At 39.5% G+C, this 288358-nt stretch overlaps 1 protein-coding gene across 2 annotated transcripts; it reads left to right on the forward strand.

Annotated features, from left to right (window-relative positions):
- The first annotated feature begins 6022 nt into the window (after positions 1-6022).
- KCNH5 (potassium voltage-gated channel subfamily H member 5) lies at positions 6023-221506 on the forward strand. 2 transcript variants are annotated; one of them, XM_040975643.1, is made up of 11 exons: positions 6023-6244; positions 22606-22729; positions 33403-33509; positions 37494-37622; positions 48986-49101; positions 55477-55869; positions 78035-78461; positions 153662-153861; positions 172311-172563; positions 186718-186914; positions 220304-221506. In XM_040975643.1, the coding sequence occupies exons 1-11, from the start codon at positions 6172-6174 to the stop codon at positions 221249-221251; spliced, it is 2967 nt and encodes a 988-aa protein (XP_040831577.1). In that variant the 5' UTR covers positions 6023-6171; the 3' UTR covers positions 221252-221506. The 2 variants fall into 2 exon arrangements, with proteins under 2 accessions (XP_040831577.1, XP_040831578.1); XM_040975644.1 differs by lacking the exon at positions 186718-186914 and having other exon boundaries at positions 6172-6244; positions 220304-221192.
- Positions 221507-288358: the final 66852 nt, after the last annotated feature.

Here is a 288358-nt window from a genome sequence, read left to right on the forward strand (position 1 = left end):
CTTAGCCTGCTGGATTCCTTTGGCTCTTTGTTGAAAATAAGGTTATAGCAAAAATTATTATCTATTTTTGTGTTTTCTATCCCTCATATTCCTCTAATGGTTCCTTGTCTCTCTTTATATCACTTGCATTTTTTTTTTTAAATTTATTTATTTGAAGGGAAGAGTGAAAGAGAGAAAGAGGAGACGGGAAGATGTTCTGCGTGCTGCTGCTTCACTCAGTAAATGGGCTGCCGCAGCCTGGACTGGTTCAGTGCAGGGCCAGAAACTGAAAAATTCCACTATGCCTTTCACATGGGTGGCAGAGCCACACGTACTTGGTCCATCTTCTCCTGCGTTTCTAGGCGTGTTGATGTGCGCTGGATCCAAGCAGGGAAGCTGAGTCTGGCATTCTGTGTAGGGCATGCCTGAGCCTCCAGTGGTGCGTTAACCTGCTGTGCCAAAAGGCTTGCCCCGTGCTGTGGAAGTCACAGTTCCAATACTTAGAGCAGGACTTACGCAGCTTTGCCCTCATTAAGAAGGCTTTGGGTGTTCTCGCTTCTTTGCTTTTTGGTGTAATTTTTGGAAGTGCTGATCAGTGTCTGCAAAATGCCTATTGGGCACTGAAGTTTTGTTGAATTGCTGGATCAATTCATAGATAAAATATGTCTTAATAATATTATTTCTGATACCTGAACATGGTACATTACTCCATTTATTGAGGTTTTCTTTATTTTTATGGCTTCTAATGCAGCTATTTCAAATGGAGTTGTTCAATAAATTCCTAATTATTTACTGGATTTGATGCTTGTATAAATGGCATTAAGAACATTTTTCTAGTGATTTATTGCTAGCATATACACTTTGTTTTTGTGTATTGACTTTCTGTCCTGAGATCTTGAAATTCAATTATAATTGTTAGAATTTTCTACCTAAACTGTCATGGAATGTGTGAAGAAACACGGTTTTGATTGTTCTTCCTAATCTTTATATCTCTAATTTGCTATTTGCCTTTCTGCACGGTCTAGCACCATTTACATGGTTGGACAGGCGTGCTGAGAGTGGACATGCTTGTTCTGCTCTTGATCTTAGAAAGCATTCTATATTTCATGATTATTTATGATGTTAGATTTTTATCTTTCTTAGATGGTCCTACCTGTTTCAACAGTTCCCTTCTATTTCTCATTTACAGAGATTAATTATACATGGCTGCTGAATTTTGTTAAATACCTTTTTAGATTTAGTTATTTATTTTGATGATCTTTACGTGGTTAATTAGGGTAATAAGAGTCAAGGGCTACAGGAAGGTGGGTAAGACCATTATTTCCACATTCTCTCTCTCTTTTTTTCCTTTTTGTATCTGGGAGAAGGGGGAGATAAAGAAAGAAGCCACACCCAGCCTCCTAATGCCTTTGTACCCTGGAATGGAGGAAAATCACCCGACACAACCCCAGGATCACTGCTGTGGGGCATGTTCTGAGGGGCATGCTCAAGAGGTTTTGACAGTTCAACAGTTATTGCTGATCTTGCCACTCTAAGCACGATATTTCCAGAATCCACTGGTTGACACAGTCCACCTTAAAGTCTCCATTTGCCCAGATATTCACTATCAACTCTTGGCTGGGGTAGTTGATCCATTTGTCTGTCCTCCATCCTCTGTTGTGGTACCAGGTGTCCTCTGCAGGCTTCAATGTGCTGCCATATCCACCATGTGCACCTTGCTATGTTGTCCAGTGCTCCGTCTAAGCCACTGAGGAGGCCCAGCTCTGACACATACACTCCACAGTCAGACCATGGGACCTGCAATTCATGGTTGGAGTTCTGGGTACAGCAGTTAAGTTGAGGGGATCCTCAAAGAAACCTTGTCTGAGGTGATCCCAGAACTATTGTCTACATGTGGACAAAAGTGCTTCCCAACTCCAAACATCAAAAGTGCAATTTATTGGGCCCGGTGGCGTGGCCTAGTGGCTAAAGTTCTGGCCTTGAACACGCCGGGATACCATATGGGCACCGGTTCTAATCCCGGCAGCCCCACTTCCCATCCAGCTCCCTGCTTGTGGCCTGGGAAAGCAGTTGAGGATGGCCCAAAGCTGTGGGACCCTGCACCCGCGTGGGAGGACCCGGAAGAAGTTCCTGGTTCCCGGGTTCGGGTTGACGCAGCACCGGCCGTTGCGCTCACTTGGGGAGTGAATCATGAGACGGAAGATCTTCCTCTCTGTCTCTCCTCCTCTCTGTATATCTGACTTTGCAATAAAAATAAATAAATCTTTTTTAAAAAGTGCAATTTATTGAACTTGTCTTGCTATAATACTTGCATCAGTGGGACTTGAAGTTATAAACTGAGCTTGTGTACCATGCTTTCCCCTAACTTTTGGAACAGCAGTGTGCATCTATCAGTTGATGAGAAGTGCTGACTGAAACCCAATGTTACTGCTTCTCATCATGTTTTAGATTGATTCCTAGTAACTGGTGGACTGGTGTTTGGAGACAACAAATGCATTTTCATTTATTTGACTTTTGCAGAATTCAACTTCCTCTGTGGAGTAAGGGGTCAGTACATGAAGGTACTTTAAAAAGGGAGGAGCAGAGAAACTGTGCTTCTTGAGTGTCGTGGATCGAACATTGTCACATCTAACTTAGTTCTAACACATTTCTGAAATTTTACATATACCCAGCAATTGTCAAACCATTTTAAAAATCCTCAAAGGAGGGGTATTTGCTCACAGACTCTTCCAGCAAGACACAGCAGTAATGAGAGACAACCCTCTGCCTTAATATGTTAATGTGTGATTTCTTTACTTCTGTGTTGCTTACTGTTCAAGGGAATCCACTCGCAAGCTTAGCTTGCTCTCCTGCTGTGACTGGGGGGACAAGGAAACGCTTCCAGGAACTGTTGATCCTCACAGATGAGTCTTTCAGATTCCTATATATCAACAGGCTTAAAAAAAAGGGCCAAAGATTTTGTATTCAAATGGATTTTTTAAAAAAATAAATAAGTAAAAAAGAAAAAAGCAATAAGAAAGAAGCCCTCTGTGTGACATTGGAGCCTTTCCATCATGGTGTCTCTCACCTGTTTAGTCCTGTGGTTGGGTCAGAACAGATGGACTCTGTCTGCAGCATGCTGCCGATGCTGGAGTAGCACCTTGCAGCAATCTGCCAGCATGTGCCTTGGGGCCAGTCAGTCCATAAGGTGGGTCCATAAGGTGCGCTGCTCTGTCTGCCTTCACTCTGTTTCAACCGGGAACTGTTACAAGTTGTTGCCAGGGGTTTCTCCTCTCTCCTGTGCTGTACAATCTGTGATGGCAAGAGGAGATACTGGATGTTACTGTGTGAAATGGAGATGAGGCTGTTTTCTGTTGTTGACTGGGAGCCATGGCTACGCAGAGGGTCAGGAGATCTGAGCCAGCCTCCACACCGAAAGCTTTTAAAGCACCTTGTCTCTCTAGACAAGGCAATTCATCTCTGTGGATCTTGGTTGCTTCCTGTTTACAATTCAAGCTGGGAGATTCAGCAAATTGTGTAATGCAATCATTTGACGCTTGCTAATTGTTTTTTTTAAGTATTCATTAAAAATAACCCCAAGCTTATAATGCTATGTGTAGTTATTAAAGACAAAAAAGAAGGGGTCAATGGCATTTTAAAAATTAAATCTGCAGTTGGAAATAGAGAGGGAAGTCCTACCAGTAATTGTGTGATGGTGCCTTAATGGAATCTACAAATCTGCTCTTTGGGGACTGTGAGCTAATACACCCACAGAAAATGATTAGGAGCAGGGATATTTATTTTAAATACGAAATGCTAGGAAGCTGAGATTTTAAATCAACACCCAGAGGCGAGATGGGGCAGCTGACGATGTGTAAGAGGACCTACAGATTGGAAATATTTCCTGCTAATGATGATGATGGAATTATCCCATCACGCTAGAAATCTAGGATAGCTCTCTATGAATTATATATGAATAAAAAAAAACCCCATAACGCTGCCTGCTCACCAGTCCTGCTAGTGCGTAGCTGTTCAGGATCTTTTGAAGACTCGCCAGAGGGGGAAATCCAATTGTGTGTTCCAGGCTGGGTGCTTGCGCCCTCTCCCTACCAACTGCAGGAGGAGCCAGCGCCTCCCCCATGTCGCTGACTCCTGCCCTTGGCAAACCAATCACACAGGTCCATTCTGCACCCAGGTCCCTGCTTTTAACTCAAGGCACTCCAGTGTAGTAGATGAGCTCGGGGCTATTCCACGAAGTGGCTTGTTTTTTTTTTCTGTTAGTAGAGCAAATATCACTTTACAACTGCCCAAGCGCTGGGCGAGTGGGTAAAAATTTCAGAAGTGCAGAAAAGAGTGCCTCTAAGGGAAAGCCTGGATCCCGGTGGTGCTTCTGGGACACAGGCTCTGGTGTGCTGGGTAGAGCGCGCGGATCCTTCTGAAGACCCGTGATTGCCCAGCAAGCCCAGACACCCGCCCCTCTGAGGGCAGGCGCAAAGACTTGCAACAGCTTAGCCTGGAGGATTTTCTACTACTGTCAACTCCGTCTTGGCCATTTCCAACGCAGTCACCGCGCACTCCGCATAGTCAGAGCCCAGCAAAAGTGAACGCGCCCAACCCACAACCTCCTCCTTTTGTCCCTTCAAATGTGGGTTCGTCGCAGCTTGTTTCGGGACCCCCCAACCGTCCTCCCTGGTCGCGCCTACACAGCAGCATTGGGTAACCAGAGGGGCCTGTGATATCAGAGGGTTAGCACATATGATTCCTAGTCTCCGGGTCGGGGAAAGGCATCCTTCGCATTTTGAACAAGTTCTTAAGTGCTGCTCAGGCCGCGGGTTTAGGGTCCCTTGGAGAACAGTTGCCATGGATGAAGCAGTGCACCGGCTAGCGCTCCACTGTCTCCGCTCGACGCCCCGTTGCGCACTCAAGCCGCGTGCCCTCTCCGAGGCAGATCCTGCGTTTTGCCTTGGTGCTGAGAGCTCCGCCCCGTCGCAGATTCTAGTCGCACCAAGGATGTTGAGAGGCAATGCCCGCCCCGTTCCCCCAGCCTCGCGCAGCTGGCTCTCCACCCCACCGCCTGCATCCTTTTGCGCCGTCTACTCAGTCCGGCAAACTCCTACTTTCCCCAGGGTGAATTATTGCCTTGCTCTCCCTACTCCTCTCTCAAGTGCAACCCTTTCACAACCCTTTCCGCAACTTTGCGGCGGCGATAACCCTGCCGGCCGCCTGCACTTGGCAGCTCTTGGGGACGCTCCCCAGGGCGGCTGCACGCTTCCCGGCGCGCACCCGACCCAGCCCGAGGCGCAGGGACAGCTGGCTAGTCGGCTCTGCGCGCCGACCCCGGCTGGCTGGGGCTCCCGAGTGTGGGCTGGGCGGCTGCTGAGCGCTGGCGGGGTGAGGAGTCTGGCGCTGAAGCCAGGAGGGGGGCGGTAGCAGCGTCAGGTGGCTGCTCTGCGTCCCCGCGCGCCGCCCCGTCAGTCTTTGCTCCGCGCTCAGCCACGGCTGGAGCCAGACCCCATCTTCGCCGTTGGCCCTGGAGCCGCGTCCGCCGGGGACTGCTAGGATTCGGGGCCCCGGCGGGAGAATCTGAGATGTGACGTCCTCCGAACGCTCACTGCCTTCAGCTCCTCGCGGCCAACAGCCCCCATTGGACGGTGGTGCCTGCCTCGATCTGCCCAGGGGGACCTGAAGGGCCACCGGCGCATAGCCCAGCAGAAGTTGGACTGCTCTGGGCAGCTGTGTTCCAGCGGCGCCAGGGGAGGGGGCGGGCCACGCCTGGAGGAGAAGGGGCCGGAGTTGGAGCTGCCCCGGAGCGCGGGGCAGCGGGAGCCATGCGGAGCCCGCTCCCGGGCCACCGCCGCGGAGGCAGCATCCTCAGCATCAGCACCGGCGGGACAGCGACAGCGGGGGCGGCGCAGGCGCACTGTGCCCCGCGGAGCCTGCAGTTCCCGAGCCCCGTGTGCGGCACCGCCACAGTCCGGGCAGCGGCGGCCGGGGGAGCGCTACTACCATGAACTGCCTGGTCCTCCTCCCCAGAGCTGCTCATCCGGGTCGGGCTGGAGACACAGTCAGGGGACCCCGCCGCCGCCGCCGCGCCCTCTCTCCCTTCGGCTCGAGCTCCTGCTCCCGCACCTTTTCCTCCTCTTCCTCCACCTTCTCCTGCGTCCCCCCCTCCCCCGCCGCGGATCCTGGCCGCCGCCGCTTTCCAGACCCAGGATGCCGGGGGGCAAGAGAGGGCTGGTGGCACCGCAGAACACGTTTTTGGAGAACATCGTCAGGCGCTCCAGCGGTAAGCAGAGTTGTAGTTCAGGACACCGCCACCTGCATGCCACCCCTCACGAGACCCCCTCTTCCTTCCCATCTCATCCCTCACCCCAGGCGAGGGGGAAGGGGCGCAAGCAGCCTTACCCGGTGGCCGCAGTTAGGGGTTGGACCTGCTTTGGAGTGGGAGGAAAGTTATTAGTTGCATCTGCTTCCTAGGGGCTGGGCTCACCCTCCTTCCACCTGTCCAAAGCCCAGGACAAGTGGAAGGGTGGGTCTGGAGGAAGCACAAAAAGAGAGTTGAATATCCCTCCGAGGAAGGATCTGCTTCCCGCTTATCCTTCTCACACATTTTCTCCCAAGCAGCCTGCAGGGATTAAACGCATTGTCCATCTCAGTGGAAGGGTTTCCCTCCAGTTGGGCATGCTTTGGCCCTGGTGGGCATGGCTGAGAGATGCCCAGAGCTGGGGAGAGCAGATGAAGTTCAACCTAACGAAGGGCGGTTGCTGGCGATTGAGACGGTCATATCAGTGTTGGAAGTTTTGTTTTTTTAACTGTGCCTTCTTCTCTCGATACATTTCCTTCATGTTAAGCAAGGGGAGGGGAGACGTGAACACAAATTTCTAACAATGCCTTTCTACCTAGCTACTGATGAAAAGGTGCTGTTGCCTCAAAGTGTTGAAAAATATCAGACCCGTTTTTAAATTCACTTCCCGCAAGATGTTCCAAATGGGAGTGGTTGTGTGTCTTAAGTTTTAAGACCGTGTGAACTTTACCTTTTGCTGAGAGCTGCCTTTTTTTTTTTTTTTTTTTTTTGGCTTGTTCTGGTTCAACTTCATACGCGAGATGTGTGGGCTGTCCTTTAAAGTTTCTCCTTCAGAGCCCTTATTGTTTTACTCCGAGATCCCTTGCTTGGAGGGTCATGAGAAAGACACTGGGGCAAGGCAATCCGATGGCTCTGTGCAGCTCCATTGTTCATTAGCGATTCCTCGCAACCATATGTATTTGAGTGTTGTGTACAGGGGCACCTCTTATGTCCCTTGGCCGAGGAGATGAGGAAGACACTTCTCGTGTTTTCAAGACACTGCGCTGGGTGGGTGAGACAAAGCAACGGTCAAGTGATCTTAAGGAATGGAGCCTGATTCTTAGATCAGGAGGGCCTCTGACACTTGACTTTGCAGTTTGTGGAATGTTCGTGCTCTAGTTTCTGCAGTACTTGACGTGGTATCTGCTTTGCGTTTGGAACTCATGCCTTCATTTCTTCCACTTTGGAGGACACCTGATGTGAAACGAATGCAGCGCAGCAGCATGATGTGCGAGTTGAAGAGAACGGGTGTAGGACCTGGCCTGGGATTCCTTTTTCTACCTATAGTATTTTTAGCCATCTTAGATGATTTTGTGTGCTTTTCCAATTTGTGAGTATATGCAAATTCTTGCCGTAGAACATTTCTACGCTTTAGCGGTACCTTAGCCGTACCATGCACAGGTCTCCAGTACCAGGGGATATTAATAGTAAAGCAATTTGTGTGGGCAAATTTAAGGGTGATTGAAATCAGTTGTTCACGATTTGGCATCTTATTTCACACTTGTTCCTGTTGGTTACTCAACACAACGGGAATTGGTCTGGGAGAATTTTCAGAGAAGATCTCCACAGATAACCCCCCCCAATACACACACTCTCTGTTACTGTACTTGGTGCAGAGAAAAAATAAAACAAAGATTCCCTTGCTCAAACTTTACTACTAAAGTGTTTTTGGATGAAATATTTTACTGCTGAGTGGGACTTTTGGCTGCTTGCAGACGGCCTATTATTTCAGTTACAGTAGAAAACCAAGCCTCCTCTTATGTGGCTTAGAAATACTGCTCGCATCACCTCCATTTTATATCCACTCTTAACCTTTTAGCACGTCATGCCCTTGCTTGTTTCATTGGTTTAATGTTCCTTCCCATGGGAAATACCCAGTGAACATCAAATCCATCCGTGTTGGCATCTGAAAATGCTGCCCCTAGTTGTTGATGGTTGACTTCGAAGGCCCCATCCTCTGAGCTCTCTTGGAATGCGTGAGAGACTTGGGGTCTCTGCACATGTGGGGGTTACAAATATTGCATTGGGGTCCTTGTACCTGGTTTCACAGGAAGACCCTCAAGAGGTCTACACATTCATGTGGGAATATATCACAGTGGTCATTTCTGTATGAATTGACAAAACAGGAGAAAAATTCATCCTGAGAAACTGTTCAATTGAGACTAACAAAGAAATTCCCTCCAGGATTCTAGCAGATGGATCAGGTTTGTCAGACTGAACATTGCATTATGCAGTAACTTAACAGCATTGAACGTGGAGTGTTGGCGGAACTTTACGGGGAAAGAGAGGAAAGGAGCTGGTGCTTCTGAACTGGTTAAGGCTTGAGGAGGACGCGGGGCTTGCTGGGCTATCTACTCACCTGCCCTTTCAGAGGAGATTTTCTTTCTGATGCACCATTTGCTTGTTATGAAAAGGTCAGATCTTAGCAGCATCAGGCAGACATGTGGAGAGAGACTTGCATCCAACACAGAAGAGGACAGGTGCCCATGCAGACACCAGCATGCACACAGATGCAGCTAACTCACTCTCATTCCCTCTGTCTCAGCCTCAAAGAACCAAAGCTAAATGCTGACAAAGAGGAATTGCACATCAATACAGAGAGAGGGTTAGAAGGGTGGGGGAGAAAGAGAAAACATTAGACTTTTTTTTTAAAAAAAGACTTTAAAATTTTTTATTTTTATTGGAGAGTCAGATATACAGAGAGGAAGAGAGACATATGATTCACTCTCTAAGTGACTGCAATGGCTGAGCTGAGCTGATCTGAAGCCAGGAGCTTCTTTGGGTCTCCCATACAGGTGTAGGGGTCCCATGGCTTTGGGCTGTCTTCGACTGCTTTTCCAGGCCACAAGTAGGGAGCAGGGAGCTGGGAGCTGGATGGGAAGTGGGGCCACCGGGACACGAACCTGTGCCTAAATAGGATCCCAGGCATGCAAAGCGAGGATATAGCCACTGGGCTACTGCACCGACCCTAATATCAAGATTTTACCTTCTGTCTATGGGTGTCTAATGACCTGAAGCCTCGGCCTACTGGAAAGCCATCACAGAACTTTTTGTTGATGTACCATAAAAGAGTGAGAAGTGTGACATATTTGAGAACAGCTCCTAAACCTGAGGAGGACTTCCTGACAACATTCTAGGCTCCTCAGCTGCCAGTTCCCAGAATAACGGTGCTGTGTCCTGTGCCCTGGTGTGGCAGCGACAGCTCACTTGCTGTGATTTTACACCTGTGGAGACTGGAGTTTTACTTTCCTGATTTAGCTGACTCTGTTATGGGAAGGCAGCCCAAGTTGTTACGGGTGATTCAAAGTCTATAAATGAAGTAATGAGAGCTATGGAGCAGGATGGATACACACATACACTTTGGAGTCAAATCTCCAAGGAAGAGAAGCAGGGAATTCCTTCCTGTAGTTGGAAAAGTCACACTCACTTTTAGGTAAGTAAAAGGAATTACAGTGACAAACACGAATTTCTGATCAATCCCAGAAGTTGTGAAGGCCACCAGGTATACTGCTTGTATATATTTTGGGGGCTGGCAGGGTCAAAAGAAGGTGTTATGAGAAGGATGTTTGGGAACAGTGTGGTAAAGACTTTGCATCTGAGCGTGGCCTCTAGAAGCACTTACTGACTGCTTCTGCATCTTTCTTTAAATTCCACTGACTTATGCAATCTACTCATGAGTGTACGTTGGGCTGCAGGGATCAGTAAATGTGGGAGAAGAGTTTAAATATAGGAAAAAGGAAGTGATTATTTTGGGACTATTAAGCTAGAGTTGTAGATGTGAGAGACATGTGACCCATTTCAAACTCCTTCGGTGCAATCACATTCCTTGCTAGTATCTTTACATCGATTGTCTTTGGCTATTTGACAATGAGAATTGTTTTTGGATGGCAGTAAGTTGGATTGGTATTTTGAAAAATTGTAAATGTCTTTATTAGAGAGTAGCTACTGTTTAGTATTTTGAACGCTATTAAAAATTAGAAATGAATATGTGTGCTGTTAGACTTCTTTGGAGCAGAAAGGGAAGAAAATGGGAAATATAGCAGTTTCTGAACCTCTCACCCACATAGAAAAGAAATTAATGGACCAAACTTCCTGGTCTCAGTAGAGATAGTCAAACTGCTCTTTCTTTAGTTACACGTCTTCTACTCGTAGGAAAATCCAACATTGTTTTGGGCTGTAATTGATATTTGTCTGAACTGAGATCTTAAAAAGAGAAGGAAATACAGAATGAGTGCTTTTAAAATCAACAATAACTTTAAAGTATTAATCACTTTAAAATAAGTGCTGCAAAACAAATAGATTTTGTTTGGTTTTGCTTATGAAGTCATTGAGATTTTTTTTTTTCTGGAAATGTTTTAACATCTAAGACACTATTCAGGAAATATTGATAAAACCACAGTGTTTTCAAAACATCGGTTTACCCAGGCCTTATAATGTAGCACTTTGACATTTAAAATATCAACGAGGTTGGCTGATGCTGACCACTTCCTAGATGATGTTTATAAATAAGCCAGAGCACCGTCCCCGGCTTCAGAGCCCACGCTGCGTTATGTAACAAGTGCAGTATATTGCTGACAGGAGGGTTGCTTATCCCAGGACGCTATTGTCTTTCTAAAAATTGCCTCTTTGTGTTCTGTGTGACTCCAGAAGCAGGATGTGTAAGGCGATCATCAACCTTTACTTTACTGACCTTTGAAATGAACCGCACGGAAACACTGTGTTTCAATAGAAACGCTTTGATTTCAACTCACAGTGACTAAGTAGATTTGGGAAAAAGCGCTTTAGGTTAGTCAGTGTTTGTGAAGAGCAGCTGTCTCTTGGAGGGACAAGGCTTCCACCGCCTCGGGATTGTAGCTTGGAAACAGGTTGTGTTGTCCATCCCGGTACCGCGTTAGCCTTTACCACAAGAGGTCACTGTAGGTTCTGTCACAGGTGAAACAAAGCTTGTACCTTAGCCTGTTCTCCAGGGCCCATCATTCTGGTTAGGGGGTCAGTGCCACTGGCTGTTATTCCTGGAAGAAAGTATCTGAAATATAATCCATGTGGGGAAGTTAAATGAAGAAAGATATTTATTTTTTCGAAGAATCATCATTCGTTTTAGCTGACAGAGGCTGACTAAATGAATGGGATATAAAAATAATGTCATAAAGAAATATGAATGTATTTTAGATTAATTGAACATGTTATTTTAGCAGATGACCAACATTTTGTTGTTATACATGATCTCATTGTCTTGGCGATAGATGTGAAATGAAAAGTTTTGTTGAAGAAATACCATGACAAAATTGCTTTATTCAGGGCTGATAACTTTATCCAATTTTAGAATAATTTTTCTCTGTCCAATATCTCTGTAAAATTTCTATTAAATTGATGAGGGAGAATCAGTTCATGCCAGTGTTTAATTATTTAAAAAGTTAGTTCACAGGATTATAGCTACTGCTTTGGGTATTATATGATATTTTGATATGACACAAAGTTAAAAAAAAAGCACACACACGGCTGAAATCAGATATCTTCAAAATTTTCAAATTATTAAGCTCCCAAAGAGATGTGGCTGAGAATTTATAACATGAGCAGGTTTTGTTTCCTGTTGGGTTTGAAAACTGTTTTTTCCTTTGATGACATTAGGAACCATATATTGACAAATGCTTCAAAACGTCTCAAACCGAATTAGTTTTAATGGGAAAAATAAAATATGCTGCGCATTACATTTATGAATAAAAAATGTGTCGTGAAATCAAGTAAGCGTGACTAACAAGTCACAATATAAAATCACTGGTAATTGTTGTAGAAATTGAGGTCAAAAAAAGTAGTCTTTAAAATGAATATTTATAGCACACTTTCCTTTCCCAACAGCAGAGTACAATTAAAAAGATGCCTTAGCATGGTGCACAGGATATTCTATCTTAATAAAATGTAATGTGGAGGTCAGGTGCAGCAGTCTCGTGGCTAAAGTCATCACCTTGCATGTGCCAGGATGCCATATGGACACTGCTTTTAATCCCAGCAGCCCCGCTTCCCATCCAGCTCCCTGCTTGTGGCCTGGGAAAGCAGTCTAGGACGACCCAAAGCCTTGGGACCCTGCACCTGCGTGGGAGACCTGCAAGAGGCTCTGGGCTCCTGGCTTTGGTTTGGCACAGCTCTGGCTATTGTGGCCACTTGAGGAGTGAATCAATGGATGAAAGATCTTCTCCTCTGTCTCTGCTGCTCTTTGTATATCTGACTTTCCATTAAAAATAAATAAATCTAAAAAAAAAATGCAGTGTGGGTACTTTTGATCATTTTAGAATGTCTATACAGTTTCATTTAAATGGCCTCATTGTTTGAACTGTAAACATTAATACTGGAAAGCAGGAATCCTAGAAGATATTTGATTGAATTAAAGCATTGTTAAATAGTTCCATAAATCAGTTATATTCTAGATGTTGTTTTAATATACAGTGACATATGTATGTGATTAATAGACATGGTAGGGTATATATAAAATTTATAAAATGAAATTAAAATTTAAGCTTATTTTGGTGCAAAATTTGTTGAAAACCATGCATTTCAAAGCTTGTATTTTCCATGTCTCCTGAAGACCCTTTGTGTTTCTGAATGCCACATTTTGTCTTGTACCCAAACTGATTTGGTTTGCATTTTGCATGGACGTATTGAAGTCCTTTTGTGTTTGTATTGATTTCCCATATTTGTTTTGTCTTCCTATAGAAGAGGAAGGGAATTTGATCTCATAGCAGAATAAAGTGGAATGGGGCTGGGGTAGCTAGGGAGAGGGTGAGATATCATACAACAAAGCAAGTATAGTTGGTGATGGATTACATTCTAGAAATAGATAACAGTGGAAGAGTGTTACATGTCCTGCTATAAAAATGAAGATTACATGAGGCAATGCATTGTCAACTTAGCCATATTTTGCAATTCTACTATACATATATATATATGTACTGCAAAAGACCATGTTGCACATGACAAAAAAGCAAATGACGTGATCAGTGAACAAATAATAAAGGTAAAGGCAAAAAATTCAATGAAGATAACTTATTTATGTAATTATGTATTTCTGTATTTTTATTATAAGATCATTTAGAAGAGCAGAATGGTTAGACAGTTGTTTGAAATTTTTCAGAACGTGTGTGTCTTCCTCTTTGGGGGGTTGGTCCCATCAGAGAAATGTAATTTTATCTTGTGGACTGAAGATCTAAAGTCAAGTGCACAATCAAAACAGTTTTTTAGAAATGATGACATATATCTGGGGAGTTATGCAAATTTTGGTATCTAGACCAAATACTAGGATATGGGTGCTACTTTGCAAATGTTTTATATTGTTTGCTGGCCACTGAGTGTCAGCTGAATAAATGTTTTTGATGTTTGTCTCTGAAATTGACCAAGTCTGTAACTGATCAAATATGTTAAGTAGGTATGGATACATCATTGCTTAGCTTAACATATCTGAAATTCATTCTGTAGGACAGACCAGAGAAACACGGGTAGGATTACTTATCTCTTTTCCTAACCTGGTGTACAACCGAAATATTTTATACCTTATCGGTCTCAATCTCCAAGGGTTGAAAAGGTAGACTTTTTTTTTTTAATACAAAAAAGAACTGTACAGATTTTGGGATCCTAATCAGATTATTTTTTAAACAACTTTTTAGTTAAGCATTATTGATGGTGAGTCTTATCCTGGAAGCAAGCATTACCTATTTCGGTGAGTGACTTGTACCTCGGGGAACAGCTTATGGTCTTGTGTAGTAGCTAGAAAATGAAGGAGATGGAATCTGAGCTTTTCTGTGGTGAAAACCAAAGGACCAGTTCCAAATTGTGGGATTTGACTAAACATTAAATAAAACTCACTGGGGTTAAGGAGGAAATGTTAGCCTTTGTTCCATTCCTCTTTCTGTCTGCTGGCATCTTTTTTTTTTTAATTGTGAAGAAAATGATATGTGAGATTTTCATATGTTATGGCATTGAAGGAATAGTGGAATCCTATAATGGGATTCAGTACTCTCAGTATGAAGTTCCTTAAAAACAACTCCCACCCTTTTGTTGCACACCTATGCCCTTTGCAGTTAATGATTCATTAATGTCGCAAAACTTGATTGTTGCTTGTAATATACTCGGCTCCAATCAATCTCAGAGGACACTCAACAAACGCCATGATAAGAGCAGTGCTTTTCCTGAAGTTCTGCGAGAAACAGCGTGCCGTGGATGCATTTCCGGAAGCCTTCAGTAGAATCCTGGCTGACTTCTTGAACTATACCTCACTTGCTCATTTGTAAAATATGAGAAACAGTAGTAACTAGTCCTTGGGGTTAGACTGAGGATTCATTGAAATGATATGTGCGAAGTGCAGGGAGCAGTGTCTTGCATACAGTATGTGCTGTGGTTCGTGGTGATTATCATTTGGTTGTTTCAGCGTTCGATGCACCCTGTGCAGTTGACATTGTTAATTTCCGGCCATGATTTCCTTTGACACCTCCTTACAACTAGTTTTTATTCTTCCATGCTGCTGAGCCTTCCTCCAAGGATTGAAGGGGGCACCCTTCCTGTGATCCCCAGGTCTTTCCTTCGTCATGTGCCCTCTGCACAGCCACCAGGCATCCCCCAGCCTTCGTAAGGGCACACACGCTGGCTTCCTCTCCTCTGAGCAGTCTCCCAGTTTCTCCTGTCGCTTGCTGTCCGCCTGTGTCTGAATTCTCTGAGCAGACGTACCCTCTGTCGTAACAGGCTCTCACGTTCTGTGTCCTACTCCTGGCTCTCCAGGGCTGTATTTCCTCCAAGTCACTAAAAACTTCAGTGTGGCATTAATGTTTTGCCTTCTGGCCTCATGCGTTGTCCTTTGTTTTACCCAGTTCTGTCACTTGGCAGTAATAGGGTCACCTTTGAGTTTCCACGTAGTCAAGTAGTAGCTTCCTGACTAGATGATTGAGTCTTGGGCGTCAGAGTTTGGCCATCTCTTTCTCTTGCGCCTTCTTCCGGTGTTGTGTGTTCAGTGGGTGAACTCATGCCCATTCACAAACGTGTCCCAGACTGACATCCCATGCAGCCGGTGTGTGCAAGAGCCAAAGAATGAACTGTAGCTGCCTTCCCGACAGAGCTCAGAGTCTCCAGGAGGAAGGGGGAAGCGTGCACTTCCTCCTTCCGTTTCATTCCAAAGGCAGCCTTTTGGGTAGTGTAGCTGTGGGCTAGAGGGCCAGCGGTGACTAGGGTGGCACCTGAGGCTCAGAGAGCAGTGCTCCTGCTGTTGTCTTAGACGCGGTGGAGGGGTGCAAAGCAGCCCTGCGTTCTTGATGCCACAGTCTCGGTCTCTGGCTCTGGCCCTTCCCCTGCCATGGCGCCAACGTGCTCCTGGATGGTGACACCTGCCTTGTAGGTTGCAGCACAGAGTCAGCACGCGTTCACTACAGTGCTTCATCAGCGTTATGGCTCAAAATTAAAACTCACTGTTCTTATTTCCTCTACGTAGCATATGGTGGGGGAGATTTCTTTTTTCTCCTTGTCTCCCTCTCTTCCTACTTTTCTTTCTCCTCCTCCTCCTCCTCATTTCTCTTCTTTAACCCAAAGAAAGCAAACCGCTAAGCAGCTGAGACTTTTTCAAGCCACAAGCTGTTAAACCATTTGGGTTCACTTTAGCAAAGTTTTGCTTACCTGGAGATGATGATGATGATGATAACAACAACAACAACAACAACAACAACAACAACGAAGACTAACCCCCGTCACCTCCCCCCCCCCCATTCCCTTTCTCCAGAGGAAAAAACAATCTACCCAGAGCAAGCAAGCACCAGTTCACTGCAGGGTCTGGCAATTGTTGCAGAAGACCCAGAACAAAGCTAAAATGTCAGTTCTTTTGCTCACAGGCGCGGTGAGATCTGGCCAAAAGACTTGTAGGGATTGAATTTGTAGGTCTGTCTCTTTTTTTTAAACAATTAGCTCCTATTGCAGAGGCAGTTATATTAAACAAAAATAGGACAAAGCTTTAGAAAATTAATTGGATCGTAATGCATTTTAAAAGCCTCTCTTCTGCTTTTTGCCACAGATGTAGGCTGAGCCAGTCTTTGAATTAAAGTCTTTCACTATCTTTGATGCTGTTATAAAGTTATATTCGATGGGGTTAGAAAGTTAACTTTAAGGAAGAGGTACAGTCCTTTCAGATAAGATGCACATTATTTGCAAAGATGTTTGTTTATTTGCACGATTTAAAAGCATGATGCATGAACATTAAATATGTGATTTTTTTTCCTGAATAAGCACATATTGAGTTCTTTAGGATTTATTCCCTGAGATCTTATAGTGTGTATCTTTTATTTTTGGTATTTTAAGACATGTCATTGTAATAAAATTCACTAGCATTTGTCATGATATACATGAGGATGACGATTTTCTGTTGTATTATGAAGGTATGAGTCATGTGGCCACTGGACTAGTTGTACTTTTATTTCTGACAATTCGGATCAGTATACTTTTCAGAAACTCATCTTTTTTCATGGACAAAACAGTAGTCATTGAAAGAAGAATCTGAATTGTTGAACATCTTTTAGTTGTTTGTTGTTGGGGAGATATTTTGTGTAGCAAAGTTGTTCCTATTCCTACCATCAGAATTTCAGAAACAGACGTTGGAGTATCTCATGCTTTTTGAATCACTTTGGAAGGACAGAAAAACGGTGAAGTGAGTGCCATCAAAGAATCACAGACACTTAAAAATGTACCTTTGATCTTGAAGATGAAAAGTAAAGGCATAATTTTATCCTTGATGACAGCTGAATAAGTTTGAATAAATTAACAGATAGTTTTTTTTTTGCATATTTCTTACTCCCACAGTGATGGCCTGCTTAATGTTGCCAGTATTATTATATAATAATAAGCCTCAGGCTAAAGTCCTTGCTTTGAACATGCCAGGATCCCATATAGGCACTGGCTCTAATCCAGGCAGCCCCACTTCCCATCCAGCTCCCTGCTTGTGACCTGGGAAAGCAGTCAAGGATGGCCCAAAGCTTTGCGACCCTGCATCCACATGGGAGACCCAGAAGAGTCTCCTGACTAATGGCTTAGGATCAGCGTAGCTTCAGCCATTGTGATCGCTTGGGGGAGTGAATTAATGGATGGAAGATATTCCTCTTTGTCTCTCCTCCTCTGTGTATATCTGACTTCCCAATAAAATAAATAGATCTTAAACATTTTTATTTGGTCCCTCAACAATCATTGGTGGTGCATACATAGGAACAAACAAACTGGTAACTTGATGTCATGGATCTCACACCGGTGGTTCCAAATGTGGCAAGCTGTTTGAACAGAAAGCAGAAGTGCTATGGACATGTGTATCAAGATTAGCTAGGGAGACAGTGTTTGTGTCTATTGATGCATGGGAGGAAGAGTATTTTAGACAGAGAAAACATATGAATTATCTTAAGGAGGGAAAAGGAAAGGAATAGAAAGTCTAAGAAACTTGAGAAGAGGATGCAGTTGGATTTCAGGAGGTAAAAGGCAGAAGTGAGGTGGGAGACAATGAAGGAGAGACAAATGCTTACTATCCTGGGGAATACATTGTTATTATTTTGCTAGTGCACTGGACAAAGTTGGTTCCAATGGTTATTCGTTTAAAGAAGAGGAGTGAGAGCAGATCAACTCAAAGATTGTTGCAGTAGTCCACACAATGGACGGTTGTGGCTGAGCATGAGGCGACAGGGGCAGAGATGAAGACTGGATGCACTGGTCATGTTTTATTGGTAGGATTATTCCGACTCAGGCATAAATGAGGAGGTGTGAAGGATGGATGAATCCTAGGGTTTTGGCTTCAGCACCTGGATACAGTTGATAGTAGGGAAGATTTTCCTGGGTTGGGAACAACTGGAATAGAGTCCTGCTGGAATTGGATCTCCAGCATTCACCAAGATCATTCCTGTGTCATCCAGTCCTCTTTCCATTCTCTCCAAGGAAAGTAGAATGTAGCCGAAAGGACCCCAGTTCACCAGATTGTAGTATGGCTGGACACGTGCACGCGTATGTGCAGCTTTGTATAACGATTATTTGACAGCATTGAAAATCCCTCTCTAACTAATCCCTTTTTAAAAAATTTAGTAATTGCTATGCGAATGTTACTGAGTTGCTGTTAAGCTTCAGAATTCCCTTTGTGGTTCTGGATTTTGGAATGTGTGGATTTTGGATCTTGTTATTTCCTTGACTGACTGAGGCCTGTGGCTGCTGGGGTAATGTGTGGCGCTCAGCACAGCTGAGCTCTGAAGCCTCAGGGAGCCTGGAAGAAGCCAGAGACAGCCTAAACGTGTGACCTCTGCTGGAGAGTTGTCTTTCAGGGGTTCAGAGTGAGGATGGTGACTTCTGGGTGGTGGGGTTTTCCAGCGCTAGTATAGGATACAATCGCAGGGAGATCCACTGACTCCTAGGACCTTTCAACGACCCCAGGGAAGAACCACTGTAGTGACAGTGTTTTCTGCTGTCTGTGGAGTTCTTTCCCTTCCCACCTGTGCTCTGTCTGCCCTCTGCCTGAGAATTCGTTTGGGTGTCTTGCTGCTTCTTAAAATATGGAAAGATTTCTTGTACTTGGGAATACTGCATTCTCTGGTGATCTGTATGAAAAAGAAAAAAGAAAAAGATGAGAGGGAGGGAGAGGGAGAGAGAGAGGGAGAGGGAGGGAGAGAGAAATAGAGACAGAGAGAGAGAGGTTTAATCCCCAAAAGGAGCTCCATCATCATTTCTATTTGTGTCTCTATGAAAGAGAGAGAAGAGAGATATTTCATCTACTGTTTCATTCTCCAAAATGTGTACAATGCCAGCACTTGGCCAGAGTGAACCCAGGGGCTCAGAGCACAATCCAGGTCTCCTGTGAGAGTGACAGAAACCCAAGTACTTGAGTCATCATCTGTTTCTTCCCAGGATATACATTTTTAAAAAGATTTCTTTACTTTTATTGGAAAGTCAGGTATACAAAGAGGAGAGACAGAGAGGAAGATCTTGTCCCCACTGATTCACCCCCCAAGTGGCTGCAACATCCAGAGCTGAGCTGATCTGAAGCCAATGTCTCTCACATTGGTTCAGGGTCCCAAAGCTTTGGACCATCCTCGACTGCCTTCCCAGGCCACAGCCATGGAGCTGGATGGGAAGTGGGGCTGCTGAGATAGAAACTGGGGCCTGTGTGGGATCCTGGTGCTAACAAGGCGAGGACTTTAGCTGCTAGGCTACCATGCTAGACCCAGGATACACATTTTAAGAAACTAGTTAGGAAGCAGAGAAACTGGGGCACTGACCAGACACTTGGATTTGGGAAGTGGGCATTCCAAGTGATGGGTCAGTCACTGTGACAAATAATTAGGATTTTACAGGTTTTGGCTTATAGGATGAATATTTAGGAGATTTTTTCCTTAGGTTCTTTGTTTGTATATGCACACATTTCTGCATACATAACAAGCTACTTATGCTATAGGAGAATACTTCAGAAAGTTTTTAGAAAGAGGAATTAGAAGATAAATTTATTTTGATGCAAAAATTTTGAAATTCATGCATGAATTTCTCACAGCTACTTTTTCCCATGAATTTGTTGAAGGAGCCTTGCACGATGTAATTGTGGAGGCATCTTTTGAAACGATACATACTAAGAGTTTATGAAGACTTTTTGATTCTATTAGTTTATGTAGATTTTGCTCGTATTATTTCTACTTAATCTTGACTACCCGAAGATATGTGTAAGGAAAATCATATCTAATTTAAACTACTCTGGTTTGTCATAGCAATTCTCTTCGTATTCTCCCTTCTCTTAGAAGGGATCCAATTCCTGGAAGAATAGTTGTGTTATGACACTTTGCTTGTCATCAACAGTTACACTGATGGCTTCATATACGAAGAAGTGGCAATAAGGCTAACCAAGCATGTCATGAAACATTTAACAAGGATAGAGGTAATTCTTACATTTATCCCCCACCCTCCATAAGTCCAAAAGGAGCTTGTTAAGTGCAATTGATAAGGGCTAGAGAATTCAGTTTTTCACTCGTCGATGATCTAATGATTGGACTCAACTTGAAGCAGAAAAAATGAATGAGGAACTGGAGTTGTTTTTGTAAACTTTCGGTTGCTTTAAAAAATTCTCTAAGTTGCTAGATCTGGTTGAACGTGGGAGCACACATTGTGGAGTGTATCTCACAAGCGCCTGAATTGTATGTTTTGTGTTATTGATAAGAAAATAAAGTGAATAACCTGAAAAATGGGTTTGACGGAAGGCATGCTCTCAGCCACCCATTTTTACTCTAATTCCTGTATTCTTTTCTTTAAGCAACGATTTCATGGAATGGGGTGTGGGACAGACTGGACTACTGCTACATATACGGGCAAACCAGGGTAGGGGGCAGGTCTGGTGGGGGTTATTGCGGGTCGCTCCAACTAGGCTGCAGCTCCCACTGGTTTATGCGAGGGCCGAGTATGTGCTAGGCAGAACCAGCCTGGACTGTAACACCCATTGGTTCCAGTGGAAGGCGAGAGTGAAAACAGAACCAACCCAGCAATTGCAACCACCAGCTGATTGGGGCGATGGACTATGCTGGGCCCTGTACTTGCTAGCACATACAAGAATCTGGTCTGAGAACACCTCAGACAAAGTTTCTTTGGAGATCTCCCGAATCGAAATGCTGGACTCAGAACCCTAACCAAGAAAAGAGAGAAGATAGAACAGGTCAACCAACCATCTCAGCTATATCTTGGCAGCGAAATACGGGGCAAACAGAGACTCTATGATGGACTATGTCAATCAGTGGATTCTTCAAGGACCTCATAGTGCTTGGAGTGGCAAGATTGGCAGCGATTCATAACTGTTGAAATATCAAAACCACTTGAGCAAGAACCTCGGAGCATACCCTACATCCGGGACCTGAGGAGGAAATTTTGGTGGGCCTTCTCCCTTAATACCTCCTTTTAAACATGAAGGGAACAATATGGAAAAAATAATAGTCTTACTCACTTTCCTGTAAAAATAAAAAAATAAAAATAAAAACAAACAAACAAACAAAACGATTTCAAAGCTAAAAGGAGGAGTTAGTCTTCCCTGAAGTGAATTGCTTTAACATTTCTTTATTCCTTATCTTTCTTTTTGTATCCGAAGCCAAAAAGAGATGCAGTTTCCACCAGGAAGAGTTCAGTTTGCAAACATCTCAGCCACAGAGGAGAATTTAGAAAATGTGGGACTGGCTTTGTGGCATAACACATCAAAATGGCTCTCCAGATGCTGGAATTCCACATCAGAGTGTAGGTTTGAGTCCTGGGTGCTCCACTCCCAATCCAGCTCCCTGATGATGCACCTGGAAAACCAATGGGTGATGACCCAGTTATTTGGGGTCCCTAACGCTCACATGGGCAACCAAGATGGAGTTTGGCACTCTTGCTTCAGGCCTGGCCCAACCTTGATCATCGTAGCTATCTCTCTCTCCCTCTCTGTAACCCTGCCTTTCAAATAAATAAATATTCAAAAACATAATTTAGGAAATGTGTGTTCTAGCAGCTTTAGGGAATCTGTTCTTTGTGAATTTCTAACTTATCACATGTTAAGTCATCAGTAAAAGAGGAAATGTAATTAGTTGTTTTTCTGGATTACAGAAAGCATGCCTCATTGGCTCAATACTTAGCATAGAGTAGGCATTCCGTGAATGGTTGCTTTTCTTATTGGGTTTATTGTTAATTTGAATACTGTGGTATTTGTGCAATAAGTGGATAGTGGTAGTTGGGCTCTGTTGAGTGAAAGTCCTAGCTTTCCAACTGTAGAACTTTAAAAATGGTATGACGAGATCAGGGTCAGCATTTTAATGGTAAATAAATTCATCTTTTAATTGCATTTTCCCACTAACTTTTTGAAATGCCCGCATGGATTAACTTCAAATTACATTTTTGTATGTGGTGTGAGGTAGGGAACATGGTTTAGTTGTTACTCACAGAGGTAGGAAGTTGTTTCAGTACAAATCATTGATTAGGCTTTTCTTGACTCATTAAGTTTACTCGGTATATTTGCACAAAATCATGTGACTATTTAAGAGGGACTAGGTTTCTGAATATTTAGTCTTGTTGACTTACTTATGTGTTTTTACGGCAATTTCAAGTTATCTTAATGACTATAGCATCAAATTTCCCTAACTTTGCTTTCTTCATTTTATATTTGGGACTATGCTAAACTGCTCATGCGCACCTCAAAGACAAGTCATATGCCTTACACCTAAACAAACCACCACTGCTTTGTCCATCTGCGTGTGGTGCCGCTTGGATTACTTGAAGTTGTGAATGAAGCTAAGTGACTCCCCTTTTCTCTTTCTTAGAATCGAGTTTCTTACTGGGGAATGCACAGATCGTGGACTGGCCTGTAGTGTACAGTAATGACGGTTTCTGTAAACTCTCCGGCTATCATCGAGCTGACGTCATGCAGAAAAGCAGCACTTGCAGGTACGGAATGGAACACGCGAGGGATCTTAGTCCGCTTCTGTGTAGAGTCTGAGCTTACCTAGAATCAATGTAACAACTAGATGGCGCTATTAGAAGATTAGAGAGGATCAATAGCCAATTGAAAATACAGCAGAAGGGACATCATCAGGAACTTTTGTAACTGGGGAGTATTTTCTTCAATCTATGAAATCATTGTTTCATTCAATAGCAGTTTTTTTGGGGGGGACACCATGTGAACAAGGAACTAACCTAAGTGCTGAGTGATCAGTGAAGCATCCCTGACAAAGGGAACTTCTGAAAACACCCTTGGGAACAAGTGAATATGCTGTAGCGTTTGCCTACGATGCCAGCATCTTAAGAGTGCCAGTTTATGTCCCAGATGCTTCAGTTCTGATCCAGTTGCTGCTAGTGGCCTGGGGGAAAGCAGTGGAAGATGGTCCAAGTGCGGGGGACCTGAAAGGCTCCTGGTTCATAGCTTCAACCTGGCACAACCCCAGCTGTTGTGGCCATCTCAGAAGTGAAGTGGCAGATGGAATATGTCTTTCTCTCTGCCTCTCCCTTTCTGTCTGTAACTTTGACATATAAGTAAATAACAACAAAGAAATAAGTAAATCTTTTCAAAAAAGAGCAGAAGAAATTGTTCTTAGCCAAGCAGAAGAGTGGGCACGAACAATTAAAGAATATCACCATGGAATTTCTAAATCCTGTGTTGAATCACACACACTTTGCAATGTTGGTACATTGTAATAGAAGTACTATTTTTTTTTTTTTAGTTTTCTGTAACAATCTGACATTTATTTGACTTACCAAAAATTCATTTTAATATTGTCTTTGGGGAGCTGGTGTGGTGGCACAGCAAGCTAATCCTGTCTGTGCCAACATCCTGTATGGACACAGTGGTGCCAGCTGCTCCACTTCTTTCTTTCTTCCTTTTTTTAAAGATTTATTTCTTTATTTTTATTATAAAGTCAGATGTACAGAGAGGAGGAGAGACAGAGAGGACGATCTTCCGTCTGATGATTCACTCCCCAAGTGAGCGCCACGGCTGGTGCTGCGCCGGGTGTCCCACATGGGTGCAGGGTCCCAAAGCTTTGGGCTGTCCTCAACTGCCTTCCGAGGCCAAAAGCAGGGAGCCGGATGGGAAGTGGAGCTGCCGGGATTAGAACCGGTGCCAATATGGGATCCCGGTGCGTGAAAGGCGAGGACTTTAGCCACTAGGCCACGCCGCTGGGCCCCAGCTGCTCCACTTCTAATCCAACTCCCTGCTAATGGCCTGGGAAAGCAGCAGATGGCCGGAGGCCTTGGACACCTGCACCCATGTGGAATACTTCTGCCTCCTGCCTTCAGCTCTGTCCATTGTGGCCATTTGGCAAGTGATTCAGTGGAGGGAAGATCCTCTCCCTCTCTCTGTAACTCCAACTTTCTAGTAAAATAAATGAATCGTTTATATTCATATTCAGTATTCATGCATATGTATATATGCGTTTGACCTGAGAGTGTTATAATGAAGGGGAATCAGAAAACAATAAAAGGAAACCGTATATAAAGATTTAACATTTAAAACTTTTTTTTACAATATTTAGTGAGGCCAGATGGGATACATTTTTCCTTGAGTCAATTTTTCTTTGAAGTTCTCACTTAAGTAAACCCTGAAATCAGATTATTTTAGAACTACAAAGGATCTGATTTTTTTTTCCAATCCAAATTCTGTTTTTCAGATGCAAAAAAAAATTTTGAGGTAGAGGTAGATTATGTTGAAGAGCTTGCCAAGGGAAAAATGGTGATTTATCTTTTTTCTACCTGTTTATATTCATAAATTCTGCATCTTAATGGAAAAGAGGAATTTGATTTTATACCAGTGAGTTTAACCCTGGCAGCACATGGAAGTGAGTTAAATAGGTTTTTCAAGTTGTGGAGCCCCCACGACACTCAGACGTGCTGAGTCAGATTGGGCCTGGGTGAGAAGGTAGGGCTGGGACCCAGGTAATGCTGTTACTTAGCCAGGTAGGGGAAAGAATCAGTTCAAATATCCTCTTGTTCTTCCCTTCTCGGAACCATCCCTGAGTTCCCCTCTGTTGAAGTCCTTACATCCAGATTGCCTCCCCAGGCAAGCGGATGGGAACTGGAGTCATGCAAAATGATGGGCCGGTGCTCAGACACTCTTTGGGTCTCTCCTGGAGTGAGCATTTCTCGTGCTTGAACTCTCAGTTCGGTGTGTGCTCTGTGCCTGGGGGAGCTGAGGTCTGAGTTACATCACAGCTCCACCATGATGTCCACAGAAGGGTTGAAGTTAGGAAAAGGCTGGTTTTGCGGTCGGTCTTACCCTGGAACAGGTGCATCAAGGAATTCTGGGTGATTTAATCACAGCCTTTATTCTCACTGGACTGTGCTCATCCCGTCCCCTGGGAGGCATTTACTTTTTCTTCAAGACAGGTCTCCCGTTCTCTGATCCCTCAGAGTTCTTTATGTGTGTTGCTGTTGGCACTTTGGCTTTTATTCTTTCTGCTTTTATTGTTATTTTGTGAGAAGCCCTGCTTTTCCTATCTTATGTAAAGTTGTATCTCCATCCTTCTTGCATTCCATCCATTTGCTCTATCCCCAACCTGTTTTCTTTGGAAAGTGGTATTTTCCTTGCTAAACTGTTTACTTAAAAACTGGTGGCATGCTTAGCGAGGAGTCTTGGATGTTTGTGGACAATGAGTATTATGAAAAAAGTCATGCATGGATTTCAGATTTTTTGTTTGATGGCACCACCATAAACTTAACCTTTTAATTCAGCTTTTTTTTTTCCTAAGGAATTTTTGAAGTATCCTTTTATTAGTATGTGCCTTCCACCTGAGGAAGCCACTTTTTTCCAATTCTACACTGTAAGAGTTTTGAAGGCAGGGATTCTTGTCTTGCTCACCTTTGTATGTGCTTTGGTACCCAAGGCAGTGTTCCGTGTCAATGTCTGTTGAATACACTGGTCTGTTTTGCAGTTTGACTTGGGACCAGCTGCTTCCAAGAGCCATGCTTTACTTACGCTGTTACACCCCAAGGGTGATGATGTTGGGTGAGGCAGTTTTTCTCCAGTCTTCTTCATTTACCAAAGACAGTATTTTTTAAGGAAGCAGATTCTTCACATACATAGTTATTACCGGCTTGCACAAAATACTAAGTATATTTTGCTAATCCAAAATTTGCACCCGAGCTTATGTTTTTACAGGGAATTGAAATCTAACAACTGGTAAATGAGCAAATGACATCTGAGGACCATCAGGTCTTGCAGGAAATAATTTATTTTGCTGAGCTTTCTTTTTAAACGTCCTCATCACCCCTTCACAGTTGAACAATTCCCATGTTACGTTTGCTGCAGCGTTGTTCAAAAGATTGAAGACCTAGAAATAATCAAATGTCTAAGAGTGAAAATTTCTTACAAATTATTGTGGCAAAGCCCAAACTTTCTACATCATCTGCTGGAAGGATAACAACATCAGGAAAAGCTGACAGCCTATTAGATAAAAGTGAAAAAAAAGTCTGGGAAACAAAAATGTTAGGAAAACCACCCCTGGAACAGTTTATTAAAGTTTCTGTATCTGTAAATAGTTCAAGGCATTTTTTTTCTTATGAATTTTAGTAACTACACAGTTCAGAAAATGGAATACTAAATTGCTTAGTTCCAACACTTGTGTGAAAATTCAGCTTATTCTGTTTCATGTCATATGAAAATAATCATGTTGATGTATAACTCGCATTAGATTAGTTCATGTCAAGATGAAAGTGGTACTGTGGTAAACAATTGTATGTCGTATTTAAAAAATACTCTGATGTGAATTGTCTTGCAGAACAATACATTAATTTTTGATGGTATTGAAAAGCTAAGATCTGCTTTTTCTGTTTCCTTGTTTGTCATCTTTGGCACATTCTCCTGAGGAGCAGGTGCACAGAATTAAATTCAGCATCCTCCTCAGTTGGTCACAGTGTTACCCTTGCATCCTGGCTGGGCGTGTTCACTATGTAATGTCTTTGCTGCTTCTTTTCCCCTTCATATTTTCTTTCTTCCTGTTGTTTCTCATTTCAGTTGTTCACTGTGTATCTTTCTGATCCATCATTAATTTGTTAAAAAATGCATATTCTTGAAGTGATATTTGATTGACTGTCTGTAAGACCTACACAAATGCTGTCATGGGGGAATATGTATGGCTGCTGATTCTTTCCACTCCGTGTTGTTTCTGAGATTTCCTGATGTCTCCATATCATACGCTGTTCCATCCTGTCTGTTATTTAGTGTCTCTGAGTCTTTTCGCTGTCTTCGTTTGATCTATTGTGCCTACTTTGCTCCCCCAAACCACCTGGAGATAAACAGCCTCATAACATCTTTCTGAGGGCTTGCCTGAAGTGTTTTCTATATCTATGCCCAGACATGGGACTACTGGGTAATAGAATATATGCCTAATTTGTGAATTAACTGCTAGCAGAGACTGTCCAGGTTGGTCTTCTGCTTTTACTTCCACCAGCCAGGGGTGAGGATTCTTCCTTTACTTTTGTCTTTATAGGGTCCACATTTGTAATTTAAAAAGTCTGATGTATCTGGGATTCTTATTTTTATCTAACATTAAAAAATATTTGATCCTTTAGGTTTCTTTGGAGTAATAATTGCATTTCCAAGCCTGCAGCTATTGCAGGGTTTATTGGAGGGCAGAGAAAGTATTGCATGTTAACAAGTCTTGAGGAAATGGTATTTAACAGCACAGGATCTTATTTCGTGACCCCAAAGAAGGCTGGTGTTTTTGGCGCACTGTCAGAGGTTAGGAAAGAAGCACTCTTTGGCATTTAGTGTCCGTTAGTCTGAAACTTGGAGCAGTCTGTTGTGATGATGCCTTGTTGTTCTTGTTCGGTTGCAAAGAGGGATGAGAAGGACCCCCAGGCAGGTGGAAGGACTGAGGAGTGAATACACGCTGAGAATACAGTCTTGTTATTTTTTTTTTTTTCTGGAGGCCATTAGAAATTCTTCATCCAAGCATCACGTTAGGCAGTGATGCTGAGACACTCCTTTAAGTTGATTTCAGAAGCAGTCTTATGAACGTGGTTTTTTTTCAGCAGTCGGCAGTGGCACATTATGGATGATGGGTGTCAGTCACTGTGGCTCCGTGTGATTGAGGGCTCTGCTTCTCAGTGTGGTCCTGAGGACAGTGTTGGAGGGCAGAGGTGCCTAGAGATGCTGCAGTGAGGAATTTAGAGACGGTTATTGCTCTCTCTGTGATTCTCCTTAATCATGTGTCATGGGTCAGTCGATTATGAGACTATCTAAATTCTTTTAAAACCATATAAATCATGGGGCTGCAAAAACCTTTTGGTTACAATCCACTGTTCGCAGGAGTGCCTTTGCATTATTTCAGAATTACTTCTTTCAGATTTGGAAAGCTGCTCTCTTGTTTTGGATTTTTCTTCCTTAGATCTCCCTTATGCTGCTTCTTCTTGATCCTCTGCATGTCCACCTCCGGGTCATGCTGGTGAATGATTGCTGCATTGTGTCTATCTGGGCTGGGGCTTTTTTTTTTTTTTAATGGGAATGTGCACTTGCCTGCCTGTGAGCTGTGCCTTTAGGTGTTACCCTCAGTAGTGAAAACTGAATGCTGTGTTTCCTTGGTCTAGGAACATCACTGCCCAGGGATAAAGTAGCTTAGATGACAAGCCTAGAGTTCTTTCCTCCTTGGAAGTTTGCCAACCTTAACAGATACCCTTATGGTTAGGCAGTATCATAATTATACTTGTTTGTGAGATTCTGCTGTCAGACAGGAGCTCCACAAGTAAATAAATCCCACTTCAAACCAAAGGCACCTGTTTCCAAAATTTGGAAGATGGATATGCATGAATGATACCCTTCAGATATTAGGCAAATGGTTGTATTCTAAATCAGGCCTGAAGAAGACTTACTGCTGACTCCAAGACGCACTCTTATCACTAAGCTGGTGAGTAGCGAAAGATGACCACACGATACAGGCACAGCCCTGGTGAATGCGTACTTCAATGTCAAGGGCTCACAAAGGATCCCAGACCCACACACATCTCTTCTTTTGACCCAGTGACACAGCTTGCAGGATTCTGGAGAAGTAAAACAGCTCGTGTTTGCGAGTGCTTCTTCTAATCCCATCCATGAAAAGTACCATGGTAGTGTTTTCATGGTTGTAGAGCACAGTATGATTTGTAACTTCATGTGTGTTTGTGTTTGGTTCCTCACCTTTTGCATTGTATTATTATTGTTTGCATTTTACTGGTGCAGAAGCTGAGAGTGAGAGAGGTTATATAACCTCACACCGTTTATACATGGCCCAAGTACAAATATCCCGTTATTTCATGACTTCAATATTATGACAGAGACAGATAACTCCTGTGAATCCAATTCTACTTCCCTCCCAATAAAACAGCAGTGCGGTTGGAGGAATCATTTATAATTATCAAAGAGGACCTTGACATTCCCTGTAAGGGAACAAGTGGAAGTTATGCAATCTTTTTTTACAGTAGATGTTCTTTATATTCGATAAGAGAAATGAGAGTTACACCAAATCATTATATGTAGCTTCTAAAGCCTGGCTATTAACATTTCTGAAATTTAGGTTCTCTGAAATTTCATTAACCATTTCAAGATGCATTGATTTTTTTCACTCTGGGAAGCTGAGATAAAGTGGTCTACATGTACAGCTAACAACGACATGCAAAGGAATGTCTCAAAGCCACAGAGAACATGGAGTCACTGATTCAGGCAGTACAGTGTGGACGGATTTGCATGGAAGTTTTTTTCCTGGTTTGCATTAACCTCAGGGATGCTTGTTGTGGAAATATGATCCTGCTGTTCTGTAGCATCCGTGTCTGATGATCCTTTATTACTTAAAAGCTTCCCTTCACCACTTCAGATGTGTGTTCTGTCTCTGGAAACTTCTGCCATCACAAACTTACAATAAGAAGTGTGAGGGGAGTGATGTAATAAGGTTTTTTTTTTAAGAAAAAATGTATTCAGGTTTTAATAATATTTTGTAAGTAAGTGTCTTTGTTGTTCCAGGAGTTGCTATGTTAGCATTGAAAGAGATTAATTAATAGATACATGTTATTAGAGAGTTTTCTTGATTTACTTGAGACATTGCTTGTTCACTTTAATCTTGTCAGAATTTTCTCTGCTTAGGCCTACATCAGATTTCCTCTTAAGGAATATTATTAAATATTTTTTTATTTGATTAGTAACTTATAGGTTTTAAAGTTTGTTTTGCTTGAAACTTAGAGTTACAGAGAAAGGTGGAGAGACAGAGAAATCTTTCATCTGCTGATTCATCCCCCATACGACCACATTGGCCAGAACTGGGATATCGAAAGCTGGGAGCCAGGAGCAACGTCCAGGCCTCATTCTTGGGTGCAGGGTCTCAAGCACATTAGGCATGCTATGCTGCTTTCCCAGACCATTAACAGGCAGCTGCATTGAAAGTGGGACTTGGACTGGCAGCAAAAAGGGATGCTGGTGCAGCAGGTGGGGGTTAGTGCTCTATGCCACCATGCTGGCCCCTACAACTTATTTTTAATCTTACTATCTTTTCATGACTGATTCTTGTTACTTGTCACATTATATAATTTTTGTTATTCTGTATTTTTCTATGAACAAGTTGTATATTTTATGTTTCAGGTGATTGAACTATAGAAAACTTTCATGTAGTAGTGAGAACTAAAATGCCCCCTCCTTTTTAAAGAAGACAAATGTATTTAATTAGCTTTGCAGCCTTTATTTGAGTTTTAAAATGTTTCTTCTTTGCTAAAGAGTATTTAGATTAAAAAATGAAAGGGAAAGTAGAGGTTAACTAAAAATGTTCATTTGTATATAAAAATCTTGCTCATAAATGTTAAAATGTTTTCTCTTTTGTGAGGACAAGGATTCTGTTTAACCGAAAACTTCTAATCTGATTGCAATGAGTTTAAGAGATTTTTCCAAAACTCATAATACCTGAAGTTCAGGCTTTCATTTCAACGGTATTTTTCCATGCAAGTAGACTCTGAAGTTACATGTATTAATGTAGACAAAAGATTATGGAATTAATGCCTTTTACTTAATCTGAGACTGTTATACTTATTTATTATTATGTTAATAAAGCATGGATATATATATATATATATAATTGCAAATGAAGGACACGGGTTGCCAATGCTTTCTCTAGTTTCCTTTGTCTGTTTCTAGAATTCTAGTTGTTCAGGTTTCTGTTCTAGAAGATGGGTGTGGTGATCAGTAACAGTGTTACTGTTTATAGCATTCTGCTGGTCACTGCCCTAACAGGCTATGCTTTCCGTGGTGGAGATTTCGTGGTATGGATGGGTGGATTCAGGGACCAATCCTCATTTTTCCCAGAGTGTAATGAAATCAACTTTCAGAGGACTCAACTGAGTGCATTTTCTTTCAGACTCTGTGCTTAACTTTGTTTTTATGATTCTGTACTCTTCCAAAGACTCCAAGGTAGGTTTTAGCTGAAGTCCCAAAGCAAAGTCCCAAAAGGCAATGTGCGATTGCCTCTGCTCAATATGCAATCTGTAAGGTTTCTTGAAATCTGCAAGTAAAGCAACAGCAAAGAGGTATGTTGTGTATTCTTTACAAAGGGAAGCGGTTTGGACCGTACACCTAACACCTGATGCTCCTCTGGAAACTCTGAGGATTAGCAAGCATTATGGATTTTGTAGGTTTTAAGTCTTTTACTATGATTCTTTGGACAGCAGTAGCATGCCAGACGTCAGAAAGTTTTTATGTAATGTAGAAATTCACTGTTTCATTTTTGTTTTGTATGTTGCATTGGTCATGGTGCTAGTATGTGTCTGGGTTCAAGATTCCAGCTTTGGTGCTGGCACTGTGGTGTAGGGTTAAACTACCACCCGTGATGTTAGCATCCTGCAGGGTCCCAGGTTGTGTCCTGGCTGCTCCACTTCCAGTTCAGCTCTTTGCTAATATGCAGGCAAAGCCATGGAAGACAACCCACTGCACCGATGAAGCAGACTGTGATGACTTTAGGCTCCTGATTTCTGCTTGGCTGTTATTGACAGTAAGGGAGTGAGCCAGGAAATGGTAGTCTTTCTCTCTCTTTGTAATTCTTTCAATAAATAAAACAAATTTTAAAAAAATATCAGTTTTATTTTTTAATCATTAACTGCTCACATATTTGTTTTAAGTCCTCTGAAATGATGAAAATATAAACCTCTATTTTTATAATAATATGGGAGCATACAGAAGACCACACAAGCTCGAGTCACAAAATACCTTCTTAATACTTAATGGAAAAATTATGCTTGTTCTGTCACCTTTAAATATTTGTCAAAAAATTACTGTTGCTTTTCCATGTAGGGAAATGGAAATAGTAAAACTAATATTCATTTGGTTTGTTGTGATTTAGAGCATCTAAAGTACTGAGAGTTGAGATGTTTTATGTCCTTGCTGGAAACTTACCATAAGTTTTTGAAAACTATCTGCCTTCCTGTGATATGAACAGAATGCATTCCCTATTGGTTAACAAACTGTCATCTTTCTTTACGAGTTTGAATCCACTTCAAGTAGTTTAGCTTTCCACATTCAGAAACGTGACCTGCTTTCTGGAGATCATTGAATTGGAAGTGTTTTCCCCCATGACATCACTTACTGTGAAAACCTTCATCTTCCTGTCACAATCTCTTTCTTCGTTTGTGTTGAGGAGTTTCCCCGTACAGAGCCCTTGGCTGCCCAGCCGGAGGTCCTCACATGGCAGCAGTGACAGCCTTCCCCGGTCATCTCTTTCACATTCCAGCATGGTCACTTTCCCATTTCTTCAGTGTACATTTGAATCTATTCTCTTTGTTGACCAGTTCTTGGTTTTCAAGCACCAGTGTTTTATAAAGAAAGACAAAAAAGAAAAATAAAAGTAACAACAACAAAAAAAAACCCACACACCTCCAAAAATACCCAACCATGTGGGTTTTTACGTAGAGGTAAGGAGGCCACACAATGGCATGTTTGCCATCTGTGCCTAAGTTGATCATCAGGTGCACGGTGATGCATCTGGACAGTATTTAAAGAAGGAATTGATTGGTTCCTCACATCCTGATTGTGACATGTATCTGTTATTATTATTTCTTTATAGACTGAAGAATTAGCACAAATGGTAATTAACATTGTGGTTCAAACTGTGTCGCTGTGAATCTGGTGTTATTTAAGTAAATCACTTGAACAATTGAAGTTAATTATTATAACGGTTACATTTTATTGTATTCAATCATTGATTTAACAGTTATTTTGATATCTAAATAGAGAATTAGTTATCATAAAACGATTATGGTTTATGCGTGTAGGAATGGTGTGAAACAGGTACTCCCCTGTCTCCCTTCCTTCGTCTCTTTCTTCCTCTTTCTATATTAAAAAAATTCTAGAGGGAGTTGTCAGAAAAAAGGTTAACAAACATGATTAACACATGGCTAAGCATTTTGTGACCTTTAATATATCCCATAACATCATGTTGTAAACCTCTAATAAACACAATAACTTTTAAAAAACTCAAAAATTAAACATTTTATACATTATATGTATGGAAGGAACATTGTATTTTGTGACCATATTTGAAACCTTGATCAAAAGATGTTGTATGATTTTATGCAGCATTTGAAAGCAACACAGAATTGAAATGATTGTTTGTTTTTTCCAGTTTTATGTATGGCGAATTGACTGACAAGAAGACTATTGAGAAAGTTAGGCAGACTTTTGACAACTACGAGTCAAATTGTTTTGAAGTTCTTCTGTACAAAAAAAACAGTAGGTATCTCAGTTATCAACATGATGGGCTAACTTTTTATTGATGCTTCATTTCGGTCCATGGGAGTTGAGCTACAATGTAGAAAGAATGTAAAACTTATTACTCCTGCTCTTGGTGTGGGCAAGTGGTTCCTGGTAAAATTAGATAACAGAAATGACAAATGATTTTGCCAATGAGAAGCCACCTTTCGAGGACTGGGAGAAAAATATGGTGCTTTTTCTTGTGTTTTGTTAATTTCTTATTATAAATTTGTATAGTACAGGTGTAAATATTTATAGGGTACAGAGTGGTGTTATGTTAAATCAGCCAATTAACATACTCATCACGTAGTTATCATTTGTTTTGGAACATTTAAATTTATTCTCTTGGCAACTTTGAAATCTACTATACATTTATCAAAATATATTGCAAATGTACTGTTCATTTATTAACTATATTCACTATGTACAATATATTCCCTTATATTATCCTTCCCTTTCTCCCTCATCTCTTTCCTTCTTCTGTCTCAATGAATGGTGACTGAATAAGACAGACCAGTCATTTTAGTAATAATTATGAATAATATCAGAACCTATATTATCTTCAGTGGAAATGATAGAATTCATAGTTACTAAAATCTTGCCATCTTTTCATGACAAGCATTTGTTTCACATTCAGTGCCTGTTGGATCTTGTGGGATAAAATTCATCATCTATATTTTCCTCAAACATTTGTTCTCTTTGGAATATTTGAAGTTAAAATTAGATTTCTTTTTTTTTTTATTAATAGACTAACAAAGGGAGAAAAACAACCCTACGCATTGCTTCAGAGCAGTTTAGGTGACAATGGATCCATTTGTCCCTGGTAGTTTTTACCTAAGCAATGATTTATCATCTTTGATTTGGCCATCAAGGCTAAAAGGATATTTCTGTTCCAAGCATGGCACTTGTCTTTTCACCTGGAACACAAAGCATTCTGAATAGTCAGCTCTGTCTGTACTAAGCCCTTCTCTCCAGATCCAAATACATCTTGATTGATACATTGTGAGCAAAGCTGGAGGACAAAACTCCCTTTTTCATAGACTTGTTATCCCTTCAACGGATTAGAGGTGTGGCTTGAGTTTAGCAGGCAATGTGTGCATACACCATTGGATTGAGGTCATTCATGCTGAAATTTAAACAGAATAAACAAGTCTTTGTGTGCCTTTGAGGAATCAAAACTGTGTCCTCAATTTCTGCATGTCTCAAAAGTGCCCACGGGAGTTAAGTTTTGCTTATTCAATCAGGTTAGTGATGGCTTGAATTCTTTACTTTTAAAGGATGTTTTCTAAATATTTTAGATCTCTCACCTTGTATTCATAGATTGACATTGATCCCTGACCTCTGTTCTGGCCTGTGCAGTTCTTTGCAGATGGGTTTCTATGTACCTACACATGTCTGTTTTTGGCTGGTATGAGACTAGCCCCATGGCAGTGGGTCACACTTCCCTGCATGTGTACTTTCTGTAACTGGACCTTGTTTTTGTTTCTTGCTTTAATGTGAAGGATAGGTATTATCTATGTGTTAGAACAGAGATCTACTCTATATAGCTGGCTTAGAATGCTTATAAATGAGTTTGCTGAAACTGGGGAAGAGAAAGACCCTGATTTACTACGCAGCCAAATGACTGCAATGGCTGGTGCTGGACTGGTGCCAGATCTAGAGTCTGGAACCCAGCTCAGGGCTCCCATGTGGGTTATAGGAGCTAGAATCATCAACACTACCTCCCAGGGTCTGTGTTAGTGGGAAGCTCAGGCCAGCAGTTGGAGCCTGGACTCCAATCCAGGCACTCTGACATGGGTGTAGCATGTTAAGCACTAAGATGTCTGTTCCCTTGTGAATTGTTATTGTTAGAAAAATTCACAAGTCTGTATAAAAATTATTTAGGAAATGCTTGAATGCCAACCCTCCTAACACTTTCATTAAGTAATTGGGTTAAACGCTATTTAGCAAATGGGGGAAATGAGAGCTTTGATTCAATGCACGTCACGGCTGGCATTTCGTTTTGCAGCTTCTGTTCTTTGGAGCCAGTATTCTGAGTAGCAGGGGAATCTGTGTCTACAGTGGGGGAAAGAATTAGCAACTCTGGGTCGATGATTTTAATTGGCTCTTTCTGGGTATACAAAGGCAGAACAATGACAGCTGCGGCTCTCAGGGCCAGGCCACTGCTCTGCATGTGCAATGACAGTGTCCTCTCTGCCCATCTCTAGACCTCTTGCGTCCCTGAACCCCCAAACCAGGCTAAGAAGTGTCTTTTACCATCCACTTGACAAGCACATCGCCTAAGTGAGGAGGTCTGCCCCATCAATTGGAAATTTGCAAATAAACATATATTTAAAATGTTGCTTTGTCTGAAAACCACCCCAGTTCTTCCACAGTTGGAAAAGTTACTGTGTTCATAGGAGGGCACAAAATGTAACATCTTCAACTTCAGACAGACCCTGGAAATGGCCTGTTTGCAATGGCCCTTTCTCTTTGCTTCTAACCTCTGCGTCTCTGGCTCACTGTGTAACAGCAGCTATGGTCTGGCTCACTGTGTAACAGCAGCTATGGGGCATAGCCACGAGAACCTGGGGCTGGTTTGTAAAACTGTACATCACTCACTGTTCCTAGACACATTGCATAAAAATAAAAAACAAAAGCAAAGGACAAGCCTCTGTGGGAGATGGTGGGATTATTTTTGAGGGCCCTTTCTCATCCTGCAATCATTTTAGAAAAAGATCTGTCCTTCGTTGCTCCCCCTGGGGTTGCAAAGGACTTGGCTTGTCAAAGCTGAATATTCCCATGGAAATATCCTCTATCCAATTCTCTGACCTCTTAAGCCCAGAGTTAAGCCACCTCATCTTTTCTAAGTGACAAAATTCCCCTTTGTGGTGACACTACTGTGAGTTTTTTTTTCTTTTTTATGAAGTCAGGGTTATAGAGTTGTGTATTTGATTTCCTTTGGAAGCCACCAGGAGTCTACAATTCCCACATGCGCTCTTGTAACAGATGAACATTTTACACCCCAAGTCTTGGACTTGAAAAAAAAGCCTCACCATTGTCTTTCCAGATAGACTGTTTGGAGAGTCTTTACCGGTTTGGGGAAAACAAATGCAAAATGTGCCTTTTGACTTGGAGGAAACATTGCTTTACTGTGTCTATCATCTAATGGATAATTACTCCTTTGATAGAATTCCTAGTACCTTCACATCTTCATCATTTGAATACGTAGGTCCTGGTTGCTCTAGATACTAAACTTTGAAGAAGAAACCCATCTCTGGAGTGAGAAGTTTTCAGTCTTCGAAGAATGTGACAGAGTTTAGCTTCATGCTTTGAGTGAGGGTGGAAGAAGTGGTGGCTCTTAAAGATGCCTGAAACCCTCAGGGACAGTGAACACACACAACATGTGTTGTTGACATCTTCTCTCTCTCTCAGTCTGACTCGAGGATGTAGACAAGGCTTTAGAGCTGTAATGCAAATCTGTCCAACTGATGCAAAAGCATTTAAGATGATAGGAATAACATTTTAGACACATTCCTGCAAGAGGACTATTTCTCAGAGTAGCAGATACTGTTGCTACAGTTGATTGAAAATACTTGTCGAAGTGACAGGATGAGGGAAGCAGGATGAGTAGGCGTGGCATATTTGGGAAGATTTTCCAAAGGGAGATGGTGAGTCCAACAGTGGTTTAGGGATCCAGAACTAAAGGTGATGTTGACATGCCTTAAGTGGTTTGTTGAAGTCTGTGATCTGTTTCAGAGTCTTGACATTTTTGGTTGCAGTGTATGCTTGTTAGAGCTGAACAACTAGTGGTCGATAGAGAAGTAGAGGCTTTATGACGCTTTGCAAAAACTAAAGGAGTGTTGTTCTGTCGCTGCCTCCTGGTATGCCAGTTGAAGGAACGGAATGGTAAGAGATCAGACCTCTGCTACGGCCTCGTCACACTCCATTGTCCTTTTTTCCTTTTCTTTCTCTCTGTTACAGGAACCCCTGTTTGGTTTTACATGCAAATTGCACCAATAAGAAATGAACACGAAAAAGTGGTGTTGTTCCTGTGTACTTTCAAGGATATCACGTTGTTCAAACAGCCAATAGAAGATGACTCAACAAAAGGTACTTTTTAGGGTGGCTACAGTGAAGAATTAGGCTATGACTTTTAGATCTTGTTTTAGCAGATGCCACTGGTTAAACCAAAAACAGAAATTGAGTTTTGTGGCCCTTCTTTTTGGTTTGTATGCCTGTGAATGGCTACCCAGAATTTCATTCCCTGACACTGTTTGAATGGAAGCTGTATGATTGTTGAACTAATAGCTGATTAACTTGTTACAATAGAAAGAGAGGCTGAGCTATAAGAAAGAAATTTAATAAAGGAGCTTTAATTTAGAGTCATTGTAGTCAGATTTTCAGCTCTCTGGATCATAGCAAGCACTAGAACCAAAAATGCGTGTGATCTGTTGCATTGTTGCATGGTTTGGGTGAAATTTTACTTTAGCCTAATTGATGAGTTGACTATATTTGGTTGAGTGGTTTAGTTGCCCTTTGTACTTTACTTTTTAGCTGTTATCTCTTCAGTTGATGTAAATTTTCTTGAGTAGATGGTGCTGGATTGTGGAAACTATAATTCTGGCATCAAGAGAGTGGCTGGCAAAATGCAATTCTCCTGACTGGAGTCTTGCAATATCCAGAAAGAGAACTGCAGAGATCAATAGCGGCATGCACTCTTTTGCTATGCAATTTATTATGAATGTATTCTCTTCAATTACGTTTAAATTAGAAGCTGGTGTCCTGTAATGAAGGATTTTAAATGTCCTTAGAAGTAGTTTTTATAAAATATTATTTTAAATTATCTCTTAGGAGACTTAAAGTGAAATGTATTCTTCTCTGCATCTGGCCAGCATTGCCTTTTGTTACATTTTTCAGAAGATCTGGCTCAGAGACTTTGATTCTTTCAATTGTAAGCACAATTATAAAACCACATTGAGTTTATTGCTTGCATATGCATTGATACACATAATATACAGCTTCAGTTTCTAGTTAACAACAAATTTCAAGGAAATGCATTTTGTAATGTGCAGCCTGTCCAAAGTCTGACACAGAACAGTTCATTTGTTAATATTTATTAAAATGAGATAAGCAATATATCATATCCTGAATGACTGAACAAATTCAAGTTTAGACTCATGTGTCTGCTGTCCTGCCTTTACACATAGATGTGCTCTCTGGGAAGTTTAAGTTAAGCCTAAATGCTGATTTTTATTTATTGAACAGCATTCTATCAGTGTTAGATTTGAGTCTTATTTAAATGCTTTAGTCGCAGGGGAAATTGATTTATCTTGCACAGAGCATTCACTAGGTTCATCCAATTCTGGCCCAAACTCCCAAATTTTGACAAATTTAAAGAAAGAAATAACCAAACTATGTTTCTACACTATGAAGGAATTAAGCTAGAAGTCAGTGACAGATTTCCCAAATATTTGGGAATGAAACAACATACTTCTAAATAACTTATTGGCAAAAAGCCTTAAGATAAATTGGAAAAGTCGTGAACTAAGTCAAATTTATGAAATTTGGGGGATACAGAAAAAGAAGTGCTTTGGGCAGAATCTGTAACATGAAAGGCATGTATTAGAAAAGAAGAAAGATATAAAATCAATAACCTAAGCTTCCCACCTTAGACAAAGAAGGGCAATTTAAAACAAAGCAAGCTGAAGACTAGACATAATAAACCTCAGAGCAGAAATCAATGAAATCAAAAGCAGGACAACATTAGGGAAAATCTCTCAAATGCAAAGCTAGTTCTTTGAAAAAGATTGTTAGTTAATAAAGTTCTAGTCAGACTAGCCAAGAAAAAAAGGAACAATATGCAAATCAACAATATTCTTTTTGTCCCCCCGCCTTGCCCAGATACAGGAAGGTAAAAAAGGGAATGTGGAAATCAGCTATGTAAAAATCATCAAAAATAAAAATAATTCATAATGAAAAAGAGATGAAAGAAAACCCATTATTATTTATCCAATGGACCATAATGGAAAACTTAAATACTTTGAAAGACTCACACTGCCGAGACTCACACAAACGAAGATAGATAACATCAAAAATCCTGTAACCACTTCAAAATAATCAATAGACAGTCACCTTCCCAAACCAAGAAAAGACCGTGTGCAGACGGTTTCATCCGTAGCTCTCAAACATTTAGGAAAGAAATGGCGCTGTTTTTCCAGGTGCCTTGCAGAATATAGAAACAAGGAATTTCAACTCCTTCACACACACACACACATACACACACACAAGCATTACAGCAATAAAACTGTAAAACAATAAACATATAATATATACAATATCTTATAATATATTATATATAAATAATATATGCAATATGTTATAACACATTATTATATAATATATTATATATAAATAGATAATAAAACAGTTTTTTTTCATGTCTATACCTATTGAAACTAATCTTCAACAAGAATCAAATTTGGTCACACATAGCATGCATTTTACATGACAATCAAGTGATATTTATAATTCCTATGCAAGGCTGGTTCAGCATTAAAAGAAAATAACCCAATTGATATTAGCCAACAGATCAACAGACAATTGAAGAAAAATCATACAATCATATCAATTGGTGTTGGAAAGACATTTGACAAATACCAACATCCATTCTTGATTAAACTCTCAGCAAAGTAGCAATAAAGAGAAACTACCTACATCTGATAAAGAATGTCTATGAAAAACCTATACTTATCAGTGGGCTTTTTTTTTAAGTAAAAATAAATCATTGGTGTTTAATTTGTGATCTAATGCATTCTTCAAGTGAATTTTCATTTACTTCACATGAGATTGGATGAATCTTGTGTCTCAATACATGAGGATACTTCAAATAGTTCATGGAAATGGAATTTAATGATAAACCTGTTTGCTGCAAAAGTTTTGAAAACCTCAGATTGTGTTTTGACAACACAAATTTTCCATAAAGTTTTTGAAGATTCCCTGTTCACATCAATAGCGAGTGGGGTTTTCTTTTCCCACCAAAATGAGCTTATTTTTAAATTGCTTTTCTCCCTGAACTTTTGTAAATCTGCTCATATAATTATTTGTATTGTTTCTCTCATGTTAAAGTGCTACTTTCAAGCACAGTTGAAGCTCGTCAGGCAAAAGATGTGGCCTTCTCACAGTTTTGATAAGAAGAACCTCGGTGGGGCTGGCAGTAATGACATACCTATTTATGGAAAGTGCCAAGTTGGCAGTGTTTTACAAAGAAGCAGGGGCAAGCTTGCGGATACTGAAGCCCTTATTGATATTAGTGCTTCCTGATTGATCCTATCTGACCTCCATCTCTCCGTATCTCCGCATCAGAATCTCAGAATTCGTCGTCAGGCACATTCCCTTTAGCGTGAATAATTCACCTTTCCAAAAATTAAAAAAAAAGAAAAAGTTGAGTAAGCTTTGGAGCATTTGATTTTTAAACCGTTGGTATGCAGACCACTTGATTTTAAACTATGGATTTGAGAGACATATTTGTGAATTATAAATTATAGAGGCAGCCAGTTCCTATTGTGTAAATCATTGAAAACAAAGGTATGCTTCCAGTAGCAGAATTTGTAGGAGAAGGGCTTATCATGGATAAACTTTTCAGAGGCCTGCACACCTTCCAAATACATAACAGATGACTGTAAAAGTCATGAAATGTAACTATGAATGGTGTGTACCAGCTGCTCTCTATTATTCATGCGAGCTGTACATTCACATGAAAAATTCAAAGGAAATGAAATATTTATGTTATTAAGTCATTACCCTAATGTAGCTTTGAAGCTGGCATTATAAGAAAGTATGTTTTGAAATCTTGGCACAGTAATACATTTATCCTCATCTGAAGCAGGTAAAATGGGCTATGGAACATTTGGGAAATAACCGATGGAGTTTCTTTATAACACCGTAATATCAGTCAATTTGAGTCTAGAGTGTTGAGCTGGAGAACAATAGACTTGCTTTTGATTCAGTCTTGGACATGAGATTTACTTGACAGAAACCTATTCGTGGCCTTATAAGGAGTGTTCTATTCCCCTTGCCTAAATGTTATCTATTTTGCTCCCAGTTGAAAATTGTAGTTAAGCACAGATTGGGTTTCAGGTACATTCTGGGCCTGTAGATACAAAGCTCCTTCTTTCACATTCTGATGGAGAAACAAGCAACCAAGTAACTGTGTAATGGAAGCTTTCCTCAGGGGCTCCTGCATGCCCAGTTATCAGCTGAATAAGGCTGGGAAGATGTAGGGAAGTATGAAGGCTGTGAACAGTAGCCATGAACTGATTATGTAGAAGAGTGGCACTGGAGTAGAAAATGGGGCAGAGGCAAGCACTGCAGGATTGCTGGGCAGCAAGGAGGATCTTCTGAAGATGCATGGTCATGATTCTCACCCATGTTTAGTTAATGGGCTACAAGGACAAAAGTAGAGGAAAAGTTAGTGAGAAAAATGAGGAGTGCTCATATATCAGACAGTTGAGAGTATTTGCAAGTGGATTGTTTTTGTAATTTTTTTTGTGAAAACAGCAATTTCATTTCATTTCATTTTATGACATAGTTTCATAGGCTCTGGGATTCCCCCAACCCTTCCCTATGCCCTCCCCGCATGGTGGATTCCTCCACCTTGTTGCAATATTACAGTTCAAATCCAGTCATCATTCTTTCATTGCAAGCATTTACCATGCATAGAGTCCAGCATCTCATTGTCCAGATAAATTCAACAGTTTCTTGGGGAGACCATCTCTGGTCTAAAAGCAGAGCTGGCAGAATATCATCCCAAAATTTGTAAAATTTTGAAGAAATATTTGGGTGATATAAGTATGGTTGGCACAGGTGAATGATATTTTAGAATATTTAGACTAATATTTTATATTTGAAGAAATAGGTGGATCTATACACTGGCAAAACTGCAATAAAATCCCAAATCCAGAGTTTTTGCCATCTGAACATTTCAGTGGGCTATTCATTAGAGCAATGGTGCAAATTCTATGAACATATCTCCAAACTGGTCGAAGCTGACATCATTGTACAGGTAATTTCACTAAGAAGCTCAGATACGTGGATCAAAACCTTGAATACAGAAATCAGTTCTGATTTTTCTAAAAAAAAAAAAAACAGTTAATTTATGTTATTTACATGAGAGAAAAAAAAACTCATCTTATTTGGATTTCTTCTATAGTAGGTTGTGCTGGATCGGATCTGGCAATCAGGAATTGAAACCTGGTTTCCCCTGTGGGTAGCAAAGACTCAATCCATTCGACCAATTTCTAGTGCCTCCCCGGGTGCATATTAGCAGGAGGCTGAAGTCAAGCAGAGTTTGGCCTAGAAATCTGGTACTCTAGCATGGGCTCTAGCCATGTTAACCTCTAGGATAAATGCTTGCATCTGAATTTTCTCTCTGGTACGGTATCTAAAATATATGAAGGAAGCCAATTAAAGATAGTACTCCCTTTGTAATGAACCCTATAATCATCAAGATCCGTTTCAGAATTTCATTTATGTCTTTAGGTTGAATAGCACTGGGTGATGTCATGAATACATTTGATAGAATCTGTGATGGATGCTAGCAAAAAACATTGAAAGAGGAGGAAAATAACTTTGACAGAGCAATGAATATTTCCAAGTAATTTTACATTCATTGTTTTGCATTCCTATAAAATTAGTATTATTGTCTTCAATGTCAAAGATGTGCTGACACTCAGAGTCTGGCTGATCTCAAATCCCCCATGTGTTCCACGCTGGCTCGCCCTTTCCAGTGGAAATTCAATAATGGGTTTGGCTTCCTTGAGCCCCTGCTGTCCATTCTCTCTGCAGAAACTGCATCCAAATCTACAATATTGCCGTTCTGACAGAATTGTGATGTTTTCAACCAAGGAAAGCTTAGTGATTATAATGCAAGCGAGCCATGTGATATTTTAATCGTTTGTTTCAGTATTGAGGTCTTGGAACTACTGTGTAGATCAGCTGTCAATAGTATCTGATACATTATTGATAAACATAAAAAGGGTGGAAACTACAGCCAGGAAATCCATTCCGTTATCATCCATATGGTTCTAAAAAAAATATGGCCTGCGTCTCTGCCCATTTATACCACTCTACAGTATTTTAAATAGACTCCCAAACTACCAAGATAATTACAGTGTGAGCTATCCTATGCCAGATAGTTATGGCACATACTTGCCAATAATTGAGACAAAAAAAAAATCCTGTGGGATTAAAAATAGCAGAAAAAAATAGTATCCAGCTTCTTAAGAGAGCAAATGGCTTTCTTTAGAGAGGAAACAGATGAAATATGAGTAATTATACCATATAGTCACTTTGGGCAAGGGTATAATTGTTTACCTAAGCTTTTTTTCTTATGGATTAGAATCTTGTGTTGCAGTCTAGTAGATTGATTGAACTGCTTCTCTTACTTCCTTTCATTTTTAAGATTAGACAATCCATGGCAGAGAGGTTAATTGCAACCCAATAGAGCTAAACTAATGTTTTATTAAGAAGGAGTTGGCATCCTGTGCTTTTAGGAGAACAAATGTTCTCATCATGCCATGAACAACTTACAGAGCAAGAATTACACTCTTCATATTCAGCTGTCTGTTCACATTACCCCGTATCGACCACATCTAAGTAACATCAGCAAAGTGTGCTGAATAATCATTGTCGCTGGTTAGGTCTCTGTAAAGGTGAGATCAGTAAACGTATCACTGGGAAAAGTTAGAACTGCTGATGTGCCTTTTTTCTCTGACCTCAGCAGTGTGGCTGCTCAGCTCTTTCAAAGTTTGTACAATTGGCTTGGAGAGATCAAATGAGCTAACTTAGCTAAATAACACAAGCGGTTCTGGACGTGTTCAAGACACAGATGGGGTAGGCATAAAGAAATTCACGGAGGCACTGTCAGAGTAAGAACGTAAAGTACTTAGGTGTGCCTGAATGGAACAGCCAGGTGATTGAGAAAGAGCGAATGCTCCATTCTCTGAGATTGTGGAGGCGTATGCAGGAGTCAGGTTGGTCTAGAGACATGGGGTGATGCACTGGTGCAGGGATGAGAAGGGGAGTTCTTCAGGGCTGCTGTGTCCCTCATGGCTTCTGTTTTATTCAAATAGGTGTTTGGCAAGGGTATGTGCAAAGAAGGAGGACAGAATTGTTGCATAAACGTCTTGAGAAACAAACATACTAACGCTTTGATCTGAGAGTGGCATGGAGACTCTGCTCAGAGACAAATAAAAAGGGTTATTGAGCAGCTTAGGGATGTTCTGTCTGGGTATTCTTGTTGATTTAAAGGTGAAATCGAAAAGCCTCGCTTGGCATGATCTCAGATTTAAGGCTCTAGTGTGTGCAAGTCAGTGTGGGGTCAGGTATGGTCTGTCACCTGCATCAGCCACTCCCCAACCAGATGACTGCATTCAAACACACACTACATGTGTTAAGACCTTAGAATGCAATTATCAGGAGGATCCCCTCAGTTACTGAGGGCTGTGCAGTGGACAGCATGCCCAGATGCACACCGGACACATGACAGCCAGCTTACCTAGGCCAGCAGAGGACATCAAGTGTCTTGTCAGAGAATTGAAAGCAGAACTGGTGGGCCCATTCTCCTCGCCAAACTTTGCAACAGGTTCCTGGGCCTATAGATGCATTAAGGTGGACTTGGTCATCCAATAGATCTTGGAAAGATTTTCTTAGGTCTGTTGCAATGAAACCAATGACTTCCAAGAACTACCAAAATCACTCCAGCAACATACTCGGGACACTGTTCCCCACATCAGGGTCTCTACGGCATCATCAAAGGGCCATCCTCTTCTCAGGAGCCACTGTCGCTTGACAGCAGGCAGTACCCTCCTTCCCTTACCTACTGCAAATGGGAGGAAAAAAAGGAAAATTTTTTCTCACACAAATACCTTGACTCTCCACATGGGTCTAATTCGAGATCCACATGGGTATGCAACCCTTTCAAATATGCTAACAATATTTTAAAACATGAGAAAAAGGTGGAATCAAATAGTCCTTGCTTCGCATGAATTTTTCATCTTCTAGGACATCTCAGTTTGAACGCACTCTTGGCTTTGATTTCTCCAGGGATTTAAAAAATTCTTTCCTCATTTTTCTTCTTAAATTATTCTATTCTGATTTGTCCTCCAGCGGCATTACTTTCCTGCTCTGCTTCCACACTCCTGCTAACTTCTCCAGCTCAAAGCTCTTTATCCTGAGTGACGGTGGCACCTGCTAAAAGCCTATTTCCTTGTTTATGTTCTGATTTTGCTTGTGTGTAACACAGAGGTTGTTTTCATCCACTTTCTTAATTCGTCCTCATTTATTGAACAAAATTGTATCTATCATCCATCAAATGTCAGTCACAGCAGTAAACGAACAGGCATAACTGGAATAAGGGTGAACAACTAAAATATATATCATGCAATAAGCTGCTTTTTATCGATGTTCAAACGTAGATTAACTCCTAATATGCCAGTTAAAACACTTTTAGACTGATTCATCAACATTGCCTTTTTGCTTTTAGTTTCTGTTAATTATCAAACACAGCTTCATTTTACCCAAGAAGAAAAAAAATACATGTGTTTTCTTATCACTGTGTAAGGTTTTTTTCCCCTTTCTTTAGGAAACTAGAATGAGATAAAGGGACAGAGTATTCCTTGATCATACTGATTTCTTATGTAAAAGCAGCTGTATCCATGCATGGATACACTTGAATAACTTCTTTTAGGTATTTGGCATAGCAACTCCTGCTGCTCATTCACAAGGTGGTAAGTGCTCACAAGAATGTAAAGAGAAGAGTAGAGAACAGTAAGCTTTCACTCTCAGATTTATCTCTCATCACACATTCACTTCCTTGCATATTATTATGAAATGGAAGAACACATGTCATATGGTGATTTGTATCTTCTATGTGTCATTGAATGTATTTCTTCAATATCTTTTGTTTTTGGTTTTGCAAAATATTTTTGGAGTAAATCTTAGTCTATGTGGAGGATGCAATAGGCTTCTCTTTTAATCTGACTATGATGTGTAAAGGAGCATGACATTACCTGTGTTAAAGTATGAACTTCACTAAGTGAAAGATCGGCTGGGATGTTTTTAGAAGTAATCATTGAGATTATAATATTCAAATGGCATAAAGCTGAATACCAGGTAATAGTTCAAAACAGTATGACTAATACAGTTTCTGTCATCTGAAGACAGTATCTTCCATTTTATCCCACAAAAGCAAACCAAACCCAAACTCAGTGATAATAAAGAAAAATAATAAAGCTTGCTTTTAAATATGATTTTAAAGTTGCAAATATTTTTTTTAAATTAATGTGTGGTCTCTTCTATTGACTTCTGAGCATGGGGTGATGAACACTGCGTAGTGAGAATGGCTGATATATTAACCAACAACTAGACTTATGCTGTTGCGTGAGGTTTGTGTCCTATGGCCTGACTGTGCAGAGAAGGATTTCTTTCTTTTACGAGGAGGCCAAGAACACTTCTGGAGGGAAATAATACTTTAATAGTCGAAGTCAAAGTGAGTTTATCAGCCAGATACACTGGGGAAGGACAGGAAATTCTCAGCAGGGAGAAACATGTGAACACATCATAACACACGCGACAAACCCACGGTGGGTTTAGTTTTAACCTTGGATTTATTCTTCATTCAGTGTGCTACTGGTTCTGATAAGGCTGAAATAGGCAGAGCACGTGAGAAAATGGCAAGAGACTGACACAGAGCAAATTTGGGGGTGGGGGTTAGGAATCAGATGAATTATACACCAAAATATACAATGTAGTGTCATCCTGTGGGCTTCAGGACTGCTGTTAAAAGGATCGAAGTAAGTGATAGGTGTGATCAGATTTGTGCCTTATAAAAGTCTCTGTCAGTGCACGTAGTCTTTTGGTATCTGATCCGAGTGAGGAATGATGTGTTGTCTGACATAGCAAGGTTGGGAAAGTATGGCTAGTGGGAGGCTTGCGGCTGGGATTTCTGTGTTGATGCTGAGTGTTTAGTGTGAGCTGGAGGCACATCTTTGATTTTTCTGGCACACTGCACAGGCCACCTGGGGTTGAATGCACTTTGGAGTTTCTGAAAACTCCCATGTCTTTAGTCAGTAGGATGAAGTCCATTTAGGAGGAAGTAATAAGAACCATCCAGAAATTGATACGTTTGCTTTTTGCTTCCTGCGTCAGTTATTGAACACACAGAGGGAGTGGGAATGATAAGGCAACACGAACCTCAAGTGAAGCTCGGATTTCACTGCAGAGAGTAGTAAGATGCTGCTGCTGGCATTGTGGTTGGCATCATCCCAGGATTTCTTCCATCGTTTTCTTGTGGCATTCTCTTTAATAATTTGCATTTTAGCAATTCCTTTGTACCATCGGAAGTTTTTCATTTTAAAGATAGTGTTTGTGACTTCCTTGACAAAGGATAATTCTGTAAAATTGTTGAAATAGTTCTAATGAGATCACTAATGGATCAGAGATTCTGACAAAGGATAATTGGGACGGGACCAGAGTACAGTTGGTTCTTCTCCTATTCACATTACACTGAAATTTGCTTGCAATCATTGATTTTCATAATAATGACAAGTTTAATAATAATGACAAAAAATTCTTTTTCTTTAAATTCACATTGTTTGTTCAGAAATTACTGCTCTTCCAGGAAACATTTTTAGGAATGTTCAAAACAATTTTTGAATCTCCCCATAGTTGTTAATGAAACATGTTTTGTTACATTGTGAGAAATATAGAGGTACGCGGCATAGTCATAATATGTGAGATTGCTTGAAACCATGCATTATTGTGTGTGTACATCATTAGGCTAATACAGCAGGACTATTTTTATTAGGGTAATGCTACCGACTATAGTTAACAAAGTCCCAACTTGCCGCAGTTAAATGTGGGCATTGCATTAATATTCTCACTCATAGGACAGTCCAGGAAAATGATTCTGGCTGGCATATGGCTCTCTTCCATGCAATGATTCTGTTTTTTGTGACCCCTTGAGGGCTTTGTTTGAATCCAGTTGGTAGAAGTCATGAGAAACTGCAAGTCCCACTTTCTTCTTAAGTTGTGGCGTGAAAGCAGTACATATTACTTCTGTTTGCATTCCGTTGGTAAGAACTGGGGACCTGGGCTCACCTAGATGCAAGGAGTGCTGGGAAATGTAGTCCTGAGCAGCTGTTACCCAGTCACAAACCCATGCAATGGAGTGGAAGTGCAGAATTTTGTGGACAGTAGGCTATACAAAAATTGCACATAAAGATTGCTCTTAATTTCATAGTTATATTTCAAATAAATGGTAATGACTGCTGAAAGTAAAGCTTTAGATGAATATTTTGTATTTGTTCTGAATGTGAGATGTTGGCTGAGATATTCTGCAAATTCACTAAGAATATTGGCTAATGTAGTGTTTTATCATGCCTGAAAAACTCAGATTTTCTTTCCTTATCTTTAAGGCTGGACCAAATTTGCCCGGCTGACACGGGCTTTGACAAATAGTCGGAGTGTTTTGCAGCAGCTCACGCCAATGAACAAAACAGAGGTGGTCCACAAGCACTCAAGACTGGCTGAAGTAAGTGGAAGACTCATGGCTTCCTGCGGTGGTGGCACAGGCAGCGGTTATTCCAAAACTCATTCACTATAGACAACTATGGCCATTGTTTATAAGTACAAAGCTGGTCATTTATTTTTTCCCTTGTTAGCAATCCAGAAATCTCCAACATTCATTTCTTTGTATCCTGTCTACCTTTTGAAACAGGAATGTGGTTATTGGCATCCCAGGTGGTATATGCAGAGTGAGAGGGTTTCTTTTAGCAAATGAGAAAGGGGTCTCAGTCTCACATCTTCATTTGAGGATGCAGTAAACATGGAGGCTTTGCTCAGTCCTTAGGACTATGCAGAGGATGCTGCACTGAGCAAGAACTGGGCTGTCATCAAAGAACCAAAGATAGAGCAGAGCCTGGCATGATAGTCCAGTGGTTAAATTTGCACCTTGCATGCGCCAGTATGCAAGGTGCCGGGTTGAGTCCTGGCTGCTCCACTTGCCTTTTGGTTCCCTGCTTGTGGCCTGAGAAAGCAGTAGGAAATGACCCTACACCCACGTGGGAGACCTGGAAGGAGCTGCTAGCTCCTGGCTTTGGATCGGTTCAGCTCTTTGTGGTGTGAACCAGTCCATGGAAGATCTTTCTCTCTTTCTCTCTTCCTCTGTGTAAATCTGCTTTTCCAATAAGAAGATAAAATAAATCTTTAACAAAAGAAGATATAGCAGAAGAAACTGAGACTAGGATATGAAAGATACAAGGATGGACAGTGGGAGCTCATGGTGAGGTGCCCACTTAGACATCAACCTTCTTTCAAGAAAGGCTGCCCAAGTGAGAGGGTGGTTAGGCTGAATGAGCCTTGCAGGCAAAATGTGGGTGAATTAAATACAAGAGGGATGGAGGACATCCCCGCCAGGGAGGTCAGCGTGGACAAAAAGCCAGAGGTAAGGTCATGTGACAGTGTTTCGCTTGACTTCAGAGTGGCTGCTTTCTGGTGAAAAAGGCAGGACATTGCGGTGGGTATGATACGATGCTGGTAGCTGGAGTCTAAACGTGTCAGGAAAATGACATGATCACATGTGTGCCTCAGAAAAGCCTCTAAAGGGAGACTGGTTCCATTTTTTAAAATTTTATTTTTGGGGTAATACCATGATTTTATTGTAGTTTAAAAAATCTATTTAATTGAAATCAAAGAGAGCTCCATGACAGCTTGCACTGGTCTGGACAGGAAGTAGGAGCCCCTACTTCATCTGGATCTCCATGTGCGTGGTGGGGGCCAGGTGCTTGGGCCGTCTTCTGCTTTCCTGGCACATCAGCAGGGAGTTGCATTGGAAGCTGAGCGGCTGGTGCTCTGACACGGAAGTCTGGTGTTGCACCTGTCTGTTTCAGAGCAGTGTTTCCATAACCACAGCCCCTTATTGTATATGTTAAAAAACAAAACAAAACAAAACAAAAACTTAATTCTAAGAAGGAGTTCATAGCTTTCACTAACTTGCCAAGGCAGAAGTGGGCTATAGAAGGCTGGCACAATCGTTTGGTTTGGTTCTTCTGAGGGCAACTGCAGACAGGCCTTGACATCCAGTCAATCTGTAGCTTTCTTTTACTTTTTTTTTTTTTAAGCTAAAGTGTGGCCCATAAATGAGAGACATATCTGAAGGGCCCATGGCAGAAAAAAAAATGTGCCCACCCCTAATCAAATGGGATCCAAAACCCAAAGGTGATTAAGATCTTTTGCTTGACCTAGTGGTCCTGTGATATTCTAAGTTAGCTAAAACAAAGGCTGATTAGTAAGTTAGCTAAAATAACCGTAGCCTGAAGCAAGGTAGTGGGGGCAGAAGCAGACAGATGGCAGACACCAAGATGAGATCAACACATTCCTTTTTTAAGTTTTTTTTTTTTTTTTTTGAGAGAAAAAGACAGTGGGAGAAGAATGAGAGAAAAAAGAGTGAGCTAATTCTTACATCTGCTGGTTTAGTTTCTAAATACCTGCAATGTGTTGGGCTGTGCTACCTGAAAGGGGGGTTGTCTGGGTCTCCCACAAGAGTGGCAGACCCCCAATGTCTGAGGCATGACTGGCTATCTCCTGCTGTCTACAGTGGCGGGGACCTGAACTGGGGAGGGAGGGCTGGCCCTTGGATCCAGACACACCACTGTGAGGATGTGCCAATTGGACAGCCCAGTGAGCATCGTAAGCCCTAGGTTATACACCTTCCTGAACACATTTATTGATAGACCAAAATTGCCTGTACTTTAAGGTGAATCAAGGGCAGTTTTGCGTATTTGGCTTCAGCAGCCGGGTTGATAGCATCGTCGGTTAGTAAAACGTGGAATACAATAGGAGGGAGAGGTGGTTTGTGGGCAATGATTGTGAATTCATTTTGGACATGATTTTGGACCTGCTCAGGGCAGGTGCCTACATGGGGACTTTTGGGCTTGGATTGCAGGCTTTGGTGTCACCCTCGTAGATGTGGCTGTTAAAGTCACGAGACAGTGGACCCCTGAGCGGGAGAACCAAGACCAACGAGAAAGGGAATGAAAAGAGAAATCCAGAGTAACATTTCCCAACTTAGTATAGACATTAAATATAGTTCAGGAAGGGTTAGAAAATGAGTTGTGTTCCCTGCTTTTGGAGGGCTCTGGAGGATTTTTGTTTTTTTTTTTTTAGAGCACAACTATGGTTTTCTGCTCCACATAGCACTGTTAGCTTGGGGAAAGATTAATTCTTTGATGTACAGACAGGTTTTCGAAAGGCAAAGTAAGACACATGCATAACTAAATATTAAGTAGAAATGATGCAACATTTTAAAAGATGATATGCAGTTAGTACGAGACTGGAAGCAGATAGTTCAATGCAACCTCCAATAATGCTTCTTGCTCAATGTTACTTGGTTTTATGACTGGTTTTTCTCTTTCTTTGAATTATTGAATTCTTTCTAAAAATGAAGCTGAAATGTGGAAGTTTATTTTGGTGACAGTTCGGTTTTCTTAGTCCTAATTACTGCTGGGTCCTCACTATGTCTTTCCCCCCTATGTCTGTATTTATTTATTTTTATTTTTTGATTTTTATATATTTTAAAATTTAAATTTAAATATAATTTCATGCATTTCAAAGACACGACTTATAAAAATTGTGAAGAATGAGAACAGATCTCATGTATTACATATATATATAATTGTATGATGCCAGTCATATTTCTCTCTTCCCAATCCTTGCTATACTTTATTCAGAATTTCTCTTTCTTTTTTTTACACCAAGAGCAAGAATCCTTTGTGAGATGTGGGATGGGCAGTCACAGAGAAGAAAACCCTTTATCTTAACAGAAGAGATGGCTTTTCTTGTGTCAACATGGCTATTTTTGAAGACTTATTTCTGCCCTTCCAGGTTTTTTTTTTTTTTTTTTTTGCTGTACCTGTTGATTCATGTTTGCTTTGTGAAATCCATATGTATTTACTTGAAAGGGAGAGAGAGGAAGATACACACAGGCGGATAGCTCCTGTTTTCTTGTCCACTCCCCAAATGCTTACAATATCTGGAGAGGGGCCAAGTTGAAGCCAGGGACTGGCTTCGGATTTGCTCAGCTCTGACCATTGTGACCACCTGGGGAGTGAACCAGCAGGTGGAAGATGTTTCTCTCTGTCTCCTTTTCTCTGTACATCTGACTTTCAAATTAAAATAAATAAATCTTTTTTTTTTTTAACAAAAGAAAATATAGATGTTCTAGGAATCCACCCAAGAACAATTTAATCATTTTCTGGGGGCAGGTGCAAAATGTATGCAAACTGTATTTTTAAGAATGTTCCTGGATGATTTGAATGAAATCAGATTTAAGGAATAGTGAATTCAGATATAAGGCATATTGATCCCATTGCATTTCTAGAGGAGAGTCTTCCCATGATGCAAGGTGCCAAGCAGGGCTGGCATGCTCATTAGCATGGCAGGCACAATGTTGATGCCCATAGTGTATCTTCATTTCTTTTCAGAGCAGAAGCAAAACAAAAAAAACTGCATAAAACACCGCATAGAATGTGAAGTCGTATTAACACCAATCATATCATAGAATACAGTTTTATTTTCTTAGTGAGAAAATGAGGCCTAAGAAGGTAGGAGGACCTCAGTGCCCAAAAGGTGTTGATGCAGCCCTGCCACATCAGCCAGTGAGTGCTGTGTGGTACCAGCTGCCCAACTTCACTTTTAGAAAGCATTCAAGAAAAAGTTAGAGACCAATATGAATAGAGAGCACCAAGAATTTTATTTAGGAAGCAAAGATGCTCATTCCACAGAGTGGGGCTTACTTTAAGAGGTATGGCCCCATTCTCCGAATTCTCTGAAAAGGGCCATGCAAGGAAAGCTGAGATGCATTCTCTAAAAGGGGAGATATGTTCTAATAAGCAGGAGGTCTATGTTTATAAGGAGAAGGCACGCTCATGGCTTTTCTGGGAAGGCAGTGAACAGTTCCCAGAATGATGCTGCTGCCCCTTGTCGGTGGTCCTATCCGGGCAGCTGTTTGCGTGCTGCTGTGCTGCCGTGGGTTTATAACGAGCCACACTGATCACTCTAGGTCAGTCTCGATCTCCTACGCTGAACTGGGTTGCAGTAAGAGGTCTGTTTATCTTCACCATGTCCTTTAGGGCTTGAGGTCCTGGAACACTGAGTTCCAGGCCACCGAGTTGTTTCCTTTGCATCCCAGTCTCCTTGGCTCTGGGTTTGATTTCTTCATCCTTAAAAAATAGGTTGCATAGGCAGAAAAAAGAAAATAGTAACACTCAGCAGGAGGAAAGTGTTCACGTTTAACGTAGTGTTTGTAAGGTGAAAGATAAGCCAAGAGTCTGTAGGATTTTGTGTAAATAACATTTGGTCCCAGCATGAAGATTATATTCCTGGATAATTTGCTGCTAAGTAATTTCTTTCTGGAAAAAAAAATATGTCTTGGGAGTTGATAATGGGGGTAAGTATATAAAATATACTTATAAATAGTTTTTTACAGTCCCTAAACTAGTAATCATAATTATAATTCACAATTAATGAGAATGCCTATAGTATTTTTCACATTAAAATAGTAGCAATGGGTATTATATACTTAATTTTTAGTTATATACGTTTTGTGAATGAGAAACATTTCAGCATATTCTCCCCCAAAATTTGAAATGATACTAAGATATTTATTTTGCTTTGTGGCGTGTAACGCCAAGTTACATGCTAATGGATGCTTTGTATTTTTCCTGCATTCAAATGTTTTGAGTGTTTATAACTTTATGATTTGGATTTTCTGACTGCTACCTCCCCTTGGTGCCACTGACACAGAATAATCGGTTGCAAAAGATTCCCTGAACTGTTGGACCCATTTTTTTTTTTTTTAAGCAAACTGTTCCCTACTAGGCTTTTTACACTTCGCTTTGATGATAGTGTGAGGCAAGGGCCTTTGATCTGCTCCTTCAGCTTTTTCACGATTTCCAGTTTCCAGAAGAAAATGCTATTAAAACAGCTTTGCCAAGGGGTACTTAAGCCTCTACTTGTGCTGTCATGTGATTTTTCTTTCTCTCGTACTTTAATTGTATGCAATCAGAGTCAGTTCTTTATCAACGTGTACTGAATAGTTTTCATTTGTGAACTAGGTATAAAGAAGCAAACCCGAGTATTTAGCATCTCTTTTTCCCAAAAGGAATTTGAAGCTGGGAAGGGCACACATTCTTAAAGTCCTCCTTTAAGGAAGAAAAATTAAAAAAAACAGGCTGTCATGTTTACACCCCGTACTGCGCCAGCACGCATCATTTTACACTATTGGCTTTGATTTCTAGTTGAAATTGCTAATCACTATGAGAGTGACTATGGTTTTAGGAGAAAGTAACAACATTTAGAGTCAAATACAACAGTTCTTGCTTGACCACAGCATGCATTCTAAGACTCCCAACAGATGTCTGAAACCGTATAGCACGTGTTATGCATGTGCTAGCTGAGTGTTAGGAAGTTGCAGCAGGCTCCGCAGGGGTGAGGTGCTGAAGTTCAAGCGGGTCATCAACATCCCAGATGTATTTCCTAAGGTGCTGAAGCTGGGTAGAAGCTGGGTAAGGGATGAGTCACGGGTGAGGACATCTACAGGGTATTTGAGTCTGGACGGTAGGCAGAGCCAGTGCAGGAGGATCTCGTAGCAGCGAGCTCCAGCTGTGGTGTGCAAGAGAGCAACTGAACAGAGCGGCAAATAGGTCAGTGTGAGCAGTGTGGTGGGTTGCAGTGACTTCCTTGGAGTGAATGCTGGGACCACGTCGGACAAGGCGTTGACAAAAGCAAGAAGCATGATTGCCCTAAAACCGTGAAGAAGAGGGTGTGTGTGACTGCCAGGAACTTTAAATCCACTACACCTTGTGTGGGAACGATGACGTTATTCATTGACACGTTTTCTCTGTCTTAGGTTCTTCAGCTGGGATCAGACATCCTTCCTCAGTACAAACAAGAAGCGCCCAAGACGCCGCCGCACATCATCCTGCACTACTGCGCTTTTAAAACCACCTGGGACTGGGTGATTCTAATTCTTACTTTCTACACCGCCATCATGGTCCCTTACAACGTTTCTTTCAAAACAAAGCAGAACAACATAGCCTGGCTGGTGCTGGACAGCGTGGTGGATGTGATTTTTCTGGTTGATATTGTTTTAAATTTTCACACGACTTTTGTGGGGCCCGGTGGAGAGGTCATTTCCGACCCTAAACTCATACGGATGAACTATTTGAAAACGTGGTTTGTGATTGATCTTCTTTCCTGTTTACCTTATGACATCATCAATGCCTTTGAAAATGTGGATGAGGTAGGTTTTTTTGTGTGTGTGTTTTGGGGTTTTGATTTTTTGGGTATGGTGGATCTTACAGTTTGAGAGCTACAAGATAAAACAATTCTACAGATAAGGCATGCTTCCTTTTAGCTACCAAATTCAGTCTTCACTACACTAAACCCTTGCCATAAATGATCATATTTGATTTCGTTGTTTTTGGCCTTGGTTTCTAGTTAAAATTGGTAATTATTATGAGAGCAGCTATGATTTAGCAGCAGGTAACAGCATTTAGAGCCAAATACAGTGGTCCTTATCCACAGCATGCAGTCTGAGACTCCTGATACATGCCTGAGACCATATAGCACATATTATGTATGCTATAATGTATGTAACTCTCTTTTATCCTATACACGCTCATTTATGATAAAGTTTAATATATAAATTAAGCACAACACAGAGATAAACAACAATAATAAAATAGGCCAATTAAAGTAAGATATTCCTAAGATTGCATGAATATGTTATCGCTCTCAGCATAATCAAGACACATCCTAATGCTCTGAGGCCGCAGTTGACCATGGCTACTTGAAACCCAGGGATGAGAAACTGCGGATAAGAGGGACTGCTATGCTAGTTCACAAACTAGAAAACAGAAAAGATGAGAACTAAAGGCATGCATCCATTGATCTTTTGGCTTTTCGCATCTAGCTATGAGTTACAATTAATACTAGTAGCATGAAAATGAACAGATATTTCGGGAAGAGGAACTCTTGCATTGTTACTGTTTTTATTAAAGATTTATTTTTTTTAATTACAAAGTTAGATACGCGAAGAAGAGGAGAGACAGAGAGGAAAATCTTCTGTCCATTGATTTACTCCCTAAGCGGCCGCAAAGGCCAGAGCTGAGCCAATCCCATACTAGGAGTCCAGAGCTTCTTCCAGGTCTCCCACGTGGGTGCAGGATCCCAAGGCTTTGGGCTGTCCTCCACTGCTTTCCCAGGCCACAAGCAGGGAGCTGGATGGGAAGTGGGGCTGCTGGAATAAGAACTAGTGTTCATATGGAATCCTGGTGCATTCAAAGAGATGACTTTAACCACTAGGCTACCACACCAGGCTCTGTGTTGTTACTATTTTTGTTTCTTTCTTAAGTCTCTCACTTCCAATTTTGCTTGAATATGTTTGTGGCTAGGAGCTGAATGGAATTCCTTTTGATATCTACTCTAATTCAAACCCCTGCTCCTTTAATGCTATTTGTGCAAGTGGAAATTCCTAATATATGTTATAGTGCAAAAGATGACCTGAGCATTTTTTAAAGACTTATTTATGTTTATTTGCAAGTCAGAAAGAGAAGGGACACACCTACAGCCACCGAGAGAGAAGGATCTCTCATCCACTGGTTCGCTCCTCAAGCAGCTGCAATGTCCAGGGCTGAACCTGGCTCAATGCAGAAGTGAGGAGCTTCAACCGGATCTCCCATATGGGTTCCAGGGAACCAGAATCTTGGCCTGTCAACTCCAGGTTTTTCCAGACCATCAGCAGAGAGTAGGATTGGAAGGAAGTAGAGCAGCCTGGACATATCAAGATACCTGAAGCTATTGTGGTTTCTAACCCCTTGTACGTGTCCTGTTCTCTTGGCAGATATTTCATAATCTTCCCTAGTGTTGTGCGCTTGCCCGATGGTATGCCGTACTGTGGGTCCTTTCGTTGTTTTTCGTGGATACTCACTGAGCGGCCTTGCCTAATCTGGGAAAGCACATCTTCTGCCTATATTGCAATGTGTGAAGGTGAAATCCAGTTAGTTGGCATTTCCAACTTTAAATATGTTAAAAAAAAAACATTCGTTGATGAAAAATAGTGGTGCCTTTGTATGAGATATTGCGTGATATTTTGCGAATGTACATAATGTGTATTGTTGAAGTTGGGGTTATTAATGTTCCTTCTCCAGGTTATCACTCCGACTGGAGATGAGATGCAGTGTATTTCCTTGTGATGCTAAGGATGGTGTCTTCTGTCCTCTTGGTACTCCCTCGCCTCACTTAATGTGTTTTTTGGTGACTCATTGATAGGAAGCAAGGTAGTGTTAGCAAGATTTTAGTCAATTGTATAATGACACAGAAATAAAATAGGACATGAGGAAGTGCACTGGTGGTGACTTGGGAGTAAGAGAATGCAAGTCTGAAAATTGCAGTTTAATCCTTTAATGTGATGCAGGTGCAGAATGACTTGGAGGAATTAATAGGAGCATTTATTGTTAGGATTGTTGACATCGTCTCTGAAGGTAATTTGGTTCATAAAGTTCTTTAGCAGGGTGTGTGATTCTTTAAGAAAATCATGCAGCAGGAAAGAGAGGGTACATTCAGGAAAGCATTGGTCTGAAAAGGAATCTCCATTTCTTAGATATCATAAATGGAGGCAAACATATTTTCACCGAAAATCCAAAGAATGCTGTGTGTACTTTAATTCAGTTTTGAGGTCCAGAGCGCTTGGCCTACAGAAAGTTTGGGGCGCTGATCATCAGAGAAAAGTTGGGTGGCTGCAGCTAGCGCATGGTTCAGCTGCTTGGTCTGGGAGAGGGCTGGCAAGGTACACAGGGACTTTACATGATGAGCTGTGTTATGACTACTTGGGGAATATGACAAAGTAGGACAGAACAGGTGGAAATGAGAAAAGCTCATTTATGCACTGATTTTCGAGGACAAATGAATGGAATAACAACTGCTAAGTGGAATCCTATTTTTAATTTTAATTTATTGAAATTCATTTTCTAAATTATTGTTTTTCATTAGGTATGCCTATCAAGCAGATCATGTATTATTTCAGTTTACTAAATATCCACATTAATAATTTTTTTTATCTTTAGTCATAGAAAGTAGATTCAGAAGTTGGAGAGGTGAAATATGCTTGTAGGTTTTATTGATTCATGTCAGCCTGTAGTTTCTTTTTTCACATATAAAGCCATCTCAGATCCTTTAGCAAGAATAGCCTGTTAGAAGTTTTACTTAATATATTGGGATATTATTACACTTTTATAAAAGGCTATTGATAATTTAGAATGTTTCACTAATACGGACAGGAATTATATAATTTTTGTATTTTAGTTTTACTATTTTAAAAAATGATTTGTTTTATGTATTTGTTCGAAAAACAGAGTGACAGAAAGAGGAAGAGGGAGCGTCAGAAAGAGCTATTTTTCCATCCACTGGCTTTCTCCCCATATGGCCTATATTGCTGGGACCAGGGATCAGGGATTCCACCGAGGCCTCCCACGTGACAGCCTGGACTCAAATACTTGGCCCACTAGCCAATTTGCCAGAAGTTGAATTGGGATTGGAGCAGCCAGAGTTCAAAGTGACCCCTGAGGTGGAATACTGGAGTTGCAAAATGTGGCCCCAGTTTTTCTACACTTAATTTTGTTGAATTCATAGAAACACAACCGATCTTAGTCCACTTTATGCTGCCACAATAAATCACTGACTATCCAGTGATTTATTTATATAATTTATAAAAAGCATACATTTGTCCTTCAAATTCTGAAGACTGGGAATTCCAACATCAGGTGCTGGCATCTGGTGTGTTGTGGTCTTTTTTGCTGCGTTCTCACGTGACAGACCGTGAGAACATGTAATGTTACACATGGCAGAAAGTGGAAGAGAGTTGAGTCCACTCCTGCATGTCCGTTTTCAAGCAAGACTAATTCATTTCATAGGGCAGAGAGGTCAAGGCTTAAACACCCCTATTAGGTCCCATTTCCCAACAGTGTTTCATGGAGGATTAAATTTCAACATGAATTGCGGAGAATACGAAAATATGCAAGCCATACAGTCTCTCCATCCTCTTTGGAATAGGTTCAATTTTCTTTTTACTGCATTTCTCTGCCCACAATAGAATACCAATATTGAGTCCTAAGTAATTCGTTTTAAATCTGAGTTTGTAAAAACAACAAGGCTTTGTGGAGCGGGGGAGTAAAAACCCTTTATTTTTAACAGTAGCTTTAGGTTTACAGCAAAATTGAGGGAAATGATTCAGAAACCTCTTATTATCCCTTGTTGCCACGCATGCAAGATTTCACCACTGTAAGAATCTCACAACAGAGGGGGTGTGTGTGTGTGTGTGTGTGTGTGTGTGTGTGTGTGTTATAATGAGTACATCTGTATGGATACATCGTTATCATCCAGAGTCCATAGTTTACATCAAGATTTATTTTGGTTTTTTCTATGCTGTGAGTTTGGGCAACTGCCTGTTGACAGTTATCCATCAGTACAGTCTCACATAAGTTAGCTTCACTTTTCCAGTAGCCCTGACGACCACTGAATTTAAAGGGTTTCCTTGGTTTTGCCTTTCCCGAGTATTGGACGTTGCCATCATGTGGTATCTAGTCTTCTCACATTGGCTTCCTTCACTTGGTACGTACAAGTTTGTTCATGTCTTTTCTCTTTTTATTGGTTTTTTTTTTTTCATGTCTTTTCAATCAGAACCTAATGATCGGTCTTTATTAGTGCAGAAAAATGTATCATCATCCGGATGGACCACAGAATATTTACTTACTCGCTTGTTGAGGAATGTCTTGGATGCTTCCAGATTTTGGCAATTGTGATTAGAGATGCTATAAATATTCAAGTGCAGTTTTATATGTGGACATCAATTTTCTACATATTAGAGTCAATGACAAGAAACACAATTGCTGGGTTGTGAAGTAATGGTATGTTTAGTTTTGTGAAATGCTACCCAGCTGTCTTCCATATGATTATATAATTATGTGTTTCTCTCAGCAGTGAACAGTGGCTCCTATTGTTTCACACTGTTGTCAGCGTTTAATGATGTTAGTCTTTTGGACTTGGGCCATTTGAATAGGTGTGCTGTGTTTATTATTATTATTTTTTTTTTCTTTCATGATACTGGCATTTAAATTTTTTTGATTATTATTTTTATTATTATCATTTTATGATATAGTTCCATAGGCTCCTGGTATTTCCCTTATCCCAGCCCAATTCCCCCCACCTCCAACCTAGTTCCTCTATATAATTACTAAAGTATAGTTCTTCATACACAGTCTTATGTCCATCACTGCGAGCATGGACAATGGCAGAGTCCAGCATCCTGTTGACAAGACATAGTAAACAGTTTCATCGTAAGTCCATCTTTGTCTGGAATTAGAAATGCATACTGCATTGCATTCCTCACATTTGGAAATGTTAGTCTCCATTTCACAGCTACTGTACATTCCCTCAAATGAAAAGTCATAATACAAAATCGAAAATAGAAAGAAAAGTAGAAATTTACAGTGCCATGAAGTTAAATATCATGTTACTAGATATGACGGTCTCCATTACACAGCTACTATACATCCCCTTAAATGAAAAGCCACAAAACAAAATCAGTATCAGGAAGAAATAAGAAATTAACAGCACCAAGAAGTTAATTGGCATTCCTTTATATGCCAATTGATCTTTTTTTTCAAGTGTACATTTAAGGATCTTTTCCATATGTTCAATTGAAGAGAGCTTGATTATCATATGTCTTGGTGAAGATTGTTTTTGATCAGGCCTGTTGGGAGTTCTGTGTCCCTCCTGGATGTTGTTTCCCAATTCTTTCTCTAGATTAGGGAAATTTTCCTTTATTACTTCGTTAAATATATTTGTAAAACCAGTTTCTCTTTCTGCACCTTCTGGGACTCCCATAACTCTTATATTATGCCTCTTTCAATTCTTGAATACTTTTTTTGGCCTGATCCAGCTCTGCTTCCAGCTTTTTGTTTGCTTCCCCCTGGTGACATGGGGAAGCAAACAATCCTGAGATTCTTTCTTCTGCTTGTTTCATTCTATTTTGGAGACGCTGTACTGTATTTTTAATTTGTTCTACTCTGTTCTTAATTTCTGATATATCAGCCTTGATTTGCTTTATGGCTTCCTTAAATTCTTTGAACTCTTGTATGTGCATCTCATTGTTGGTCAGAAGCTTTAAAATGAATTTTCTGAATTCTGTGTCCCCCATTTTCTCAATGTCTTTCTCAGTTAACTCAGGTTGGCATGGGTTTTGTTTCTTTGCAGGGGAGTGCTCAGTAATATTCATTGTGCCTCTGTCTCTTCTTTTGCTCTTGGTCATTGTACTTCTGGTTAGCAGAGTCCTCTCCTTGGGGCAGGTTTCTAAGCTCTGTCACTCACAGGTCTGCAGTTTGATTTTACTTGTTTTTTTTTTTTTTTTTTTTAAGATTTATTTATTCCCTTCCAGCTCTCTGCCTGTGGCCCAGGAAAGCAGTCGAGGACAGCCCAAGGCTTTGGGAACCTGCACCCGCGTGGGAGACCCAGAAGAGGCTCCTGGCTTCGGATCGGCATAGTATCGGCCGTTGCGGTCACTTGGGGAGTGAATCATCGGACGGAAGATCTTCCTCTCTGTCTCTCCTCTCTGTATATCCGCCTTTCCAATAAAAATAAATAAATAATTTATTTATTTTTATTACAAAGTTAGATATACAGAGGAGGAGAGAGAGGAAGATCTTCCGTCCGATGGTTCACTCCCCAAGTGAACGCAACGGCTGCTGCTGTGCCAATCTGGAGCCAGGAACTTCCTCCAGGTCTCCCACGCGGGTGCAGGATCCCAAAGCGTTGGGACATCCTCAACCGCTTTCCCAGGCCACAAGCAGAGAGCTGGGTGGGAAGTGGAGCTGCCGGGATTAGAACCGGCGCCTATATGGGATCCCGGTGCGTGAAAGGCAAGGACTTTATCCGCTAGGCTGTGGCATGGGGCTCCAGTTTAGATTTTAGTTATTGCAGTTGGTACACAACTCTTTATTTGTAGCCAATTGTGCCGCTCCCTTCAGCAGGTTCCAGGTCTGGGTTCTTATGTTAGATTTCCACAAAGAACTCCGTAGCCCCAGCTCCTGGCTTACCAGTCTCCACCTCTTGTGATACCGTGCTGAGGCTGCGCCATTGTCTGTACAACCTTTCTCCCACTTCTGGCTGGAGTAGGTCCCAGGATTAGGGCGACACCAGGTTGTTGGTGGCACTGATCTTGCCGGAACCTGTTGGACGTTAGATCTGAGTGACGCACGGACCTATTTTGACACGTACAATGCCATATTTGGTATTATTTTCCTGTGGGACCAGCCCAATCCATGGAACGCAATGAGTTCTCGCGAGCTCAGCACATGCGCAGTTCACTGCAGTCTAAAGCCTTTGCCACGGTGTAGAAAATGGCGCCTGACGTACCGCTACTAGAGTTCTTGATCTGCTGGCTGTGTCTTGGGTGGAACCTGGCTGCTGGTGGAGCTCCGGCTGCTGGTGGAGTTCGGATCCCCCGTTAGCTGAATGCTGCTGGGGTATCGGTCACCGCAACAACTCGCCGTCCTGTCCGCTGCTTTCCTGTGTCTGTCAGTCTCCAGGTACCCCTCGGCTGTTGTTCTGTCCTCTCCTGTTTCCTGGAATGTGTCCTCTCTGCTTCATCCTGATTAAATGTTTCTCCGTCCGTTTAAAGGTGTCCTTACTCTATTCCACCATCTTGATTCTCCTGTGTTTATTATACTAATTGGCCATTCCCCAAAGGCACGTTAAATTAAAGATTTTCGTATTATTATTTGTCTTCTTCAGCAAAATGTGTACACCTTTTGTCCATTTTAAAAAAAGATTTATTTATTTTTTTTATTACAAAGTCAGATATACAGAGAGGATGAGAGACAGGAAGATCTTCCCTCCGAGGATTCACTCCCCAAGTGACTGCAACGGCTGGTGCTGCACCGATCTGAAGCCGGGAACCAGGAGCCTCTTCCGGGTCTCCCACATGGGTGGAGGGTCCCAAGGCTTTGGGCTGTCCTCGACTGCTTTCCCAGGCCACAAGCAGGGAGCTGGATGGAAAGTGGAGCTGCCGGGAGTTAGAACCAGCGCCCATATGGGATCCCAGCGTGTTCAAGGCGAGGACCTTAGCTGCTAGGCCACGCTGCCGGGCCCACTTTTTTCCATTTTTAAGTTATGGGGTTTTTTTTTCCCTTACTGTTGAGTGTTAAGAATTTTTGAATATTGGAAAATAGTTCTTTACCAGATTTTTTTCTCCAAATATTTTCTTTCTTCCTTTTTTTTTTTTTAAAGATTTATTTATTTTCATTGAAAGGTGGATATACAGAGAGGAGGAGAGGCAGAGAGGAAGATCTTCCATCTGATGGTTCACTCCCCAAGCGACTGCAATGGCTGGAGCTGAGCCAATCTGAAGCCAGGAGCCAGGAGCTTTTACCAGGTCTCCCACACTGGTGCAGGGTCCCAAGGCTTTGGACCGTCCTGGACTGCTTTCCCAGGTCACAAGCAGGGAGCTGGACGGGAAGGGAAGCGGGGCCACCGGGACTAGAACTGGCAATCATATGGGATCCTAGCACATTCAAGGCGAGGACTTTAACCACTACGCTATTGTGCTGGGCTTCCCCCCCCCCCCTTTTTTTTGTTTAAATATTTATTTACCTTTATTTGAAAGGCAGATTTACAGGGAGAAGGAGAGACAGAGGGAAATATTTTCCATCTGCTGGTTCATTCCATGAATATCAGTGACGGCTGGAGTTGAGCTGATCTGAAGCCAGGAGCCAGGAGTCTCTTCCAGGGGTGTCCCACATGGGTGCAGGGGTCTGCTCTTCAGTTTTGCTAATTGCTTCTCTTTTTTTTTTTTTTTTCATCAGTACTATTCTCTGTTGCCTGCTAGTTTTGACGTTGAGTAAACTCCACCTTTGCTCTGCTCCTTCACGGTTGTGTTGGATTGTCTTAAACTTATTCCCTCTCTGTATGGGCTTTAGAATCAGGCATTGGTATCCATCAAATCACTTGCTAGGATTTCAATGAATCCTGTTTATATTACTAGATGAAGTTACTAAGAACTGATGTTTGATAATATTGAGCTTTCTTAGCCATGAAACCCCTCTAAATACATGAAATACCTCTCCACGTATTTAGCTGTTCCTTGATGTCTTGTTACAGTTCGCAGTTTCCTCATTGACAAGACTTAGATTTAAACTTCTCAGTCCTGTGCGTGCCACGGTGTCATTACGTTCTTAATCGCCGGTTCCACCTGGTCTCTTCCTTCTCTGTTGTAATCAATGAAAAAGAAATTTATTTATTATTTGAAAGACATAATTATACAAAGAGACGGACCCAGACAGGTCCTTCATCTGTTGATTTGCTTCTCAAATGGTATGATAACCATGGATGACTCAAGTCAAAACCAGCGGCTGTGTCACAGGGCCCAGTGGTGTGGGGCATCAGTCACTGCTTGCCTAGGCATAGGGTCAGGAGAGTGAAACAGCCACGCCTGAAACTGGCACTCATGTGGGATGCTACTTTTGCAAGTGGTGTCGTTACCAACTGCCTTCCAATGCCAGCTCCCTACGGTCACTTTTTAGTTTCAGCATATTTTGCTTTTGCTTTTTTTTTTTTTTCCAGTTTGATTTTTCTACAAAGACAGTCCTATCACTTGGAAACAAATACATTGTTATTTCTTCCTTACCTTTCTGTGTGATTTATTTCTTTTGTTTATCTTACTGCATTAGCTCCGTCTACCAGCGTGGATTTGAAAAGAAACAGTGAATTGGATGGTGCTTGCCTTGTCTCTGCTCTTGCTTGTTAAAGCGTCTCACTATTAGGCATGATGTTAGCTGTCGGTTCTTCACACAAATGTTATTTATCAGGTTAGGGTGCTTCCTTTTTATAGTTAGCTTGATTCCCAAAGAGTTTTTAAAATCAGATTTTATCAAGTGCTTTTAATTTATTTATTTCGTAATCATGTGATTTTTATATTTAACCTATTGATGTGCTGGGTTACATTAATTTATTTTCACCTGTTGAACTTGCCTTGCATATCTGATAAATTCACATGATCATGCCGTATAATTTTTTCACATTATTGGATGGAAATTGTTAATATTCATTGAGCCTTTTTTTTTTGCACCTGTATTCACGAGAAATGCTGTGTGTCTGCTGATTTATTGCAACATCTTTGTCTGGTGTTAGGATAGTCTTATAGTCCCTCTACTTAAGGCCCTCTGGAAAAAAAAAAAAATCATAGGCAGTAGGTACAACTTTCACCTTAAATGTTTGGTAGTCTTCACCTATGACCCCAGCTCAGCACGATGCTTCTTGTTTTGGAAAGTTATTAGTAAATTAATTAATCTAACAAATAGACTGTTGTCCAGACAGCTTCTTGTTGAGTGAGTTGTGCAGGCATGTCTTTCAAGGATTGGTCCCTTTCCAATCGATGAGCAGATTTGTTGACAGAGTTGATTATGATATTCCTTTAGCATCCTTTCAGTGTGCGTGGGTCTGTAATGGCATTTCCTGTTTTTATTGGCCTCCGTCTTCTTTCATTTTTTTTGCTAGTCTCTCTGGAGAACTATTGATTTTGTTGATTTTTTTTTTCAAAGGATTAACTTTTGATTCTGTTGATTTTTCTTTATTGACTTATGGTTTCAACTTCCATCAATTTCTGCTTTTTTACTTATTTTGTTATTTTCAACTTTGTATTTCTAATTTGCTAAGATAAAAGCTTATCAAACTATTGGTCTTAGCGCCCTTTGTTTTTTTAATATTTACATTTAAGAGTATAAATTTCAACTTATGAACTGCTTTCACCATATCCCATAACTTTTTATTTACATTTCTAATTTTTTTTTGGATAAAATATTTTAAATTTCTTTTGAGATTTCTGATTTGACTCATGTTACACAGAAATACATTGTTTAATCTCAAAATGCATTGAGATTTTCAAGATATTCTGCAATTGACTTCAAAAACAAGCTTTTAAAAGCTGAATCTTTTGACAATAATAGTGGTTATAGTAGCAATTAAGACTCGTTTCTCAGTTATGTGGTAATGCATGTTTTCTTTTATTTGTACACTTGTGGAAGGTGTGAGGGTGACTCAGTCGGCACTGTGAGAACATTAATTGTTTAACTAATTCAAATAAAGAATTCAAGTGAAACTGGACATTTAGGCAACTGACGATCAGGTGCTAGACTTGCTTCTTCGGGTAAATCTGTGCTTTTCCTAAGGCAAAGATCATGTTTGCATCTCCTCCTGCTGGTAGCACCCACCGTGATGTTGGATACACGAGTGCCATAATATAAACATTTCTATTGAAGCCAACGAGGCATCCGTGCTTACTAGGCTTCTGTTTCTTGGTAACGATGTAATAGGATAAAAGGGAAATCTGTGGCATAGCCTTCGCTGTATGCCAAACTTCTCCTTACTGATGATGGTGTATTATCCTTTGGTTCTCTTAGGAGTCCCTGCCTGCTAGTGTTCTTATGCTGTTGTGTAAAGAGCCTTCCGGTGTGTATATGTGCTTCTCATTCTTTCCACATGTAATCAGAAGTTACCTTAAAGAGCCTCCCAGAGGGCAGAGAACTGCAGACAGGCGAGTGCAAGGGACCACAGCCTTTGGGTGGAAGCTTTCTTCTCTTTTCACTTGAGAGAAAACCTGGATCGCTAGCGTGTTCCAGGGTGTGAAAGAAGGAGGGGTCAGACATGTGGAAAAGGTTTAAAAAATAGTGGAAAGTCAGCCTCAGCTATCAAACTGGAATATAGTGGCATGATTTATTCTTTGTGGAGGTTGGTGGCAGACACATGTTTAAGGATGGATATTCTTTTTATGCTAAAAATATTATTGATGTTTCAGAAACTTATTCTTTTGCAAGCATTTTTCACTAAGATATTACATCCTATCTACCTGGGGGAATTTGCCCTGAGCAGATTGGAAAAAGAACAGAGGCAATGAGGATATGGCAATGAGATTCCCTTTGATTTTGTTGTTTCTATGAAAAGCAAATTTTCTCTCTACTGACTTTCATTCATATGGAAGACTTCCTTTTGTTGAACGTTAGGGAATGATTTTAATATCGAGGCAAACAAAGTTGAGCTGCATTGCGATTGGCATGCTGTGATTACTTCCAAGTTTTCCTTTAACTATTTGCGTAGAGGTTACTGTATCATCTTCTGTGTGGTAGTGCCGCCATGACTGACACCGCTTCTTCTTTGGCTCCATCCTCCTGGGTGACCTTTTCCTGTCTTCCTTTCCTTGTTTTCCCTGACACATGCTAATGAACAGGAATATGATTATCTCTGTATTAGATTTCTTCGTCTTCAAGAAGTATTATTTAGCAGCAATTGTGGGTAAAGAATTAATAAAACCACTCTCCTCCCCTTATGCTGACCTGTAGTGAACTATTGTCTGTTTCTCCTGGAACTGATCAAAGCAGTAAATCTACTATGTTGAAATTATCTGTGAGGAATATTCAGTGAACTACAAAAAAGCTGACCAGGACACTGCTACTTCCTTGCTGGGATTCGGAAGCCTGTTTCTGGTAGTATCAGAAGTATTGGATTAGGGTGATCTGAGGCTATCAGTCTTGCTGTGGTATGACTTCTGTCAGTATCTTTTTGTTATACTCTTGGCAATCGCATTATTGCGTTAACATATTGAAAAGAACCACTTTCATAAGTGTTTTTTTTTTTTTTTGCGGGGGGGAGGTCATGACTGTTTACTGTCACTTTACAGATATTTTCCCATAGCTTCATGTCTTGCATTCTAGTTTAATATGGGTCGCTTACTCCTGTCTGTTTTTCTCTCTTCTCTCTACTGATTTATTTCTTTGGTACAATGGTAAATTTTATGTCTGAACTTGACAGTGCTGTGAAGTGCTCACTGTGAGGTGCATCTGTGAGGTGTGACTGGCATTTTAATCAGCATATTCTGGGAAGTAAATTTTCCTCCACTTTGTGGGTGTGCATCCTCTAATCTATGGGGGACCCGGATGGAACAATGTGTAGAGGAATTGAGATTCCTCTCCTTGTTTCTACATTGATAATTGATAGAGGACATTTCAACCCGTCTCCTCCTGCCCTTGGACTTGGAATTACTTCCCATATTTAGTTCTCAGGCTTTCAGACTTACCTGGACTAAACCATTGCCCTTTCTGGCTGTCTAGCTTGCAGATGGAAGGTTGTGGCACTTCTCAGCCTCTGTAATTGTGTGAACCAATTCTTCAGAACAAGCCAGCCCTTGATATCTCTGTGGGTACCTGCATCAGCCAGTGTTTCAATACTTTAGCTGACACAATTGGGAGGAGCTACATGCCAAGACTTGGTGTGCCTGTTTGTTTTGGCATCTGGTAGGGCCAAATAGAGGATGATGGGCAGGGCGGGGGGGTAGGGGTGAATCACATAATGAACCAGGAAGGAGAGAGACACAGGGAGCACACACTTCCTATACCCTCCATGTGATCTTCTTCAATGCCATCATAATTCTATGATGCTGAGATCACCACAGCAAGTTAATATTGTTCAATTACTTCACAAAGACTGCACCCTCACACACCACCCCAATGTGTCAATCATTAGCATTCATATTTAATGTCATACTTTGAGATTCAAACAGATGCATGAGTTTGGAGGGCCAATCCTGTTCAAGTGGGAGCAAATTGTTTCTGTCTACTGCCTTTCCCTGTCTGTAACCTCCCTGTGTTTGTTGTCTCTAGCTACTGCTGGTTCTGTGGAGAACTCCGAATGATACCCTTAACCTCTCTTAACTCTTCGTTATTTCTTCACTTACATGTTCCATCATGATCACTTCAGTATTTCTGTGTTTTAGCTTGCGTTACCTATTGCTCCATTCCTTCCTCATTTCATGGATGGATTATTCATCCTGTAAAACAATCATCTAAATCTACTTGAAAGAATAATTAGGGAAAGTCTTTTTGAAGAGGTGATCTTTAATTGGCAAAAGGAATTTGGGGTTAGGAAGATTTTTTAAAAATTTATTTATGTTGGAAAGGTAAATCCACAGAGAGGAGACAGAAAGAAAGATCTTTCATCTGCTGATTCGCTCCATAAATGAGTGCAATGACCAGTGTTGAGCAGATCCAAAGCCAGGAACCAGGAGCTTCTGGGTCTCCAGCGTGGGTGCCATGTCCCAAGGCTTTGTGCCATCCTTAGCTGTTTTCTCAGGCCACAAGCAGGGATCTGGAAGGGACGTGGGGTAGCTAGGGCAGGAACCGAAGTCCACCTGGGATGTTGGCACTTGTGGGGGAAGAATTAGCCAATGGAGCCATTGTGCTGGTCCCAGGAGGTTGTTTTTACACCAGTGCTTGGGAATTCTCCAGGTATTTTTGAATATGTAATTTTTGAAAGCAGGAAATAAATCCTCTATGAACAGAGTGCAGAGAACAGAGGTGCTGAAAAAAAACAGAAGTGATACTGCAGAGATGTGAAGGTTTGGGCTGTGTTTGGATTTTATTCTGAAGACTGTAAAAAAGTTATTGAACAAGGATTTGAAGAATCCTCCAACTTGGTGAACAAGTTTATATATATATATATATATATATGTAACACATATATTAACTGACATATATGTGTCAGTTAATATATGTGTTACATAAATAAACCTACACACGTATGTGTGTATGCATGTGTAAATCGAGTTGGAGGATTCTTTGGATATATATTGGATAGATATTGAAAATCTTCACACTTGAGACACTTCTTTGAAGGGTGTACTTTTGGACAGGCTTTATGTTCACTGTGAATTCAATGGTATCAAGTAGAAGTCATCTTTACAACAAGGCGCATGTAGGGTTAGTGCACTATGGTTTTTGCTAAAGACGAACGTCTCTCCTCTCTTTCTTCTTCTCTCTGAATGCCATAATCTCTCAATGTAAATATAAATGCAAACTTTATTAAAAATCTGATTTTCAGATACTCTGCTGAAGCATGTTACCTGCCATATGTAATAATTAAGATTATTTCTCCCCGGAACTCTTGGTAGCATGAATTGAAAAAGTGAGTTTTGAATAGGAAAGAGGCAATAGAATTTATGATCTGGGTTAAAGGTTCAGATAAAAAATGCAGTTTTCAGTTTCCTCTCTGTCTTTAAATTGGCCTCTACAAGAAGAAATGGACTATGTAGTCTTGGATGGAGAAAACCTGTTTCGAATAAGGATTCAGGGCGCATGAAACAGAGCTTTTTATTATTTGGTGATTTTTCTAGGGTTGCCTTATGTGGTGTTACTCATGAAGATTAAACACTTGCTAATTATTTGTCGTAAGTTCAGTACTGCAGGAGTCATCATAAATGATTATGAGAAATTTAAATATTGGGTAGTTAATTCTTTAATATTTTCATGATTTCAGTAAACAGTTGAGAGCCTCTTTTGTATCAGAGAGCATGCTCAGGATAAACAGATGGAAAACATGGTACGCATGTATATTTGCAGAGAGACAAGTGTCAGGAAGGCCGTGTGCATGGACCTGAGATTACATAATAAAATGACCTGATCTGGATTGGAAGGAGAAGGTTCCCTGAGGAAGTGATGACTAAGCTGAGATCTGAAGTCTGAATAGAAAAACTAGGCTAAGCACAGCAGTGTGGGAAAGGTTCAGAATATTCCATATATAAGGAATTGGCAATGCCTACTCCCTATGTTTTCAGGAGTGTGCCATTTTTAAAGATTGAAAGTTTGATGGGGAATGAGCAAAGAAGTGATCAAGGATAAGGCTGGAGTGAGAAGACTTATGCAAGTCTGTGTAAACCAAAACCAATTTTAGAAAAATGAGAAGCTACCATGTGATTTTAAACTGGAAGTAACTTTCAGGAAAAAGTCAATGTAAGAGGCAGAGAGATGGGGGTGGGGAGACAAAGAGCTCCCCCATATGCTGAGTTAGTCCCCAAATGTTTACAATGGACAGGTCTGGGCCAAAGCTAAGGCTAGTGGCTGTGATATAATCCTGGTCTTCTATCTGAGTGGCAGGTACCCAGTTAACTTGTGCCCTCACCGCTGCTTCCCTGCGAGCACAACGGGAAGCTGAAGTTAGAAGTAGGAGGGAGGTATCACTTCAGCATGGAATGCAGGCATCTTAACTAGTGCCTCCACTACTAGACCAAATGACCACCATCCCTTAATTGGTATTTGATAGGTGAAGATACAGTCACACCCACATACACAGTGGAGAGAGAGGGAGAGGCATGAGCTAGGTCCTGCTCACCTGTTCACTCACCAAATACCTGCACAGCTTTAGTTGGGAAGAGGCCAACAAGCAGAAACTGGAAACTATCTGAATCTCCCACGATGAAACTGTCAAGTATCTTGCCAATAGAATGCTGGACTATTTGCCTTTGTTTATACCTACAATTTTAGGATATGATTAAATAGCAGAATGATGGACTCGTGACTGTTGCTGAAGAACTGTATTATTGTAATAATATGCAGGAAATTAGTGGGGATGAAAGAGTGGGAAGGTGGAGGGGAAAACTCTGAGCCTATAGAACTGCTACCATGAAAAAAAAGTCTCTCACTTGGTTGGCAGGAACCATTTGAGGTCAGTTAGTTTGCAAGACAAAGAGTGGAGGAGTGCAAGTTCATTTGAAGTGTAGGCGTGGAGCTGGCACAATATAATTTATGCTACATCCTATTGGCTAAAACAAGTCATAGACTAGTCCAGACTCAATCGATTGTAAGTGGACCTTATCTTTTGATGAGGAATTGAGAACCTCGTTGTCAAGCGATATGGTACAGGGAGGAAAATCATCACATTTATTTAAAAAATATATTACAATATCCTATGTTGTAAATATCTGTTACCCCAGCTAAATTTAATTATGTCCGTGTACAAGAAAGTATTTTGTTCATTCCTTTCCTGTTTATGATACAACGAAAGGAATAAAATAGGAAGGAATATTGGCTGAACCAGCTACCTACTATCATAAATAATGATCAAATAAGAGAATCGATTTGTATTTTTCTGGATACCGCATTGCAAGATACTATTTTTGTGCCAGTAGCATCTTAGACATTTTAATATGTAAGTCCACAAAATAGCTTGAAGGGCTAACTGCACAAAGATGTCTCTTGGGCATTTTCCTTATGCTATTACAGCCTGAAGGGCTTGGCAAGTAAGGAAATTGGCCAGAAAGGTGAAAGGCTGATGACTGACAGTTCTGTATTAACCCTGCTGTGTTCTATTATGTATTTGAGATGTTTGATATTTTCTTCCACCAGTGGAACCCCAGGGATTTGTGTACTGAGAGCTCAGGTTAGGATAGAAGCAGAAAGCCACTAAAGTGCATAGAAGGGCACAGAGAATTGCAAAGTTTGGAGTAAAATGAAGCAGAAAATGAATGAACAAAAAGACTAGTGGAAAGCACAACATTAAGAAATTGTCGCAAAAAGGAAGGGATGCAGAAGAGGGCATTTTTGGGGAGTAGTCTCTGAAAGTATCCAATATTGTTATGTAAGTAAAATTAAAATTGCCTTTAGATCGGGAAATTGCCAGCCCAATCTAAAGGTAAGAGGACAGACATAAACAAGGAAAATCTATTATATTAGATATAATGCTGGACACAATACCCCTAATAAGTAGGATATAATTAATTTTCATCATGTACTAGGCTGAGATGTTAATCTAACAACTTAGCAATGCATGCTGAGTTACCTATAACTTTTTATCTCTAAATATGACACACAGAAAGAAAAATACATCATTTCTAGTTCTCATCAAGTCACCATGTTAGTAATTACTATGCATATTAGCAGGCAGGAACCTGCAGCAACGCCAACTTCCTCCTCCCCTTCATGGTTACTGTCTCCTCTATAAGGGAACCACTATCTTCTCTTCTGACTTTTTAGAGCAGTTCAGCTTGTTTTTGAACTTTGCATGGATCAACTTTCCATTCATAAACAGGATCGTGTAGTGGCTTATAAACTCTTATTTTTAAAAATCTAGTTTCTTAGGCTCAATGTGTGTTTTTCAAGATTCAGTCTTATTAAGGAGTATAAATTGTGGTGTGTTCATGTTTGCTTTGGATACTACTCTATTGAGTGAATATAGTCTAGTTTATATGCTCTGTGTATCCAGTATCCTGATAACTCCGGTGATAAGCAGTAGAATTGAATAAATGAGCATTTGGGTTTTTCGTTTTAGAGATTTGGGACACATATTTAAACCAAATTGTTTGCAGTTGAGTTTGGACGATAATGATCACATTGCATTCTCCCTTATCCAAAAGAAAATGCCGTTTTCCAAATGAAGAAAGCTTATTTGTTTATGCATTACTCATTTCGAATAACTGTTTCTAATTTGATTGGTAGGTTAACAGAACACTAAAACAAATTCAGAGATTAAAATTGGGGGTTGCTTTTGGGAGCAAAATGTAGTTTGGCTTGAATGGAGCAGCACTGCTGTGCAGAACTACAGTGGAAAATTACCCGGTATTGTTGACAGACAGTTTGGGGGTGTTGAAGACCTGTTCATGGAGAATTTGCTCAGCACCACTCTGTAGAAACCTAACATTATAGTCATTGTATTGGAGTGATTGGGGTAGGGACAGGAAGATGGCTCAGTCTTTGCTTATTGTGGGACACGCACATGGGCATAATCTGAAGGGCCAGTTGAGTAGTGCGTCCATTCCTTGAGACTTGCCTAACTTGTGATTCTACTAGTACAGCTCAAAGGCACAAGCAGAGTTGTAGAAAAAAAAAGTGACAGTGACAATTGTTGTGATAGAGATGTGGAGAACGTATTAGAGAGCATAAAATATGGACAATGAATTCCCACAGTGGGGAAGAAAGGGAAGCTATGATGATAGGCGCATGGAGGAGAGAGTGTGTTTTATGTAGATTTAAAAGTAATATTCTAGCCATCACTAGAGTGGAAGGGAAGAACCCTTCGAGCTGAAGGAGCAATTGTGAAGCGGGAAACCACAGGGACATTTAGGGCACTGTGAAGAGCTGACCATGACTGTAGAATGAAGCCATAGAGGAATTGGTGGGAGGGAATCTTGCCAAGTGGACAAACATTCGATGGGCTTTGTCATGATAGAGAATTGCAATTAATCCTAGAGGTAATGTATAAACATGAAAGATTAGACATCAGAGAAAGATGCAATTAGATAATGTGCATTAAAAAAAAATGTACTAGGCTAGGAGCCTAGATTCTGTGTCCTGTGCATTAGAGGCAGCAGGATGGTAAGGGATTTTCAAAAAGTCCATGAAAGACAAGTAATATTACAAAATTAACTGCAGGGATCTCGGACTTTTTTTTTTCTTTTTGCCACAAAAAAGAAAAAGCCTATCTTAATTCATTTTTTTTTCTGTGAAATTCTTGAACTCATGTAAACAGTGCAGCTAATGGAGTGACTGTGTGAGGAAACACAATCATGAAATCTTGATGCAGGCATTTCACGGGAACAAAGAAAAGGAGGAATTCTGAGATGAATGAAGCAGATGTGCTTTGAGCAGTTAGACACTGTGAGTGGTGAGATCTCAGTGCCCGTGTGCAGCAAAGGAATGGGACGGAGTGACTCATGAGATGACGATGTCCTTTACAAGATGGGAGATAAAGAACTGACCCAGGGGAAGTGGAGGATGCTGTTGCCCTCCGGAGACCTCAGTAACCACTGCAGTGCCCAGATGGAGGTGTGTGGCAGGAATATGGCTTATGGTTGGGAAGTCAGGTGAGCTACTTGGTTTGTGCCAAGAACTGGACCTATGTCTGATACCTGTGAAAATATCTCACCTTTTCATGACGCACATTTTCTGCCAACTTTTTGAAACAAGCATATGAGGACTTAATTTTTTAGAACAACATAAACTTATCTTTGAATTCCATTTTCCATGAACTGTCTGAAGTACCCTTGCATGTGGAATATGATTACAGCATGAATGTGTGGTTGCTCAAGCTGAAGGTGAAGGCAACGTGATGAGAATTCTCATCTATTATAGCAGTGTGAAGAAGGGCAGCCCTAGACAATGGATTTTGAGAGATGTCATTTGGGTTGTCACTGATCTGACATCCGCTGCCATGCCGAAGTTGTTGGATGGCTGTAAAAACTGTACTTTGAATAAATGTTGTCTAGAGCAGGTGTCTGTCAGTGTCGGTGTCCCCTTTCAGAGAGAAATATGTTTGCCAGAGATCATGAAATTTTGTCCTCTAATCCGGCGATCTAATTATTGTAGGCCCTGATTCACACTTTTAACAGGGAGCAAGATTGGGATTGTGTTAGTTTGAACGAGGTAAAGATTTTCTGCTTTGCCTTTCTTTTGTTTTTGGAGAAAATAATTCAGGTGGAAATAATTTTGCTGTGCTCTGTTTATGGAAATTTTTAAATTTATTTTTCCTTTTTTGAAAACCAGAGAGAGACAGAGGGGCGGGCCGGGGATGGGGGGAGAGTGAGATTCTCTCCCGAGAGCTTAAGTCAAAGCCCAGCATTTCAGCATGCTTGATAAACACTTGCCTTTTGTTTTTCTTCTTCATTGCTAACCAGTTCCTCCTCTGAGGCTTTCATGGTCTCTTTAATCCTACCTTATTGCAGGTCACTAAATTATAACCATTTGCTTTTCAAGTTTTTAAAATTTTACTCTTTTTACCTGCTTAGAATTCAACATCTTTTTTGTACAAGTTTTCAAGTGAGGTGAGAATTTATTTTAAGGTTGCATAGAAGCCATTGCAGCTGCGTTCTACAGTTGAGATGGAGGCCGATGTAAGAAGGTTGAAATTGAGGGATACAATTTGCAGGATAATTCTGCAACTACTTTTTGACTTACAAAGGATCTTTATTTTCTACTTCCTCTTTTTTCCTCTCCCTTTGAAAATTTTATTCTGAAAAGTGTTAAACATATTCTGTTACAGAGGATCTGGTATCACAATGTCAGAACTTGTTCACTTTAGCCATGTCAAAATTGAACTCTTGTGAATGTCAGACCTGTTCTGCTATACCAGCCCATGTCCATGAGGATGAGCACAATGTGCAGAGTAAAAGTTAGGTTGGATTCCTTTTCTTATTTCTGAGAAAAAGAAATAGCAGAAGCGAAGTTATGGATTCCATCTATTTTTGAGTTGATGATGACATGAAAGGCTTTCTGGATCATTATTCTGTTTTTGCTATTTGCTTATTTTGGGATTTACCTCAAGCTTGCATCTAAGGTGTCTACCTAGGTAAACTATTGAATGCGTCAAAAAGAAATGATGGGGCATTTGTTGACTCAAGAAAAGCCATGCTCTGCCTTCATTTAGATGATACTTGAACTGGTGTTTTAAGCTTCTCAACATAATATGAATTTTCTTATTGCTTGTCTGTTGCTAGAGGGGGATAGGATTTCGTGGGATATGTACTCTTTGTAAGTTCAATTATGTTCACCTTTCTGGAGCTCAGTAAATTTCGTGCTTATTGTGACAGTGGCAGGTGTAGGGATAAACTGTGATGTTTATAATTCTTCATATCTGCACCAAAGTATTTTCTGTTGTCAATATGATTATGCTTCCTATTTCCAAAGTTTTGATGTTTGTACCAATTTTAAAATAAGAAATAAATGCAAAACGTTTAAAGCAAAGAGAAAAATTTATAGACTGAAGAAGTAAAACGTTTGATTCTCTCACTCCTATTTCAGTGCTCTGTGTATATGTTTCGTTTGAATAATTTTCTCCTTTGCTTATTTAGCTTTTTCTTTGTGCCATGTAGGTGACTTTCTCAACAGACCATTACTTTAACAACACACAAATACCTCATTTCTGGAGAGAAAATAATCTTCATTTATCCACAAAAGCTTATCATTTTGTTCTTTTTCTCATGTAAAGTCAACTGTGTCATGGACATGCTCTTTTTTCTTTTTAATTTTTTTTTGTTTATGTAAGATGAACAAATTTCAGGTATTTCATATATTCAGGTTTAAGAGCATAATGGAACTTCCTACTTTATGGTTCTTCCCACTCAAACTCCCACTCTCCTACTCTCTTTTTAACTTTTCCTTTGAATTTTTAAAGTGATGTACTTTCAATCTATTTTATGATCTGCACTAAATACAGAACCAACATGAATTAAGTAGGTAAACCACTGCTTGTTGAGATAGAAATAAGGGCTATGAATGATTATAAAATTTGGAAATGTCCGTTTCACTCATATACATTATATTTGGTGTACTCTATATTACACATACAAGAGAAACGTATTTCACTAAGCTTAATGGCTTCCACTTGCATCCATTTTGTTGCAAAAGACAGAATTTCCCTGTGTTTTATGGCTGAGTAGTATTTTCTTAGTGTGGGGATACCACATTTTCTTAGCAGGTATACACTCTTAATATATAAATGAATTATCAGATTCATAAAAGGTGATCGTTGTCTTTGTCTCCCGAGCTTTTTCTCTTCTGAAAGTTCTGCTTCATTTCTTTCTTTCTTTTTTTTCCATTCAGGGGATCAGCAGCCTGTTCAGTTCTTTAAAAGTGGTGCGTCTCTTACGCCTGGGTCGTGTGGCTAGGAAACTGGACCATTACCTGGAGTATGGAGCAGCCGTCCTGGTACTCTTGGTGTGTGTGTTTGGACTGGTCGCCCACTGGCTGGCCTGCATATGGTATAGCATTGGAGATTACGAAGTCATCGATGAAGTCACCAACACCATCCAAATAGATAGTTGGCTCTACCAGCTGGCCCTGAGCATTGGGACTCCATATCGGTACAACACCAGCGCAGGAATATGGGAAGGAGGACCGAGCAAAGACTCATTGTATGTGTCCTCACTCTACTTTACCATGACAAGCCTTACCACCATAGGGTTTGGAAACATAGCTCCTACTACGGATGTGGAGAAGATGTTCTCGGTGGCAATGATGATGGTTGGCTGTAAGTATGTTTTTCTTTCTTAAAAAAAATTGTTGTTGGCAAATTTTTGGCTCCAGGCTCTGATAGGATTAATACGAGCTGTTTTGTCGTCACCTAGTGCTTAATCCATCTCATTTGCAATTGATTTAATTTTATTTGGCCTTAGTAAAAATGCAAACCATGGGTTTTACTCTTTAATGTGAGAAACGGTATGGATAGGGCGATCCAAAATCAGAATGGGAACTTGTGTATCAGAATTCTGTTATGCCTGGTTGAGCACTCCTGAAGAACCTCCAGATAGGCAGTGTCTGGCACATTCAACAGGATTTGTTGGCATTGCGTTAAATTAATTTCTCCAAAAAGCAGAAAATCATGTATGATATATGTAGTTTAGAAACATTTTTTTTAAAAGCAATTTATTTATTTTGAAAGACAGAGTTAGAGAGATAAACAAGGAAAGCTCTCTCGTGGAGTGTGAGATCTCCTGTCCACTGGTTCACTTCCCAGATGGCTACAATGACCAGCATTGGGTCAGGCTGAAGCCAGAACCCATTAGACTCATCTAACTCTGCTGTGCAAGTGGAAGGGGCTCAGACATTTAGACCCTCTGACTCTGTTTTTTTAACCATTAAGAGAGAGTTGGATTTGAAATGGAGCAGCTAGGACACGAGCCACTGCCAATGTGCTATCCCATAGTACCAGATCCTAGAAAATATTTTATTTTAATAGCTGAATTATTGAATTAAACTCCCGCATAGTAAGACCTTACAATTAGAGTGGCAATTCCAAATGTTTTCTGCCAGAGAGGCTTTCAGGAGGAAATAGTGCTTACACACAGAGATCCTGATGATTGCTTAATTTGTTTTCTCATGTACTTATATGCAAAGAATAGTAAGATATATTGCATAAATGGCTTACAAATTCTGGAAGGCAATATTTAGTAGCTATAGTAGTACTATGCTGTTTTAAATTTTTAAAAAATTATGTATTTGAGGACCAGAGAGAAAAAGATGAAGAAAGAGAGTGGAAGAAAGAAGGATGAATATATATATATACAAATATGTTGTATGTGTATATTATATATAATATATATATTATGTCTGTCTGTCTCTCTCTCTATATATATATTGAAATTGAAGATGTTCCCGATGATCAATCATAGTAAGGTTCTCTCATCCTTGGATTCATCCAGTTAGATATTTGCCAGAGTTTTGTGGATGTCCTCATGAACTTAATTCTTCTGTCTTTGTGAGTGTACCTGGATTGCTGCAACCCTATGTCTCTCAGTAGGCTTGTTAAAACAAGTCCTAGGAAACTCGTAGGTAGAAAGACCAATCATTTTTCTCCAATTGCTTTGTCTAGCTACCTTCCAAATCCGTCTCTGTTGGAATTTCCCACAGAGACTCAGCTGGCTTTGCAAAGCCTCACTGAATTTGGATTTCTTCTCTACCTCACGCATGGGTAATTGTACTTAGCAATTCTCAACATCTTTCTCCTTTCTTCATTTTCTGCAGTTTTTCCTCTTGATTTCAGTAAGAATATCTGGTTTTAAAGTTGATCTTTTTTCTTCCTTGAGTTTCTGCTACTTCAACACCTGAGCCATCATTTTTTATTTATATACAGATTTGTTTTCTTATAGTCAGGCCATTCCAGGTTGATGCCTGATATTTTCCTTCTTTATTTTGGGTTCTTGGTAAGTTTGACACATTTTTCCTTTGAATTAACCCCAGAAGATTTAAAAAATATCAGTCTAGACTCATGAAGTATTGTAGTAACTTGGTACAATTGCAAAACTATTTTACATGCGTATATGAAGTGTCAACCACATGTGATTATTGCCACTGGTTGTAATCTTAATGACATGCTTCACTCTTTAATAACAGCAAGGAAGACAAAAATAATTCACCATTATTATTAGGACCCACTATGAGCTCTCCACCTTAGCCAGGGATTTAGTGAGGGTGTGTGTGTGTGTGTGTGTGTGTGTGTGTTGGTGTTGTTGTTAGTGAGTGGGAGAGAGAAGGATGGAAGAAAAGAATATGGTAGAAAATAGAAACACTTGTGCTTTTAGCTGTGGATGATGTTAACGTCCATTTGTTCTGTTTGAGAGGTACCACCAAAAATACAGAACGATAAGCTGATGGAGTGGCTCACCATGACTAATTTATTGAGAAAGAAAAAAAAAAGTGCTTGCAATATCCCCTTTTCCTAGAGAAAGTCATCTAAAATTTGCAAACTTTCTAGCAAAACTTAGAAATTTCAATGGCAGCCATTCTAGTTCCTGGGTGCTTCATGAGCCCTCTTGTTTGTTTCATGGCCTTTCCTTTCTGGTTCTGTGATGTTTGCCAACCTAATGCTAAATTGTCTGCGAAGCCTGTCTAGGAAGTATGTCTCATAGTTCTCCCTTTTGCTATCATACCTATCTTCCAAGAAATGGTGACTGTGAACTCTTCCTCAGTCTCAGTCCCTGGATATACCCCTCCAGATAGATCTGGCCTATGTGAGCAGGATTTCAGCGTAACTCTTTTTGATGTCCTGGACAGCTACTCAGCCTAAGTCCTTGATTGTTGCATGTCCCCAGTGTGGAGAATGCTCCTGCTTAGATTCTTGAGCTCAAAGGGTTCTTTGGTCTGCAATGTACATACGTCTACTTTCTTATATTCTTTGCCTCAAAACCTCTTGTTATTTTTGGCAACCTGTATGCCTCATGTGACCCCTACTGCTCTGTAGCAGCTGTTACTTCCCCATCATAGTACTGTCCTCCCTGTTGTTTTGGAGCTGTCCACTCATGAATGGATCCAGCTACTTTGCTGACATTTATAGAATTCACTGTCATAGAGCTTTATGATAGGAAATGGAAAGTGCCATGTAATTTTTTTTCCAAGGTGTGGGCAATCTCTTTGCAAATTTGCTCAGTAAATACTTAATGATGCCTTATTAAGTATTTTCTAGTCCATTTTATTTACATAATTTTATTATTAAACCCCTAATAATATTCAATTTTCTGAGGATTAGCAGACTGATTAATTTTGCTGCTATTGGAAAGCACTTTTGTATACTGATGATTTGTTTTGATGGTTATAAAATGAATGAACACGAGTATGGAATTTTCCTAATATGATTATCTTCTTGTTTTAATATACTTTTATGAACCCTCTTCTGAAGATTCATCAAGAAAGCAATTATTTAGTTACTTCTTTATTACTAAAATATCACATAAATTGTTTCAGTAGAATACAGTCATATAAAGAACTCTACATTTGCATCTGTTATTACTTTTCAAAAGCTAAACATATAAAGCAAAAGAGCAAGTTACACATAACTGCTTTCCATAAATAATTTATGTACAACCATAACTGCTGTCTTTCCAAATATATTTGTTTTTGTATTCTACATAATACATCATTAACCATGTAGATATCAGATGTCAAAGGGCTACCAAGGTTGGATTTGGGGTATTCATTTTACTTACAGGAGTTGTTTGCTTTTTCCTGCTTTGCTTGTATATTGAAGCAGCCTAGATTATGTGGAATACGATGTTCAGAAATTGTCCTACTATGATGTCATGCAAACTGTGTTTTAAAAAGTAAGACAAGACAAAACTAGGAGCTATAAATATGAAAATTGCAGAGTTTTAGCTGGTAGACAGGAAACCCAGTCATAATGATGCTAATTTGCAATTTTCAAATAGGATGTAATTGATGGTAGCTTAAACAGTCTAAACAGATTCTGTAATTCACTGGTATGGTTTGTAATGCAGCCAGACAAATGGTTTTGCACATGTACAAAGATAGCAGTACCACCTGCCAGTAGGATATGTGTGATGGGAAATTTGAATTTCCTTGTGGGTGGTTAAGTAACACAAAGGAATGTTGAGTGACACACTGGCCATTCAACATCCAGTGGAGGAGACCAGGTTCACGTGTCATGTTCACAGGTTGATGAACTCTGTGGAATTTAGATAAAAGCCACTTGGTGATTATGTGCGTTCTCTTGACCCTTCTCAACAGGAAAAGGAAGTAAATTCAAATGGCAAGCACCCAAAGGTTTGAGGCCTATAGAACAAGTTGGGACAAAAGACCTGAGTGGCCTTAGACTCTTCAAATCTATTTATATTTTAGGGTTTTTTTTTTTAAAGTATGAAATGCAGAGGTTGAAATAAAGGGCTTTTAAAGCCCCTTTTAGAGCTAACATTCTATATTGCTGAGTCTATTAGTGTAGTGAAATCACTATGTGCAGAATGGGACTTGTTATTGAGGATGAAGTTTATGTGAAAAATAATTGGTGCCAGAATGGTTTCAGATTTCTCCTGTGTAGTACATTCCTTGTTTTAGAAAAAGCTAGATTTGTATTCAGTGAAAAGTGTTCAGGAAAGAATTGAGGGGGGAATTTTCTGGTAATATTTTGCAGAAAAGACCAAATGCTTTTGAAAGGTGTCATAGTTTAGATGTGGGTTGAGTGAATCCCCTAAATGTTCACGTATTGGAAGTTTGGTCCATAGTGGTGACAGGGTACCTTATGAGACCTTTATGAGATAGGCTTAGAGGGAAAGAATCACGTCATTGGGAATTCTGTCTTCCAAGAAAATAAGTTCATTCTCATAGGACCTTGGTCAGTTCTTATGAGATACTTGTTAACAACAACAACAGACAAACAAGGCATGCTGTCTCCCATCCTCTGGCTTCTTGCCTCACTATGTGATTTCTTTTACACGTGGTCTCACCGTTGTCATCCTGTCGGCCATGAACCTTCACTAGTGCCTAGCCCATGTTTCTGCATTGCTCATGAGCCTTCTGTACTATGAAAGAAGCTTTTCTTTATACATTTCCCAGCACAAATATTTCATAATAGCAAAAACAGACAAACCAAAATAGAAATGTTTTATTGCAGAGAAAGTAGTCAGCTGTAAAGACTAAGAAGCATGTGACTTGGGGTGAAGGGGTCTCTGCAGCAGGCCCACTGGGGACTCAGGAAGGCACTTGACCTAGATGGGCATCCAGGCAGGCTTCCCAATAGCTTCGTACCATTCCTAAGATTTCAAGAGGTTCTGAAAATCTTCCTATGTGACTGCAGGTGATATAGATATTTTGTTAAGCTATATGTTAATTTTATTTTTTGCCCTTGATCTTGTGGTACAGGTAAGAAGTAGAGGGTGAACATGCTGATTTTCATTTCTGCTTTTAGTTTTAGCCAGATGGAGAGAGCTTTAAGCCCAGTGTTTATTTTGGAAACTGGGTCAGTTCTTTGTGTCGGCTTTACCCTAGCTTGTACAAAATACTTGTACAAAATACTTTTTTCCCCCCTTTTCTTTTCTTTAATGAGCTGAGTATTCTATGAGAAAAAACATTTTTGTGGAACCCAAAGTTCTGGGTTATAGGTATTTTTAAAAGTGGTTCACTGGTTTCAGGTGTATAGTTTAGGAGCCAGGAAAAGACTGAGTGATGTGGTGTCCATCCCCCGCTTCTTGTTTCTCTTGCAGATTGTTTTTTGATTCCATACTTCTTTTTATGTCCAATCATGTTTTCACAAAGATTCTCAGGTTCTGGAAGGTTGAGTTTTCCCAGAAGACAATAGGATAGTTTCTAGATTGCCTGTTAAGAGGGTAATACACTTGGCACGGGTCTTTGCCCCTGAAACTCCCTTGTGTCCTTGTGTGTGTTGGAATCCTCTGATTCATTCAGTACTGCGCTGAGCATCATTCTAAGGATTGGGATTTGGGAGACAGTTGATACTGCTGGTCCTCCATGAACTTGTGATATGATAAGAGTGACAGACAAGAAGATCACCGAATCATTTCTCTCTCTCTTTCTCCTCTCACCATATCCTTTAATTCTATTCTCATCTCCATTTCCATTGCTACCTCCATCTTCAACCTCATCTCTCTTTATGCTGGCTGTGATTTCAGAACTAAGACTTTAAATAAGGAAATTGGACTTGTAGCTAGAGCTTATGTTTTTTTTCAGCGCAACATTTTATATTTAGGATAAACTTTGCTTTTTAGTTTATAGTTATGTTCATGAACATAAGTTGAATGAATGAATGAGAAAAGTCCCAGCTTAGTATCAGAGAGTCCAGAAAGTATTCTAGAAGGAAGTGACTCTTGAGCTCAGAAAACAAAACAGGGAAATCAGTGAGGCAGAGCTTTGCAGAACTTAGACTCTTTTAAATTAAAGCCAAAAAACAGATGTACAAATAAAGGGTCTCCAAAAAGCCTTTGGAAAATGAAAAAAAATATGCATACATTTTGAAATTTGTTGCATCAAAATAATCTCACCTTTTAAAAAATATGAAAACTGTTCATTTATTTGAGAGGAAGGGAAGGAGAAAGAGATACTCTTCCACCCATTGGCTAATTCATAATAGTCCACGTACTAGTAAATGTCACCAACAAGCAAGACTGGGCAAGGCCAGAGCCAGGAGCTGATAACCCAGTCTGTGTCTTCCACACTGACAGCAAGGACTCAAGTGCTTAAGTTGACACTTACTGTCTCCCATGCATTAGCAGCAAACTGCAACTAGAAGCCAAGCTGGACTCTGTCTTCTGATGTGGACTGTAGATATTCAAAGTGGTTTCTTAACTGCCAGGTTAAATGCCCACCCATCTTTTTTTTTTAATTTTTGAAATTTTATTAACTTCTTTTTACTGTGTTTTAAAATTAAATGTAAAATTTATCGTTATTTTCCATGATAGGGTTTGTAGGTATAGGGATTTCCTGCTCCACATCCTCTTCCTCTCACTCTGTTTTCCCCCATCTTGTCATGATAGTATAGTCTTCCAGCAACAGTCACAGATCCAACATTGTGCTATTTAAGTGTATCATGGCATCGTAGGTATAGACAATGGTAGACAATCTAGTATCCTGTCGTCAAGGTATATTTAACAGTTTCATTGTGAGTCTTCATTTTATTCCAGAGTACAGATGCATACTGCAATGTATCTTCACTTTCTGGTACACTGGCCTTCACTATACAGTTCATTTATGAAAAAAAATATATATTAACCTACATATCTGTTTTATATTTTGCATCAATGTTGCCTTACAGAAGAGGCAAATGTGACATTTGGCCTTTGGGGATTGTCTTATTCCACTGAGCTTAATGGCCTCAAGTTGGGAACATTTTGTTGCAAATAGTAAAATTTTAATTTTATTTGAGAGAGAAAACAAGAGAAAGACTTAGATTCAGAGATGTTTTCATACCCTGGTTCATTTCCTAAATGCCTACAACAGCCAGGGCTAGAACTCAGCTTAGTTGTCTCACGTGAGTTGTAGGGCTCCAAGTCCTTCAACCATCATCAGCTACCAGTTGCTCATTAGTGGGAAACTGGATTGGAAGTGGAGCCAGGGCTTGCATCTGGCAATCTATTACAGAATGTGGGCATCCAGGCTCGCTTCTTAACTACTGGGCCAAGTGCCTGCTGTAGCAAAACTCTTCTAAAACAGGAAAGAGGGAGCAAGTGTTACTACAGCAAATGACTAGGTTGTTTTTCCCACTGCCAGTCATTCATTTACTTCAAGATATCTGTTTGGGTTTCAGAGATGTGAGAACTCTCTTTGGGGCTCAAGATCCTCTGCTTCACACTGGCTAATATTTCTCTGTTTAAAAATGTCCTTGCCCTATTCTGCCATCTTGATTTTCTCTTTGGAGAAATTTCTAAGCCACTCCCTGATAACTGCTTTTTACTTATTTATTGAACATCTATAAAACTTGTGCTGACTGAGATGATGTCTTAAGGGTGCCAGGTGCTGGCTTTGAGCTATGTATGTCGGTGAGCAGATCATTTTGGAATTGGAACAATATCCAAGTTGATGTTCAGGAAATACTGAAAGCTTTAAAAATGTTCTTTGAAGCTGGTTTATAGTTACTCTTTTAGGCTCTAGTTCTTTAGCCACCTTTTTAGATCCTATCTTTAATGTTGAAATTATTTTTAGCAATCCTTAAATATCTCAGTCTGTGAAGGTCTATTTTTGGGAACTTATCTTATTTCAAATAAGTGTGAGGAAAGGACACCTACATGTATGCCTCCTGATTGGGTACTGGCAAAGGAGACTCCAGTATGGCAGCCATAGACCTTAGGATCTTTTCTGACAATTTGGCTTCTTATGAACTTGACAATCAGTTTCTTGAGAAAAGACAACAAAGGTCTTGTTTGTAGTGGCACCCTTAGATCCTCCCCTTATGAGAGGGATGTGTTTCATGATACAGTCCCATAGGCTCAGGGATTTATCCTGCTTCCTGCTACTGATTTCCTCTATATTATTACAACAGTATAGTCCTCCAAAAATAGTCATAAGTCCATCATTCTACTATTTAAGTATATCTTGACATTGTAGGTCAGAAGATCCAGCGTCCTATTGTCAGGACATATTTAAGAAGAGGATAGCTGTAAGCAGATTGTACTTCTCAACACTCCCTAGTCTCCTAAAAAGGAAGATTGGGGAAGACATGGGAGCAAATGTGCCTTGCAGGGCAAATAGTGGCTTTGATTCTGAGTCAGATGGAAAGAACTTTGAAGATTTGGGCCAAAAACGGTCATGATTTGTTCTATGTTAGGTAGAAAGATAAATTTTGCTGCTGTGTGGAAAACAGACTACAAGGGGTAGGGATGAAAGAGACCAGTTAGATTCATAATCCAGGTGAGAAATGGTGATGGTGCTGATAGTTAAAATTGCATAGACTCACTCCCAAAATGTCCAAAACATCCAGGGCTGAGGATGTGTGGTTCAGACTAACCAAAGCGGAAGGAAGGAAAGAGGCAACGAGTCAGGATTTATTTAGGTTGTTATTATCAGTAGCCATTTGTCAGGTGGACAGTTATAATAGTGGAGTGGTCTCGGGTACAGAGATTTGCCTTGTGGCTTCAGTGGTTTCTCTCTCTAATTATTTGCCCTTTCCCTCATGTTGTACTGTTCGCTGACTCTCTACTGATTCATTCATCTCAACTGATGTCATTCATATCTTTCAATTTTAGAAGTATAAAAATGTGTGAATAGAACACTCAACCTGAGTTTGTGTCTTCTCTACCTTAACAATTCCTGTGCTGATTCTCCCTTCTTTAAGCTTCCTGGGGCATGGGTCTTCTCCACCCTACCTCCCTTCTCTCACCAATTGAATATGTGCCTCTGGGGGCAAGCATGATGGCTCAACTGGTGAATCCTCCACCTCCAAGCATTGGCATCCCATATGGGTGCTGGCTTGTGTCCCAGCGACTCCACTTTCCATCCAGCTCCTTGCCTGAGGCCTGGGAAAGCAGAACGAGGATGGCCCCAAGCCTTGGGATTCTGCACCTGCTTCAGAGACCTGGAAGAGGCTCTTGGCTATTGTGGCCTTTTGGAGAGTGAACCAGCAGATGATTTTTCCACCCTTTTCTCTGTAAATCTTCCTTTACAATAAAATATATAAATTTTCAAAAAGAGAAAAAAAAAAGAGAATGTGCCTCTGTGCTTGTGCCACCTGTACAGGTGCATTTGCTGGATTTGGCAGTTTTCATCCATGTGGAAGCAACCTCCTTTGCTTCTTTGATGTTTTTGTCTCTTGCTGGTTTTTTGTTTGCTTTGTTGAATCATGTTACTCTCCCTCTTCAATAGTGAAGTGATAGTGAAAACCAGTTGTTGGTGGGAACCAGCCAACTCCCACACACCTCCCTGTATCACCTGGCCTGAGAGTCTCACTGTTATAAACCCTTCTTTGTGTGTCCTTGACCCAAGAGTCCTCGCTAAAAGCTGCCAGTCTATAGCAGCCTCTGTTAGTGCAGCAGCATAGCCTGAGCTTTGAACTGGCTCACTGTGAGAAATGAAGCCCCCTGACACCACCTACCCACCGAAGGATGGACTCAGAGAGTGGGTGTTTATTTTCTTCCGAGTTCAAAAGCAGTGACCAGATGATGGAACCAGGCTGGGTCCTTCCAGCATTTAGCTCCTTTATATTCCTGCGACACACTGGTCCATGGCCCCTGTTTCTCACTGACTGAGCATTGTGGGAGGTACAATCTAGATCTGAGCAGCATCTAAGGTTGGGTGGGATAGTAGAAGAATGGGTACTCGGACCAGTTTCCAGGCAGGTATGTATGAGAGGGGAGGGCGAGGAGAGAAGTTTGACTGGGATTATGAGGCCACACAGGGAGAGGGCTTGTGATGAGAGGTGGTACCCAGGAGAGCACCTTTGGCAGCTGTTGGTTCAGAGTGATACAAGGAACCAGCATGAACAAGGGTCCTGTGGGTACTGATCACAACATAGTTAGGGTTGTTGATTACACAAAAAGAAGTACGAGACCTGTGCAGCAAGCTCAGTAGTTAATCCACTACGGTGTTTTCCTCTTCCTCCATGGACCCCTTTGTAGATGGGGACCAAGCCTTGGCATCATGGCTGTACTAGGGTTAAGCTAAGTTCTCATGAACACTAAATCATGTTTAACAAATGTCACAGATAAGAGAAAGGGCTGCTAGTGTTGCAGAGGGACTAGAGGCCGTGTGTGAAACATGATGTACAGCTTGTAGGAAGAATCTGAGGTCACAGTGCCAACAGGAAGAGACTACTCAAGAAGGACTTTCTGCTCCTTCACAGCTCCGTGGTGGGGAAACCGACAGGGGATTGAGCTTATGCCACCATCTTCCCTGCTTCTGGAATGTTCCTGCCACTCTTTAGTCTCATTATCTCTTTAGTATGATCTGCAGTTAACATTGTCTACCTCATCATCTTGGATCAGAACTAGGACGGAACCAGGAGAGAAGAGAACTTGTCTGGTTCAAGTCTGCATCTCCCATGTAGTGGGAGCACAGAAGGTGTTCAATAGCGTCTTTTGGAAGACATGGATAGTTCGTGACTCTCCATATTTGAAATGTTGTAAATTCAAAGCAAAGAAAAATGACTCTCATTCTCCAGACTGAATCCTTCAGTTTACATTGTTGTATGATAGAACGTCAGTTGGCTGACGTCTTTTCTCTGGAACAGAGCCAACTTGATGACGCTCGGCCTGCTGTGACACTTTCCCAAGTGCCATTGCTGACTGCATCTGACCTGGCCCTCTGAGCCCCTCTGCACAGCCTCTGAGTGGGAAACGGGCCATACCTTGTTGTCTGGAGATTTCCTTTTGACCCATGTGGAGTTTCTTTTCTTGCCCTAAAGAGTTCCTTTTATTCTGCCCACCTGTGTGTCACTGCCGCTCCTCCCATGTTTTCTGTGAAAAGACTACGATTTTAACAGTAAAAACAAAATAGCAGAACAGCAACAGCAAAAAGGCATTTGCTATCTCAAGGGCCTGGCAGTTGCAAAAGAAATCTATGCTTTCAAGATTATTATTTTGGCTCTGCAGTTTAAAAATGACTAATTTGAAACTCAAAAGCTAAGCTGCTTTCTTTGTTCTCAACTGAATCCACATTCTTCTTAAAAAACCAAACCAAACCAAACCAAACCAAACCAAACCAAACCAAACCAAACCAAACCAAACCAAAACAACAACAAAAAAACCACCTTCACTGTTTCCTTGGGAAGAAGGCTGAAGAACCGATAGGAGGATCCAGGAATTAGAAGGGCTGACAACACCGTGTGCCTCGTTCTCTATCATGGTTGAGTCCTGGAATAAATGAATTTGTCAGCCTCCCAATCTTTTTGATTTGCTGGTAATAGGAAAGGCGCACCTGGAAATGCAAAAGGTTTGCAAGCAGCTGTCTCCTACAGGCAGGCTGCATGATGAAGTTTGGATACTCTCCTCTAAGGGACAAGAGAAGGTCAGAACTGTCTCATCTTAGAAGCACAAATATCTTTTTTTTACTGCTGCTGTTGTTTGCTAAAGAAATAAATGTATTTTAGTGAAACTTGCGTCTTGAAAAAACTGTGTCCTGAGATTTCGGTCTCTTTTTGTTTGCATTTATTATTATTATTATTTTCCATGATACAGTGTTGTAGGAAAAGGGATTCTGCCCTCCATTTCCTCTTCCTCCTGTTCTTCCTTCCTTCACCAGCTGTGCCTCCCTGCCACATTATTACAATAGTATAGTCCTTCAGCAACAGTCACAAGTCCAACATTCTGCTGTTTAAGTATATCGTAAAGGCAGTGGTAGGGAATCGATATTGTCATAGTATAGTTAACCGTTTCATGGGGAGTCCTCCCTTTCTTTGGGAGCAGAGATGCATACTGCAGTGTATCTTCACTTTTCGGTATGCTAGTCTCCATTATGCAGTTCATCTATGAGAATGTATGTCTGTACAGTCTCTTCTGATACATAATCAGAGCCTCCTGTGGCTGGGTGGCTTTCATTACTCATCTACTCATTAAAAGTTTCCAGAGGAAGAGAAGGTGACTGTAACAGGATTTGCTGGTTTGGTCCCGAATGGGCACAATGACCAGAGTTGAGCCAGGTCTAAATCAAGAGCCAGGAGCTCCTTCCAGGTCTCCCATGTAGACATCAGTGGCATAAACACTTAGACCATCTCCGTCTTCTTTCGCAGACACATTAGCAGGGAGCTGGATTGGAAGTGGAGTAGCCAGGATATGAATCAGAGCAAATATGGGATGCTAGTATCACAGGCATTGACTTAACTGGCTATTCCAGGATGCTGGTTCCAGCATTTTTTCCTGTATTTGCTGAAAATTTATATTTTTTTCTTTTGAGAATTATCTCTTCTTTGTCCATTTCTTGACTGAATTGGTTACATTTTGTTGCTGAGTTTTATGAATTTCTGATATGTGTGCAGTCTGGGCAAGTTTGTCAAAACTCTGCACCTCAGTGGCAGCACGATGCGCTTGTAAAAACTCACAAAAGGCATCTTTTGTAAGACTTGAGTGGAGAACTGTGGGGAGGGGAAGGAATCTAGGGAGGGGGAAGGGAGACCCCCCAGTGCCTATTAAACTGTGTCATTAAAAAAAAGACCACACTTGTCTGTATGTGGATGAACTTCTGGGTTCTCTCTTCTGTTCCTATACGTGTCTGGTTTTATACCAGTACCATACTGTTTTAATTACTAAGCTTTGTCTATGCTTTGAAGTCAGGTGTCAGGATCCTTCTAGTTGATTTTGATTTCTTTTGCTCAGTATTACTTGGGCTAATCTGGGTCTTTTATGAAAAGCATTGTTACCCAGAGAAAAGAGACAGAGAATGGGAGAGAGAAACCTTACATCCATGAGTTCACTGGCTGGGCCAGATCTAAATAGAGACCCTGCAATGCCAGCAAGGTGTCCTATGTGAGTGACAATGACCCAGGCTCTTGGGTCATCATCTGTTGCTTTATCAGGCACATTAGCATGGATCTGGATCAGAAACAGTGCATCCTAGACTCAAAGTGGTGACTGTAATGAATGCTGACACTGCAGGATATCTTGCTGGGTTATTTTCTTAATGAATTCTTTCTTTTAGTTCTTTGTAGCTGTTATTATTTGAATGTCATATCTCTAAGTCTGGCTTTCTAGTTTTCTTATTCATTTTCTACAGTTTTCTATGAGTTGTGAGTTTGACAATGAGTTGGTGAACTTCCACAGCAATCCCTTGAGTTTGTTGTGGAATTCCTGTCTGTGATTTTGACTTCAGTCCAGAAACCTTCCTCATGTCCTCTCTGACCTGTGAAAAGAGAAATAAATGGGCTTTTGGAGTTAGGGAGGTATGAGCTGTGAGGTGTGAGGTCCATCTCTTTCTCAATCAGAGTTCTTAATCAGAGTTCTCTTTCTTAATCAGTCTTCCAGCTTTGGTCAGTCCCACCTTTGTCCCCATTGGTCACATCCCCTGGACTGGACAGAAGTATGCATTCCAAGTCAGCTCGCCTGTGGGCTTTCCCTTCTGCAGGTTTGATTCAGCTTTCTTGTCTTGAAGTCTGATACGAGTCATCCTATGTTTTCTAGCTCACAAACTCTTGCTGGCGTCATGTGTTCTACTGTTTTCTTTGTCATTGTGGCTTCACTTGACATTGTACACTTTACCTTGTGGCTTTACATTGACTATAATTTTATGTGATTCGGAGAGTTAAAACGTGTGGTTATCTGATGGTACTTCAAAAGGTTTGTAAAAATGGCTTATTTTTGTTCAAAATATTAAGTAATTCGTGTCTAGTTTTTTCACACTATGCATTTCCATGAATTTTTATAGCCCCTCATCCTCACACAATGTTCAATCTTTTGTATTTCCGCTGAGTTTCTTTCTGTTTTTCTGGTGTGTTCATTCTGCTGCTTCTAGTTTCTCTGTCATTTGTTTATTGTCTAGAATTCTGCAAAGCATCAGTCCCCACTGGTATTTGACTCAAGCGACCTGTCAATGGAAAATATTCCACCTTGTAAAATCCAGTAAAAGCCCATTGCTATACCATAACCTGTACGTTTACTCTACTGGGTGACTTCTGCTCTCTAAATATGCTATGATGTCATAGACAACCTCTGCTGATTCTCTCTCTATGCCTTAAATCCAGGCTTTCTGATCCTACATCATTCCTCAACTCCTATTCCAGGGGAACATCTTCCCCCAAGCCCTTAAATATACAAAGTGGCACTGTAGGTATCAGGCATACGATGCCATTCACTAGGATAAGACAAGAGTCTAATGTTTTCATCTAAGGCTATGCTTTAACTGAAGGAAGGTATGAAGTCCACAAGCTTCGTGAATGAAGCTGGACTTAAGCACCTGCAGAATTTAATGTCAGGATTCTGTTACATTTGTTAGACTAGAAGTGGTCAGCAATAAAGGAGTGAAAAGAAAAATCACCATCAGTACTTTAACTTCAAAACCACTGGGGTGAAAATTTCTCCTCTATGAGCCTCTAATAAGCAGCTTTCTGTCTTCCTGGTAGAATTCATCACAATGCTGTTTGGATTTGTTGATAACCCTGTTACATGTGTTTTTCGGTTTGTGTTTGGGCTGAAATACTGTCAGCTGGTGTACTTTTGAAGCAGCCAGTGTAGGATGAGAACATATGTGCCTTTGATGAAAGCAGCTTTTCAGCTAAAATGACTGGGACTCCTGTGAAGCTGTATCTTGTGAACATTGTTATATAATTACTGCCTTGAACATTTTTGGCTTGAGTCACAAGTAAATAGATTGCTAGTGTCTGGGTCTATTGGCAGAGAAGGGATGCAAATTAAATGGTGATTGGAATATGTGTGCTGTTAATGAAACTTTGCCTTCAAAAATTTAAAGCAGGCAAAGACTAATAAAAGTCATTATGTTTAGTAGTAAAAAGAAACCTTTAAAAGTATCATGATTAAAGTCTGTGCTCCCTTTATAAATGGAACAAGCAGAATATCTGGAATAGAGTGAGGGAGAAAATGAGGTGTAATCTGATCACAAAGGTAATGGAATTGGGTAGATCATGCCACGATCAGGTGAATGGGGACTTCCAGTGGGTTCTGAATAAAAGATAATGTGATCTGACAAATATTTTAACGGAGTCAATCCAAATGTGTAAACTCTAGACTAATAAAGTGGGAGGGGAAGAGACAATTTTAGAAGGATTTTTGCAATCTCCTTGAGAGATGAAGATGACTTGGAGAAAGACTCTAGCAATGAAAAGGCAGGAAGTGCTTAGACTGTAGTTAGTGCTTTGAAGGTAGAGCCTGTAGGAGTATAGACAGTTCAGGTGTGAGACGCTAAAATAAGAGAACAGCGGGAGTGTTTAGTCTAGACGTTCAGGCACCTATGGTTTCACATTGCCTAGTTTGATTCACGGCTCTATCTCCTGACTTTAGATTCTTCCTCGTCCTCCTCTTCTTTCTTCTTTTTTTATAAAGATTTTGTTTTATTTTATTGGAAAGTCAGATATACAGAGGAGAGACAAAGATTTTTCTGTCCACTGGTTCACTTCCAAAGTGGCCACAACAGCTGGAACTGAAACAATCTGAAGCCCGCAGCCTGGATCCAGGAGCAAGGAGCTTCCTTTGGGTCTCCCATGCAGGTGCAGGGTCCCAAGGCTTTGGTCCATTCTATACTGTTTTCCCATGCCACAAACAGGAAGCTGGAAGGGAAGTGGAACAGTTGAGCAACAAATTGGCTCCCATATGGGATCCCACTGCATGCAAGGCGAGGACTTCAGCCACTTGGCCACCATGCCGAGACCATAGATTCCTTCTAATGCAGACCCCAGGAAGCTTAATGAAGGCAAGGATGGCTTACATCAGTGGTTTCCTGCCACCCACACGGGAGACCCACGTTGATTCTCAGTCCCCAGCTTTGGCCCCAAAGTTATAGGTGTTGGAGGCATTTCGGGAATGGGGCAGTAGATAGGAGCTCCATTAAACAGTCTATTTCTCTTTACCTCTCAAATAAATTTACACAAAAGGATTAATATATGCTGACTTATACATTTCTATGGATTTGGAAGAATTTGAGGAAAGCAGAGGTTTATTTTTCTTCCTTTTTGGAAGAAATGAATCATGGATTTTGCAGTTCTGGACAGATTTGATGCAATTTTGGGGGCAAAAGCTCTAACCTCTCTTGGCCTCTTTCACCTTATCTTACAAAAATAGGGGAATGATATTACTTCTCTAATTGGATTCTTGTAAGAACCAGATAAATTAATATAAAATGTGTGCTCTAGTGATTAACACGTTGTAGATGGTGAACGCATTTTTTTGTTGTTTCTAAAAACATTTATTCAGGTACTCATGAATTTTCATTCATGATCTTTTACTGAGGCCATACAATAAATCCAGAACTTGCCCATCCGAATGAGCACCCAATCCATATACTTCTTTGTTAAGCGCTCTTTGAAGATCTTTTCCATGATTTCACCCAAGTTTAGGTAAAGCTGAACAACATGATAACTCTGCCGAACAAGAGGTTAGCACAGTGTGACTTCTTCCACAGGATCACATGATATGTCTCACAGAACAGTCTTTTGATTTCTGGGTGCTGATTCATTCTGACTCTTATCCAGAAATGCTTGTTTCACCAGTCTCCTGTTGGAGTTCACTGCATTTTATTAATACTATTAGAAAATTCGACTTTGGCTTGCTTTATTTGGAGCCACTTGCCAACTCCGTCTTCTTCAAGCATAGCTGGCGGTGGCATAGTTACTGAATTGGCAGGCTCTCCCAAGTGTCCTGAGATGATCACACAAACTCATTTAAACCCATTAGTGTTTTGTTCCCTTCCCCCTCCTGTTACTTTTTTGTGATAAAGTGCACATAATGTAAAATTCCCCATCCTAGCAATTTTGAAATTTATACTTTAGTGGTGTTAAATAATTTCATAATGTTGTGCAACCATTATCACCAACCATCTCCATAACTGTTTTGGTTTTATAAAGCTAAACCTCTGAAGCCATTAAGTGATCCACTCCATTCTTCTTCCTCTTATCTAGCAGTCGCCATTCTATGCTGTGCCTCCAAGAATGTGACCACTCTGGGTACTTCATTATGCGTGGACTCATTATTAGTCCTTTTGTGACTGGTTTAGCCCACTTTACTTAGTATTCTCAGGTTCCTCTGGGGGGGGGGAGTGGAAGATATGAGAACTTCCTCTTTTTCTCCCACATTTTGTTTATCCAGTCATCTGCCAGGGAACACTGTTCATTGTTACCAACTTAGTGGTATCAACTTAGGTGTGCCAATGATTTCTTAAAAATCCTACTTCAAGTCTGTCTGTCTACTATCTCTATCTATCTATCTATCTATCTATCTATCTATCTATCTATCTATCTATCTATCTAATGTCAGAGGGAGGCAGAATGAGAGAAAAAGGGAGAGAGAAATACATTCCCATTCACTGGTTCACTCCCCACGTGTTAGCAGTAGCTGGTCCTGGAAGCCAGTTCTCCTGAGTGGGTGGCTGGAACCTGATTATTTGAACTATTGCCATTGCCTCCCAAAATATATAATAATAAGATGCTGCATTCAGGAACCAGCGGTGGGAATTGAGCTTATGAACTCTGAATTAGAAGCTAGGCTAAACACTTGCTCCTGCTTTCATTTCTGTTGCATATATGCCCAGAAATAGAATTGTTGAGGTACATAATCTTTCTATTTTTAATGTCTTGGGAGCACTGTCACACTGTTCTCCTGAATGGCAGTGGTACTTCACTTGCCCATCAACAGTGCACAAGAGTTCCAATTTCTCCATAAACTCTCAGGCACTTTTAATTTTTCTGCTAGTACTCTTTGCATAAGTTCTTTGGAATAAAGGTCTCTTCAAGTCCTTTGCCCATTTGCAATCCTGACAGTTTGCTTTTGTGTTGCCGAGATTTGTCTCACGTTTGTCTCCTGTGGGATTATGAAGTCTTCCAGTAGTCTCATTGCCATCCGGTCTGACAACCATTCTGTGTGAAATTAAGGACAGGCAGAGCAGTTCACAAGGTCTTGTGCATCTTACTGATCATCAACACTGAGCTGCAATGGTGATGTGGATTGAACTGTGCTCTTCATATATTAAAGCCTTCCATATTGTGATTGTATAGAAGCCACAAGAGCGAATCTCTAATCTGATGGTACTGGTGTTGTTGTAAGAAAAGGGGAAGGAGAAGATACTTGGTGCAGAAGTTAGATCCCTGTCTGTGATGCCCATAGCCCATGTCAGAGTGCTGGTTCATGTCCAAGCTCCTCTACTTCCCGTCTAACATCTTGCTCATATGAATGCTGGGAAGCAGTAAGTGGTGGGTTGATACCTCAGGTCCTGCTACCCAAGTGGGAGACTTGGGTTGAGTTCTAAGTCTTGATTTTGGCCTGGACAGGCTCCTGTAAGAATTTGGAGAATGGACTGGAAAATGGTAGACGTCTCTTAGTTTATCTTCATCTTTCTTTCCAATAAACAACAAGGGGGCAAAAAGGAAGAAAAGGAAGAGATAGTATAGTGAGAAGGTAGCAGTCTCAGCCAACTGTGCTTGCTCCCTGGTCTCTCAGAGTCCACAACTGTGGAAAACAAATGCACTTGGACAAAAATGTCCTGGTTCTTTCTTTTTCCTATTCATTGCTGTTAGCATTCTTGGGATAATCGTTAGTGCTTTCTAGACTTTGGATTTTCTAATAATCTAGTTAACTACCTTTATAGGAAAAGAATGCCCTTGCTTGGGCTTTGCAGTGCTTCCAGGTGCTTTGCCTGATTCCAGCCAGTGCTTTGTGGTGATGGCCATCTGGTTTCATGGGTTCACAGAGCAGCTAGGCCAATGTGCTCCCCCTTGGTCAGGCTCATTCACTCTAATTCTTTTATTCCTGAGAGTGAATAATGTGAAGTGAGTCTACCCTCATTGCCTTCTTTCCTCCTCCCCTTTTTTCCTCTCCCTTTATGTTTATTCTCTACTCCAGTTGCCATATTTCCTGCCTGAAACATCTCAAAATGTTAGAATACACATTAATCCAGTATCAGTGCCTGTTGTTATTTTTTAAACCTCAAAACATGAATAATGGCATGAAGAAAACCTAGCCATGTTTCTGGCACATGTGCTGATAAACATGGCTGTGAAGGCTCTAAGTATTCCAGCTCATGTTTTTCTTAGAGATTTCATAGGAGTTTTCTTTTTCTTTGTTGTCAGAAAACATTCATTTTTATTCATTTCCATGGCTATCCATAACCGAACATCTAACTTCAGAATTAGATCTAGAATTAGATCTGGAAGTGTTTATTGTGGCCTCATGTCTCAGACTGTGAATCATGTTAGTCATGTAGGCCCCAAAATATTGGTTGCTTGTTGGGAGTTTAAGGGTTAAAAGAAACCAGGTATACATGCCTGGATGGTGGAGAAGGTTGATTAATATTATAGTTCCCTCTTCTGCCTGTGAAATACAGAATGAATTGGTATGTGTGTCTCTATATATCTCTATTATGTCATATGTAAGTACACATTTTGGGCTGACTTATATGTGATTTTGAAGAATATTCATGTGATGCTCAAAGGGAAAAATAAAGCTGTACTTCTGGGGATCTTAGAAGGAGGAGGAAGCATTCAGTGGATAGTTAAATATGCAAGCCACAGTTACACAAAAGAAAGAACATATGGTTGAATGCCATACATTAGTTTGTTTTAAGTCTTTTGTGGTTCATTTTAATTTAAAATGAGTGTGTACTTCAATTAGTCTTGAAATGGGGATAAGAAGGCATATGTCTTTTAGTTAAACAGTAGTTTATGTGGTATTCTCTAATTTTTTTTTCTTTTTGAGAGACCTAAATTTTCATTAACTAACAAAATTTGGCCCATGGAGACCAGGGCTACATTTTAGTTATTTATCTTTGCTAGTTTGCTTAATTATTCTTTTTTTTTTTTTTGCCAGGGATTAACAAAAGAAAGTACGTAAGACATACAACTTGATGTTTTCATTTTCATAAATTGTGAGGTGATTATTGCAATAAAACTAATTTACAATCAGTTACTTTATAGTGACTGTGTGTGTTGAGAGTTCTTAAGATCTAGTCTCTCAGTGATCTGTAGGCAAATAAATTTTTATTAAAGACAGTCTTGAGGCTATTTGTTAGAATACATTGATTTCATAAATGCATGCTTTTACCCTTTGATCCTGTCCCCCACTCCCTGGACCCTTCCACTCTCTGGTTCTGTGGGTTCAATGTTTTTAGATTCCACATGTGAAATAATGCATTATTGTTTTGTGCTTAACTTATTTCGCTGAACATAATGCCCTCCAGACCTACCCATGTTCCTGTGAAGAACAGGTAATTCTTCCTTTTCAAGGCCAAGCAATATTCCTCTGTGTGTGTGCCCCTCCACGTATCAATGTCTCTTGATCCATTCATGTAGTGAAGAGAACCTGGTATGCTTCTCTGTCTTGGCTGCTGTGAGTCATGCTGAAGTGAGTATGAGAATGCAGACACCTGTTCATAATACTGTTTTTCTTTGGATTGATAACTTGAAGTGGAATTGCTGGATCATACCCATGGTAGTTTCATATTTACTACCTTGGGGGGAGTCGTTATATTATTTTTCATATTGAGTTTACTAATTTATAGTCCCATCATGAGTTTCTGTTTTCTTTACATCCTCGCCAATGCTTGATACTCCTTTTAAAATGTATTTATTTATTTGAAATGCAGAAAGTAAAACACAGACAGACAGATGGACAGAGCCATCCGCTGCTGGTTTTTCCCAAAGCTGGGAGCCCAGCATTACCATGTGTTTGGCAGGAACCCCATCACTTGATCTCTGACTTCCCTAAGGTATACACTAGCAAGAGATTGGATTTGGGAGCACAGCTGGAACTCAAATGCAGGAACTCATACTCGGTATGTGAGTGTCCCAAGTGACAGCTCAGCTAAGGTACTGCTCAGCCACTGCCTTCCAGGACACTTGTCTGAGCTCTTGTTCATATCCATTTGGGCAGATGTGAAGAAGCGGCATTGTGGTTTTGCCTTGCCTTTTCGTAATGACCGGTGATGCTGAGCACCTACTCATGTACAACTTGGCTACTTGTAGTTCCTTTTTCAGAAGTCCCTATTCGAAGTCAGATTGGCTTCTTTGCTGTTTAGTTGAATGAATTCCAAAGATAGTTTGTGCTTTAACCCCTTGGTAGGTAGTTTTCAAATAGCATTCATATCGATCAGTCCCTTTGCCAGTTGAAGGCCTTGTCTTTGTGCATTCTGAAATCAGATCAAAGCCAGGCTGGTAGCATACTGCAAGTTTCCCAGGATGCTAATGGCTCAGAATGTGGTAGACCAGGCTGGAGTCCTCTCCAGACCTCCGTCACATTCAATTTGAAGGGATTCTTTTTCTTTCACTTGATATATTACACATTCAATTAGGGTTACAGATATTACATAAAAAGTCCTCAGAGACATTAATATTTTATTTTAAAGGGTAAGTTTAAATCGCCCTTCTTTATGCAGAAAAGTTACAGGTTTTTGGCTCCTTGTTTTGCTTTGGATTAATGAGTAGTTTTGTGGTTAGCAAGAAAGTGGAAAAAAACAGTCTTGACTTCTTGCAACCATGTTTAATTACAGAACACACTGAGCCATATTTTGCCATTTTTTTTGTTGTTGTTTATTTCTGAAATAATGTCAGCTTTTCAAGCCGGCCACAGAACAGGTTTTGCAGCTCTACAATAAAGGATAAAAATAAAATGAATGTTTGGGAAATGCAATGAGATAGCCAAAGATAGAACACCTTACAAAAGCACACAGGCATTGGAAGGCATGACAAATTGAACACGCCTCCGTTAAGTGATAACACAGGGCAATTAATGTCTTTAATTGCTTTATTGAAACAAAAAGCCTTTTTGCAGTTTGTGTAATTTCTCTGTGTAATGAGAATACTGCATACATTTGCAAATGAATGCAGGATCTCTGATGTAGGGAATTTGGCTACTGTATATCTCTTTGTATTTTTAGTTTTATTTTATTTTAAAATCGTATCTTACCTTTGTATTGTGTAAATTCTGATTTGCTAATGAGATTATAAGTAATTAGAGAAGAGCAGATAAATGAAATTTATTGTAATAAATTTAAAAGCTGAATAATTTACGATATTTCAGATTTCATGGTTTAATGAGTCCTATTTTCAAGTGTGAAATTTTTATTTCTTGGTGTGAATTAGTTTATTTCAGGGACTTTTTAAATAATCCAGAGCAGCACCCACAGTCGCACTTGAAGGCCTAAGCCATTAGCAGGCTCTCCTTGCAGCCTCGGGAAGGGTGAGAAGCCTAAGAAGATAGGCACCACATTGTCAGCCACATGGGATTTTGCTCCTCAATGTATGGAAAGGGAACTAAAAGATGAGTTTATTTTGCTGCAAAGAAGCAAAAATGGAGGCCCATTTGCACTAAATTATGCATTGATTGTGAATTTCAACATTTTTGGCATCAAAATAGATTTGAGAGAGAAAGGGAGAGACAGTTTTCTATCCACTGGGTCACTCTCCAGATGGCCGCAACAGCCTGAGCTGAGCTGAGCGGAAGCCAAGGGCAAGGGGCTTCTTCGGGGTCTCCCACGTGGCTGTAAGGGGCCTAAGCAGGAAGCTGGATTAGAAGTGGATCTGCCAGGACTTGAGCTGGAGCCCATAAGGGATGCTGACATTGCTGGCAGAAATTTATCTTTCTTCATCACAGCGTTGGCCCTAGATTTGTCTTTAATGTATGTGTGTGTGTGTGTGTGTGTGTTTCATGAACTATTTGCAGTTCTTCCTAAATCTAGCTTTTTAACATACTTGAAATAAACTAATGCGCAAATTTATCCTTCACTCTAAATCCCTTGCTCCCTGCTCTAATTTAAGAAATTTTGTTTCCCTCATTTCTTTATTGAATCCAAAGTGAATTTTTAAGTTTACTAAGGGAGTTGCATAGATGACGTCAAGTCTGCTCTGAGGAGCCGGACCTGTTGCTGCTCCTGAGGCACACCGTATCCTGACTCTACTGTGGCTGTCAGCTGCCTTCGTTTCCTGGCCATGCGCAGGACTCCAGCTCCCCTGCACCACTTAGCCTGATGAGCAGCAGTGCCCTAATGTGCCACTGAAGGATAGTCTCCATTTCTCATTTAGTTGGCAGAATGAACAAAAAGATTGCCAGCTTATAGTATACATGGGCAAATTCCCCCCAAACTGTCATGCAGTGAATAAAGGCCAGGTATTAGGAATAATTGTATGTAGGAAGTTGTATTGATTTACCAAAGCAATTGATATCATCTTGCCAAATTGGGGGAACCTCAGATGCTCTGGTTCTTTGCCTGACCTACCTTCCTGAAGCATCTCTGTCCTCCCTTGCTATTCTTGGTTGGAGATACTATATTTAAAGCTAATGATGTTCAGTAGACTGTTTGACCCTCTGTACTTGGAGATGGAGAAAATGGTTGATTCTCTCACATTGTCCTTAATTGACATAATGAGTATGCAGACAGTAACAGTAGACACCATTTATTTAACATCCATGGTGTACCAGGTGGATTCTGTATATTTTCTCATTTTACAGTGAAAGCATGATTCTTTTTCTGAAATATTACCCATGAATCTAAATGCTTTACATACACATGAATTTATTTCATCTGCCAAATGTTGGAAGATGGGATATTCTACTATGCACATTTTATACAGGACATAAAACTGAATAAGAAAGGCGAAGTAAGTTGCCATAAGTCACCCAGTAAGGAAAGAACAGAACTTGGCCCGGAGGTCTTGGCCAGCCCGCGTGGTGAAATACTGTCAGTTATCTTCTCAGCAGAGCCCTCACTTGCATTTGTGCTTGAGAGTGGTCGAATGCATTTTGAGCTTTATAAAATGCAGAAGAAGTTACATCAAATACAGCAGTTACATCATTGCTGAAAGTTCACAGGAAAGATAGCTATATGGGTGTATTAAGGAAGTATATCCAAAGGTAAAAAAAATGGAAGATAGGTATAATTTCTGTTTTCTAAAAAAACTGAAAACAGCTTCATCTTTTCTGATGATGAATATATCACATACATGTGAAAAAAATAAAACAATATAGAAAATGCACATGAGAAGTCAGTCACCGGAAACCCTACCACCTGGAGGTATTAGGAAAACTACTCCTATTGATATTGCTGTTATGCATCTGTACAGATAAACGTGTGCACACAATATATATGTGTCTATGTGTCACTTAGACTATGACATGTTCTATATCCATGATGCATGAAGATGCTTCTCATGTGTTGAAATCTAGTTGTAAGTTTGTAATGTGTTAGAGTTGTCTTTCTGTAGCAATGAATATAAGTAGGGCAGGACTTCAGAGGAAGTACATGGAAAGATGGAATTGGAAGATAAACTTATTTTGGGGTAAATTTGACATCCTTACAGAACATTTTTACAATATGAATTCTCCATGAGTGTTTTTGGAGAACTCTTGTGTGCATGGATTTCAAAATTCTTTGCACTAAATAAATTCATTTTTAATTTCTTTATCCAGAACTTCTTGACATTCCCTGACATACAGCATGACTCTGAATGACTATTTGGCCCTGCTTTGTGTGGCTACACCATGACATGTCTATCCCCTGACTGGTGAACATTTAAATCTCTAATGTTACAATTTTATAAAAGCATGAGTTCCATGCTGTGTGGTAGCATTGCATACGAATCCTCTGCCTGTGGTGTCAGCATCCATATGGGTGCTGATTCAAGTCCCAGCTACTCCATTTCTGATCCAGCTCCCTGTGGATGGCTTGGGAAAAGCAGCAGAGGATGGCTCAAAGTCTTGATCTCCTGCACCCACCGGGGAGTCGTGGAAGAAACTGCTGTCTCTCCACATTAACTTGGCTCAACTTTTGCTATTGTAGCCATCTGGGGGGAGTGAATGGTATATAGATGACGTTTCTCTCTGTCTCTCCCTCTGTCTGTAGCCGTGGCTTTCAAATAAAGGAAAATAAATGAAAAAAAAAAAAAAAGCACATGGCTTTCACAAATCTGACATTCGCACAGCTACGTATTACTGAGCAAAGTTGCCAAAACTGGCTTAGTGGCATAAAGACCATGTGTGTTTTTATTTGGTTTTATAATGCCAAGTTTTTCAATTATAATCACGTATTCTACTAAGATAGTTTAATTATGCCATTTTTTTCTGCTTCCTTGCAAATGTCAATTTAATCATTGAAAATGATCACTGCCTGAGAGTCCTGGGCTTTGTTTTATTTGTAGCATTTGAATTAGTGATATTAAATGTATTTGTTATGCCTATCGACTGTTATGAATTCTGCAAATTACTTATTGATGTCCTGGAAGCACTGTTTCTATCAGTATGCATTTTTAAATTTTTATGAGCTTTCTTACACATTAACAAGATTATTGCTTCTCTTGCATGTTGTAGATAGTGTTTCAAAGTTTATCATTTGCCATACATGGATTAAAAACAATTTTTTTTTGAACTGGATTTGTTCAAAATGCAGAATCCCATGCACACAGGGAGAGAGATTTTTACAGCTGCTGGTTCATACCCTAGATGGCCAAAATGGCATAGACGGGGCCAGGCCGAAGCTGGATCCTATCCAGGTGCCCCGTGTGGGAGCAAGGGTCCAAGGATTCAGGCCCTCTTCTGCTGTTTTCTCTGGCACATCAGCAGAAAGCTGGATTGGAAGAGCTGTCACTGGGACTTGAACCCACACATGTATGGGTGCTGGCATTGCAGGGAGCAGCTTAACCTGTTATTCCACAACACTGACCCCCAGGAATCTACATTTTTATGTAACCAAACAAATATTTTCATTTCAGGCATGAGGGCTACTTTTACTAAGGGCTCTTCACTCCAACATTGTTGAAATGACCTCTTTTCAAGAACTCAAAGCAAGCCAGGGCTTGTAACCCTTGCTTGCATGGCAGTCACTGTAGAGCTTACTAAGAACTTACAGGAACCTTTTCTTTTTAAGAGAAAGTATTTTTTAAGGTAAGACTTTTTTCATTTACGTTATATTGCAAGGCTTAGTGGCTCTACTAAGGAAGGAAATCAACAAATAAAAAGATCATGGTCGATTAAATAATAAAGAAGAGAGATGAATAAATAATCTGATGGAAAGATGATCATAAAAGTGAAGTTTAAGATAACCGTAAGATCATTGATTTTATAATAGCCTATAATTCATATCAATTTGTTTCACAAGTATTTAAAACTGGTGAAACACCGTACTCGCAGCAAAGCCGATACACACAGGTGTTATTTTACGGGTTTTTAAGTTTTGTGTTGTAACTCCCACATGTGAGGGAAAGCAGCTGGTGTTTGTCCTTTTGTGCCTTCTGTGTTGCACTCAACATTTTAACCTTTAATATCATTATTAATATTTCTCTGGTGAGGAAATGATGAGGTAGCGAATAAAACTCATTCTAACTGATGTCTTGGAAGAGAATAGACGTGATGCTGATCCAAAGCCGTGCTTTTAGCTGTGGCTTTACACCAGGATCTTTTCGGAAGATGAAAGAAAAAGGAAGGTGAAATGACCCGTGTCATAGTGAAGAACGGTGTCCTCTTATGATAGAAAGATTAGGAACTGAATCCCAGACTGTTAATATGTTCCTTCCAGGGGTAATCGGATTCCGGTTCAGTCCTTGGAAAGGAATTTCAGTAGGAAAGCAATTAGATGTTCAAAGAAAAGAGTCCTGGGAATGTTCAGTATTAAGAATAACGCGGGGTTATGCTTTGGATTTTTAAGAATTAAGAGGATGATGGCCAAGTAGTTAAATGAGTTTGTTAAAATGGGTCAACAGGAGTGATGATCAGAATGCTTGGTCCATTTTCAGGCAGGCATATTGAGCAAATTCTTATCTCATTTCCAGTATGTAGTCAGAGCAGGTATTAAGCAGGATTTTACATGTACAATTAGAAAGGATTTTATGCTTGGTATTATGCTGGATTTTGGTGCAGATAAATTTGTCATTCGCAGAACGCTTTCAGTCTTCAGATTTTCCTGTTAAAATAAAAATATGGATATAAATGTAGATATCACACACTTTATGAATTATTGACACTAGCCTGGACTCAGTGATTTTTCAGGAAGGCATTATATTGAGACAATATATAAAAGTGAGACATATTTTGCTTTTTTTTTGGTCTCCCACTCAGGTTTAAGTTAGTAAGGATCTATAGGCATATGAGATAAACAGAGCTGAATGTCATTAAACAAATTCAGTAGTTGAAATTTACGCATATAAACAATTTTCAAAAGTTTATGGAAATTGAGTGTTATGGGAAAAACACTGTTAGGATGTCAAAAATAGTTTTGCCTGCCAAGAAATTTGTTTTTTCTTCCCATTTTCCTTGAACTCTTTAGGCTCCCTCTGTAACCACACCAAACTAGAAGGGCAGATCTTATACTGTGGTAAAACAAAATACCCTTGTTTTGTATCAGCTTCTCTTTCATGGCAGTTGAATATGTTTTAAACTGCAAACTGGGTGCGTTTCCCTATTCATTCCTTTGGTCTGAATTCTCCAGCCCCTCACTCCCAGCTGGAACGTGGGTGCTCTAACCGCGTGAACTGATCTTTGATCTTTCAGGTGTGAGTGATGGAGTTTTTGGAACATGGCCTGCATGTCCCATTAGCTGTTATTTTTATCCTTGTTGAGACAGTGGTCATGACAACTGAATTAAACCCGTCTTTGGGATTGAGGAGATGGCTTTATGAATGCCAGCACTTATCCGCACCTGTGCCACCCTGGAGTCCTCATTGGCTTGTGCTTCCCCCTGCTTCAACCGAGTTGTTCAGTTCCATAGCTTCGATGCATTCTTAAAGCCTGCTGGCGGTATTTTCTGGTCAGATGCTTTTCAAAACAACATTCAAGATTAAGATAGGAGCGGGGAAAGGTGTTTTGTCCTTAGAGGAGTAGAAAAAAGACCTCACTGGTGCCTAAACTTCATTGTTTTCATATCCTAATAAAGAGGTTTCGTTGAGTCAAGGCTTTTCCCAAGTAAATTACTTCTCACATTAGGTTTTCTTTCTCTATCAAAATTAAGCCATGGCCCTAAGAAGCACTTGATAGATTGACAGCCTTATAAAAAATCCTGAATACAGTCCTGCTCTCCCTAAAGCATCTTCTCAAACATGTACTATACATTTCTTGGGAAAACATTCAAAATTATTTCTTTGTTGAAAGCACAGTATATTTTCATTATATATAGTCCCCGTATCATGCATTAGAACAGAGCTTTTTCGCTCATGTAACTACGGCCTAGCACCCAAGCTTTTCCCTTCTGTCTCTCCTACCCTCCCCAGCCTCTGGTTGCTACTATTTTAATCTCAATTTGTATGAGCTAAGGTCCTTTTAGATTCCACATATGAGTGAGATTATGTGTTACTTGTCTTTCTGTACCTGGTTTTATGCACTTCATATAATGATCTCCAATATCATTCACTTTGTGGCAAATGGCAAACTTTCATTCTTTTTGTTTAATATATTCTATTATGTGTGTATGTGTGTGTGTGTGTGTGTGTGTGTTTGTGTGTGTATCTTCCCCCTCCCCCTTTTTTCCATTTGTTGATAGATAGCTGCTTGTTCAAGCACAATTTCCTTACTGATCAAGAAGGAGTTTGGGTGCTCATCTCTCATTAAACTCTGGTTACTATTAAAGAGGCAATTCATATGCCATGGTGTTGTACTGCCTGACATCAAATCTATTTTCAAGTAAAATAATTGATTCTCTTTTAGGTAGCAATGATCACCAAAATGGTGATAAGTTTTCACATGTCTAACATTCAGAAATGCTTCTTGAAATAACATTTTCACCCCATTTTCTGATGCTTTGACTTTCACATAAAATGAGGACCTGTTGTGTGTTCAACACTGGGAAACAAATAAAGATGACATCATGCGTTTGCTCTAAAGGAGTTGAGGAGACAGACAATTCTGCCTTTATGTTTACTGCCTCTGCTTAAATATCATGTGTGCTTTTTCATGACATTTGTGACCCTTGAAAATTCTGCTGGGAAACAACCTATGCATACTTACCCAGAAGACTTCCATTTCTTATTCTAGTGTTTATGCATATTGTTCCTTCCACAAATGACAGTAACTTTGGAATCTTATTAACTTTATTCCATGTATTTGTAGTCCCTGCATCTCAAGAAATGGGAAGGGAAGTATTCAAAAGAGAATGTCGATTTATATAGTGAATTGGTGGCAATAATTTAATGAGGCGAGGGGAGAAGCACAGTTGGTTCTCTGCAGATAATTGAGAGGAGTCTCACATGAGTTTTGGAAGTTGCAAAGTTACAGAGCCAATTAGGTATGAAGTTGTTATTTTGCACAGACAGCCTAATTGGAGCAGAGAGATCTCCGGTTGACACTTGTGGTGTGTTGATCTGATGCCATCAGTATTTATTGACTAATCTGTGCCAGGCACGGACTCAACTCCAGAAACACAAGTTAAATAAAGCACAGGCCCTGTTTTCAAGGAGCAAAAACTCCAAAATCTTGATCGCTTATGTTTGAGAACTCACTTCGGGCCTCTATTCACTGCACAAAGAGCCAGGTTTGCGCGTCTGAAATCCAGTGGCGAGTTTTACTTAATTTCTCAGTGGTGCGAGTTTCATGGTGTTGCAGAATCCTGAAGACAACCTCTGTATTTGTAGCCTTCTCATTTTCAAAGGTGGCTTGGTCGCCCTCCGCAAAGTATATACACAAGCAAGACTATCTCTAATCACTTTGACCAACCCGAGTGATGACTTGTCACAGTTAACTTAGTGGAGATGGCTATTAAAAATATCTCTTTTTAGAAGGAATATGGTTAATATCTGAGGTTGAAGTGAGAGTTAATTCTTGGTGTTGGTGTAAATGGGACTAGTGAGGGGTTTTCGCTGATTGAGGCCAGCACTCCTGCTGTTCTCTAAGGAGCCGGTTGTGGGAAGAAAGATGTGAGCCATTTTTTTTATATCAAGGATAATTCTTTGAAATAGTAAAATAATCTCCCCCAATTGTTTGAAAGATGAATAACATTTGACAAGCTAAACTAATTGAAGCTGTTATGAATCCTTAATAATGTCAAGCTTTTTTGGGGGGGTATACACTAGAAGCCAGACACCTTAGATTTTCTTGTCTTTTTATGCATTATGTACATTATGGAGTACTCATATTACCTAGAAAGCCAAATCAGTTCCCTATTCCTGCTGTATAAACAGGAAAGTTTAAGATGTGTTTGAACATACGGTTCCTTCCTGATTCACACCACATTGATTATTCATGGCTTGTTTTCTCTCCAAAGCCGAGAGGATGCATTAGCTTTGTCCTGTGGCTTCATTTGTCTTGACAAATCACTGTCCTTTTCCTCATCCATTTGTAGTACTTAGAAAGAAAAATTTAACCAGGAACTGATTAGAAGTCATTTTCAGATAGATGTTGCTAGAAATCCTAGATATGTTTGTTCAGTAATTTCACTCAATTTAAGGGAAGAAACATGCACCATATTTGGCTCTTTGTAGTAATTTATATTCACAGCATGGACTGAGCCCTAAGTAAATGGATATACCAATGAATAACTGGGAGGAAAATGTATTATTCTACTACATAGGAATTACTTCAATGTTAAATTAAAATAGCTGAATCTATTACCTTTCATTTACCATATTAAAGTGGCTAATCACAAAGCTTACTCTTACATTTAGCTGTGTTGTATTAGACAGGATTGCTATTAGAACCCACTGTTAAAGGAAATCACAATAGAAGAGGAAGAAGTCACAGAGCAAGATCAGAGAAAATAGAGGACTAGATCCTGATTTAATTCAGCATTCATTTATATAACTAAGACAAAAAAAAAGGAATTGATTACTATCAATGATGCTCAATTTATTAGTTCAAAATTGTGAAAATATTAATGTGAGAGTTTTAAAAAATTCATGGGAAATGGAATTAAAAGATGGATTTATTTTGGTGCAAAATACTTTGAAATATATGTACGTAAGAACTTTTTAATAACTTCATAAAAAGGTGTATTATGAAAAATACTAAGCATGAGAGTTTTTGTTCCAAAACAGACTTATATTTTAATTTTATTTTCCACAAACTTTTGAACTATATCTATATTGAATTTACTGAGATTTTATTACATGGGGGTCATTTCAATATAGTTTGTCATTGTTCCACATGCCCCGTTTCTTTTAATCCTCTACAACACCCCTTACACGTAGGCTGTCTTGGGTAAAAATCCTTTGAGTTATATCTTATAAGTGGCATACGATACAGAATAATTAATGCATAAACTGTTTAAAACCGTTCATATTTTTGACTTCTGAAGCACTAATTGAAAGCTTTCCTCCAATAATCTTTAGTGATTTTTATCTTTTCCTTGTAGCATACCTTCTCATGCAATGGACCCACTTTTCTATCTTCTATTTGATTCTAATGATCATGTTGCCTGTTTCTGAGTCAATGTTGTGCTTTGTTAATTTTTTACCATTTTGTAATATATTTTGACATCTTCCTTACTACAATTCTAGATTTTGACTATTCCTAAGCACCATACAAGACTCCTTCATACATTCAAAACACGTATATATGTAGAAGTCTTTTTAAAATTTCATAGAAATATTTATTATGAAAATACTGTGCATGGAATTCAAAGTTTTGTACCAAATAAATGTATTTTAATTCTATTGTTTTATGAATGTTTTGAAGTATTCTTTCTCTCTCTCTCTGTAACATGTTTGATTGGAAGGGGAGTCTTCTCAGACTCATTTTTTTAAAAAAAGATTTATTTTTATTATTTTTTATTGTAAAGGCGGATATAGAGAGAGGAGAGACAGAGAGGAAGATCTTCCGTCCAATGATTCACTCCCCAAGTGAGCGCAATGGCCCATGCTATGCCGATCGGAAGCCAGGAACCTCTTCCGGGTCTCCCACGCAGGTGCAGGTTCCCAAAGGTTTGGGCTGTCCTCGACTGCTTTCCCAGGCCACAGGCAGGGAGCTGGAAGGGAAGTGGGGCTGCTGGGATAGAACCGGCGCCCATATGGGATCCCGGGCGTGCAAGGTGAGGACCTTAACCACTTGTGCGACCGCGCTGGGCCCCAGACTCACTTTTGAGGATATGTCAGTCAAAGGAGAAAGTGAACCATGTGAATATCTTCTGAGGCACTTTCTAAACAGAATCCAGGATGCCAGCAGGGCCAAGCACAGGTGGAATCCTGAGACAGTCAGAACCGTCTTGTAGTTTACAGATTAAAAACCTTAAATCCTTCATGTTAGGTCTGTTTGCATTGCCAAGCAGTGCTACTATTTTAACTATTGAATCCATCGGGTTTCCTTGTAAGGGACAAACTTGCCTGCTCTCTGTTTGTCTCCTGCATCACAGAATACCAATTTTGTTTCCCTTTTCCTAGTCCCATTGCATGTCTAAAATGCTCAGTAAAATCTGTGGTAGTAGTTAAAAAATGAGTGTGTTCATTAATTTTCAAAATGACTTTAAGTTCAATAAAAGAAAAAAAAAAAGAAGGTATTCTAAGACCATCAACTCAACGAAGAATTTAAGAGACAGTTTTGTTCATGTACCAAATTGATGTGAGTACAAGAGGCTGCTGTGGGAATAGTAGGTGAATGTAAGGACAAGAAGCAGGCAGGTGTTTGAAACTTAAACTTGTCAGATCTGTGTATATTTTCTCTCTCCTGGCCACTAATGAAACAGTTCTGCTTCATCATTCTCCTAATCTGTAAAGTAGAGCACATGGCAGTCTTGTGAAGATTGAATGAGTTAAAGAATGAAAATAGCCCTTTACTTACGAAGCACCTGAAGTTTCCCAAGTGGTTGTAATGGCTGCAGCTGGATCTGGCTGATGCTGGATCCGGCTGAAACCAGGACACTGGAACTCCATTCAAGCATTCCACATGGTTGGCAGGAGTCTGAGTCCTTGGGCCAGCCTCTGCTGCCCTTCCAGCTGCTCTAACAGTCAGATACATTGGGAGAGGAAGAACCAGCACTCAAACTTGCACTCCAATATGAAATCTGAATGTGACTTAATGCTCTATGCTATAATTTCTGCCTGGTAGACTCAATTTTTATTTTGCTTTTAAGATACCTTAGGTAAGGTATTGAGGATGCTTTGAAGTGCATTGAATTTTGATTTTTCCTTAAATCTAGTAAAATGAACCTTGTTTATAGGAAAAGCAGAATGAGAAAGAAGTATGAATTTCACCCTAAAGCTAAGACAAGGAAAAAAAAAGTCTTGTTATTAAAAATATATATACAAAACTCTTCTAATTTGCAACCTTTGCTAGGGGTGTTCAAAGGTTTATGCAAAATGCAAGTTATAAAAATCCAGTGCATGGATTTCAGAAATTATTTCACAAAAATAAGCACATTTAATTCCATTTCTCTGTGAAATTTTAAGTGCCCTTGTATGAGAAGGGACTTCTGTGTATTTCATCTTTGTAACAGTTTCAACTGGAAGGCAAGGATTGGTAGAGCCTAGCTATGTTGTGTTCAGCAGAGCAGTGGATGAGTTTTATAGTTTCACTCTCTAGCCCACTAACCCTGCTTAAGGTAAGATGGATTATTTTCATTTTTAATAGGAACTGTGAATAGTATTGGTCCAGGTGAAATATAGATTCATGAAAGAAGAAAGGAATTTTGTATGAAATGGGGCATCTCTGTTTTATTCCTATCTCTACCAGATAACTATTGCTTTCTTTTTAAATGTTTATTACTGAGTCAGAGAGAGAGAGAGAGAGAGTTTTTACACACTGATTCATGACTTCCCCTATTGGTCACTTGCCATCGCTACTGCCTCCCAGGGTGTGCATGGTCAGGAACCTCCAACTGGGAGTCAAGCTGAGGACTGGAATTCAGGCATAGGAATGCAGGCATTACAGGAGACATCCAACCTGCCACACTAAGTGCCTATTCCATATTGCCACATTTAACTGAAGCCATGTATGGTTCTGATAGCTGTTGCATTGCCAATAAATGAATGAGCCAATGACTGAATGAATGTAAAATAGCTATGAGGTTACCTAGTAAATATGGGAAGTAAAACAACATAGTCATTACCCATAAAAGAATTAATTGATGTATTTAAAAGTTAGCTTGGCAGAGAAAGAAAGGCAGGGAAGTGGTGAAATGAGAGGGAGAGATAGAAACATACCATCTGTTGGTTCGCTTCCCAAGTATCCATGACAGGGGCTGGGCAAGGCAGAGTCTGGAACTCCACCCTGGTCTTTGATGTGGGTGGCAGGAACCCCAGCAATTGGGTCAGCATCCTTTGCTTTCCAAGTGTATAGTAGGATGCTAGATTGGAAGCACAAATAGCCAAAACTTGAACCCCGGCACAGTGATATGGGTTTGAAATTGAGCTTTCAGGTCTTTGGCTTACCTACTGCCTGTCATACCCACCCACCTCCAAACTTTAGGCATCCCTTTTTTTTTCTTAAGAAGGACAATTTTTCAAACATACAGAAGAAGAAGTAGAGAGGACTGAGGGGGATTGGAGGAGGCAGGAGACCACTGTCCTTTTGCTGTGTCGGTGACAAGTGAATGGAAGTGACAAGTTCCAGCCTCAGGCTCAGTCTACTTTTTTATCACTGAGTGCGCTTCTTTTTCATTGTGTTTTTGAAAGCTCCTTCAAAAGCACTGGAGAGGCCCTTCTGATATCCTTTGTGAAGGTGATCTAAGCCCTAAACGTGGTTGTTGGCTCAGCCTAGAAGGCTGCCTTCAGCCACAGCTCTTCGGTTGCATCCCCTATGACTGATTCATTGAGCAGGAAGTTCATGCTCATTTGCTGAGAGCAGGGAAGATGACAGGATTTTCACAGCAACTGAGCACATTTAGCAGAGTCCTTTCCTAATCTTTGGAAACTTTGTGATATCTTTTTCAATGGGAAACTACAGGACTTTTGCCTAACATCTGGCATTTTTCGTACAGTGCAGGAAAAGGGAAGAAAAGAGATTGTAGTGAGAGAGGGGAAGGAGCCAGATGTTCTCCTTGTAGTCCCCGTGGAATTGTCCAGCATGATGCTGATCGTCATGGCAGACATGCATAATTCTCACCTTCTGTAGCCTTGTTCTGTGTCTCATCATTTTCCATATTCATTAATAATTTGCAGTACTAGGGATATTATGCAAATGATACCAGCTGTTTTTTTTTTACAAAACAAAAGAGGTTTAATTGTTTTCCAAAGGATCTGATGGACTGGCAAGGATGGAGATTTGAAAACAGGGTTAGCAAGAAAATTGTAGCTACTTGTGTGGAGCCCATTAGAAAGGAGGTTGATTTTCTCTTCTCTCTTTAAGAGAATACTTTATTTTAGGGAGATGGAATCAGAGGAGGGGGATAAAGAGAGTAGAGCTACAGTCTGCCCAAACAGAGTACAAGGGGTTTGAAAGCAGCCTTCAGTCCTGCGCAGCAGGCAGAGCCTAAGATCTGACACGGGAGAGGGTAGTGTTAGAGTGTTGTAAGTAGTCATCTCTTCAGAGTCTGTTGGAACAGCAGTGAGGTGGAAAGATGTGGTTATTACAGTTTGTGATGGCCACTTCTTCAGGGTCTCACTCCAGTTCTCTTCCTGCTCAGGGCAAGTTTTAAAATGCAGAAATGAGTCTGTGTGGGAAATCCTGACTGCTTAGCAACTGTGACATTTAAACTGACCCAATAAGGTCCACTCCAATTGGACTGGAGTAGCTATGGATTGAGGTTCTACTAGAGAGGGACCCTTAAGTAGTATTTTCAGGGGAAAGGGGCCTATGGACCCTTCATTTTCTTTCTTTTCTTAACTGAGTAGGGTTTTAATCCCATCTGCACCTGGAGCCCTGAGCTTTCTCCCTGACTCCTACAAGCCTCCTCATTCTGTGTATGAGGCTAAAAAAAAATGAGTTGGAATTCAGATAATGGAGTTAGATGGATGGTGGGGGTCTAGTTTCAATTTTAGGGTGGAATATCTTGAATTTATAATCTGCAGAATTAGTCCTATTTCCTGCTAAACTTCCTTTTATCTAAAGATGAATGTTTGAACCTGCAAGTCCGTTGTTAAGTATTGTGGCTGGAGTTTACAGAAGTCAAATATAATCAAATTTCAGATACAAGATCTCTGTGTGGTAGAAGCAGAAAGTTGTAGGGGAAGAGTGAATTGAGAAATGTACCCCCAGTTGGATTTTAATTCTCTTTATTTTTTTTCAAAAGTCCATCTTGGTGGTCCATCTTCAGCAGTCACATTAGCCTCAGTATGTCTTGTATGGAATATAAGGAAAATAATAAAAATGTCTAAAAGAAAAATGTGCTTTATGAACTTGAGGGTTTACTCTCTGTGGAGTATGTGTGTGTGTGTGTGTGTGTGTGTGTGTGCTAAGCAGTCAGGATTTCCTACTTAGATTCTTGTCTGCAGTTTCAAAACTTGCCCTGAGCCAGGAAAAGAACTGGAGTGAGACCCTGAAGTGGCTGTTACAGACCATAATACTCACATGTCTCCACCTCATTGCTATTCAAGGAGACCCTGAAGAGATGACTACTTACAACACTCTGAGTGCTTCCTATGTTTTCCTCTAAACATTGAATGGTTTCTGAGTGCGGATTTAGAGCCTTGATCCATTTAGAGCTGGTTTTTGTATAAAGTGATGGAGGGGTGTGTGTGTGTGTGTGTGTGTGTGTGTGTGTGTGTGTGAGGGTCTTGCTTCTTACTTCTGGAGGCTGCTGTCCAATTGTGCCAGCAGCATTTGTTGAAGGAACCAGGCTTTTTCTCTGGATTATTTTCAGTTATCTTGTAGAGGATTAATTGGCTCTGCATATGTGGGCTCCCTCTGGGGTTTCTATTCTGTTCCATTGATCATCTTCTCTGTTTCTGTACCAGTACTGCACAGTGACTGCAGTATGTCTTGAGGTCTGGTTTTATGATTTCTCCAGCTTGATTTTCATTCTTCAGGATACCTTTGGCTATTCGTGGTCATGTTGACCCTGTTAATTACTTGTGGTAACATGGCCATTTTGATTATGGTTAATCCTGCTGATCCAGGAACATGATAAGTTTCTCCATCTTTTAATGTCTTCTTCTATTTCTTCTTTTTAGTGTTTTGTAATTTTCATTATAGGGGTCTTCCACTATTAGTTTAGGAGTTAAAATATCCACATCTATTATTTTAGTGATTTCCTTAGATATTTTATTGTGTATGTTTTAACAAAATCTATTATTTCTGCATATCTTTGCCTTCTTTTAGTGCATTATAAGGACTTTAAAATAAGAACCTCTTATTGCTTTCTGAAATTTTATATTGTCGTTTACTTTTCTTCAATTAATTCTGTTTTGGCTTTTGACCACAGAGTCATCATAGTGAATAAAATATTCATCATAATAAATTCCTTTTTCTTCTACAATGCAGACTTAGAATTGAATCCTTTTTTGTATGTTACATTATATTTTAAAACCCACATCTATGGCCTATGCTAAGACTCTCCTTAAGACCAACTATCTAGTCTTATTTATTTTTCATTTGCCCATAGTGTACTCAATAATACTCATTGGTTCATTGATTCAACATCGCTTTACACTCATGAATGTCACTAAAAGAAAAAAATTAACACCCAAATGAAAGCATTCATAGTCTTCTGCTCAGTGGTTAGTATTGGTTTTCTATGCTCCGTTTGCATTCAGCTGGCAGTTTAAATTAGTAGGACAGGTTATTGTAGGAAGTAGTGGGTGGGAAGAGAGATAAAGAAAACCAAAGGAAGCAAAAAAAAATTGCTGTACTTTGTGACTGTGGAAAACAGTAAAATGGCTATGTTTCCCCTTTTCATTTTCTTCTCTTCTACCCATTTTCACTCTTTTTAATTTATTGACATCTATCAGTTGTCATGCTGTAGAAGAGAAACAAATTGACATGTGTCCTTTTAAATTTTTTTGAAGTTTTTCTTTGAAAGACAGATTTTACAGAGAGAAAGAGAGAGAGGGAATTAGAGATAGAGATAGAAAGAAAGATAGAAAGCAAGCGAGCAAGCAAGCTCTTCCATCCACTGTTTCACTCCCCAAATGTTTGAGTGGAGCAGAAGCTGAGAGCCAGGAGCTTCTGCATTCCCCATGTGCCTGCTGGGCTGTGCTCTGTTTTCACAGACACTAAGCAGAGTTGGATTGAAAGTGGAGCAGTCAGGACATGAACTGACATCCATGTGTGAGGCTAACACCAGCGCAGGGAGGGTTAGCTCGCTGTGCTACCACCATCCTGGCCCCAGGATGTTTCATTCTTGAGTCTTCTGGGTCACACAAGGCTATGCAAGCTCTAAGACAACTTCAAGTCTCTCTCTTTTTTTTATCCATGCTGTTCTTCCAGTAGTGTGACATTTTTCAGATTTAAAAAGGCCGCTTTCCTTAGTATGTGTTAGAAACTCTTGTTAATTTTTCAGTCTTAACTTTTCCACATGGTTCATCCAGAAACACTTTTCTTTCCCACTCATAACAACATTTTGACTGCCTTACAGTATCTGATCCAAGAATAGCATAAAAACGAACGTGCATTCACTCAAGATAATATAATCAAAAGACTCCAGATCAGACATCTGTTACTCATTATTTATAACCCAAAGCTAAGAGTCATGCTAATAAGGAGTTAGTGCTATTTATTCCTTAGACTGCTTGCTCAATAGACTCATGCACTCTCTTTTGGTCTTTTTTTTTAGCTTGTGATATCAGAATAAAAGAAGTAGAATTTGAAACCCCTGCTGATAACGGGGCTACCAACATAAAGCAAGTTGGTGATCAAACTTTGTTAGTGTGAGGTGACGCTGGGCTTCAGTTATGATTCCTTTGTGATGGTGCGTTCCACCTTGTGTTACTTAGGTTCAAGTCCTGGTTTGGCTCCCGATTCCAGCTTCCGGTTGGTATGCATCTAGGACAGCAGCAATGATGGCTGAAGTGGTTGTGTTCTAGCCATCACATGGCAGAAGATGAAATTCATCCTGACCATTGTGAGCATTTGGAGTACGAACCTTCAAATCTCTCTGTTTCTCTCTTCTTTTCTCTCCTTCTTACCCCCTCTTTCAGCCCTTGAAATAAATAAAATACATTCAACGTACAGTTTTTCACCCTAACCGCTGCCTCCCTGTGACCACTGGCTGACTAACGCAGCTGCTGAACAGTTGTATCATTTTCTTAACTTTTAGTAATCAAGTTCTTCTTTGGAGAGACAGCTATTTGTTGTGTATATTTGTCACAAATTTTGGTGACATTATGTATATGTATTTATATACATTTATAGTCATTCCCAAGTTTTAATTGTCCACTAAAATTGTGAAATGTGTTAAGTTTCAAATTGCTGTTGGGACCAAAGGGACTCAGTAAAGGGCTTTCTATGACCTTTATTTGCTTTTGAAAATCTGAATTCTGATCTGAATGCCTATAAAAAAAGAAAGAAATTTATTTCATACTCTGTCAGGTTGCAATTTACTGTGAGTTCTGTTGATCGAATGATTATAAAAATTGAACTCTGAACCTACTCTAAGAATATTGCTAGCATATGGACCAATCTTCTTTTTCCTTCATGGATGCTGTCCATGGTAAGAAAAGGGTGGACTTGAGATTCCTTCACAGTATCAATTTTAGACCTACCTCCGTCTCTTAGAACATTTATATCTCCATTATCTGTGATTTGTTGACAACAGTAAATTGAACTATTTCCCTGGGTACACAGGGTCTTGTGCAGTCAAACAGAATGTAAATCTGGTTGATTCACAGGTACAGGTGGCTTGTTGATATTTCTGATGGAAAGAAGGCTTTGAATGGGCTGCTGAAGACTTATGCTTTCCTCCTTAGCCTGATTGACACTGGAATTAGGGAAGCAATATTTTGAGGATCCTTGCTGTAGATTTCTTGCTTCAAAACTTATCAATGATCTACTTGGTTGAGGGCATTGTGAAGATTTGCATGATGATTATTATTTTTATTATTATTATTGTTGTTGTTGTCTACCGCAGAAGCTTGCAATATTAAAATTCTTCTGTGTCTGCCCTAAAAATCGATTATTTGATTAAAAATAAATTTAATCTTTATTTAAATGGAGTTAGGATTGTATCTGCTGAAGGAATTTGTTCCAAGGAGTGTTCAGATAAAAGGCAGTGTTGGTCGCTGATGCTAATGAACCTTTGCAAGTTATCTCCTTGTAGTCTGAGTTTTTTCATTAGCCTTCTTTATGATACCAATGTGTATCCCAACTGGTAGTCTTGACTGTCAATGTCTCTTCTTGCCCAAACGCCAAACTAAGAAGATGCTATGTGCAGTGTATTTTGATTTTTCTGTTATCCACATCCTATTAACAGCATGATGTTGAATGAGTTATTGTCGAATAATGATTTTCTTGATAGATAGATGCATAGTTAAGTGGTCAAATTTGTGAGTCATTAAGATAGCGCAATATTTTTATAATTTTCTAGACGCTTGAAAAGAATAATGTAACAGAGGATATTACTACTTAGTAGCAATATTCTAAAATATCTGAAAAATAGAAGCAAGAAAGAGTCTTCCATCTCATATAGCTAAAGCTTTAAGACTTAGTAAGAGTTAAATGAGCACGTTGGGATTATATTATGATTTCGTTAACTGAACCTGAAACCAAAGAAAAGCTGAATGTCAAGTTCCCTTCCATTATTAAATTCAGCGTTACAAATTTAAGGTTTTAGCTCTTTTCTGAGTGATCATTAGGGCAGATTATTGGGCTGGTTATCTATAAAGTCCCAGCTGTAGAGGAGAGAGGAACGTGTTCTTTCAGAGTTTTAGAAATTAAATTAAAAGGAGTTATCTTTTTAGAATACCTGAAAAATTTATGGAGTATCAGTGAGTTTAATTTCAGCGCATTTATTGAAAGTCAATGTTGGATTCATTTAATTAGGGCCATCAGAGAGGCAAGCATTCTACTGTGCAAAATGGAGAAAGACTTACGACTAATTTTTATATATAATTTAGCAAGTAGTCAGACAAAGGATCTAGAGTCAAATGGTTGTTAATGTAATGGAAATCTTAGAAATCTGCCTGAATCCCAGGTTGCATGTGGCTATAGATGAATAATTTAGTTTAAATATGTTGATGAAAATGAAGATAGAATACATTTCTGGAAAAAGAAGCTTGAGTTAATACAACAGTATTGCTATCCTACACAGCAAACATCTACTGATGAAGCTGAGCATAAACGCACTGAAAAACATACAGGAAGAAAGCAAAAGTATATACTTAAATCCCTTGATTGATAACATCTGTATTGCTCATCAATTGAAACTATGCCCACACTTATCTGGATGCAGATACGTACATGAATCTTGAATACTTAATTGGTGCTTGTATGTATGTGTATTTTATGTGGTGTAGGTGTGTAAATGTTCTAAATGTAGAATTGTAGGATTAGGACATGATGTGTTTCAAGCCTTGGTGGCTCGTAAAGATTTGAGGACTGAAGTGTTGATGGCATTTTGATGAACATTCAATGTCTAAGTATTCTACTTAGCCTTTCTGAAGTTTTCAGCATCTGTGGATAAGTAGCTTCTCTACTATATAGTTGTGGATATTGTTGAAATACCTTGGCAGCTTGCAGAATAATTTATCATGATCGAAAACTGTTATTTTGCAGAATATAGCACTTAATGATCCAATTGTTGTCTCCATCCAAAACACTGCAGGTACTGAAACAGTCTGTTAGAACTTTTCCCGATTCCTTGCCTTGTAAGGATTGGAGTCTTGTAAGAATCAGAGGCACAATGGGAAGGGGACCAGCATCTGAAAATCCAGTCCTAAACTCAGAAGCCCATTGGCTGCTCCCTTGGTTCCCACATGCTAGTCCCCCCAGTTTTTGGTATCTCCTCTGTTACTGAATTTCTTTTGTGCCTAGTCATCTGGCTTTGTTGTTCCTATTACCTTACACTGAGATTCTTTCATGCACTTTCTCTCTTGTTGGCTAGGCCTCTTTGTGATGCACTACAGAAACTCCAAATGGAACATATCCTTCCTTCCTTCTTTCCTTCCTTCCTTCCTTCCTTCCTTCCTTCCTTCCTTCTTTTCATTGCTGTGTTCATATTGTCTGACAGGTGAGAGACCTTCTCAATTAATGCATTTTGATTGAATGGCATTTTCTACCATTTTGTTTCCTCTCTTACCTGTGAGTTTCCATAGTAGTAGGGGATAGGGCAGGAACCCCATGGATAATTCACTCTTCTAGGACTCATGCACATTCAGCCACTCCCACTCCATGCCAATCCACCCATGGGCATATTTGACACAGAAACTTTAATGTTCTAGGACGTTGTCATCCATTAGCACAGATATCTTGTGTCTAAGGATAAAGTGTCTCCAAGTGTTTTTGGATTTCCCCAAATTAAATATTTTCTTGCTAGAGACATTCTAGGACTTTATTAAAGCGAGGTTTCAGGAAATGCATATCTCTAAGCATATCTCCCCATACTTTGTGATTGGGTGGGAACCAGTGAAATTTACTGTGCCACTAAAATTTACTGTTGCAAAGAGGGACACAGATTCAAATGAATTACGCACATGAGTGACAGGCATCTTAAGAAGTCTGCAAATAATAATGGTGTTAGTGGGTGAGTCAACATATACACAGACCCTTGCTTCTTAATAGCTAGTGATACTACTTCATGGTCAAGAGTTGATCTGACACAGTTCTGTGATGGAAACTTTAAAATTCTATAGGATTGAATCATATGGCAATATATATCAAGTTATTTTGCAACTTAAAACCACAGATGGATAGAAATATAGGTCTTAGGAGTTGAAAAGAACCTTGGTAGGTCATCTATTTTGGATGACTACCTGCAGGCAGGTTAGCTATAATTTGAATGTTACTCAAATCATAGATTTGAGATTCAAAGAGGTTAAAGACTCTTCTGCCAGGGGTGGCAGGGCAAAATTAAATTCCATCTATTGAGTTATACTCCAAATGGAAACAGGTGTTTCCATAATTTCTGTTTAAATTCTCCTATTATAGTAAGCTTCCTCAACAAACTATAATGTCATAAGCACGTATTCCTTATTTTTTTTAAAAGATTAATTTATTTTATTGGAAAGTCAGATATACAGAGAGGAGGAGAGACAGAGAGGAAGATCTTCCGTCCAATGATTCACTCCCCAAGTGAGCGCAATGGCCGATGCTATGCCGATCCGAAGCCAGGAGCCAGGAACTTCTTCCGGATCCCACATGGGTGCAGGGCCCCAAGGTGTTGTGCCGTCCTTGACTGCTTTCCCAGGCCACAAGCATGGAGCTGGATAGGAAGTGGAGCTGCTGGGATTAGAACCGGTGCCCATATGGGATCCCGGTGCGTTCAAGGCTAGGACTTTAGCCGCTAAGCCATGCTGCTGGACCCAAAAGCTTTTTTACTGATTGATTTGAAGAAAGAGAGGGGAGAGAGAGGTCTTCTAGTCATTGAATCACCTTCCGTATCAAATGTTGAGCCAGGTCAAGGTGATGAGCTCGGAACAGGTCTCTGAGTGGCAGCAACTCAACTGCTTTAACCATCACATGCTATTTCCTCCTAGGCTGTGTGTCAGCAGGAGGCTTGTATAGGGAACACAGACAGAACTCAAACCCCAAAACCCAAATGTGATATTTTCTGTCCAAAATGCCTAAACTACTAGGCTAAACACCCTCACACATATTCTTATGGCATGTGTAGCATACCTTGTAGTTTCAATCCTTGCAGTTCAGTCCTTGTAGTTCAGTCTCTGTAGTTTCAGCTGATTGGGCTAAAAATAAAAAAAAAACAAAGCTAAAGTAGACTAAAATGTTACCTGCAGAATCTGAGACTCCTGAATGAACTATGCCAGCATCTTCAAATCATTCCTAGATAAGGACAAATTTTAAGTGCTTTTAGAACTATTTGTGTTTGAGTAGTAAGATCCATAAAATTTCAGAGACAGTTAAGACTGAAGATCATCTCCGTTTTCCTTCTTATCTTACGATAGAAAAACCAGGCCCAGTGAATAAGTGATAAGTTTATATATTTAAGAACTAAAAATAAGGGAACTATTGCTCCTCAAGTTTCTTGCAGAACTCCTTAGTAGCAAGCTGATATCAGGTTGTACTCCTTAAAAATAAAACTGAGGCATTTTCCATTTTGATAAAAGGAATCCCTGTGTCTGAACCTTACAGTGTTGATTTTCAAAGTATTATGACTGTCTTCTCCACAAGTGATGAATTTAATGTGTGTAATCTCACTTGAACACCAACTAGTACAAAAATGTATTAGAACATCATTTGGTACCCCATCAATATTTTTATATATCTTTTGTAAAACCATCTATATTGCAGTTTATGGTGTGAAAAAATGGTTTATAATGCATTTTATCATCCAAAAAAAAACCCCTTCCATAATTCAGCTTATGATTTAAAATAACAATAGATGTCAACATTTAGCTTACTTAGCATCCATTAAGATGCCCACACCCCACATCAGAGTATTTGGGTTCCATGCCCAGTCCCAGCTCCTGACTCAGCTTTCTGCTAATGACAACGCTGGGAGGTGACCATGATAGCTCAAGTCGCTGGATTCCGGCTACTCAAGGAGGAGGGCTGTGTTGTTTCCGGTTTACTGCTTCCATCCTGATCCAGCTCTGATCATTGTAGATACTTTTGGGGAGTGGATTGCTGGATGGGAGCTCACTCTGTCTGTATGTCTTTCTCTGTTTCTCTGCTTCTGAGATTCATTTTAAGAACATCGTATGTTCCTCTAGGGAGAGAAAGTTGACCTACTTAGCTTTGCATAAGACCAGATGTCAAGTACTCAGTTTTTATTTAACCTGTTTTTCTGAGAATTCCTATTCCAAATATCAATTTCTGAATGCTCAGAGGCATTTGTGGTACTGATTTTTGCTAAGTGTAGTTTGATAGAACACTGGTAATCTACCAAATTCCAGTGTGTGTTTTTGTTATTGTTGTTACTATGGCATTTGTGTGCCAAGACTAGTTAAAAATGGAAAGCTGGAAAGTAAAGCTGAACAGATTCAAGTGACACAGGAGAAAGTTAATTGGACCACAATCTAGGTCACATGTCATAATTTAGCCGATGCTGAAAATGATCTTGGGAGGTAAATGAGGGTTTAATCTCAGGTAGTTATTTTTAACAGTGGTAATTGGTAAGATGATGTTTCAGCACAGGCATTGTGAGCCGGCAGGTTAAGCCTCTGCTGACAACACTAGCATCAATATCAGATGTCATTTGATGCCACGTGGCTCTGTTTCCCATCTGGTTTTTTGTTAATTTGACTGGGAAAGAAACAAAGTGTTTGGACACCTGCTACAAATGTGAAAAATCTAGACAGAGTTCAGGCTCCTGGTTTCAGCCTGAACCAAACCTAGTCATTGCAGCCATTTGAGGAGTAAACCAGTTTGTGGAAGAACTTTTTCCGTCTACTGTCAAATAAATAAATGAACAAATTATTAAAAGATGATATTCAGCCATAATAATCTTTTGAGTTTTTCTAAACTGTATTTTTATGGTAAAACATAGGGTGTTTATGATTTTGTGAAAAAAAATAATGAACTTGACTTAGACATAGCTTTGGGAAGAAGGCGATTTTTTTTCTCTTACCAATAAATAAATGATGATCAAGCAAGATGTGTGCGAGTTACTAGAGCTGCAATAAACGTAAAGTACAAGGAGTCTTGTGTCTTATTTCATACCCTGTGTTACAGTTTTTCTTTTGTTCAATACTGTGGCTTGAATGGAGACTTTATAGTTGTTTTGTTAAATATGTCTGTGTGATTTTCTGTTGATGACAAGGCAGATTTTATCTTGTTTTTTGTTTGTTTGTTTTTTTTTTTTGCTAATACATCTAGATATACTTCCCATACAGCCTAAAATTGCTGATACTGAATTTCAGGAACTGCAAGGCTTCTGATCTTGCCTGGAACACCTTCCTGGTTATTATGCTTGGTGGCACTGCAGGAATGTCCGTTGACGTAGTTCTGCACCTGACTCGTTCCAGAACTGATTATACGTGTTATTTCCTACTGTTGTTGTCAAGGTCACACAATCTGAGTAGTACATCCTGAAGTCTGTCTAACATCTAGGAATGTATAATGGATAAGACATGGACCTTCTCAAATTAATAATAAAAGGAATGGCTCATTTAAATTGGATGACAATGTATTTGTTTAATTAAGGGAAAATGGGAGTGAAGGAGCTAGTTGTGTATTCTTTAAAAATGCCGTTTCTGTGCTGGTAGGAAGCTAAACATGAGGTAAACCACAGAAAATAATCATTTTGGTATTAAGTCTACAAATATCATTTTTGCACTCCTGAAACCTACAACTTTCCCTGTTGTCATACTCAATACTGATGCGTCTCATTCCTAAATATCCTACTATTCAACCACATCATGTGACAAAATCTTAAACTTGTTCTTGACTTACTTTCTTTTTTAGTGTTGTCTTTGTTTAGTACAGCAATGGACCATTTATTATTTTCAAAGTGCTTTATGAACTCAAAACTGTTCTGCAACATGGTAGAGTCTTCAGAAGGAAATAATTGTCCTACCCTACGTGTTAGCATAATGCTCAGGGTGACAGGAATCATATTCACCCTTAAAAGCGTGATTGATGAAGCCAGTTTTTCAGACAGGGAGTTTATGACCAATTTCAAGCTTCAAATCGAAGTTGTCAGCCTGAAGAGTTTCATGAAGCAAATGGGAAATATTCATTTTACATTTGCACCTTGTGTCACTTCGTTGTGGGCTTCCATACTCATGCACGCCCCACTCCTGGGTAAAGCATTAAGAAACCCTGCTGAGTTAAAGCACATCATGATGTAGCACAACCATTAGGGAGAGGTAGTGGGCTGGCTGTTTCCTTGAAAACTTGTACCCTTCATGATTCTGTCTTCCAGGAATTTGAAGGGCAAACTACATGGTGCAATAGACAAATCAGAGTACAACGTGTTACATGGTGTGTGGCATTGCACTTGTTGGTCAGACTTGGGCTGGCAGGATGATTGACACAAGCGCAGCTTAGTAATCTTTTGGCAAACTTGACCGTAATTACGTTCTGAAGCTGCCCCGAGACACAGTTTTTCTCTGCAGGTGCTACATTTTCAAGGAGAGAGGTGTAGAGCATCAGCAGATGTGACTTAGAATTATGGGATGTTTATTTGCCAGCCGACAAGCATTGACTGTGCTGAATACAAAGTGTAAATGATGGCGTTAGAAAAGTGCTGTGGGATTTGGGGCTAGGCAAATTCTCTCATATAAAATCATGTCTTTCATCTAACAATTTTACCTTACAATTTCACTACTTTATTTATGAGGGTTATTAAGAATCTTGTGAAAAATAAAAGATGTTTCTTTTCGTGCAAAAAAAAAATGTTGAGATGTGTGCATGGATGATATGCATTTTTAATGAATTTCTTAAACACTCCATGTATTTGTGAGATCAAACTTTATTATAAAAGGCCTCCTTCTAATCTTAATTGTACTTCTCTCAGCTAGTACATGATGATAAATGATAATTGCAAAATACAAGAGGATCCCTAGCAATATTGTTCACTGTCCCATCAGCAAAGTTCTTCTTGGAGCTGTAATTGGTTATTCAACTGTTTACTACATCCACTGTGATATAACTCCCCAAGACCAAATGACAACACGTTTCATCCTGTGTCCCTATTGAGACAGGGACACTTAGATGTTTGGAAAAAAATATAATGCTTGAATGCTTATTTATTTTTTATTTTTTTTTTTTACTAATTGCTCGACAGGTTTTCTTACTTTAAATATTTTTGTCTGCAAGTGTCTTAGGTCATTATTCATTAAGCAGTCTTTGTCACCTTGTTCAATCATGAAAAAAACATATTAGAACGCTTGCAGTTGTAATTCTTTAATGATTATGAGCCAAGTCAATGTTGAAATGTGGTAATTTAAGTTATTATGGGCTTATCATATTCCTAGATTAAAGGATGTAATAATTTTAATGAATATAATCATCTTAGAGCAAAAAAGAACATTAAATGTCATGTAGTCTATAGGAAAGATAATTAAAGTTTGGAAAAGTGACAAGGCTCATGTAGCACTGTATTTATTTGGTAGGTTGTGATTGCCAGTTGTGGCTTATTTGATGGGAGCAGGTTGGTTAATAGGTAGTGTTACAGTGCCATAGGGTGGATATGTCCTGTGTTTTCTACTGTGAAGTAGAGTGAATATAACTAATAATAATAATGCATTGCATATCTCAAAATAGTTAGAAAAGAGAAGTTTGAATGCTCATACCAGATAGAAATGATAGATACAAATATCTAATGAAAGATACAAATCGATGTAAATATGAGAGATACTTGTTATCTAGCTTCCTGTTACTTTGTGTTTGCCATTTGCCATTTTAAATACAGATGGCATGAGTGTGTATACACATGCACGCGCACATATTTGCATACACATTTGAATCTCACATGCATAATTTTGACTGTGTAAATGATAAAGTCTAAAACAATAATTATCATTTCTATTTTTATGTATCTTGACTCGTTTGCAATGCAGCTCATAGACTGATATTTGTTTTGTAGCAAAGATATACTATGGGTTAAATATTTTGTAGTTACTTTCAACTTTTATTGTACATTCAATAAGGAGAACATTTTGAATTTTAACACAGAACTTGAAGGAAAACCCTTTTTTAAAAAAGATTTATTCATTATTTATTTTTTACTGGAAAGTCAGATTTACAGAGAAAAGGAAGAGAGACAGAGAGACCAGTCTTCCATCTGCTGGTTCACTCCCCAAGTGGCTGCAATGGCCGGGGCTGAGCTGATCTGAAGAAAGGAGCCAGCAACAACTTCTGGGTCTCTCAGGCAGGTGCAGGATCCCAAGGCTTTGGGCCATCCTCCACTATTTTCCCAGGCCACAGGCAGGGAACTGGAAGGGAACTGGAGCAGCCAGGACATGAACCGATGCCTATATGGGATCCTGGCCCTTGCAAGGTGAGAACTCTAGCCACTAAGCTATCACAGCAGGCCTGAAAAAAATCCTTTGTAAAAGTTTTATTTTTATTTTATGATACAGTTCCATAGATTTTGGGATTTCTCTTTTTCTCTCCCCACCATTAATTTCCTCTATATTATTACAATAGTTTAGTCCTTCATAAATGGTTATAAGTCCATCATTCTGTTATTCAAGTGTATTCTGACCCTGCAGGTATGGACAAAGAGTTCATAATCTTATTGTGAAAATATATTTAGCAGTTTCATTGGGAGTCCATCTTCGATTTGGAAGTAGAGATGCATACTACATTGTATCTTTAAATCTGGATGTATAGTCTGTATTACACAATAACTTAACTGAAAATCTATAAAGCAAACTCAACAAAATGAAAAAAAAAACCAGAAAATTCACAACACGAAGTTAAATAACATGCTACTAAATGACCAATAGGTTGCTGAAGAAATGAAGAAAATCAAGAAGCCTGAATACACTGATGCTAATATATGAAGTATGAGTCAGTGAAGAAATCAATAATAATAAAATTTTTTGGAAAAAATGAAACTAAAACAAAAATATCAAAACCCATTTGCTGTAGTATTTTGCATGAAGGTTACCTTATTTCAGAGAGAACATGTGATATTTGCCCTTTGGGGATTAACTTATGTTCACTGAGCATGATGATCTCAAGTTTGGACCATTTGGTTGCAAATGATAAGATTTCATTCCTTTGAATGGCTGAGTAGTATTCCATGGAGTAGATGTACCACAGCTTCTTTACCCATTTCTCTTTTGAGAAGCAACTAGGTTGTTTTCACATCTTTGCTCAGAAAAAATTCTTTTTTTTTTTTTTTACAGTACTGCTGATTACTTATAGCAAAACAGGCTGTGACTATCAAATTAGATACTTTCAAGATGTTGCTTCCCATTTGTGTTTAAGTAAGATGAAACACTGGTCATTATTCCACATGCAAATACTGGCATATGGATTAGGGCACACTTGGGGCAAATATGTCCATTGGGAACAAAATCTCTTTGGGAGGCCGACATTTGCCACCACAGCTTTAAAAATTCTTAACCAGATTCCTCAGGCCTTATCTTGGCACCTGTTATGAGTCATTTTTCATCACCATCATGAATATTTTGCTGTTGTTTTTTGAGTTGGAGAAAAGAACAACTTGATGTAAGATGAAAAATTGAAGCCTCCCTCTTCCTGACAGTTTATTATCTATTTCGCAGAAATTCTATTTTTATTACCTTACAGTTTGTTATAATAGAAATTATATATCTATCTGTATCTACATAGGGATATATATACGCATATATTATATATGAAATATATACGCTGACAGAAATGTATATATTTATATATCTGTATATACACATATAATATATATTTTACATATATATATATTTCATTCAGCCTATTCCAATTTCAGTTAAGCTATCTCAATTTGAATTATGTTCTAGGTATATGCTATTTGCAAATACAACAATAATGAACATTGGATTTCCAGAATCCCAGTTTTACCATGTTATGGAATTTTAGTTTTTTTTAATTTACATTCCATTAGCAGTGACAGCAGGGCTAACATGGTCAGGAACTGAAATGCAGGTCCTTCATTAATATTAATCACACCGCATAGAGAAAATATTTCTACAAGGGGTCTTCAGAGAAAATGCATCTGATGAAAACAGTATAATGACTGGAGTTCAATTTTCCTGCAGAACAATAAACTTCACTCTTCATTTCTTTTTCCATGAACTTTTTGAAGCAAGTTGAAATTGTTTATTCAGGTTAAATGATTGCACTTCTTGGGAGTTACCAGTTATTAACTCATTTACTCTTTTTCAAACAGGACAGCTAAATTTTCCTAGATATAGCATCAGTAACTAGATTCTCCGGAATCTGGGAATACACTCAATTCTTACCAGAAAAGTTGTTCTGATTGGATTCAAATATTAAATGTACACTAAAGATGTGTATAAAGAATGATGTGTCTCGAAGTAGGAGGAATGCATCTGTTTGATCTTCATCTCCCAGATGGATGAGGCTAGCGCTAGAGGAAGAGTGAGCGCTAATTAGCTAATTAAGCTGTTCCTCTGTGCTTTCTCAGTGCAGTTTTGGGATACACTGATATTTAGAGGTTTAACTTCTAATGATAGAAGCCTAATATTATAAGCCATAGATCAAATTTTCAGATATAATGCAAGCATTTCTTTGATCGTAAAATAAGAATGGATTCATACAAATCTAATGGCTCTTGTTATGCAGAAAGTATTTAAATTTTCTGGAACTACTTATTTGTTTTCTTTGAAAGGCAAGTGTAACAGAGGCAGGAAGAGAGCAGGAGCAAGAGCACGTCTTCCAGTAGCTGGTACACTCCCCAGATGGATGCAATAGCCAGGGTTCATCTAGGCCAAAGCCAGAAGCATGAATTCCATCCAGGTCTCTCATGGCAGGGATCTAAGTACCTGGGACATTCCTCCCCTGCACTCCCAGGTGCATTAGCAACTAGGTCTCTAATACTTGAATGTCCCAAGCAGGTGTCTTAATCTACACCATGATGCCTGCCTTCATTTTTTTTTTTTTTAAAGCTAAGTTTCCTGAATGCTAATCAAATTGACCAATATGAGCAGAAATTGCATGCCTTATTAGTAAAACCCATGACTGGTTGGGAATTATTGTCCGTGTCCGATTCTGATAAATTAGACTGCTGAATTGCAATCTACCTAGGAATCAAGTTCAGCATGTATTCACATGAAGTGCACTTCAGAAACAAAAGGCAAGAACCTGAATATTCCAAGCTGCGGTGAGATGATTGTGTAAATCAGACTGAGGGCACCTGTGAATCTGCTGTAGTATTTACTCACCTTGGAAACATCTCGAAAAGATAGAGTTGTTTCAGAAGAGGATGAAAAATGAACAAGCTCTGCAAATGTCTGTTGCCAAGCTGGACTTGTAAATGGCGGTTCTTCGATTTCTGACATCCACTTTCAGAGAACTGGATAGTATGCTAGCTTCCTGGCTTTAGCCTGGCTCAGTACTGGCAGTCACATTCATTTGAGAAGTGAACTGGTGGATGGAAACTCTCTCTTTTTCTCCCTCTCTCTGTCCCTGCATCTCTCAAGTAAAATGGAAGTAAATAAATATTAAATAAATGAACACGATTAAATCACAAATTAAGAATTATTCAGTGAGAAATAAGGTGAATTCAGCTCCGACAACACAGCTGCAGTTTTATAACATTTTCTCCGTGGGAATGCAAGGAAAGGCTAAGCCCTCTCCGTGGCAGGCTGGTATTGTCTGCAGAACCCCCGTGTTATTTCCAAGTCCAGCTTGGCAACACATATACTCAGGACTTATTTATTTTTCACCCTCTTCTAAATATAGTTCTATGCTTTTTGAGGTGTTTTCAAGTAAGCAAATACAACAGCACATTTACAGTGATTCTACATTATCTAACCAGACAGAAAAGATTAGAAATCACAAAAGAAAAGGGTAAGAACACCTTTTAAAGAAGTAAATGTATCAATGCATTTTTACTGACCACTTCACAATGTAAGAGTGGAAATTAGGACTTGATTTCTTTAAAGTATTGGTGGAATGAGAAACAGTTGAATCTCACCAAATAATGATTTGGCTCTATTTGCCAGTTGTCTTTCCCAGAAGTAATGTCTGAGGTCCACATGGTTGGACAGCTCATTTTTGCTGTTGTTGAATACTTAAGGATAAGGATATTGATATGTGCTTGAACCCGATGTGTGTTCTCATTGTCAGATAATTTCCAGATAAATCTGGAAAAAACTCAAAGATATTTTTTTCCATGCTTCCAAGCTGATGAGAAGGTTCCCATGAAGGGAAAACAATTCTTTATTTAAGAGAGAGAAGGAGGAGATAAAAGACAGCGAATGGTGTGTTAGAATTGAGAATTTAATGGGATTAAAGCAGCAGAACAGGTCACCCCAGGGATGCCACAGAAGGCAATGATTCAGTGTCAGACCTGAGATTCTTCCTGGGGAGGCGCTGTTCTTCTTGACTCCCTGGTCCCTCTTGATACAGGATTTGGAGTCACCTTAAACCAATCTGTTTTCTGCCACTCTGCTGGTGCGCTCATCGCTTAAACACTTTTGCTCATGGAAGCACATGTGAAGGCATTCAGAAAGTTCATGGAAAATACAGATATGGAAATATCGTAGAATGGTTTAAAAATGTTCCCACCAAGGATAAGCTTATTTTAAAAAATTTTTTGCTTATGTAAAAGGAACAAATTTCATATACTTCATAAGTAAAGTTTTAAGAGTATAATGGTGCTTCTCATCCTAACCGCTTTCTCTATCACTCTCTCACTCCCTCCATCATCTCTCACCCTTCTTTTCTAATTTTAATTTTTGATTAATATTAATATAATATACTTTCAATTTTGTTTATAATCACAAGTTTAAATCTACACTGAATCAAGAATTAAACAAGCAGTAAGCAAAACAAAACCCAGTAGACAGGGCCATAAGCAGACTGTCAATTTCCTTTATATGCAGTATGGGGTTTTTTGGTACTCTGTGTTACTTACCACTGATTTCACTAAGCATAGTGGTCTCTAGTTGCTTCCATTTTGTTATGTTGAAATATAGGATTTCATTGTTTTTTATGGCTGAGTAATATTTCATCACGTGTATATACCACAATTTCTTTATCCAGTCATCAGTTGATGGACATTTGGCTTGATTCCATGTCTTAGCTTCTCTGAGTTGAGATGCTATACAGAAAGACATACAAATAGCTTTTTCATGTGCCGATTTCATTTCCTGTGGGCAAATTCTGAGATCTGGAATGGCTGAGTCATATGGCAGCTGTGTTTTCAGATTTCTGAGGGATATCCAGACCGTAATAGTTGTAGTAGTTTATATTCACAACAGCCATGTGTTAGAATCTTTTTCTCCCATCTTTGCCAGCATTTGTTGTTTTTTGTTTTGGGGATACAGCCATTCTAACTGGAGTGAGGTGAAACCTTTGGTTTTTTTATTTGCATTTCTCCAATGACTAATGGTCCTGAGTATCTTTTCGTGTGTCTGTTGGCCATTTGAATTTTGTACTTTGAAAAATGTTCATTCCTTTGCTTATTTCTTAACTGGATTATTTGCTTTATTGTTATTGATATAATTGAGGTCTTTTAGGGTCTTGGCTGTTGATCCTTTATCAAATGTATAGTTTGCAAATATGTTTCTCTAATTCTGTAGATTGCCTTGGACTTTGTTGAGCAAAGCTACTTTGGGCAGAAGCTTCTTAGTGCAATGTAATCCCATTTGTCTATTTTTGCCTTTATTGCTTCTGTTTCTGGAGTCTCATCCAAGCTGGAGTCTCATCTGCCTGTGCCAAGGTGTTGCGGTGTTTTCTTTGTGTTTTTGTCTAGTGTTGCATGCTTTCAGGTCTCAGATTTAGATCTTTTATCCATCACAAGTTGGTTTTTGTGTGGGTAGCAAGAGACGTGTTTTATTTCATACTTTGGCTTGCAGAGGTCAAATTTTCCCATCTCCTTTTGTTGAAAAGATTTTTTAATTTCTCCAGGAATTGGTTTTAGCTCCTTGCCAAAGATTAGTTGATGGTAGTTGCGTAGATTAATTACCATGGTCTCGGTTTCATTGGATTCATTTCAGTTCTTGTGTTACTATCAAATATGTTTTGATTATAGATGCCTAGAATATATCTTGAAATCTGGTATGGAGATACCGCCAGCTTTATTTTTGCTATTTATGATTGATTTAGTTACCATGGTCTCTTCTGATTCAATATGAATTTTCTTTTCAGATCTTGGAAAAGATGTCTTTGGTACTTTGTTTGGCATCACAAGGAGTCTGCAAATTGCTGTGGGTGGAATGGGCATTTTCATTGTATTAATTTTCCCAGTGTATGAACATAGGGAGATTTTGGTCCTTTTGCATGTGCCTCTTTCCACTTCTTTCCTTAATGACTCTTAATTTTCAATGTAGACATCTTTTAGTTCCTTGGTGAGATTTATCTTAGGGCATTTACATTTGTTTGAGCTGTTGTGAATGGGAACTGATCTTATACATTTTTTCTTTGTCATGGCATTGCTTGTATATACAAATACTATTGATTTGTTTTTGTGTGTATTGATTTTATATCCTGCAACTTGGTCAGATTCTCCTGTGAGTTCTAATAACCCCTTGCTGGAGTCTTGATTCCTCTGTGTATAGGATCATCTTATTTGCAAACAGGAATGATTTGACGTCTTCCCTTCCAGTTTGTATCTCTTTTTTACTTTTTTGTCTAATGAATCTGATGTTGAGACTGGACATGCTTGTCTGGTTCTGGATCTTGGTAGAAATGCTTTCAGCTTTTCCCTTCCAGCCTTGACCCTCTGGATGATGAAGTCATCGACCTGTATATTGCAGTTAAAATCTCAGTTTTCACATTCAGTTATTTTAAGGAGTCAAATAAAAATGTCACTCTTCCTCTCTGATAATGCACAAGACTACTTACTGACATGTTTCCATGTAGGTGTGCTGAATAAATCTCGGAAGGCTATTTTAAAAAGAGATTTGCCCCCAGCACATCTGTCACTCAGGATTTATTTCATTTGACTAAAATGCTAAATATGTTGAAAGTACTATAAAGACAAGATATACTTGAACTCCCAAATGTGACCTACCAGCTGTCTATTTCACAGCAGCTAAGGCAGATGGTTGAGATAGCCATGCACCTGAAGAGTCTAAGTGCTGGATTGACATCTCTGTCTTGACAATGCCCTGTCATTTGGTTTCATTGGTCCTGGTGGGAAGGATGTGGAAGGCTTGGATAAGTCCATAAATCTGCTTAGCCACCCAGTGACATAGGAGAAAGTGCATTGTAGGCATAGAGGGTTGGGAGTCACTTGTTCATTTATTAATTTGCTTGGAAGCTATGTAAGTGTGCTGAGAATACCAGGGGGCAAAAAAATCAGTAATTTGTGTGGTAGAAGAATGAACACAGGCATCTAGAGAGCTAATGTATGCTAAGATGGAGGGTAGAATAGGAAATGAATTTTAGGATGAAGATGGGGCTGGATTGTGGAGTTTTGAATTTATTCTGCTTGGGCTAGGGACCCTCAAAGCTTCTGACAAGCCAATGTAATGATTTTATTCATAATTATAATTATTTTAGTTGTATTTATTTGTTAGATACAATGTGATGATTCAATATACGCATAGAATGTATAATGACAAAATCAAGGTAGTCAAAATTTTCATCTTATATATTTAAAAGAATGGTCACCAAAATTTTGTGGGGTACAATAGTCTGCTATTTCAAGACATGGATTCAGTGTCTACTGATCAAATTAATGAAATCAGTTTTTCCATCTCCTGATCATTACTTTATGCTTGAGGCCTTTAAGTTCTTTCTTTCATTGTTTCATAAAGCATGTAATAAATTATTGTAAGGTGTAGTCACCCCCACTGTGTTGTAGGATACCAAAGCTTATTCATTCTCTCCATATTTTGATACTCTCTATCAGCCTCTATTTGTCTGCCTCCATTCCTGCTCCAGACAATAGAAATCATTTTCCATTTTGAGTGAACTAGTTAAGTTTCACTTATGAGAACACACAATGCTATCTTTCTGTGTCTGGTTTATTTCATTCACCACACGTTCTCTCTCTGCTGTATTGAGAATGAGCAGGAAGGATAGAGAGACAGAACTGGGTAGGGAGTGATTTCAGAAACCCAGGAATAAGAGGTGGGTTGAGCCAGGGAGGTAGATGTGAATGGAATAAAAAGTAGTCATAATTTTGATATATTTGGGAAAATATGAGCCAATGTAAAATCTGCAAAGAATGCAAAATGCCAGTGGCTCAGTGTCCACAGAACTGCATTTGGGGGTTGGAGACAGCAGAAGACAGAGGAGGGGAGTAGACCTGTGGGCATCAGAATTGTTATAAGAGATTGGGTGGGGGAATAGCAGGGGCAGACATGTGCCTGGACTCTACCACTGAGAGGTGGGAGGAAGTGGTCTGCATGGGTGACGTTGTTGGGGGAACACGTGTTGAGTGGACAGAGTAGGAGGTCGAACCAAGCTGCTGAAGCTCCCCCGTCGAGGGAGCACCTGGGCAGTCCGCCTGCAGCCCATGGTTGTGCACTACAGAGAGAACCGGGGTATTGTTCAGCCACTGCGTTTTCAGGTTATTTTTCCTCGTGGAATTGCCAAGTATTTATCAGTTCCTATAGCAAAGACGTGATGGCTGCTAAGATAACCATTTGGACAGAAGGCTTTTTCAGTAATTCAGCTGAAACACAATGAGTGTATTCACCAGAGCAGTGGGACTGTGGGTGGGGAGGGGAGACCTAACTGTCAGTGTAACTGGTAGGGGATGCTCAATCCCATGCTTGTTGGAAGAATCCCATCAGGATGGGAAGGCGCCTGTACAGCATGTGAGCTGGGAACGTTGGCATATTTCCACTTCTTCACAGTGTTAATGACACCTGTCAGTTCTAGTCACCCTACCTCTGTGTGTGAATGTTCAGTTTGAACCTGCTGTCAGGTTGGGTACTACCTGACAGGAACCCTGAAGATCTTTCTCATCACATGCTTATTACGGTTGACGTTTCTGCCACAGTGATGTGCCCGGTAGAGTGAACTTGATATGGCTTTATTTTGTACATGTCAAACGTTGGCAGTAATGATTTATTGAAAAGGTGAATGTTTGGTACCAACGGTTATTAGAAAAGAATAAAAGCTAGTAATGTGGGAGATTGCAAGAGAAGAAATTCAGTTATACAATCTGAGCACCACATCTGTGAAATTCATTCAATTGTTAGTTGAAAACATTCAGGAAAAAGTGCATTTGTACCGTATTTTTATAGAGTTGTATTCTTGTCATTATTCCCCAAACAATATCATATGCAACTGTTTACAAACCAGTTGTCTCATATGAGGAAGTGTAAGTAATCTGGAAAGGATGTAAACCCTACTGGAGGTAATACTGGAGGTTATATCCGGGTTATATTTAAGGGATTTGCACTCTGTGGATTTTGGAATCCGCAGGAGTATACTGTATCTGATCCCCTATGGAAACTAATAATTTATTATACATCATAAATTATTCCATGAGATACATAATGATTCTTAGATGTACATAGTCTTGAAAATTAGAACTATGGGATAGTTTTATCTTGTATTATTTTAATGCATCATAATTATTATTTTTTTCATTTGGGGGGCTACTCCTAACAAACACTGTAGTTTCTGTAGCATTTCTCCAAATCATGACTTATGGGCATTTTAAGTGGAAAAGTGGATTTACCTTTTAAATTTTTGGATGCTAGATTTAAAAAATTTCTTCAATTACTTTTATATGGATCTATTCCTCTATTTTGATGATAATATTATTGTATCAAAAATAACTTCTCTGGGACTATTCATTTAAAGGATCCAACTTTGAGTCTGCACAGTAGCCTTTTGGCTAAATTCCTCGCCTTGCACATGCCAAGATCCCATATGGGCTCTGGTTCTAATCCCAGCAGCCTTGCTTCCCATCTAGCTCTTTTCTTATGGCCTAGGAAAGCAGCTGAGGATAGCCTAAAGCTTTGGAACCCTGCACCTGTGTGGTAGACCTGGAAGAAACTCCTGCCTCCTGCCTTTGGATTGGCTTGGCTCTGGCTGTTGTGGCCACCTGGAGAGTGAACCAGCAGTTGGAAAATCGTTCTCTCTGTCTCTCCTTTTCTCTGTAAACCTTTAACAACAACAACGAAGAAGAATCCAACTTTCTTTAAACACAGGACTGACTTATTAAAATAAGTACTTCATCACAGATAAAACAACCTAGGGTAATGGTTACAAAGATTATATTATAATCTTTACATTATAACCATTATATTATGGTTATACTAATTTTCAAGACTATATTATAACCATTATAATGGTTACAAAAATTATATTAGTGAATTTTTGTGGCAAACAATGTACAAGGTTGTCCCAGAAAATCCATTGGTAATAGAAAATACCTGCTATATTACAGTAAATTTGCATTTTGTGTCAAAAAGAGTGGGAAAGGTACAGAACAGAGTACTGGCCAACGGTCTAGGTTAGATATGGAATGAACAGACCGTAGGTGGTCCTGAGACCTTCTAGGTTGCAAGTGTGCAAACCATGTTCGACTCCCGACTGAGCTCACCCATCTGAAACATTCTAGGGCAGGTTTCTTGGTGTGTTCTTTTCTTCCTTAGCTCTCAACTGTCGTGTCCCAGATCCTCACCCTTTCTTTCTGAAGACGGCAGCTTCCACCCTGACAGCTTGCTTGCTTGCTTTGTCTCTCACCCACTTCAATCCGATTTGTCTAAATCTACAAACTTAAAAAAAAAAAAATTAATGCGCTACCCTTGACTCATCACAGACCTCAGACTTCATTAGAGATGCCTTTTCAAGGTTCACAGTGATAGTGGCAGGAAGTACAGAGCGTCTTGCTAAGCAACCAGCACCAAGTTTGCTCATTCACTCATGTGTACACTGGCCTTCACCCTGTTCTTTGTCGCTTCAGACTGGTTTTAAATTGAATCCATGAGTGGTACTTCCATTCTTGCTAACGCTATGGCATGGCTTTTCAGGACTGGTTTCTTCTTTATACTAGTTTATGACAACGGTGGATGTAGCAACCACCTGATCTTAGCCATGCTAAGCTGGGCTCCTCTGGTGCTGGGCCGCCTTAGCATACTGATCTGTGTCACAGGCCCCAGTGTCTGCACTTGTTACCTCTGTCACTGGGGCGATTGTGGATTCCATGGAGATTTGTCATATGCTCCTAGGTTTTCAATGAACAAATGAGGCTGTAAGAAACAGACAAGAAAGAAAGTGCCTTTCCTGCAAGGCTTCTCAGAGCATTTGAAATGCTAATATGCATTGTGATATGCTAATAGGAATTGAAACTCTCCAAGAGAGAGAATTAATGTGCAACAATAATGAAACTTCTTTGATACAGCAACTTTTTTTTTTTTTTAAATGAACATCTGTTTCCATCACAGAGAATTATAGCATCCCGATAGACTACAGTTTGCAAATTTTGGACTGTTTCACCAAATCTAATTCATTATATCTTGCCCAGCTCTTATCTTTCAAGACATACTTATCTTAATCCCATTTAAACCCTGCAATCTGTATATAGTTACAACAATAGAAAAGAACATAATAGCTTCAGACACGAGCCTTGCTTAATGCTCATTTAGAGGCCTATAAACAACATTTCGTAGGAGAGGAATGTTCCAGGTGGAGAGTCAATGACATTTTTTTTTTACACATTATATCAGAAAGTTTGAGAAATATATCGATTCAAGCAGCGTGACTGTGTTGTCACTTGTGATATACCATGGTCGTGCATGTAACCAGGTGTCGTTGCGCTCAGACGTTGGTTGTGACCCTGAAATGGACAGACTTCCTTGCGGATGACGTCTGATGGGAGTGATGATGAGAGAACCATAGACCTTGTCCCTTGTAATGTAAGTGAGAGAAATTGGAATCCAGGAAGAGTGTCACAGAGAACCTCGCTGCATCAGGACTGCCCTGCTGCCTCTTCCTGTCCTAACATACTTCTTAAAGAGCTCTTTCTTTGATTCATTAGAAGGTGTCAGCTGGACCAATTATGTGAGAAGTCCCTTTGGGTCAGGGAGGAGAGGACCAGCAGGCAGGGAGCCGTGAAGGCGGTAGCACTACTCAAGGAAGAAAAGGACGAACGTCGTCGAGGACATTGTGAAGGTAGCGGTGGTGAGGCTAAGCCAATATTTTAATGTAGGATAGTTTGGGCAGGAAAGGGAGGTGAGAGCATTTACTTTTGAACTTGTTGACCCTCTCAGAGCATTTTGTCAAATGTGTTCTTTTTAATGATTGGATTTTTTTAAAAATTGTGTTGAAATTCTGTCAGATTTCTGATACGTGGCTGAAGGCTTTTAAGGAACATGGAATCTAAAATCATGGGATTTTACGACTAAATTGGCTCAAGTATTAGTTAAAAGCAAACATGAAAGGATAAGCAAAAAACCACATCTCCAGTTGTGCCCTGCTTTGCGTGGACATGAAGTCTATGATCAAAGCTGCATGCTTGCAGGGGTGGGAGTGCGCTGTGGTGAACTTGCAAGCTAATCCTCCCCCTGCAGTGCTGACACCCCATATGGGCTACTGCCTTTCTGACCCAGCTTCCTGCTGATGACCTGGAAGAGCAGAGGAAATGACCCAAGGCCTTGGGCTCCTACACCCACGTGGGAGACCTGAAGGAAGTTTCTCTCTCCTATGAGGAATGGCTCAGTTCTGATTTTGGGGCCATTCAGGGAGTGAACCAGCAAATAGAGGATCTCTCTCTCTCTCTCTTTTTTCTCTCTGTCTGTAATTTTTACTTTCAGATAAAAATAATTAAGTTTTAAAAAAAACAGCAGTAATCAAAAACTGTGCTCACTGCATTAATGCGTATCCTGACTCTTGGCTGATGAAAACAAACAGCCTAATTATACAAAATATCAAAAATATCATTCTTATAATGTTAACAGTGTGCATGTAATTTAATAAGTATGTGATCATGTAAACTAATACTACAGTTTGCCCAGTATAGCATTTTTTTTTTCATATGAGTTGGCAACTTATGTTAAATAATACTTTGTTGAAGAACATTGTAGTTAGCCTTGGGTATTATGAAAGAAATAGATTATACTGACCCTATGTCAAAGAGCTTAGAGAGCTAATTTGCTCAATGATTATATTGCTTTTCTCTTGATGAATTGCTTGCCATGTCATGAATGAGGTAGTAAGATAATTCATTCACTGGATCAGGCAGCTCAAGACATATATAGTGTCCATGCTTTGTTATACACATGTGGTCAGCAAAAATATTATGCACATTTGTTCACATCCATCCTAAATTAGATTTTATTTATTTGTTTGCTGGTAATATATTTATTTGCAGAATAAATGAGGAATATAGTTTCCTATTTACAGCCGTTCAGAGTTCATGTAGGGAAGTGACCTTTTTGAAAAACAAAGACAAGTGCTGAGTTTGGCAGTTAGATTCTACAGTTTCTTCCAGAATGACTTCATTACAAGGACAAACAATTTTTTTGAAAGATTCATTTATTTTTATTTGAAATGTAGATTTTTCAAAGAGGGTAGAGACTGAGAAAGTGAGAGGTAGAGAGAGGTCTTCAATCTGCTAGTTGACTCCTCACCTGGCCATGAAGGCCAGAGTTGAGCTGATCCTAACCTGGGAACCAGCAGCTTCCTCTGATTCCCTCACGTGGGAGGAGAGGGACAAGGACTTGAGCCATCCTCTCTATTGCCTTCTCAGTCCATAAGCAGGAAGCTGGGTTAGAAGTGGAGCAGCTGGGCCCAGCGTGATGGCGTAGTGGTTAAAGTCCTCTCCTTGAATGCACCAGGATCCCATATGGGTGCCGGTTCTAATCCTGGCAGCCCCGCTTCCCATCCAGCTCCCTGCTTGTGGCTTGGGAAAGCAGCTGAGGATGGCCCAAGGCCTTGGGACCCTGTGTCCAAGTGGGAGACAGGAAGGAACTCCTGGCTCCTGGCTTCAGACTGATTCAGCTCCAGCTGTTGCAGCCGCGGACAGAAAACCTTCCTCTCTGTCTCTCCTCAGTGCTAAAGGAGATGGATTAGCTTGCCAGACTCCCTTGACTAAATTTATTATTGAAAAAAAAGGAAATAAAAATTTTTAAAAATCAGTATTTTAAGAAAGTTTGTCTAGTGGCCATGTGCAGACTTAGTTATAATAGGTAGGGGATGAAGAAGGGAACAGTTATTAAATTGATTTTATGGTGACCTAGCCTTGGGGAGATAATACTGAGTTCTGGATTGTTAATAGACAAGAGACTGTGAGTTTAACAAAAATTCAGAAAGACGACTGAAAAAACATCTTGTAGCTATTTCCAAAATAAGGATTGTCCAGAGAAAAGAGCAACAGTGGTCAACATGACCACAATGACTGCCCGATGAACCGACTCACCCTTCTACCTTTGTTGTAAGTTTGCCTGCATTCCACCATGTGACAGGCCTATAGAATGCACATACTGAGGAAATGGAAATACAGATTCATAATAGTCTGCCTTTCTTTCCAACTCCAAAACAAAGCCCTGCCTTTCACCTGCCCAAAACTCTGTCATTTTTGCTTTGTTTGACAATTTGAATTTTTAGTATAGTTTTTTCATATTAGGAGAGAAACAGGAGGGTCTTTTGATATAAATTGTTCTGCTTTGTACTTTAAAGAATAAATTTGAAGATTGCAGAAGAAAGTTTATGTACACTTTATTTCAGAGGGCTGATCCTGATATCTGAATGGCTTCGCACCTTTGGACCACCCTCCGCTGTTTGCACAAATTGGCACCCACATGGGATGCTGGTCCTTGCAAGGGGAGGATTTAACCTCTGAGCCATTGCTCTGGACCTTAGTATAATTTCTTCCTGCTTTTCTTTTATTTATTTATTTATTTGGTGATGATCACATGGTTGACCAGGGTAGGTAGGATCAAGGGTTAGAGGGGAAAAGTGGGTGAAATTATTGTTTCCAAAATCTCTATTTCTTCTTGTTTCTGGGAGAAGAGGAAACATAAAGGAGGAAGCCATATGCAGTGCCCAGGACTGGGGAACTACCACTATCAACCCAGGGGCCCGCTGTAGTGCACGTTTTGAGGGTTCTGACCAAGTGGTTTGGATAGTTCTGGAATGCTGCTGATCCAAGCGTGAGGCAACCCTCTCAATGTCCGTTGGCTGACATAGATGACCTCAAGTCTGCGTTTACCCAGGATTGTGCTGTCAACATTTGCTGGTCTGGTTGTTCAATTTGGCCTTTCTCTTTCCTCTGTGATGGTACCGAATGGGCTGCCTTATGCTTCATGTGCATCAGGGTCTGTGTCCATTGCACTGCCTTTTTTTACTCATAGGCAGGCCCAAGGACCAAGGCCTGGGGACGTTAGCCCCTTGGGTCCCCCACCCCAGGGCTCACAAACCTCAGCATCCACCTTGCAGGACCCAGACCAGGCAACCCAGTCGCTGCCAGATCCCCACTCCCTGCATCTCAAACCCGACATCCACCGCCAAGATGGGCACCAGGACCTGCGAAAGGCGGCTGGAGCCCTGTCAGATTCCCCACCCCTGGGCTCATGAACCTGGCACCCACCTAATATAATTTCTAAGAAATGGAATAACTGAACAGAGTGTACTCATTTAAACTTTTAAACAAATGTTGGAAATATGCATCTTTTTTATTAATTTTTGAAGACTTTGTATAGTTACATATGGTTTATAATGTATTTTTCATAGACTGTCAACATGCAGCATTTGATATTTGCAGGACATAATGGGTTTGGTTGGTTCAACTCAGCAGGGAATTTTTACCTTAGTGCTAGTGCTTGACATTTTACTCTTCAATGACTTCTTATTTCTTTCTTTTATCTCTTCAGGCTGGCAAATCAAAAGTATGTTACGCTCAGTCATATTTAAAGTGCAGTGGTTCTTATCCACTTGCTTCTTTCTTTGCTATGTAGAAAAATCTTCAAGTTTGGTTTCAATTCCGTATTAGTCATCTAGTCAGATGTTTTATTTTCAGCATTATATTGTTAATGGACGTCAAGAAGTTTACAAGGGTAGTTGTTTTCAGGAGCTTCACTATATTTACGTCAAGATATGGACAAATTTGGAAGTCAAAAATGCAAATAGGTCTTGCAAGGCTACTATAAAATACTTATGGAAAAATGGAATACAAGAATAAGCTCACTTTGGTGCAGATGTTCTGGAAATTTATTCTGGTTTTTCATGGTACATATTTTCCATGGAATTTTTGAAGGGTTCTAGGCCCTGTGGATTTCAACATATTTTTCTCACCCAAATGAAATCTTAAATTTCCATGAATATTTTGAAGTGCCTGTAGAGAGACTTTTTGGACTGGTGTGTGACCAGTTCCTGTAAAATAGTAGGAGAAACTCCTTGACCACAGACCAGTCAGAACAGAGTGTGTGAAAGGGATAATCAATAGATCCTGAGGCATGACTGGGATTTCGAAAGGATGCAGCCCAAAGAAGGACTATCATGGAGGAGAGATGCACCAGTTCTTTATTACCATTCAGTAAATGACTTCAAAACACAGTGACTTAAACCACAATGAGTCATTACTGCTCATGATCCTACGGGGTGACTGAGCAATCGATCCTTCTGTTCTTGCCTGGTGTCTCTCAAGCAGCTGCATTCAGCTGGCATATTAAGTTGGGAGCTAGGCTGGGACCTCTCAAAAAAAACATATTTCCCTATATTGTTTTCTTGCTTTTTCTCATCATATCACAGGCTTCTTCAGAATTTGTGGCATCCAGGCATTGTCCAAAGAGAGCGAAGGTCAAGTCTGCTCAGACAAGTGCAGTTCTCTTTCATATTTGTTGAAATATTTGTAGCTCAGATTCAAGAAAATAGATTCCATCATTTGGTAGGAGAAGCAGAAAAGCCTGTCCAAAAATGTTTGTGTGTACCAGGATGGGAACTGTTTGTGATCGTATTTTGAAATCTGTCATGAGTGAACTGCATGGCCAAATTTTTGTGAATCAACAAGAAGATAGGACACTATTTCTTAGGCATGTGCGTAGTTCTTGACCATCCCATGGCATGCATGAGGATTTCTTCTCAAGACCCTTAACAGTTTATCTAGGTTATTGATGGTGCCGCTTTAGCCTTTGGATCTTGATCAATATAATTACTTTGTTTTGGAAAACAAGATCTTTCATATTATTTCAAGTAGTATGTGAGAATACTCCAGAAAGTTTATGGGGAAACATGGAATCAAAAGAGTCAACTTATTTCAGTGTTAAAAAATTGAAATGGATGGCTAGTTTTTTTTTCTAATTATGTAACTAGTCATCACTCATGTGTCTAGTTTTGCTTTTTAATACTTTTTTTTTCATAGTACTTATTTCCCATAAACATTTTGGAGACTTCTCATAATAATGCTTCCACTTTGAAGTAAGGATAATATTAAGTTCAACGTTATAAATAGAAACAGTAAATGATTTAATTCTGTTTTATATTATATTGCTTCCTTTCAGAAGCATAAACCCGGTCCCACATTTAGGTGTACAAGGCTTCTGTTGTGTCTGCAGATTATCAGTAGGGCATTGGATGAAAAATAGAGCAGTAGGGACTGTGCCGACATGGGTTTCCAGCCTCACACGCAGTGGTTTGCTTGCCGGACCCTGAAGGTTTGTGTGCCTTCTTGGTGTTAGACCTGTGGGCTTCTGCCTGGTCTTGCACATCATCTCTGCCATAGCTTGTGGCTGTGATCCATGAGAATCTAGTTGCTTTTGAACATGTCTCAGTGATGCAGGTAGCACTGAACCTCAGATTCATGTATCTCCTGAGCAGCTGGTGCAAAATTAGCATCCTCCTCATCCGGGTTGTGTTCTTTGGCATTAGAGCATGGGCTGTGCTCTTTTACTTACTTGTGCCTATTTTTCTGCCTTTCCTATGTGCCAAGATATTCTTTTTTGGGAATTGAGCTGGGAAAAAGGAAACCCCTGCATAGATAGCATTTTCATAAAATGCATTTCTTGAACTTTCTGAAGACTCTCTCTCTCTCTCTCTTTGGCTTGGATTGACTGCAAAATTCGTACATTTTGAATGCATGGATTTCACAATTTTTTTGCACTAGAATAAACTTATTTTCAAACTGCATTTCCAGAAGTTTTGAAGTCCCCTCCTATGAGTTGAGATTATGCATATGGATTTCAGTATGTGTGTATATAAATACAATTGTGGATAAATTTATATGATGAGAGATGCTAAAAGAGGAAACACGCCTTCTCCCAGCTTAATAGAGGGAAAAAATGTTAGAAACAAAATGCAATGCCATAAGCTCCATTGTCAGCTGTGTAACTTGTGAAATGCTGGACTTCCGATTGCTCTGTGAATCTGTAAAACCAGTGATTTTTGAGTTAGGAAACAAAGCAAACCAAATGTCAGCTACGGCGAAGAAAGTGTCGATCATTCTATCTTTTCCCATCTGATGTTCTGCTGCTTGAGAAGTGAAATTGTTGGTGTGCTCGCCCCTGTCCATTTTACATCGGGTGATACAAACCTATTTTCTTTATCTTGGGTCATTTGTATTCGATAGAAGTTTTAGTCTTTTCTTTCTTTGTTTCTTTTTTGGAAGCCACTATTTCGAAAATATCATCAAAATGAAATCTGTTCCTCTCTTTTCCTTCTGCTGGCAGTCTCTGAGTTACAGTGAATTGCAAGCAGGCTCTGGCTCTGACCTTTTAAAAGCTCACTCATTGTGGTTTTTTGCTCTGCTGCTTTCCAGCTGAGTTTAAAATTTGTGAAAAAATATAGAGAAGAGAGACTAGCGTCCCCTGGTAGGCATGAACAGCAGTGTGCTTACCTGGGACGGTAGTTCAGAGCCTAATTCAGCTCCTGGCTGACAGCTGGGGGGTGTGAAGTCATAAGCGCCGGGGCCTTTGAGAAGGAGAAATCAGCGTGATAGAAGGTGTAGGGGCAGTCGGGAACAGGTGTGGACTAGCTGAGGAAGACTAAAACTCCAACTCCCCTATCTGTTCATGCTCCTTGTTCACTTCATGAGGGACACGTTGAAGAACGGTGTTCAGGCCCTAACACATCAGTCTGACGTGATGTCAGTATTCACTCCGCACTTACTATTTTTGCTCTAATTTCACAGTCATTGTTCTTAGTCAGTTTTTTTTTTTTTTATCAAAGTAATAGCAATTTCGTAGCATGTAGGGAGAGTAGAGAAGATGGACTCACCGAACGTGGGAGAGCACAAAGCAAGGATAAAGTAGAGATCAGACTCTCCTGACACTTTAACTTTTTCTTTGTTTCCTGAGAATTCTTAAGTGAAAAAACAAAAAAGTCAGAAACAATAAACAAAGGACAGAACATTCCATGAACCTCATGTCTGTATTCATCCTCCTTTGTCCCATTTTTCTCTCTGAGTTTACCTCAGTAACTAACTAATGTAAGCTCAAGATTAAATTCCTAAAATTGCTTTTGTGGGACATATATGAAATAATATTAATACTTATTGTCATAGAATTAGTAAAACTATTTTAATAAAATCAGTTCAGCAATCGTGCGATAATCTGTAAACCATGTAAAATCTGTCTAACATTATGCTAATGTTGCTAGTGCTAAAAATTGCATCTTGTGTTCTAATTTGCCTCATTAACTGACGGTTAACGAGTTGTGAGTCAGCTCGACTTGTCTTGCTTGAAATTCCCCTTTCACAATTTGAACATCGTGGAGAGGGATCACATGTTAATTTTCAACATTTAATTATTCACATGAAATCATTAATGAGATTACTGTCTAGCAGGGTAATTGTCATGGTTTCCATTCCAGACAGAATGAGAACAGCTTGAGTGAATCCTGGGAAGTAGACAAAATGATGGTTGGACTACCTAGGTGAATTTGAGCATTACTGGAATATATTCTCACATCATTGTGTTATCTGATAGTGTCAGAAGTTCTTAAGTGTGGAGAACAACTTTTGATGAATAGACTGAGAGTGGATTTTTAACTCTACAATTGGTTTCTGCTGACAAAACAACTGCATCACATTTATGTTTGGAATGGCCATGTGTTGGGGGATTCTATAAATTATGAAGAGCAAATTTTAGTATTGTTTCAATGATGTTATTTGGAAGAATTAAGGACTCATACTTTTCTACAGAGGGCACAGTGGATACTACTTAAACGTGGAGTTAAGTTATGGTTGTATTACAAGGACTGTCATACACCAGATGTTCAACAAGTCGAAATAAGTAATTCAATCAATAATGGTTAAACCATTAGTAGTAATATCTGATTAGTTATAACATTTTTCAATTTTCTAATCTATGCCTTTCTGAAAATATAATAGATATGCTTTCATTTAAAATATGAAGCAATATTAGATAGTTTTTAAGTATTTTAAAAGGTTTTAAGTATTTTAAGTGTATGTTTAAAGCTGTGATATGTGTCCTAAGGTTTCAATACACTCCCCCTTGAGATACTTTATCCAATTGAGAATTGTTCCATTTCATTAGAGTTTAAGTTACCTTAATTTCATAACACACCAAAGTCAGTGGCTTAGTAAGGAAATGACTGGTTACCCATGAATCTGTAATTTAATCAGCACTCGAGGGTTATTACTTATTTTAATTTCATATGATGTAAACTGGAATGACATGAACAGGACTGGAAAATCTCTTTCTTTGTGGTTCAACCCCTGGGAGGAAATCTGGTGTGCGCAATCCATGAGCTACACATAAAACACAGGTTGATGGAACATTTTCTCCGTGTCTCACCTGTCATTAAGGAACATTACAGATGTAAGCGGAAAGGGTAGTGATGGCTGAACCACTTATACAGTGCAACATGTTATCAGGAAGGAATACTCATGTCAATATCTTATATTGCTTAATCTGAGGCTGGTGCTTAATTGGGAATTTAGCCATGGCTATTAGTCCGGGGCACTGAGTCCTGTCTATGTGAGCCACTTGAGCAGAATGATTAGGCTTCCCTCCAGCATGGATATCGGATCCTAAGAGCAGATGTTTTACTAGTGTAGAATTAGAAGATTCCAGTTTCTTAAGACAGGGTCCTGGAAATTGACTTATGAACTTGATTGCAATAGTCTGTTGGTCAGGTGTCAGAGAGTATGCCTAGATGCAAGTGGAAGAATCATAGCACTTATTTCTGTAAGGAAAGGGAGGGGCAGAGTATTTGTAGCTATCCTTAATCTGTCCTTATTGTAACTGAGTTTGTGTAACTAATAAGAATATAAGATTTTTAGGGAAGGCATTAAATAGTGTATGTGTTAAAATTATTGCGACTTTAAATATGATAAGCATGCAAAATTATCAATTATTTAAAGTGTGTAGGAGACTAGCTTACAAAATTGTCAGTAATAAACCCCAGAAATACTAGTTTTTTTCTGTACATACTGTATAATTTCTCTTCTCTTTTTAATTACCCATGGTGAGATTTCAATGCAAAAATGAATGTTTCTGAAAAGCTGTTTATTGATTGGGTTATTAGGTTTACTCTCAAGAAATCAAACAAGTGTTGTGCATTCTTCCTTTGTTTCTGGAATTGGTCTGTGTGAGGATATATGACTGTGAACCAAAAGGAACAGATCTATACTTACATTCAGGCTTGCATTCCTGTGGATGAAGATGGAGAACAAGCAAGTAGACGCGTGCTGTAAATTGATATGGTAATATGTAAAGAAAAAACACAGTGAGGGGATGGAAAGTTACTGGATAGAGGATGGGGTGGTCAGACCATGTGACCCAGCAAGGACTCCAGGATGAGTTGAGTTTTTGAAAAGACTGGGAAGACGGAGAGGAATCAGACCAGGCAAGGATCTTGGAAAAGCCTGAAGCAACCTGGGCAACTAATGAAAGCTCTTTGTGGCTGGAGCAGAGGGAATGAAGGAAGGGAAGACAGGTAGCACTCAGAATCAGGGGAGGAGGCAATGCTCTAACTAACTATGTCCTTGCATGATGCTGAGATTTGGGTTCAAGTTGAAGAGTAGTACCTACAGGTTTAAATAGAAGGGATTTGGCTCTGTCTGTCTGTCTGTCTGTCCGTCTCTCTCTCTCACACACACACACCTCTGCATGCCAAGGTGCTTTAGAAAATATTCACAAAAACAGAATTAGATCCATTTACTGTGTAGCAAAGGGTTTTGAGATCCTTCCTTTTAGATTTCATAATGAGGGCTGGATGCGGTGGCTTAGCTGCTAAAAGTCCTTGCTTTGAACGCACTGGGACCCCATCTAGGCACTAGTTCTAATCCTGGAAGCTACACTTCCCATCCAGCTCCTTGCTTGTGGCCTGGGAAAGCAGTGGAGGACGGCCCAAAGTCTTGAGATCCTGTATGTGGGAGACCCGGAGGAGGTTCCAGGCTCCTGGCTTTGGGTCAGTGCAGCTCCTGCCATTAGCCGTCACCTGGGGAGTGATTCAGGATACAGAAAATCTTCCTCTCTGTCTCTCCTCTTCCCTGTATGTCTGACTTTGCAATACAAATAAAATAAATCTTTAAAAAAATTAAATATTTCATAATGATACATATCCATTAGCTCTTTGAAGATATCCATGCATAGTCCTAAATTTTTTCTTCACCAAAAAGGATGTAAATTCTATTTCCAAGCATTTTTGGAGTCCTCTCCTGTGTGGGTTGATGCATATCCATATGTTTAGGTACATTGCATAGGTGAGTGGATGTATACCTACTTTCCTAAGCATGTACATAGAGCCTTTTTGGGGGGGGAGGTCATTTTTTGTGATGATGATTGATGATGATGGTGATACATGGCATTTTGTGGCTCTACTGGACTACATTTTTAAAAAGCCAATTTATGTGTGTTATGTCATCTGGCACAACTTCCTTGTGAAAGTTCTAGTGTAATTTTAAAGTTAGAGAAGAGGAAGTAGAGGTCCTAGAGACTTGATAACTGGCCTAAAGACTCAGACTCCCTAACAGAAGGAGACCCACTCTGTAAGACCCTGCAAGAATGCTGGCAGAAAAGTGAAAAATGCTAAAATAGAAGCTGGGTGCTGAGGCAGAGCCAGCAGGAACGGTTGATGGATTAGAGGCCGAGGATGAATCAGAGGAAATTGAAGAATGACTTTGCTCTGAACAACAAGATGTAGCTTTGCCCCTGACTGAGACCAAAAATAAAGCACCTTTGGTTGTTGGATAGATGGGCATTTTCTTGGGGACGTGCTAGATCCAATGTGTGTCTATAATTCAGATGGGAAGTATTATTTGGGGGGTTCTCTGTATAGAGGTACCTTCCAGTGGGATCCATTTCCTTCACCGTTGTGTTCCAAGGCCTTTCTCATTAAAGATGTGCCTGTTTGTCTTGGGAGCAGAGGCTGCAGCGGCTGTACTGTTGCTGCTTGTGCAGAACTATCATACATTTTTCTTCTTTTGAAATATATTACATCTGTAAGTGCTGAACTATTTGTAAGAAAGTCGTTTTACTTTTTAAAAAGTAGATATACATTCCATGAAGTCACCCATTTAATAAAATTGGCGAAGTCCATACACCAAAGACATGAGTGCAGGGAAAAAAAAAACCTGGTAAAATATGAATAAAACTTGCCTGTGCCATTATCGATGTTCAAGTGTCTATAGACTGTTACAGTTGGGCAAAGTGCCACAGATACCTATGAGCATTCTGTACTATTCTGCAGCTTCTTTTGACTCTAAAATTAGTTTCAGTTATGAAAAATGAAAAGGCTTGAAGATATCATTGAAGAGCTTGCTTTACATGAGGAGCTCGTGTAGGGATAACACAGTCACGGGAACATGGGAGGCACATGTGGCTGTCTTGGAAATATACTGAGTCAGGTGCTGATTATTTTAGCAATTATCGCCACAAACTTTTAGTACACTGGCAGTTTTGTCATATTTAAAATATTTCACATAGCAACAATGTATTTTTTTGTGGAAATGTAGTATACTTCAAGAGATAAGATGTGTGGATATTTGTTATATGAAAAACAGTAGTAAGACATTTTTTGGAAACATCGTAGCCGATCAAGAGAAAGGGGTTACTTCTGTGATCTTTATTAATGTTCTCTCATAGCTGGATTCTATTAAAAATCTAAATGCAGTATTACTTTTATAATTCCTAAGATGGCTATTATTTTAGAACTGTAAATTCTCCTATTTCTCTTCTGAAAATATGAAGTTCCACATTTATTAGATGATTTTCCTGCCATTTATTTGTGCACATTAATGATTTTCTTTCTTAATACAAAGGGTCTTCAATAATCCATGAAGATCTGTACTATGAAAAACACTGAATGGACTTCTGGTTTCTTTTGCACTAAAATAAATTTCTCTTTTAATTCTACTTTTTCCATGAATATTTTGAAGCGCCCTCATAGTGACAATGACAGAGCACAGATGCCGAAACAGTGATTAACCCCATGTTTTAGTTTGGTTATTAAACAGAAATGTGCGAGGTTTTAGGGACTCTGCTGAGCAATTGTAACACCATATTCCCCCAGTCATGTTTTACAGAATATTTTGAAAATCATCCTAATTGACCTCAGAATTTCTAATAAAAACAGAAAAATGACTAATTTGTCATGAAATGATAGCTTTCTGATGTGAAACTATGATTTGTGATATCCAAAGAATAAGCAGGTATTCCTGGCAAAATAAATCGTTTCTCCAAGATGGTATATTGATGATTTTAAGTTGCTTTGCCAGCTTGAGTCTGTGGTCCTTCCATCAAAAGGAATTTGATTATTGAAAATGCGAATTCCAAGAGCTCTCACCTTGACAACCAAGGTCATCTTTTAAATGGTTGGAGGAGGTAGGATAGAAATGATCATTGTTTGAAACTCTGTTATTTGTGAAATGCTTATGGAATGTCTGTGGTTACTAAGCATTGTAAATACTGACCATGAAGGCAAGTGTGGTATTGTCCTATTTCAAAAGAGCTTCTTTTTAACAAGGAAATGAAATCAGAGGGATAGTTAGTCTGGAGATGGTGTGTGACTGCTGATTGGAGTTGTAGTCAGTTAGCAATGAGTTCAACAATTTTAAACTTTTTTTTTTTTGCTTGGGACTGGCATCTTGGCTTAGTGGCTAAAACTGTTGCTTGCAATAACTGCAACCCTGAGAACTCTCGTTGGAGTCCCGACTATGCCACTTCTGAGCCAGATCCCTGCCAATGTGCCTGGGAAAATCATACGTGAGGGCCTGAATACTTGGGACCCTCCTACCCACATAGGAGACCCAGATGGAGTTCCAAGTTCTCCTGGCTATGACCTGGTCTTTGGTCTTTGTGGCCATTTGGGTAGTGAGCCAGCACAAGGAAATCTCTCTCTGTCTCTCTCTTTGACGCTCTGTCATTTTGTCTTTCAAAAATAATTAAATCTTTTAAAAAAAATTCAAAAGCCAACAAACCCCTTCTCAGGATCATGTCAACATGACTAACTGCGGAGAAAGAAAAGTTGAGGAATCATGATTTGAGGCTGCAGCAGCTGTCGAACACGTCAAAAAGCCCTGTCCTACTCAATGCTCCCTGTCGATTTAACAACAAGGGTCAACAAGTTGACTTTGCTCTTAACTAAATGATAGAATTAAAAAGTGTTTAATCATTGGAGTAATGACAGGAATTTAATAACTCCAGGTACTCCCAAAGTTTTATTTTAACTTTTTAATTCATCTCTGTTTGTCTTCAGAGAATTCTGAAAATAAAATACTGTAAGTTGGATGCTCATCTTATCTTTCTGATGTTCCATCAAAAATATTTATAACTAGAACCTGGAAGGAACAAGCAGGGAGAGTGAATATACAGGTTCTCGGCTGGGTCATGTGTCCCTGGAACACACAAACTGCTTAGGCTTCAATCAGAAGGATAACCTTAATCGTAATCTAAAATTTCTTATGGTAACTTGTAAGTTATATGACTTGTTTCTTCAAAAATTTCTTAGCCACTCTGATATTTTGTCTTGCTGACTGTAGTAGTGCATATACATAAAGTTCATTACAAAATGAATACTTGTTTGACTGTCAGAGTCACACACACACACACACACACACACACACACACACACACACAGATTGAGAGAGATTTCCATCCACTGGTTCACTTCCCAGACAACCGTAATGGCCAGGGCTGCTCCAGGCTGAAGCCTCAAGGCAGGATCTTCACCTGTCTGGGCCATCCTCTGCTGCTTTTCCCAGATCATTAATAGAAATGGAGCAGCCAGGACATGAATCAGCACTTATGTGGGAAGCCCGCATAGCCTGAAGTAGCTTTACCTGCTATGCCACACAGGTGGCCCCCTGATAAAGTCTTACTGGTCACAAGGAAGAGATCATTCCCCAAGTAAATCCCCAATGAATGCACTCTTGTCAACGTTAACGTCCACAACATGTTTTCATGCTTATGAAGACATCTCTGTCAAATGATTGCGTTAGCCAATAGGCACATTACTGTTTCACTTGTGCTATTAGTTTCATTTGTTTTTTCTTTTTCAGCTCTTCTTTATGCAACTATTTTTGGAAATGTCACCACAATTTTCCAACAAATGTATGCCAACACCAACCGATACCATGAGATGCTGAATAATGTACGAGACTTCCTGAAACTGTATCAGGTCCCCAAAGGCCTTAGTGAACGAGTCATGGATTATATTGTCTCAACATGGTCCATGTCAAAAGGCATTGACACTGAGAAGGTATGGATTGTCACTCGATTTTCATTTACAACAATTAGCTTTACGGTTCAATGGGATCCTTCGATGCATGTGGCTTTCTAACTTATGTGTTGCTTGTTGAGATTGACTTATAAGTGTTACTCTCTACTTTGTAAATGACATATCAATCATTACTAATTGGGTGTTTATAAGATGCAAAGCATTCGACCATTAATCATCGATTAGTCTAGTCATCACACTCAATTTAGGAAAATCAGTTCCAGAAAACAATTAATTGCTCCACTTCTTTAAAACACTTGCATAATAATCATGAAAACATGCTGCATTACTTCAAAATAAAATGCTGTTATTTCTCCTATTAGGATTTATTTTTATTTTTAATTTCTGTTTTGACTTTTTGCCTATTGTAATGTTAAGAAGAAATTTTCTTAGCTATATGTATTTTAAAAAGCTTTTTGAAAATTGAATGGAAAGAAAAAAAATTGAATGTAAAGATATATTTATTTTGATGCTAAAAGAACTTTGAAATCCATGTTTTGCTGTTTTAGCGTTTGTATTTCCCATGAACTTTCTAAAAGCACTGTATAAATTTAAAAATTACCTGTCTTTTATGTTACCTTCTTAATTTCTCTTCACTCCTCTGTCTTGTTAAACCACTCATTATTCTTCACTTTACAATTGTCATTAAACAAATCCATAAAATGGATACCTCCAAATTTAGTCATCTGAAATTTCTTTGACTTTCATTTTATGTTTTTCTACTTATATCATATTTGAGACAAAGAAGAACCCAAATCCCTTGTTAAAATAAATAAAACAAAGCAAAAAATTAATTTTATTCACCCAGCAGATTCGCATAAAATGCAGATTACAAATAGAGTTTGTACATTGAGTTACAGAGAAAATCTATGTGGAGCGATTTTGCTTATATAAAGCATCAGATGAGACTATTTGTAGATAATGTTTTTTTATATATGCAAGCAGATAGCACAGTATCTTCCTGATTGTTCTGGCAGATTTCATATGTTTGCTTTCAGTTTTTCTCAGTATTTATTTTCAATTTTTACTTATTTATTTGAGACAAAGATGGACAAAAGGAGAGGAAGAATAGAGGGAGAGAAAGAGAGAGGGAGGAAGAGAGAGAGAGAGAACGAGAAAGAGAGATCCCGCTCACTTACTGGTTCTTTCTCGAATGTTCACATTGCTTAGGACTGGGCCAAGCTGAATCCAAAAGCCAGGAACTCAGTCTGGCTCTGCCATGTGCGTGGCACAAACCCTGTTATTGAGCCATCAGCTACTGCTTCCCAGGGTCTGCAATCAAAGGAAATATACAGCCAACAATTCCATCTAGGCATCTTGATGTGGGACTTGCATGTCTTAACTGATAACGTGAAGTATCCATTCCTTGTTGCTCTTTCAACTTTCTGAAGTGGGCCTGTCATTTAAGACTTGTGCAACAAGCATATTTCATCTTCAAATGGGAAGAACAAGTGAGCAAAGTAGCAATTTATTTAGAATTCTGTAAAGCAAGTAAGTGTTGTTAGGGGCACATGGTTGAGGGGGTCTAGGGATATTAGATGCTTTCAGAGGCAGTACAAGTGGAGGCCTGGGATTAGTTATGTGTGGATATGTAGTTAATGGCCACTTAAAGCCCTATGCATAACCATAGCAGGAAAAAGAGCATATTCTATAGGATTTGGTTAATATGCCTCTGCAGCGAGCTGTGTTAGGAAAAGTATCGAGAGAGAAACAGATTCCTTCCTGGGGTGAGTGTGAGAGTAACAGGGTCATGGTCACCCAAGGCAGAACTTTCTTGAAATCCTGCATTGAGTCAAACAGAGATTCAGGGCAAGCTCTTGCCTTGTCAAATCACTGTGTCAGCTGGAAACTCTTTTCAGAGAATGAGAAGACATCAGTGAGTTGCTGCAATGCTGGTCTTTTATGTACAAGGACAGGGTCGAGCACAGGGTCTATGCCTTAACTGTAGCACTGGGTGGACACAGGAGTCCCCCGTTCCCTTTATTCCTGGATGTTGCTGTGGTGAAGCTGACTAGAGTCTTTCCATGCCTCCCAGGGATTGACACAATACACGTGGGAGGTAATCAAATTGGCATGGGCCGTGTCTGGAAATCACACATCATGGAGCAAGGAAAAATGTCTAGGTTTCTACTATGCTTTTTTTTTTTTTGCTTGTTTATCAATTGTAGAGGCACAAAAAATGTTCTTTAGAGAATGCTGATGTTAAAGGTGAAATAATTAATTTAAATGAAAGACCTTTTACAAATGTATTTAACATGCTGAAACAGATTAGCATGAGAATAAAAATCACAATTTTTGCTTCTGCTTGAATGCGGAATTATTGAAAGTTGTTTTTGGCTAATAGAAGAAACAGAGCTAAATAACTAACACAGAAGACATACTCCACGCATGCGTTGATGTTTTAAGGTCTAGTGAGAAAATCCCACCGAGACATATAAGAATTTGAGAAATGACATTTTAAGTAAAGAGAAACAAGAATAGACCTATGCCAAAATGTGGGTCTGGACAGGGTGTGTAGGAATTCCCGGTAAGGAGCCTGAATTTAAGGATGCTTCTTAGACTAAACACCATATACTCTGGAATAAGAAGAAAACAAAAACTGGCATCAAACTCAGTAGAAAACTTAGGAAACCCAAAGTAGAGCAGGAGATTTGTGCATCTGTAACGTATTCGGTTATTTAACCAATACTACATATAAAACATGGACCTGTAAAATACAATCACAAGGTGTTGGGGAATAGATGAAGTATTAACCAAAGGGAAGCGAGGGGATTGTAGTTTAAGAATATGTTAAGTTACATCTAAGACTTAAATGCAAGTTAAAGCTGACCTGCAAAAATGGAATTGATGCTTAAGAAAATATTTATCAGAAATCTTAGATCGTGGCCTAACACACATATCAGAAGAACTGAGTGGTTAAGGCAAAAAAAAAAAAAAACACCTAACAATTATAAACTCGTAGAAGAAAATTTATGAATAAATTTAACTTATCCTTGTACCCGTTAAAGTAAGAAAAACTTGAAGGTAGCTGATAATCACATTTAACTCAAAGCTAGCCCACTATGCAGAAATCAGGAGAGACTTGTCCGCAGAGGGCCGTGAAGTTTGCTCTGGTGTGTTCTAGAGCGTGAGAACTGGCCTTTATCCTTTCCAGTCGACATCTAGCATAGAAACAACACCAGCAGCCTGCCTTGCCTAGTTGGAGGATCCAAAACGCCCACATGGAACTTGCATAAAAAAGCAATAATAAGAGTCAGCAAATCACTTTGCCCATTGTAGTTGTAATACATATCTTCCTGTGCAAGTCATAAACTACCGACTCCACATCTTCCCTGGCACCATTTTAAATCGTCACCTTTGCTTACTGTTCAGCAGATACTGTTGTCCTTCAGTACAGATGAAAGTAGAACATCGGTGGTAAAGCAATTTGGATGAATAAAATATTTTGATAGGCTTATACCTTGAATGCAAATTCTGAAATTAGACTTTGGGGAAAAAATAAATTATAACTCAATCCACTTGCTGCAGACAATATTACAGTGTGAGTAGGTGTTCGCAGCCAACCTATTATTCTGTGCTGAGAGGACGTGATTGATCTGTTTTCAAACTCCTCTGGAGTGTTTCTGCAGTCAGGGCTACAGCAACTGTTATTTTTGAATGAGATTTTGCTGCCTCCTACCTTCTTCTTTTTTTTTTTTTTTTTTGTAGTTTTCTAACATGAAGGTAGGATTAAGCTAATAATCGGATTTTATAAACTGAGCCTTTTCAAAAGATGCTTCCATTTCTGCGCACTTTAGTGTTGCTTTTGACTGTTTTTTGGATTTTTTTTTCTTCCAAGACATTGTGACTCTCTGCTCAGCTTTGTATGTCCTACTTGGTTTTATGGTAATGAACAAAAAGTTTGTATCTTTGGCTCAGTCTGATGGCTGTTGAGACTCCATTCATTTATGTTGTGTGAACTACTGGAAATCCACTTTTAGCAAGAAACTTCAGGCATAAAGAAACAATATGAGAACAGAAAAGGCCATCTGAAGGTCACAGGAGAGTCTGAGACTCAAGCACAGTGGAGTTAGTAGAAAGCCATCAGGTAGCGCAGAACCCAGACACAGAGCCCAGCTCATACCTGACGGGCAGCAAGGCAGTGCCCTCTGCCATGCTAAACAGAGAAACCCATAGCTAACTGGCACGCATAGTAACACTTCCTCATGATTTAGATTTTCCTTTAGTAGGATTCACATCTTACAATAACCTAGTTGGTGCAGGTGAAGCATGTATAATTTAAAAATCTGAAATCCAAAATGTTACAAAAATCCAAGGCTTCAAGGACCGAATAATCTCTAATTCTTTAATAAAAATATAAATGCATTGTTAACATTTCTAGTAAAAGGAGAAATTATTATTTCCTTTTTAAACTTTGGTTTTCTATATATTCCAGTATTGTGGAAGGGTCTCATGAGCATGGAAAATGAGAAGGAAGATATACTGTTTATGAAGATGACTACTGTTTTAGTATACACTGAAATCTTGAAGTTGTTATGAGTGTTTGAAAGCTATGTAATCCCTGAGTACTATTTTGCAAGTACTCTGAAGCCAAATCATAGCTGTGATCGTGATAATTCTTATTTCTATCTTATTAATCTATAAGGGGTATGTAAGTTTACTGAGCAGAACTGTGGTAATTGCAACCAGGAACAAGGAATCTTGGACTTTTAGTATGTGTATGCTGCCTAACTTAGGATGGATGTGAGGTTCACATTGCAGCTTCTCACACTCTTATTGGCATCAAGTGTAGGAAAACTACTCTATTTGCGAAGGAACTTAGAATGTGACATTTCAAAATCACCTACAATTTTAGTTGTCTTAAATCCCCGTAAGAGCTTGAGTTTCCATAGAATCTCATTCTCTTAACGAACAGATATAATGGAGTTTGGGAGCTTAGTCAAACCAACAATCATACAGTACTTCTATGAAAAAGAACTAAATAAGTATGTTAACAATGATCTAACCAACTGGCCTATTGTTGTGTAGGATATATATATATATATGATATTGATATATATATGATATATGATATTGTGTAGGAGATATATATATTTCCTATCTATCCTATATATATTTCCTATATATATATATCTCCTACACAATATATATAGACATATATATGTTTATATATATATGTGTGTATATATATGAACATACAGCAAAAAACATAGTTCTGTAAAGTGCATGTAATGGAATTGCAGAACTAATAATCCTACTCTAAATTTACCTTTGGTTTAAAGAACATTGTTAATGGAAGTCTTCCTACAGACCTACAAAAGATCAGCCTTATGCATTTGGCTCTTTGAGCACTGTTGTAAAAAGATTCAAATGCAGCAGAAAATCAACCAAATGACCAAACCAAGCAAACCTATTCAAGATCAGAAAAGCTTGTAGACAAAACCAAAAATCTGATGTTATAATCATTGCTTTCTAATTAAGCAAACACGTGAATTTAGATTGTCATTTAACAGATTCTCTTAATTGCGTGTGTGGATAAGAACATTATTAACCTCAAGGTATGAGTTGTTTATTTCACTTTGGTGAATTTTCCAACTGACTGAAGCTTTACTATCATGCAGAGGTAGAGAAAGATGGGGAGAGAGATCCAGAAGAGAAAGACACAACGAGAGGCAGAAAGAGCTTCCATCCACTGGATCCCTCCCAGATTCTCCCAACAACTGAGGCTGGGCCACGTAGAAACCAGGATTTGGGAACTCAGCAGAGTGTTCCAGCGGGGTGGTAGGGGTGCAGCTACCGGAGGCGATTCGCTGCCCCCCAAGGTGTGCACTAGCTGGAAGCTGGGATTGAGGGTGGAAGCAGGGCTCAAACCTCATCCCTCTGACATAAAGTGTGAGTGCCTCAAAAGGCATCTTCACTCCTGACTCAGTGTCCACTCCCAGTAAGTGACAAATGTTTGGGGAGACGCACACGTTTGTCCTGACTTTATGTTGAGGCATGAGACACACGCTAAAACATGTAAACCATGAAACACGGTCAAGGTGTCCAGCCCACCTGGAGTGTTACTGAACTCAACGATATTGAGTGTTCCAGTCTGTTGACGGCTAAATTTAAAAGTGAAAGAACAAACACATTTGACTAAGACATATATTTTCTTCGGGTACTGAATGCTTTTACCATGCGGGACTTTTTGCTTACAAGTATTAGGGAATATTAACTAAACAGAAATCACGAAGCATTGTTGGAAAGTATCATGTAATAAGTAGCTTAGACCTTGTCAGCCATAAAGCTTGTTGCAATTATTCAACATTTTCATAAATGTGTGGAAGGAGTCATATACAATATGTAAATAAATAAATGGCCTGTTCCTGGCTCGAGCGGCCAGGAGGTGTCTGTGGAGTGAACCCGTGGGTGGGCGATCTTGTTTCTTTCTTCCTCCCTCCCTCCTTCCTTTTATTCATACAACTATTTTTTTTCCAAAACATGCAAATAAGTTTAAAACTAGTTGCAACAATTAAACTCTTGAGTGTAAAATCAGCGGACGGGAGATTTTCTCTTGCTCTGCGTTTTCAATAAATGAAAATAAACAAATACACTTTTTAAAAGATGTGCTTTAAAAAGGAAGGAAGTTTGGCAAAAATATCTTTGAGCAGACAAAGATGGATCATGATTCACAATGAGGCTACATTAGCTGTTCACTTAAATGCAACAAATAATGTGAATATAATCATATAAAGTAGAAACCACTGAAGATGGAAATGTGTAAAAGACACATTAAAATGAGATGCTTTTGTTGAGGTCTAGGTTTTCGGCAAAATATTTACTTTCTAGGTTCTTGTTTTGTTTGTTTGGTTTGGTTTGGTTTTACTTAAAAAGCGTTTTAAGCACAGGCATCGACACCATAAGTGGTTTAGTCTATTCAGAGGGTGAAGAATAGAGATGCTAAGGAGCCATACAGGGAGAGCGGGCCAGAAAGAAAAGGGTAAGGGAGAGAGATTGTTGTCTCTGTCCTCAGTCCATCTACTGAAAGCAAGAGAGCAAGCCTGTAGCAGGTGCAACTGAGAGAGCCCAGCCTGTCTCCAACAGAGGCTGTATGCGGAGCTGTTACCCAGTAACGCAACCACGCCCCCCTCAGGTTCCACGCGATAACGGATGAGTGTCATTTGACTCACATATGGGCAGAGAAGATGACATAGGGTGGGGAGGTGTGGCTTCCAAACTTGTTTCCCGAAACTAGCTGCCTGCCTAAACCGTATCACTTTAACACATTACTTTTCTATCACTTGCAATCGACGTAGTAGAGATATTAACATCAGGTAAACAGAAATAAGAGGAAATCAGATGAGCTAATTAATAGCATCGAAGAACTACACGTTCATATTTTGATTTGGAGTCTATGGAATGCAATTTATTTTCAAATCACTGTAGAAATTTTTAAAAAATCAAATGCATATTTACAGTGACGGCTCTATTAAGTCCAGTTAGGCAGAAGAAAATGAAAACATACTCTGTGTTTCTAGTGGAAAGTAATAAAATGAAAGCAAGACAACATAAAGTGGGAAAGGATGGAAAAATAGAACAGATACCTTTAGAATGAGAGAGAGTGAGAAACATGGAGACACAGGAGAGAGAGAGAGAGAGAGAGAGAGAGAAAGAGAGACTGCTTACTTCCAAATGTGTGCAGTGGCCAGTATTTGTAGGTATGGGAACTCAGTCCCAGTATCAAATGAATATGGCAGGAACCAAACTTTTTGAGCAAAATCTGCATCAACAGGAAGCTGGTCTGGAGCTTCACTGTCAAATCCAACTCTCATCTGTAATCTGAGTTTTCTGAAGTGATTAGTTACTCCAGTTGCTCTCAGCGTTTCGGGAAGCTCCATTTGAAATCCTGTGTATGGAAGCCTTTCACCCGTTGAAGACTCTGAACTCCAAATTTCATCTTCGTAACGCAGGAAGATTTCCATAACCATTGCTTAGTGTCAGGATCTTTTGGTGTTTAGAGATCATGAAGTCTGGGAGGGAGCAGCTTGGACTTTTACTTTCTTGTTCTTCAGCATCCCCGGGGTCTCAAGTGCTGACTGTCGTTTTGGCCCTGAACTCCTGAAACAACTTCTTAGCATGGCAGACCCTCCTGCCTACATCACTCAATCTACAGCAAATACATTCCATAGGGGAAAAATGAACTCATCTTTTTGGGTTTTTCTTCTCTATAGGATTGCTTCTCTCTAGGATTATGTTTGAGTTGCCTTTTTGCTTTTGTTTTTCAAGCTTAATGCTTGTTGTCGGTAGAGAAACATGTCTGTGGCAAGACAGCTCATCAAGCTGGGAGAAATCGAGCTTGGTTACTTTAAAATCAAATATGAGGGAAACCAGTCAGATAAAATTTAAGGTTTAGGGTTGAGTGTGAAGATTGAAAAAAGATTAGAATCTAGGAAACAGCTACATTGACAAATGAGAAGCTATACATGTCAGCAAGATACAATAAAAATTTTAGATATTGATGAGGCCCCAGAATAAGTTGATATTCATCATTTTATAGTAAAACCATTTAGCAACCTCCTATGAAATTGTGTAGCCAAGAGATATAAATCAAAGTTGAAGTTTTTGCAGATAATATAAGCAGAAGAAGAATAACTCAAAGTACTTAAAATGGTAAACAATAGGAGTCTACGCTTGCCATCCTAGGAGTGAACGCAGGAATGCTAAATTGTTAGTGGGAGGTGTTGGGGGAGCAGTGGGCTGGACAGCTTGATAAGGCAATGAACTGCTGCTAACCGTTCGTGTGCGTGGATTTGACTGTGGGATGGTTAGAGGTATTTAATTTCACAAAGGCTACACTATTTACAGCACCATTATCCTCAGGCTTTGTTCTAGATAGATGCAAGATGAATGCGTGAACTTTGCGTTAGGACAAGGTGTGAGCGTTCTGATTTGCTCACTTTGAAGCAGAAAAAACATGGAAAAGCTGAATGCAGACAATGATCATGTTTCTTACGCAGTGAGTAGGATAGCTGAAAAGTCAATTTGAAGAGCGTAAAGGATGTCAACAGATGAGCAAACTTAAGGGACAGGTGCTGCTGCTGTTACAAACTAGTAAGAATGTTGTCAGGTAGGTAGATCTCACCACAGTGGCCAAGCTATGGACCTTTCTGGGAACATTTGCAAAACAGCCAGGTGGAACTGTGGAGACCATAAGCGATAGGAAACTAGAAATAGGAGTAGGCTCAGGGTTTGAACCTAGACTTTAAGAAAAAAAAGATTTATTCATTTTTATTTGCAATAAGCAGATTTGCAGAGAAGGAGAGAGAGAGAGAGAGAAAGATCTTTCATCCACTGCTTCACTCACCAAGTGGGCACAAAGGCTGAACCTGAATGGATCTGAAGCCAGGAGCCAGGAGCCTCCTCTGGGTCTTCCACACAGGTGCGGAGTCCCAAGACTTTGGCCCATCTTCTGCTGCTTTCCAAGTCACAAGCAGGGAACTACATGGGAAGTGGAGCAGCTGGGACACGAACTGGCACCCATGTGGGGTATTGGCACTTGGTAGTATAAGAGTAACCAGCAGAGCCATTGTTCCAGCCCTGAACTAAGACATTTTGGTAGGGAATATGAACATTCTAAGTAGCATCTTAACTGATATAGCAAACATCTTCCTCATATTATGCATTTGAGTTTACTTATGTTCATTGCTATGTTTTCACTTGTTGCCCATTTCTTTGGCATGAGGTTGTGGTCACTTGTTGTTTTATCCTGCCGTGGGAGCAATCACCTCCAGCATGGTTCCATCTGTTGTCTTTGATCTGCCATGAGCAGAAACAAGACTGTGCTGATAGGATTTGGAACTGCAGAAGGATTCCTTGAATCATTCTGTGGCCTTTGTTACTACCAATAATGTAGGCCGTGTGACGTCATTTTATCCTCTCTGAGATTCACGGTTAGTTACAGGATGATGAAATTTGTGGCAAGTTTGACGTCTTGGATAGTGTTGCTGACACGTCCAGTTTCTCAGTTTTGTGGGTGATACAAATATCAACGTAAATAACGCATAAACTACAATTCAATTACGACTTCTTTTTCCAAAGCATCTTTAAATAATGTCAACATAATGTTCTATTTCAAAAAGATGATAATTTGGCATCTAGGATGTGGTAGTTTGCAAATAAGATTAAGTCATTTTTTTAAAATTATAAAAATACATTTCCCATGTGCTACTAGATGAACTCAGCACATAAGGAAAATTTGTCATTTCTAGTTCTGAAAACAAACCACAAAGCATTTTAGTCGCCATGACAGCGTGTACTTCTCTGAATAAACAATGATATGTTGCAGTGTTCAATGTTTTGTTCTCAGATCTTATCGACAGCACTGATACAAACTTAATAGATAAGGCACTAGGACCTATGTTTCATTGTAGAAATTCATTAGAGTGCATCAAGTATTTATTCAAAGCTGCTTCCACCACACAAATTGAAAACACAGGTGTCACGGTCAGAAAGTTGATTGAATAATTATGAAGTGGCCTGATGGTCACTTTGCTTTTTCCTTTGTAAAGCGTCTTGCTGTTTCCTCCTCATTTCTTACTGTCTTTCCTCCTCATCACTGCCTATTTTCCCTGAACCTGGCTTCCTCTTACCACAGACTAGTCCCCTGCCGTCACTCTGTCTGACCCAGGGTTGCTAAGACTGTCTTCCTGGTAAAATGAACTGTATGCTGAAGTGGTTATTAGCAGTTTTCAAATGAAGTCTCCTCTATGTTTTTGTATGTAACAGTCACTCTTGACCAGGACAATATGAAGATAACTACTAAATGAAATTAAATACTCATGGCTCCTGAAATGGCTCAATCTATTACTGTAATTAATTATGAGTAAATATGCCAGATGTACATGCTTTCTAGTGGTTGTAGAATATGGCAATAATGATGTTTCATATAATGTTTCTCATGGAAAAGTTCACATATGTATGTAAAATATATAACTCTAAGATTATACAAACAATTACAGTTTTACTCATTACCTTATAAATATTCCTGGGATCAAGATTAACAAACAATAAAAATCCTTAAAATCTTCTCCCTGTCTTGTCCAGGCAGTCACTTGGTCTCTTCCTGAACTAACCATTTTAAACACCAAGACATAATTTAGCTATAACAAGACTCAGCATGTGAAAATGTGCGGTCTTAGGGCAGGTGTTTGGTACAGCAGATGGCGTATTGTTCAGGATGCCCGCATTCCACCCCAGAGTCCCGGGGTTGCATTCCGAATCTGCTTCCTGCTGCTGCACAGCCCGGAAAGCAGCAGACGATCCCTCAAGGACTTGCAAACCTGCTGCCAGTGTAAGAAACGGATTGAGTTCTGGGCTTCTGGCTTTTGCCCGCCCAGCCCCAGCACTTGCATATATTTGGGGAGTGAATCCACAGTGGAAAGCTTCTCTGTCTCTCCTCTTTCAAATGAAGTGAAACTACAAATTTTTAAAAATGTGTACATCTGTGATTTTTAGTGTATTCACAAGGTTCAACAGCCAGCACCAATACCTAATTGCAGACCATTTTCTTCCCTGCCAAAGCAGTTTCCATCCCCATTTGTAATTGTAACATGCCAATTTTTCGGTGTTTCAGTTTGAGAATCACTTAGCTGAAACATGGGATCCAGAAGCGTCTCAATATATGCTCCTGTTTCTCTATGGCAGGTCAGCTCATTCCTGGCTTTTGTGCCATCTGGGGAGGGGACCAGTGAATCAGAGATCTTCTGTTCTATCTCTGCTTCCCTCTCTAAAATCTGCCTTTCAAATAAAAAATAAATCTATCCTTTTTAAAAGAATTAACTCGTACCCTGCTCCATTTCCTACTTTGTGTTCTCTTGAATGTCTTTACTTTTTAGCGTGAGTATTCTGGGTCATTGTGTTGTTATGTGGATATTCATGTATTACATAATTAGGTCCCTACTGTAGATTGGCTCTGTTGTTCCTTTGTTGATTTTTCATCTAACTGATTTGTTGGTTGATGAAAGTGTGATGATGAAATCTTCCATTATTGCCGTATTGGAGTCTATAACTCTCTTTGGATCCATTAACATTTGTTTTAAATAGCCAGGCATGCTGGCACAGGGTTCAGATACAGTTACTGGGGTCACATCTCCCTTTTACATCATCGTTACAGAATGATTTTCCTTGTCACTTTTAGCAGTTTTGTGTTGATGTCCATTTTGTCTGATACCAGGATTACTATTCCTAATAATTTTGCTTTCTGATATAATGGAATATCTATTTACATCCTTTTTTTTTTCAATCTATGCTTATCTTTGTGAGTGAGGTAAATTTCTAGGCAGTAAATAGATGGGTCTTGTTTTTTCATATATTCAGCAAGGTTGCATCTTCATTGGATAATTTAGGCTATTTACATTCCAGACTATTATTAATAAATAATGACATGACTTGCTACTTTTCCATAAATATTCCTATTGTTTGCTTTAGATTTCTTCCGTGCTTCTATTAAGGAGTTTTGTGCCTTCACAGTATTTACTAACGATGGTGCTCTTTCTTTGTTCTGTGTGTAGCGTATCATCAAATAGCATTTTCAAGGTTGGACAAGTGGTGACATATTCTTCTGTTTGTTTTGGAAGGCCTTTATGTCACCTTTATTTATAACCGAGAGCTTTGCTGGGTACAGTGTTGTGGGTTGGCTTGTTTTCTTTTAGGGAATTTGTCTCTTCATTCTCTTCTAGCCTGTAAGTTTTTTTTTTTTTCTTTTAAGATTTATTTATTTTTTTGTTGGAAAGGCGGATATACAGAGAGGAAGATCTTGCATCCAATGGTTCACTCCCCAAGTGAGCACAACGGCTGGAGGTGAGCCAATCTGAAGCCAGGAGCCAGGGGCTTCTTCCAGGTCTCCCACACGGGTGCAGAATCCCAAGGCTTTGGGCCGTCTTCGACTGCTTTCCCAGGCCACAAGCAGGGACTTGGATGGGAAGGGGGGCCACCAGGATTAGAACCAGCGCCCATATGGGATCCCAGTGCGTTCAAGGCAAGGACCTTAACCGCTACACTATAGTGCCGGGCCCACCTGTAGGTTTTTGATGAGAAGCTGGCTGTTAGTCTAGTTGAAAAGACTCTGAAGGTAATCTGGTACTGGCACTACTCTCATGAAAATTTTAGAATCTTTATGTTTTACTGTTAAAATTTTGATTACAATGTGTCTTGGTATAGATTTCTTCTGATCATATCTATTAGGAATTCTATTCATATACTGAAAATTATAATAACATGGGTTTCTTTTGGAAAATATAAATGGTATAAACATTTTATCATTAAAAACTTATGTTTACTAACATATTCAATTACTCCATAGCTTTATTGGAGCTGAAATGAAAATGTTTCTAAATGAGGGATTTGCAGTAAAATCTTAGCTGTTTTGTTTGGTAATGGGACATTAGTGGTTTCCTAATGAATGGATTATATGCTTCGTAAATTGAACTTTAAGTGAGTTTTAGAAACCAGCATTCGTATTTTTATAGTAAACAAAGAGTCAGAAAACACCAGAAGGTACTATATTTCATATGTTTTATTTTCTTGGTTGACTCAGGAGCATGGCTTAACAGATGCAGCTTGAGCAATACAATATTGCTAGAAACTGCTGAAAGAACGTAAGCAAGTCACTTAATATTGATGAAATACATTTACCTTCTCTTAAGATGGGGCATTGGATAATAACCATGAATTTCTTCAAATTGTGCCAACATAGAAACTCCAGGGAAGCAGGAACCTAAGAGATTTTGCTTATGGGTCTAGAGAATTTGCTTAATATGAGGCAAATGTAATGAACGTTATTTAACTCACAAATTGAGTGAAGGAAGGAATGGACCAGTGTAGGCTTTGGAGATCTGTTGTGGAATGAGTGATCCCAGCACGCCTTCCCCCAGCACAATCTCACCTGTATCGGCTTCGTAGATTAATCATGAATTGTCTTGTATGCTTGCTTTGGAATTGGGGTTTAAAGATATCTGGCCATCGCTTAAGAAAACTTAAGTAACATAATCAAATGAGATTATTAAACAACTTGTGAAGAAAGAACTAGAAGACAAATTTATTTTGATGTAATTTTTTGAAATCCATGTATATAAGAAATCTTCGAATAATTCAATGTAAAATGTGTAGTATGGAAAAGCTTTGCCTGGAATTTCATTTTTTTAGCACCCAAATAAACCTTTCATTGTATTTTTTTCATGAACTTGTTGAGTTATCTTAGTGTTTGTGTTTTAAAGGAGAAGACAATTATGTAGTGACAATATGCACCTCGGGACACAGCATCTTGCATCGAAATGCTTAGATCTGAGTCCCAGATCTGCTTCCAGTTCTAGCTTCCAATGAATGTACACCACTCAAGTACTTGAGTCCCTGCACCCATATGGGAGGCCTGGATTGGGTTCATGACTCCAGGCTCCTTCCTGGCACAGCACCAGCTGTTACAGTCTGAACTGGTAGACAGGAGCTCACCATCTCTCTCTCTCTGGTTTTCAAATAGATAAAATAAGCAAATAATTAATACTATTTTGTCTTGCCAGAGGTGTTCTAGAGGCAATGTTTAGGTTTTAATTTTGGAGCCTATTGGCTATTTATTACCTTGGATTTCATGGATGTCATAAATAATAGAAAGAAAAGATTTTCTTTATCAAACCAAAGTATTCATTGATTTTCAGGGATTGTTTGCAGAACCATATTAAAAAAAATGGATTGCTCATCACTGCTACAGCTATTCTAAATAGAAAAAGTATTGTTTGTCTTAATTAAAGATTTACATTTTGTATTCTGAAACAGGGAATTGAGATCATGGAGACAGGTATGAATCATTTAACCCTTTTTAAAAACTGAAATATAATAATATTTGGTTAAAACTATGAGATAGTTAAAACTATTAGGCATGTCAACCATGTAAGGGTCAATTTGAAATATTCTTATGGGGTACACTGTATAAAATACCACCGAAGTCAATTTAGAGTTTGGGGAGTGTTTATTAGTCAGCAGGCAACTGCCCCCAATTAAAATAGGTCTGAGGGAGACAGCTGTTAGCTGTCGGGCAGTGAGTGTTTAAAGAAAAAAAAACCCACATCCTGGTGGACCTTTACACTGGCAAGCAAGAAAGCAAGAAGAGTACAATAAGTAAGTTAGAGCCAAGATGAGCAATTCTATAGTTACAGTCAGTTTAATTTCTTGGAAATTTGTTCTACTTTTCATGGGGTTCAGTTCCCAGGACCTGGTTCCTCCTTAGGGGAGGAGGGTCAATCTAACACCCAACTGGTGACTATTGGATGTACTCACTTTGTAATTTTTGCACCCTGTCGCAGTCTATTAAAATGGAAACCAAAGGCGAGGTATGAGAGTTATCTTGAATGATGATTTTATTCTGTCATTTAAACTTTACTCATGATGGCTATTAGTGCTTCCATTTCCAGGTTAAATGACATTGTATTTATATTTCTATCACACTCAACCATGTCAGGCAGATATTCTATATAGGGATGGGAGGGAGGGAGGTTGCAATTGTACAGCATCTGAACATAAGAATACACCATCAACCAAAATAAATGTTAATGTCATAAGTGAAGAAAAATAAAAAAAATCATTTCAAATGGAATATATATCCTCTTTTATATGCCACTAAGCAGAGAATATTGCAACTACTGAAATATTTCATTTGCAGTATGATGAACCCTGAAAAGAAATAATTAAAGGCCATAAAATAACTATTATCCAAATGAATCTAAAACAATGAAAGTCATGTATTGGAAATGGATAGAAACTGAGCAATGCATTTTCCCATTAAGCTATTCAGTGTTAATGCATATGGTTTATGGGAAAATGAAATTAAAAGATCACTTAAGGGCCCGGCGCGGTGGCACAAGTGGTTAAAGGTCCTCGCCTTGCACACCCGGGATCCCATATGGGCGCCGGTTCTAATCCCGGCAGCCCCGCTTCCCTTCCAGCTCCCTGCCTGTGGCCTGGGAAAGCAGTCGAGGACAGCCCAAAGCTTTGGGACCCTGCACCCGCGTGGGAGACCCGGAAGAGGCTCCTGGCTTCGGATCGGCATAGTATTGGCCTGTTGCGCTCACTTGGGGAGTGAATCATCGGATGGAAGATCTTCCTCTCTGTCTCTCCTCTCTGTACATCCGCCTTTCCAATAAAAAATAATAAAAATAAATCTTTAAAAAAAAAAAAAGATCACTTAAAAACAATATAATAACTAAAAAGATCAGTTATTTTTTATATGAAGATATTGAAAGTGTGTTGCTTTTTTCATAATATCTATTTTCCTGGAACTTTTATAAGATATTCAATATGTATAGATTCCTAAATTTTTATGCCAAAATAAATATTTAATTTGATTTTCTACGAACGTTTTAAATACTCTAATATTTGCATATATCCAATTTTTTAATTTTCCTAGAAGTACTTTTATTTTAACTTGAGAAAAAAATAACCTTTTCCATGACCTGTTTTATCTACAGAGTCCTAGTTATATATTATTGTCTTTACTCAATTCAGATGCAGAGTTTACACAGGAGCAGAAAGTAAAATAAGGAAATTGCTTTTTCAGGATCTAAAGGGTCAACAGGGAACCTAAACTAATGGCTATTCAGCCCTTGCTGTGTGCGAGGCAGAACTGGCCCAAATTCATGCCCTTTCATGTAATTCCTGTAACAAGCCTGTATCATCTCTGGTCTTCACGATGAGGTGTTGTGACATTAAGTGACTTGCTCCGGGTTGCAGAGGTTGCAAGTGACAGATTTGTATCCAGTTACATCCTGTTGAAGCTTAGGTTTAAAGTCTCAGTCAGCACGTGCTCTCCTGGCACCAGGGCCAGGACTCATCCTAACATCTTATTAAACGTGTCTTAATTATCCTTTTTATTTGTCTTTTTTCCTAAAATCCTATGCTCCCTGGTTGATGAAGGGCATAGACAGTGTCTTATTTATCCTTTTAACTTCAGGAATTTAACACAGCGTTAAAGCTCAGCAACTGTCTGTAAGTGCAAAAACCATCACCACTAAAGGTAATATATTTAAGGAAATAGTAAATGATTACAAAAGATAAATAATGCAGTCCGAAGTGTCAATGGCTTTCAAAACTATCAAGCATTCCTTTCCTCAAAGATGAAGTTTGTTTTTCAGAAAGGTGGTGAGCTGATTGCTGCCACCTGTAGGAATCTGAGGGCTAAAACAAAAACCCACAGACATACTTAACTGATGCAAATAATATGTGCAATGTTAGGAAAGCTGTAGAGAAGGCATATTGAAGGCATGGCTTAATTAATGGTCTTTAGATGAGGCTACTTCCCCATGGTGAAGCAATTGGTATTTCATTGATGATGAGCCCAACATGAAAGAAATCGACAAGGGAATATTTCAAGTCTCAGGTACTTTTTTAGAGCTTTTAAAGAGCAATTAAAAGAGGAGAAAAAAAACTGTTTTGTGTTAAACATATGGTGTAACTTAGTGAAGGAAAATGAACTTAGACAGCTTTGAGGAGTCCCATCAAAGAAGGAACATTTTGATGAAAGGTATAGTTCACCAAGTGAGTTGGAGGGATTTAAATGAATCTGTGTGTACTTCCTTAAAGTGGGTAATACCAACTTTGGTCATCACACGTGGCTTCCATAAACTTTTGATTAGATGGGATGGTCATGTCCATGTATGTCCAGGTTTACATGCCCCATTGAGAAGCTGCGACCAGGAAAAGACCTCTGCCCCTTGCTCTGGAAGAACAATTTTACTGGCACACTCTCCTGCAAAGGTTGTTTGGACTTCACATTCTGCTGCTACTCTTCGCAACCACGAGAAACCCAAGACTGGGTTGATTAGGAACTCACGCATCCCCCCAGGGATGCTGACGTTGCCAGGTGCCTACACCTGTCAGGAGAGTACAGAACACCTCCTCCTGGACCGTCTTTGGGCATGAGTTTATAAGGGGAACATCTTTCACAGTGAAGGAAACGTGCAGTTATATCAGTCAGTGCCAGCGTGTCAAGGTGTCCAGGGGCTTTTATTGACTTTGTGTGTGTTTTTTTGTAGCTGGCTGATAGGAGTCCAAATCCACTATGGTCCAGAGACTACAATTTGAATTTGGATTTAGCTATAAAAATTCTGAAACATGCTCAAGTCTAAAATGAATGCTCTATTTTCCTTAGTGTTTTGATGAAAAAATACAGATGTTTTCCTGACACCTTAATCATCCCAGGACTGTCCCGGCTCTCTAATCCTTGTGTGTTGGGGTTAGGGGTGTGGCCCTTATTCTCCTAAAAGCATTTGCTCCACGGTGTTGTGTCATTATTAATGGCGCAGCTCCTCAAAGAAGAGCTGCCTCTGTTAACTTTGCCTTCCCAAATGTTTGTTGGACAAGCTTTCTTTCTCCCTCTTAGTTACTCTCCTCTTGCTTCTCTTCAGGTCCTCTCCATCTGTCCCAAGGACATGAGAGCTGACATCTGTGTCCATCTAAACCGGAAGGTTTTTAATGAGCATCCTGCTTTCCGATTGGCCAGCGATGGGTGTCTGCGCGCCTTAGCAGTAGAGTTCCAAACCATTCACTGTGCCCCTGGGGACCTCATTTACCACGCTGGAGAAAGTGTGGATGCCCTCTGCTTTGTCGTGTCGGGATCCTTGGAAGTCATCCAGGATGATGAGGTGGTGGCAATTTTAGGTACTGTGAACTTTCCTCATGGAGTAACAAATGGGTAACAGTTTTAGAGATGTCTCTCGGGTTTCTAAACAGAAATTCTCTTTGGTGACTTTGGGAATAGGGTCACAAAGGAGGTGACGAATCTCGGGGAGGACTAGTCATGCTGTTTCAGGGAGTAATGTCAGTGTGGATTCGAGTCCCCTAGGCTGTGGAGGTGGGTGGTTAGACTTTCTTCAGGAACAGTAGGATAGTGGCTTTAAGACTAATAAGAACCACAGCCTAAGGCTCTGTGTACTTTCCTGTTGGTAAGTATGGAAATGACATGTGGAGTAATTGGCAGCATGTTAGTTCCAAAGGGGCCAATAGAGCCTGTTTAATTCAGTCCTTTCCTTGAGAGAGAAGTCATCTGAGGCCCATAAGGATTAAATGACTTGCACAGCTAATTAGTAAACGAGTTAGAAGTTTTGTATAAATCACATGATATACATTTTTTTCTTATCATGTGGCCTAAATAATAAAAGTACTGAAAAAGTTAATAAATCTTCATTGTTATGTTGGTGTAATCAAAGAACAAGTAAATTCAACTTATGGTTGAAAAAGTTGATTCTGCTCATTCATATTCATAAATCAGGAGTATAATTTGACCTATAATAAGTCCATCCTAAATTTCTGAGATCCAGTATGCAGCTGTATTCAGAAGAACAATGACCAGGCATTGCAGAGCATGCAAGTGACATTTTTTATTAAAAAAAAAAGGCATATTTTAAGAGAGTGTAAGATATATGAGTATCTTGGTAAAGATCATATGAATTGCTAAATGACCCTTTGGATCATTTTTCTGCTCAAGTATCTGCAGCTAGCTCATAAAATCTATGTTGAAATGAAAGGAAGCAATAATGAGGTCGGAAGAGAATCATTCCATATTTTTTCTTAGGTAAAATAAGTTAGAATTGCAGCATGTCTGCTCCTTTCTGATCACATTTTCCACGGCTTGTGTCTCATGAAAAATGAGCTCAATTTTTAAGTTATTGGATTTTTAGCTATTGAGGTCAACCTACCATAGCTTGAACACTACTTATTCTTTTAAATAAAAGATTGACTGATGGATTTTTCTGAAGCGGCAAAAGCAAATCCAACAGAAAAAAAAAATGGAAAAACTGATTCAAAGAGCGCAATTACTTGAGAAAGAATTGAGAATGGAGGAGACGTGACCCTTCATAGGAAAACAAATTCTCTAAAAATTATGAGTCATAGAAAATGGTTCAGGGTTGCCATTGACAAAATATCATGGTTTGTAAACCATTGCTTGACTCTTATCAATAATGCTTCAGCTATAGTTAAGTTTTTATTTATTTATTTGCAAGAAGACAAAAAACATCAACGCTCTTGGTATGTTTAATGCCAGTTAGTTCTTGTTCTAAGTTGTTTATTGCTGTTTGAAAGAGTCACACATAAGCCTTTTTAAAAGTGTGCATTTTACCAGAATAATCCATTACCAAGGAATGAAGCATGTCTATACAACCATTTTTATTTGCTTTGAAAAGGAATGAAACTCAAGTACCAAACAGGTGTTATTTTTTTTTCCCTGACTTAGCTGGCAATGATGGTTGGAAAATGAGATAAAAAATATTACATGATAGTATGTGGTCCCGAGATGAATGACCTCAGCAGCAGACTCGTTGTCATTTGCTTTTGCTCCATTTTCTCCATTATGGCTTCACCTTAATTACACCCCCACCACCTTCCCAAAGACGATTGGGGAAAAGCCTGAGCACAGTGCCTCTGGCCTGGGTCTGCTAAAATGAAATCATTTGCTCAGCGAGACAGACAAAATGCATTTTCCTTTCATTTTAAAATAAAATGGGCACGGGTTTTGCCCAATGACACAGTCAAAATGAACACAAGGCCTGAGCACTGGGCCACGCTCATCGTGGATCTGTCACATTTCATTTCCTTGAGTGTGAACTTTTTATTCTTCCTCTCAAAAAAAAAATCTTTGGATTCAGAAACTTTTCATTTCTGGCATTAATGGATCTGATTGTAGAGACAACTCTGACAGCCTAAATTGCTTTCTTTTTTCCATGGGCCTCTAAAAAAAAGACTTATTAAATAAAAGGCAAGCCAATAAAGATTTTTTTTTGTTTGTTCATTTAATAGCTTAATGGCCAATATAGTTCAACAATTTTTAACAATGTTCCAGTAAAGATGGAAAATACTAACTTATCAATGTTGCTTCCTTCAGTTTGATACAGTGTCCATTTCTTTCTTGCAACTTGTTTTTTTTCTCCTATGTTCATTTTTATTAGTTTAATTTTCCAATAATTGAAACCTTTAAGAAAAGCTGCAGAAATTACCAGGAGGTAATATATATCTTTTGTTTTGTTAAGTTCCACCTCATTGAGAAAGTTGATTGGGTCCTAGTTCTCTGCTTCTTTTCTCTTCCTGATCTGCCCCTGTACTGACAATTTCATTTAAAGTATCTTATTCGTCATATGTTTTATTTATACCCTCTTGTTCTTTCTATGCATGATGTTTCACAATTTTTTCATTGTGGTTTTTGGCACACAGGTGTTTGTAACTGATCTATTTTCATTGTCAACTGTGGCTGTGGGGGGTGGAATGTGTGCTCTTCAATATATTTAGTTGTTTGATCAATACTCTTGTAAGAGCTAGAAAGAAATAGACCCCTTTGTGTAACACGTGAAGACATCCCAGTAAGAGCAGGACTTACGTATAGTTGTGAGATTGGAAAAATAAATAGAACTTGATATGCCTTATGCTGATTCATTTGCCAGTGAAAGCTAGAGAATGGAGGGAATTTTAAAACCATTTAGAATCTTCAGCGATCTGAAAATACATCTGTCATATAACGCAGTCACCCCATTCCTGAGAATTTACCAAAGAGAAACCAGCAGATGAGAGAGAATTATGTATACTTCCATGTTTATTTCCATTCCATTCACAACAGCTGAGATATGAAATCAGCCGACATGTCCCTCAGCTGATAACTGGATAAGGAATATATGGTATATATATATACACTACAGATACTGCTCATCCACAGAAAGAATGAAATCCTGTTTTTGCAACAAATTTATGGAGCTGGAAACCATTATATTCAGTGAAATAAATCAGTTTCTAAAAGACAAATGTATGTTTTCTCTGATATGTAGTAACTAATATAGAATACAAAAAAATGTTTAGAAATGCAATGGTCACTTTGGGTTATGATCGCTGTTTGTAGCTGATGTTTACATTCTGGTGGAAAAGTGGCTTTTCTGTCTTTTACTTGTTGATTATTGTGATTCATGATGAATTAGGCCTGTGACTATGAGGAGGATGAAAATTATTTATTTGTAAAATCTGATGAAGAAAGGGGAGGGAGCGTTATAGGAGGGAAGGGAGGGTGGTTGTCTTCCTGGGACAGTACCTTTGGAATGCACAAAATATGTTCTCTTTATATTAATACAACATTAAAAATTTTGTTAAAAATCTCTGAATCTAAAATCAGGTAAAATATCATTCTTTTGTATTCTTGCCTCGAAACAGTTACTAATTAGGTACATAATTCTTAGGTCTGCCAAAAGTGCTGGGGTGTGTAATGAGCAGGTTCTGAAGGATAGCTAACTAATGCAGAGATAAAATGAGTTGTCAACAAATGCTTCATTCTGAACGCTGGAGGGTGGTTTCAAGGTGTTTTTTATAAATAGGACATATGAACATAATTGCAATTCATGTCTTTTCTAGTTTGAAGTTCTTTCAATTCTTACATCTCCACCTTTTTTTTTAACCTTCCCACTTTTTATGAAATAGAATGAATCCAAATTAAGTTTGTGATGCATACTTCTTTAATGTCTTCTTACTTTTCGGTTCTTACCCTATAATTACTTAATGTGAATGGATTTATTGGTGTGGTTGCAATAACCAGATGACTGTTAACTATCCTGACAAGTATAGTATAGTATATCTTTCAAAGCGTATACAAACGACATTCCCCACTAACAGTAGATCTTGTTATAGGACATTGCTTTGTGGCATCCATGTTTTATGTTTGTGTGTGTGTTTTGTTCATTATTATAATTATTTGGTTAGATTTGTTAAACTATGCAAATTCCGTGCTAAGTCTTGATTATAACTTTAAAATTTCCAGTAGAACTGTTCTATTTGTGTAGAGTTTGGATCAAAGAATTAAATATTAACTAGGACACTGCAAGAAGGAAGCATTAGTGATAATGAATATATACAGAGTAACTTAATTTGATAAGATAGTTTTTGACATTTGGTAAGATTTTATTTTAATTAGAATCCATTATTTAAAATATGTTTTTTTCTAAAGATTTGTGAATTAGTACAAAAAACTTTTAACTTATCATTTTCAAAAATCGGAACCTGTTTTTTATTTAAACAGAACAAATCTGGGATGTGAATCAATAATATTTTGCTATTTTGAGAATCTGTGAAAATGTGACTTGCATTCTGTGGTTAAGATTTTTTTTTTTCCTGTATATTTTCTGTTATAAATCAAATGTTTCACACTTTACACTCTTAAAAGAGCTTTGCCTAAGTTCCAGAAAATTATTTTCTTTCACATCAACATTGCTGTTTTTAGGTTTGAACTGTGAAATATGTAGGCCTATTTTACATATGATGATTATGAATTTAGTTAATTCAAATATTGTAAAAGGGAAATCAATTGTTTTTCATTTTTTAAAAAATGATGCTCTTTGATTTTTAACATTCTAAGCTGTGATTATAACACTATTAGCATAATTTTAGAGTTCCTCAGCCTGCATATTTTTTAGATAAATTTAGGTTTCTGCACTCCTGCAGTTTAGACTCAGATGAATACCTATCTAGAGCAGACTTGAGAACTGAGGTTTATATGCTCCAACTCCTTGATGTCCCTTGTACTTGTCCTTCATATCCATCAACCCACTGTTGGTCTTAAAACTTGTTCTCAGAAGACAGTCTTTTGGTGCAATGTTTAAGCCACTGCTTGGGACACCTGCGTTCAGGTCAGAGTGTCTGGATCTGAGTCCCAGCGTGGCTTCTGATCCCACCCTAGAAGGCAGCTGGTCATGACTGGAGTGCTATAATACCTGCCACCCATGTGAGAGACTATGATTTAGTTTTTGGCTTTTTGCACTCAACAAGAGAAAGGGAACTAATATTCAGATTTTACAAATAGTTTAAAAATGTCAACAATAGCCCAAAAAAATGCTGTGAAGAAATAGGCAAAGGAAATGAACACACATTTTTCAAAAGAGCAAATTCAAATGGCTAATAGACTTAGGAAAAAAGTGCTTCCTAGCCGTCAGAGAGATACAAATAAAAACCATATTGAGGTTCCACCTAACACCATTGAGACTGGCCTACATTCAGAACTCTACTAACAACATCTGTTGGTGTGGGGAGAAAGCTGCTCTCCATCACTGCTGGTGAGAGTGTAGGCTGGTACAGCTACTATGGAAGCCAGTATGGATTTTGCTAAGAGAACTGAAAATAGACTTGCCATATGACCCAGCTATCCTACTTCTGGGAATATATCCAAGGGAGATGAGATCTGCATATGTGAAAGGGATCTGAAATCTTGTATTCACAGCAGCAGTGCAATCCACACTAGCAAAAACATAGAAACAACAAAGACACCTGTCCAAAGAGGAGTGGATAAAAATGGTGTGGTACATCAACTCTATGGAATACTACTCAGCCAATAAACAAAATCACATTCTACCATTTGCAGCCTGATGGTCACTACCAGAGGCCCCTTATGCTAAGTGCAGTAAGTCAATCCCAAAGGACAAATAAACTTATTTCTGATATGGTCATCACCCAGGTCATAGCTAGTAAGACAGTGGTGATTGCAGGATTTGAATCCAATCTGAGAGATTATACCATGCCCTTAATCATCAGTTTAAAACAAAATACTTTAGTAGTTTTTCAAAAATTAGACTTCAAAAATTAAACAACTTCATTTAGTCTTAGAAAATATAATCCTTAGAAATAAATTTAATCAAATAAGTGAATGATCTGTATAATGAGAGTTACAACACAATGAGGTACTCATCAAGGATACAAAAAATGGAATGGCGCTTCTGGCTCATGAATTGGAACAATTAATGCCGTTTACTCATCCATACTGCCTAAAACATTCTTTGTGTGAAACACAATCATTCTGCAAATGCCACTGGAATTAGGAAAAAAAAAATCCTAATACCAATGAAACCACAAAAGACCCAGAGCCCAAGGCAATCCGAGCTGGGAGTCACCTCTACTGCTTTCCCAGTCCACCAACAGGGAGCTGGATGGGAAATGGAGCAGTTGGGACACGAACTGGTGGCCATATGGGATGCTGAGGTGTTGAGGATGAGGATTTAGTCACTGAGCCATTGCACTGGGCCTTATCCCTTTCTTATTACATTTCATCATCTGCTTCTTTTATTGACAATGTGAGGGATGGTAGAATTAAGATATTCCCTAACTGTTCGCTCAATGTCATGTTGCAATCTCAACCTCAAAGTAGCAATACCACTGCCAACATCAGTAAGATTGTTAATATCCATGAAAATATTTTAGCTTACACTCGTCATTCTCTCCTATGAAACATCATTTTTGAGCATGCCATACTCTCTCTCCTTTTCAGTCATTATTTTGTCTTGTTTCTAAATTAACAGGTACACATGCTGTTACCATTAGTCTTTATGTCATTGTCTTTTTGGCTGTTTGGGTGTAGTAAAGCTTATCTATACCTACTAATAATTCCCTTTGAAAGGATCCACTGGAACAATATTCCTTGAGTTCCGTTATCCTGGCTACACAGCATGTGTCCTTTAGACTTGAAAATCAGCTTTTCTGGACAAGAAATTCTTGGCTCACATTTCTTTCCTACACTATGTCCAACACACTGCTCTCTTTGTTCCATTCAGATCCATAGACAAAGCACAACCAAGGTGTTTCTGTTGTCTAGCCCTGTGTTGTTTTATCTTTCTGTCCTCCTTTTTATTGTCACCACTATCACAAGTGATAAAGTGGGGAGGTGAGTGGAATTCATAATGTTAGCAATCTGTGAAATGCCCTGTTGTTTAAAGGCAGTGCTAAATGGTCTTTCAACAGTACTTTGTCACTCTTCACACTAGCATTTAGTCTTGTTTTAAACACATGGGAGAGTTCTTGGCTTTGTGGCAAGATTAAGCAGATTCCACTATCTCTCACTTAAAGTGTTTTTTTTTTTTTTTTCATTGTGTCTTGCGGGGTTCCTCCGTGCTTGGCCCTTTAGGTATGTAGGTATCTTTTTGGGCTAGTAATTCTCAGTGTTCGTGGGCAGGTCATTTTCTCTCCGTTTTCTCTCCACCCATCTAGCAGAAAGCTCAGCGACAGTTAACCTCAAAGAGGGCTTCCTTTGTCAGATCTTGTCGAAATCTTATTGATTTTAAAATATCTTTGTCTTATTTCCTTGGTCTGTCCTGATCCTGAAAAGATCATTTTTACTTTTCCTATTTTGTAAATCTTTTTTTGTATTTTGTATATATCTTTTACTCAAAAAGATTTCCTGACAGTCAGATTTGTGCCTCCTGAATTTCTCTATGAACCCACTGCACAAATATTTTTGCTTCACTCTAAAGCAATTTTATTGAGATATAATTGCTCTACAAAAGCTCATGCATATTTAATCTATTCAGTTTGCTGAATTTGGACATTTGCAAACATCTGCATTCCATCTACACAATCCGTGTCATAGACATCACAGTACTGCTCAACTTGTGTCATTTATGTTGGTTACATGTAACATGAACATTCAATGTGACATCTATCCTTGAATTTTACAGTTTTTAATATTGTGTTGATAATGGCAAGCTCTGTGTTGTATAGCAAATAGCTGAAACTTATTTCTCTAGCATAAATGAAAGTGTATATTGATTAAACAACTCCTGATTCCTCTTAACCCGTGGCAACCGTGATTGCAGTCTGCTTCTATAAGTTTGACTATTATAGATAATTTGTCAAGTGCAATCATGCAATATTTGTCCATCAGTGACTGGCTCTTTTCCCTTAGTGTAGTGTCTTCCAGGTAATTTGTGTTATTGCATATGGGGAAATTTCATATATTTTTAAATGCTAAATAGCATTCTGTTGTAAGTATTTACCACATTTTCTTTATCCATTCATCTGTTCGTGGATGCTTGTGTAGTATCCATATCTGGCTGTGTTGAATAATGCTACGTTGAGGTAGGCTTGTTTTTGAGACTCTTGCTTCAGTTCTTTTGAGTATATGTCCAGCATTTGAATTGCTGGGTCACAGGTTACAGTTAGGGCCAGGATACCAGACTTAGATAAGAGGAACAAAACACCATTATTTTTCACATTTGACAAATGTGAAAGTTATAATATTTAGTTAAAACATTTACCTAGTTATAGGCTTCAGGTCTAATTTTTCCTTAGAAAAAAGTAGAAGGATTTCAAGATGTAACTAATTTTTAATTTACTTCTTTCTTCCCCCCTGTGGTTTTCTTTTTAATAACTTGCACTAAATGTTAATTCAGGCACATGCTTGGGTTTCTGTTTATAATCAATTTGTTAACAGTAATATTTCAGAGCTCAATATTATGAACCTGTTTATTATTGGCATCTGTTTAAACGAAACTACTATGGTGTGTTACAAATACCAGTGTGCTCTATTTTTTACTCCTACTTCATGAGCTATTTGCCTCATTTTGTATGTGAAAAGAAAGATTTGCAAACTGAATTATTTTCCTTTGGATAATTATTATTTGCTTCACTCAACATGTCTTCAAATCTGTGTCTATTATGCTTTTCTACAAAATGACATCAGTCACTGGTGCATCACGTCTTCGTGCTATAAAACATGATATTCTAATCCCTACATGTTTTCTTATTTTTGCATTGTCTGCTCTTCCCCGTTAAAATATTACTGAATTTCACTTGTGTGTAAGTGGTCAAAGTCTATTTATTTCTTTACAAAGATTTATTTTGATTTGAAAGGCAGAGTCACAGAGAGAAGGAGAGACAGAGAAAGAGGAAAAGTGAGAATGAAAGAGTGAGCCTCTGTCTGCTAGGCAGACCATTATCAAAAATCCAAGAAGTAAAAGCCAACATTCAAGCTGTGGATAAAATGGAACCTGAGAGCAGTGTTGGTAGGATGCATATCAGAGAAGCAGCTCTGGAAAGTTTGATGTTTATTGAAGTGTTATATCAAATGGCCCAGCTGTCCCTCTTATAGGTGTATGTATCCAAAAATGTTGAAATTAGTGCCTCCCAATGCACATTTCCATGTCCGTGACAACATTAGGTATACTAGTCCATCTATATAAAACAAGCTGCTCTTCAGTGGGCAAATGGGTAAAGGCAATGTGATCCACATACAAAAAAGAATATTATTCAGCCTTCAGAATGGAGATCATGACATCTTTCACAACATGAAATTTAGCTTTATGCTGAACGGAATAAGCCAGAGACATAAAGATAAATATTGCATGGTTACATTTATCCTTTTACATGGACTCCTAAGGAAGAAGGTATGAAATACAAGGAGAGATTATAACAGTACTTTACCAGGTGTGAGGCTGGAGAGAAGGGGTAGGAAATGGTGAGATATTGATCAGTAGAGCAACCAGTAGATGTATAGGATGAAGACTACGTGGTCAATGCAGTAAATGAGCACTGTGGTTAGTAAAGCTGTATTTTATATGGGGTTTTTGTTATTGAGTAGATTCTATCTGTTCTTCTCACACAGAAATGAGCATGTGAAGTGAACCATCTTATTTCGCTTCACTGCATTTTATTACCCAAATGTATCCCGTTTGAAACCCCAAATGTACACAATAAACTTCAACAAAATTAGTAAGTATCTGGATTGTCTACTATAGGCAGAATCAGCAACTATAGCCACCATTAAACCTCACAAACACAGGATGCTACATAAGGAAAATGCAAAGGATATGTTGCCAAGGATCTATTAGATGGACTTACATACCCAAACTAATGAATAATTGTGATAATTTTATGCATTTGTTTATCTATACCATTATCTCACCAAATAACATATATCTTTAAAAAAATCCTTGGAACAGTACTATGCAGGTTAAACCTCCACTTGTGATACCAGCATCCCAGACTGGAAGATCCCTGTCCAGGCTGATCCACATCCAATCCAGTTCTCAAATTGCCTGAAACAGCACTGGAAGATGGTCCAAGTGTCTGGGCCCTGTCTCCATGTGGGAGACCTGGAAGAAGCTCCTGGCTTTTGATTTTTGACGTAGCCATCTAGGGAATGAACCAGAGGATCAAAGAATCTCTTTTTATAGCTCTGATTTTCAAAATAAACAAATCTAAAAAAAAAAATCCATCTGCAACACAGCACCATACAAGGATCCTAACTCCCTGTATTACCCCTTTTAATTATGAGTTAACCCTGACTGTTTCCTTTTGAAGTTTTCCATTTTCTCAGTTTATGAATCATTAACATTAAATTCTATTTTCCAGTCTTGTTTCCTGTGGCTTTCAGTGAACTACTTCGTAAGATTTGGCACAAAGAACTGAGAAAATATAAATAGACCAAACAACAACTTTTGTGTTGAGTGCGAGCTTTTGTACTAATTTTAGGACTCTGGGAAGGGGGTGGCGCAGAGTTCTCTCAAATTTTGAAATGTTTGTAGCTACGACTACTTAACACCCAGCAGGTGCTGACCTAAAAACCAGCATCAACTGTTCTGTACTCATAAAGACAAACAGTAGAGTCTAATGCTGAAAGTGTGAAAAATTCTTGCAATGAAGAAAAGGTCATTTTTCTATTAGATAATTCCACACATGGGCCCACATCTGCTCACCCTGTAATTTCTGTTGCTTCCTTAGTAATGTACCTGAAGAAGGACTATATGAAAATATACTTTGGTTCTATGAAAATAGTTTTTGTAAAGACAGGGATATTTGTTTAATGATAATTCACTTGGTTCTTCAGTTTTTCAGTTTCATTTTTTGTGCATTTTGTGATAGTTGTAAGCTTCATCATATTTGAATTCATTTTTATTTAACATTATAAATTAACAATTTTTTACATGTTGTTTCAATACTTTTCTTCATTCTGTTTAATTGATATTTCGCATTTTTTGCACATTCTTTTGTTTGGGGGCATAATTTTTGTCTGATGTGGGGCTGTGATTGATGACATTACAGTGAATATTGTGTGTTGACTGTAATCTTTTGGCTGATTCCCAGAAGTGAAGTTATTGAGTCAAAGCATTGATAGTCATTCAAGGTGTCTATGCGTGGAAATCAGATAGCTGCAAAGTAATGAGTCTTTATAAATGGTACAGACTTGTATTATAATTGATATTTTGAGAAGCAGTCAAGGAAATGAGTTGTATCTTAAAGAGGTAAACAAAGAAGCCCATTAAAACTCACTTGTGTAGCAACAGGGACATAGCAATAAAATAATTGTTGATCTCTTCTGTTGAGAAAAAATGCATGTTAATTGTAAGAAAAATAAGATCTTTCCATTGTTTCATAATATATATACAGAGAGACTGTCATATTGAAACATTTACTTTCATTTAATTAAATATGTGTTGGGAGATGTAGATAGAACGTCTAAATTGAGATTATACTGTTCATGTAATCTGATATCCTGCTTAAATTATTTTTCATAGTATGAACATTTCTCTAAGCCACTTTGTAAATGTCACAATCTTTGGTGCTGCATATTTCATAATGTATATATTAATGTTTGCTTTCTCTGTTGCTTTTTAGTGTTATGTCGCTTTTGTGAGCATTTTTTAGTAAACATTCATGTATCTTTACTTGGGAGAGTTGAGAGAGTAGGAGAGATGGAGAGAGATGGCTCATCTGCAGGTTTTCTCCTCAAATGACCCAATGTGACCAGAGCTGAGCTGGTCTGAACATGGGAGCCAGGAGCTTCTCCTGGGTCTCCCCTATGGTTGAAGGTTCCCAGGCCTTGGCTCATCTTCTGCTGCTTTCCCAGGTTATTTACAGGGAGCTTGGTTGGAAGGGAAGCAGCCAGGACATCAGTTGGTGCCCATATGGGATGCCCGCATGCAGGCAGAGGATTACATGCTACACCACTTTGCCAGCCCCATTGTGAGCATTTTTACAAGTAATTCTTTACACTTCTGAATTTGAAATTAGAATAAATGTCTATAATTTGAATATCTAAATCACAGAAAATAGCTTTGCAGCTACCTGAAATGTACAAGAAGAAGTGGAGTGTATATTTTAAATGTTCATTTAAAAAGTTCTAGTAGGATATTAGAGTATTGTATCATTTCAGAGATCTTACCTGTGTCTCTCAGCTTTCCTCCATGGAAAAGTAAGTGGCTACCAGGGCATTAGTTGTGCTGTTCTTCAATGTTATTGTTCTGTCTGAATTTCTACAGGGTCCAGAAACAAATTACTTGCTTAAGGCTAAGTAAATATGTATCATGATTCTTTTATGCTAATCATGTGGCCACCACCTCTCCAAGAATGTACACTTTTTTTTGCTCTCTAGAATGCTTCTTAAGGTTCCAATCCAAGTTTATGAGCCTGCACGGGCTTTCCAACGGTCTCTGTGGACAGTCTGTAATTTTCCAGTCTCTTGCTCTTTCTCTGCCTTGTAGTTCTCTGCGTATCTGTTACCTTTACCCTCTGATGGTATGGCTGACCTAAACAACTGTAAGGGGACTTTGTTCTGTTTTCCTGTTGGTTCTCGTTTGAACCTGAATGACAACTGTAGTTTTTTTTCTCATGTCTTTGGTTTGAATGCGGTAGAATGCATCGTTAGCAGAATGCCTGCAGCAAGGTTTTTTTCCACCCCGCTTAGATGTATTCCACCTGTCTTTTCCACTTTAAAACTTTCCCCTTCCTCCAGAAGTTGAACTGAGTGCAACTGGCTATACTTTAGGAACCAAAAGCTCTTTTGAAGCTGACTGTGCAGAATTGCCTTTGGAAACCATTAACTTCTGTTTCCACCTCACTTTCGGGGAAACTAAGTACTCTGTAGTTGGAAAGGTGGATGGTTTAGTTCAGACTTCCAGTTTACACCTGAAGAGAATAGGTGTTTTTGTACGGTTTCCAGAATTTTTCAGAAAACATTTACAACATTTTTATGGATCTGTTATTGGAGAACAAATCTAGGCCTCTACACTTTAGCCAAGCATTGAAACTGTGGAAGGGAGCCCTCGGGCTGGGTGCTGACACCTAGCACGGGGCTTGGACTCTGGAAGGGAGCCCTCGGGCTGGGTGCTGACACCTAGCACGGGGCTTGGACTCTGGAAGGGAGCCCTCGGGCTGGGTGCTGACACCTAGCACGGGGCTTGGACTCTGGAAGGGAGCCCTCGGGCTGGGTGCTGACACCTAGCACGGGGCTTGGGAACTGTGGAAGGGAGCCCTCGGGCTGGGTGCTGACACACAGGATAGGTGGTGATGGTAAGGCATCCTTTGGTGGCAGAGTCACGGTAAGCTCTATGCTCTTGGTACACAATGTAAACATCTTTCCAAAAGTTTGTGGATAAACAAAAGTGAAGTAAAGATTTATCTTGGGGTAAAGCATTTTTCAAATTCATGCATATAATTGGGTCTTTAAAAACTTTGTAGGAAAAAAAATCCTAGCGGATTTCAAACAAGTGAATTTCAGAATTGATTCCCCGCCCCCCCCCCCAAAAATGCTAAGCTTTCATTCCAGTTTCCCACAAACTTTCTGAAGTTCTGCCTTGTTAAAGACTGACTAATGTATATTTAACATAAGTTGAATCAAAACTAGATGAACAAAGACTATGACAGCGAATCTTTATGTGCTATGTTATTATTGCCATCTTTACCCGAGAAGCAGAGAAAGGCTGAAGCTACATTTGTTTTTTTCTACTCAGAATGGGAACAGTTAAGATGACAGAAGAAATGAAATTTTTGTTAAATAATTTAAATAATGAAAGTAGTTACATTTAAATAATGCCTTTGCATTGGATTATAATTTATTTATGCCCTTCCAAATTTCCATCAAGTGCTGACTTCAGGGGGTGTTACTTTACTGGTATGTAAAAGTGTTGTGTGTTGTATGTGCGCAGGGAGTTGTCCTCTCAGATCCTAGCTGGGTTAGAAGGTCATTACAATGTTGCCCTTACAGTAACCGGTGTTCCAGTTCATGGAAGCCCTGTCTTTGTTTTCCAGGGAAAGGGGATGTGTTTGGAGACATCTTCTGGAAAGAAACCACCCTTGCTCACGCCTGTGCCAATGTCCGGGCACTGACCTACTGCGACCTCCACATCATCAAGCGGGAGGCTTTGCTGAAAGTTTTGGACTTCTACACGGCATTTGCAAACTCATTCTCAAGGAATCTAACTCTGACGTGCAACCTGAGGAAACGGGTATGTTGTCTGCATCTGTTTGCCTTTGTCAGTGTGCTCGGATGGCCGATACATTGTGCTGTATTGGCTGAGGAGTGGAAAAGTTGGCTCATCTGGTAGCAATGCATTCTAACCAATGAAAAGTGCCATGACATATCTTGTTTATTTTTCAAATGAGTGAAATACCTTGGTTATATGGATGATCATTTGAATCCTTATCATTTAGGGTGCAAAGTGCAGAGAACTTGCAGAGAACAGAACAAGTAAATCATAAATTACTCTATGATCTAGTCACTCTTATTCCTAATAAGGCTGTAAATTCCACTATTTTTTGCTTTATTGAATGTATTTATTTAGAGCTGGTATGTTCATCCATCTGGTTGCCAATTTTACATTTCTAACACTGTTTAAAACCCTCATTCACACTTAATAATTCATTCACAAAGCCTGCTCTCCATTAATTCTCTCAAAAAACCACTATCTCAAAATTGAATTAGCCACGTTGACATGTCCTACCAATAGGTGTAGGGATCCTTTAGTTTGTAATGAGGCTGCAATGTAATCTTCATTGCTATTTTCTTTTTATTGATGAGCATGACACAAATTTAGTCCGCATAAAGAAATCTGCTACCTCTGATTTATAGGTCATTGAGCTTTGTTTGGTTCTTTTTTATTGTCAAGACTATCTGGATAACCACACTTGAGGAATTTCATCCAAAATGATTACCTTTCTATGGTAAAATATTTTGAAATAATAGTACTTTCTTCTCTCCATCCATTAAATAAAACCTTCCCTGTAGGGACCAATCAGAAACCATCTCGTAGCATCTAGAAATGAGCACAATGGAATTAACGTGATTCCCTACTCAGGTTTCTAGGGAAAGGTGAGACCAACAAGAGGAAGAGCATTCATACCGGCTATATCAAAATATCCATTTTCATAGAAATCCTCATTTGCATGGATTTAAATATTTTTGCATCAACATTACTTATCCATTAATGCCATTTCTCCTTAAGTTTATGAAGTGTTTTGTGTGGTTGCAGAGAGCACAAAGAATAAATGCAGTGCTTCCAAACTTAAGAAGCTTACAGTCAAGTGTAAATATTATGTGAAACACCAAGAGCTGGAAGTTAGAATGATGACGAATGTGGAAGAGGGGTGCTAACTAGGTACCAAATAAGGAACTTCCTTGCTTATTCATGAGGAAGCTCAGAGTTCCTTTCAATGTTGCCCACATAAGCGTTTGGTTTGGTATGGTTTATGATTTGCCTTCTGCAAAACAAACAAACAAAAACAAACAAATGGATCCATTGCCACATTGCTTTCCTCAGGACACATCTTATTTGTCTTCCCCAAACACGTTGTTTATGATGTGTTTCATTTGATGTTTGACTTTTTTCTGTTGAAATGAAACCAACAGTTAACTTCCTGCTTAAAACGCTAAGAAAAGGCCACAGTGATTTATATAAAGTAATCAAATGTTGTGTTTGTAACGTTCTTCTTTGTCTCAGTAAGGGATGGTTAGGGCAAAACGCCAGTGCAAGATGGATTTTGATTCTTCAAAGTTACTTCATCACAAAACTCTCTTGCCTATTTCTCTTCCATATAAACACTCACACACCACGCATTGATTAGAATAACTGAATAGGCATACTGGCAAAAGAAAACCTGTATACTGTTTCTTAGTGGAAATTGCAGTGATGTGGAGTCTATCTGCAGATGCAAGTACACTTACGTGCAAATATTATTAGAGCTAGGAACTGAGTTATACCACATAGCTTATTCCCCTTGTAACCTGCTACCCATCATTACTGGTGCCAAATTTCCCAGTTCTGCTTGATGGATGGTCTCAATAACTTGGCAAATTGTGGGCACAGGGTGTACTGTCGATGAGTGTCATTTCATTCTTAGGAGCAAAGTATGTTCTTACAAAAATGAAACTGCGAGAAAATACGCTTCCGTTTTCAGAGTCTATCCCTTATAACCAGCATTCCAGCATGTCTGACCTGTAATAACCTTATTACGTGTGAACAACCCACAACAATGGTAGCATAATCTCCATGTCATCCATGAGAAATTGAGATTCTTCGACTAGAGAAGTTGTTTTCCAGATGACTAACAGGTTGGAGTCTGAGTTTGAAACTGTCTCTATTTGATTCTAAAATCTGTCTATGCATAATAGATTTACTGCATTACTTTCATTTGTTGAAGTTGCTGACATTTTTTCTGCAAGCATATTCCACAGCCACACTCTAGACAAGTTACAATGTCTTACTCACTTACAGTTTTATTCCCTATGGATCTATTAATGTAGATATTGTGTTGTTAGTTCTACAACACACAAGTAAAGCATCATTACATAATCAAAGCAATGCCCTTCGTCTGCTTTTGGTGTCCCGTAGATTTTATGGCCTTTAATAAAGAGATTGCTTCTGGCAAATTTAGGAATAGATTTAGAATGCAAGTTTCCAGTCATAGTAGATTCTGGCTCTGGCCAAATAGTGTACTCTGTGACTCAGTGCATGGGTTTAGGTAGATGAGCTTCTTTGCAGGAACTGATGGAATCTTTCCTTGGATTAGATACTTGTTATGTCCCTGACTGTCCTTCATTTTCTCTCGATGGAAAGTTTAGAGGTATTGCTGGTATTTCATTTATCAACTGGAACAGAGTTTGGAAAACTTTTCAGAACAAGAGTGGACACTAAGTATTTTAGGATTATAAACTAATCCCAGTTACTACATTTATCATTGTAGTGTGAAAGCAGCCAGGTTAGCCTGGGCTGCCATGACACAATACAATAGACAATGTAGGGGCTTATAAGTCAAAGATCAAGCTGCTACGTGGCTCAATGATAAGAACTTTCATACCGGCTTTAAGATGTCAGCTGACAGTGCAAGAGAGGATGGGCAGGAGTAGCTAGAACTAAGTAAGGACCAGAGAAAGCACCTCTCCCGAATCCAGGTGGAGAGTTACAGTTCTTCTCTATCTGAGGACCACCGAGGGTTCCTGGCTGTTGTTCTGATGTCACCAGATCCTCTGAGGAGGGTCAGGAGCCCCCCAAATTAGCTCACATAGACAGAGACTAGTACAGAAAGTTTGAACAGACAGGAAGAAGTCAGCTGGCTTATAATTGCTCAGCCTGCACCTTAGTGGTCAGGCTCTCGATTTGGCTTTTCCCAGACCTCACTAGGTGGGATGCAGAGTTCAGTTATTCCTCATTTGTTGAGTTATTGGGGACTTCTCTGCTCACCTGCCTAAGACTGTTCTACACTTCAATAGTTAATATATGGCTTGTTAGAGTTATAAGACTGCTTTAATTGTCCTAGAAGGCACAAAGTTCTGTAAAATCTTGCTTGAATACTATAAACTGCTAAGTTTAAATTTAAAAATAAAAAGAAGAAGATGTCAGCCAAGTTTCAATTCACAACTCCCACCTGGCTGGAATGGACCTAATTATTTGAGCTAACACCAAATGCCTCCCAGCAGTAATAGAAATCTAGAGTCACAAGCCAGAGCCATGCATCAAACAAATCCAGGTATCCGAATGTGTGACAGTGTTATCTTAACTGTCATCGTAAGCACTAGTCCAAATGCTCACCCCATACTCTTTTTTTTTTTTCCTGTGAAACATAGGGCAGTCTACAGGTTAGTGTGTTATGTGCATAAGAAGATGAGCTGTTTTAAAACTAGCGAGTGTATTTGTCCATGAGGCTGTCAGGAGAATTCCATTTCCTTGAAGCTTAAAATAAATGTTACATTAACACTTACAGCTGCATTAAGCATGGCTGAGAGCTTGAATTATTTCTGAATATTTCCTTCACTTTCAAGATAGCAAGACCATATTTTCCTCCAGATTGACTTTGTAAATTGGGCGGGTGAGGGATTTTGTTTGCTGTTTTCTATCCATCTTCTGATGAAGCACTTTGTTTAACTGTAGCACAGGGAGTTTCGACTGTAGTTCTGTTCAGTATATATTCATCAAGTCTCTACTAATGTGACTGTGGATCAAGGAGATAAAAGACCTAATGCCTGTTCTCAGGGAATGTGCAGTCTAGGGAGCTATTACAAAAGAGTCATTAGAATAACAGTAGGGTTTACACTCAGGTGCAGAAAGGGGTAAAAGGAAAATGAATCAAGTTCATCCCGGAGGACAAACTATGAAAGGATTCCAGAAGGTGATGGCAATGCTGTTGGAGTCAAGATTTCATTTCAGAGCAATTTTCTAGAGCATGGAGGGATCTTGTAGGTCATCTACTTCAGCGTCTTCTTTAGAGATAAGAAAGCGAAAACCCAGGAAATTAAATGACATGCTCAAATTACTTAGCTCGTTAGTCGCAGAGCTGGGACTGGACTCTGAGCTTTTTGACTGCTGACCTTATTTCTGTTGTCTCACCTTCACTAAAGCCTTTTGTGAAAGATGTTGTGCACAGTGCAACACTTGTGCACTCTTCCGACAGGAGAGAAGAGAGTGTTGGTCTGTATGACTTCTCAGCATGTACGGCAACACCAGCAAAACACGCTTATGCTCCTACAATGATTTAGGAAAGATTCCAATATAAACTTAGAAGACGTCTCTGAAGTATTAGATTAAAGAGGTACTTGTGGAGCCCCTTTTCTTGCTCCATCGAGCCAGACTTATTTTCTTCTTCCTTTTCTTTTTTTCTACTTTTCTCTTCTCCTCTTTTTTCTTCCTTTCATTCTTTCTTCCTTCCTTTCTTCCTTCTTTTCTTTCTCTCTTTCTCTCTTTCTCTCTTTCTTTCTTTTGCTTAGGTGACACTGTGCTAAAGGATCCATTGATACCAGCTGACAACTTCTGGAAAAGCTTAGTAACCTTCTTTTAGTTTGATATTTTATTGGTAAAAAATAATTTTTTTGTTTTATTCTGATCCACTTTCCAGCATTTTTATTTACATGAATCCAACAGCCTAGAAAGCTCTTTCTCTGTGAGCAACAGGGCATCTCAGCAGCAGTTTTTCATTTGTGGACAAAACATATCCTGGCTGTGGTCATTGCATAGGGCTCCAGCACCTGCTTGATGGGCAGGCAGTGCATATTGGGTGTATTTCAGAAGTCAATAAAAGCATCTTTGGAGAAATGATCTCCAATGAATTCCAACTTCACTGCTTCCTTTTCTCTCCCACCCCACAACTTGGTGAATAAAATGTGAGAGTACATTTACCCCACAAACCCAACCATGTGTTGAAGCTGTGGAAAAGGCCTAGAAGAGACATTATGTAAATTGAGAATGAAAGATACTGTGGGTTCCACAAAACTCTGTGGTATTACATAATGTTCATGCTTGCTTCTGCCATAGCATTGATTGTGGCATTTTGACTTCCTATTCATATTTTTTTCTTTTTCAGCCAATGAGATCTCTTAGGTATTCATTTTCTGTAACCTTTTTTGTTGTCAATGACCAGAAAAGTATACTGTATAATTTAATGAATGAGCTGGAGAATGAATGCAGTATGAATCTGTCATGCTGGCTAGCACAGTTTTTAATCATTACTGCCTTGAATAATCACTGTCATCTAGAAAAACACATGATACCCTTGACAACTTTGGCAAAGAGCCTTATGAAATAGGATTATGAAAATGACTACAACTAATTGGTGTTAAATCACAATTAGAGTTAACTTCCAGCTGCTGCTGCTTCTAGCCGCTTGTGCTTGCAGAATCTGCAAGGTTCTGCAGAAGCTGATCTAGTGCTCTCAGAATAAGGCAGTTTCAACAACTCTTTTGAATGCATTAGGACCACCCGATGCCTGGTCATGCGATTGCCAGAATTGTGCTGTATTCTCATTCTTAAGCACTCTGAAGAAAGAAGACACTGTCTCTTCTTGCAGTTTCCTTTGGAGAATTTGTACAGCACACTTCAAATGACATGACTTCTCAGCACCTCAGTTGATCATGAGGGTATCAAATTCCCCCTGAACTACCAATCCTGTTGGCAATGACTCTGCTTATGCGCTAGGGCTTGTAGAACTTTGACTTCCATGTGATGTAGTTTGCTGCTTGGCAAAGGACACAGTGCAGACGCTATGTCCTTCGGGCTTTGAGTCAGTGCTATAGGAGAAGGATGCTGAGATGAAGGCACTAGATCGTGGCCCACACAGCTGATTAAAAGCTCTGAGGTTGCTCCCTGAGTTCTCTGGCCTCCAATTGGTTCCCATTTCACTTCTGGGATAAGAAGAAGCCGACCTGCTGCAAGTCAAGATGTTGGTCTTGTGCATGTAGATGCAGCAAGGACCTAATTATGGATTCTTTGAGCTCTTAAGCTGCTTCTATTTCGGGCTCTCTGTTGGTCCACATCCAGACTGAAGTAAAAACCTTTCCACATTTAGTTGCTAGGACAGAAGTTCACAGATCCCTTACTTTTCAATATGCCTGCAAAGCAGTTATTTAAGGACAAAGCTTCGATGGAGTCAGGACTCTGCCAATGCACTTGACAGTGGGCTGTTGTGCACTGTTGTTTGCCACTTCTTGTTTTCAATATGAGGATCGAACATGATAGAAACTGTGTGGTTTAATACTAAATGGAAAGGAGACATGTGAGCATTTGATAGAGGCATTTAAAAAACAGAAGATGCAATGATGGATATTTTAGAAATCGTTTTTCTGGAAAATTCGCAATCCACTTCAAGCATGTGCTTGTATTAGGGCTGGATTCTGACTTAAGTAATGGTTTCTTGGGAGCAATGAGATTAGAGACCAGACTGTTTGTTTCCAAAATATTTACCTCTTATAGTTCTCAACAATTAGTCACCGAGGAGAAGCCACCAGAAGAAAGGCACTGTGCCACAACATCTTCCTTTAAAGGAAAGTGCTCCTTTCGCACGAAGAATCAGGGATGTGTATTAGCTTTGTAACAGAAAGATGCATATTATTTTCTTACCTACTGCCTTTCAATATTGATTTGAATTTAGAATGCATACAATTTTCTACCCTGATTTCATGAATCTTTTTCTTTCTCTTATTGGGGGGGGGGGAAACCAAGTCATTCATAATGCCTGTGGTTGGTGATATAAAATAATAACATTTAAAAATATTCTTTTGGGCCCGGCGCGGTGGCGCAAGTGGTTAAGTCCTCGCCTTGCAACCCCGGGATCCCATATGGGCGCCGGTTCTAATCCCGGCAGCCCCGCTTCCCTTCCAGCTCCCTGCTTGTGGCCTGGGAAAGCAGTGGAGGACGGCCCAAAGCTTTGGGAACCTGCACCCGTGCGGGAGACCCGGAAGAGGCTCCTGGCTTCGGATCGGCATAGTATCGGCCCGTTGCGCTCACTTGGGGAGTGAATCATCGGACGGAAGATCTTCCTCTCTCTCTCTCTCCTCTCTCTGTATATCCGCCTTTCCAATGAAAAAATAATAAAAATAAATCTTTAAAAAAAAAAAAATATTCTTTTAAAAATAAATCTGTTAATGTGTTTTCAGGCAGCGCTCTTTTGGGAGTTGCCCCGCGCAACCCCCGAGGCAATGTCTAAGTCTGATCGTTGTCGTTTGTCATTTTAGGGATTTCTTCTCTTCACTTTTTGAGCTGAATCCACAGGCTCAACTTTTTTCTGTTTTCTGAAGTATTTGAGAAAATTAAAACCCCAGACATGTATTCAAAAGTCATCCATGCTGATTCTTATAAAATGTTTACTTGTTGATTTAATGTATTTAACAGATGGAGACAGAAACAGACCATCTAGCTGGTGTTAGGATGTAACAGGTTTAATTCTCACATGCAATGACAGCATAACATGTCAACCAAGCCAGTTCCGGCACTTTGGGGAATGAATAAGTAATGGAAAATTCCCTTTCTCTCCCACTCTCTCTCCTTCTCTCCCCCTCTATTGCTATAGGTATGCGTTCCAAATAAATAAATGAGTAAATAAATAAATAAGTAAATCCTACAGAAATCCATCATCCACTAAGCCATTCCTCTTTTTTTCTTTAAGATTTGTTTATTTGTATTGTAAAGTCGTATATATATTTATACATAGAGAGAGGAGGAGAGACAGAGAGGAAGATCTTCAGTCTGATGATTCACTCCCCAAGTGAGCACAACTGCCAGAGCTGTGCCAGTCCAAAGGCGGGAGTCAGGAGCTTCTTCTGGATCTCCCACACGGGTGCAGGGTCCCAAGGTTTTGGGTTGACCTCGACTGCTTTCCCAGGCCACAAGCAGGGAGCTGGATGGGAAGTGGAGCTGCCGGGATTAGAACCAGCACCCGTATGGGATCCCACCATGTGCAAGGTGAGGGCTTTAGCTGCTAGGCCACTGCGCTGGGCCCTAAGCCATTCCTAAACTGTTCCTTAAGGAATGCCCATAACATCTAAGTCTAGGCTAAGCTAAAGCCAAGAATCTGAAACTTAGTCTATATGTCACATGTGAGTGAGTGTTAGGGACCCAAGAACTTGAACCACTATTTTCATCCCAGGGTGCACATCAGCAGGAAGCTGGAACTGGAAGCGGAATGAATGCTTGAGTCCCAGGCACTACAATGTGGGACAGTGTCCTAACTCTTACAACAAATGCTCACTGTTTTATCAGCAATAAATTTTCAAAAGGATTTGTTTATTAATGAGAGAGATTTCAAGGTATTCATTGCAAGCTAAGTTAGACTGCTACAAAAATGCATAATAGATATTTTAGTAATACATATGCATGTTTATAGACTAACAAAGGCTTTGATACACCGTGTGTGTGTGTGTGTGTGTGTGTGCAGTTGCATGCCCTTGTGATACAAATGAGAAAATAGCCTCTTTTAGGTTATATTAGGTTATATTGAATACCTAATAGCTGATTATTGTGACTAAGACAACATCTGACTCCCTAGAATGTCCAATTCCCTCCCCGAAGCTGGAAGATACATTTCCCGTATTTTAACATTCCACTGAAGTGGTCCTTTTTCCTCCCACAGGATTCAAATAAAGTGATTCTACTAAACAGCCAGGCATGCAGGTGACCCAATGGGGCTTCCGTAATTTCTCATGGGCCAAGTCGTTCATTTCCTGCCTCTTCCTTCTGAATCGGGTTGTACTTGATTCTCTCAATGCTTCAGACGTTGACATCTGATCTCACTGTGTGTCTCCTGCACTCACAGCTTTGTTCTCTGGAGAAAAATGTCATCCATGCCAGTTCAACAGAGGCACAGTCCCTTAGGAAATTCAACACTTAAGATGTAAATTGTACAGTGAACAATGGCCATGGCTAATTCTGTGCATCAGAGGCAACCGACTTCCCCCTTTAGAAGTGCATGGAGGGAGTGTGAGCCCTGGTCGTAGGTTTGCTTCCTTTTTTGATCAGGACTTCAGCATCTTGTTTAAGTTACAGAGTGCATCATCGTTTTGGCACATAAAATGGAATTCAGCAACATGAATCCTTTCGAATTTAGTTTCCCATGACAAGAAGTTGCATCATGTCCCTTTGTGTGAGAAAACAGTATTACTTAATGCTCAGAATCCAGAAACCAAGCTGTTGCATGACCTACTTAGCTATTGTAGAATGTGCTGCTATGCCAAGAAGGGTCTATTATGCCGGAAGAAACTGAGCTGGAGAATTCTGATCCAGCTTGTTGAATTTATGACTTCATAAAACAAGGCTGGCTGCAGGCTTGTTAACAGCAACATTTCCACACCTGAGAATCACCAAATGGCTTGTTACCCAAAGTGAATGTTTGCTCTGGTGAGAAAACCCTGCAGGGAGATCTGGATCTGGTATCTTTGTGATGCTGAACATCTCCAATGTCAGGTTTCTAGGCCATTCTGCTGGATGCATGCCTTCCAAAGGTTGTGTTTAATTTCGAACCAGGGGTTGGACAGACATTAAAAACATTAATGGATGCTGTTGAGAAAGGAAGAGAGGGAGACAAAGAGAGATGGAGGGAAAGAGAGCTGTAAAAGTTCAGTCAGTGCAATCTTTCAGCAAAAAGACTTACAACAGACGTAGTTATGTAAAAGTGTGCCAGATGTTTATAGTGTCAGCTGGCATTACTGCACCAACTGAAGTAAAAGTGATGTGAATTGCCAATTTTTGAGCCACCTTTATTAAACAAACATATCAGTCTCTTTCTAGCAGCACAAGCATTTTCTGCATTTTTCCTGGCTAAATATCCTTAATAAATTCCTAACGGATGCTGCAGAACCTCAAATTACCCAAGCTCTTTTTCATTTTGTCTAAAGCCTCTTTGGAAGAATGTGGTCAATTTAGTTAGATACTATTCTTACTCTTTTTTTTTTCAAGAGTAAGAATATTCAATCTTCAGGTGTATTCCGGTTTATCAAAAACACAGTTGGTTAAAGTGTATCAGTGGTACATTTAGTGTCTTACCAACATAAAGTCAACTAATATTGGTGACCACAGCACAGCAGTCATTTCTGCAGTAATGAAATTGCTTAAGTTAGGGTAGAGGTCCATCTTTTTTGAATCACACAAAGCCCTTTATTTTGAAAACTGAACATCTGAAGGGTGGATATTTGGACTACTGGCTAAAACCAGTGTCTGTGGTCAGAGTCCCTGGGTTTTATTTCTGGGTTTGGCAACCTTCCGCTAATGCAGACCCTGAAAGATAGCAGGTGATGCCTTAAGTATCTGGGTCCCTATGACCAATGGGGGAGACCTCAACTGAGTTACCTGCTGTCAGCTTCAGCTCCAGCCCTTGCAGGTATTTGGGAAGTGAGACAGTGGGTGAGAGCGTGCTCTCTCTGTCTGCTTTTGTAAATCTGCCTACAAGTAAATAAAGCAAAAACACACAACATTTAACATTTCCTGTCTAAACTGTGGCACATTAAAATTGTCAAGGCTCAGTCAAATGAATACAATTTGGGAAAATATATATACATAATGGGTCTTCAGCAAAGTCATGGGAAATGCCTATTATGAAGAAACTAGGCATGACTTTCAAAAATCTTTTCACCAAAACCACTTATCTTTAACAGGATCGTGTTGAATATTCTCTCATAACAAGGGAAAAGGAACTTGACCCTGTGCTGTTATGTGGAGAGAGCCAATCCCTTTATACTTTTTCTCTAGCTCCTTCCTCCAGGACCGGCTTTAACTCCATGTTTTCCAGCCTTCCCTCGTGGTCCAGCTCCACATAACCTCTCTTCTGTTCATCTCCTGCAAAACACAACCAAACACTGCACTATTTGCTCAGTATTTATTGTGAATTGCTTTGAAGGATCATGTCAGGTAGCTGAACTGTTGCCTTGTTTCCGTTAAACTCTTAAGGAGACATGTCTCCAACTGCTCTCTGCACTCCAGAGCTTCAACAGCATGTGTTGATCGAAAGAGTAATGATGTTGCAGAGTTCATTACTTAAAAGTAATGTGTGCTGGCACATTCTCTTCCTTGTGATGAAACGCACTAGCCATGGAAGAGTGCATGCTGAGAGAAGACTAGGATGATGAAAACGATGACATGGATGTGGTTGGTGCTCAAGATTCACTCCCAAAATTCTAACAGAAAGAGATCAAACTGTGGTGCCAATGTTTTTGGAGTTCATTAGTCCTTGGTGATAAGAATGTAAAAGAAACAGTAACTAGGCCCCAAGGTCCAACGGCTTTAGGGAATAGAATCTCTCTGTAACAAGCTAAGTGTAATGTTTAGTGGCAAGGAATTCTATATACAGTAATAGGATGTGCTGAGAAATGCAGAAACATTGTTGTACTTTCCCAGAGTCATGTAGAGACTGCCTGAAGGAAGCATGCACTGTTTTCCTGAAGGACATATGCCGTCCACCTGTTCCAAAACTCCGTGCATTCAGCATGTCCTTTGTTGGGCATAAAATCTCAAGTGGATTCCCCAACATTTGATGACACTATTTGGCTAGTGATGTAGGAGAGATCTTCAAAAGGGTCATGAAAAAATGTATACTATGAAAAAAAAACTATAGGTGAACTTTCAAAAGTTGATACAAAAGTGAACCTATTGTTAAATTTCATTTTCCATAAGCTTTTGAAAGTCCCTTGCATCTTCAGATAGCAAAGATCAGAATGTTACATGCGCTTTTAGATCAATGATTGTACTTTTCTAGTCTAGGTTAGTGAACAAGCTTCCAAGCTCTGTTTTGCTGCCTATGCTAAGATTAGCATTCCTCATTTCAACTTGACCTGAAACTTGCACTTTAATTGTAGTCTCTAAACTTATCCTGAATTATGTCTATCGGGTGTGGCTATCTGAGTGCCCCTATTTCTGTTGAAATGCTTTTCTTACAGCCATACCCCTGCCGCTGTGGAAATGGTTATTATGCAAAGATGTGCCTCTTAATGGAAGACACGTTGGGGAAGCACTGAGAAAAAAAGAAAAGAGTATTGCCGATCCGTGCTTTGTACTAACCTGGAAGTTTTGTAAACTGAAAGCTAAAAGTTCATGCATTTATTTAGAAACTCATGTAATTTGCGCTTTTTTGGGGTGAAAGAAAGCTAGCTTATGCTGTCTGCTGTCACAAGATTTTAAATTTCATCTGCCCTTCATATTACATGATTTGAATGTTTTAAGGAAAATTGCCTTCTTTCATTCGTCTGCTTATAAAAGAACGTGATAGGGAGTCACTAGTAGAGGAAGAAACATAGTTACTGCTTTAAAAAAAGCTCATTCTTCTAGTCGGATTTGCCAAAGCCAAGCTAATATCTTTTTAAGTGATAGTCCCTGCTGGAAAAAGTAACTTGTTTTATTCATGTTTGACATTCCATTGTAAAGTTACAATTCATTTTTAATGAAAAATATTCCACTGAGTTATTAATTAAAAGAAATACAGAATGAGAGAAGTGTCATTTTAAAAGAGCATGTCATGGTTCAGAGTCTGCAGTCAGGGATATAGCCTGGTGAAGCTATCTACAGGACCCGGGCTGTCGGAGCCCTGGAAACGGCTCGGACAGTACGCCCTGTCTTACACATGGCTAATGTGGCTGTGAGATGCTTTGCACTGAGAACTTGGTAAATTTAGAGAAGTAGTTCCTTCAAAGTATGTTGCGAGAATATTTGACTGCATTTCTTCTTTTTGAACATTGTTCTCCTCAAATTGTCACCTAGTCAAGGGTAAAGATTGGAATACTCTTCTGTAAGGTTAAAAAAGCTGTTGAGTGAGTGAGTTAATCTGCATTGCAGTGTCTGCTATTGGCCAGAGGACTGAATAGTGATAATACACGGATTTATATTCCAGATATCTCCGATAGATAGATAGATAGATAGATAGATAGATAGATAGATAGATAGACTCTAAGAAAAGGTTAGAGAGGCCAGGGTAGTTTAATTTGTTGGAGATAACCAAATGTTGTAAAAAGCTTGCAGTACAGCTGGAGTGTGAACACACTGCCCTGCAGACATTGCCTCTGACGAGCTCTTTGTCCTCTCCCTCGTGGAGCCCCTAGTCCCACCTCCAGCTCTGCCTCCTACACTACGACAGTCTTCTCTTGAAGTCACCTAGCATGTATCTTTTAGGGAGTTATTGGACTTCAAGGGCTTAAGATACAAATCCCTACATCCATCCCATATCTGGAACCCATGGAAATCTGTGACCATTAGAACTGACAGAGATGATTGGAGGATGTGGCTTTTGTCTGATATGAAATGAGTATCTCAAAGTCATGTTGAGATACAAAGTTTCCTGTCATTGTTTAATACTCCAGATCATAGGAGATGCTCTCTCTCTCTCTCTCTCTCCACCCTCACCCCCCGCTCCATGATTTCAGAATGTCAATTGGGTGCTATTTTGATTCTAAGACTATTTGTAATGCTATACCAATGACTTGTTGACTAGGATATAGAAGATGGGTGAGTATATTCTAAGCACAATAACATTTATGAGATGTACCTAAGTCTTCAGAACGTTTATCAGCTATTACTTTGTAAAAATGCATTCTACAGATCTCAAATTATTTCAGAGTAAAGTATAAAGGTGATAGCAAAGAGTTTTAAAATAACAGTGGGACAAGTGTTGTGGCGTAGCCAGTTGAGCTGCTGTTTAGGATGCCAGTAGTTTATATCAGAATAACTGGGTTCAATTCCCATCATTGCTTCTGACCCAACTTCCTGGTCAGCAGTTGGTGATGGCCCAAATAGCTGGCTCCCTGCTGTCCCTGTGGCCCCTGACTTATTCTAGTCTAATCCAGCTGTTCTGCCTATTTAGGAAACAAATCAATGCATGCAAATTCCTCTCTTTTCTCTGCTTCTTGTTATCCCCTCTTTCCTCTTTCTCTTTGTTACTGTGCCTTTCAAATGAACACCAAGTGCTTAAAATGTATGAACAGTTACACTAATACCAGATTAATATTAATGAAAGGAATAAATCCCTTCCATGCTTTTGCTTTTCTTAGTTCCCTGAGGTTCTAAGAGTCCAAAGCTGAGAAAGGGTGTGGAAATTAAAATGTATTTGGAACTTTATGTGGCATTTATACAGAGTAACTTTGTTCTTTTAAAAAAACTGACCATGAACATTTTCTTCATTTCTAGGTTATCATGTCATATTTTGATAGATGTGCATGCCTTGTAAAGTGTCATCAGGATAAACCTGTCTCTTCAAACATTTATTGTTCCTTTGAGGGCAAACAATGGTTAACAGATTCTTTATTTTCTGTGTTAACAAATCAGTTCAAACCATGCCAGGATTGTTTCCTGGCTTCTTGTGTATTGAATGAAGAGGACTGGGGCAGCTCTGAGCTGAACCTGGGCACCTGGGCACCCTGCCACCTCGCTTCTCTTCCTCCCAAGATAGCTTTCATTTTCAAAATGCCTGTTTCCAGTAAATGTCTAGTGACTTCCACTGTCCCTGGAGAATGTAACGGCCCACATGGGAGTGGATCTGGGAAGTGGAGTGGGAGTGGATCATGGAGTCAGCTGTCTGGGGACAGACAACATCTTACACAGGGAGATCAAGGGTCGTGTTAGCCTCCGTAATGAGGCCCCACTGGAGCTGGCATGTGAGGCAGAGTCTGTTTAAATGAAGATTTCTCATCTTTACCTTAGATAGATGAGACATGGAACCTTTGAGTGCTTTCAAGCAATGGTTTTTCATCCAGCTGTACTCTGAAGCCCCTGGAGAGCTTGAAAAAAGTCCAGTGACCACATACCTGGAGACTCAATTTAATATGTTTTGAGACACGGCATAGACAGGGTGCTTTTAATGGCTTAGCATTAGTTACAGAGTTATTGCCGTGCTCAACCAAGGTTGAAGCCTACTGTTCAGAGGTCAGTGATTCTAAAACTGCACAAGAATCACATACGATTATTGACATGCATAGATCTATTAATCCCTTATTTAACAGTCCCTACTCTGGTTTCTAAATGAAAATTTAGCTGGATTATTTTTTAGTCACTTCTTATTTAAGAATTTTGCTTATTCAAATCAATATGAATGTATTTTTGTTAACATGTAATAAAAAGTCTAAAAGAAATTAAAATCTTTGAAAAATTACGGTATCTGTCATCTTCTATTGCAGAGTGGCCTTGTTTTCTTGTGGTACTGAGGACATTCGTGTCCTAAGGCTCCTATAAATGTTGAGCTCTTCTCATGCCCACAATGTTCAGATGTTATTTCACTTCAATCCTGTAGGCGTTTGAGGAGGATATCACTGTTCTGCTCTCTAATCTAGAAAATTGATTCACAGCAATCATGATATGGACACCACGGTTACAAACTGAGGAAGCAGTGGAGCTTTAACTGGGTGGACATGTATGGAGGTTGTACATACCTATGTAGTACAGAAGCCGGAACTATCTTATACCACATTGTCTTTAGATACAGGAAATTCATAGATGCTTTTTGAAAAACTGACAATGTAGTGTATTTTTCACTGAAAATGTTAAAGTTTTAAACACACACACAAACACACTTATGGAAGCTATTATACAATGAAGGCAGAAAGCAAAACTATTCTTGTGTGTTGCAAGGTAAGAAGGGTTATATAGGCTAGGAAATAGAGAGAGAATAACCACGCTCAATAGTCAAGAGGTTCTCCTTTTCTCTCTCTGCAGTAGTCCATGGCTGAAAACCATCCTGAATAACCTAAAACTATTATTCATTCAGATGGGATGATTCTCGTTTGAGTAGGGAAGGGGACCAAATATCTGCTACTGTAAGGTATTAAAAATGAGGGCTTTTACAATCTAAAATTGTAATAACTTAGTTGTGATTTTAACTAAAAGTTGAAATAACGACTTGCTAGGTTAATTTCATCCAAAACCTATGCTACAAATGAAACACCAATCGCTGTGTGCTGGCAGCTATGTTGAAGCCATCCTTTATACACTAACACAGACTTTCCCTCAGCAAGAGTTCTGTTGTCCTAATCTAGCATATAGATAAATTGTGCTGTCAGTTATATTGTCAGTTATCTTGTCTTCTGAAAATAGAGTGTAGTCTTTCTTTGTCCCCTGTATCAGAAGTATCAAGTACTTTACAAGGTTCTTAAGGACTAGGTACAAGCCACTTAATCTCTCACTATACTTATTGTGCTGGGAAAATTCTATCAAGGGCCTTCTTCACATGGTGATCAATATAGTTTGAGAGGACTTTGTTTGTCCTTAAAATTCAAGTGGGATGCCTTTTAGATTTATGAGGAGTTTCCTTTTTCTCTCGTACTCAGAAGAAATCGAGACTTAGGGTTAAGTGATTTCTACCTAAAAAAATAAGACTTGTTTGGAAATTAGTAGATTAAGTTTTGTTAGCTAAGTGGTGGACGGCAGGAATAAAACCATTAAAAAATTCCATGAGTTCTTTTGTTAAATTACTACAGAGAGATGATCTGTTTGCCTTGCTCTAAAGAGATACATGGGAGGTTTTACATGCTAGTGGCCATTAATTCCCTTCCTATCAGGCAACATACAAAAGTGATTCCCTGGCATTAAGCAACCACCTGTGTCAAGTTGAGTTGGCTGCTTAATTTCTACCTCCATATTAAACATATCTTGTTGTATATGTGGCTTAAAGACTATATGCATGGAAAGATAAACTTCAAAAAAGCAAATGAGACTTGAGTGGAAACAGCAGGATGTTACCGTTTCGGGTTTGATCTCTTCAATGACATGTTTTTCTCTGAATGAGCTTTAAATCTCAGGAAGGCCTTTTCGGGTTGGTGAAAAGAGGCCAGGTCTCATAACTGCTGATTCAGTTTCCAAGTGCCCACAATAGCCAGGCCTGGGTGAGGCTGGAGCCAGGAGCTAGGAACTCATTTTAAGTCTCCTATGTGGGTGGTGGGGATCCAAGTATCTGAACCATCACCTATTCCTTCCCTGGGTGCAAATCAGCAGGAGGCTGACGTCAGGAGCAGTACCAAGGCTTGAACCCAGGTTTAACACATGGGATGTGGGCATCCTAAACCGTGACTTCTGTGCTAGTCAAGTGCCTACTTTCTTGCAATTGTTTTTTAATATCAAATTCTATCTAGGCAGTCATGGTGCAATTAAAAAAATATGTATCAAGTCTTTGTTGAGATAGGATGGTGACTGACGAGATGAAGGTAAATGAAGTAGGAGAGAGGGTTGGGCATTGATGGCAGTTGCAACTGTTTACATGATAACTAGACTTCATCACAAAAATGTTGCTCGAACAAAAACCTAAATATTGTTGTTGGAGGGCCAGAAATCAGGCCAGTAAGACTATAGTCAGGGAACCAAAGGAGTGGATCGTGTTAGAGAAAGGCACAAGGTGAAGAGGCTTAAAATCCGCCATCACGTCCTCACTTTCCACTTTGAGTAAATGAGAAGCCATTGCACAGTGTTCAGTACAGCATCAGTGCAATGTGATTTGTGCTTTCACGGGTTCACTCATTGCTTCTATCTCTTCTGTTGAGAACACATTACAGGGGTGGGGATTAGGAACACACGCAAGTACAGAATCAGAGGATAAGGGAACAGTGTTGGTAGCACTGCGTGTTTGCACAGGCTGCTGTAAAAATAAGACAAAGGCGGGGTGGCTAGGGAGAGAAATTGATTCTCATAGCTCTGGAAGCTCAAAGCCTGCAATCAGAACCACGGCCAGCAGCTGTGCCAGCTCCTGAGGGGCATCCTTTCTGGGCTTGTCCAGGTTCTGCTGCGTGCCAGCAGCTCTTGTGGTTTGTTGGCGTGCTGGTTCGTTACTCCCACCCCTTGGCTATCTTCTCCCAGGATGCTCCCAAAGCTTCTTCCTGCTGCTCATGACTGTTTCTGTGTCTAAATTTCCCCTTTGAATAAAGAACCAGTTGTTTTGGATTAGGTCCATTTTAATGATCTCTTTCTAACTGGATTCCTTCTATAATGATTCTTCCTTCAAATAAAGACACGTAATGAGGATTAGGACTTCAATATTCTTGTCTGAAGGGTGGGATGTAATTCAACCTAAAATAGTTGTTTCAACCAGGATGATATCAGTGGAAATACTGTGATTTAATTCTACGTGTATTTTGAAGGTGGAGCCAACAACAGTTATTGAATAATTGGATTATACACCTATATAATATATATATCATAGTGCCTCTTTTATATGGACTAATAACTAGAAGTGGTGATCAGCAACACTTGTCTGAATGGTGAGTTTGTGCTCTCCCAGGTAACACATGACGAACACAGAAAAAACAGAGTTCAAGAACTTCGATGCTTCTAACACACCCTTTCGGTTCAAGAGGTCTCTAGGGAATCTCACACTCCCTTGCATAGCCTTGCCTCACGGATCGACAGTGGCTGCTCTGCCCCTCACACTTAGGCCCAACTGATTTCTTCCCTGCAGCCCCATCAATCTGTCACCACTTTGCCTCATGGATGTTGATTTATGTCACTTGTTCCTCTTATTTTTTAAAGATTCGTTTACATATCTGATAGGCTGTGTGTTTTGCATTGGCCACACCCAACTAGAAGCAAGGTAAAAACTAGGCCCATTGATGAAATGATGTCATATCAGCATCCTATGATCAAAGCAGGGTAGAGAAGGATGAAGGATGGATTAGGATGGGTAAATAAAATATGTTCAGCACATTACAACTGATCAAAGAAGGAGCATCGATGTGGCTGCAGAGTCAAAGGAAGCAAGTTGAGTTTGGTGCAGCTTTTTCTTTTTTCTGCCAACAAAATGCAAGAGATGAGTTAACAACTCAGATGAAAAACCACTGATAAGAAAGTAGTTAGAATTGCAGGAGTTAAGGATAACTGATGGGGACTGGTCTTCGAGGATCCCAGGGATCACAGATGAAGCCACAATGGAAGCAATCCTTTACATAAAAGTTCGTTCTCGCTAAGGGGAAGGAAGGTGAAAATAACAGTTGTGTGCAGCCTGTAGCTGGTAAGAGGAACAGAAAGGTGAGGCATGAGAGCCAAACTCCTTTGGCCTATTTTTCTGAAGTTTACCTGAGTTAGAGATTACAGTTTTAGCTAGATCCTGTTTAAGTGACAATGGTATGCCACCCTACATGCCTGCATGCACACAAAAAGGTAGGAGAGTGCTGGGAAGTGAAGTTTGAGCTTTCATCATTAGAAAGTCTAGTTAGAGGCTGGCACCACCAGCGGATGCTGGTTCAAGTCCTGGCTGTTCCAACCATTTACTTAATTTTTTTTTTAGATTTATTTATTTTTATTGGAAAGACTGATGAGATTTATAGAGAAAAAGTAAGAAGAGAGAAAGATTTTCCATCCACTGGTTCACTCCCAAAGTAGCCACAATGGCTAGAGCTGAGATGATTTGAAGCCAGGAGCCAGGACCTTCTGGATCTTCCAAGTGGGTACAGGGTCCCAGTGCTTTAGGCCATCCTCGTCTGCTTTCCAGGCCATAAGCAGGGAGCTGGAAGTTAAACAGAGCAGGAAGTGGTACTCCCATGGGATCCCAATGTGTACAAGGTAAGGATTTAGTTGTTGAGTCATCATACCAGGCCCTGAGTGCTCTGCTTCTGATCCAGCTCCCTGCCAATACATCTGGGAAAGCAGTGAAAGTTGACCCAATATTTGAGCTCCTCATACCATGTGGGAGATTTGGACCAAATTCTAGGTTCCTGGCTTCGGTTTGGCCCAATCCCAGTTATTGTAGCCATTTGAAGAGTGACCCAGTGAATGGAAGATTTGGCTCTTTGTTTTTCTCACACTCACCCTCTCTTTCTCTCCTTCTCTTTCTGGAACTGTCTTTCAAAAAAATATTCTACAAATAGAAATCATGCACATCTGCTGATACTGGCAGACAGCATCTTGATGGATTTTAAAGAGTTGGGATTATTTGAAAGGGTCACTGAGATGATTAGAAGATGGAATTGACCAAGAACAAGGAAGTCCTTTTGATATAGGATGGTGAACTGTCACATATATCTTATCTGAACATACTTCAGAAAATTGAGGGCACACTATATTAAAAACTAAGTATTTTGGTCAAAAAAAAAACCATCAAAGTCAGTGAATTTAAAAAAGAAAATCAACTTAAAGCAAACAAATCAATGTGTGTTTCTAAAGAAAGAGAACCACACAAAATTTTCAAGGACATTTTTCCTTGTCATTTCATTTTTTTATTTCTCCTCATCAGGGCAGTTAGTATCTGAAACACACAATAAGTATACTCTTCTCAAAGCTCTATAACTTTTGCTTTTACAAATAAAGTCAATGGAAAGAGCATTGTGACTACAGCCACTCCTCCTGCTCCACCTCCCTCACCCTACATCTAGACTCAGTGTTTTGAATGCAGTTTAACTGGAAATTATCCCTTTGTGGTTGTACTCTACTAGCTTTTGATATGTGTTTTCCTACAGGGGAGCTGAAAAGCTGCCTGCCGATAAAGGTAGATGTTAATTGTTCATAATGCCATTTCAGTAGAAATTAAGGTTCCCATGAGTCTTTTATGTTCTTAGATTCGTCTAATAAGTAAATTCTACACTGTTGCTGATTTTGATTAGATGTAGAAAGACATCTTTAGCTTCTGCTAATACTAATCCATATAAAATAATTTGGAGAAATTTATTTTTCTGTGTAGCAAAAAAGAAGATTGTGAGCCATTTAAATTGATTAGAATGCTATTGGTTGTAGTAATTGATCCATGGTGAACATTACTGTTGTAAAGTTATTGATTGTGATTTCTTGCAGCCATTCCCCTATAACTATTAGAAAAAGATCAGATAATCACATCTGCAGGAATCACTATTTATAATGAAGACCTTGGAATTAAGTAACTATAATTTAATAGCTACTTTATCTGGACTTTGGTTAAATAAAAATCACAAGATAACATTTTATTTGCATGTTTCTTGTTCCTGTTTCCAGTCCTTTAACTCCTGAAACTATTCACATTTCAAATTATAAAAACAAATTTTAGGATAATTATAAGTTCTTGCAAAGTCCAAAAAGAAATAAGCTAAGACTTAATTTGCATGCAGGGACATAGAGATTATTGTAATGTTCTCTTGAACTTTAATTCCGTAATAATGTGTATACTGTGGTAAGACTAAATCAGACGGAAATTCATGGAAAATGTATCCATTTCTTTGTCAAGGAAATTACAGCTGCTAAAAAATCAATAAAACCTTCAATTTAAGTGCCATAACCTTGTTAGTGTAGCATTGCAAAGCAAGTGTTTCACAGTCTCCCATTGGTGATTGCGGGTCCCAAGCATCTTTCACTGATGTCACCTACACGCATTGGTCTTTCCCTTCTAGCGGACATAAAAGAGTGGGTCCTATAGGAAATCGTTTCTGCTTAGGATCCCTTAATTGAAGACTAGTTGTGTGGAAACTTCTGTGTCCAGGGAACAAAAGCATCATAACTAACAGAGACTGGTCCTACATGTCCTTCTCACACAGATTACTCAGAGCAGACAGTGGCAAATCTCAAGAAATTGTCATCCACTGAAGGTACAAATGTCCAGGCAATGTATAACCTCTTTTTCTAGACTACTGAGTAAATAGTTGCATATATATGGCATCCATATGTCCCACTTTGCCCCCAGAATATCCCTGCTCTATGCCCGTTGTACTGAAGTAATTGTAATAACACCTCCATATATGTACTCGACTCACTTGAGATTGGTACATTAGATGCTGTTGAGTTTGAAATTCAAGCAACAGACTATCACACACACACACACAAAAAAAAACACCATAACCTTTAAGATCTGTTATTTAAGATGATGGAACCTCAGGTAGTATTGATATTTAAAAATCATGAAGAGGTGGGAATCATCATGGTGACATAGCAAGCTAACCCTCCAACTGTAGCACCAGCATCCCATATGGACACAGGCTCGAGTCTTGGTTGCTCCACTTATGATCCAGCTCCTTACTTACGGTCTGGAAAAGTAGTGGAGGATGACTAAAATCCTTGAGTCCGTGTACCCACATGGAAGACCAGGAAGAAGCTCCCTGATCCCAGCTTTAGGTCAGCTCAGTTCTAACCATTGTGACCATCTGAAGAGTGAAGAATGAACCAGCAGATGGAAGACCTCTGTGTGTGTGTGTGTGTGTGTCTGTTTTTCCTTCTCTCTCTTTGTAAAACCTACCTTTAAAAATAACTAAATAAATGTTTAAATTTTAAAAAGTCAGGAGGAAGAAGATACAGATCATGTGATTGAGCTAGTCAGCAACCAATGACTAGGCAGAGAGCTTAGAGAGCAAGAAGACAATGTTGTCACACCAATGTGTGAGACAAAGATGAGGCTCCTGTCTTCTGGCTTCAGCCTTACTCACAAGTGGCTGTTTTGGTCATTTGGGGAGTGATCCCGTGGATGGAAGTTTTCTCTCTCTCTCTCTCCCCATCTCTCTCTCTCCTTCAATTCCTCAGTTATCCTGCCTTTCAAATAAATAAATAAATAGTTCTAAAAAATTCTGCTTAGTTATCTCTTTTATTTTGAGTATTGACAAATGTACAATATTTGCTTGTGTTTGTTAGCGCTAGCAATATTTCTTCTGAAAGCAATGCTATAATATTGACATTGATACTTCTAATTTCCATTCATTTAAAGTGGAGCAGTAAATCAATAGTTCTATACACTTTTCTATATATGTTGTGTTTCAATAAAAGTTTCACTTGAATGATAACAAAGTACTTGTCCTATCCCCAAGGATATCTAATTCCAGGGCAATAGACCTCTCATAAACATATTACTGCAATGCAATAGAGATAATTCAGGATATAATTCATTGAAGATGTACAGTAACGGTAATATGTACAAGGCATGGATGAGGTGCTGCATATATTGAGACAATGCAGTAATAGTTACATTCCACTAGAGATCAAGAGAAAGTCAACAAATAATCTCAACACAATATGAAATTGCAGGAGCAGAGAAGGAACAAGTTACTAAACAGACTGGGTATTCTCCAACTCACTTCTACCTAATCGACATGAGGAATTGGACCACCACTTTCTATTCTTTTTCTAAAATACAGACTGTAATACATCAGATACTCATAACCTACACACATGTTGATTCATAGGCTGGCCAATCATTAGTTTTATACACAAGGATACTTCGTAAGATTGAGGGAAATGGATATAAAGCAGAAGCTGATGTGGTGCAAAGCAAGGAAATCTGTACACGAGGGGTTTCAAAAAAATTGACTGAAAATGTGTAACTTGAAAAAACTATTTATAGATTCTGAAATGTTTTTCACCAAAATAAATTTTAATTGAAGTTTTCTGAACTTTCAAAAATTCCTTCATACGGTATGGTAAATTGCTCATTTTTCTATTACTAACATTTAGCTGTGCTGTGTAAGTTCTGGATGTGAGTTATTTGTTGGAGATAGATATTCTGAGAATCTTCTTTCATTTTGGATTGTTTTTTGATCTCTTTATAATGACGCTCATGGGAAAAAAATCTTTATTTTAGTGTTGTATGATTTATTCATTTCACCGCTTACATAAGTGACTTGTGTGGTGCTGAAAACAAGTATTATCTCAAGGTCATGAAGATTTCTCCTCTTTTCTTGTAGACGTTTTATGATTTTTATTTGTTGTATTTAAATCTACAATTTATTACTAGTGGAACTTGTATCCAGTGTGAGGGTTAGATGCATGAAGGGGCTTTAAGATTCATAGAAATCTTTGCCTTTTTATTCCGCTCTCCCCCAACTTTTTGAAGTCTTTCATACAGACATTGTTTTGACATAAAATCCTCTCGCATATGCATTGCAAAGACCATTGCTTTCCTGGTGTACTGCATGGTTACTCTCACCCGTTATTCAGTGTCTAAATACCTATGGAGCTGTTTCCGGACATTATTCTGCTGCTTATTGGTCTCTTACTATGAAAATTCTGCACTCCATTCTTTTATGTTAAGACTTACTTATTTGTGTGAAATGAAGAGTTAGGGGGAAGGAGAGAGAAGAGGGAGATAGGGAAAGAGAGAGAGAGAAAGAGAGAGATCGCCCATCGGTGGGTTCACTCCCCAGTAGAACACCACAACCAAGGATGAATCAGGCCAACACTAGAGACAGGAGCTTCCTCGTGTCCCCTAAGTGCGTGCAGTGGCCCAAGTCCTTGGGTCTGCTTCTGTTGTTTTGCCAGGTGTATTAGCAGGGATGTATATTGAAGGCAGATCAGCTGGGATCCGAACTGGTATTCACTCGCGGTTCTGATAGCTTGACTCACTACATCACAATGCCAGTCACACAATCTCAATTATAGCTATAATTTTTCTGCTCATTTATTTGAAAGGCAGAGGGAAAAGGACAGAAAGATCTATCACCCACTGATTTATTCCCCCACATACCTGCAATTGCCAGGAGTAGGTCAAGATGAAGCCAGTAACTCTGTCTTGCACAATAGGTGAAAATGAGCAAGTGTTCGGAGCCATTGCCTGCTGCTTCCTAGTGCGCAGATGACCAGGAGGCTGTGGGTGCCTTCAACCCAGGCACTTCAGTATGGGATGAGGCCAAACGCCATTTCCACTGCTAAGCCAAACATCTGCCCCATTTAAAATTTTTAGTAGTAACACATGAGATAATTTTCTGTCTACTAATTAATATAGCTTTAACTACTGGAGGCCTTTTGCATTTCCATATAAATTATAGGATTTAGTTTGTTAATTTCCTCAAAATGATCCTGCTAAGACTTTTACTTAGATTCTAATAAAAATATGAACCAATAAGATTTCATCTTCTCAGTAGCTGATCTTCCAAACCATAAAGATGATATATGCCCACATTGACTTAGATAATTTATTGTTTTCTGTTTTATATGCAAGGAATATTTCTAGAATCTAGTTGACTCTCAAAAATACAAACTCATACTCTCTACCCTTCTCTGCTGTCTTTAATCAACTACAAACTCTCTCATTTTGCCAGTTTTACACTTTACTTTCCTCAGCTAAATATATTGATCTCACTCCTCAGAGATTACCTTTTGCCCAATGCCAGAACTCTAAAGTATTAACAGGGAAAGTACAGTCAGTGATTCTTAGCAAAATGTCACAGGTTCTTTTCTAGTTACCTAGAGATTACATTTGTAGAAGACAAATCCTAGCATAGAAGATAAAGTTCCTCTACCCTTGGTAACAAAACTTGGTAAAGTTAGGGAGAGTATGAGAGTGAGTGATTTGCTTTGACTGTCTACAAATAACACCAAAATAGGGCACAAGTACACAGAAAGGAGCTTCAAAAATTTCATTAAAATGCAATGAAAACATGTTTATTTGGTGCAGAAACTGGTTTTAATCCAGACCTACCAGGAATCTTCAAAGAAATTCATGGAAAATGTGTACCATAGAAGTGTGCAGATTTCCACATTTTTATTTTTACACCAAGATGACATTGTGTTTTAGTTCCATTTGCCACACATCATTTGAGCTATCCTCCTTTGTTTCTTGTTAACAGACATCAGATTTGGCACCAACTACGTGAATACATAGAAAGTTCCCAATGGAATTATACATTCTATTTTAAATAGTTGCATATAATTTTGCACAGGCTATAGTGTTGCTGAAAGCTGGGTTCTGGTCTCTGGTGCCAAATCTAAATAACAAGGCAAGGTTTCGGGATGCAGGAAAGAGAGCATTTAACCTGTAGACACATGGGAGGGTAGCATACCCCTGGGTCTCAAGGACTGTCACTCTGTGAGTGGTGGCATTTGGCTGAGATGAAAAGAGAGACAAAGAGATCTTCCGTCCACTGTTTCACTCTCAAATTGTCACACTGGCTGTGGCTGTGCCAGATCAAAGCCAGGAGCCTGGAACTCCATCGAGCTTCCCACATGGTGGTGAGGCCTCAGCACTTGGGTCATCTTTTGCTTTCCCAGACTGATTAATAGGAATAGGAAGCTGGACTGGAGGTACAGCAGACGTAGTCCAGTTGGTGTCCATTTGGGATATCAACATAGCAGGCAGACATTGTGCCACAACTACTTCCTAACCAGAGTTTTTAATGTTAACAGCTCAAACTCCGCTCCCCAGGCATCTCCTGGCTTTGCTGTGTGCGTATGAGCCTGCATGTTATGGCATATTACAATCACTTCAATGGGCTTTTCTCTTTTGAAAATTTTAAGTTCCAACTCCTACCAATTGCAACACAAAAGAAACAACCTCTTAAGCTTTTCATATTGTTTTTTTTTTTTTTTTTGACTGTTATAACTAATTACAGTGCTACTCTATGGAGACAAAAGTTATTAGCTAGTATTTGACTCTAAACGCTGCAATTCAATTACTGGCCAGCAATGTTTAGAAACACAGGCCTTGGTAATTAGAAGTCCATTTTTATCTTCTGAGCACAGCGTGTGAGCTCTTGCCTCCAGACAGCAGAATCACACGCCAATGGAAGGCTCCCAGATCCATGCTTGCTGCTGAGGGTCAGGGAAATATTGGCAGAGTGTGACACAAATACAGTATTTGCTAGCAAGAAATTACATCAGGAATAATTTTCAAGAACATAAAGTAGATTGCATTTGCCATTTTAAAGTTTAAACAATAGACAGTCATCTCTTAAACCATGTGTTTCAGAATAGTCCAAACTGAAAAGAACCAAGAATAAACCGATCATTGTATCACTATTTAAAGAAAGATACCAAAGTCCAAAACGAAGTTGGGTCTTGCACAAAAATATCCCACAACTAGCTAGAACTCTGCTTAGAACTGGAAGCCCAGTTTCCAGTGACCTGGCACAGCCTTTCCCAGCACAGCCTCCCAGGATGAAGTGCCCTGAAAAGTGAATTTTGCAGTGGAAGAGAAATGCCTCAATGCAATGCTAGGAGCATTTTATTAAATGAAAGTCCTTGCCTTGCACACGCCAGGATCCCATATGGGCGCCGGTTCTAATTCCGGAGGCCCTACTTCCCATCCAGCTCCCTGCTTGTGTCCTGGAAAAGGAGTTGAGGACAGCCCAAAGCCTTGGGACCCTGCACCCGCGTGGGAGACCTGGAAGAGCTCCTGGCTTCTGGCTTCAGATTGGCTCAGCTCCAGCCATTGCGGTCACTTGGGGAGCAAAACATTGGACAGAAGATCTTCCTCTCTGTCACTCCTCCTCTGTATATCTGCCTTTCCAATAAAAATAAATAAATCTTTATTAAAAAACTGTTCTTACTTTTCAATATTATTTTGATTATTCTGGGCCACTTGGATTTTCATCACAATTTTTGTGTCAGCTTGTCAATTTCTGAAAAATAGGCAACTGGAATTTTTTTCACAAATTTTCATTTCTGAACACCAGAGAAAACGTTTCAATATTTTTTTAATTAAGTTTGATATTAGAGGTCCTGAATTTTTGTTCCTTTGGACCCTGGAAATCACTGAGCTTGTTCTGTCTTATGCATAGGGGCACAAGCAAGGTGTGTGTCAGATATGTGGGAGTTCTCCAGCAGACACAGAGGACAGAGAGCAAAACGAACAATTTCACAAGGAAATTGTGGACTTAAAGTGACTCGGTGGGAGAAGTCAAAGGAACAGATTGGATGGACTGGTAGAGTTGCAGAATTTCAGTTGCTGACGTCTTATTAAGGGCTTTTCACTTTGCTCTAGGATGTTTTTTAGCCTAGGACACTATCATATTTGGTATGCAATAGCAAAGAATAGTCTGAAGGGAAAGGAGATGAGAAATTGAGGCAAGGAAAGCCATTCATGGGTTTATCGGTGTTGGAGCTAGCGCATCTGAGACTTACCAGTTGTACTTCGGTCGTTATAATCTGGCTTTGGAAGATTTTACTTTTCCATTTTTTTTCTTTTTGTGATTTTTGTATTTTTGATGATGTCTACATAGTGGATCAGGTTGGGAAGGATCAAGGGTTAGGGAACAGTGCGTGAGATCATCATTTCCAAATTTTCTATTCCTGATTCAAGGGGAAGAAGAGAGAAGCCACACCCAGCCTCCTATATGCTCCAGCAGGCAGGGATGGGAAAATGTCACCTGATATCAGCCCAGGATGCTCCACTGGTGACATAATCGACCTTAAGTCTCCATGCACCCAGACTTTTGCTGTCTTCCATCTTTTATTATTGTTTTAAATAAGATCTTTTGGCAATGAAGCATATTTATTTTGAGCATCTGTGCTTCAAAGCGATGTTAGCTAATATCAGTAGAGTTCACAATATTTTTACATTTATGATATACTGGAAAATAGTGATAACGGATCTTTTATATGATAAAAAAAAATGAGGCCAAGAAGACTTCATTAGTTAATTTACTGTAGCAGTCATTCTAGACTGTTCTGCATTTGCTTATCACTAACACCCAACCTAGCAAAGTCAAAAAATGTTTAGGGATGTGGATTTGACAGTAATTGAGAGGTTGCTTAAGGGGGGCCAAGATAGCTCAGTTGGGTGGGTGTTGAACTGATGATGCTGTTTGCAATTCCTGCATCCATGTTGGACTGCTTGGGTTCAACAGCTGGTTCTGCTTTTCATTTCAACTTCCTTCTGAAACACCTAGTGAAGGTCAGCATAACATTCCCATTTGAGTTCCAGGTTCCTGGCTTCAAGCTGTCCCTGTCCCAGCTGTTGCAGGAATTTGGACAGTGAACCAGAGAACCAGAATTCTTTCTCTATCTCAGATTAAAAAAAAAAAACGGAAATGGTTCATTCCTTCCCTGTTTTTCTTCTGTATTCATCTCCATTCTTTTCTTTATTTGTGTGTTTACATGAGTTAATCAATGTATAAATTCCTCAAAGTTTGGGGCCTGGAAGGCTGCCCAGCTTATAACACATTCCTTCCCTTATAGTGCTGATAGATTTTTTTAAGAGGCCAGAATAAAGCAAAGCAATCATATGTCAAAGCAAAATGTGATTCACGCTCTCCAGCCTATATGTCTAAGCATGCAGAATAGCCACCTGTAAGCAAGCCAACACTGTGGCCTTTGCTAAGGTGTTGCAATCTCTAATACATGCATGGCAGTGCTGTGTGCTGAAGCTGAAATGGACTGGAAAGGCTGGAACCAAAATTAGTGGTTAAGCTGATAGAAAAAGAAAGAAGTACAGAGTGGCTAATCCAGTTAGATCCCAGTCGAGTCCGATGATCTGGAGCCATTCGTTACTCAGTTTTATTTATGTGAAAAATCCCAGCCTGTTCCCTGGATTCACAGGCCTTGAAAGCGATGGACCCCTTGAGCGAAAACTCCTGTCTTTCTGCAATGGCAGAACTCTAAATCCATGTCATTAATCAGACCTTTCTCACTCCTTCTTCTCCATTGCCTTTATTAGATTTCGAAGTTCAGTACACATTCAGATCATTCCATTTTGATATCATTTTTATGATCAAATGTCGTACTTTTGAAACGGAAAGCTCAGTTGGCCACGTTCCCATTTAAGTTTAGGGAGCTTTTATCATTTAAATACATTAAACCATCCAGCATGGGTTCCACAGAACATAATGAAATCCTGGAAAAGGAAAAGATTAAATGAAATAAGCCTCTTTCCTGATAGAAACAGGGGAAGCCCTTGTGCATTCTACCAATAAATGCGTCGCTGGGACTGTAGACTGACTCCTCATTTTTCCTTTTTACATTTTGTCCTAAATTTTTATGACGTTAAACAGCACTTTAATTTGCATTAGAGAGGTGCATCGTACTCCAGCTGTGAAGATCTGGTTTACTAACCTGAAAAACAAAACAACAAACACTGATTTCTTCAATGGTTCTTTGAACCCCGCATTGAATACCTATCGAACACAAGTTAAACTCTCAGAAACCCAAATCCTTCTACATTTTGTGAAATGATTTCTGCACTGTACTTAAAAAAAAAACTACAGTATTTACTTTCTAGAGTGAATCTATCATCATTCTGATATGGTAATTGAGTGGAATTAATTCACATAGTTCTTGTATTGAATCAGTAGGAGACCTTATGGTTTTTGTGTGACATGTTGTCCGAGAGAGAGTTGATTGAATTATGAAAGTTGATATTTCCAAGTTCTTTTGATGGCTGAAGTGTGAACTGCAGAATTAAACAAAGATCTAAATAAAAGCATTATTCTTAAAGAGTTTAGCTAAATGAAATGTATCAGTTTTTCTCATTGTGCTTTTAAATTGAAATATTAGAGGTCTGATAGAAATGGTAAAGGTAGAAAACACTTCTTGGAAGGCAATGTTCAGCAGAATTAAGCAGAATGCTTGAAATGCTAACTTAGAAAAATTGCCTTGTAGTTTCCTTAGTAATAAAAATTCAGAATTGCTCAAAATTAGAATTTAGGATCATAAATTTATCTTCCACACTCTCTGAACTTACAGGGAGGACACGTTGAATTTGTTTATTTTTCAGTACAGTGAGTTATTTGAATTGGGCAGCCCTTCTTGTTTATTATGTAATACATTTTTAAAAACTCAAACATTACAAGAATCCATCAAATTCTCCTATAATACTTGGGTCAATATATTGAAGCACCTTAATAAACTACTCCTTAAACCTCCTAAGCATAAAATCACCTCTTCATTTTTATTTTATTTTTTTAAGATTTTTTATTTATTTATTGGAAAGTCAGATATACAGAGAGGAGGAGAGACAGAGAGGAAGATCTTCCGTCCGATGATTCATTCCCCAAGTGAGCGCAACGGCCAGTGCTGCGCCGATCTGAAGCCAGGATCCAGGAACTTCTTCCGGGTATCCCACATGGGTGCAGGGTCCCAAAGCTTTGGGCCGTCCTTGACTGCTTTCCCGGGCCACAAGCAGGGAGCTGGAAGGGAAGCGGGGCTGCCGGGATAGAACCGGCGCCCATATGGGATCCCGGGCGTGCAAGGCGAGGACCTTAACCACTGCGCCACTGCGCCGGGCCCAGGTCTATGATATTTTCTATTTACAGACCCTTACCAAACAAGTGTTTGCTGACTATATGAGCAGGTTATTGAATGAATAAATAAATAATACTTTCTAAAGCCCATATCTATCTATTTATCTATCTATATATATTCAGATAAAATGCTGCTTGTTTTACTGTTATGTTCCAAAAATCATACAGCAGTGCTACATTATATGTGCCTCGTACCTTTCTTCCTCCGCTGATAGCATGAGTGTCCTTTTCCCCAGACTTAGGGATATTCCCTGTTACCAGGCTACACCAGCGTTGTGTATCTAAGGCTAAACAATTGGAATAAAGAGATCAGTGGTCAGTGAGAGGAGGGGACAGCACCAATGCATTTACGTTAGGACCTCCTTGTGTGTCCAGTGAATCCAAATGAGTCCCTTTTCCACAATTGAGGATGAGACAGCAAAAGAATATCTATAGCATCTTTGCATTTGTCCAGTCCAAAAGAGCTTGGGTATATATCACAAGCTCAGAATAAGCTTGATTTTCTCAGGAAGTATAAGAAATATGTCAAGGCTTTGAAAGATTTTTTTTAATTAAACTGCTGGAGCTTTGGTGTCAGACTTTCAGGTCTGTTTTGACATCTATCAGAAAAAGATCCAATTTCATGTGTCACTACAGAAGGCAAAATATGTTGGCCTTTATAGACAGATATTGAAGTTGGGGAATAGATGTTTTAAAGTTCACATGAGGACCGCCTTACAGGCTGCGTGAACTACATCAGTCTCAACTTGGGAGATGTGCTCCGGCGTAGAACAAGTGCTTTGATTTTCCGATTAACAGCGGCTATTGTTTCTGATATCAAACTGCTTCTTCTGCTGCTACAACCTGTGGAAACCTCAAAGGGTGCTGAAAATAGTTTTTGTGTCATATTTGGAGTGTTTGTTCTTGACAAGGGCCTGGAGCTTCTCCTGTATCTCTAATCCAGTGAGTAACTTGAAGGAAGGCGGCGGAGGTAAGCAATTTTGCTGAGGCCATCAAGGCGTCTGACTGCGACAGGGCTTGTCCAACATAATTCGAATTTGTCCAACAAATTCTTGAATTTGCCATACGATCTTTGTCTGAAGTTACTTTGTCTTTCAGGATTCTGAGTAAAAAAAAATCTCACACATAACAAAGGTAGCTGATTCTTTATGTGACATCGATGGTTCATATTTCTTTTCATGGAGTGATTACAGTTTCTTTTCAACGATAGTTTCAAAACACAATTTTAATAAAATGATGCATATTCTGAATACCCATCTATCCTTGCATGGACTAAGCACTTAATTTTATATATAAAATGTAAGGAACCTTGGAATTTCAAGAGCCAGCCTACAACCCAGTGAAAGGATCAAATATACTACATTCCTCCCTCTGTGGGAGAGCCTTCTGCAGGTGGTAGGAAGCAGTTTGTAATGAAGTCTGCATGGTCATTCTGCATGTCCCCCCAGAACTCTCACTACCCAGTCCCCAGTTCTCCATCTTGAAGCCTCATGAATAAATTTATCTTCCCATGGAGCCCAACGTAAGTACCATGTTAGTGAAGCAACTTCTTAGTAGCCTCAATATACAACTCTCAAATGGAGCCCAACATTAGAATTGGTTTTGAGTTATATTTATAGGAAAAAGGGAAAAACCAAACAAAACAATGCTGCCTTACAGTGTAATACAGGGAATAAACATGTATTTTCTCCCTAACAAGAAGATACCTTAAGAATTTCCTGAAAGAACTGAATGAAAAGGTACTATGGAGATGCAGAAAGTTTTTGAAAGCCATTACCTCTTCTTTAATACACACTATCCACGAACTTACCCTCTCATGATCAGGAATTTCAAAATGTTTTGCACGACAATATATTTATATTTTCATTCCCCTTTCTGTGAACTTTTGAATACTCTTGTATTGTGATGGAAAAATTAAAACTGTGCATGGGTTACAATTTTATGAACGAAAATAGATGCATCTTTCATTTTTTGGTATGTTTTTGAAGTTATGTTTTCTATTAAATGGGAAAATAATGGGTTCATAAACTGGAAGCAAAGCACTTCTGCCACATTTCCCTTCTGATAGGTAAGGGGGTACATCTGTGTCAGCTCTGAGTGTTCCTGTTGGATGTGAAGTATCCTGCACCTGCTAAATGGCATTGGGAAATGCTCTTTGCTCCTTCAGAAAGAGCTATTTTCTGCTCAAGGATTTTCCGTGTAAAGCAAGGCACGTCCAGTACTGTGACACACAGATACAAATGCCACTGCCGGTATACTCATGATTTGAATCTCTCTCCTGCCCCGCAGATAATCTTCCGTAAGATCAGTGACGTGAAGAAGGAGGAGGAGGAGCGCCTGAGGCAGAAGAATGAGGTGACCCTCAGCATCCCCGTGGACCACCCGGTGCGAAAGCTCTTCCAGAAGTTCAAGCAGCAGAAGGAGCTGCGGAACCAGGGTTCCACGCAGAGTGACCCCGAGAGGAGCCAGCTGCAGGTAGAGAGCCGCGCCCTGCAGAACGGGGCCTCCATGACAGGCACCAGCGTGGTGACCGTGTCTCAGATCACGCCCATCCAGACATCCCTGGCCTACGTGAAGACCACCGAGTCCCTAAAGCAGAACAACCGAGATGCCATGGAACTGAAGCCCAACGGCGGTGCTGACCCCAAATGTCTCAAAGTCAACAGCCCGATTAGAATGAAAAACGGCAATGGTAAAGGGTGGTTACGCCTCAAAAACAACATGGGCACCCAGGAGGAGAAAAAGGAAGACTGGAATAACGTGACCAAAGCGGAGTCCATGGGGCTTTTGTCAGAGGACCCCAAGGGCAGTGATTCAGAAAACAGTGTGACCAAAAACCCACTCAGAAAAACAGATTCTTGTGACAGCGGAATTACAAAAAGTGACCTTCGTTTGGATAAGGCCGGTGAGGCCCGAAGTCCGCTGGAGCACAGCCCCATCCAGGCTGATGCCAAACACCCTTTCTACCCCATTCCCGAGCAGGCCTTACAAACCACACTGCAGGAAGTCAAACACGAACTCAAGGAGGACATTCAGGTCCTGAGCTGCAGAATGACCGCCCTGGAAAAGCAGGTGGCAGAGATTCTAAAAATACTGTCGGAAAGAAGCAGCCCCCAGACCTTGTCGCCCAAGTCCCAAATGCCTCTCCAAGTACCTGCCCAGATCCCCTGTCAGGATATTTTTAGTGTTTCAAGGCCTGACTCACCTGAATCTGACAAAGATGAAATCCACTTTTAATATATATAATACACATATATATTTGTTAATATATTAAAACAGTATATACATCTATATACATATGAGTGTATATACATATATATATATATTTTCACTTGCTTTCAATATAATGAACACAACATGGATTTTGATATGTAAATATTGCATGTCCAGCTGGATTCTGGCCTGCCAAAGAAGACGATTATTAAAGACATAGATATTGCTTGTATATGATGCAGTTGACTGCATGCACACTTTCTTTATAATCTCTATTCTCATAAAAAAAAAAACTATGATTTTTATTAACTAAGGCAATGTACTATTTGAAGAATCAGGGTCCAACCTGCCAATGTTGCCGTGACAAGTTTGATCTCAGGCTGAGTATATTGAGCTGTCATTTCCTCGCTGTTCTGTTAAGTTGAAATTGTAGATTAATGCCAAGAAAGAGTTCAACCTTTTAAATTGTTACTCCCATTTTTTCCGATCTCTTTCTGTAGGGTGTTTTTCTATAACTTGGTGTTAGCTTACTTTCCTCTACAAGGCAGTGTTTGCTCCACTTAAATGATTGTTCCGTTGCCTAAGTCAGATAGACATGTGGGATATTGAGAACTTGTTGTTACGGATTTTGTGCATGAATTGCATTTCTGCTCAACTATACTTCTCCTTTTTTAGCATTATACATAGGTAGTAATCGTTAGCTCTTAAGTAAGGCTATCCCTACATCCTCCATCTTGGGGAACCGCTGTCATCTTGTAAGCTGACGTTATCAACATGGTAAACACTAAGCTATTAATGTAGTGTACTCTATGATAGACATACTGCACCACAGGGTATAAACAGCCTTTTAACAACTCATGTTTGAGATGCTGATTTTCTAAAGGTGATGAATGTTCTAAATTCCTGTTCCCAAAACTTGTGTAAGAGTGAAGTGGAAAGACTCCTCTGTTGCTAAAACTTGTGCAAGAGTGAAGTTGAAAGAAGCATATGGAAAAAAAAAAGCCTTGAAATAATCATATCAAAATGTTTACTTATTGTTATAAAAATAGAAAAAGTGTAAACAGGTGGATATATTTTGTAGCATATGTGTAACTTGGAATGAAACAGAGGTGAGGAATTGTTGGCGAGTGTTTCTAACTGTAGAGATAACATTTGAATATGATAAACAAACAAACAAAACCAACCAAACCAAGAAATAGATATTAAGTTGCTCAGCTAGATAATTGTTTTCTATCATTTTATTCTGGTTATAATTTTATAAAGCCTATTACATGCAATTCTGCTGAGCTGTTACCAGAGACTAACGTGACTCAGTGAGATCCACTTTTGAAAGGGAAAAACTGAAAACTGAATTTCATAGTCTTTGGGTCACAAATCTTCCTCTTAGAAAGTGCCTATTTGTCAATTAAGGAAAAAGTCACAAAGAGTTGTGTTGTGTGTAGCCAATATCTTCAGTGATATGCATTGAGAACCAAAAACACACTCATTGCAAGAGGCCAGAAGGATTTGACTTTGACTGAGGTTTATTTTATGCAACTGTTCAGAAAGGCATACTTTTCAAAGTCTTTGCATGCATGTCATTTAATGCTGAAAACAGGGGAGCTTGTGTTTGCATCAAATTGAAAATAAGTTCTAGAATTTGTGTATTATTGGACCATCTGTACATCTATGTAAAACACAAATCATGAGAAAAAGCTATTTGGGTCTACAGTACTCATTTCTATGAGCTTTTCTAGCTTTCTCTCCGTAACCCCCAAAGCAAATGTGACCGGATCTGAAAGACAAGTTAATATAGATAGACTGGGGAAATGCAAAGTAGCAGTTTATAAAGACATTTGCTATTTTAGAAGTTTCCATTAGAACTCACTTACATTGCCCCCAGGATATGCCTCTAATTGTGGAGTCTCAGAACATACGTTGTGTGCATGGGTCCTGTATTTCCCTTCTTGGAGCACGTAACTTCCTTTAGTAGGAGGCTGTAGGGGAGCAGGGCTCCACCTTTTGTTACAATATCTGCCCATAGTATGTAAAAAGAGAGCAGCACGGAAACTGGGATTGTATTGCTTTCACAGTGAAGATAGCTTTGTTTTTATCCTCGACATTTACTGAATTTCAGAGTCCTTTTCTGCCTGTTATAGACAGGTTGGGTAAAGTTTTACGAGTGGAAAGACATAGAGTACAGAAATGGTCAGTTTATCTTTAGCCATCTGCTTCCAAAATTGTTGGTGTGAAACTGTGAAAGAATGACTGCAGGACAGTAGGATGGCTTAAAGAGGCCATCCATGCTTTTGCATGTTAAAGTGCAAGGTATTTGCTGTGTTCTGACATAGACTCAGAGTCTTACCTAATTGACCCACAATATTATTTCTTCAGAGAGATGGGAAAGAAAGAACGGTTTTGGACTATTCCAGTTGTCAAGAAACGGGAGGGCATACCAATGATTTCTTTCTGGTGCAGTTATCACAGCCTTCTATTCCAGCCACTTCTCTCTGTGTGCATGACATGGCGTGGTGCTGGATGCACTCTGCTGTGTTCAGCAGAAACGCATGTACTCGGCACACACTGTATATAGAATAGCTTTTCTAGGTTCCCAGAATCCACTGTTCATCACAGTAGAATTTACTCCAGTTTGAATGAACAGTGAACACCTGCTTTAACACAAGCAGTAATGATCAGTCAGTCACGTTCTCCTTGTTGCCACAACCAGCACATCAAGACAATAGGAGCTCTCTGGAGTACCACACAATTGCATGCATTATTCCTACACTGTACAGATGCTCCCAGCGCGTCTCCAATACATTTTTTTTACTGTTCTATTTCTGAACAATGTACCAATAGGAACAAAAGGATATGTATTTAAAATCCAATGGTTTTTCCAGAGTAACATACAAGTCTTTAATATTTTTTCTATGATAATATTAATATGTCAGGTCAGATAAGATATCCTGGTCAGGTGGTTTTAACACAAAAGCAAAAACCAAATAGAAATTGAAATGTGAGCTATGCATCGTAATAGCAATTTTATCAGTTTCTATCAGGATACTGTTACACTAAATGTGACCTAGTAGATGGAAAAGCTTATGATAAAAGGTAAACAGTCATATAAAAGACAGATGACAACACCAAAGCACCTTGTGTCCCACAGTGACGTGAACGGTATTTAAAATGGCTCAGGCATAGTGACCAAATGATACGCAGTTGCTATGGTGGGATATTTTAATTTTGGTACTGGTTTCTTCTTATTAAGTGTAGGTATACAAATGTAGACGTATTAAAGGGATATGGATTACCAGAAGAGAGTTGGAAAATTTTGTCTTAAATTGCTTCTAGAACAAGCATATTCAAATCCTTGTGCCCAGCACTTACAACCAGTAAATCAAGTGTTATTTTGAAACATTATTAAAGCTAAAATTCAAATCCCACTTTCCTTTAATTTTGATGAAACTTTATTTCTTAAATTTAAGAGGATCCGACCCATTTGATATTCTACTTTGGATAACTGAGCTATTTTTGAAAAATTTTTAAAAAGTGTCTTCAGAACAGTGACTGTATGAAAATGTGCAGTGGCTGATACTTGTGAAATTGTTGGATTTCCAATGGTTTTGCTGTTTTGTATCACTTTGCCTTTTAGGATATTTTCCCTGAGTCTCTTTTCCAAAATTTAATTCTAAATAATGAGAAAATGGGTCTAAAGTGTCATACATGGGTAACTTTAAACTATAAAAATGTTGTGGTTGTCTGAATGCATTTTAACATTTCATTATTTGACACGAATGCTTCTCTGCTGTTCTGGGTAGAGGGAAGAAGAGATAACGGTAACAAATTTATTTCTGGATTATTCATTTGAGCGGCAGAGATAGAGAACTTCCACCTAATTGTTCCCTCCCCACAAAACCCACAACGCTCAAGGCAGGTTTCAGATGCATAGTCCAAGTCCACCAGCTGAGTGTCTGTCACTTGATGTCGTCTCTGTTGCCTCTTAGGGTTTGCATTGACAGGAAGCTGGAGTCAGGAAAATGAACTAAGTTGTGAAACCCAGGCAACCCAACATGGAATGTGGATATCTTGACTGCTGGTCAAATACTTACTCTCAAAACGACCTTTTGAAGGACATCCTAGTATGAATTGCTGAACTCTTTCCTGAATTCTGACTCCATCTTTGCCATAAGTTAGCAGTATAATTGTGAGCAAGTTAACGTACTTCTCCCAATTTCCCCCATCAACAGATAATGAAACAATTAAAATCAGATCCTTTCTGGCAGTAAGATTGTGAAAGTTGGGAAAATTTATGTTGCTTTCAGATGAAGATCACATAAAGACAACTTTCTCTTTTTTTCTTTTACAGATTATTAAGCTATAAAGCCTTCTCTATCTGAATATTATTAAAATTTAGGAGAGATTTCTCGAGACACAGGTTGGTGGAAAGAGTCACAGATTGATAACTATTTATTCATTAGTATCATGAGAATGAAAGATTTACTGATTTAGAACTGCTAACCAAATAAGCAAGCAAAGACTGAAAGTCTTGAGAGAAAGAAGGAAAACAGACATAGGTCAATTCTATCAGTCTTCTTTTTCCACTTAATTATACTGCTCAGCCACTACTGTCCATTTTGGGTTAAAAATGTGCATATTATTTAGTATTCAAGGTCTAAAGTAATTAATCTTTCAAGTTTTTTTAACAAAAATAATCATATCTCACTCAAGATTTATGATTTCACACAGGCAAATGTACTTAGAAAAACATTCTTAACCGTGAAAACAATTTCTGTTAATCAGTATATTTTTCAGTGTAGAATACTTTAAAGAATAATGGGAACATGGGATTAAAACTAAGCTTATTTTGCTGAAAACATTTTAAGCTTATTTTGCTGAAAACATTTTGAGACCTTTACATGCTTTTTTCAAGGTACACCTTTTCCATGAACTTTTTGAAGAAGATTTTCATGCATAGAGCTAAAAAAAGAAACTGAAATCAGAATAATCTTTTAACACCATTTTTTCCACACATATTTTGAAAGATCAGTTTTGCTGAACTGAAAACAATAGGCTGAAAAAAGCCAAATCTTTTGAAGAGTCCACTGTTGTTAGTTATTGTGTTGTAAGGAAATTGTTTTAAAGGTTTGTGAAAAATTTGGTGGTGCAAGGAAGTCACTCATAAAACATACACACTTGCATTTGGACAACAAGTTCCACTTTGTTCCAATTTTAGTATATACACTGCCGAAGCCCGCACTGAGTTCCATTTTTGTTAATGCTTGCTTCAGCTGTCTGCAGGGCTATGCTCAGCAGTCAGTCCATTGACTCTGACCTTTCGAATCAAGAAAATAAGAGCACAGAGAAGCACGGGGGAGGGTGCTTGCACAAAAAGGGATATTCTTTCCATCACTTATTGGTTTTTCTTAATCTTTTTGACAAGCTACAATTTTACAATTGTTATTACCAATTAGAAATTAGATACTTTTTGACACTGGTCCAAACTGAACATGGATGAGTTGTGAAGGACTTTTGTTTGGGAAGTGAAATAAAAGGACCTTGAAGGAGACTGTTCACTGACCTTGGTTTTTAAATCCACTCGAATCCTTTCTATTGACTTGCTAAACGGTTGGTAACATTTATATTTTAATCTTCCATGATAAGCCCTTTCTAACTTATGATTGTTTTACATATGTATTCTACACATATGTAAATAAATGTCTTCAATCAACTTGCTGTCAGTCTTAATTGTATTTATCACGTAAACATTGTGCACAACAGGGTTAGCAGCTTGCGTAACTTAACCTCTTAAAGATATGAAACAGCACTGACGTTTTTTAGGAAGTCCACACACATAGTTCTTTCCAGTAACACATATTTTCCACAAGCAGCTTGACTTTTTGTTTTTCTTTCACTTCATTTAAAAGAAACTGAGAGAACAGACAGACAAGAATTGTCTCTCTGCTAGTTCAATCCCCAAATGCTCACGCCAGTCAGGTGGAATCAAGGAGCCTAGAATTTAATCCCTGCCTCCCACATGAGTAAGAAGAAGGACCCAAGTTCTTGAACCATCACCGAGGCTGCTCAGGGTATTTGCAAGAGCACATGGTAGAAGCAGAGCTGGGACTTGAACAAAGCAGGCACTCTGCCGTGGTTTGTGGACATCCCGGTTGGTGTTTTCATTGCTGAGACAATCACCTTTCCCTTTTTAGAGTCTGTAAAGATCAACTTGACATCATGGAAAATATTCATTTTGTTTCAGGAAAGAAAACCAAGAGATCATGTTTAATCAGAATAAAAGCAAATATTCAAGTGCTAAGTAGGTTAGTAATGCCAAACCAGGATTTAAATTTCCATGATTGGAACAAATTTACCAAGAGAAACACACTAGAGGCTCAATTTAGATGCACGTAAATTGAATCAAGTGTTCTGGTGCTTTTAGTGTGCAATCAGATAAACTCCAGTGAGTTAATGGGAAACTTTTAAAAATGCATTTTACTTCAGTTTTACTGTGGCGCAGTCCTTCGCATTTGTAGACTGGTTTTGTGTTAAGTAAGAGCAATCTTCAAGTTTGTGGAAAATATAAGAAAAGCAATGCATAGGTTTCAACATGTTTTTGCATCAAAATATACTTATCTGTTAATTCCATCTTTCCAAGAATGTTTTGAAGTCCACTCATTTGTGCAACCTCCCCAAGTGAGGATTGGCTAAGTCTGCACCTGCTACTAGTTGCAAAAACAAAGCAAGACAGACAAGAGGGAATGATACGGAAGAGTAAGAGGGGCATTTGAGCACAAACTGAATTCTAGCAACCACATTCTTTTACTCATATTTTTCTCTCTTGGACAGCACCAGATCAGAGCCTAAGCTTAAATAATAGCAATTGCTAGACTTAATGCTTTCCTACAATTTAGACAAGAACTAAATTCAAATATATTTCTATGGTGCATGCATTCTCCCTTAGCATTAGGTTTTCTTATCTTTAAGCAAAGGAGTTGCTCCTGTGAGATATTTCTAAACCCTATAATTTGTTTAAAAATGTAAATTTTAATAAGTTACAGAACCACCAGTGTGCAGAGATCCATGTTGAAGTTTTCCATATTTTTTCTGTGAATTTTAGATTAAAAACTATGAATCCCACACTTAATTTTCACAGATTCAATGCCTACAAGTTCAAAACTAATTGTGGCTTGTATTCTTTTCGGCATTTGAAATTCACTGTTTTATTTCTCTGCAAATACACCTTTTTCTTTTCCCTAAATCTGTAGCTTCTATTGCCCATTATGTTTTACCCAACTTTTTTTCATATCAAATATTTCTAAACTAGAGAGTCGATGTTAAAACAATGACTGCCATTGCATCTCTTTCTACTAGTTATTCGTATGTTTAGCATTTAAAAGTCAGCAGACTTTTCTTATAGTAGAATAAAATATTTTCTCTGAATTTCAATGGCTTAAGTTCCATTTTTGGTAGTTTAATCCTCAAACCAATTTTACAGAAAAACGCGCATGGGGTTGGCATGGGAACTCAGCAGGACAGTCATCTACCTGCCAGCATTGGCATCCCCTATGGACACGGGTTCATGACCTGGTTGCTCCACTTCCCATCCAGCTTCCTGCTCATGGCCTAGGAAAGCGGTGGAAGATGGTTCAAAGTACCCCCATGGGAGACCCAGAACAAGTCCCTGGCTCCTGGCTTCAGAATGGCTCTGTTCCAGCCGTTCACTCTAGGGAGTGAACTAGTGGATGGAAAATCTGTTTCTCCATTTCTCTATAAATCTGCTTTTCAAATAAAGATAAATAAATCTTAAAATCAAATTAAATTGAAATTGAAAAAGTCTCAACATAAAATTCTTCCTTGCCTTTTGATCTGTTTCTGTCTTGGGGAGAGAGGCAAAATGCAGGTGAAATGTATGGAAAGAAGCCATCAAATTCCGAATTTTATCTTCCTTTTGGTTTTATGATAAAGAGCTTAACTTTTAACTCCTGTAACTAATATTACATGATAAAACTTCCAAAGATTACAATGAAAATCTGTTTGGAACCATAACTTACACGAAGGTGAAAATGGCAAAGAAAACTAATTCTGTATTAACAAAGTAGTGAATGAACTGATACTACCTAATCATATCCTGCAAACCCGTATGTTAAACAGTTCCCATGTTAATTATGATTCGTAAGTTTATTCTTCACAGCATTTTATGAAATTCTTTTCGGTCATCTGGTGAAAGCCAAGAAATAAGCCTGTGTGACCCCGGAGCCTTCCGATGCTGTACGAAGCACACTCCTATTACCATGTTTATTTCTCAAAATGCTCACAAACACAACCAAAGAAGGAATCTTCCCCTTGAACATGAATTAAGACACCTAACCTTTTCATTCTTTCTGGAAAATTTAGATGTATTAAAGTGCATGCTGACATTTGGAGGAATTTGAACAATTAAGTGCTGTGAATATAGTAAATGTATATACATTGATATGTCTACTCAAGTGATGCCAGGCCCTTGGTTTTGCTTAAAATTCTGAATCATGGGATATGGTGAGGGGGAGGGCTGTGAACTAGAATTCTTGGTGCCTACTATGCACTGCATGGTATGACTTTTCTACCTTGAGATTTTTTTATTTTTCAGTTGGGACTAGTGTATTTGTAAGCTGTAGGAGGCCATTGAAGGTCTGGGATGGGAATTAGACACTGAAGGCAAAGTCTTAAAGAAACCCTAAGACTAACCATTTTTCACTTTAGTCCGAAAAGTGACATAATTAAATTAAATTTGTATTTATTAAGTTCACTGTGCTAATTTACTTAGATGATCAAATTTAATTTTTCCTAAGACTGTGTGAAGGAATTGGCTTTGGAACTTGTCCAGAGGAGCTTAGCTATGAAGCAGTAATTCAGATTCTGAAACAGGCAATCACACCTTAAAGAGAAGCCTGTCTTACACGAGTAGAATGCTGACATCGGGAAGACTATCCAGTCCAATACTGAGTCTTTCAAGACATATGCTTTTACAACTTCTATACATTCAGATTTTATCTTAAAATTTTACTCTCCAGTGTAAGTATCTGACTTTTCACAGTAGGGCTGAGAGAATGGCAGAGGTGGAAATCACAAATGTTGGAATGCATAAGGCATCCTTGTCCTCAGAGTGAAGTTTTCATCACTTTTCCCAAGAATAGTTGATACGCATGGTTGAGACAAATTGCCAAATGTGGATATGAGGAAGGAGCGGTGTGGCTATGTCACTACGATCAACATTTTCTATTCCAATTGAATTCTAACCTATAAAAGGTAATGAATGATAGTGAAACAACGCAAGAGATGTTTAGTTTTTTTAATTAATTATTAGTTTCAACACTAGAATTTGGATAAGGCTCCAGAAAAAACTTCGGTCTTGTTTTTTTTTTTTTTAATTATGGTTTGATCCACTGAGATTTAAGTACCTTGTTCACATCATTTTATTGATTGTGCTAATGTTGGTTCTTTGGCCAAACCACTCTTACATGCATTATCCAAATAAACTCTTTCAGTTTGGAATGGCAACATTAAATGAGCCTGTGATTTGTTTATTTCCTTTGGAGAGTTTCAATAATCTTCTCTAATGAAAAAACATTAATTTCCGCAAAGTGATGGATTTCTTCTGTCCTTTGGAATTTGCAAAGCAAATGTCTCCAGATGCCTATCTCAAGCCTAACCATCTTGCTTTCACTTCTTTCAAGAGTAAACTGTGCAAAGGACTGCACTACTGGCTTCATAATCCCGGAGAACTCCAGTGACACCCTCCCGGGGATTTCCTAGTGAGCTCCTTCCATCCCTGTTTTTCTGCATAGTTGCTTGCTGTTTAAATGGGGTTCTCCCTGGTGCTGTTTGTGAAGGCATTGGGTTACAGAGCTATGAACCAAAAGGTACAATGTTAGGGAAGAATTATAAATGAAGAAAAGAGAGATGGGTTAGCAGCTGTTTCATGAATCTTGTCACTGCACTCAAACTTGAAAACAGCTTAGATCCTTTTTACCCCAACATTCATTGCAGTTCATTGAAAACTGAAACCTCAAATTGTTGAGTACTCAGCCAACCCAAAATACAACGTGCATATCTCTAATATAGTCAAAACTTTACATTTCATTGTATTGTATGTTTCATTGGTTTTGTACCTGTTATAGTACTTTGAGCATGACGTACCTGTTATGGTATTTTGAGCATGAATGTAAAATTTTTGTTTATGATAAGGAATTTATTTTTGCTAGTTGTTAAATATTCCTGTCACTGCAACCATACTTGTGGAAATTAATGGATATTAAAAATGCTACTGCCCTTGAGAATTAAATCATTGGAAAGAGTACATGCATGCATTGACCAAAGTCAAAATGTAAAATCTTCATGTAAGATGTTTTTCATATCATTCTATTAAGCTGTACACGTCTGCCCTTTTTGAAGTCTAAAACTAAGCAGACCGTTTTTCTACTTAAAGATGTTACAACATGTAATATAGAATTTTGTATGTACTATTGACCAATTACAAGGTAGCTGAAAGGTGTGTGAAAATCTTTTTTAACTTTGAAATATTAGAGTCAATTCTGGAATACTGGTGATCAAAGTTGAATTGCGGCTGGGAAATCTATGGTGACTATGGCTTTATTTTGCATCTGTAGTCTTTTTGAAAGAGAAATTGGCAGGTGAAAGTTTCTGACCCAAAGGAATTCTGGGTTTCAGCACAATAAACTGTATTTCATCAGGGTGTATTAACTTTAATTTTTTCACACTTAATTTAAATGTGGATATTTTTTCATGATGCAGAATAAAATGTGCATTTTATGGAATTTGTCTGAATTGGGTCTTTGTTGGAGTTTGCTGTTTTGACCTTAGTTAAATAAATGAAAAACTCCCCAATACAAAAGCATAAAAGATAATGATCAACTATAAATAGAATAATTCAGAAATTTTCATTTTGAACTAGCTTTCAGGAGTTTTTAGTCCTACTAATAGGTCATAACTTTTGTTATTATTGTTGGATTGTAAATTCTCAACTGTTTTTATCATTACCATTATATTTGTAGAAATTTAGAGGTATCGAGAAGATATCTATTTTTTAAGATTCATTTTCCATAAAGTTTAGAGATATAAAGGACAGAATGTATGGGGAACAAAATAGTATTTTTTTTTCTCATTTGGGGACAATATGATCATCTTTGCCAATAGCCCTTATGAAAAGACGAGAGATGAAAACAAAATGACAGGAGTGAATTACAGCAAGTAAAGTTTGCTTAGCAGAACCATCACAATCTGTCTCCATTTGACTAGATAAGATTAGCAACCAAGAACTGACAGGAGGAAATACTGGAGATGAATTTGCACTAAATGGACTCTGACAAATGGGGAAAGCAGAAATTACAGAAGGCATACAATCCCCTAAGACAGACATATACAAAGAGAGGGGCTTGGCATTGAGTTCTCTCTGAACCCAGTATTTTTCATGTTATTTATCACTTTTCTGAGTTTTCCCTACTGTAACACACACATTGGCACCCAATAGCTAATACTACTGAAACTGCTGTTCATTGATCACTGGGTGTTGCTGAAAAGACAGCTGTTGCTATTTATTCGGTATTGTATATGCCCTTCCAGAGTTACTACATTCATGGTGGTACTTTGCAAGAAGTGACTGTTTCGCATCTCACACTCAGGATCTTCGGTTCACTTCAGATTCCTGAATCGGTCCTGGGCACATCATCTGTCTGTTGTATCTGGCGAAAGTTTATTCGTATGGATCAGTTTTCAAGCGCACCAGAAAAAGACGGACTATGAAGCACAGCAGATCACTGTGTAAGGAGCAGAAACTCCAACTTCTGGATTTCGTCTCTTCTCTGGAACCAATGGGTGCCCCAAACACAGTTTTTCCTCTCCGCTGATTTTCCTGGGCTCTCATACCCAAATTTCCAACATTAATGTATGTATACACATGCGAGCATTAGTGTAAATATCATTCATCTTTTTTTAAATAAAAGATTTTTAAAAATTGATTTTATTTTGTTGGAAAATCAGATATACAGATAAACAAATACACAGAGAGGAAGATCTTCCGTCCGATGATTCACTCCCTAAGTGGCTGCAATGGCCAGAGCTGAGCCAATCCGAAGCCAGGAGCCAGGAGCTTCTTCCAAGTTTCCCACGCAGGTGAAGGGTCCCAAGGCTTTGGGCCGTCCTCGACTGCTTTCCCAGGCCACAAGCAGGGAGCTGGATGGGAAGCAGGGCCTCCGGGATTAGAACCAACTCTCATATGGAATCTCAGCAGGTGCAAGGCAAGGACTTAACCGCTAGGGTATGGTGCCGGGCCCTCTTCTTGGTTCTTAAAACGCCTAAGGATTGCAAAAGTGCTTCACAAAATTCAGGGGAAATGAAATTAAAAGACTGTGACTACTTTTTGTGTAAATTTTCTTTGAACTTCATACCTACAGAAACCGTTCAAAAAGTTCTTGGAAAGCACCTATTATGAAAAGCTATGCATGAATTTCCAATGTGTTCATGTCAATATGAACATATGCCTTACCATGTAAACAGAAATGTGTCTCCATGTTCACAGTTTGTACGTGATGTTGTTCGATGTGGTCAGGGACCGGTGCACGGTGACTGGCCTCTATCCATTCGAAGTCATTTAGTCCATCAACAAACAAAGCTTCCCTGGATAACACTGCTCGGAGCATCCTACTCTGACTGTATTCAGCCATGCCTCAAATGTAGATCTCCGTTAGGGGTCTTCTCCATCACTGTCAATAACCTGTTTCAAGCATACTGCATATTAACAAGCTTTGAGTTATGTAACAGAGCAGGAGTACAGGAACAATATGTGGATTTTAGAGACTGTGGACAATTTCAGCTTACTTTACGCTTTCTTAAATTTTCAGTCTTCTCCATTGTTCTATTGGCTTTTAATTACAACTCTTTGAAAAACGCAACATGTGTTTCTTTTGTATGTAGTTCAACATTTCAACACACCTATGAGAATAAACTGATCAAACCAAGAAGCTGGCATATCTATTCCCCATCCCGAGCCCCCCTTTCCCAAATACTAACACTTTCGTTAAGGAGAGAAGAAAACCAATGACCAGCGTTCTGGTTCCTTCACAGGTGCCTGCATGCATGACCTTCTCTTCCCTGTAGCCTTCCACTCTGCAGTAAGGTGGGGGAAGGAAACACTCTGCAGGTAGCCTTGAGCTGGTGGCTTTGTGGCTGCTTGCCTGCCAGAGGAGAGAAGACGGGACAAAAGCGAGGCATTCTGTCTATCGCTGCGGTGTCTGAATGGAGGACAACCTGGGGGTATTTGCCCTTCAAGACACCAACAGCAAAGAAAAGACACTTGTGTGCTGGAGTTGCCAGGAGTCTCTTTCCCCTGCTCTGTCGTGTGCTGTTCTTCGTGGAGCCTAAAGTCAGCTGGGATCAGAGTAAATGAGATCATAGTAGTCAAACTGCTCTGAATAATAACGGATGACAAAGTCGGGAGTCCGCTTGCCATTATTTTCCAAGTTATCAAGGGGGGATTCCAGAGCTTTTTAAGGACCATAAATATTAATAACATACACTGAAGTTTCAACTTTTTCACATAAATGTACAGAAACTTAGCTCAAAGTTTTTCTCTCCGTAACAAATGCATCGCTTTTACCTCTCTGTCACCCTTAAAGAAAAATGCACACTCAACACACCGCTTCACTTGCCCTCCTACCTTTTAGGTAATAGAATATTTTTAAGAGGCACCAACTAATAAATGGACAATCTCACATTAATTTCATTAATCTGAAAACTAAATAAAATGTTCTTGCTGTAAGTGCTAGTCAACATTTTTACTTCCAGAGTCAATTTCCAATATCTTAAGAGATTTCTGTTGTACAGATTAGGAACTGCATCACGTTTCAGAGTTCTTACTGGTTTCAACTTAGAAGATACAAATCCCAAAAGTCCAGGGTAAAGCAAATAGGAAATCTCATAAATGGTGAAATAGTTAAGGACTCTGGCACAGCTTATTAGGCCCATGTCAGCACACAATGCTGGAGCTGACGCGGTACATGCTTATTCCTATGTGACAGTGATTAGCAAGTTCAATATCAGCAACTTTGTCTGACCTGCCTTCTTTCTGTACAACACAGGGGATTTTCTACAATATTTTTCCAAGCACTGGGTTTTGTTGTTGTTTTATTGATTTTGATAGAGAACTAAGATTTTAATTTTACATATTTTTTTGTAGATGAATCAATGAATAAATGGGCATATGGATGTAAAAATACAAACAAGAATGGGCAGATGGGTGTACTGACAGGTGCTCGTGTGAATGGGTTGATCCGTGCGACACTTATTTCCTTTGCAAAGGAAGGTCTTTTCCTATAACATTCTTTCCCTCAGTTTAAATATTACTAGATTGAAATTTATTTGTAATGAATAAGCCATAATGACATATGAGACATGAAAGAACTCGACATTGTTTCATGTAGAGATGAGCTTTTACAAGTGGAGTAGGAACAGTTGGGACATAAAGCGCTGTTAAGGATGTGTTGGCAATCTGTACTGCGCATATTTCATCCCAATGCAAATTGCTCTAAAGTATAAAGATCTTGTGTTTGTCCTGTTTCTCTTTTTTTATATTTCTTGATATAACTTTATGTGCTATTTTGATGATCATCTGTTAGTACGTTGATACAAAACAGTACTATAGGAGCATTCAATTGGATATTAACAGCAAGAAATGTTTCCAAGAGAAACAGGACAAATGCAGACCTTTTTACTTCAAAAAAAAAAAAAAGAGAGAAGTTAGAGGTGACAAGTCAATATCAGTGCTTTTTAAATGTGTTTCTTTAATATCCAATCTCCTTGAAAAATTAAAACTCATTGTTTAAGAGTTTTGTAAGGAGCTTAACTGGACCCAATTTATATTGTTTGTGTTTGTTGAATTTTCCATGTCACTTTAAGAAAATATTTAATCTTAGATAAAAGACCCCATTCCACCTTGTTAAGGACATCACTTTCCTACGGATTCGCCTTTCACAACAATATGATGTGAATAACACTAGGGTTAGACTACCATAGGTAATATATAATAATTGGCAGCTAGAATTGTAGGATGCTACATAACAGAACGTCCAGGAATGCTCACTGTAGGATAAGACTTCCTGGATTCTTGCTTTATGTCTATCACTTAGAAGGACAACTTCAGCAAAGTTTCTGCTTCATTTTCTCTTATGTCTAGGAGATATGAGAGGTTTTCAGGAAGTTCACAGAAGATGAGTGTTACGAGGGACTGTCATTTTAGTGCAGTGGGTTTAGACATTGTCTGTGATGTCAGCGCTCACATGAAGTGCACTTACAGTCCCAACTGCTCCACTTCCAATCTACCCCCATCCCCCAATGCAGCTGGGAAAGCAACATAGGATGCCACACATGCTCGGACCCGTGACAGGTGAGAAACCCTGGTGGAGTTCCAAGTTTCTAACTTCACCCTGATTCAGCCGTTTCAGAACTGAACAGGTACATGGAAATCTCTCCCTCTATATATGATTCAACCTTCCAATTAAATAAATAAAGCTTAAAAAAGAAAAAATGTATATTATGACTAAAACCATGCATAACCTTCAAAATACTTTACACAAAAATAATGTTATCTTTATTTCTGTTTTTCTGTGAACTTTTTGAAGTATCATGCTGTGGTAAATGCTATAAAGAGACTATAGGGTGTGTTTGGAGGTCATAGGGAAAGAGCTGGTCCTGAAATTGAATGAACAGGATTACAATAGGCATAATGCCCTTGATGTGTGGCAGTGGCTTGGCCACACCTTGAATATACATCATCCATTATAAAGGACATGAAACTCAGGGAACCTGGGCCAGAGAAAGGCTCAAATATCATGCTGAATGACAAATGTACTTCCAGTCCAGTAAGAAAAACACTTGTTGAATGGGTAAACAAGGAAGTGACATAATTTAAACCACAATGAATATTAGTACTGTATACTGTAAGGGCAATTGGAGATAACAGGAAATGGAGGCATAGAAAGTAGTATAAAGTTTCCCTCGTTTGAATGTGCAGGTGAGGAAGGAATGGGACATGGATGGGAAGGTTTTTGAAGTCAAAGATTTTGGAGTTAAGGACTGAAATAATATGAATAAAATCAAGAGGAAAATTAAGTTAAAGAGTAGTTGAGTGAATATAAAAATTCCTGTTTTGGCAAACTAAGTTTAAAAACATATAATAGAGCTTATCAAAAATGTATTGGAAATTAAGATCAAGGCCAGGCTTCCTGATAGTATAAGATATAAACTGTGTGGATTAAAATCTTCATTGACAACTTTCTGGTGATGTTGATGTGGCCAGGTAGATTAGTCTCACTGTGTCTCAGTCTCAATAAGAGCGTGACAGTAACACTTATCTATTTTAAAGATAAAACAATGGAAAACCAGTTCTTAGCTTGTAGTAAGTATTTTATATTCATGGTTGCCATGATCCCCATCTCTCATTCTCATTATGATTGCAAGGGCCAAGAACAGAGAATGAACAAGAAGTCAGAGAAGAAAGGACAATTAAGAGAGTGTGGCAACCCAGGCATCTATTTGCAAAGTTTTAAGACAGCAGCTTGGTTGTCAGAATATGCTAAGGGATTTTGCAAATACAATCCTTGAGTTAGGAGATTCAGTTGAAGACTAAGGGCAGAACCCAAGTTGCAAAAGGTAAGCATGTGACGAGAGAATGGTGAAGTAGAGGCAAGACAATTTATTCTATTTATTTTTTGTCTTTTTATGCTGTAAATTGATTCTGAAGGAAAGCGATAGAATACAATTAAACAAAGAGAGTAAAATATAGTCAAGATTGATTTCCTTGTTTTTGTTTAATAGGATGATGTGAAAATACTGTTGAGGGATAGCTAAGAGAGGGAGATAGTGAAAAAGAAAATCAAAGAGGCAAGAGGTGCATCAGGGAGGGATGACGGATTTAGTCTCTGCTAAAAGCCTGAATGAAAGTTTTTAAAACATTTTATTCTGTAAAAGAACAGGTGCTTGTTAAGGAAAATAAAGCTAACATTCAACTAAATATATCTCATAATACTACAAAAGATAAACATAATTGTAATTTTGATATATAGCCCAATAGTGTATTTTCAAATTAGAATACCCATTTTGTTATTATACCACTCAGTTATGATATTCTCCTTGAAAGTATTCTTTTAAAGGACATATGAAACATGGTCACATAGAAATACAGGAGTTCATTTAGTTGATAGTTTGCGCATTCTAAGTGCTTGCAATGTTCACTGGTCATCTTTACAAATAAAATCTTTGAGTTAGGTTCTTAGAATAAACTCCTAAAAAGAAGCTTACTGGTCAGTGAGCAAGAGCCTTTTGCAGTCTTGGTCCTGCTTCTCCGATAGTTTAGGTACCTACTGTCTTTCCATGCTCTCACTGGCTGCAGGATGATCAGTGCATTGCAGAGAAGGCCGTTTCTGATGGAAAATGCCACTTTAAAAGCAAGATTATTTGCGGAGAGTGAGAAAGTGGTAGCTTTAGAGAGAACTGAGGATTTGTCAGGAATTTATTTTATACCGACAGTCATATTTTGAAGACTTTCCAGGAAAGCATTTTACGAGAGAAGTTGAATATATATATATACAACGTTGGTTTGCGTAAGCTTGAAATGATTCATTTACCCCGTAGATAAAAGGCACAGAAGTGGTCTACAAAGGCAGGATGGCACGATGTTTTGATGTTTCTGTATCAGTGGCAGCTGATGAATGTTTCTCTTCAACAAGCGGTAGATGACAATGTAGCAGTGTTTTGTTGCCTTACTTACTTCTCGTTAAGCAGCCGTAAATGTTTTTTAGCCCACGAGTCTGTGTACACAGTGCTGTGTCTAGTAGGAATGAGGCACAAAGAAACAAAGGATTTTCCCTTTCATTGCACTCATGGGACAGTTAGAGGCTGTGTCCTTAAACATATTTTCTGAAAACACTGGATAAATACACCTATAACTTTCTCCCCCAAAAGCATAATCTGTGTGTTTGTTTATTTTGGTAGGAAACTCATTGTGCTTGGTGAACTTTAAGTGACGGTTTGTATTTTCATTGGGCGAATTTACTTCCGAAGTTTTTTTGCAAGTGTCATGCACAAACACACACATCAATAATCTGATTCATTTGGGAAATGTCCGATCAGATTTATCCTATTGATTATTTTGAACTTACATTCTCTTTTCAAGCTATTAATGTGAGTGCAATCGATTGCTATAAACATTTCTGATTAGGCAACCCACCAGTCTTTGAAACATTTAGATTTATAGTTCATATTGCAGACCTGCAACAGTTCAAAGCTGAAATACAGAGCTATACTTCTGGAATATTCAGGTAGGATAGATGGGGCTGCGGCTCAGGGGTCAATACCACACAGCAGGCCTCACCACACCGCACCCATGTGATAGTATTCTTCGATTTGTGGCTAAAACCATTGTCCACTATAATTTCACATCATATAAAGTGCATGACCATTTGTGTGTGTGTGTGTGTGTGTGTGTGTGTGTGTGTGTGTGTGGCTGAGGGTTACGGATCTGTCTTCCTCAGAGCCTGTATTCTCAATACCCATGCTAAAGAAGGCAGACTGCAATGAAAACAGCCCAGTGCTAAATATTCCAAACACTTTGATGAGCAACTAGGCCAATGGAAAACCTGGGCATTATGGACACTGACAGTTCCTCCAGGTGTACTCAATGCCTAAATGTAAGGTCAACCTCTGTTGTTGGCTCAGCCTCATGGCCAGAGCTGAGCCCAGAAACAACTCTGAGGGAAACTACACATTCTTGTCCCAGCAGAGCCTCCTCTCTCCTCTTTGTTCAGTCCTTACCCAAGTCATAAATGAGCTTAATACAGTTGCTGTTTCAGCATCCATTAAAAATTATTTATTTTATCTGAAAGTCAGAATTATAGAGAGACAGAGGAAGAGACAGAGAGATCTTACACCCAATAGTTCGTTTCCCAAATGTCTGTCCTGGGCAGAGCTGGGTTGTTCTGAAGCAGGGAGCCAGGAGTTTCTTCTGGGTCTCCTAGATGAGTGCAGGGGCCCAAGGACCACCCCCAACTGCTTTGCCAGGCCTCTTCTTTACTGGAGAGGACTTTCCTCTAGTTTACCAGAGAGCTGAATTACAAGTGGAGCAGCCAGGACCAGAACTAGCATCCATATGGAATGTGGTTGCCAGAGGCAGAGGATTAGCTTGCCAAGCCACTGTATCAGCTATCAGCATCCACTCTAGTGCTGGCGAGTTATCAGAAACCTCCTTCAGACCCCATCACTTTTTTCCTAGTAGAAAATTCTCCCTTTGTGGTGGTTATATATAATAACAGATACTTCAAATAACCATTGGGAAAGTGAAAGTAAGATAGAAGTTCCAGAGTAGATGTTGTGATGTAGCAGAATAAATCAGAGTTTAGGATGTCCATATCTTGTCTCAGACTGTGTGGTTTGGGAAGATCTGATCCAGTGTTCTAGGAGACAGATGGAGAACTCATAGGATTTTCCTTTGACATTATGTCCAAGACTGTGACACTAGCCAGGAGCCATCTTGTCCCAACTTTCTCATATAATGATTTCTGCATGTGTTTTATGCCTGGATTTTGATACTCTCTTCACAATCGAGTATTTCTGCCTTCCAGTGACTTCCAGTTGTTGAAAGATCTCCCAGTGCCCAGCCTCAGGGTGCTGTATGTCTTTTGGCATGAGACAGGCCCTCACGTTTCCGGATGCTAAGGTTTGGTCCACTCTTCTTGATTCCTCACTTTGGCTGCTCAGTCCATTAGCTCTCCTGTAGATTCCTTCTGTTTTATGTCTCAAAGCTGTCTCGGGTTTGCTCCGATGGCTCTTGCTCTGATTATCTGTTGACACACTCCCTGTGAAGTGTTACTGCACAACTTGTCTTATTTGCAGGGCCCTGCTTTGGGAGAAACAGAAGCACCCATCAGCTAAAAGAGCTTTGTTTGCTTTGTTAGGAGTTTTAACCTGGGATGACAAAATCCAACAGGTCTGGAGTTCGTGTTCTGATGTCTTTTTAAAAAAAAACTGCATACATTTTATTTTTGAGAATTTTTACATATTTGATTGGGGCGTGAAGGGTCAAGGGCTAGAGGAAAGTGGGTGAGACCATTGTTTTTCACATTCTCTTCTTTCCTTTCTGTATCTGGGGGGAGGGGAGAGATAAGGGGAGAAGCCACAGCCAGCCTCCCAACCAGCCCAGGGTCCCTGATGTGAGGCATCAAGGGTCCTGCTCAAGTGGTTTTGATAGCTCAACAGTTCTGTATTGCTGCTTAGCCTTCCATTCAAATCATGATGAAATCTCTCCAGACTCCACTGACTGACATAATCTACCTTAGAGACTCCGATTGCCCAGGTATTCACTGCCGACAGATGGTTGAGGTAATTGATCAATTGGTTCTGTCCTCTGCCCTCTGTTGCGGTAACAGGGGTAACAACGGGTGTCCTCTGCAGACTCCAATGTAGTTCCACATCCTCCATGTGCTTCCAGATATGCGTCCACTGCTCAGTCGAAGACACTGAGGAGGTCCAGCTCTGACACGTGCATTCCATGGTCAGCCCGACGTACTGTACCAGACCCTGCATTGGTATGCACACACAAGAATCAGGCCTGGGATCATCTCAGATGAAGTTTCTTTGGAAATTCCCCCAACTGAACTGCCGGACTCAGAGCTGTGACCATGGAGAGAATTGCAGTTCCACAGTCTGCCCTAATGTCTTTTTGAAAATGAAGATGCTAAGTGGGGAGGAGATTGCAGAAGTCATTGGTGAAGAATTCGGATGAGTGCAGCCAGGGTAACATTCGTCTTGAATAAGTAAAGGACACATGGAGAGAAATTCTCAGTAATTGAGGGGAAGGGATGCTGTGTTATAGGTCAAGAACAAAGACATTTGCAAGAAGTGAAGTGAGAGGGACCCCCATGGCTGTCCATAACACAGGTATATTCTGCTACAATGCAGCACCATACCTCTCAGCATGCAAATAACAGGATTATAGAGCTTGGGGTCTTGTGAGGTCTCAGCATACGCTGGGAAAGGAAAACTCTTCTGACAGGGTTCAGAAATACTCCAGTGTGTTCTTGGCTAGCAGCAGGTAACCTAGTCCTCTGGCCTGAGCTTCCAGAAGTGCCTTTTGATAATAATTCTTTAGCACTGATGTTCTTTCATTACAATTGCTCTGGGTCCTTGCTGCCTGTATTAACATATGGGAAGACCATTGCAGAATTAATTATTTCTTCGTTGTTTCCTAACTTAGTGCATTTTGAGAGTAAAGCTCAGTGTGTCAATTAAGGCATTGCATTTAAGCTTAAGGATGATCTAAGGATTTTTTTTAAATGAACACTAACTCATTGAATAATTACAGTTGCATTATCCTAGTGGTAAAGATGAGAAAAATGAGGCATTGAGATATTTAGAAGCCTGTTGTTGTTTCCCAGCTTGTACAAGGACGAGGCATCATTTGACCCACAGTGTCTAACAGCAGCCTTTGTGTGAACTTTCTAATTCAGATTAATTATTATCTTCCCCTAGAGGACATTTATACATATCAAGCAATTTCTACAAAAGATGTTGAGGGTAATAAGGTTTATCTCTTTAAAGAATTTGTTTATTTCCAGCTTAAATACACTTAGTTATTTGGGCAGGGTTTTTTTTTTCTTTGTTTCCAGAAATATCAAAAATACCTTGTGATATTAGTGATATTGGTGATTTCTGCATCCAACGTAGGTAAGTTATTAGAAAGCTAATAGTTCAGTCTACATTAATGTGGGTTAATGAGGGTTCAAAAAATAGTTAACAATATCAAAGGCATGTGTGAAATCCGGTGTTCCTTGAAAATAGGTACTGAAATTCAGGTATAGAAATTAGGAAAGCAAGGAGAAGGTGTCTGAGGTCAGACACAAAGGGAAGAGCAGAAGAGTTTAGAGAAGAAACAAAAGGGTTATTTTAGCCTGCTCAGAGGAGAGCAGTGGGTGGCAAGCATGAACCCTGCATGTGTCCTTTTGGGCATGCGGATGCCTCCATTATTAATAGGACCCTAGCGTCGCATAAAGGTCATGTGTTATCTAGTAGGACATGTATCCTATGGAGTTGGCACAATATCAAGATGTGGGAAGAAATACCAGAAAATGCATTGGGAAAAAATTAACTTCTATCAGGAAGCAAATTCGGAGTGATTTCAGTCTATTTTTTCCTTTCATAATATTCTTTCGTGTGACGATTGAGTGTGACAAGGTGGAAACTGGAAGAAAGCTTCTGCTGAATTATTTATCTAAATTGGGTCTAGAGATAAATTAATGTGTGAAACTCTTTTCATTGTCACCAAGAGAGAAACATTATCTTAAAAATAGCTGTGATTAAGAAAGGTGCTGCGCTGTGAAGCAAAGGTGTCATTTTCCTTGCTGTGGTGTTCATCTCTGTAAATATGATCTCCACGATTTTTAAACCACCAGGACTGAGCAGTTTCACCTACGATAGCTGGCATCCTGTTGACTTGTTTGATTAGTGAAAAGTGCAGGAAAAGAATGGAGGCATTTTCAGCGATATTAAATTGGTAACTAAGCCTTGAGAGACTTTGTGATCCTTTAACGTACTTTCACTCCTTTCCTCATTTCCTCTATTCCTTTGAGAAAGCATTAAGTGGATGGAGCAACGTTTTGCTCTTCTCAATCATGATCACAATTTCCATTTGAACTTTGCGTTTTCCAATGTTACAACATTATCTTGTTGCACAACATGAAAAACAACAATGATCAAAAGACATGGGATGTTTTTGCCTTGTCCTGGTAAGTTATAGCTATCCCATGAAGCAATGATCAGAATCCCTCTCATTAATGAAAACAAGAACTCCTGGACCCTGTATTTTTTTCTACTTGGATATTGCTGTGGGGGCAGGCAAGCCTGCGACTTCGTGTCTCCATCCAAGGTTGATCATTTTTACCAAGAGGAAACAAGTTTGTTTTCAAAGATTATCTTCTATTATTCAATACAAATTAGGCTACAAGGGGAGAAAATGCAATACGTTAAGCTGTAGAAAGAGTGGGAATGAAAGGTAAGGGGAGGAAAATGACACAGCATGTCACTGGGCTACGGTGATACTGTGTCAATGTCCAAGCCAGGCTTGGGACGAGCAGGTCATTCCTCAGCACGTAATTTAATTACTCTGTGTGGTCCCCACAAAGCAGCCAAGCAAACTGCTCTCAATCCTGAATGCAACCAAGGAATCTGGGGATAGTGGATTTCTGGTGTCTTATCTGTGTTGAAACACTGTGAGAAAGCCTGGTGAAGGGCTGGCTTTGTGGATCATCCTATGTCCTAGTGCTGGTTTGACTCCTGGATGCTCTCCTTTCTATCCAGTTCCCCGCTAATATGCCTGGGAAGATGACCCAAGTAACTGAACTCAAGTGAGAGACTCCAGTAGAGTTGTAGGTTCCTGGGGCCTGGCTGAGCCCCTGTCATTGCAGATATTTGGGATGTAAGTTAGTGAATGGAAGATCTCTTTCTACGTCTTTCTCTCTCTCTCATTGTACTTTTCAAATAAATCATTAAAACACATTTTTTTTCAGAAATATTGCATCTTCCCTCTCCAAAAAAAAAAGCAAAAAGCAGATTACCAATTACTTGGGACAGGTTAGCCAACATGTGCAGGTTAGCCAACATGTGCAGAACTGGTCAGATATATGCCTCTTGGGGTCCTTTGCTAGCTGGGTCAATTTTATTTCTCTGGATGAAGTGTCTGATACACTCTGTAAATTACACCCCAGCCCTGACTAATTTTCCTGAGTGGTGTGTTCAGTGTTTCTGACCCTTGGGAGCAGATCATTTTTTAAATATACCTTCTCTGAACAGCAAGAAGATTTGGTACAGTAATCGTAATCACAAATATAATTTTCAGGTTATTTATGTCAATAATCTTTTATTATAAAATTTTCATAAAATTTATCTTCTAACAACAAACGAAAGTGAATATTTTAGAACAATTATTAATTATTCAAATTCAGCACAATATTTTAAACACTGCTTCTCACAATTAACCTTTTTCATAGTTTTCAGACAGGAAACACAAACAGGAAGTTGTGTTTCATTTGTTCCCATATGAGTTATCGTCATGCATGACCAGATCTGCATACACGTGTGTGCGGATTTCAACCAATAATCCTTCCAAGACATGCCTTAGCTGCACTCTGCTTGTAGGAGGTTCCCAACATGTTCCAGGCTCCTTCAGGTAACCACAACACTAAGATGAATCATTTTTGATGCATAGCAGCCAGTCTTTCTCCCATTGCCCACGCACGTTTTTCAAATGGCAGAGAAAATAAATAATTTTTCTTATATAACAAGAGCATTGTTTGAGCATCTTTCTGAAGCTGTCTGTGACAACTGGAGTTCTAGCTGACCTTGTTAACCAGCCAGGGGATAATCTGGTCACGAGATGATTTGTCTCCAGGTTTCCTCAGCAAATCGGCTTAGTCCAATTCTCTGCTGCGTACCAAGTTTCAGAATCCAGAAACCTGGACCTTTCTTGCTGCCTGTAATCCAATGAGGGGAGGTATTCACCTCTTTAGGCAGGATGCATTAAAACTATGCAGAGATAAAAATCTAATAGTGTAATACTCATTTTAAAGCTGTTACCGCCAGTGAAGAGGAACAGACAATAAAATACCTAAAGAAAGGAGCTTGCATGAACTATCATGTTAATAGCTTTCTTGCTGGCTGGGACACAGTGAGCAAATAAAAGCGAGTGTAATAATCCAATACGACTGAGAATATTAAAATGAATCACGACCAAAAAGGGGCCTAAGCCAATGTTGCCACAACAGATTGCTTTTGTGAACTTTATCGCCTTTTGGTAATGAGAGTTTTTTATTTGCTGAGTCTTGAAGACCTATATGAACAGACATTGCCGTTGTTAAGCAAGGATTTCACAATCCCAATGGCCAGGAAAGTGGCCATTACATGTTTGCAAACATTTCTTACCTAGCTATAAACAGCAAGTAACTGTGAGAGGGCTCTAATTAATCTTATGAGTTTGAGAAGGAGGGGGAAAGTGGACTCCCATCTACAGATTCATTTTCCAGATACCCACAAGAACCAGGACTGCACCGCTGCTAAGGTGGGAGATGGGAACTCAGTCCAGGTCTCTCATAAGGCTGGAAGGAACTTAAGTGCTTGAGCCATCACTGCCACCTGTCAGGCTCTGTGTTGGCAGGCAGCTGGGGTCAAGCACTGAGCTCAAATACTCCAAAAAAGAGGCATGCGTCTAAACCACAAGACCAGATGCCTGCCCTTGTACAGGATTTATTTGAGATAGAGGAAGGTTCTCTGGTTGAAAGGATTTGCATCTGTGGACCTACTAGGTTTTTTTTGTTGTTGTTGTTTTATTTTGTTTTGTTTTTTTAATTGGAAAGATAGATATAAAGAGAGGAGGAAAGACAGAGAGGAAGATCTTCCATCTGTTGATTCATTCCCCAAGCCATTGCAAAGGCTGGAGCTGAGCTGATCTGAAGCCAGGAGTCTGAAGCCTCTTCAATAGCCCGGCCCAATCTATTCGTTTTGAAGAGATATTGTAGTTACTCTAGAGCTACTAGACCCTCAAAACCAAGTTACAAAGTGGAAAAGCACAACTTGATCAAAAGAAGAGAAAATAGAATACTATCAAAGGACTACTAGGTTATTTCATCCCAGTGTAAGCAATTTAGGAAGAAACAAGCATTTTTTTTTAAGTAAGAGAATATCATAATTTGATGTCTTAATAGATTTTACCTTGGGCCTGGCATAATAGCCTAGCAGCTAAAATCCTCACATTGCATGCTCCAGGATCCCATATGGGCACCAGTTCTTATCCTGGCATCCCTGCTTCCCATCCAGCTCCCTGCTTCTGGCCTGGGAAAGCAGTTGAGGATGGCCCAAAGCCTTGGGACCCTGCATTGGCATGGGAAACCTGGAAGAAGCTCCTGGCTCCTGGCTTCGGGTTGTCTCAACTCCAGCCATTGTGGCCACTTGGGGAGTGAACCATTGGATGGAAGATCTTCCTCTCAGTCTCTCCTCCTCTCTGTATATCTGCCTTTCTAATAAAAATAAATAAATCTTAAAAAAATAAACTATGTTTTACATTTAATTCCATTAAACAGAATCAACATGAACATAGGTTCAATACCATTGCTTTATGTACAGAGCATACATACATTTCTGTTCTTGCATCATACATGAAATGTGTTTCAAAAATGCATTGAAAAGTTGAATTATTATGGTGCAAAAAAGTTAAACCTGTTTATAATGTATAATTTTTAGCAATATGCATTTTTTCCATGAATTTTTGAAAACCCCTTATACACAAATACAGTATTAGGCTATTTTTACATATATTACATTAGTTGCTTCATAGTCATCCATTTTGACTCCGTGGTTTATTTATGATTTATGCATTTGATCATCTAGAGTTTATACTTCAGTCCTCACACCTCCTTACATCTTCTCATGCCCTGGTTCTTGCCCTTTTAGAAACTACCCGACTTCAGAATACAGCATCTCTGGGACCAATCCTGACCTCCAGCATGAAGGAAAGACTCAGGGCAGGTGGTTTGTGGTCCAACATGAAGTCCTCATGACCCACTCTCTAACCTGGCTTTGGGAAGGGGTCTTGTGGCTGACCTGCTCATTGTTCTCAAGAATGTAGATGAGCTTAGATCAGGTTCTTCCTGCTATCAGAGATGTATTCTATTTACTTGCAAGACTGAATTATGGAGATGGAGGGAGGTCTTCCAACTACTGGTATACTCCCCAAACAGCCACAGTGGTCATGGCAAGGCCAAGCCAAAATCAGGAGCCAGAAGCTTCTTCAAGGTCTCCCACGTGAGTGTAGAAACCCAACAAATTGAGTCATCTTCTGCTGCTTTCCCGGGCACATCAGCATGGAGGGGAATCAACAGTGGGGCAACTGGCCTGGAAGAGATTGCCCACATGGGATGTCAGATATCAACACAATCTGCTATGTCCCAGAGCCAATCCTCATAAATGGTTATTGGCACCTAGGAGGACTTTGCTTTTCTCACTGTGCTCCGTCCTGTAGTTTCCACAGCACCCATAGTTACCTTATACTAATAAGTATTCATAAACTGGGTGATGTGACTTCCAGAACTCTGGACTTTCTGAATTATTGTTTGCATCATTTACGCGAATGTGAAATTTTCCAGGAGGGCAGCTCAAAAACACATGGGAAAAGATTGAATTAAAAAAATATTTACTTGGGTATGAAAAAGTATGTATCTTTTCCAGATTTTTATAAAATTGCTAAAGTTATTTCAGAAGGGGAAAGAGAGTGAGAGAGAAAGCTCAAGCTCTCATTTTCTGCCTCACTCCGCAAATGTCCTGGCCAAAAGGCATGATCCAGGAATGTAACGCAAAGCTCCCGTGCATGGGGAAGAAACACGGTTACTGGAGCTGTCAGCCCTGACTCTGGGGATCCGCCCTACAGGAAGCTTCTGTCCAGAGGTTGAGAACCAATCACAGGCACCCTCTTTTGTGAGGTATGGGCTTCTTAACTATTTGCTAGGCTAAATGGCCTCTCCTCTAGTTTTTCAATAATCTGCATTTTTTGAAGATCTCTTCTATGTTATGGAGTTTATTATCTTGAAAATATGACTGGTGCCCAAAGATTGATGGCCTACCTCCATAGCCTTCGTTTCACCCTTGCCGTTTGCAGTTCTGCTCTGTCTCTTTCTAATCAAGGTATTTCCTGCCACCTTTGCTGTTGAAGCTTGCCTCTTAGTTATTTACTGTCATTTGGGAATATAAATAGCTGGAATTCGGTGTCTATAGAACCTTGAGTGGCTACAGGCATTTTAAGTTTTTTTTCCCCTCTAATTTAATAAATACTGAAGCTTTTGTGAAGGTGTGCTTGGGTGATGCCCCTTTTATTGCATAGAACCTTGTGTCCATCAAGACTTGATTAGAAAGCAAGCCATCTGAAATGGGCATAAGGAACGTACTAGAGGTGGAATGTTGTATGATGAAGGCTGATTAAAATGGGCAGGGAGCAGAGAATGAAAAAAATGGGTGCTGAATGAGACAGAGGAGGGACGAATTTGAATCCCTGAGAATTAGCTGGCGGCTAATTCACAACCTTTAAACCCCTGAATTCGCTGAAAAAGATGGTATGTTGGAGATGCAATCCAATATACCCCAAAACATATGAAACTGCGCCACCCCCTGGAAGCACACTGACCTACAGGGCTAATATCAAGACTGAATCCACTGGGAAGTTTTCTTCCCTTTTCAGTTTCCATGTTGACCAATCCTAACCTAGACCACACAGAGAAAGGTGGGAGAGAGAGTCTGAGCATAACTAAACAAACGTTTAGTATCTGCCCCTTTGTATCTGCCCCCAGTGACTCAAGCCGATAGCTGGAAAGGAGTGTTGAAAATTTATTGCGTGAATTCTCTAGGGCTTGCCCCCATGTCGTAATTGGACGGGTAATCTCTCATGCTGTCAGCCTGGCTAGTCTTGTCTTTCTGCCAGGCACCTGGTCACCTGCGCCCTCTCAGAGTCTTTGCTCTCTAAGCTGGATCAAGTCATTTTACTTCTCAGTGCGTCCAGGATTTAACACGACTGTTAGGCCGTGGCTACAGCAATTTTGTACTTACGTGAAGCATGATGGAGGGATAATTGGTTTTGACATTTAAGCCCCTTTTAAGCTTCCTGGATGGAGGTGAGGGACATCATACTGCCCAAATTTACCAAACTGCTCATATAATTGTTGTTCCAATCCAGGCCGCCGGGTGACAATCTTGGGAGGAATATCTTGCATTGCTGTTCCAAGCGTATGGTTATTTCAGCTTTGGAAAGGTTTCCAAACCTTTTAAAAACTGTTTGAACTCTGAAGATCTGGAAGAGTGATGCATTTTTCACTACATTAAATAATACATTCAAGTATAAGTGGCTTTCAAAGTAAGAAACTGCAAAAAAAGTCTGTTCTTGCCATGTCTCCAAGGTGACTATCAAGGCAAGGTGTCATCGGGCATGTCCCTTGATGGGACCGGAAACAGTGACCTTGCTGGAGAGAGATGGTGTGATCAACACAGCCCTTGCAAAGCTGTCATTCATAGGCTAGGCTGGCCTAAATTCCTCAACAGATTGATGTTGGGTTTTAGAGAAGAAGTTGTTTCTTTGGCAGAAAAGGAAACAGCACAGCTCCAAATTTCAAATCAAAGATGATGTCTTCATTTCCTCAAGATGAATTCCTTAAGAACTTAGATTTGTCACACTTAGAGTGCACACAGCGAAAAGGATTGAGGAAACATGCCCTTAACCCATGTCCATGTTGCTAGAGAACAGAATCTTCAAATGCTACATCAATTACTGAGGCATCTCATCATCTCTATCAGAGAAAACTTAGCATGTCTTTCTAATGTTTATTCTTTTCATCTAGTCTTTGCAGAAACATTTATTTTCTTTGTTTGCTCTGCAATGGCTACATTTATTGATGAGAATCCAGAAGCTTCAGTTCTTCCCTTTGGTTTCAGGGGTGCAAGGATGTAAGCCATCTTGCATTGTTTTCCCAGGTATATTATTATGAAGCTGGATCAGAAGCAGAAAAGCTGGGATTTGAACCAGTGTTCTTATGGCACACAAGTATTGTATTCAGTGATTTAATCCTCTGTGCAAGATACTGTCTTCTATTTTACAGGCTTGAGGGAGAAAGATACAGAGAGATACAGAGTGAGGGAGAGGAAAAGAGAGAACAAATAAGACACAGAGAGATGTATTTTCCGTTCGCTAGTTTACTGCCCAAATGGCTGCAGTAGCCTGGGCTGGGAAAAGTTGAAGCCAGGAGCTTAGAAACACAATGTGAATGGCAGGAGTAAAAGCACTTAAATTATCATCTACTGCCTCACAGGATGCAGGACGCCATATCGCAAGTGAACTGATACAGCTTTCTGGAAAATAATAAAGAATACTGTTTGAACAAAATAAAATGCTTCTTCCTTATTTCAAACAAAGTAAAATTCACAAAAACTTGTCTGCCCTTCAAAGAAATGTTTTGGTGAAAAAGATTTGAAGTTTGTGCATAGTTTGCTAGAATATGCATCCGTCATCAGCCTTAAATATTATTTTATCAGGAGGGATAGAAGAAGAGAGACATTCTATTTGCTGGTTCATTTTCCAAATCTTTGCAGTGGTCTCTGATTGGGAGCAAAGCTGGGGTTAGGAACACAGTCCATGCTTTCTACATGAATAGCAAAAACCCAGTTACTTCACCTACCACTGCTTTCTCCCAGAGTACACACAGAAACCCAGAGTCCCAACTGGAGCTGGGAATTGCACGTAGAAACTCTATTGTGAACATGGACATTTATCTACAATGCCAGATGCTTTCCAACACTGACCTTTTGAAGACTCCTCATGTAATGTAACCTTGATTATTTACTAAAGATAGAATACTATGATTTGTGGTCAAACACGAACCTGGCTGAAGCCTTCAAGAATAGTCCAGAGGGGTAGACTCAAAGTGTGATAATGTGAGTAAAGCAAGTAGAATTGAGATTTCTTAACTGGGAGATGATGTGCTCAAGGCTCAGCTGAGTGGCCCAAAGGGATGGCTGGATGAAAGAAAGTACTTGAAGCAAGAACTAAATGACTGCATGACCACCCAGAGGTGAAGCCAAGGAATACCTATTGCAACTAAGTAGAGTCCGTTAAAGACACATCAAGCAAATGTGGTGTATATACTAAGGTGAAGTTGGGCAAGAACTAGGCGGCTGACTTAAGATTTCAAGAGATGATATCTTCAGGCAGTTTTCAATAAAGGAAGATACAGCTTCCTTTATTTTTTTTCCAAATTTATGTTTTAGAGAGCCTTTTTCACAACACTTGTAACTAATATCCTGCATGTATCTTATGTGTGAGAGAGGCACTCTGAAAGCTGCAGAAGTCAATATTCAAGGACAAGGGAGTGTTATTAAAGGTTGTACTATGTTGATAAGAAAAACATTAGATGTACGTTACAACACACCCACACAATAAATCAATATTCATGAACCCCATTCTTCACTCATTACATAAGAATGTAAAGAGCATTTCAGTTGTCACCTAATGCAGCTGAGCTTATTAAGATTTCAGCATAAAAAGAAGAAGGCTGGATTAAAAACATTTAAAAGCATGAAAATACCCAAGTTAAATTTGTTCAGTATTTATGGGACCGAGTCTGTTTTATCCTAATAGGCAGCAGCTTAATGCAGTTCAGAGTCTGAACAAGCACAATCCCATACCGAGGATAAAGAGTAAGAATGATGCCAGCACATTGTGACAGCTACGGCGCTGTCTGACCTGGAACATTTATGCATTTTCTCAAAGTGCATAAAAAGCAAATTTTACCATTACTTTCAGCACATCAGCCTTACATTTTTAGGTTTTTATTACACAGCATCCCACGGGCTCCTGTAACACATCAAACTGGAGTTCATTAGTTAACATTTTCAGAGGACACGATTTTAAGATGCTCCCCCAGGTACCCTGGTTTCAGTCATTTCGCTTCAATGCCAAGCAGCAGACAAACCACCAATGCTGAAATCAGCCAACACCACTATTACTACCCATAAGGAAATCCACCCACATATCGAACCAGTGCCAACCAACCACTCTGAAATGCTGACAGCGATGCCAGGCTTCCCAACCGTGGGGACACAGAAAGCAGCTGCAGTTCCTCCCGGTAAACGCAGCTGGAGAGAAGCAAGAGTGTTTTTGTTGATGTTCAGGACGAATAATGATAGCAAAGCCAGTAAGAACTTCCACAGATGTATCTAATGATGCAGCAATTAGCTCCAGATATTACTTACTAGCTCATCCCATATCCCACCTGCTCCTCTTTTCCCATTTGCTTTCACAGATTCTTCTTTCATCATCTTTGCAATGGTCCAAGCAAGAAGTCTGCAAATTAGATTTTTCTTTACAACTCTGCATTGATGGGTTTTCACAATCCAGAGCAATCTTCCTAATTCCATATTTTTATTACTTGTCCATCACTAATCAGCTAATATTTTAATGTTCAGTGGATATGAGTCTTGTCTTTTCCCCATTGCTTTCCTTTTCCTTACAGCTCCTCTGCCTACTCACTTTTCAATATCCTGCTTCCAGTCCAATCCAGCTCCTTGACCCTCCTCTTGAAAGTTCTGAGTTAATCTCTACCAGGTCGTTAATCAGCTATCAAAGTGTTATTTTTGTATGTAACACTTCAGCTGGGAAACAAACCATTTTTCCTTTTTATTTTTTTAAATAATAATGTTATTTTATGTATGCATTTTTTTCTTTATTTTACTGATAGGCAAAGATAGAGAGGGAGAGAAAAGAGAAGAAAGAAGGAAGGTAGCAGGGAGGGACAGAAGGCAGGTAGGCAAGCAGAAAGGAAGGAAAGAAGGTAAGAGGGAATGAAGGAAGAAGGGAAGAAAGGAAAGAAAGAGGGAGAGAGCGAGGGCGGGAGGAAGGCTGGAAGGCTGGAAGAGAAGGTCCCAAATGCTGGTTCACTCCTTAAACACCAAAGATGAAGCATGGAGCTGGTAATCCAGTCCAAGTTTCCATGTGAGTGGCAGGGGCCCATCACCCTGCTGTCTCCCAGGGTGTACATTAGCAGGAAACAGGGATTAGAAAGGGAGCTGGGACTCAGGCCCTCTGAAATGAGATGTTGGCATCCCGACAAGCAGCTTAACTTATTTATTTATTTATTTATTTATTTATTTATTTATTTATTTATTTATTTATGTATTTATTTATTTATTTTTACTGGAAAGGCAGATATACAGAGAGGAGATACACAAAGATCTTCCATCTGCTGATTCACTCTCTAGTTTGCTGTTATAGCCAGAACCAATCTGAAGCCAGAAGCTAGGAACCTTCTCTGGGTCTCCCATGTGGGTGCAGGGTCCCAAGGCTTTGGGCATCTTCCACTGCTTTCCTAGGCCACAAGCAGGGAGCTGGAAGTAAAGCAGAGCAGCTAGGACACAAACTGGTACCCATATAGCATCCTGGAGGATGCAAGGCAAGGACTTTAGCCACCAGGCTATCATGCCTGCTAAGGTAAATGCTCATCTTCTAAAAAGCTGATAGTGGAAAAATATTTCAATAATGGAAAATGTAGATAATTTATCATTCAGCCTCAATACTTTTTGACTCCCAGCCAATCATATTTATGTTCCACTTACTCCCCCTCTCACTATGTTTAAAAAAAATTAAGAAACACAGTTCATTCTACCTGTAAACAAGCAGGTACAACCAAAAGTACCCAGAAAATGCCTCTATGAAAAAATCATGTAAGAGCTCAGAATGAATTTATTTTTGTACCTTCATCTTCCACCTTTTTGAAGTATCATCATACATACAAGGCAAAATCGATTTCTGACATTAAGCACTTATGGGTTTTAGTTGCCTCCTGAACTATCAGGAGGCAGATAAGCTTTTATCTCTGTGTTTCTGGCACTATCTATAACTATATTGACATCTCCATTACTGTCTATATCCCTCCATCTATAGATATAGAGATATAGGTATCGTCATCTATTCATACTATATCTGGATATCATATGTTCATATCCATATACCAAGAAAGATTTGTAGTCCAAAGTTCTGTTAAAATGGACATGTATTATGAAATGAGATCTCACCTTCTACTGTTCATCTCGCACAGGTCTTCTGATTAGATATTACGAGTGACATTATTTCCTCTGCTTTTTTAAAGAAAGATTTATTGATTTTTATTACAAAGTCAGATATACAGAGAGGAAGAGAGACAGAGAGGAAAATCTTCCATCCGATGGAATCACTCCCCAAGTGACCGCAACAGTTGGTGCTATGCCGATCCGAAGCCGGGAACCAGGAACCTCTTCCAGGTCTCCCACGCAGGTGCAGGGTCCCAAAGCTTTGGGCCATCCTCAACTGCTTTCCCAGGCCACAAGCAGGGAGCTGGATGGGAAGTGGAGCAGCCGGGATTAGAACCGGCGCCCATATGGGATCCTGGCACATTTCAAGGCAAGGACTTTAGCCGCTAGGCCACTTCCCTGGGCCCGGTGTAAACCTTTAACAGAAGTTCCTTTTTGTGTCTAGCAGTGTGTGGCTTGCTCTAATCATGCTTTGAATTATTCTTAACCTCTGAGTTCTCCATGATGCCTTTGTCCCACATCTTCCCTGCCGTGTTCAGCAGTGTTATCCAGGCCCTTGGTCTGTATCAAGCCTCTGTAACTTGCATGAAGTTATTTAAAAACCCTTTTGAAAAGTTAAATTAAAAGATGAATTTGTATGTAAAAAATTGAAGTCTTTGAATGTGAGAAATCTTGTTCAAGGCAAAAATGTATCAGGAAAGAAGCTATGAATGAATTTCAAACTTTGGCAACAGAAACAAATCTTTATTCCATTTTTCACTAGCTTTTGGGGATATCCTCATAGTTAGGAAATACTACAAATTCACTTTTTCACCCCAAATCATTTATAACGCTACATTCATTGCACGAAGGAAGCTTCAGATGCCTGGCAAATGCCCGCCATTGGTTACTCATCACTCTGAGGATGACTGCTCAGCGTGTGCCTTCGAGGAGCCATTAGAGATCTCAGCTCACTGTGGTCTCTCCACGGCCACTTTCCATCTTCTGCAACTGTATTTTCCCCTTTAAAAAGATTCTGTTTGATTTATTTGAAAGAGAAGAGAGAGACAAGGAACAGAAAGGAGAGTTGGTAACTCCTTGCATGACTGCTGGAGATTTGAAACTCAATTTGTTTCTTCCGCATGGGGGATAAGGACGCATTTACTGAGCCATCACCACTGTCTCCCAGCATATGTATGATCGCGAAGCTGGGAGCAGAAGCAAAGCACCAACTGCTACCTGCTAGTTCATTCCTCAAATGGCTGCAACAGTGAGAGCTGGGCCGAGCTAGGCTGGTCAGGAGCCAGGAATTCCATCACAGTCTTCTACAAGCTGGTAAGGCTGGCTCTGAAGACTGCAGTCCCCCTAGCTGTGTGCATTCACCAAGGCCTGAGGGACCCCATAGCATTCCATAGCAACTGTATAAGGCACATTCCTTAGTCCCCTAAACCACACCTATGTTTCTTGTTGCAGCCCCCTGATAAATATGGCACCTCGCTTTCCCCAGGTGCAACTTCCCTTGTCCACTGTTAGTGCTGGACCAGTAAACATAACCTAGGAAAGCACTTGATCAAACTTGTTTTAAGCTGAACTTTATTTTGTGTGCATTTTTGGTTCTGAACATGAACTCACCTTACAAGTAACAGGGGAGCCCCTAACCTCACAGAATGATAGCAGGGGGATTTCCTGGTCCCTGCCTATCTCCCAAGCCTCATTCTCCAGGCTCTCCAGGAACTTCCTGAGTTACTCCAGTATTTCTTTTTGGTTTTTCAAGATTTATTTTTATTGGAAAATCAGATGTACAGAGAGGAGGAGAGACAGAGAGGAAGATCTTCTGTCCATTGCTTCACTCCCCAAGTGGCCGCAATGGCCAGAGCTGAGCAGATCTGAAGCCAGGAACCAGGAGCTTCTACCAGGTCTCCCACACTGGTCCAGGGTCCAAAGGCTTTGGACCATCCTTGACTGCTTTCCCAGGCCACAAGCAGGGAGCTGGATGGGAAGCGGGGCTTCTGCGATTAGAATTGGCACCCATACGGGATCCCAGAGCGTGTAAGGCAAGAACTTCAGCTGCTAGGCAACAGCGCCAGAATTCCAATATTTCTAATAAAAACATTTGAGCTCTAATCACTGTATTTCACCCATCAAAATTGATGAAGGATGTAGATGAGGTTTATTTGTGCAGAATTGTTTAAATGGAAGACTGTGTGCTGCTCTGCCTCCAAATTAAAAGTGGATATGTTTAATTAAATAAATGCACCAGGAAAAGCTATCCCAAGTAAAAAACAGGGAAGCAAAATGTTTATCCAAGACAACACCATGGAGCAGTCACGCAGTAAATGATGTAAGTAATATATGTGCAATAGTCATTGCTTTACCTTTAGATGTTTACCACTTTAAGATGGGTCTCCCCAGGTGACATCTGAAAGGAGGCAGTAAGTTCCTAATGAAGGTGTTCTCAGTGGTGTTTTTGCAGCCTTAAGAATAAAGAATGCAAACATTGTCTGCAGTGATGACCAGATGTTGCAAAGCTCTATAAGCTTTAACGGCCATTGTTTCAATACAGCTTTTTAGAAGGAAACAAAATCAATAACACTAAAATAAATTATCTGTGAGATGCATTTGCTGCCATTTTTTTTCATGGGGAATTACTGTATAGGGATGTAATTGTCCTCTTAGAGTATTGCTTGAAAGTTAAAAAAAGAATAGATTGGTTGGTGCTTCCATGTTGGCTTTTATGTGTTTTGTAAATTATCATTGGGACAGTTAGAGAACTTTTACTGTGGAAACTGTATGTACTACTGGACTTTATGCATCTTAAAATAACGTGATAAAAGAGCTACAGCATACTGAGCTGGAAACATGTGATACTAAACGGAACAGGCATAATGTCTCCAGATTGGAATGTACCAGATCTACTGGTTGGACTTGTGATGACAACAAAACTGGTGAGCAAACCTGTGGATGAGACCAACCAGGCTGTACCTTCCTAGCAAGACATCAGACCTGTGGACACTACCAAGCTGTCAATCAGTTGGAACGTTAGGATCTAAGACATACTTGGGAAGCAGAGCCTTATAAACCCTGAAACCATTTCCCGTGGAAGGCCTTTGGTGTCTATGTGTCAGAGCTGTCCAAGGTGCTTATTAAAGTGCATATTATTGGAAGCTCCAGTAGGTATGCATATAGAGAATAGCCTATAAAATACACGTGCCTGTGAGGTTTCCTCAGTCATTGCCACATCGGGGCCATTTAAAAGATTCATGAAATATAATTAAAAATAAGTTCATTTAGTCTTAAATATTTTAAAATTTAAAAAGAGATTTCAAATAGGATACATTTTCTACGAACTTTTCAAAATGTTTTTGCACCAAAATAATATTTTAATTGTATCTCTTTTTTTTCTGAATCTTTTAAAACACTCTGTATGGGATTACGCACTGCTATTATCTTTCCCTTCTTAAGCATCTTCCATAGGACCAGAGTTTAGTTCCAGTCAAAATGTCAAGCACATGTTGCTAGGTGACCAATCTGTTGCCCACATGGACCCCCTCTCAGCTATGGTATGGATATTAGTTTGGGCACCCCTCGAAGGTCCATGTGGCAAAACCTTGGTCCCCAGGATAGAGTCCTGGAGAGGTGGTGGGATCTTTAGGAAGTGGGGCACACTGGGAGGCTCTTGGATCATTAGAAAGGTGTGCTGAGGACAGAGTTCCCAAGACAGGGTTGTTGTAGAAGCCTAGTTTGCTGTGTAATTGTCTCTGCATGCGATTTGCCATTTGCTATCTTCTATAGGGCTCTCTAGGAGAGAAAAAAACTCCGTGCTATGCCATTGGGACTTTCCATCGCACAGTTTAGAGCTTCCACTCTTTATCAGTCTCCTGCCTGTCCTGGACTGCTTTCCCAGGCCACAAGCAAGGAACTGGGTAGGGAAGTGGGGCTGCTGGGATTAGAACCAGTGCTCATATTGGATCCTGGTGTGTGCAAGGTGAGAACTTTTGCTGCTAAGCTACCATGCTGAGGCATATCTAGTCGAATTAAAAAAAATTTGAGAAATAATTAATGGGAATTACAGTACAAGTTGCATGGAATGCTAACACCACAGCTAGTTGTATAAGACAAAGCTTAAAGTTCAAGCATGGGGAGTGTGGAATGTGTTTTAGTGGCAGGTAAATTATTTAAGAGAAATGAATTCAGAATATGCAAAATACTCTAAAAATGATAATGAATGAAGTGAAATACTGGAGCTACAGCCATTCCCCAAGTGAGGAGGTGGAGGGTTAGGTAGGGGAGTATTTGTGCAAGCACAAATCATGCACCAGCACAGGACAAGGAATTCTTACAGGAGTTTAGGCAGGATTTTTTTTTTTAATAGACAGAAGTGATTCGAGATGAAGGAAACAGTATACATAAGACAGAGATAGAAAGACCTGAACTTTAACATCTAGGAGTGTGAACCAAATGTGGGAAGGGCAAGTTGAAAGCAGAAATATCAAAGAATAAAAGGAATTGACTACAGCTGTTCAGGGTGTGTGGGTGTGGAGAGGCTGAGTCTGCCTTCACGGCCAGCTGACAGTAAGTATATTCTGCGTTGACTGTGATAACATGTCTCCTTTCTCCATAAACATGAAAGCTGTGTTCTCCTACAGACCGGTGCTGTGGAGTTTGAATTGTACGTGATGGGAGTTTCCATGCATTAGCAAACGTGCAGCTCCTGTTTTCCATCTTCCAGTTACCTACTAGAGGTACCCATGCGATGATTATCTTATTACTAAGATAAGGTTTTTAGGCAGTGGGCATATAGGGCGCTTGTTAAACGAAGTTTGCTTTTTCTTTGAAATGGGACACATGATTCTCTTGATGAAAGAAGCCAACGGCTATTAAATCAATTTCTTTCCACCAAAGTAAGAACATCATGATTGCTTTGCTTGCAAAGGGGATATCTGCACTATGGAATATGGAATAAAGCAAAAGCATTATCAATATTTTACAGGTAAAAGAAAAGCAGGTAGGTGGTCCCCATTTGGGAGAATCCTGACTTATTCGGGAGACATTTCTAGAAAAGTAATAAAGTATGTTCATCCAAGAACATGATTTAAAAGGAGAGTGTAAAGTTTGACAGGAATTATTTCCCCTAACAGTTTACTTGGCATTTCATGTATTGTCAACATTTGTTTGAATTGATCCACTGATTCTTTATGCATTTTATTTCAGCTTGCCTTTCTGATGCAGCACCCAATGCCTTGGGAATCCAACATCTTCTGGGATCCGAGGTCTTCTACTGAAGAGTCTGAGTGAACAGGGCGTGGATGGGTGTCCTGGGGAATAACGGTGATGAGAAGCTTCCCTGTCAATGCCTTTAAAACATCCTCTGTATCCCCTTGTACTTCTCAACTCCTGTGAAGAAATACATTTTACTCTAGCACGCAGGAGAGAATCATACTGAAGTATGCATATTTTAGGTCCCCAATTGCATATGAAACAGGAAATTAGATTTTGTTAAACATAATTAATCATGTGGCATAACTCAATTAAACTGCATACTGGAAATAAGATACGCATCGTCTACATAGAATTGTAACACTATAATCTTCAAAGCTTCCCATTGCTGAAAGGTAAGTGAAATATTTTAGTTACATAAAGATCTATCTATATATGTGCGTCTATTTATCTTTATATAAAAGAGACTTTTAAACATTTGTGGGAAAAATGAAAAGATAAATTTATTCTAGTGCAAAAAAGATTTTGAGATATACCCAGTCTTTTTCACGCTATGCATTTTCTGCAAACTTTTTAACGCTCCCACTATTTCTAATTTTAGTTGTTATTAAAGTGAATGCTTTACTCACATTAAAAGGAGACATGTGTAATAAATGGTAACATTGAAAGCTTATATTTTTGTAATGCTTTAGAATTTCTCATTTTCTTATAGTTTTAAACGTATTTAATTTTCTTATCGTTAATAAAGCATGACAGATACTGCATTTTTGCACACATTAAAAGCGAGGTGGTCGAGCTCTCTGCTGGAGTGCCTGGAAGACCAGCAGCAGGTGACCCATTGCGGGCGGGAGAGTCAGCTGTGATCACAGGATCTTGGCTCTGGCCTGGCCATTTGAGGAGTGAGCCAGCAGGTGGAAAGCCTCTCTCTCTTTCTCTTCTACACCCCCTCCCCGCCCTTGAAATGGAGACAGAGTCTATCTTGGAAGTAAATAAATGACTAATTTGCAAAAAGTGAGTGCCTAGAGGTAAAGCTGAGAGCTTGCAAGTGAAGACAGAACTCAAACCCTGACACTCTTCTAGCTTCCATGTTTGGTGTTTCGGAAGAGGATGGGTTATAATGGGTTATAATGGTCTCTTGAGCTCTACACAGAAACTCAGGTTTAGGCTACCATTAATATGGATAAGCGCATGTACAGCTGAGGAACAGATCTATGTCACATATCTTAATGTCTATAAAACATGCTGAAAATGGTTTTTAATTTGTCCAGTTGACATTTAAACTATAACAGTGATGTAACCATTGTTATTTTGAAATACATCTACATTTGGAGATGGATAAATTGAGATAATTACAAAAGTAATTATTCCACACACTTTCTTGTGGTAGGAACACATAAAATTTTAGCACCATTCAAGAATATATTGCATTAACTGAAATCACCACTTTGTATGAAGTATTTCCTGAAATTACTCTTCCTAACTGAAATGGAATTTAATTTGAACATCTCTTCGCTTCCCTGCAATTTTAAATTTTACATTTTCGGAAAACATTGCATTTATAATAGCCTCAAGTGAATAAATTCATGGAAAATCCACTATTCTTCATATGAAGTGATTTCAACAAGTACACAATTTTCAACAAATTTTGTATAGTGCAAATTTTCCATGAACATTTTGAAGATCCCCTGATAGGCATGAATTTCAGATATTAGGGGGGACTTAAATTTACCTTTTAATTCAACTTTTAAACACCCTTTTTGAATATCTTATTTTAATGGTGATTTATTTTATTTTTTATTATTTTTTAAAGATTTGTTTTTATTTTTATTGGAAAGGCAGATATATAGAGAGGAGAGACAGAGGGGAAGATCTTCCATCCGATGATTCACTCCCCAAGTGAGCGCAATGGCCGATACTACGCTGATCTGAAGCCTGGAGCCTCTTCCGGGTCTCCCACGTGGGTGCAGGGTCCCAAAGCCTTGGGCCGTTCTGGACTGCTTTCCTGGGCCACAGGCAGGGAGCTGGAAGGGAAGTGGGGCTGCCGGGATTAGAACCGGCGTCCATATGGGATCCCAGGGCGTGCAAGGAGAGGACTTTAACCACTGCGCCATCGCGCCGGACCCCATGATATACTTTAATACTTAAAATTTTAAGCAAATGAAATTATCACCACAACAGATGGTTCCCTAAAGCTATTTATATGAATATCTTTTTTGTTGAGTTCTTGGGCCCTTAAGCCATGAGGGTGAGAAAAACCATGGATTAAAAAAGAAGCCAGGAGACTGACACAGTAGTCTAGTGGCTAAAGTCCTTGCCTTGCATTTGTTGGGATCCCAGTTCTAATCCCAGCTGCTCTGCTTCCCACCCAGCTCCTTGCTTGTGGCCTGGGAAAGCAGTCCAGCACAACCTAAAGCCTTGAAACCCTGCACCTGTATGAGAGACTCAGAGAAAGCTCCTGGTTCCTGGCTCTGGATCTGCTCAGATCTGAACACTGCAACCGCTTGGGGAGTGAATCATCGGTTGGAAGATCTTTGTCTCTCCTTCTCTTTGTATATCTGTCTTTCCAATAAAAATAAATAAATCTTAAAAAATAAGTGAGGGTGCTGGCATTGTGGCAAGAGGCTGAAGTCACCGTGTGTGATATCAGCATCCCGTATGGGTGTTAGTTGGTGTCCGGCTTGCTCCATTTCTATTACAGCTCCCTGTTAATGGCCTGAGACAAGCAGCAGAGGGTGGCTGAAGCATCTGGGTCATGCCTCCCACGTGAGATGTGGAACGAGTGTTTGGCTCCAGCCTAGTCCAGCCTGGCTTGCAGAGGTGAAGGAACCAGTTGCATGGAAGACGTCTCTCTCTGTCTTTCCTTTCAACTCTGACTTCCAAATAAATATTTTTAGAAGTAAGAATATATGCAAGGATTTTATGAGAATGTTAGCATATCAGACTTTTATATGCAACTTCATGAAAGTTTATCCTCCAAAAATATTTCATGATGTATATTGCTAATAAAAGAAAATGCATTCATGTTGCAAGTTGTATATTCAGCAAAATTTTGATAACAACTGTCCGATTTTTCTACATGTCAGTGGTTACTTTTTCTCCAAGTTCTGTCTTTGGCTTTTCTTCTATAATCTTAATTCTGAATTACAGCATCCCAAGTTAAGTGTCACTGCGCAGTCAGTTATATAGATAGTTCAGCACAATAATTTCAAGGAAATTCTCTTTTCTACATTCTCACAAAAGTCACAGTTTAGATTAACTGCCTATTCAATTTTTATTTCGCTTTTAATTTGTTTTACAAGGTCTGAGGAATATAAATTAATGAGGATGTAGAAATTAATGTTTTTACAGCATAAAGTCTGTTTTCTACAGGGGTTGTTTCCCAGTGTACACACACACACAGACACACACATACACACACATAGACTTTCTGTCTTTTGTCGAAAGCGCTTTCCAAGCCCCATTCTCCTCCTGTCGTATCACTTTAGTCGTGGACCCACTCATGCTAACACCAGGTACTCTGGCAGAATCGACTCAACTCAATTGTTTAATTCTTACATCATGAGATGTGTTTCATATCTATGTTGAAGAACACATTCTCGTCATCTTATACCTCATTAGTACCAAGCTGTTAGGAAAAGTATTATCATTTTAACCTGAGCTGTGTTTCAGTTCACACACACACACACACACACACTCACACAGGATAGGGGCCAGCACTGTGGAATGTAGTGCCAGAATCTCATGTGGGCACTGATTCCATTTCAGGCTGCTACACGTTTGGTTAGTTTTCTGCTAACACGCCTGGGAAATCATGGACAATGACCCATGATCTAGGGCTCCTGACACACATTGTGAGAGACCCCGAGGATGCTCCTGGCTCCTTGCCCATGCCCACTTATTGCAGACTTTGGAAAGTGGGTGAGTGAGTGCAAGGACTTTCTCTTTCTTTCTCTGTAGTTATGTCTTTCAAATATACAAAAGAATCCTTTTTTTTCTATTTTTTAAAATTAATATTATCATTTTATGATACAGTTTCACAGCTCCTGGTGATTTTCCCTGCCCTCTCCTAAATCCCTGTCCCTATTGAGTGTCCCCATAGCCTTACAACAGCATAATTCCTCATAAACAGTCCTAAGTCCATCATTGTGGGCATGGACAATGGCAGAGAGTCCAGCATCCTATTGTCAAGAAATAGTAAACAGTTTCACTGGGAGTCCATCCTTGATCAGGAAGTAGAGATGCACACTGCATTGTATTGTCATATCTGGACATGTCAGTCTCCACTACACAGTCACTCTAAATTCCCCCAAGTGAAAAGCCACAAAACAGGAAAAACCAACAACAGGAAGAAAAACAGAAACTTACAATGCTGTGAAGTTAAACACCATGCCACTAGATATGATAGGCTCCATTACACAGTTACTGTATATTCCCTTAAACGAAAAGACACAAAATAAAGTCAACAACAGGAAGAAGAAAAAGGAAATTTACAACACCATGATGTTAAATAACGTGCTGCCGAGTGACTGATGTGTCACTGAAGAAATCAAAAAGAAAATCAAGAACCTTCTTGAAGAACATGATTGTTACTGTATGATTTATGAATCAGTGAAGAATTTATTGAGGAAAAAAGTGTTTTGAAGAAATGAAACTAAAAACAAAAATATCAAAATCTGTGAGATGTAGTTTCTGCCGATCTTTATGGGTGAGATATGTCTCCTGTAGGAAAACGACAAACTGAGTCGTTTTTTTAAACAAAAATGAAGGATGGCACTTTGGAAACTGTCGCACCTTAAGAAGATGTTTTTGACCAAGAAAGAAGAACCCTAGCTTTGTGGATGCCTATCTACTCATTCTCTCGGTTTCCATGACTCTCCTGTCTGCCTACTTCCTCACAGAGCTAAGAATTTATTTTGAATCCTACATGGTAAGCAGAAATACGATTTTGTAAAAAAGTTGAAAGACCACTGTTCCTCAAAGGTGGTAAGCAATAATCATATGTCAAAATATAGAGAATTTTCCAGGAGACACTTTACTTGCCTCTGAACTACCAAGTTTGCTTCCACCTTTGCAACCACAGGAGCACACACTGGAGGCTTCTACAGCCTGTGTCCCCAAATGAATATGCTCCTATGGTGACCCATAAAACATAAATGACATGAGTAAAGAATACACCATTGTTATTATTAGTCCATCATGGACTGTCCTGGCTTTTCACTATAGCACATGCTATGCCATCTTAACTGCTCTAAGAATCACATTGTGTATTTGGTAAAATTCCTTGAGACATGTTACAGCTGATAAAAATACGAGTGTGCTCCGAAATTTTCATGGAAAGCTGGGATTAATTAATGTTAATTAGCAAGTTTTATCTGGTGCAAGAATATGAAGTCTGTGCATGCTTTTTCCATGATTTGCATTTTCACAAATTTGTTGAAGCTTGATACCACAGGCTCTCATTGCCATGAGATCCCCGCTGTTATCCATAATCCAGAATCTAAATGATTTGGCTTATCCTAAGTAACTTGAACAAAGCTTGATTTTGATATTTTTATTTTATCCATCAACAAATATTTTTGACAAATTTATTGATGGGCAAAGGATTCCCCAAACTCCCCAGACAGCTCCCTGAAAGTGAGGACATCTTAGCAGAGTAAGAAGCAGAGCGAGCCATTGGGGTATACTAAGTAGCTATTATAGCTTTAGAGGTCCCCCCTGCTTGTCTATGCTAGGGGTCCAATAACTTTAATGGAGAAAGAGGGGGCTGTAGCTTTGCTAGGCATTCAAGAACCCAAGGTGATTTGGCCTTTGTTTTCACTTGTTTATTTGGTAAGAAAATGGGGTCCTGAGTAGACTGGGATACAATTTAGCATTACAAGCATTTTTGGTGAGTAGTAACAGCTTCTAACTCTATTATAGCTAGAGGTAAAAGCTGTTTGAGAGAATAAGCAAAGGTGGTATAATTTCATGTAATCTTTGGTGACCCAATGTATATCTTCTGACTGGCAAATTTAATCCATTTTCATTCTAGGTTAGTGTTGCTAGATTAAAATAACTCCTTTCATGTTGTAGTTTGGTTACGGCCCGTTTTTGCTCTGTTAATACACTGGGTACTGTCACGTGTTTTCACGATATTGACTCCTACTGTAACACCCTGCTCATTGCTTCCCATAACACACATCTGCTATTTTGTTCTCAGAAGTTGCACCTGCTAGCTCTGGGGTCAATTTCAAGGGGTTACTTGCTTAGCATCATGACAGGTGGAGTTTAGGAGCCTCTTGGCAGCCACTCAGGCCCAGTGCTTTGAAGAAGAGTTCCTTCAGTGGAACAACATATTCACTAAGACCCCAGCCAGCCCTCTCGACTTGATTTAAAGTTGGTGAGGACTGCTGGATTCTCGCGTAGCTAGGGCTGCCTGTCTGTGGCAGTGACAGGGCTGCACTGAATTCTGCTTGCTTCTTCCTGACAAGAGCGTGTCTGTCTCTTGGCAGGGGAGCTGGGGAAGGAGTGATGGAATGTGGCAGCTTTATTTCTCTTTCTAACGATCTTCACTCTCTCTGGGCTGTGTGCAGAACTTATTACCTCCTTATTGAAGTTCTCATCTCAGTCTGTTTTCTAAGTTAATATTTTATGGAGAAAGCCTTTTCCCAGATGGTGTTTCTGGCTGGGAAATCCAGACGCGTGGAGGGAAGGGCAGAGCCGTGACTTTTGTTTGTTCTTTGCTGACTTTTACGGTTGGTTGTCCCTTTTATCTTCAGAAAGTGTCTTCTCTCTTTCTGCAGCATTTTTCCAGATGAGGTGGATACAGACCCCCTCTCTTCCGGTATGTTTATCTTCTCCCAGATTCATTCTTGTATCCTTAGTGTTAGATGCTATCACAGCCACAGTCAACTTTTTTTTTTTTTCTCCTAAAAAGGATTCTTGCTCTGTAGAAAAGTGTAATTGCAAGATGTTTATTTTAGAGGAAAAAAAAACCCTGGAGTATTTGTAATTTTTCATAGCACACGTTTTCATGAATTTTTGAAGCTATCACATGCAGTTATTTTAAATTTTACATTAAGTCATAAGAGCAGAATTATGGAATCAAAGGAAGTGTCCAGGTTCTGATTTGAGAAGTAGCCTCTATTCCTGTTCACATTTGGACCATATTCTGTTTTATTGGAAAAGGGACTTGCATCACAGTTTTGGTTTTTGCCGAAGGAGATTGAGAGCCCATGGGATGCTGGGTGCCCCATCCAAGGGTTGGGTTAGCATTGTACTTTAATCTCTTAATCTTCACAAACAGCTTTCTGTTTGTTTGTTACTTAGTTTTTAATGCTTGAGCAGGTTATGGAAGTCCCTCTTTGCTGGGGTGAGCTCAGTGTCTGGGGGATTATTCATTTATACTTAAGAAATTTTCTGCCCACTCTGCAGGAAAGCAAACCTACTGAGCTGAGCGAGAAGCAGCATGTATAATTTGCTCAGCTAATAAAGTCAGCAGGAGAAAAATATTTATACATTTTAATATGTTTAGTGCTTTCTCAGTGTGGGTGTGGATGGCATCAGCTCAAATATGACCATCTGCTTGTAAAACTGAGTTTAAAAAGAGGTAAAATGTGGAGCGAGCATTTGGCTGGATGATTAAACACTCATTTCCCACACTGGAGTTGCTGGGTTCAATTCCCAGTATTGCTCCTGATTCCAGCTTCCTGCCAACACAGACCCTGGGAGGCAACAGGTAATGATTACTGCTTTAATCCAGCCACTTTCTGTCACTGTGTATTTGAGGAGTGACCAATGGATGGGAGTTCTCTCTGTCTGCAACTCGGATAACTAATAAAAATTATAAAGAGGTAAAAATGAAATTTGCAGATTATTCTGGTGCAAATATTGTGAAATCAGTGCATAAAAGAGATCTTCAGAAAGTTCATAAGAAATGTGCATGATTAAAAATGTGTAGTGTCATATCAGACTAATCTTGCTGCAAAGCCAGCATCCCATATGCGCACCAGTTTGAATCCAAGATGCTCTACTTCCAATCTGGCTCTCAGCTAATGGCTTAGGGAAGCAGTGGAGGGTGGTTCAAGGCCTTAGGCTCCTGCATGCACGTGGGAGACATGGAGGAGGGTCCTGGCTCCTGGCTTTGGACCAGCCCTGTTCTGGTTGCAATAGCCATTTGGAGAACAAACCAGTGGATGGATCTCTCTCTCTCTCTCTCTGTAACTTTCTGTAACTCTTTCAAGCAAAATAAATAAATGATGTCAAAGAAAGCCTCTACATATAATTTTAACATCTTTACAATAATTCAAACATGAATTCCAAACTTCTTTCACCAAAATAAATTCATCTTTTAATTCCATGATGCGTGGGCAGTACAAATTATTGTCATGTTTTTCAATAAATATATGCGTGTGTACACACACGTCCAGGAAGACTAGAACAATTTCATTCTCTGTGGCTAGGTTTAAATTCCTAAGCCTTTTGGACCCAACAAGCACATGGGTTTTGAACCTGATCTTCCAATTGACTGTCCTTCCTGAAATACTCTTTGTGCTTCTTTAGTCTTAAGCAGCTTGTGTTTTGCTTAGCCAGTCATCCCAATTTTCCCTGTGTCTCCATTTTTTTTTCTGATAGAACCTTTAGGATGTGTCCAACCTCAATGATTTAGAGAGCCCTGGGAGAGCTGTTCTCCGCACAAAACAGTCATAATGTGACTTCTGGGAAACACCGGTGGTTCATTTCAGTATATCCAAATTGTTACTGTCTTGCTTACACATTTCAAAGTCATCTGTATTTTAAAGATGGAAAAGCATCTAAGTTGTTCTGTGGAAAACTAGTACAGCTAAGAAAGGAAAATGAAATAGTCAACTGCAAAAACGTGAGGCCATGACGAAGGGTTCACAGGAACGGAGTAGAAAGCTTTATATAACACTTTATCTTTTTAAGATGTCAATACTGGTAAACCTCAGCACAGCTCGTTGGGTGAGACTTGATTTGTCAGTTATCCAACTTTTTTTTTCTTCCCACAAAAATGCAATTTTCCTACTCCTTCAGGGAGAATACTAAATACTCTAACTTGTGAATGATCAATTTACTTTCAATTATTTAAATGAAAAAAGTCATTCTCATAGCCATTAAGTTATAAACCTAACCTAACAGCCATCAGCAATGTGATTTAATTTGCATACGTTTTCACTGACTGTTGACATAGGAAGTAGTTATGAGGAATATGTCATTTAAGTGCCTTAATTGATTAGTCAGTAATTAAGCACTAACTTGACTAGGAAAAAAATGCAAGCTACATTATTCTTTCATTACAAATGCAAATAAAATCCAGATACAATATACAGAAATTAGATAAATTTTCCAAGGTATTCATCGCCAACTTTGGTTCAATAAGAGCATTCGCTCAAATTCCCAGTCATAATTTACTTTATTAATGTCTCTAAAAAGGAAAGTCAGAAAACAAGCTCTGAAAAGTTAATATATAAAACTTAATTAATTTCAAGGGTTAGAAATGGGTTGTTGATTATGACTGAATCTATTCACAACATGATACAGATTCTGTACAAACAATACCTCCTATTTATGGTGACATATACCATGTGCCACCTTATAGAAACTACTGTCTATTGACCTTATTTTTCTCATCTATGGAGTGAGGAAAATCGTAGTCCCTGCTAAATAGAATTCATATGAGGACTAACTAAAGTAATTCATGTAAATTCAGCCAGTTAAATGAGTTGCCTCTAGAAAGTTCTTCCAAATATAGAATTCAGATCCTTTAGCTCTTCTGTCTTCCTCATTGACTTGAGAGTGAAATCTAAATACTTTACCATGGCTGTGGAGGCCCTGAACATCTGTCACTTGCCTGTGTCCTCTGTCCTCAAGTTATATAAGTTATATAGTCTTTGCTTTTATTTTTTTCCCCCCCTCTCAGGATGTACAAATCTCTGAACACACCAAAGGAAGCCCTGTGCCAGGATGTTTGCTCCCTTGATCCCTCCACTGTCATCATGCCAGTCTCCATTTTTAATGACTTCCTCCTCCAAGAAGCCATTCTTAATGAGCTGATGAAAGCTGTACCTGCCCTTATTCCTTTCATCGCTGCTTATCATACAAACCTGCTTTATTTCCTTATTTTATTTTACCCATAACTAAAAGATCACTTTCAGGAAAAGGTAAAAAAATAACCAATCAATAAATAATGAACACTTTGAACTTTCAAATTCTTCCCCATAGTTAACATTTAGGCAGATGAGTCTGCAAATCGAATTTCTGTCAGTTAACCGAGCCCTATGTAGCTTATTTTTGTCTTAACCAAAATCTTGTTGTCCATGGACGAATATTTGTCTCAAGAGACTTCTGTCCTGTTTTGTTTAGCATGTATGTGGTGGTTGGGAGCTGCAAGATGGAGCCAGACTGGTCTGCTTCTAGACCCAGGCTTCCCTGCTTGCTTCATACATAGCATAGATGGAAAAGTGTAGTGATTTGTCACACGTTGACAGAGCTGGCGATAAAAGCTGCTCTCTCCTGATATTTAGTCCAGGGTGCTTTCTGAAATTTGACTAATGTAATAACTTCTTTAATAGCAAAAAAGCCTGAAAACTCAGAGAAGCATTAACTTCCCAGCTCCAAGTCTAACAAAAGATGTTTAAATTGTACATTATCAACCCAAAAGATTGACTTTGTCATGGATGACTTGTTCTATCGTCAAAACAAAATCAAAGCTGTTTATTAAAGGAAAATTTTATTTAAAAATTTTTCAGGACCCACTACGGACTCTGTTTTAAGAAATATCATCCCAAATAGTGACCTGCCACCCAAACTTTTGTAATTGCATGCATTTCTATACTACTGGGTTAATACAACTAATGTGCTTTGAGAAACAACATAATTACAAGCAGATTACAGTTGCTTTCTCAACGAGTTTTTGTCTATGAACGAACTAAGTTACATGTAGTGTAATAGTAACACTAGCAGTCTAGGAATATTAGTTTGTGATGTCCAACAGGGCATCTGTAAGTATATTTGTGGGTGTTTTAATTTTATGCACATGGAGAAATTTACTATATATCTATAGATACTAATAAAGGGTTTCTGTATATGATCCACAAAGGAAATTGAAGGTTTGATGGACACAGGGACATATATATGTGTGTATGTATGATATCTGGGAAGGGATATATACATATTTTGATTCACCAAAACCTATTCATTAATTGGCTTGCGCTGTTGTGGAGACTAAGTCCCAGGATTTGTAGTCAGCAAGTTGAAGACCCAGGAGAGTCCACAATACTGTTCTCATCCTAATTTAAATGCTTGGAATCAGTAAAGGCGGCAGGCTGAAAGCTCAGGAATTGCTGCTGCTGCTTTAGTTAGGCCTACAAGGCAGGAGGAATAAAACCTGAGCTCAAGCTCTCAAGAAGGAGGCATCCTCCCTGTCCGGGGGAGGGACATGCTTTTATTTATTTATTTATTTATTTTCCTGTTAAGGTTCTCAACTGACTAATTAATGAGCTCTATCAGCTTCAATGAGGACAACCTGCTGTGAGTCTACCTATTCAGGTGCTAGTTTTAATGAAAACACACTCACAGACAAACCAGAATAACATGTGCACAAACATCTGGATACCCTGTGGCTCAATCAAGTTGACAGTATGTAAATTGTCATTAAAGATAAACTTGCCGTAATGATTTAAAATATTTGAAAGAAGGGATTACAGTAGAAAACACACTTTCCCTTGTTTGTTGTTCAATTATTCACTCAACACATGTTTATCGAACACTCACAGGACAAAGATGCTATCCATGATAAGGGCTGAGATCATACGATAAAGGCCATTTCTATAGACGCCGTGTCTTCTAACACAATGTATAGTCTGTATCACAGAGTCACCTGGCATTGTCCCCTGCTCTCCGGCTGACAGTAGTCTGTGCACTCCCAACCTTCCTGCCACTTGTCTGCATCTCTTACTTAGTGATGTTCCTGGAACACTAGCCACTGCACTCCCATGTCTGTCCATTTCCAGCACACCCGCTGGAAGACTGCCCATTATTGGCCCTTCCTAATTCTGTGATTCAGCTAAGCATTTAAAAATGATTTACTTAGTTTTATTTGAAAGGCAAAGTTACAGAGAAAGAAGAACACGCACACGCACATGCACACACATGCAGAGAGAGAGAGAGAGAGAGAGAGAGAGAGAGAGAGAGAGAGAGAGACAGAAAGAGATCTTCCATGTGCTGGTGTACTCCCTAAATGATTGCAGTGACTGGGGCTAGACAAAGCCAATGCAAGGAAGCAGGAGCTTTTTCTGGGTCTCCCACAAGGGCGCAGAGGCTCAAGGATTTGGGCTGACCATTGCTGTTTTTCAAGTACCTTATCAGGGAGCTGCGTTGGAAGTGGAATAGCTAGGACTTGCACTGCTGCTCGTATGAGATGCTGGATATGATACCCACATGCCAAGGAACCAGCTCCTAGGTAAATCTTTAAATTATCTCTCATTTTTCCTGCACCTCCTAGGCCAGGTCCATCTGGGCAAAAGACAGCACAAGGAATCATCATGGTATAGCGGAAAGCACCGAATGTAGGACCTCTGTGTTCCTTGGTGCTCTATCATACCTTCAATTTCATATGTGCACACACGTCACACACAGGCACAGATACATGCATAGTCCTTATACAAGTATGGATGTTGTATTTATGTCAAACACACATTATACAAATGCATATGTGTATATGATATGTCAAATGCCTATGCACACATGTATACATTGATATGCACATGCATGCATATGGATCATGTTCTGTTACAACTTTGTGTTTATAAACACTTTGTAAGCATTTATAAGCATTTTCATATTGCAGTAACCTTGTAGGTAGAAATAGATTGCTGTTTTGCAGATGAGAAAATTGAAATGTCAACTTAGAAAAAATCCTGAAGTCACGTAACTTGGAAATAATAGATTTAGAGTTCAAACCAGATAGCCTAGTTCTAGTTGTCAAAGTTTCAGGTTCTTCCAACCTCGGTTCTGTCTTGTCAGCATCAGCCTCCTTGCCAGACATCCTTTCACTCCTGTTCTGCCTCATGACCTCTCCTGTTACCTCCTATTCCCTTCCTGTATTTCCTTCATTCACTTTTTCATTTAACTCTGTCCAACCTCCAAACTGCTTCACTGTCTCTAATTTGAGGAAATAACTATAAGTCACACAGTCAATCAAATAGTTAGGTATTTGTTCAGAACACAATTTAGTAAAGCAGTGAAACCCAGTTGATGCCAGTTCACTTACTCCTTGTTACCAGGAAGAAAACTGGCTAATTTCTACTTCCATTGCATCTCTGTCCTCCATATATTGAATGTGGCCTCCGTGTCACTAAGCCAAAGCTATGCCTTCCCAACCCTTCTGATTTCCCACTGTTAAACAGAACAGAGTTTTTTTTTTTTTTTTTCCGAGACTTTGTTCAGTATGCCCCCTTTGGTTCTATGGAGCAGAGTCATTTGTAGAATTTCAGCCTGGGCTTAAACCCTGAATAGAGCAGCCGTTCTCTACCAAATGGGCAAGTTACACAGTTTTGGCTACAGGACCATTTGTCAGTATCTATTGATGCACTTTATTTAATTTTTAAAGATTTATTTTATTTACTTGAAAAGTAGAGAGACAGCAAGACAGAAAGGAATTCCAAATTGCTTGGTTTAATTCTTGCAGCAGCTGAGGCTGGGCCAGACAGATGCCCTGGGAGGAGACCTCAGGGTAGATCTCCTGGGTGGGTGGATTGACTTCAGTAATTAAACACGTCATCTGCTGCCTCCCAGGGTACACATTAGCAGGAAGCAGAAATGGAAATGGGACTTAAATCCAGATGTGCCAATCTGGGATGTCGGTGTCCCAAGTAGTGTCCTAACAGTGAGACAAATGCGTTCCTCTTTTATTGATCATTTTTATGGACAAGAGTGCTATTGACCTCAGGTTGCCTCACAAGCTGAGGATGATGATGATAAGCATGTCGGGATGCATAGCTTCCCATCCCAAAGAAATGATCCAGTGCACCAAGTAGATCTTCCTGGCTTGCTCTGCCCTACCTGCATTATGGAAATTTTTACTCCTCGTCTATGTTCCACTGTGGTGGCTGGCACAGAACCCAGGAGTTTGATCAAATGGTGAAGCCATAGACAGCACATCATGACCAGCTCTCGGGAGCTGTCAGACTAGAACACCGAGTGTTAACTACTAGCAATGTTTCTAAGGGGTTTGCAGCCTGGATGTCTTTCAAAATCCACCCATATTTAGGTTGGCGGGAGCATTCCTATTAGCACAACTCAAAATCCAATTCCATGGGACTAATGCCAGGGAATTTTCCATGGAGAGATCTTGTTATCCCTGTTTCTTCCTATTTCTTATTTGATTTGGAAGAATGGAACTTCAGGGTCCATCTATCACTGCTCAGACATAGGGGCTGGTTGCAGACTTACTAAAATTAAGATTTTATTACATTGTGAAATAAATGAGTAACAATCACATTAATCCCTAATATAGAATTACAAATGTCCCACGGTGTCAGTCTGCTTTGGTTACCTTGCCTAACACACCCAAGGGGAGATTTTTGGGGAAGAAAAAGCTTATTTTAGGCTATAATTTGCAGGTTACACTTCAGGGTTGGAGAGCTCATCAGACTGAGTCTGGATGAAACTCATCAGGGTACTATGGGAAATGCAGAGAGGGAACATCTAGGTAGAACTTGAACTCAAAGAGTCAACCTTCTCATTAAAATAGTCTTCCACTAACCTCAGCTGCTAGAATTAGAACAAGTGTCTGGCTGGATTCTGTGAACAGCAAGACATCAGCATTTAAATGTTCATGTGTGTCAGGGAGCCAAGCGCTACTTGACTTACAATACCTGTTCAGTTGTACATTTTCAGACTGTGCTGAATGAATTGTATTTTTCCCCATTTTGATCCCCAACACTAACCTTGAACTCCATGGTCCTCTTCAATTCCAGCATCTCTTCAAAGAGATCACAGCCTGAACACAGTCTACCCTCAATTTCTTCCCCCTTGCCCTCACCAATTCTATCTATGAAGGCTCACTTTATTCAAACCGATGTAAGTATTCCAAAAATATTTAATTTGAAACCATGTGTATCTGAAGTAGAAGACTTGTACAATAGGAAAGATTCCTCTAAAAATACAACATTCAGGCAATGAGGCCAAACACTTAAATTATTTTTATGGGGAGAACTATTGAGTTAAATTCTTACTAATGCTCTTTACAATAAAAAATTCTTTGCAAAAGTTGAAGAAAAATTTTAAATGTATTAAAGTACAAAGTGTATATACATATACACATACATTTAAAATGGTACTTTTACAAGTTGGCACAGATACCATTAAGAGATAAGTTTATTTCAGTGTAGCAAAATTTAATGTCCATGCACATTTTTTATAATATGTATTTGCATGAGCTTTTTGAAAGCTGCTACTATTTTCAATTTTTTGCACTGTAATGAACTTACCTTTTAATTTAATTTTCCACAAAATTTTTCAAAGTAATCAGGTATTTTACCACATATTTGTAGGTGTAAGCAAGTTACTCTCCCAAGCTCTGATGTGAGAACATGTGCAATTTGGATGCAGCTCTGGCTCCTGGCTTCCACCTTGGTGTTTGTGGACTGACCCAGCAGATGTCAGATCTTTCTCTTTCCTTGTTCTCTCTCTCTTTCTCTTTAAAATAAAATAAAAATAAATTAACTCTTTGAAGAAGATAGGTTACTTTGGCACAGAAATTGAATTCCACATGTAGCACATTTTCCTAATGTGCATTTCCCACAAACTGTTGCATGTATTTTCATATTTGTTGAAACCGGGGGAAAAATAGCTGTAGAAATCAAATATTAGGAGGCAGACTGGACGCTAAGCCCAACTGTTTCAGTGCTGATGATGGCATGAGGATGACGACATCACTTGGCTATTTTTTAAAAAGATTTATTTATTTTTATTGGAAAGTTAGATACACAGAGAGGAGGAGAGACAGAGAGGAAGATCCTCCATCCGATGATTCACTCTCCATGCGGCTGCAATGTCTGGAGCTGAGCTAATCTGAATCCAGAACCCCGGAGCTTCTTTCAGGTCTCCCACGCGGGTGCAGGGTCCGAAGGCTTTGTGCCATCCTTGACTGCTTTCCCAGGCCACAAGCAGGGAGCTGGATGGGAAGCAGGGCTGCTGGGGTTAGAACCGGCACCCATATGGGTTCCTGGTGTGTTCAAGGCGAGGACTTTAGCCACTAGGCGCTCATACCGGATCCCATTTTGCTAGTTTTAACTGCATTCGAAAGCTTATCCCCAGTCCCTGTTACCAAGATTAACAAGCCCAATGTTTAGAACTTTTAGCATCAGCAAGGACTCAAAAGCTGAAACCCAGACTGAGAACTTTTTACCCCAGTTGTAAATTCTAGTAATTACACACTTTGCAAATTTCTCATTTTAAAGTTTGAATCTTAATTGGAATGGAAAGAGACCTTTAGACTTGGCATGAAACACTTGTATAAAATTGGAAAAGTGTGGCTTCTTTAATTTCCTGAGCAATCCTGCTAACAGGACAGTTTCTTCTATCTTTATTGGGAGAAAGCCACATGGTTCAAGACTCCTCAACGCAGGTGTCTGATAAGATGATCATTATAATCCCCCATTAACTTTAACTGCATCTAACCCCCTAGCCAAGGTCATAGGATAGAAATGTTAGAAAGGAATATATAGACTCTCATCAGGATAAAGCTTAGCTTCCACTGAAAGGTAGAAAAATGTTAAATTGTAACATAAGACTTAGGATAAGTGTTGGAATGTATTCCAAGGAGCTGAGGGAAAGTTTATGGAGACCAGTGGTAGCATGGAGTGTGGCTAGAGTTGTAGATTGCACCATTGATCTAACAGCTGGAAATCTCTCATATGTTCTATCACAGGCATAGCTCATTCACCTATTCTGATGGTCTTTAGTCTGTGGGCAGAATTCATGGTCGATTCAGCTGAAAACACGAGTTAGAGGCTTGAAATGTGGGAAGCAGTTTAAGCCATTTGTTTTTAACTGTAAGAAATTCTTTTTGAATAACCACTGGTTGTCCGACCAATACCCCACTGCCGTTCTTCACAGAAGCCCAAGGTATACAATTTATCATGTCAGATGAGGATTCTGCCCAAGCATCTTCGAGAACAGCAATGAATCTTTACTGCTTTCTTGGGTGAGATCATATTGAATGTTATGGAACAATTTTTATTAGGAAGTAGCAGTGTATTGCTTCTACTTTGTTGTAATTCTCAAAAAAAAAAAAAAAAAAAAGAAAAAGAAAAAGAAAAAAGCATTCATCACCAAGTCGTTTTTTTAAAGTCAGGAAAGAAAAAAAGAAGCTATATGAGGAAGTCGTGGTATGTACAGAGGGGGCAAGTCCACCTTATTATCCATCATCTGTTTCTCATCAGACATTAGAGAGAACACTGACGCATCAAAGGAACAGGGGAAGGGTGGCAGCAGCAGTGGGTGAATGACACCCAGCGATCCTCTGCTGGACTTGGAGATACTTCATTCATCGCTACCTCAATTGCCAGGAGTGCTCCCCAGATGGGGTATGTTTTGTGTGTATAGCTAGTTTTCACATGTTCTCTAATTCCATGCAAGCATTGTTCCCTTCTGCTGCTTCCTGAAGAACAAGACCCCCCAATGCTGTGTAAAGAAATCTGTAACCCTCCCCTGACACCTGCAGTCACTGTCTATACTTCTCACCAGAACCCCATGGAACCACTGTAGTCAGCTTCCCCTGCATTCACCTGATACCCATCCAAGGTGTTGGGTTGCTGTTGATGGTAGAGACTAGTGTGCCTGCCCTACTCATTACCCAAGGTAGAACAGGAATTACACCAGATGCATTTGAATAAGTATCCTGATTCAGTATTATGAGCAACTTCATGTGGTAATCTCTTCAAGTCCTTTCAGCGCCCCCTAAATGCCATGCTAGGTCACAAGTAGTGATGAGATTTGGTGAGATGGGCACAACTTCTGGCTTGAAAGAAATTGTGTTATAGGGTCAGAACATCTGAGATGAAAACAAACAAACAAACAAAACCAGCTAGAAAGCCAGAAAAGAGGATATCAGAAAGCATAGATGGAATCCTGATCATTTCACAAGCAACTAGCTGTTACCTGGTTGTTGAATTCTGCTCTAAGCCTCATTTACTCTCAGCATGGCCGAGGTTGAAAGGGATAGAGTTGGAATAATTTGGGACCAAGGCGATTCACATCTAAAGCATGAATTGCATTGTATCTGTCCTTGATTTAAATCTAGCATCATGTGATTGCCCTTAGAGTCAAAGCAAAAACTTGTAAACATAACTTATAAAGGTCTTCATAATTCAACTCTTGTTACCTTTTTAAAAGTTTATTTATTTTTACTGGAAAGACAGGTTCACAGAGAGGAGAGACAGAGAGAATGATCGTGCATCCACTGGTTCACTCCTTGAATGGCTGCAATAGCTAGAGCTGAGCTGTTCCAAAGCCAGAAGCCAAGAGCTTGATGCAGGTCTACCATGTAGGTGCAGGGTCCTAAGACTTCGGGCTGTCCTTGACTGTTTTCCTAGGCCACAAAGCAGGGAGTTTGATGGGAAGTAGAACAGCCTGGAAATGAATCAATGTCCACATGGATCCCAGAGCTTTCAAACTAGGGCTGTAGCCCCTGAGTCATTGCCCTCTTGTTGCCTTTTCAGCCTCCTTGTACTAGGGCTGTCACAGCGAGGTGAATGGTTCCACCCCAAGCATGCCCACTTTGCACCCACGGGTGAGTCATTGGATTTCCCCGAACTTCATTTTTCTCATCTATAGAAATGGGATGATTAATGCAGTCTTTGAGTGTACACAAGTAAGTAAAACAACCATTCATCTTCAGGGTGATGTGAATGCTATAGAAACTTCCTAATATTTAATAGGAAGACAAGAATAAAAAGTAAAATGTTATTAGGAATAAGGTCTACGTATGTGGCAATAGTCATATATACATGCACAACCACATTTGGAAAGAAAAAGCTGAAAGCAAATACAGCTTCATGCTGGGTCTTCTGGGAAGTAGATATTAGGGCGCGGTTAGGAGTTGAGGTGTTTTGCTGGGGGCGGGGGGAATGCTGTGAGCATGTCACAAAATAAATGTGACAAAAATCTCCATCCTGGGAGGCAGATCTGGGATGAGACTGCCATTTAGAGGTGCCCCATTCTGTGTGGGTTAGACCCGGTCACCGCACATCTGCCCTGCCTGTGCTAGGGATTGTGTTACCTGGGAAACCATGGGATGCACCTCAAAGCCTAAGGAGGATCTGAAGCTATTAACACCTGCAGGTTGTCAGCTGACTGCACCCCAAGTTCTTTATCCAGGGGATCTCCAAGGGGCTCATTTCCATAGCAAGCACTTCTATTGTATTGCATTGAATTATATGTATTTCTTTTCTCATGATTTCTAATGTTTTAAAAATTTATGATACTCTTTCATCCACATTGAATCTGAAATGTATTTTCAGTTATGTCCAGAAAAACAAAAAAAATTGTACGCATTAAGATACATGTAAGACTAATAGAGTAGTTTGGAGCATCGCAATAGCTAATGTGTTCAATGTTTAATGCAGGTCAGTAATATTAAAGATAATGGCACTTACCATTTCAGTCCTTGCAATGGTATGTCTTTCCCATTTCATCATTCTTAGAGGAAAATAATAGACTGACTTTGATTAGCTTAGAAAGGAAATTCATGGGTAGAGGAGGGAAAGGTTGGGCAACTTGGGCCTCAAGGCTGGAGAAGTTAATGAGGTGAGACGGTGCTATTGCCCTAGTGCTCCTGGATGCCCCCTCCTGGCCTCTGTGCCATTCTTGGCCTTATACCCGAAGCAAATGGCTTCCTCCTGGACATACACACGGTATACCACAGGTCCCAGATTCAATTTTGGTGGCCTGAGTTTACAGACTGGGATCTGAATCATGCTACTTTTGTACCGCAGACTGTCGGGATAGAAACCTAGAAGACAGAGAGGATGCTATTCTACCTTTCTGGCATCACCTAACTTCTCAGACTCCCAGGAGGTAACTGCATGCTGGTTTGATTTTGAGCACTACCTCTCTTCCCTGAGAAAAGCATGCACTAATTGAGAAAGTGAAATACCCAGTGTGCATGATGCAACTCCCCTTCCCTTGTGGCAGGGGACTGGCAGGTGGGGATGGAGAAGGTTGATGCCAAGCAGAGCCTGGGGTATTTTCAGGTAATTCCCCCTTGCCTTGAAGCAGTTTTTTTCAGGTCTACCACAAAAGTCCTTGCTTTTCATGCTGTTTCTCCCACTGAGCAGGAGCAAAAGCCAGCTGTGACTGTTGGTTTAAAACTTGAATTCAGCTATAAGAAACAGAGAGAGGAGTCTAGAGATTTCCATTGTCCCTCAAAAGAATGTTCTTTTCCCCAGGACTTTTCTTCCCTATTGATACAATAATTTACCTTCCTGAAATGTTTAAACACTCAATTTTCTAAAATGAAATCTGCCACTGGGACACTGACCTGCAGGTCTTAACAAAAAACATCTCTTCTGTATTTATTCAGCCTCCTGCTTCCTTGCGAATTTTTCATTCCAGATCCTTTTTTTGTCTCTTCCTTTGTCTCAGTTTCCTAGAACTTTATGTCATAAAGATGGTAACACTGACCATTTGCATTTCCTTCTCCTTCCAAGAGATGTTCTGAGTTCAGCTGGTTCCAGTGGCTCACATCCTGTTCATCACAATTAAATAGGAAATCCAAGGTTGTTCCTGAAACAACCATTGTTTTGAATACCATTGACAGCTACAAGCGTGATAGAAACAGGGACTGTTTCAGGAACTGGGGTGAGCTGTGTTGATGGGTGAGGGCCACAGAGTGCAGTGGAAAGGATTGTAGCTTCTGATTCAGCAGAGCCGGATTGTAACCTCAGTGCCCTAAGGCTTTAAATGTTTGGCCTTGGAAATTGACTGGACCCTGTGAGCCTTGATGTTCTATCCTATGAATGAAAACTGAAAAGTGTGCTCTGAGGGTTGGGGATGTGGTGGGCATGAGACTTTTTTTAATGCCACTCATCCAAGTCATGAATAGGGATGCAACATTACAGGAGCCATCCCTGGGTACAGCCTGAAATTCTGCTGCAACACTCACAGACGTAGAAGGGAGACAGAAGGAGCATACTGGAAGCATTTCTTTCAGAAATACGCAAAAGTACTTCATGAAGTTTCTGGGGGGACAAATGAAGTAAAGGACAAGCTTATTTTGGTGTAAAAAATGTTTGAAATCTATGTATGATTCAATCATAAAGGCATTTTTCTTGAAGTTGAAGATCCCCTTGAATAAATAACTCTCTCCTCCCATTTTTAAATATGAAGGTTGACTTTAACAATGTTACAAGGCTTTTAAAGGCCCCTATAATTGTTTTCCACACCTGGGTAAAGCGGAAGCTATTTGTGGACCAGAATTCCCAGTCTCTGGAAACATGTGATATAAGGAGAGAGACAAAAGAACAAATGTTACACAATACTTAAAGGAAACCAGACTAGACTTCGTGTTTCTAAAAGGAAGGATTTGTGTCTTCATCTTTGGGTATCTCTGAATATGAGTTCAATGGCTGGCATATGAACCCTGTTCTTAATAGACATTGATATTGGTGAGATCTGAAGTGCTATGGTGGAGCTTCCCAATGGAGGAGCTCAGATTATAGGTACCCAGTCTAGTGTAAGTAGCACAAATAAAGAAAAGGCTGTGTAATAACTTTACAAAAGAAACACATTTAAAAAATGTTCATGGCAGGTGGAAATCAAACAAACAAAAAGATGTGCAAGATCAGTCTAGGAAGTGGGAGAATTTTGTCTAAAAGGAGTTTGATTAAGTGCATGACTGCTTTCCAGGATTGCAATTATGGCTCTTCATTGTGTCTGTAGCGTGAAGTAGACGGTAGGAAACAGTTAGGTACAGTGTTGGACAAGTGAACATGAACCAGGTCTTGTAAAAAGTCAATAAAATGAATTTTAACCTTAAGATAATTCAAAGAAAAAGCCATGAAGTCTTTTAAGCAGGAAATTGACATAGTGAATATATGGTGTTAAGAGTTCTGTATGACAAGAATCAGGTCTTGGATCAACCCAGATGAGATTGCAGAGAATCCCCCAACTGAACCACAGAACTTGAAGCACGGATAGAACTGCAGGGTCCATGGTCTGACCGTGGAATGCTTGTGTCAGAGCACAGCGGGCCTCCTTAGTGGCTCAGAGCAGTGGACAGCATGGCTAGTTATAGATGGAAGATACGATGGTATACTGGAGCCTGCAGAGGATACCTGGTACCAGAACAGAGAATGGAGGACAGAACAAATCAATCAACTACCCCAGCCAGGTGTTTGCAGTGAAAATCTAAGCGAATGGAGACTCTAAAGAGGACTATGTCAGCCAGTAGATTCAGGAGAGATTTCATTGTGCTTGGAGTCGTGGGATCGGCAGCAATTCAGAACTGTTGAGCTATCAAAACCACTTGAGCAGAGCTCTTGGGGCATGTCCCACATCGGGGACCCTGGGATGGGTGGGAGGCTGAGTGGGACTCTCCCCATTATGTTTCCCCTTCCCCGCAGATGCAAGAAGGATAAAAGAGAATATGGTAACAATGGTCTTAACCGCTTTCCTCTAGTCCTTGACCCGTTGCACCCTCGTCAACTATGTAAAGATGGTCAACAAAATTTTAAAAAGGAGAAGAAAAAAAAAAAAAAGAGCTCTGTGTGAGTTGTGAAGGATCACCTAGAAGAATAGTAAAACTGTAAGCTGAATTTTACCAAGAGGCTTTGAAATCATCTCAACGAAGCCTGCTGGAGATTTCATAGTTAAGGCAAGAGCAGTAAGGCTATTAAGAGCTATGAACTAATTTGAGAGACAGACAGGAGCTAGAAATGGTAGAGTCTGGAGATTATAGAGAGGAGCGAGGGGAAGGGTGTTAAGAGAAAAGGCCCAGGAATCATCTTGGTATGTGTCATCATTGGCCTCTGGTAGGCTTGGCAGAGGATTTGTAAGGACCTCTGTGCAGTTCAGGAGTGATCAGCCTGGAGCTGCATTTTTAGCACTCTTCCAGTCTTGGACAGATAGCAAAGGGTGCGGGACTGCGTCCTGGGACTCAGTGCTAGGGTGGTGAAAGCCAGCGCTGGACAGCTCATCATGGTGATTCTGCTACAACAAGTACCTGTGAACAGTGTTTCTTGAGTTGCCTCAATATCAGGTAGAGACTTTTGCCGGCATGGTGTCTACTCCTAATACTGCACTGAATCTAGTGACTGTGAGACTCAGCTGTGACTTGTTTAGGGTTTGACCAGGTAGTTGAGGGGTTGCTTTCATCACCCATCCTATAGCCTTGCAATGACAACAAGAAACCACAGACCTTGGGACTCTATGTCATGATGATAAAACCCAGCTTTGAGCAGATCAATGTCCTTACTTGCAGGCCTGTGCTCCCAGTGCCCAGGTTAGCTTCCATGTCCAGCAGATCCTAAGATTCTAGTTGGGCTGTCTTTTACCTTTGGCAACATTTCAGGGCAATTGATAGGTGTGCTATCAGTGTGATGTGAAATCCACTTCAGCATCACGAAGATCATAGTAGGGTGAGTTTTGATCTCACCCCTTGGGTACACTGGTCTTGGTTGCCTGAAGGATTTGCATATGGCATTTGCGGACACAGGACAAGGAATCTGAGAGTACCACAGATACAAAAAGAGGCTTGTGGAGGCAGACTGCCTTTTTAGCTTGCTCCAGTTTCTACTAAACAACATATCAACTCCAGACTGAGGACAAACTTGGGTATAAGGTGCAATGTAAGACTGACTCAGTAAACACAGTTATGGTGGAGCTGGGATAAATGGCAATGTAGGAGGCTATCAAGTGTTGAAACAGCAGAAGATTCCACAGATCCAGACAACATAAACAGACTCATTAGGATTAATTCAAAGAAAGCCTCAAACAAAGCCAGATTACTCTTTCTTGAATGTGCAGATGATGTAAAATTCAAGAGAATATAGAGAAATGATTCAATATGTTAACAGAGAGGTTTGATCAAGAGGGAAATAATTCAAGTTAAGAATACTATAAATGAGGTTTATATCACAGTAAGAGACATCAATAGACTAAACAGAAGAATTCATCAGTGACCTCAAAGATCAGATATTTGAAAATACCAGTGTTGGGAGGGAAAAAAGAATCAAGAGGAATGAAAACAAAAAAAAAAGCTTACAGGAAGTATGACATACCACAGAATATAACTCTAAAAATTCAAAATGTAGAAAGGAATGAAGCACATATATAGTGGTTTTTATTAGTGTTTCTTATTTTTTTTTCTTATTTAACTTCTTATCTTTATAATCAACATCACCATTCAAGATATTACCTGAAAAAGCTTTCATAAGCTTCAAGGTATCTATAAGGCAAGAACCTTTATCACACTAACCAAAAACCATAATCAATAAAACAAAATGCATCAAAGGATGATTCAGAGTTTTGTTTTGGTCAAAATATTTCAAAAATCTATGCATATGTAGAATCTTGCAAAATTCGTGGAAATATACACTATGGAAAGCTGTATGTCAATTTTTTTTGCATCCATCCAAGAGAAGCATCATTTGGCTCCATTTCCATGGGCTTTCAGATGTTGCGCTGGTGCTTGCACTTACGTATGTACATGTCTGCTCACTCCCTGGGGCACTCTTGCTCTGAACAATTTTTATTCACCGAATGGATTAGTCAGACTTATTTTGGGCAGAAAAGCCCAATCAGATTCTAGATTATAATGAGGACTGAGATACTTAAAGTATGCTTTTTGATATATTTAGGTAAAGTTGTGTAACAGGTCTTTGTGAATATTTAATGCTTTTCTTTGTTGCAAAGATTTATTTGTTTTTATTGGAAAGGTATATTTACAGAGACAAGGAGAGAGAAAAATATCTTCAGTCCACTGGTTCACTTCCCAAGTGGCTGCAAGGGCTGATCTGAAGCCAGGAGCCAGGAGTCTCTTTTGGTTCTCCCATGTGGGTGCAGGGTCCCAAGGCTTTGAGCTATCCTCCATGCGTTCCCAGGCCATAAGCAGGGAGCTGGATGGCAGTGGAACATCTGAGGCAAGAACTGCGACCCACATGGGATCCCAGTGCACACAAGATGAAGACTTTAGTCACTAGGAGAGTCTACTGCAATAGGCCCGTGACTATTTAATGTTTAATGCATACATATTTTTAAATAACTTTGAACTTCATTAAGCTTACTAGTTATTTTAAAATCTACCCAAATTCCTGCTCAATTAATTTATGGCTGATCAGGCATTTTACACATTAACTTGTCTTACATGCTGTTCCATAATTTAAATCAAATTTAAATCAAACACATCTGTGTTATTATAGTGGCATGATTCTTTAGTTAAACTAGCAAGTCAAGCATAAAATTTAATTGTGGGAATTTTTAATTTTCTTAATTAGTTGAAAGACAGTTTAAGTGTGGGAATATTCTAATTTCCCTCTATTTAGTTGAAAGGCAGAATGTTAGAAGGAGGGAGAGACAAGCTGAAAGGGATCTTTCTTGCGTTGGTTCACTTCCAATTGGCTGCAGTGCCAGAGCTGGGGCAGAGCCAAGCCAGGGGCTGGGAACTCCATCTGGGTCTTTCACATGGATGACTGAGGCCCAAGTACTTGGACCATCCTCTTCTACTTCCTCAGGTGCATGAGCAGGGAGCTGGATTGAAAGCAGAGTAGCCTGGACTTGAACTAGCATCTCAGTGTTGGTTTCCAGCACTGCCAGCAGTGTTCTAACATGCATACACCACAACACTGCGCCCTCATTGAATATATTATTATGTTGAAGCTTTATTAACCTTGTCTCCTAAGAAATTCAATTGCCCACAGCCTTAGAATGACATAACAGATGTCATTGCAAGATACAGGCTTCATAGCTTTGAACTCTTGAAATTCCACTGCTATCTAAAATCAGAACTTCATATGGATCTGTAAGAAAACTGTGTCCTTGGGGGGAAATCTCCTTGAGGAAACAGAGGCATAAACAGAATATGTGCTCAGGTAAAAGAAAAAAAAAAGCCAAGAATAGTATTAGAATCGAAGTGCTTGGAATCAGTGGTAACAACTCACATTGTGAAAAGTAAATAAACATTAGCAAAAGTATGAGAATGCTCATTTGCCCTTACTCCCCGAACACAGTCACTGTCAGGCTTTTGGATATTTATCGGTTAAATGGATAAAAATGTCATAGTCTGGAGTTTCACTGTGTTGTTGTATGACTGAGTCAGAAAGTTTTGAAATTATTTCCCATGGGTTCTTTTAGTAATAGTGCTTTGTTTTAGATTTTGCTTTTAATTGATACATCCTAACTATTTATGGGGCACAGTGTGATCATTTGATGCAGGTACATAATGTCTAATGATCAATCAGGGTATTTAGGATTTCTTGCTCCATAAACATTCATCATTAATTTGTGTTGGGCAGCTTTGAAGTTCTGGTTTCCAGTTCTTAATAAAGTAGTAGCTTGTGGATTAAAATTACCCCACTGTGACATGAAACACTAGAATTCACTCCTCCATCACGTGCTTTATTTTGACGCCCATTATTTGGCCTCCATCCAACCTATTCTCTTCCAGTACCCTAGTGACCTCTATTCTATCTCAGGAAGTCAGGTTTTAGAGCTTTTGTTTCAGGACATACATTTTTCTGTGTGTGCCTGTCTGATTTCACCTAACATAGTGTCCTCCGATTCCATTCATGCTGTCCACAAATGACAGGATTTCATTCCTATCCTTTCACTGCAGTTAGAATGACTAAAAAGTCAAAAATAAATATTGGCAAGGATTTGGACGAAAGGACACTCTTAAAGATTGTGAATCAAAAGGAAAATGTAGATGCTTCAAAAAACAGTATGGAGGTGACTCAATTCGTTGGTGACTCTTCAAGTGTTCCCACTGCTGCTGGTTCTGCCTGGTGCTGCTTCTTTCTGCATTCTCTGACACTCTGTGTCTGCCCTCTGTCTCTCCAGCATTCAGGGAAACAACTGCTTTCTGGTCTCATATCTCCGATGGCTCAAAGAAGAGATGCTTTTCAGCACATTCAGCCTTTTTTTTCTGCTGAGAAAAAGAGTATCCTGTCTAGATGTGTCAGCTTGGAAAGACAGAGTCCTCTTGTTACTTACACATGCACTTATTGGCTCCTTATTGAATTGCAGCTTTTTCTTTCATATTCTGGATGCAAGTCAGGCTAGGAAAATGGATTGCAATCTGTTTCTTTTTCAGTTTTCCTTACCCATTGCTTTCTGCTAGTGTAGACAGAGTGTTTTCTATGTAGACCTTGTGTTCTGAAAACTTGCGAAATTAAATGAATAGTTCTAGTGGCATGCTTGTAGGCCCTGGAGGAGTTTTCGATCTATAATCATGTTGCCTACAAATATTGAAGTTGGTGCTTCCTATTGGTTTTGTTTCTTTTTCTTGACTTACTGGTGCTGTCTAGAAGATCGTGTACGATGATGAATTAAAGGACAGAATGTGTGCTTCACTTTTACAGAGGGGTATTTAATCTTTAATCATTAAGTACAAAGTTGTAGAATTTGCCATTTATCTTGAGGATATTTCTTTCACTATACAGTTTTCTTTCTGAGAATACAGGTTTTTCTTTTAACAAATAGTATTTCTGCATACTTAGAGTTGACAGTATATTTTTCTTTCTTCTGTTAGTAAAATAAATTGCATACATTTATTTTTTAATGTTAGACTAATCTTGCATTCCAGAAATAAATTCAACTTAATCATAATGAATTATGCCTTTATATAGTGCTGACTTACATTTTAACATGCCTTGTTAAGGATATATATATGTGTGTGTGTATATATATATGGTTAGGTAAATATATACACATTTTACATATATACATATATATGTCTTTACGAAGGATCTGGTTGTAACATCTTTTTAAATATACTTTTGTGGGGAGAGGCGGAAAAAAAATAAATATACTTCTGTGGCTTATGTATCATATACCATTTCAAAGAATTGGCATTGTTTATCCTTAGATTGTAGAATTTGACAAACAAAACATGTGGACTCAGACTTCCTTGTGTAATTTTAAAACTGCTAATTTCAAATTTCAATAGCTATTTTTTTCTGGTGTGACATTTAACACAATGTGTCATTTGAAGGCCTGTGTCAGTGTCATCTGAAATGATGGTAAAATTTTCTGGTAAAATTTCGGCAA

The sequence above is a fragment of the Ochotona curzoniae genome, unplaced genomic scaffold, assembly GCF_017591425.1.
Source record: "Ochotona curzoniae isolate NIBS_2020 unplaced genomic scaffold, NIBS_Ocur_1.0 contig_2688, whole genome shotgun sequence".
NCBI classification, from domain to species: Eukaryota; Metazoa; Chordata; class Mammalia; order Lagomorpha; family Ochotonidae; genus Ochotona; species Ochotona curzoniae.

What these genes read in the sequence shown, in the direction of transcription:
- KCNH5 (XM_040975643.1), top strand. Translation starts at nt 6,172, where the DNA reads ATGCCGGGGGGCAAGAGAGGGCTGGTGGCACCGCAGAACACGTTTTTG. An exon ending in CAGAAAAGCAGCACTTGCAG is followed by an intron (nt 22,730 to 33,402) that starts GTACGGAATGGA and finishes TGTTTTTTCCAG; the next exon opens with TTTTATGTATGGCGAATTGA. An exon ending in CGTGCAACCTGAGGAAACGG is followed by an intron (nt 186,915 to 220,303) that starts GTATGTTGTCTG and finishes CCTGCCCCGCAG; the next exon opens with ATAATCTTCCGTAAGATCAG.